The following is a 272,175-nucleotide window of genomic DNA, read 5'->3' as shown; positions in this document are numbered from 1 at the left end:
TTTCGCAGGCTTCCATTGAGTGATGTAGAAATTTTTCTCTTTAGTTTTGAAATTAACAAACGAGATTAGCGCGTTGCACCTGACAGTACATGATCAATGTAGATCCTATATTTGAAGTCGAATGTGCAGTTATTTGACACAGCTCTTTTACCACCAGCCCGGCAAGAGTCAATTTAGCCAAGGATAAGGCGTCAAAGGCAGGAGCGTAGCCATAAAGTCGGAATGATAAGAGGTACGTTTGGCTTGAACGCATCATAACGCAAATGTGGTCATACTGGCATTTTTACTCGGCGCACGAGTGAAAACATTGAGTGGACAAAGTGGGACAAATGGTTTTTTTGAAATCGAGAGCCGCTATTGGCGAGGAAACCGAGCGGACGCTTGTGTGTCCGCGTACCAACATCGAGGACTCGTTAAAGGGAAAGGCATGGAGAGCGAAGACATAAGAAAAGGTGAAGTAACCGTCTCGCTCTCGGTAGGCACTTTAACCATTTAAATCGCGACCTTAGGTAAGGATGAAGGTAGGAGTGAAAGAAGGGAGAGAAAACGGTGTTGAGAAATGCAGCCGAAAAAAATCTGGCTGCATTCTTTACGTGCACTGACATCGCAGAGCACATTGACGACATAAGCCTTTCGCGCCGATAAAAACATATCGCTACAGTAAGGATTTTATCTCGCGCCGTTCTGCGCAGAAGTTGAACTAAGTAGAAGACGGTGCCACGACAGTATTGATGTTAGAGTGGACACGTATAACGCTGAACAAAAAAAAAAACCATAAACACTCGCAGTGTTTGACTTGGCGTTTGGAATGGGCCTTCGTGGAATTCATTAAAAAAATTTAGCAAATCATGTCAGCTATCGCAAGACTTTTATATTGGTTGTGCAGTAATTAAATGGGGGGGGGGGGGTGTCACAGTGGCTTCACTGTGTATTGACCGTGTGTCAGTGCGTGCAGAGCTTCGGCAGCCACCCCTATTTCTTTGCTGGATTATGCAGGGATCAGTGATTTTTTCATGTAGGTAGCCATTTTGTAATTCGCGCAGAATGCTGCCTTTGAACCCCGTACTTGACACGTGATTTCGAACAATCCGTGCAATGAATAGAAAAAAAATGGCAGCTGATTTGAGTAGTTAGGCCAAATTCAAATATCTGCGGTAGCAGGGTATGTTTCGCAATTTTTGCCTCATTAAACGTAACTACGCTAAGTGTTTGCGTGGCGCGTAATCTTTAAAAAGGTGAGAAACCTGCAATATAGGCGACGTGAACTTGTGACGGCACACCTGCCAGGTGTGTACATATATGCACTTGCACCTGGGAAGGTTGCCTCCTTCCAGAAGCAGGATTTAGGCAAACACAGAACGGCTGAATGTGGGAAATGACAAATATAAGAGCTGGCGCATTAAAAGCTGTGTCAGTCAGTCTTGTGTGCAATAGTATGAGTAGGGATGAAATATGTAAAGCATGTTGATTTGTATTCGCTTTTAACAAATGTGTTTTTTGCAGCCACTGAGTTATTGGTAACTACCATTTCCTGTAAGAGACGTGGTGCTGTTCTACGAAATCAGGCCACTTTCTTGGCGCCATAATCGTATCTTCAGGAATGTGCTCTGCTTCATAAGCTCACAGTGAGGCGTAGGCTCTTGTTTCGACCCTGAGCTCGGCTTCCAAACGCTGTCTCTGCGGTACACAGCGCACTCACGTATTGGCTACACTACGACTTATCGCCGTGGAATCTGCCTAAAATTTTCTCTTTATTTTATTTGGAATATTGAAGCCTGATATTTTTCACTTCCATCCTGTGAGAATCAACAAACATGATAAACCAGACAATGTCACCTTTCTGATTCACCTGTACAAGTTTACTCTCGCGTGGTTTCTAGCTTTTCTTGCAGAAGTACATTTAATAATTGTCCTTGGCACATGGTCGCCACAGGGAAACAATTCAGAATAGAGAATGGAGCCACGATTAATTCTAATTTCAGATCATGTTCAGGGAATCCTGGAAAACCTGCACATCGCTGACAGCCTATCGGGGACCTTGCTGCTTTCGTCGTGATTATATATGCAGGTTTCAGAAGCTCAGAAATCTGGAATGATTACTAGAAAAAAGAGGAGCGGGGGACTGGTGACCACACTCAGTTATGAAAACTTGGCTGGTGCGATAAAAAAGTTAAACGCGAAAGATGTCAAGTCCTGTTTAAGAACATCGAAGCGGTAGTAAAGACGTAGACTGACTGCAGAACAAATGCGGAAGGAATCACGATATCACCCCACCAATTTGTAGTAAGGAAAATCTCACCTCGATGAATCACTTACACTCTCTCAAACATGTAACAGAATCATTCCTGCTGACCGGTGCGAGGAGATGGTGCTCACATTCAACGCAGGCATAATTATGCCTATTTAAAGGGAAGCTGAAGAGATTTTCGAATTCATTAAGATGCTCACGCATGGATGTGGGAACCTTAAAAATCATGCGGGTGAAATTTTTTTCCAGATTAATCACTTAGGAGCGACGTAATCGCCGTTTAAAATTGCGCGGTAGCTCCGCCCCCCGCTGTCCGCCGAGCGCTGCTGATGACACTGACGATGCGAGCCGAAACCGGAAACCGTTTGGTGGTGACGTAAACATTGGTGTTGCGCCGCCTCGCAGCCTCCGCGACCGTGCTTGTTTCTGCGTGCGTGCCATCGTAAGCTGCTTCGATCTGCCGTGTGTTTCTGTATTCGTGCGTTTTTATGTTTGTGGTGACGTACAGAAACGTGTGCAGCATCGAGTGAAGCGGTGGACCACCATGCCGGCGTTCTGTGCAGCCTTCGGCTGCACTAACACCAGCGGCCGCGACGATGTGGTCTTTCATTACTTCCCGCAAAATAAAGAGCTTTCCGCGAGGTGGGTCGCTGCTGTGAAGCGAAGGGATTTCAAGCCCTCAAAGACTACAGTGCTATGCTCTGACCACTTTCATGATGAAGACTATAACCAGAGCCTGTCGATAATGCGTTCATTGGGCCTGTCAACAAAGTCAGCTCGACTGAAACCCGGCGCAATACCGTCTGTCTTCGCGCACAGGAGCTCGTCACCGCCACCGAGGCCAGCTTTCGCTAAAAGGAGGAAGCTCGAGGTAAGAATTTGTGTATTAACTCTATGAGAATTTGACTGCGCTAATCGGTGTTCTGTGTAGTGTATGGCGCGTAATTTCGTGGATGCAAGACTTTCGGTAGTAGTGAGATGAACGGCGCTGGAATGAGAACGTCAGGACGGCAGCAAACTGCAGCTTACAAAATAAGTGCTTTGCAGTTATGCTTGCAGGAATGCATCATGCATCTCGTACAGCATTACTACTCATATCAGAGCTCGGGCCTAAATTGTTTGGCTGTATAAAAATCTTAAACTGCTACTAATACTGCAAGAGGTGGAGCGACGCGAAGTGCGCCTCACAACCGGAGACTGCGCGCCGCGCGTGAGCAGAGAACTTCGTTTGGTAAGGGAGCTCGTGAAAAGACGTTATATGCAGCCTCTTTACTCAATTATGTTGGAGCTCAGATATTCTAAGATTCATGCGTAGCCCTTAGTGGCAAGAACATAGGGAGTAGTACGCGGCACATTTTTCTTCGGGCTCAGAGCGCCGCGAAAACTCTTCGCAGATGTTTCTGGTGGGCGCGCGGCGTTTCGTTTTCAGGTTGGTTTCGCCTGGGGCCTCGCTGATAGCTGCCTCGTCAGCGCCCAATGTCCGCAGTCTAGAGATGTGAAGGCCTGAAAAAAAACACTGCAATTTTGGAAAAAAACTGTTTTTTTTCGTTTTTTTCAGACGAGGGAAAATGGAAAGAAACATCGAAAATTTCAATTTTCAATTTCAAAATGCAATTTGAAGGTTTTATGGCTGCTTGCCATAAAATCATTTAGTTTAGGTTTTTGTTTTTGCTTTGAAAACCATTACAGCATGCATCGTCAAAAGATCGGAGAGCAATCGTCATCGCCGGTGCCAGGTAGTGCTTTTAAAACCTTCGTGCTGCGAGTACGCGGGTTGAAGGCCAGGTCACATATAAGCTCCAGGCTTGACTTAAAACACACTAATAGTTTGAACAAAATGGCTGCAAATTCTACAGCGCTACACACACGGCATAAATAACATAGGCTGCTGTGCACGTAAGCGGTTTTAGCCAAATACAAGCCTAGCTTCTTGATTTCCAACGTAGCAGAGTACAGGACATCCGCAGGAATTTGGTCCAGGACAGGGGTCTTCAGCGAAGCACGTGGCCCCATCCACCTGGTGGCAAGGCCTTTGCACCAACCAGCCGCAAACTCGCCTGGCTTGCCGACTGCTGCAGATACCTCCATCATCCGCCAGCTGCGAACGAAACTGGTCCCGTTTCGGAAACGTCCGTACAAGGATTCGCAACAGGCTTTCAGGGGAACGCGTTCGAAAGCTCGTGTATGTGCAGTCTAACCTAGCTGTGGACACAGCTTCAATCCATGCTGCTGCGCGTAGCGCCGCATCCAGCGACAGTGACTCTGAGTCCGATGTGGAGTGACTTACAGATCAGTTTCCATGTTCCCTTTCTCGGTGCAATAGAACAAGAAGTTCGTTCCACAAATATGATATCTATATTTCCAATTTCGCCTGAAGTGCAAATCATTATTTATCTTCTCGGTGCAATAGAAAAAGAAGTTTGTTTCACAATATGACATCTATAACCACATATTCGACTGAACTTCGGAGCATTATTACTGATCGTCGTGCTGTTGCAAATAAATCTGTTTTTGTCATGTTTTGCAAAATTTCCAATTTTTCATGAAAAAAACCCTGAAAAAATGGCTTTTTTCACGCCATTCAAAATTGCATGAAATTTTACATCTCTAGCGCAGTCATGGCGCTTGCAGTCTGGCGCCAAAGCGTACACTTTTTCTTTTTTGAGCGATCTACGTCGGACGCGCCCGCTGGCGCTGTGTTAGCGCGTGAAGTTGACTGTCAGGGTGTAAGTTTTTATAGAGATTTTTTTTGCTTGGCTACAGTATTTGTAGGAGGTGCTCCAAATCTGCAAATACAACATAATATGAAAATAAAAATTTAATCAAGATATGCAGTTTAGTGAGCTACTGGAAACCTTCTGCCTATTACTGGTGTATGCCATATCCCTCAATATAGGCCCAGGGATAAAATTAATACAAGGTTAGTTACCCATTTTTAAAAATAAATTTTGGACCTTCTAAAGAAACACCTGGTATAAAATAAATGATCTCACTTTCCACAGAGCTCGCCAATCAACAAAATAGTTTGCGAAATAAACCAGGAGATTTTACTCATACTGAAGCACACTTTTGTTCTGTTTGCAACAGTAACATCATATGGCTTATGCCTTTCAGGTTCTTGCCGAACTGCTTTAAGATCAAGACCGCACACCAGACGATAGTGCAAATCAAGAGTGCATGGAAAATGACATCGCACCTGGAGGCTGCGCACCAGACAGTCAAGAATGCACACCAAAGAGCAGTACAAATCAGGACTGTGCAACAAGTCGAATGCCACTGGCAGATGCTGCTGAGGACCCTGCATCGAGCTTTTTTAAAAGTGATGGCAAGGCTGACAAGTCTGTTCAAGTTCTAATGCAGCCAATACCAGTAAAGTGTTCTGCCAGGAATACATTTATGATAACACATGTAGTCGTAAAAAAATGCCGAGTGCAGCATGGCTTCATACATTAATAATATTATTATATAATTGTAGGCCACGTGTGCTACAGCCAGCCTTGCGACTCGGCCTGCTCGATTGCAGCACGAGGCCATCGAGTTAGTGGTCGCTTGATCTGAGAACAGCACGATAAAGGTGGGCGCAAACGGATGGAGATATTCCTACAAGGGCTTGCAGTATGAAGCAACTCGCCGAAACAAGGATTTCAATTTACTGCCAGATCCCATGTTGGCACGCAGAACGGGAGGCACACGTTTGTCACCTCGACAAGTTCTGCCGCAAAGCGCCGCGAACTTCTGTTTTATGCGTGCGTTATGAACCGAGCCGGCACGCAGCGACCATGAAGCGATGTCAGCATAAAATTTTCGTGCAAAAAGAGCCTGATAACTTCTTGCACATGTCAATGGTCCGTGTGGATTACAAGCAGATTTGCGGCAGCACCGACAAGCGGCAAGACAACAATGCCGACGATCGCATCCCGCTTACATTGCATTAGGAAAATTTCGTGGAGCAGCGCTATACTACATTTGCTCGCTTCAAAATTAATTTATTGTATCTCTGAATGAAGTTTGGCTAGAAAAGTGTGCTTACTAAAAGACATTTCCAACACGTGGAGATGCTGACACTTCGCTTTCGTTCAAGCCAAAAGCACCGCTTGCGCCAGCATCGTTGCTTCCTTGGAGCGGTTTGCTCTTTGCGATTGGTTCGTACATGTAGGGGATGACGCCAAGATCCTCCTGGTAATCTTCGATGTGTTCCATCGTGATATAAGCATCAAACCTACAGCCCGAACCACCGCGCGCCGCGCTTCTTGTACTACATCGGCGGCGACCGAGCCGGGCTCACCGAGCCAACGCCAGTGTTCACGTCACGAGGCGCCCAACCAATCACAGGCGGCAACGAGGCGCGCGAGCTGGCCCGAGGCTGCTGCTGCACTTTTCGCCAAAATAAAATAGGTTTGCGCTTTCCTTTGCCTAATTTGGATGAGAAATTCGAATTCCGAGTGTGGAAAACTGTAAAGTGCATCTCTTCACTCAATTTTTTTGGGAAACCTTTCAGCATCCCTTTAAGACGAGTCCCGATCAGTACAGTATACGATAGATGAGCTTGCTGCAGAAATTAGACATAATTTTTTTTTATCTTTTTTGATAATCTACAGCTATCGTCGAGGCGGCGAGAGGCACGTATGCGCTGGATAGTCATGCTGCATTTCAATTTCTGTTTACTTCCGATTTGGTGACTGCAGACGTCTCGACGGGAGCCATCGAGGTGGTGTGATGGAAATATCTTGCTGAGCCTCATCTTATCGGCTTGTGCTGAATCGCTGATAGGCTATTCGGAGAGCATGGGTTGGCGACCGCACTCAGTTATGAAAACTTAGCTGGTGTGAAAAAAAAAAGTTAAACGCGAAATATGTCGAGTTCGGTTGGAGAGCGTCGAAGCGCTAGTGAAGACGCAAGCTGACTGCAAAACAGATGCGGAAGTGGTCAAGATACCACCCCGACATTTTGTAGTCAGGAATCTTTCATCCCGATAGATATCACTTACGCCCTGTCAAACATGTAACAGAGTCATGCCTGCTGAGCGGTGCGATGTGATGAGGTTCACGTCCAACGGAGGCATGACTATGCATATTTACGAAGAGCGCCTAACCATACAGTATACGGTAGATAAGCTTGCTGGCGGAGTTAAGCAGAAAAATGATTATTATATTTTTGTTGATCTACAGCTATCGTCGAAGTGGCGAGAGGGACGTACGCGCTGGATAGTCGTGCTGCATTTCAATTTGAGGTTGTTTCCGATTTGGTGACCGGACACGTCTCGAGGGAGACATCGAGGTGGTGTTGATGGAAATATCTTGCTGAGCCTCACCTTATCGGCGTGCGCTGATTCGCTGATAGGATATTTGGAGAGCATAGGCTAGTACTTCATGTTATATGATAGCAACCCATGAGTACTGTGGATGCATGTAAAAACCCCTTAGCAAGTGAATGTATATAAATGCATAAGGCAAACTTAGATCATTACACAGGAACTGTGTTGTAAGCGGTACTGACCTCGTGCTTACTTATTAGTGACATGTATGACGGTACAGTGGTGTTCCAAGCCTTTACCGAAAGGTACTTCGATGCGTGACAGATTCCGGCCCTTTCCTTCTGCAGGAGCTAAAATAAAAAACTGCCAATTTCAAAAAGAAAGGGAGGCGATGTCGGTTTATAATATTTTGACAAACTGTGCAAAAAATTTTTTTTTGAGAATTTTACCTCTCAATTTTCCTAAAAGAGGGAAAACTCACCGAATAGATCGTCATCGTTACGGTGGTCGTGGAGGGGAACGCAGCAGGAAATTTTGTTTTGAAAGAAAACGAAAAGACGAATCACAGAGAAGGCAGCTGCAACACTAACTTTGTGGCATTGGCCTGGCATGGGATTTGCTTTTTTTTTTAGCCTAATATCCATCAGAATAAAATGTGCCAACCAACCAAAAATGAAGCTTCACTGAAGGAGGAGATCCTTTTTCATGCTGGTGGGCAAGAAACCCAGCCTGGTAAGGACCATTTGTGCGAGATTTTATGCAACAGACAAATATGTGCTCAGGGAGTATTACACTTACAGATGTCCGGCAGCGACGGTCGCATTTCGATGGAAGCGAAATGCTAGAGGCTCGCGTACTGTGCGGTGTCAGTTTGACACTCATGGCGTTTAAGGCGATGACGTTTAAGAAGCCTCATATCCTGAATCGCTTTGGGCCGTTAAACCCCCCTAAACTAAACTAAAGCACTTGCGGAACACGTGGAAGCCGCGACGCACAAAATAGCCTGGGAAGAAGCTTCAGTCATCGCAAGAGAGAAGAATTGGCTGTCCCGTCGATATCTGGAATCCCTAATAATTCAATCAACAGAAAAAACCCTCAACCACAACGCAGGCAATCTCCCGCCTACGTACGCAAGATGCCTGGGGCGATTACTGCAGCGCACTTAAGCGATGTGCTTTGGGCTTTCCGCCCAGTGATCAAGGCTTCCGTACGGAAGCCGAAACGTCTTCGTCTTCATATTAAACAACAACCTTTTGGTCGGCGTTCCTTCTATTGACTTCATGAATCTTCTTCCCGACCAGACGAGTTTTCGTCGAACGTTAGATTTCATTAAACTAAACTAAACTAAGCTTACACATGTCGCTGTAGAAACGGCCTGCAATGCCACTGAAGTGGCATAACACTAAACTTACTGAACATGCAGCTAAATGCAATTTCTTTACGAAAACTGGCCACACAGGAACCAACGCCCTAGAACAAAGCAGTTTCTGCTTCAACTTTTATTGCATCCTTTTTAACAAGCATGGGAAATATTTTTTTTACAAAAACAGTTTAAAGCTCCTTGTCCGGTGCTTCAATGCCAGCTGCAATTTTTCACATTGAGTAACATTTCATGAAAACGTTTCAACTTTTCTAAATGATAGGGTAGGTGATGAAGCTAGCGATTCCACATTGATTACTTGAGTCTCTTCTGATGAGAATGTATCCATCTTGACCCCAGTTTGTGCCCCACCTGAAAAAGAATATAGCGTACCTGGCATTGGCATTATTGGAAAGTTTTAAAACTGCCCGGGAACTTAATTCAACCTAAGCAAATACCGATGCAACCATCCATTATTATTGTCGCGAAATTGGCAGTTGAATACTACGCCACACCACAAAGTCGAGAAAGAGCAGCCTCGCTGCAAGTGTATTTTGTTTGACACCTCCCGTCATCATTCGCAACACCCGTCGAAGCAGGTATACCGAAAACGGCCGTTGGCCGGCATCGTGTAAATGTTTAGAAGAAGGCAACTGAGCAGAACTCACAGCAAGTACAACCGAAGCCAAAGCAACTACTGACAAAAAGTCTAACTACAGTTCACATTAGACCACCTGTAATGCAAGTGGTGAAAGAGAATCTGGGCGTGCCGTACGTCTGATAAAGAAGCGCAGGGTGCCGAATAGTCACACCAATCACACTGTTATCTTCTGCGGACAGTCCTCACCTGCACAAGTAGAGCCGCAGATCCAAGTTATTAGAAGAGCCCCGACTAGCGATAGCCTTGAATGCGAAACGAATGTGACATCGAATCGGCGTACATTCTCTGAGGTTTACCCACGTATGATAAGCTACACCGAAAAAAAGAATTCGGAGTTGGAGCCGTTCAGTAGCGAAGGAGGGTTGGAAAATAACTGCATTGTGCTTGGGGGCCCCTGTAATAAGATTTACTCGAGAGATGTTGGAATGAAATTTGGTTTTGAAGAAAGGAAATGACGCAGTAATTGCCTCACATATCTCGGTGGAGACGTGAAACGCGTCGTAGGGGAAGGGATAAAGCAAGCAGTGAAAGAAGAAAGGAAGGAAGATATCGCTACAAAATTTGGCATGTGTGGTCGGAGTAGACGAGAGTAGAAAGAGCCCGGATAAAACCCCTACACTTAATTTTTAACAGGTACAGGACACTTTGTAGCCGAAATATACTGGTTGGCCGGCATACTGTGCTTCAGTGAAAATTGAAGATTGATCGAATCAACTGTTTTTTATCAGTAGCCCTAAGTATAGGTCGTCTGAATCCTAGAGATTGTTTAGCAGGCAGTGGTCGCAAAATTACACTGAACGTTACGAGAAACATGTTTTTCGATGTCTAAGCCTGTGAAGAGGTTTGCAATACTGCTACACTCCGTGCATTAATAACGTCTGAAAAAAAGCTAACTCATGTGGTGGTTTTCCAGACCAATCTCGCAGCCTTTTCAAGAGTTCGGCCATAGACGCGGTCCAAAGCGGTCCTATTTAATATGAAGCGATGTCTCCTAGCGACGTGACTAGTGCGCACTGATTGCTTGTTCTACTTGGGTACTTTTGCGCTTTCTCCTTAGGTTGAACCTATCTGGAGTTGAACTCTATTATTTGCGGCTGTTTGCCATCTTTTTTTCAATTATTTTGTTTATTTCGGGATGGTGTTTTGTAGAGAATATACACTCCCTCACTTTCGCAATTATGCTGTGAACTTTAGTTCTCCTCTACTGTTCCATTCACCTCTGCTTTATTAAGCGGCAATAAAAAATACCGTTGTACCACATCGGTACCGGTAGTGCATGCTGCCTGTGTTATTACAGTTTGAACTTGAGCTTCGCTGCATGAACTTCCTAATCAATCTTACAATGCAATCTGTTACCGCTGTTAACATTGACAGCGTTGCCTGGGTGGGTCGGGCCGGTAGGAAAAAATGTGCTCAGTTGCGACCGCCCTCGAGAAAGGGCACTTGTGGTTATATCGTACACGTAGGAATGTGTACGCGTAACTCATGAAGGTGTAGGATGGGGTGAGCGTGTGTGGATTCTTTGCGCCAGGAATTAGGGTAAAATATTTGATAGCTTATCTGCAGCAGAGATTTTTAACTTTCGCGGTGCAGAAATTGCTGCGAACTCCCAATTCTGGGAATCTGAAGCCAATACATAGCGAGCTTTGCCAGATTTTGTGTGTTTCAATACTGGCCCCACAACTTAGCACAGCTTCCCTCATGGCCTCAAAGAGAAATAAAAACAAACATAAGTATCCAATTAGAGCTAGGCATAATAGAATTCGGTGGCCGTAAACATTCCCAGGAAGGTAAGAACCGACAACACGATCTGACCAAGCACGACTAATGCCAGCCGGGTCGCTCTACAGGATGCTCATTAGAATGAGGTAGTCCTCGTCCTATCGTACCCAAACGGGACATCGTTTGAGTAGGTGCTCGCTAAGCATTTATTCTTGTTGAAGCTGTTGAAAGTGCAAAGAACGTGACATTGCTTTAGTACGTATACGCTAAGCATTTATTCGCGTTGAAGTTGTTTAAAACGCTAAGTTTGCTTGGGCAACGACGAGAAGCTTTTTTTTCTAAACCAATGCTCATAGTTTAGCCCCCTCCAATAAAGCAGTTTATCACTATATTTGCTGCGGCAAACGAGTCCCAGGGTACATTCGTCGTCGCTCTGATTCTGCTAACAAGCAGCCAAACAGGCTTGAGTTCGTCCGAGTCTTCCGTATCGGCACGTCCCAGCTGGAAAGAAAAAAAAACTGCGCCCTATTAGCGAACTTCTATTGACTGGCTAATTGCGATGTCGCAGTTCGTTCTACATTTTTTTTTTTTCAAAAAACTTCTGCAATTCCGCGGCCTAGCTAAGCTGGATCAAAAAATAGAACTTTGGCTTCCAATCCTTCTGGGTTGGCGAACGCTACACAAAAAAATTTATTTATTTATTTTGCTGCCGGAGTGGCTCATTGCTCATGGGCCTCGGCTGCTGACCCGAATACGCGGGTTCGATTCCGGCCGCGGTGGTCAACTTTCGATGGAGGTGAGATTTTGTACTGTGCACTGCGCGATGTCAGTACACGTCAAAGAACCCAAGGTGGTCGAAATTTCCGATCCCTTCACTACGGCGTCCCTCATAGCCTGAGTGTCTTTAGAACGTTAAACCCGCCTACACTAAACTAAAGTGTTTATTTATTTATTTATTTATTTATTTATTTATTTATTTATTTATTTATTTATTTATTTATTTATTTATTTATTTATTTATTTATTTATTTATTTATTTATTTATTTATTTAGTTATTTATTTATTTATTTATTTATTTATTTATTTATTTATTTATTTATTCACTTCTTTATATGCCCTTAGGGCCTGTAGGCTGCACAGAGAGGAGTTTAGGAGATAGATTTTGTCGGCAGTGAGTTTTCGCCCAGAAATCGCTTGCGGCTAGCAGAAGGTACTGAGGGTTCGTCTGCTTTGCTATGCATGCATGACTTGACGCATATGTCTGATCGCAGGTCCTGACGTCTTTTCGCATGCCGGGATGTTGCAGACGTAGTAGAAACGACAAGCAACCCGCTCTCCCCCCCCCCCCCCCCCCCCCTCAGTATTTACATCGTGGTTTTTAAACGCACTAAGTCAGTTTGACTGCCACTTTGAATACAATACCTATTAAGTGCAAACCTTTACGCACTCAGGTCATAGCCGTTGTTATCAGGCGTGTCGTTGTGGAACGCTCCGGGTGAATTTGACCGCCTGGGCTGCCTAAATTGGCGCGGAATGCGCAGTACGTGAGCTTTTTTAAATTGCATCTCTATCGCGCAATGATGTAATTGGGAAGAAAACATTATTAGAGGGAGCACGCAGTTCACTTTGATCGCAGTGATTAAATAGTTTGAGAGACGTTTCGACGGTCCGCTTCTCCTAGGCGCTGAGTGGGTACCCAAACTCTACGCTCCTCTAGGCTCATTGCAGAGCCATTTTCGCTCAACTGCCGCGGCCGCTAAGCGACGCTCGTAATTGTACTGTATGAGGTCTCAAGGTTCCCATAATTTCCGCTTCCCGTTACTACGACTACCGTTGATTACAAGCGCGCAAGCAATTTTCGTGCCTTTTGAAGCTCAGTCGTTGAACCTCTTCTCTGAGGTAAGATTTCACAAAGATAAATGTAAGCTATAGTTACGTTGCTAAGTTGCTTCAGTGGCCTGCCAAGGTTTAACAGGAGAAATTGTCGACGAAGCTCAGAAACGCAATGCTTGCGGCGAAGCGAGTTTGAGGCTATGTTCTTTGAAATGTTCCTGAATCCATGGCGCCGGTTTTAATAAGGAATACAAAGGTTGTGTTGGAAATCGAGTTGTGGCATTGATGCCGAGTGTTTTTTTGAAACTGAAGCCACCTCTATTTTTAAGTTAAGTTGTATTGGTCATCCGTTTTAATTGCGAGGCAACTGCAGAATATTGTAATTTTTTTAATGAATACGTTTGGAATGGTATATTATTTCGATGCTTAGCAAAATCTTGCTTTCTAATTTTGTCTTGCGCTCGCACCGAACGGTGAAAATTGTGAGAACTGCCATAGAAAACAGATTGCGCTTTTAACAATAAATAGCAGAAAACTACAAGAGTCTCGAAGGTGCAGCTGCGGATCTATTCCTTGATAAAACCTATTATACACGAAAATTTGCGTTCATAAACGGCCCTCAGAAAATGCGCTTCTCCCGACTTTCTAGGTTTGAATACTTGGTGGCGCCTTAAACAGAGGAACGTGCGTGCGTCTAATAGCACCGGAAGAGCGCTTGGTTACTAATGTTTTTCTGCGTTGTCGCTCTTGTAGCGCTAACTAGTCAGCCTAACAGGAGTGAAGCAGAGGTACACAGCTAAGGTTACTGAAGAACTGTTTTCATGTATGTAACATTTCTGCTTAGTCCATTTTGAGGCTGAGGTTGCTTTTGTATATCAAAATGGCTTAATATTTTTTTTACAATTTCCCTGGAAACTGTTGATACAATAACAAGACAAACACATTTATGATGACCAAAAGAATAGAACACTCTAGATTAATCACATTCAGCAGAATGTGACGGGAAGCTTTATTATTGTAGGAAGGGTTTTATCTATATATATTTATGATAAAGTTTATGTCGGCTTCTGCGAGTTTCAGGTGCTTTTCTCGCGTTATTAAGTTAAGAGTGTAATTAAGATTCTTTAAAGTTGCGGATGGGTCACCGTGTTTAAACCATGGCAATAAATCGTTACAAAGTATGACACATAATAAAAACATAATTGCATGCGCACTGGCCCCATGGTATCATACGCGCATTGTTACTTTTCATAGCATAAGCGAAATTAACTCTTATGCAGTTCAAGAGCGCTTTAAAGTCTGCAGACTGCCGTCCTTAGGAGGCATTCTTTTGTATTTGTATGCATAATATTTTCCAATCACCTTCTAATAATAGCACCCCAAAAAGACTTACGAGTTCCTGACAATCCAATACTTCTCGCCTTTTTCCGTAGCTCCGTAGCCTACAATCAACACTGCGTGGTTCATTGTATCTTTGGCGCAGTTAGGGTCATGGTATACACCTGAAACAAGATAGAAACTTACTCAATGGATTCACAAGTCTCTCTGAAGGAATGATTAAATCCAACCTGTTTCTCTGAAACCTGACATTTCATCGCGCCTTGAATGTTTGCAGGCAGCCTTCGGATACGGATGCTAAATATTTAATTAGACGCATGCCGTGGAGACTTCGGGATAAGAGAAAGGTTAACGGGGCTATCGTTAGACTGATGTTGAGGAAATTAGACAGCATTCTTTTAAACCTTCTGTTACTTTGTGCTATTGTTCTGCTGCCTGGAGTCCAAACTGTACCACTAGGACCACTACCGCTACTTGCCACTTCGCTAAGCCACTATCATATCTAGAACCCATTCACTACTGCCTGTTACTCAAGTATCCTGAGTAAGTTGCTTTGAAGCCGTTATGCCGTTCTAGCCGATGTTACAGCATGTAGAGGAGGTGGAGAGCGAGAACTCCCCCTTAGTGCCATCATTCATGGTTGGCAGGTTGAGGCTGCATGCCCGCAGACGCCGACGTCGGACTGTTTTCGAAGTTGTTTTCCTCGTACGTTCTCGCATTAAAAAAGAAAGACAGCATTATGGTGGATGGCAAGACGCACTAAATAACTCGCTCGCAGTGGACATCACAAGCGTGTCTTGAGTGAAGCTATGAAAAAGGAATAAGGTAATGGATTTTTAACGATTTCATAAAATTGCTGCGGCAGTGATATTTACAGTTTTAATTAAGAAGTCTTGTTGACGTTGAAAGAGCACAGAGCCCCTAAATGTCTATATAGTAGTATTGTATGGAATCATAAGTAGTTAGTTCATAATCATTAAAGAAAGACCTTGCCTTCAGAGTACAGAATGAATGAAGTCAGTCTGTTGTCCACAAAGGCGCACATAGGGCCAATTGTTGCCAGTTTTGTCATGAGGGTCAGTTCTGTTGCCGACCGGACGTTTACAAACGAAGACACAGTAGCCGCCACACCTGTCGGATCAAAGGCGCAGTCTGATTTCTAGATTTTTGGTTGAAAAGAAAGAAACAGGGGGAGTCGTTATGTTCGCAAGTATGCCGTATTTGAAGGAAGATTGAACAATACGTTTTCTGGATATATGAAAACTTTCGAGCCAACATTACAATTTCCGGGGAAATAACAATTGTTCATCTTTCAGCGTAAACCTCCAGCCATGTTTTAAGAGATTAGTATACCGATTGACTGGAAGCCTTTCTTTGCATGATCCCAACTTCTGTGTTAATATTTTAACAGCCATTGTTGGCATTTCGTTCAATTAGAAATGTTTAAATGTATAATCCCAACTTCTGCATTACATTTGTTTTTCATTATAGCATCAACCTCCTACCTAGAAATGTTACAGCTTAAGTAGTATTATTTCCATAGTTCGTAACTTGTTATTAATACGTCTCATTAGCAGGTCCATAAAAGCCTGCTTGAATATAAAAATGCAACAATTTCTTTTGTTCCCGTTGCCATTAAGTTCACAGTCTCATTAGCGTTAGAAGTTAAACTACTAATAAAAGGGACACCCCTTTTCGAAGCAATAGCAATGTTGTTTACTTGATGGCAATCTGCCACTGAGATTCACAAGCTTAAAACTTGCTATTTATCTTACGTTGGTGCCGCGTGCAATGCCTTTACATATGAGTGGATAGTAAGAACTTACAACTCCAACGTAGGGATAGCTTTCTTCACTGTCAATGCCACCGTTGATCTTAATGAAGCCGTAAGTGGAATCCATGAAACCACCGTCACAATTCCGATTATGCAAGACACCGCCACAATCGACAACATTCTGCGCGCTCAGAGGAACTAGCTTAGTTGTCTTCAGAAACTGCTGGCTTTCGAGAGCTCCGATCTGAAAGCAGAGAATCAAAAGATGCATATGGTAAAGGTTTTCGTTTATTAGCGCTCACCTCGTTTGAGCACGCACCAAATAAAATCATTAGACATCTTTAGCATACCGTGTACCGTGTTACCGTAACCGTTACCGGAGTACCGGGTGCCCGCCCACCGCCGCTGAGCCCGCGCTGATTGGTCCCGATGCTACACGCGCGCGGGCAGCTGCCGGGTACGTGGCGCCATCTGGCGCCGACAAGGCGATCTGCGCATGCGCATTGGCTGCGCGCGGGCTCCCGGTACTCCGGTAACGCTAACGGTAACATGGTACACGGTATGCTAAAGGTGTCTATTTACTTCTAAGGAAGCGGTAATGCGTGGTATATGAAGTATGCATGTACGTTACAGTGGCCGCCATTTTGTGGCGAATGAAACCCCGCGGAAGGCTGCAGACATATCTAATCAACTTATCACCAGCTGCCTTGGCTTGTACTACTAACGCTGAGTGCTGCACCACAATATCTTGCACGTTACGACCCGTCAATACTTCCTACAGCATGCGTGTCTGTCGCCTCGCGTTACGGTAGACAAATTAAGTGTTGCGCATTTTGTTTGCAAATTTTGCATCCGTAGAAGGCCATGAGATGTATAGCGCTTTATTTTGCACCATTTTATTATTCACTGAATGACTGATGGCAGCATATTTCTCTAGTAATGCTGAACTATAGCTGTGTGAATGCAAACCCATTGAATGAATTCAATATTTTCTGCTGAGTGCGCGATTCAGGTTGAAACTCAGCGGAAGTATAAAAGCTGGAAATCACTGAAAACCAAATGAAGCTTAGTTTTCTGTATATCATTACCCAGATTTGTCTGCAGGTAATTAAAATAAATATTATTCTAATAATGACGACATTATGAAGCCCTAGTATAAGTGGAAATGAGGCGGTCGTCTTTGCAATGGTTGCGAGATAGTGACCCCTTTGCTGTCTGGCCTCCTGTGTGTTTTTACCTAGTTTATGAATTACACAGCATTTTAAAATCCTTGTCAGCCTTCGTTTGACAAAGGCGACCCTCTACATTTTGCTCAGTTCTTGTGACGGCTTCTTCTTAACTGGACCCATAAAATGTGGGCTTAATGTTGCGTGCACCGGCTGTTGATGGTCAACATACCGCGCTAAAGGCGTACGAAGACAAACACGATCCTTGGTCGGGAACAGGTGTTACTGCACCCTTCTTCCTCCAATCGACTTCATCTGGCAAGTCAGTGATATTCATGGAAACTGCTGGTCTCGAGTGTGCTTCCAGGTGGTCCCTCTCTCCAAGTGAAAACGCAACTTCGGGTGCGACCTCAGACGGAAGCTGCGTATAGTAACATATACCCATGTATCACGTGCACAGTTAGCTTCATTTAGCTTATACATTTACCATGTATCACGTGCACTTATACTTAGCTTGTACATTTACCATGTATCACGTGCACAGTTAGCTTTACGTGCACAGTTTAGCTTTATTAGTGTATGATTCACTTCTTTAGTACCTCTCAGACTAGTTACAGTTAGTTATTCATAGACTCCTTGCGCACAGCTCAGAAGATGCACAAATTGTGACGATATTACTGGTGCGGAAGTTAGTAACCAAAATGCGCAACAAAATATTGAGGGAATGTCACCATACAGTCAGGACATAACTTAGTAGAGGCGGAAAAGGCCTCAACAGCTTGCAGTACTGCTCCTAGCAAAAATGAGCGTCAACATCAACCATTTTTAACAACTGGCTTGTTTACAGAGATGTTTTTTTAAGGGAACAGGAGAGGAAGAAAGCTACAGGTATTATTTTTCAGTACGGTAACAAAGCTATAAGATTACAACGCCCATATTTATTTATTTATTTATTTAAAATACCTGCAGCGCCCGAAGGCATTATTGCAGGGAGAAATACATATTGTTTTCGAAAGGCCGTTGTGGGGGGAAAAATTGGAAGGAATGAAGGAGCATATTAAACGAAGGCATTCCGCAGGGAGCTACACATCGGCCAACCAAACCCGAAACAATGTTTTACTGCGAAATTAAGCACTTTTCTGAGAAAGTCGATTCCATTCGCTGCCAGTGTGTGGAAAAAATGAAAAACGAAAGGCATTGCTCCGACAATTCAGTTCTCTTATTTTGTGTTGGCGATCGCACTCCTTAGACACAAAATGAGGGGGCAAAAAGTAAGCTTCTCTGTCCACTTGATTACTTTAGAATAATAGATGTTTTAAGTGCATATTAAACAAAGGCACTGCGCAGGGACGTTTCTGGAAAACATTCTGTAGAGCAATTCTAAACGCCAGTTTTTTCTGCGCGTACTTAATAGTTCCCATTCCAACCCATCCCTAAGTAATGTAAATCTAGACGTGAAGTTATAATTATAGCAGACAAATCGAGGTGCACGGCTTTTTATCCTTTGAAGCATGTCGTAAAGAAGTTTAGTATGGGGCCCCAAACTGTGCAGGTGTTCTCCAAAGTAATCTTACGTTAGTAAAATATTCCTCTAATTTTGTCAGGCGCTTTTCTGAAATTACGTTTGATGAAATTTAGCATTTTGCAAGCCCTTGCTGATATGTATTCGACATGTTTATTCCAGGTTAGTTTATATGAAGAATAAACCCCCCCCCCCCCAGATATTTGTATTCTCTCAAGAGGCATCTGCCACATAATACACCACCGCTCTATACAGTCAAAATTTCTCTGGAGATAAGCATGAAGAAACAGCGAAACATGATGGTGCAAGATTAAGTTAAAAAGACGGGCATGAAAAATCTTACCATGTCTCCGAAGCGATTCATTGCAAGCTTGCAGGTGACATTTCCCACGGCGTATTTCTTGTTGTGTTGTATAACTAGATCAAGATTCTTTTCAAATACAACCTTCCTTCTTGCTTCTTCTTCGCCAGTGGGGTAGGTTTTTCCTGCACAGAAATTACTGGAGAAGTGAAAATATGCATGAAAGGTGTTTTTTAGACACGTAAAAGAAAATATGAACTCCAGCACAAACCTTAGATTAGACCAAAATTATGTAAATTATAATTTTGTCCTAATAACGTTCGCTGAAACATTCCATATGAAAATTGTGCTTATTTCAATTGAAGAATGCCAGAAGTGCTTTGAGACGAGTGTATCTCACGTTTCCAATTTCCTGTTGTGCTTATTTAGTGTTTCGAAGCAAAAAATAAAAAAAAATGGAATTACCGAATATTTTAATGTAAAGATAATCCCTGAAGGTAGAGTGATTTGTAATCAGGGAGTAATTACTGATTAGCATGCCCACAAAGGCAGCCGTACGGCTATAAACGAAAGCAATCAAGCTTTCGCAGAAACTTTATAGTTGAAGAAAGAAAGTGGTTTTAATCCAAAATTAGATTTTTGAATATCTCTAATTTTGTGCAACATATATTTTCGAGCCCCTTTTTCATAACATTTGATACGTATTAATGTTTGCATTTAGTAGACTGGTTACGGCTGGGCATAAAACATTCACTGGTCTCAGGTATAAACTGAAAAAATTTAAAGGTTCACTGAAGTATCGTTACGTGCGGAAATGTGAAACAATTTCAAGTTCCCTTGCCTCCTCTGTTACTTACTAATATAGTTAATCACTACTTTATTTTTTATATATGTTTATTTGATTTCTTTTTTATTTTCATCTGTTTAAAATTTAATTTATGTAATTTTCTTTAACTATTGAAATCTTATTTTATTTTATTTTTCACTATTTTCGAATTGTATTTAGTAATTTGGTCACTTAAACCTTCCATTCAATCAATATTAATCATTACAATTCAAAATTACAGTCTTACTGTATGATCGACACTTAATAACAACCCGCTCTATCACAACCCGTGGTGACGCATGGTGGTGTCCACGCTATTCATGCGGCTGGAAATGCTTTGGCATAAAAACCACAGCAGCTCATGTCTCTATGAATTGTTACCTTGAAAAAATTTTTAATATTAATGTTGGATTGATAAGAGTAGAGGTTTTATTAAATAATCTTGGTAAACGGACGCTCCAATGCGGCTGTGGTTTCACAGGTAGTTCTTCTCTCGAAATCACTGTCGTTTCTACTTAGCTGGAACCAAAAAACGAAGTGGACTCTTCAGCAAGGAAACTGTGAGCTCCATGGTCCTGTGGGTCGGCCGACAGCAAGGACACAACAGAAGAGAGCAGTCTATGTTTCAAGCACAATGAGTTATACTGTTCATTGGGCGAACTTGATTGCTATTTTTGATGAGTCCTGTATTTCGCTCGTTCCAAGTTCGCAAGAGCGATTAAGTTCAGGTAAGGAATAGATAACTTTTGCAGGCATATAAATAAAACTTTCCAGGTGGCGATAACACACCCGTCAGGATTCCAGGTAAGAATTCTCGCCGTTTTCTTTGTGCTAAACGTAGAAGCGAGAGTGAACATTTAAGATCAGGCTAGTAATATGCAGGTAACAATCTAAAAAAGTGTACAAACTACTCCGCGTGCACATTAGAGCTATTGCTCATTTATAGAACTATAGAGCGGCGAGCAATTTCGAATTTATTTAGGCATCTTCGTCATCTATCGTTACATACCATTTTCTGCTCTGTGGCAATCAACATCGTTTAAAAAAAATATTGGGCGCTGTCAAACGTCTGGAGCAACAAACAAAAAATGAACAGGTGTTGTGCACTCGGCTATAACCGCACAGAATACAAAGGCAAAAATAAAGGAGGTTTCGCTGAATTTTTACGGAGTCATGGGGTGATTGGGGCGGAAAAAAATACATAGTTGGTGTCATGAAACTGCATGGTACGCTCATTGTGGATTGTGGGGTTTTAACATCTCGGAGGGACTCCGACTATCAGGGACGTCGTAGTGGAGTGCTGTGAATAATTAATTCAGACCACTTGGGCAAAATTAAGTAGCTCTCACATTGCACAGCATGTGGTGATTTTTGGATTTTTGTATTTTGCCTCTTTATGAAGACGGCCGCTGCGGTCACGACCAAACCCGCGACCTTTGTATCAGCAGCTGAATGCCAAAAGCACTGAGCCACGGCGGCCAGTACCCCATATGCGAAAAATTCTGAAAATTACACTACTCCTGCATATATTTATCGTCTAAGGAGCAGCCATAATTGTCCAATATAGATTTTGTTTCATATTGAGTGGCCACCAAAAAAGATGGTGTGGTTGGTAAGCAGATTTTACCGATATATTTTCAAGCTACTGAACATTTGCTGGGCTCCCAGCAAGCAAATGCGCTGCACGCAGAAGTGTTTTCTCGCCTGTTGGACTTTTTCTACTCTACGCTACTGTATCCCTACATCTTCACCACCCCCGAGTGGTAGCCCTCTCAGTGCTGCCCAAACTAGCTGTACTGCTAACAGCAAACCCGATCTTTGTGACTTATCCTGGCCAGCGCTGCCGCGAACAACTCCAAGAGCGGGGAAAAGGGGGAAAAAGTTGGAAAAAATGAAACGAGTCTCACCGTACTTTGTCTTGAAAGATTCCCACTCCTTCCTTAACAACTTTTGCTGAAGAGCCATGGAGGCACTCGCCAGTAGCACTAATAAGAGACCGTGCCTTTTCATTGCAATGTGAAGTCCGGCCCTTAGCTGCAATTGAGGCAAAGTGGATTAACTTCATTTGTTGTGCATATCATTCTCATGTGTGTACATACATTTTTCAGGGAGTAGAGTTTATGTTTAGTGGTAGGCTGTAAAAAAATAACAAGGACATTCCAGTCCATTCCATTATGTGTTGCTATTATTATGTCCACATTCGAAGCGTTGGATGCCTTTGTCGGAATTGATTGGTGTGGCTTGTGAGACCCAGGCTACTTTTCACGGGCTCTTCCCGCACACCACCTGCACCAGCCACGATTGCAAGGTGGAGGATTTACACTGATTAACCTGGTCTGGTGACGTCACCACCAGTCTCAGCGTCTTTTCCCTCCAGGTAATGGGCATTCACCAGTCTGGTGACGTCACTTCCTCCAGGGATTTCTTCACGCTGCTGACGTCACTGCCCTCCAGCCAATAGTTTCCTGGAAAACGCCGGAGGGTTTATTTATTTTATTTATTTACAATACCCCTAAGGGCCCTCGTGCGAGGGTATTACATAGGGGGGGTGGGGGGCGATACAAGCATAAAAATATGGCACAGGAATTTGAACAAAATACACGTAATAATGAATTAAAACTAGTAATGTACACAAATAATAACAACAAACAACGCAGAATAAAATACTCAGTAAATGCACATAATACAACAAAAATACCAAATCTGTTAGTCCATGGTTTGCTTTAACGAATGCTGAAACGATTGTGGGTTAACCTCAGTAGCTCTGTGTGATGGCAAGTTATTCCAATCTATTATAGTGCGAGGAATGAATGATTTCGCGTAGAGCAATGAACGGCATGTGATGCGTTTTATTTTGTTAACGTGGTCACGGCGAGGAAAGACTGCAGGATGTGGCAAAAAGAAGTCGTCGTAGAGGGTGGGATGGTGATACAGTTTGTGAAGCAAGGTTAGGCGAGCGAAATGGCGTCGACATGATAGCGGTTCCAACTCGGCACGTTGTTTTAATGCTGTGACACTGGTGAAGCGTGAATAATCTGAAAAGATGAAGTGAACAGCACGGTTTTGCAGGGAAAAAGCCACCGGCTTTTTGCTCCAGTCAGGCTTCTATGCTCTCGTGTAATCCAACTTTTTGGTACTTCTAAGATCGCGAGACTCCTCGGTATCGGCGCACAATGATCGCTGTGAAGTTATATTGAAGTACGCAAGCGTGGGTCACAGAAGATGGTGAGCGGGGCGCGACAGTGATGCCTCAAGGCGCTCAGCCCAGCTCAATAGCAAGGACGACGTCCAGTCCCTTAGTCAACTGACCGCTATGCTTGCTCTTCACACACTTCGAAGAAATAAAGAAAGAATTGCAATCTACCCGCATTTGTGAAATTTGCATTGCTACCAGCTTCGTGGAGGGCTATCAATGAGTTGCCGCCACAGAACTACAGCGCGATGACGACTTACGACGTGGTGATACTTTGGTCACGCTATGGTGCCATATTGATAATTTTCTTGCATAGTATGTTATCGCCGACGTCGCGGACATTGAAGACCTTGTTGCTGTTTGCACACTCTTCACAGAGGGGCTTCAAAGGGTCCGCGGCGCACCCATGACTTATCAGAACGACACACTACGCAGCGACGGTGAGAACACGATCTTCAGATCAAGTGCGCATCGACAAAAAACCTGGCTTTGGCTTCTATGGGTTGCGGCTGCAATACCGCGCAACTGATGCTGGGAAACGGACAGTCTGGCAATGATGTGGATTGCGGGAGTTTCTGGTTACGACGCGGTGTTAAGGACCCACTTCGAAGAGATTTATTAACACCGGATTTAATAAAACATGAGCACTTTTAGTTGTATGCAACGAAAGGACATATCTCTGCATCAACCACTGTACATGACCGCCCTCTTTAGTGCTGTTGTCAACGCCGCCAGCGAAGCTATGTGCAGTTGCTCGTTTTACTACGTATATGACTGCAGAGCGCTCAAAAACAGGAACTTGGCTCGCCTCGCTGGTAAGGGAGTGAATGAGAGCGTAAGGACAGAAGAGAATGGAGGTGAGGACTCGCGGACCGAGGCCTGAAAATTAATTTGGTTGATTCGTTAGTGGCGTATCATTCACTGGCAGAGCTGCAAACAGCTATCCCCTTGATAATATTGGATGATGAAAACATTTGAAACGCAAAGCCTAGGTCCCACCTGCAATTACTTTTTGCGGGACTCTAACCTGATTCCTGTGTGAAGTATTCTTGTGAAACAGCACACCACCATCGAGTTGTCTCGTTACATACCCGACTCATATAAAATTTGCTGAACGTAACACCAGACAAAGGATTCGAGGGACGGATGTTGACATGGTAAAAAATAAATATGACATAGCTCTTTTCTGGACTTAAACATTAGTTTTCGCAATGCCTAGAACTACGTTTTTTATTGCTGCTTGACGCAACACTAAAGTTAGTCGGTGTATTGCAACTGCCTTTATACTATAACAAGTAGTGGTAGACGATTTCTCACTGGAAGCCTAAGAAGGGGGCGAATGGGTAATTGGTACTTTTGGCATAGTACCTGATTTCGTGTTCACATGTTGAAAATATTTATCTTAAGAATTCTGGCCGAGCATGATGTAGTTAAATATTTGCTGGAAACACAAGTGAACCAGGTTTCACAAATGAATCAGACGCTGGAGCCTGTCGCTGATGTAGCAGCGACAGGCTACATGTAGCAGCGACCACAGCCTACCAAGCGAAGCCAAATGGGTATCAACAATGGTTATGCCCACTGGTAACTTCTTGAAAAGACGGGAAGTAAGGGGCAGCTTGATGTCTGCCGTAAAAAAATAATACACAATGGCAGAATATGAGTCACAGTGTCGGATCCGCCGAGAAGGCATGGTGTATGGAATATTACTTCTTTTGCTATTGCGATAATTTCATGACAGGTATAAACAAGCTAACAAGATTTGCTATGCTACAGCCCAGAAGTGAACCTTAGATTTCCGTGGACTTGTTTCCACAGCGGAAGCTTTTCGGCCAAAACGCAATGAGCCATTCTACTCCAAACCAGCATCGACCAACGCCCACCAAAGCATGTTACTCACTGCAGTAGAAAGCAACGCGGCGTTTCGAGCTCACCTCAAAACTGCAGACCTTATCAGATCGTTGCTAGACAGTGCTTCAGCTCGTTCAGCTGTGCAAACAGAACAAGACCGTATATCTCAGAGTGTGCGATAAATTCAGTGCCCGAAATTCACCACTCCGATGGAATCACGAGGTTGTGGAAGCACATGACAAAGACAAAAGCGCAACACTGCTGGAGTTGCGGATAGGATTTCCGCTGACGTGATGAGCGGACCTTATCTGGCATTCTTTAGCTTGATAAGTTGGGCTCGCCGGTCAGTGACGATTGTACTGAGTCTGCCTTTTCCCCAGAATTGATAGTGCACAGACCAAGTAAAGTTATCAATCTCAGGCTGTTGCGCTATGTTCCTGCTCATCCTTATCAGTGATGCTACCAAGGAACAAAATTCCTACTGCCACTTCAGGAACTTTATAGTTTGGCGCTGCTTTAGGAGTGCCGTATGACAGCTGGTATTCGAGACGCCATGTTTCAGGCCTACGACGGCTTTCATGACAGTGCGAGGGAGTTGAGCTATCAGCAATAGGTTGCAAGACTTGATGGACAAAATGAAGACCCAAAATGCTTTGAAAATGCTTTGATCGTACATGGGAAGCAGTGGTGTTCGGAGGCACTTTTTGTAAACGGTAATTGACTATGTATTAATAATCGATTACAAAGATATGAGTAAAGTGTCACATGCAGCCTTAAGTTTATCGTTTTTCGCAATTGCATGAAAATGAAAATAAATTTTACTAATCACCGTGCACGTTGGTTAGGGGACAGCGCGGAAAAAAACGGCATGGTGCAGAGCGCGACGTCTTAGAGTATAGTGGCCCCTAATGTTTTTAAATGTTCTGCCAGATAAATCGGAGATTTATCTCGCCTGACCCGCCACGTGTGTATGGCAGCTAAGGTGAAGGCTGGCAGTATAGTGTTTGTCTATGTCATGTTTTATGCTAAATAAATACACTTTCTTTCTTTCTTTCAAAATTGTGGACGGAGTCTTGGTGAAAGGGAAAGTGCCCAAGAAGGCGTGAATGCCTGAAGACCACATATTTCGGTGTACTGCTGCTCATCTGACCAAGCATCCCAGATTAACGTATTTAATTCTTACAAATATTTAATATAGTAGTCTCGTACATTTTAGGGTCTCGCTTTTTCAACTGAGTATTACTTTATTAGTAATCAACGGGATGTTCAAGATATGAGATCATGCTGTTCTAGAGAGCCTGAAATAAAGGAAACGGTTTTATTGCTTCCTATAAAACCTACACCTTGTTCACCGCAATCTAGGATAGTCCTAACGCAGAAAAAAAAAAACAGAGATTGCCGACTGGCGCGCTGAAGACCCAAAGAATGCACCGGAGAGGAGAAACCTGCGTTGGGGCCATCGAGTGTTTTCGCGTTGCTTAAGTAGCCCGCCACAGAACAGTAAAAGAAAATATGCAAATAAGCAAACAAGAAAAGAACGGACTGCACAAAAGTTTTTTATAACTTGAGAGTTGCACTCCCTCCGCCGGCCAAGAACAGCTACTCGTACAGTCTTTGCCAAAAGTAACCAGGCTGCATGGTTTTCTTCTCCTTCGTATAGTAGAGTCCTCACGGCTTCCCTCAGGATCAAAAAGATCTTTGAAGTTGAGAACATGGGTTTCCCTCATCATACAAAGATATAGAGCTAGGCGGCTGCCAAATTGGCTTCAATATGCGACTGAGAAGCAAAACGGGCAGCCTGTTTTTTTTTTTTTTTGGCAGATACTATACATTGCATTGCGACTACGGACCAAAGTATGTTCTGACTGACCTACAATCAAGCTGAAAACCCTGAATTCAGGTACTGAGATTTCAAGCAGTCCTGTAACAAGGGCACACGTATGGTCTGATTGTTGGACTGCCTTATCTCTAAAGGGTAATGGTTTTGTGTATGGGGTTTAACGTCATAAAAGTGACTCAGGCTATGACGGACGCCGTGGTGGAGGTCTCCGGATAATTTCGACCTCCTGCGGTTCATTAACGGGCCCTGATAACGCAAAGCATATGGAACTTTAGCATTTCGCTTCCATCGAAATGCGACCGCCGCGGCCGGCATTGAACCCGCCTCGTTCGGGTGAGCAGCCGAGCACCATAACCACTGAGCCACCGCGGCGGTTGTCTAAAGGAGAATTATACAAAAGAGTGTTGGGCTTTGTAGGTATAGAGTATTTGTCATTCGGGTAGGCTAACAAAGCTTGTGTTGGTGCTAATGGCGTGAACATCAATCAATACATTGCAACGATGAGTATTATTTAAATTCTGGAAGGGCTTTGGGTTAATGTTGCCCTAAGAGAAGGAAGCAAAATGGAACATTCTGAAGTCTTCATTATCATAAAAGTTTTCTCTGTACCGCTTCAACGTACCTTTTCAGTTTGCAGAGCATGATGCAAAGACTGCAGCGAATATTGAGGAAATATTTGTTCGGTTGTGTTTGAGATTAAAAATAATGAATGTTTTTAAAATTTCTGTCTCGTTTTTCCTACTCCATTGTAACCGAGTTGAGCAAGATGCATTTCTCATAAGAAGAGAATTAGGTCGATTAAGAAAGCAGGAAAAAATATTCATTGAGAAAGAAACAAGCGCTCATACAGCGCCAGAGCGGCAATTTGAATGTCTTCAAGATGAAAGTGCTGCTATTCGGTATTTAAGTACAGGCCTTCAAACAACCTGCTTTGTTATTTCATCTCCGGATGGGAGACGCATTAAGTACGCTCATGACATATTGTCAAGGATCTTGCTGCAAAAGCCTTATTAGTGATCTTCAACAACAACAAAGTGAAAATTTGACGTCAAGAAATATTAAAGAAATGCAAATAGGCAGAAACTAAATACTAATAGCCTTGTTAGCATGTGTGCTGACATCGCCAGCAGGTAGACTTTTTTGAATTTTCTCAAATTTTTGATGAAGGCCGACTGAAGAAACGCCGGTTTACTGTGCGATGTCAGTTCAGGTTGAACCATAGATTGTCGAAATAATTACGGAGCTCTCTACTATGGAGTCTTTAGTAGCCTGCGCGGAGCTTTGGAACGCTAATCCTCTCATACAACAAAGTGCAATACACTACAGAACAATAAGTGTATATCAGGTTGTTGGGAACTCCGACACAAGAAGCAGGTGCTGAGACGATAATTTGCTTCTGGTGCACAGAGACAACAAGCACCAGCTACGGAGTTCATTTTTCTTGTAAGCCACTTAGTTGCCCATTGCCATAATGATTATAATCACTAGCCTTATTACTCGCACTGAAGGCTAAAGGCCTCTCTGACACCTCTCTAATCAATCCGGTCCTCTGCCTTCTGAGACCCCTTATCCCCACAAATTTCCTAATCTCATCCGACACCTAAGTTTCTGCCACTGCGTGCTACACTTTCCTGCTCTAGGAATCCATTCAGTTACCATTAGCGACCATTGGTTATTGTGCCTCCGCATCACATTCCATTCTAATAGCATTTTTTTCTTGATTTCTACTAGGATAGTATTAAGTTTCGCTTGTTCCTTCAATAGAAGTCACAAAATAAAGCGCCTTCATATGAATGTCACAAGAAACGTACCCAGCTACGCAACTGACTGCTCTTTACAAACTCCTATAGTAAGAACGAAGCGGCAGACACCTCTCAAGGCAGAATATCCAGCATGTGGCCTAGACTGAAACTCACGACTTCGTGGTTAGTTCCCTTGGACCAGTTAGCGTGACATTGCAGTGGCGTGACATCATGGTTTAATGGGATTAGCCCCGGCGTCATGAAAATCGATCGACGTCATTGGCCGGTGGTCCTCCTTTGAAGGTTGACTTGGGTCCCACTACAGCACATTCGATGTTTCTGTTCGACGACGAATGGTAAGCAGACAGTGTAGGAATACTTTGGCCTTGAACTAAAAAATAAGCGCCAAAAGCGTTTTATCGTGCGAATTAAAAACATTTAAAACATTTCTTGGCGCCCATCGCCGTTCACTGGTTGTATAATGTTAACAACACTTGCTGCTTTATATCATGCGTTACGCGTCCTGTTTTCCACCCCATGCTGTGGGCTTAGAAGGAAGAGACTGCAGGCACGAAATGGTGATTATGGCGGTTTATTGATCGTCTTCATTGATGCGTGAATAACTTATGAAAGTTCCGCCAATATGTTCGCTTCTGCTGAGCATTTAACTCAAACCAGAGGGTAGCTGGCAGAAGAGGCGATGCCGCACTGGTTGTCCTTGTCACGAGACATGAGAATGTAGCCGTTCTGACCCCAGGACTCACCCCAGCTGGAAGAAAAAAGTGAAGAGTGAGAGAAGAACGTATGAGTATCCAATAGAAGAGTAAGAAGTTACTGCGATGAACTAACAGCTATGTGTCTATGTGATGCCTTATGATGTGAGACACAAAAGGGCAGTTTGCCAGAACATAGCGGCACAATTAATATTCGTTTAGGAGTAGCGGATCGTTGGTTCTGCTAATACTTATAGAAGGGTACGTACTCGTACATATGCTTACCAGTGTAGTTAATATCTGTCCTGTCCGTTTAAAATCTGTGGGCTTGTTCATTAGAGCTGGATAACTTCACATATATTAAAAATGAAAGAACTAGCCAAGCAACTGGTTTACTGAGCTTTCCAGATCGTCCCTATAACGCCAGGTAAAGACAAATCATGGGTTTTTTCCCGTAAACTTACAATTTCTTTGGCCACGGCAGCTTCAGATTCCAATTTGATGCTTTTGGTCACAGTGGACGGCCATGTGTCATAGAATCGCTGGCAACATCTTAAGTGTTTTTTTTTAATTTTTTAATTAAATGTATTTCTTTTCACTTTTTCTCACCGCTGGAATATTGCATAGCATATAGGAGCTCTGCCTTTTGCCGTAGGCTACGAGATCAGTGCAGCAGTATGACGGGCGCCAAGACAATACTGCGCTGTGGCAGTGTCAACACAGACATCAGAACACTGTGAAAAATCCTGCTGCATTACGCGAAAAATCAATTTTGCTGACTCAGGCGGTGAGCAAAAGATAACGCTGTCCGGCTGATGATGATGATGCGAAGGATTATGTTAAGTTCAAAAGCTGGGAGATGAAGGAACATTTGATGCAGGTAAAATGCAAGGACGCTAATGTGCATGGAGATTGTAAAACCTCGATGAATGTGCCACAATTGAAAATAATCTCAAGCCTTTTACCGCACTGCCGCCAACAGCGATAAACACCAATTTAGGTCCTAGCAATAGCTCAGTTTGTTTACCTGTTCTTGACGAGCCAGTATTTGTTGCCGTCCTTGACACCGTAGCCCACGGCAAGGACACCGTGGTCAAGGTTCTCGCTGCTGCATTGGGGTTCATCGTAGACTCCTGCGTGATATGCATAAAACAAGAGAGTGAGCTTGCGAGCAGACTCTGTCTACTGGGAATACCAAACAAGAATTTGATGTTCCGCCTTCACCTCAAATCTTTATGATGCGCACTGTTACACCTATACATTGCATGTTGCATGCAACAGTACTCAATGCACATAATACTTAGCGCAAAAAAGGCGTTTCATAAGAAATCGGCACCCTCTGTGTTAAGTCAGTGAGACTACGAAATAAAAAAAAGATCTTCAAAGCATTGCAAAACGCACACTGCCATGTGTTCTCGCTCGTCTCTTTTCTGTTTATTTACCGCCTTGATTTTGATGCATGACACGAAAGAAACTACCCTAGCTTTCAATGTTAGCGAGCTATGTGGGCCCCAACAAAACTTTATTTCCGCCATCAGCTTGACGTTTTTCAAAAGTTATTGATGGTTAATGTGTATAGTTTTTTTCGTTGCCTTGTCTTGAGTGTTCAGTTATTCGCGCTCTTGTAATGAACATCAGTGTTTCGGCAAAAGCGGAGCAAAGCAGTCCTGCCTGATTACCCTGACTATTAAGCCTTTCAGCGAAGACAAAGCAGGAAGTTTACAGCGCCATCCGAAATCTACTTTCCTACTGCAATTTGTGTCCGGTTGCTTTTAGATCAACAGAACTGTAGACAATTGAATGCTTTGCAAATGATAAATTTGGATAATTTTGTGAAGCTACTACAGGAATGAAGTGTGTGTGCAGGACACAGTGTTTGGATTGCGCATGAATGGCCATCCTTTCAGCGTAATAACACTCAAATCCCCTACGTTCGGATAAAAAGTAAGGCTCCTTATTTTACACCCCAAAATTCTAGACAAAACACTTTTGAGCGGGAAACCTTTTATGAACACAATTTTTCCATATAATGGAAGATGTAACTATAAAAAATTAAATATATCCGCTGATCACCCAACGGCACTTTTGAATTTTTTTCTATTAACGTTTTTGCTGTCGTCAAAAGCGTTCCTGATTGGTTTTCTAAGGGAGACTTTACTATTCGATGCGATCGATGGAAACACTTTAAAAGAAAGATTTTGCTATATATGAGAAGAATAAATCATTACCTTTAATATTTCCGTAAAAGTATCTGAAACTTTTCTACTTTAAAAAAAATTTTGTCCTAAATTATTGGATATGCAATACAGAAAGAAAACTGTGCTATCTTCCCTACTTTACATGCTCATGTTCAAGGGCAATGCGAGGAAAGCGCTGTAAAGAAGATTAGAGATGGGAAAATCCTGAAAGAATGGTAGTTTAGCGGTTTGCGGCATTTAAGTAATACCAAAAGCTGTGTTAATTATGAGCACAGCTTGTCTTGTCTCCAAAACGAATCATACGTGTTGATTTATTTCTAGCTGAAGCAGAAACACTTACAGAGATTTGTAGCAACAGATAATTATTTTTAAAAACTCTCTCCATCTTTGCATGCTTTTGTTAAAAATTTAAGAAGCCCGAAATTATCATCTTGAGATGCTCAGGCAACGGGATGAGTGACAGTGATTAAAACGTAAATAGATATTTATGCGCTGAGCACAAAATTAGGTTTTAGAGAAATACAAACGCCATACCTTCTGAGTAGAGCTGGAAGCTCGACTGGCTAGCGTCGATGGCGACGGAAACAGGGCCAACAGTGGCCACGGCCTTCTGAAGATCCTTCTCGGAACCCTGCCTGATGTCGACGAAGCCAGTGTCAGTTGCACCGACATTTTCCTTCTTAAAGCGGCACTCCCCATCCTGTATATCATAAGTAAGAAGAGAAAGCATTCTCGTTAGCACTGGTAATGTTTTATAAAGGTTACATAGAGAACTGGTTCACCATTGTGTTAAGAGCTCCTAATTTAAAGTGTTCAAATCAATCTTATGAGTTGAAGGAAACTTGGAGGATTTGAGATGGCGCGGCATAAAGCGTGTTCTCGATCCCTCAGGAGAGTAAGAACCAGCTTATACATGTAAATGAGCCAGTCATGTGTTCTTAATGTGTGCATCGAAATGAGGAACGTGTCCGACATTTGGGGAATCCGGAACTATCGTTAAGGCAAGGCCACTCCAGCCCATTACAGATATCCGGACACGGGATGACTACGGTGCTTCCCAGAGGTAAGCGCATATCACATGATTAGAATGTGACACCTTAAACTGTCAGTGCGATAATATCCAACATACTCAGGAAATTCCTATCTTGGTACAGTGTGTTCGAGACGACAGCAGATGTTTTCTTCCCGTGTCTGCAAAAATTTGAATCAGTTCCGGCACCCCAATCGCCTCGCTACTGTTCTTCTAATAATAATAATCCTCGGCTCCCACACACCGGTGCGAGCTTTTGAAGACCATCGTTGACACCGCTAACCTTCGAGTAATGCACATGCTTCCACATATAGTTTTTTTCTTTTAAGATAACGAAGTGTTTATGCAAACTTCGTAGTGGCATGTCCTCTATTCCGATGTTCTTTTCGCACCACTCACTACCAACCGGGGATGCTCGCACTTTGATCGACTTATTTGTGTTTTTAATACCCATGTCTGCGTACTTTCTTTGCTTTTAAAAAGTGGCATGTCAATATATCAGGTCTCGTTAGGCACAGGCACACTCTTTCGTCTAATTATCCAAATGATTATAAAAAAGAACGGTTTAAATTTACCCGGGCTTCGTAAGGGTAGCTCTCTTCGGTGTCGATGCCACCGTTCTCCTTGATGTATTTGAAAGAGTTGTCCATGAGTCCTCCGTTGCAACCTTCGTTGCCGTATGCACCGGAACAGTCAACGAGGTTTTGTTCGCTAAGTGAGACGAGCTTGCCAGTCTTCACGAAGTGCTGTCCCTCCAGAGATCCAGTCTGCAAAGGGATGGAAAGATGTTTGTCATAATATAAATTACCAGTTTAAAAACAGTTCCCTAATCAATGAAAACCTCATAGTCAGTTTTATTAGTAACAAGCTCCCCAAAACGCGCTGCAAAAATAAGCATCAGAGCATTTCGGATGTTCATACTTGTAAAAGGGGAGTACTTATGAATGCTCTCAGGCTAGATAGATTAGAACTTTTATTCTGGTCACAGCTATGGAGACGACTTAAACTGCAACAATTGGCAGAATACTGCGCAAGGCAGGTTGCCTTGGATTTTTTCGTACTATAATTATTTCATTTAAATATTCTTATATTTATTTTTTCTTTTAATCTCTGCATCGAACCTAACGTAGCCACAAATTCCGTTTTATTTTTCTTGCTCACTTGAAGGAAAGTTTTGTGGCAGTGTTGATTATTAATTCCTCGTCCGTACTGTCGGATGACAAAATGTACAGCACTTGTATGAGAATCAAGTACGTTAGGCACACTTATCGAAAATCTACAGAAAAAGGCCTTTAAGTATTCAAGAACCGTCGGCTAAAACGCCTTAAACGATATGTCTGTGATGCGCTTCACAGCACACAGCGGGTGTTGAGGGCGCTTGCTGAGAACTTACGCTGCTGAAGGCCCAGCAGGATCCGCACTGGCCCTGGTCCTTGACTGGGGTCACGGCTCCCTTCTTGCGCCAGTCAACGGTCTTAGGCAGGCTGCTGTCGTTCAGGTTAGCGGGGGGAAGGTAGGTGGAGCCACTGCCTCCGAAGCTCTTGCCTTGGTAGCCATTCATCATCTTAACAAATTCGTGTGGCAGCTGCAGAAGAGAAACAAAAAGTGTTGAGCATTTTCTTTGAGTAATTCGTCGCATTTATAGAGTCACGTACGAAAGTTTTAATGACGAGTCGAATGAAACGCGTAGTACAGCGGCGTGATTGGCACACAGATTTTTTTTTCACCATCTGTCTTCCGCAGTATAGCTGCATGGCTTTCGTTTTCTTATGAAATGCGAAAATTGAACCTTGGGCTACTGTGCCGGTGCTCGCGAAGATCCATCTCTCGCGACGTGCGTGCAAGAAAATGCACGTTGTTGGTATCTCATTTCATTTAGAGTGACGAACGATTTAGCTGCTGCACTGGCAGGTACGTCCACATGAGGAAACAAAGCCCCTCCAAACCAACGCCATCAATAATTATGATGCCACTAAAATGTCGACATTCAAAGTTTCGAGAGTGTAGCAAAATAAGGTCAACACTGACACTGAAAGTGGGAAAAATACGAACGCTCTTATTAGAGCACGACTTTTTGTTGACAATAATCGCGTAAACCACCATAAACTTTGTGAACATGATTTACGAAACATTAACTTCTGTCTTGAGGCTCGCAGATTATGCCTATGATTAGTTTCAATGGCGCTACAAAGAAACAAATGTTTTATTATAAATAGTTGTCAGAACGATATTACATGATCATACATGACATTCTGAAATAGGTTAAGTTAAACTGCCAAAGGTGTAGGTTGGGTGGCTAAACTTCCAACTAGAATATTAGGTATTAGCTGCCCCTACAGAAATATACTGCTTACAATTAAAAAATTATAAGTGCAGTAATTAAATACACATATTTTTGCTGTACGAAAGTGCATAATTTGTTTAATGCATAAAGTAGAAGTTTTTCATACGAGGTGACAACGCTTCTGAAGACACAGCTCGTACTGACCACAGCTCAGCCTACGACACTGTAGCGTCTGTAGGAGCTTTAGTGAGGTGTTTGTGGTGGCAGCCTACGAGTAGAGCGAGAGGACACATTCATCCTTTAGACGAGCTGCATCTCTGAAGAATTCCATGCAGCCAAGTGAGTCAATGGGCCATTTCCAATAGTTTGGTTGAGGAGGACACAAGCTACCAGGAGGAATGCAGCCACTTTGAATTAAACAAGCAATATATCGAAGAAGCTCACCAGGTCAGCAAACTGGTTCACGCCAAGCTTGTAGGAAACAAGACCCTTGGCGTACTTTTCATTGTGCTTGGCAATCACGAGGCTGTTCTCAGTGAAGATCTTGAACCTGAGGAGCTCCTCCACGTTGGACTTGTATGTCTTCTCTGGAAGAATGCAGGTGTTTCAAGGCGTGTAAGAGTAGACTTCGCACGCATGTTAGCTCTGTTCAAGCTGGGTCTAATGCAAATATTATTTCATCTGTCGTGAACAAATTTTTCTTTGAAAATGTGTGCCACTATATCTAGGTAATACTGGTGCGTAGATTAACTTTACTTGGTGATATCCTGTGCTAGAAACTGGGCACCTTACTAGACTTGTTTTTTAGATGCCGGTCGGTGGAAGAGGTACGCCTGTTGCCTACTTTTCTCTAAAAGGCCTTGTTTTAATTTAGAGCTCACCTTCAGTTTCACCAATTTTAGTGATCACTGAAAAGCATCTTTAGAAGTCTCCTCTCCTATTCACATTTGAAATGCTCAGAAAGCAGGTATTCTATGACTTTACTGGACTTCCTTAGTTTTGTGGTTGCTTTTCGAGGTAGTTTTTCTTGAAGAACCTCATGTTTATAGAAGAATAAGGGTTTTTTTGTCTGATCATATAGTTTTCAGGGCTATGCCAATCTAATAAATCACTTAATATTCATATAAGCTGCTAAGGCCTGTTCACTCTTCCACCTCTTGCAGCTTGATAACTCAAATGAAAGCATAATGAGATGTTTAATGACGAGAATTTGGTAGGCATGATCTATGAGAAATGAATTAGCGACTTTCGTTACGGTTGTGTAAAAAATTCAGCTTTTGATTAAATGGATAGCACTGTTTTGCACACTAGGTGGGATGATTATTTTCGAGGAACTGACACAGTACCGCCACTTTTGGGTTGAGTGTGGACGTTAAATAAAGAAAAAACAGTCAAATCCGAATTTCGACTGTTTAAAACCTTTTCGGCTGCATGACGTCCATATACTTGTGGTTATACGGATCTTCGAATCAACTTTGCTAGGAAAGACTGTCTTTGAGACTATGAGCATGAAAACATAATCAGAAAAATAGATTCATGGTATGCGCTGTAACGCTTGTGACGTGTATATGGGCATATAGAGGACGTTACGAATAATGATTTCTTCTATATTTCAAATACTGCATATTTTTCCAAACGGCAGTACTTACTGTGTGTCAGTTTGAAAGCCTCCCACTGGGTGCGGAGAATTTCGTGTGAACTGGCTGCCGTGGCTGCTGCCACAATGGCGCAGAGTAGAGCGAATCGCAGCATCGTGGAGGCGGGCAAAGTCTGTGAGGGTAAAAATGACGGGCATTATTATGACCGCACTGTGAAAGATTTATATATTTTTTAAGTTCTACGAGTTTGTCAGATGCGCAGACGCACTTCCAGTTGCCGCACCTGCCCCTCCCTGAAGACCACTCATCAATGAAGTTATAGTAGCAAAAGAATTAGACAAACCTCTTTATTCTTCAATATATAAAATAAAAACGTAGTGTAAAATAGCACAAACAAACGCGATTTTCCTGTTCTGTACGTCAAAGAACATTCTTGGGGGCAGTCACAGCAAAAACGTGCCTTGGCTCTGATCTATTCAAGTGGGGAGATAGCACTAAAAGTAAGATAATGGTCCACGTGCGCCATGACCATATCGGACGTTACGCTGGTAACAGCACTCCTCAAAGCATGGCGCCAAACGCTAGCGATATGAAGGTTGTTGCCAATACCGCATGCTCAGCACTACCTTGCAAGCTCTTCGGCAGCATCTTGTATGTAAATATCAATCCAAAGAGATAAATTTTCAGTACTTTCCTTTTAAAGAGCTTTTAGAAAAGAAGTGTCTTGACGGGAAAAACTTAGAGACAAAGAATTGGGAACTTTTTTCAGCGCCATAAAAAGTGTCTATCATGCAGAAAACAGCCCGGAGAAGGATATTGCTCTATATTATTGGCTGTTAATACGGAATAATACTCGGCGAATACCTACTTTGGCCTAAGGGCTCTGAGTAATATCGGTATAATGGGAAATTGGACCCCTCTTTTAGTTGCTGAAACTATGAAGAATAGCAATCGAGAACCAATTGGGCAGCCTTACCTCGTGAGGAGCTTCCTGCTTGTACGCACCCTGCGGGGTTGCTGCGTGTTCACGCGTGTTTTATACCTGTCCATGAGGCGTGTTTGTCGCACCTTGCCAATTCACTAGGCGATATTGATCGAGGCACGAGAAAGTTCAACAATAGGATCAGAGCCGATAAAACGAACTGATAGGTCTCTTTCCTGAACGGGTCTCGTGCCCCGGAGGCGTGTGTCATTGTTTGCCGGACAATTGAATTCCTCTGGGAGCGGCCGTCATGCGCTTGGCGCCGATAAGGACTCCCACTCTGCAGGTCCAATATCAGCCCCTGTAGATATCAGCATGCCCGGCGCAGTTTATTGCCGACACCTTCACGTCGATCGACTTCTTAGGACACGGGAAAAGCGCCACCCTTAACTCTACGCTAACCAGCAGGGAAATAGTTGCGATAAAGTTCGCCAACAATATACACTGCTAAGCTTTCGGGCACAATTGGGGACAAATGACAGCGTGCTGTTGTGTGAGGCGTCTCCTTTGGCACGTGCTGCAACCAAAAGAATGTTCAGAGTCCAGAATACAGCGAAGAGATAAAAATAGGTGGGCAGGTCGTGTAGCCTATAACTGAGACGGGATTTTCCGCGAGCGGAACAATCTTGTCTACGCATTCTACGCATTCTATTTGTTCTACTGGGGCTGTAAGAAAGATCAGCCATTTCCTTATGTTCGTTGTGAGCTCTAGAAAGGGGACTCTTTCACCTGGTCAAAGCGCATAAAGATATTCCTTTATACTCTTTCCATTTGTGAGTTGTCGGATAATATACCGTTACAAATACAAGAAGAAAGAGGGAGGACATTTGTTCGAGAAAGAAATAAAAAACTGCAACCAACACCTTGAAAATCAATGAAACACCTTATATTTAGTGCATTGCGCGTAGCCGCGTAAAAAGACCCCATACTAGTGGTGTGTAGAGAAGGTATGCTAAAAATAACGGATGATACTAGCAATAGAAATGAGTAGGAATGAAGTTGCTGGAAAAACTTTAATTTTACTACCCCAAAAAATAAAAAACAAATGGGGCCATTAGCACCAGCGTAAAGTAACCTATACGAGGAAAAATTCGGGCGGGAATTTACATGGCTGTGGCATTGACGGCAGAACAAACACAGGGAGCAGATTATTAGAAAAACAGCGCGAAGGACGCAGACGAAGAAGAGAAGACACAAACACAGCGCTGACTGACAACTGATATTTATTTCCAGAAGTGTACAAATATACATACATGGCTTGATGCGCGCCAGAAAAACAAGAACAGATGTGATGCGCATGCCGAAGATTAAGCAAATCATCTAGTCATTCGATTTGCCAAGAACGCCAGCTCTTTGTCAGATAACGCGAGGGAAGGAGTGCTAACGCAACTGTCCCCAAGCTCCAAAATTCTTTTAGCTTCTATCCTTGTGATATGATCTTTGTTTCTCTTATAATTATTGCATTTATCGAAAAGCGGTTTGCATTCTGTTTTGCGTTCCTTAGTGCATTCGAGGCAGTGAAGAGGCAGGTTACGGTCGTTGGAATTTTCCACATCTTTATTATGCTCTCTTAATCGATCGTTCAGGCATCGTCCCGTTTGCCCTACATACACTTTCCCGCATGAAAGAGGAATCTCATATACTATAGTCCCTCAGTGCAGTCAACGAACTTATTTTTATGTCTTGTCTTGCAAGCAAGAGTTGGCTCAGTACCGGGATTACTGACGCTACTAAGCATTGACAGTTTACACGGAACGGAGAAGGCTACTCGTACATCAGAACGTTGTGCTATCTTCTTTAGATTGTGAGATAAGGTGTGAATGTAAGGAATGACAGCTGTCTTTTTCGGCTTGTTCGAGATATCAGGTTGTCGGATTTTTCCGTTGTTAAGTTCGTGCCTGAGCAAGCCTTCCGCAACAGAAACCAGCATATGGATCGGGTAGCCTGCGGCAGCTAATCTAGATGCTTGCTGGGCAAAACTGATGCCGAGTAGGCGCGACACGGAGGCGTAAAGTCGCCATTGGGAGCTTCTGAATTGCATTACTTGTCCGAAGGCGCACCAGAAATGTACATTTTAACGCTATTTATAGGCGAAAACCTAATGCTTAAACTGTTCCAAATAAACGGCTCTAACACAGTTAATTTTCGCTAGAAAATTGCAAGTATTAGAAAGCCAAATGATTCCCTATTACGCACCATCATTTTCTTAGCGTAATAAGTGACTGGTACACCAGGAAATCTTCGTCCGTTTCAGCCAGGCCGTAAATGATAAGCGTAAAATCACTGTACCTTTTATGTACTGTGAGTGATGCGATCGGCAGTCGCATTCAGATATGACACTGAAAACAGCGCAGGGAAGGATCATGTAGCACGTGCAAGGTGTTGTGAATTCTTGTCGCTGCGTTCCGTGCGTCGCTCTTTGCATATGCTTGATAGCCCTTTAGAACGTTCCCTGCAATTTTGCCTTCGTTCTACAGCTTCCTTAAAAGGGACGGCACTACGTCGGATTTCAAATGTCGCTTTAACGAAGCCGATTGCCGATATGCACTCGCATACAGGTCGCACAGTAAGTCTTAGCTTCTGAAGTGAGCCGAAAACAGCACATTGTACTCGTTTGGCTCCACTTCCTCGCGCCTCACTTAGATTCCCGCAGCTTTTACTGCTTGCCGTACCTTAAGGACACGTGGCAGAATTACACGAGCTATAGTTGGCGTGTTTGCACGCCCACAGGCTACAGAAGGCTTCCGTTTGGTGCTTGCGTATGAAATTAAAAAAAAAAAAGCTACGTAGACATTCCAAAACTGGAGTCTGAAATTTGGCATTAAGGCCATTGATGCTTCTCACCACGCCGTCTATTACCGCTACCCGCCTACTGAGTCGGTGTAAATCCCCAATTACCTAAGGCACGTCACATGCAGGAAGTTGTTTAAATGCGTCATGCCCCGCCAAGTGCAAGCGTCCTACTCTTTGGCGCTTTTTGAACTCTCATAGCTGCAACATTTGTTTTTTTTAGCAAGAACTGACACAGCCATGAGTACTTTTGTAACACTTCCTGAACACTAAGAGACATTTTAGACACTGCAAAATTCCGTTTCAGCCTGTACTTGATTATCATCAATCCAAATCGGGAGGGAGGTACGCTGCTTTTTGCCTCACAGTGATGCCCGCACTCCGATCGTTGTTAATGTGAACCATAAACGCACTTAGACATTCACAAGAAAGTTTCGAGAAAATCTTAGGCTGAAATGGGAAAGCTTATAAAATTGGAGCAATGTTAAGGGACAGCAAGCCATACCGACAGCTGAACTTTCATTATTATACACCGAGGTAATTCAATATCTTTAGTGCGCTGCAAAAAAGACGAAAGAAAAGTGGCGCCGTGAAAATTCTGTTATCCCTCCGGTGCAGCATCGCTGCGTGTAAGTTTTTATCTGAGCTCACTGCTCAAGAGGCAGCGGGAGCACTTGCATCAGCGGCCAGCTTGCAGTTCGCGGCCGTGAACACATTCGGTATCAGTCGGAGTCCGCTTCCCCTACCAGAGGGATTCAATTAGCTCTAAGCCAATACGTGAAGCAATGTGTAGATGATTTTTCAATAAATTTCCGCAAATACTCGGCCATACTTCCGACCAACGATTGTGGGTGTCTCGAGGTTTTCATTTATTGTTGGGTCTCTCACTGCAACGCGTAAAAGGAAGGCGGTCGTTTGTTGAAGATTGGTGCAAGCTTTAGAATTAACACGGAATTTGAGGCTGTAGTGCGTGACGTTGATGCACTGTTACAGACGAGGGCACAAAGGCAAAGACAGCAGAAGGAAGTTGATAAAACACACATGGACATAATTTAGTAAGCAAAACCAAACACTGCAGAGCCCTAAAGAAAAGACAAGCTACATTGAACCTAAAACGTTTCTTTAGTCCACTGAACACAATCGACGTAGAATGAACACAACTTCAGCGGTTAGCAATGTCACAGGCCTCCATCACATCTCCAGATACGTGCATATCAGCCTGCGGCTTCAATTCGCAGTGCATTTGAATTTTATATCTGCCTGCAATATTAAAACTACAGGTATGAAAACAATCGATGCGATGTCCCTCTTACGGCTCTAAGCAGTCGGAATGACGCTGCCTTAAGTATTGTTATGTAAAGCTGGCTGTGCATTGTCAGAGATGACGCTGCCTTAAGTATTGTTATGTAAAGCTAACTATGCATTGTTGAACCTTAGAGGAGCACTCGTCCCACTCTAGGACCACTCAGCTTTTGCGGTACAACAATCTGCCCTTTAATTGCAGCTTGGCCTTGTGAAGGCGCAACCTTTGACGTCTATGCATAAGAGTCGTGTTACGTAAGTGTGATATACTCAGTGCTGTTAGAAATGAAAGCATGTGATTGTAATGCAAACAAGACACCACATTATTTGAGCCTATTGTTAACTTTGCAAACGCAGCCGCTTAGGAGAGCCCCATGTATTAAAGGGACACTCAGGAAATTCCCATTAAGTTATAGTTTGCAGTAAACACTAAATATGGCTCTTTTTGGATACGTTGACGTTTGTCTGGTAGCAAATGATGCATTTAACACCAAGGAAATAGGTTTCAACAATCTTTCCGTACCTAATTCAAACTCATGACGCCTTCACCGAAAAGGACGGGTTGCTAGCGTCTTCAAGTGAATGGCGATTTAACGTAGGTTTCAAAATCAGCGAACAAAACCGGTCTTGACGCGAGCGGTTTACTCGCGAAATCGGCCGCTGACGGCGACACCTGTGTTGGAACGTGGTGTCCTGTCGATACAAGCCGACTTCTATTAGTCCTCCGGGTCCCTTTAAATCAGTATAAAGTAAATGTATATTTGCTAGTTAAGTACTGCGGGAGCGTACCAGCTAGTTGTATTGTTTTACCGTTGCTACGACTGGGGCGAAGATGCCAACATCATTTCTTAGTGGCGGAAGCCGACACATAGCATTATTGATCCTACAGTCATTTCTAAAGAAACGTTTGAGGACCTCTCTTGAACAACCGCTATAACTAACGTGATTAATGCCCGCATTGCACTTTGGAATGCGTTGGTTTTTGATACAAGGGTATTTTTTGCGAACGATATTTTTTTGCCATTGGAACAGTCATTCGAAACAGTTTACGAAGTTGGCCGTCTTGCTCATCCAATAAACTTTCAGAAGAAAAAAAAAACTGCTGTCGATATATCGAAGAGAAGCTGTAAGCAGTTCACTGCAGTAACTTGCAGAGAACTTAGATATTTTTTAATAATAAACTGCCTTTTTGATTTTTCTTACCCGTCTTTTTCATGCGAATTCCGCGTTGTTAGTGACGCGCGCAAAATAAGTGCTAGCGCTCACGGAAACTTGAGCACCCCAAGCTGATAAGTTACATTTTCTGGAAAGCGAGATTACCGTCACTCAGACAAAGAGAGAATGACCGTCACAAAGGAATTGATAAGTTGGTTGGTTGGCGGATATGTACTGTGCCGCACGTTTTCTAATCATTGCACATAATCGCTTATAAATCAGCGTGCACTCCCACGCACACTGTCACGTGAAATCAAGTTGTTTTAAGAAATGAATAATTCGACGATACCAGGATGTATCATCGTCTAAATACCATACATAGTATAGATAACCGCAGCATTCTTTTGCACCAATTGTCTGGTATAAGTATCGGAATAGGCATTTCCCAAACGCACTGAAAGAAGTGACCACATGCACAAGTCCGCAACCAATTTCGGTTGAACTTGAAAAACATCGCTGCCCCTTTTTAGAGCTGACTATGGTGCCTTTGGTAATTATTGGTAGCCTCTTCAATTCACCTCCTTTGGACGGCAGGAGATTGGTTCAGCAACACTGCTTTTCGCTCTAAATACTTTTATATCTTGAACAAAAGGTGGTAGACAAAGCTGTTTCAAGCATCTGCAGCCCACTCTTATTCCTTCTAGAGCTCATTCGACGTAGCGACTTACTACTTTGCCTCTTTCTTTGTGTAGTAATGCGAGAGTAAGTTTCATTTGCACCATTGAGTATCTTGAAGTGCAACAAAGGCATCTTAAGCTCCCTTGCTTTTTAGAGCCGCACATGGGATTCATTTTAACTTGGACTCCCTCGTATTCATTAAAACGACCATACTCACGACATCCGTTTTCTACAGCAGTCTTTTCCCACATTAGGTTGTCTTATCTTCACATTCAGCGTTGCCGCCATGTCACAAAAGCCCTTAAAAGCGCATTTGCAAAGCTCCATAAGCGAAATTCAGTAGTCGTGGATTCAGGTCCAGCCAACGGCTTGTGATGTTTTCTTCAACCTTGTAATTAATTATCTTCCACCCATTACTTTAGTAAACAATTATTTTCATGTGGATTAGCGCCACAAAGAAAGAAAAATGTATAGAAACATTCCTTTATGCTTTTTTTGGTTTCGATGATTTTTAGCTACCTTCATTTGTAGGTCACCAAAGTCGGATATCACGACAACAAACAAAGGTGACGGGTTGCGCGCCAGACAAGATTTTATTGAAGATGCAGCAGGAGCGTACGGTGCGTGCAGGCCTCTTGGTGAATATTGTTAAGTAGCGGCCATCCGAAGAATGAGTCTCGATGAACGATCGACAAGATGTTTTAATGGCCCCTTGTCTAACGCGTGCGCTCCGTTCCGCGCTGTTGTCCCCTTCGTCATCATCGTCACATTACCCGAGGCCATCGAGCGATCCTCCCGGTCTTGAAAGATATTGACGAAGATGCGCTCGAAATGGCGATGGGCTTGAGATAAGGGCACAACAGATATGGCCCTATGGTGTATTGCTGGCCGCCATAATGAAAGAGATGAGCGAATGAGTTCTGGTCCGCGTAGCTGCCTAGCCGCTGACCGCCAGGAGCCGACGGCTTAGGCCCTTGAACGCGCCAAACAGCATGAGCAGGGGAACGGTGTCTTCACATGTGAGCGGCACCTCGGGTCGGTGGGGTAGGTCCGTTGGGTCAGTTATGGCGTCGGTTCCAGTTCGTTGTATCGGGTAGTCGAGGCGGAGGAGGAACAGCGAGGTCGGTTCGGGTCTGGCTGGCTGGGGTACAGTCAGACGACGCGGACCAAGAATCCCTCAGCCGACTGAAGGATGCAGACTCAGAGCTCTGAAGAACGATTAGCAGAGGATGAGAATTGTGTGGTACCCCGCAAGCTCGACCGAATATAACCTGACGGCCAGCCGAAGAATAAGACGTCATGAACGATGGAGACGAGTTGATTTAATGGCCGCTGGCTTAGCACGAGCGCTCCGTCGCTGTTGTTGTCCTCTGTGGGAGTGTCACATACCTACAGGGGGGGATTGGCCAGGGTGCCTTGAGCAGTTAAACAATGGTGAAACATTTGACTCACTTAAGGTAGACGAGGTTGATTTATGTGCTAAAGATTGTGAATTATAGCTAACAAAGGAGTCTTACTGACTTAGTGATGAAATTATGCAAATAATCGCACACTGGTTTTAGGACATATCCCTGGCGCTTAGTACCGCACCTCTGCCATCTTTGTCTTCTTCGTCACAATATTTATTTATTTATTTGTTGTACATCACAGGCCCCGAAGAGCATTGGGTGAGGGGGGCATATCGAAAAAGGATTATGTGGAATTAATAAATCATAATAATTGTACCACGGACGCGGTACAAGGCAAATACACGAAAGGAACGCTACTGGCCGAGGGCCCTAAAATGTGCGCATTCGGGATTTGACTTTCAACACATTGTCTACAACCATGCGTATTTACTGACGAAAGTTGCAATGACAACCAGGTAAGATTATTAAATTGTTTTGCGGTGGCGAGAAGTGGAGCAATATCGAATAAAGGGCAGTGTTCTTTGAATGGACATATCTGTCGGTATAGGTTAGGGAAAATCGGGATTTCTAGTCGGCCTTCCCTTCAAAATTTTATGCCTCCCGGAAGTGTATGGAGTTTTTGCCGCTTTTCAAGCTCGATCATTAAAGAAAGAATTGCCAAACTACATGTCTGCTTGGTGGCCGCGATGCAGGTGCCCATTCACACATATGTATGCGTCATTTCTCAGCTCAATAAGGAAGCCTATATTTAAGCTTTGATATCCATACGAATTTTTCATTCAGTACCTGCCGCGTTGGAATGATTCCGAGCCCGAATGGTTTCTAACACTTGCCCAAACTGACATGTGGCCACAATTTAGGGGCGAGGGAAACGACGTGCGTCTGATTTACGTCAGGATGAAAGGAGGGTTTGCTAGCAAGCGTGAAACAAGTTTAAGCTCGCCATACAAAAACGTTCTCTATGCTAAGTTCCTAATAATGCAACATAATCTGTGACCTGAAAGTGCAATGAGACCTGAAATTACAAGAAATAAACAAGTAACGAAGAGTATAAGTTTGGCTGCACTTCTGTTAGCAATGTTATGGTAAATTCCGATCACAGATTTGGATTCGCACACTCCGCGACAGACCGCCTGAATCCGGCAGAGACCACCCATTCCGACTAGGCGTTTGAAAGACTAATTCTCCGGTTGGGCGAATACGGTCCGCTCATGCGCCGTTGGTGTAGAAAGTACTCATATTTTTTTGCGGCCTCCCGCGCCATTGGCTGCCACGCAACTGGAGGTAACTCGCCTAAGTAACGCAGACTTGCGATCGAATCCGCCGATCTGCCACGACGACTTCCCCACTGTGTACAATCGGAAGACGGGGAGCGCAAATCTGACACTGGAATAAACGTACCCCGAAAAAATGAAGAAATCGTTGCTCCGGAAGGGCCCCAGCCTCGCGTTTCAAAGACACCAACAGAAAAAGTCTTGAAGCAAAGTTCGTACTGATTGCCGCAAATGCCGATGGGCCTATAGAGCTTCGCTGGGGTGTACTAATGGGCGACATTTTCTTCGCACTGAAAAGATACCAAAAACCGCTCGAAGAAAATGTTGCAGTTTCGGTATTAAGAAAGCCAGCCGTGGACCTTCAGGTGTTTTGAGTGAAGAAAAAAGTGATGAAAACAAGTACAGTGGAGACGAATAGAGAAAGATGCAGCAAGAAGCTTGGTTAATAGGTACCTAAAAAAAACATGGTATCCACTGTGTTTCTACAAGGACTATATTGCACTAGTGCAGCTCATCCAGGGAGCCATTTGTCAAATCACGCTATATTTTATGCGATTCACCCGTGTTTGATGCAGTGTACAAAAGCCTCAGTTACTGTGTGGTGGAAGCGACAAACGCATGTCTGAGTGACAGCAAAACCTTCGCCTCTAGAGATTCAACATTGTCGTCTGCCAGGTAATAAAGACGGCGAGCATACGTCACACGACGTATTCGCATGCTTTTCCCCGCCTCCTCACCTATCGCATACTCCGGACATCGCAATGAACCATTCGTTGGATGGTAGCGCCGAAAAAGTCTTAGTGTCTGCTTTTATAAAGCACTTTAGTGCTGCCAGAAACTTCGGATTTTGCACGTAGCATGAGACGTGGAGTCGAAGACCAAGGAGTCTGAGGCTCCTGAAAGCGGCGCTTTTGTGTCTACACCAGCACTGGTTCGAATCTCACTGGGAACTGTAGTACAGAAAAACTCTATTCGACTGCATACCATCTGAAGAGAAAATAGCTGAATATTTCGGGTAGACAGATTTACACGCGACCTCAAGTTAATCGCGGTTTGCTGACCATGTTCGTTGGAATTAGCCGGGAATGTAAACTAAAATGATTTCATGCTTGTAAAATTCAATCACTGCAGCTACATATTAGCCTTTGCATGACGAGGTGAAAGAACTACAGGAGAACGCATTGTAACATTAGTCATTTAAATCACAGGATGTTATTGACGTAGATAAGAAAAATATCTTCTTATGTATGTCTTTTTAGCACTGGCCGCAATTGCTGATTAATATTTAGCGAATAACCAAAGCATGCGAAGAACAGGCCGTGTTTAGGTTGCAGCGAAGGTCGTGAAATTTCCGGAGGTGTCTTCAAAGCATGGCTATGCCTCTTATTGCTACTTTATCTCGTGAATGCATCATAAAATTGCTCTGACATCACGTGCTCACTACTGCTTCGAAAATTCCGGGGAAAATTCCTGTCGGCCATGAACCGCTGACATTTTCTGGCTACCATAAATAAAGGCTCCCTTCTGACAAAAAATTATTCGTCTGGTGGATATATTTTAGCTGAAAGCAGGAAATTCATACAAGTTCAAGAAATGTTTGGTTAAAAAACACGGGTTCCGCCCGACAGCGTAGCGATTCGATGCCTAAATTCACACTCTCCGGAAGGCTTTAGTACACATTCTTCCTCTGGAAGTTTCAGCAACATTCAAACACATACTATGGAGAGCCAATACTAAAAATATAACACATTAGGACATCGCTAAATTAATATTTGTGGTATATGTTATATCAGGTTTCCGAACGCCGGCAGCGGTCGGACCGAGTGTACGATTCATGAAGGTTAGACGCAGTGACCGCTCTTTGCAGAATAGGACGAAGTACCGAATGAATTGTGCAATCGAGACTGATGTGAAACTCTGGCTGCTTGCTTCTTCAGTGTTTAATTCAACGCGTTTAATTCCAGGAGCTGCCTGGAAGTTTCCATGTTTATCTTCTTCGGCGTCAAGGTGCGCTCTTCTCTTGTCACCATGCACATCTGCTTCAAGAAGAGTTTTCTGGCGGGCTAGTTGGCGCTTGTCGTTCATGATTAAACTGCGCGAGAAAAAAACACGGACAGAGACCGAAAACACGCACGTGTGTATGTGTTTTCTGTCTCTGTCCGTGTTTTTTTCACGCGGTTGAATCATGAACGCATCTGCTTATTCCTTTCAATGAATGCCTGGTCATAGAGTCTTCTGCCGCTATAGTTTGCTGGTTAAAGGAAGCGCCGAATATATGGTAAAACGTATCGAACACATGGCCAGCTAAAACTGGATTGATTTATTGCTTAAATAATAAAAAAAACTTATGCCACTTGAAGGCATCCTAATAGACGTTTTTAAAAGTATGCGACGCAGTGTACAGATTTGTTGTGGGATTCTGCTTTTGTCTCACTGTGTGGATGTTTGCGAGCGGAACGCGAAGTTCTATGGAAACAGGTGTAGGACTTGGAAAAATTGAGAAAGGAAGGTGTTCATCATCGTAAGCCCGATTCATGCTTAGAGGATCTCACATGCAGTTTGCGCCGTTGAATTAGTGCAAATTTAGATGCGGGTTAACGTGAAAACATATCAGCGGCACTTAAAAGGAATTTTTAAAGGAAACAATATTAATTGAAGATTTCATGAATAATGCAAACTCGAATGATATAATGACGTAATTAAAGTGAGGATAGGAGAGTTGAAATTTTTTAACTTCGACACTTGCAGCTTGACGGTAGCTGAAAAAATGAGAATTCGCGGAATGATTATGAACAGCTTTTGTAGTACTAACAAGAATTTATATGAGAGTTCATGACAGGCTATCCATGTTTACGATGCGCTCATACTGCAGTTTTCTTTGGGGTAACATGCGAAAGCTTGTATGGTGTGTGGAGTTGAACGTACCGAAGTGAAGCGTGCCCTTAACATATCAGGGGAATCGTAGAGGAGGGCTTCGGATTATTATGGAGTTCTTTACATGCGCTAACACAGCTCTGTACGTGGACATTTTTTCTGTATTTCGCCTGCATCAAAATATGGCCGTAGTAGCGGGGATTCTATCACGCCACCTCAGGATCAGCAGGCAAACGTGGCAGCCACTAAGCCATCACGGTGAGTGCATGTGAAAGCATTCGGTTGAAGTAAGAGACTATGAGGTTACGACGAGACTATTAGGGGTGCTCAGAATTGCTGGGATAATTAGGGGTGGGTAGGGGGGAAACAACTTGGGCAAGAAAATATCTAGCGACAATTAGCTATAAGTACAATGGGCAGAGGCACAGCGGGATTGATTGGTCACATACCACGCTACGAGAAAAGAGCGGCTAAATTCTTCTAAGTGGTTAGCTAAGCCTTAGAACTGAAAATTTAACAATGAAACCTTTTCACCTGAAGTGTTTCGTGTAAAAAAGAAATTAAGGTGGTATCGCTGATATGAACTAAAATTAATAAGGCTCCCTTACAGAACTTCAAGGGCCCCGCCGCGGTGGCTGAGTGGTTACAGCGCTCGGCTGCTGACCCGAAAGACGCGGGTTCGATCCCCGCCGCGGCGGCCGAATTTCGATGAAGGCGAAATTTTAGAGGTCCGTGTTCTGTGCGATGTCAGTGCACGTAAAAGAACCTCAGGTGGTCGAAATTTCCGGATCCCTTCACTACGGCGTTCCTCATAGACTGAGTTGATTTGAGACGCGTTAAACCCCAATAAACCAAACCAGAACTTGAAGGGATAACGGACGTTACGAGACATGCAGCTGGTCTATATTTCGTCACCTGGTAGAAATTGCGTGTGATTAGGCAAATAACATTCAATCTCCTTACTAGTATAGAGGAGAAGCATATGCATCTTAATGAGAAAACTGCATGAAACCGATGAAAACTGCAATGCTAACAGTCACTGAACGCTCTTCACGTGATTCGAAAGCGAAGACTGACTTCCGTCATTCGCTTACAGAGCTGCCACCATTGCATCTTAGTGCGGAAACACGCTGGTTCAGTGAACGCATGGATTTTTGCGGCGCAAATTAAGTTGCTGCTGTGGTCTATAGCTCCATACTTACTACCTAAACGTCAATTTGAAACCGAAGAAACCACTCACAATCGGTGACTTAGCGACATCGCGCCGTCAGAATCCGGAGAACCATCATACAATAAAGCATGGGGAAGTGACAGTAGTTCTTTGTGAAGCTTTCTCTCAGGCATCATGCCGAAGCATGAGCCACAGCAATGAGAGAACTATGAAGCGTGCCAGCCTGCGATGTGCCGCAGGGGCACAAAATAATTTAAAGACTGTAACGACATGCTAAACATCAACAGTAACCTGATTCAGTATGCACTCGCCAAGTTCATGTACAGGTCACGATTAGAGTACGTACGAGATGGTTCGTGCACTATTCTCAAAAGGCAGCCTTCAGGTAAGAAAAATGTGCAGAAAGATAGCAAAATAAAACTCTAATATGCTAGCCATATGTTCTCATGCAGAACCTACGAGGGATTTCGAGAGGTTTCTTTGCAATATTTGACTACTGCTGTCCACCTTGCGACGAAACAGAAGAGGACAGGTCACTGGGCGGCATTCTTCATTCCTTAAACATTCTCTTTTTTATCGGGCGATAGAGGGCAGTAAGCCCGCTGTGCTTTCACTCATGCCATTCCCTGATATTTTTAGAGTGAAGAACTGCTTTTATTTATTTCATCTCGTGACCGGTGAAACTTGATGTTTGCTTCGGCTTCATCTTGCATAAAATTGCTGTCGCACTATTACCAAAGTGCGCAGCGTTTTTTCTAATGCGTTGCATTAAACGCATAAACGCAAAACGAATTCCTTTGCATCCTCACCGCACAAGCTTTACACTGGAGTTCTGCAGGGATCCGTACTTGGTCCGTTGTTGTTTTCCTTATATACTTACCTTCATTTATCGGCTGTTCAAAACTTCTGATGTACGCTGATGACACTTGCTTAATAATAACTCCAGATACAATGACGAAGCTAGAAGAAAAAGCTAATCAAGAAGTTCATAGAATAGTGCTGTGGATCTCAGCAAATAAGCTCGCCATAAATACGAAAAAAACTACATAACTGGTATTCCATTCAAGGAGGAAAAAAAATTGACGAAACTGATGTCGGAATCCTAGTAGATAACGCACTACTAGAACACACGTCTTCATTTAAATATCTGGGTGTCACATTTGACAGCTACTTACACTGGCAAGACCAAATTGAGGCAGTCTACACGAAGTTGGCGTCTGGATACCGTGCTCTTCATCAGGTTAAGGAACTGTTTGACATGTCTACATTACGGATGCTTTATTTTTCCTTCATTTAAAGCCATCTATCATACTGTGTAGAAGTATGGGGTTGAATTTGCCATACATATTTAGATCTTACTATTCGCCTACAAAAGCGTGCATTAAGAATAATTAATCAGTCTAACCGTTTTCAGCACTGCAAATCGTTATTTTATAAGTCAGTGATTCTTTCATTTGATTTATTGTACCGAGGACAGGGTTAATTGGAGAGACATGGGAGAGGCCTTTGCCCTGCAGTGGGCGTATTCAGGCTGATGATGATGATGTTGACCGATTGAAAATCTCGGCATGTGTTTACAACCTAATTGAACACCTCCGCCCCTTTCATACATCAATACTTCATCCCCCGCTTCGGTCTACTAGAAACCTCTCCTTCGGCAATTTCAACCTCCCTCCCACCCCAATGTATATGGTGAGCGTTTAGTGCAGTCGTCTGGGGTAAAAATCAGGAACGTCATAACCATTTCTCTTCAAAACTCGCACAATTTTGCTGGAATGTTTAAAAAACAATTAACTTAACTAATTGATTCAGCCTGACATTCTTTTTTCCTCGCAGTTTTCTGTTATAATGTACTTTGTATGTAACACAATAGCTTATACTCACACTCGTTGTCCGGAAGTCATCTTTGCCTGTCATGTTTTCAAAGCTACATTCTTTTTTTTGTCTTGAGAAATGTTATTTACAAGTGTTATTTAGACTGCTTTGCATTTAAACTTGTTTCTACGTTACGCTACTCCGTTGTTTTTAATTTGCTTAAGTATTTTGTGTACATGGACCCGAACTAGCCGTATGCTATGGGTCCAAAAAGTGTTTTGTATTTTCTATAAAGGAAGTGCTAAATAAATTGAAATTCAAAATTGAAATTGAAATTGAACAAACGTCTGCATAGTTATCTATAAAAGGAGAGCTAGGTGTATGAGAGTAAAAGTTAGAGATTGGTATAACCACTACACCACATCCACATTTAGCAGCACACAAATTTCACTTAGGGGCATAGTTGACCGTGTGTCCTCATAAAGAAAAGATTTAAGATATCATTCAAGTCGTACTTTTCTTTCGCTGATATTCGGAACCAAGCACCCCTTACCAAAATAAAAACGCGTCGTGTTCTTTTCGTTGCTTGATTGAGCATCATCTCATAACTTGTGGCTACAGTCGTATCGCGATAAGAAATTGACAGTAATGCCGATGGTGCTTTATTTCTTCTATTTCTCGATTCGTTGTTAACTTATGACCACCCTGACTTGTTGCTTTTCTGTGTCTGTAATATTAGCTCAGACGAGGGGGTAGCTTGCAGAACTGGCAATTCCACACTGGTTGTCCTTGTCGCGAGACATCAGGATGTAGCCTTTCTGACCCCAGTCTTCGCCCCAGCTGGAAACAAAGGACGAAAACATTTAGTGCAACCACTCAGTGCCGGTCCATAAAGGTTACTCAAGTCATTTTCGGGTAATATTAATAGTTTCGAATTTAAATTGGAAGTGACCACCACGAGGTGTTTCTTTGTTAAGGCCGATCCACGCGGATTTAGTTTTTGGAACAAAGCAACAAAGTTAACGTGAGCGATAATACCGCAATTGCTTAACACCCAAGCTGCGTTGTGCGGTACCTTATGAAGAAATGAAGCGGCGAGTAGGTCAGCTGCTGTTTGTTTTCAAAGTAAATACGACGAACAAGTGATGATTGTCGCTGATAGGTCTATCTCAGGACAAGGTGCCGCTAGCTAGCCTGATATGTGGAAACAATTGTTCCTCTTGACTAGGTTACAATAAATATAAGACAAGTATAAGCATTTGCATGTTATAGCGTGTGAAATTACTTGTCCTGGGATGTCCACTGCGCCATGGTTTACGGCGATGAGATTGCCTTCCACGCATTTTTCATCGCGTAGCGAACATGGCTATTAAAAACAAGATGAGTTTTCTTCTTGAAAACTGTGACTTTTTTGTGCTTAAACGAGGATATTTTTGCTATATTTATGATTTCATGCTCTTTGACTGCGCACCCTCTAGGGCATGGAAGCGTTGTTCCTTGTTGAAGGCTGCCGATGCAAATAGACAAATCGAAAGGGAGCCAGCTTTCTGCGCTGCTATTGGATCGCGTCTGCCACCGTTTCCGGACTTGTCAGACGCTAGGTTTCAATCTAGCCAGATTTGCGGGGGACGCCCGACGAACTCAACTGTACGAAGTTCGTCGCTCAGTTATTTGAAGTTCATTCCACATGTTAAGACTATTTAACTTGGCAGCGCAATACAGCTTTGCGTAGAAGTTGTGCAAGGAAGAACGTTGCGTAGTGCCGGCTTTGGTAATACTCATCTTGCTCCCGATGTGTAGGCTCATAAATCGAACATTTGATTGGGTTTGCGTCTTGCCTTTGCTTTTTACTAATCTCGTGTAATTCATAATGCCCGGTTGAGGCACATTATTAGCTGAATTCTTTTGAGCGGTAAACACATCATGAAAAACTACTACAATTATGAAAAATGTGACTGAAGTACGCAGTACAAGTACAATCATTAAGGCTGCTATGTGTACCTATGTACGTTTACTCCGAAGGATAAATTCCAGAGAATCGTAGGTTTTAATATTTAGGTCTGTTCGAATTCGGCGGCCAATGTTTAGTAGTTAGTAACATTAGTATGGTACTAGTACAATATTGGTCTATTCATATAGGAGGTTGCGGCCAAGTACTACATCGGGTTGGCCAAATTCTGTTCTGGTGAAGGAGTGCATTGTCGGTTCTGGTCATCGAGGGCAGGCCGCACCCCAGACTTGGTTATGAAAATCCATCCAAACGCATGGATTTTTTTGTAGTTCGGGTGGGGAACTGTGCGGCACCGGAATTCTTATTGCCGCTGTTGCCTTAGTTACGTGGAACATATCCACGAGGGGGATAAACCAAGGTTCACTACGATTTCTCTCCTAATACACTGCAAAGCGATCCGAATTAAGAACGTTCCCTAGCGTTCGACTCTTTTCCTTTACAATTTCATTGTTATTACGTTCACACCTTGGTCAAAATTTGGTCACATGACACATTTACCGGCTGAAAGAAGGCGTGTTAATATAATAGCTGGCCGTGCCTGGGAGTATGCAACACGAAGAGATATACATCTGCAGTCAGTTGGCCGAGCAACTTTTGCTCATTGACACAATGCGAAAGACTGACGCATCCAAAAACGAAAACGGAGACAAGAAAGAGGCCGCGACTACTTTCGCATATGCCGTAGCCGAAGGATGCTTTGTGGTGCTCATTTTGCTCTATAGACAACTCAAAATCAGTTATAGGTCCACGAGCACTACATATGTTCTTCAGCCCTTCTGGGGCTGACAAGCGCAGATCGCCTATTTTATTTAGTGGTACTCTGAATGATTGCCTTTGTACTGCATGACTGAGTACATTTTTCATAACATTAGCGGTTCTTCGTGATACGTTTATCTAAAAAAAGGGGCTTCACATCTTATGGAAAAAAACAATATATGAAAGATGTTTATTGTATTTATACGTATTGGCTCCCACTCAATCACCTACACATCAACAAAGAGCTTTAAACAAACCAGATAATTAAATATGTCTGTATATGTTTTTTTCTAGCCGAAAAATTGTGTTGCAGATATTCGTCATGCTGCTACCTCCGAGCAACGTAAATGCGCGTCTAGGATGGCCACAATTTACATGTTTTAGAATGAACAAAGAGTCAGTTAAAAAATTGTTAGCAGCTTTAGAAGCCAGAAGCGGCGTTATCAGATGAATAATTTGCGCTAGATTTTTTTTAGGCTTACGTGGAGCGCATAGGGTGGTATTACCTGTTTTTGACGAGCCAGTAGTTCTTTCCGCCCTGCACACCGTAGCCCACGGCTAGAACAGCATGGTCCAGCAGCTCGGGATGGCAGTGAGGTTCGTCGTACAGTCCTACGATTTGACGAAGCAACCGTAAATGCTATAAGTGCGACGAACAAGACGCCAGAGGCAAATGCTCAAACTTCTGCAAAGAGTATACATCCACTCCACAGGCACTGATTAGCAAAACTACCTCAAGCCAGTCCGCTATATTGCAGATAGTAGAGGTCACAACTTTCAAAAAGTTACATTACTTTCAAAATAAACAAGTTCTTGGGCTCAATATTTACTCCTGGAATTTATGACTGGAAAAATTTGCGCTGGGAGTGGTGTGTTTTCATGGAGATGTGTTTCTCAGTCCAATAAATGATATGTTTCTACTGCTCAGTCAAATAAATGATTGTAGACTGAATGTGGTGTTGTTACCCCTTTTTTACTTTTTTTGCTTCACTTTTGTTGATACATTGCTTGTTGGTCTTTCCTGTCTTGTTTTCATGTATTTAACCTTACTGATCATCACTTTATTGTTGTATCGACTCCCCTGCTACAATGCTACGGCGCTGCAGGACATATTGAATATAAATCTGCAAAATCAGATGAGTTCAGACGCCACTCCTCCCTATGCTGCGATTTTAGTTGCGGAAGAAAAAAAATTTCACAGCTGTTGCAGTTGATGTTGCTATCTTAAGATTAAAGGATGAACAAACTCCCTGGCTGACATTGTGCAGTGAAATACCTCCTACGTGTTTTTTTCTCCTCAACTGACCGTGACGCGCAGATTCAGCACTACGTCTAGAGTGTGAACCCAAAAAGTACCCCTTCCTGCAGCTTCCTGCAGAGAATCCTGCGCCCTGCTCTCCTCCTATGTTTCGTGTTTCTTATATCTTGTCCTCGTTCTGTTGCGCTGTGTCAATCTGTTTAGACAAAGTTGCTGGATACTGTCGCATCAAGCGGAACAGCATGCGATATTTGTGAACCATAAAACAGGATTAGGCGCTGGCCATAGATATTATGCGTTACAGGGAGATTAAAATGAATGTTGTCAGCATTCCTAGTGTTACGAGTTGGAAGAGTAAACAGATTGATCGTAAGGGGCCGAAAGGTGGCAGAAATTGTTAGGTGGAAGAAATCAATTCGAAGGCAATAAGGGAGTAATTACTCATTGACATCCGCCCAAGCACAGTCGTAGGGTTACAAAGGAAAGCTATACAGCTTTCTCAGTACAGCTTTCACAAAAACTTCGTTGTTAAAAAAAATTCTTCTTGGTCGGGGGTTTGAACCCGGGAACTCCGCGTCATCGGAGCAGTCGCTGTACCAACTGAGCTGACGGGCACGGCGAGCTTATGGTAGGGCGATAGCGAATTTGTCAATAACTCGAAGTGGGAACAGTGTTGGTCAAATGTTTAAGGGAACCCCAGAGGTGGGGCAGATTTAAAATAAGGGAGTAATTACTTCTTTATTACAAATATACTAAACCTTGGGGGTTACCCTAAACATTTATCCTAATCCGGTGGCCCCCATGTCCGCATACCTCATGGCCCATGTGTCACTTTAAGATTATAAATCCCCAAATTTGCATTTTCGTAATAGGTGTGGCCATCGCAGATAGATGATTTGCGGTTGCCCAGATTCATTCTTTGCAAAAACATCAATATTTTCGAACATTGTGGGACGAAACGTCAAAGAGGAACCTGAAATGCTTTCTGCACTACCCAGTGCACCTACTATAGTTTTTTTTTTTACTTAAAGGAAGCTGTTATGCATAACATAGAAGGCTGATAGTTCGGGATAGTGGGCAATTCACATGATATTCTGTAGCGCAAAATAACGAAGGTTTGGTTTGGTTTATGGGGTTTAACGTCCCAAAGCGACTAAGGCTATGAGAGACGCCGTAGTGAAAGGCTCCGGAAATTTCGACTACCTGGGGTTCTTTAACGTGCACTGACATCGCACAGTACACGGGCATCTAGAATTTCTCCTCCGAAGAAATTCAGCCGCCGCCAAATTAAAGAAGGGGCAAGACGCAGACGCTAACTTCAACTAAACACTTTAAATGGTGATCGCATGGTTTCATTTCTTCATTTTTTTCTTCTTAGACCTTTTGATTTCGTTTTGGTATTTTTTTTGTAATTCCTTTGTTCAAACCTCTTACGGTCACAGTGGTAATGATACCCGCATTTTTCTAGCAGCATCTGATGTGTTGCTTTGCAAAAACCGTGATCGCCGAATAAAGCGTTCAGTCAAAGTTAGCACTGCTGCCTTCTCTTTTCGTTGTTTGCGCATAGAACTAAACGTTATGCATAATCTGGCTTCGTTTTAAATATGAGAAAATCTATTTTTATTGGCATTTACATTTTCAAATATGAGCCAATCGTCCTAGAACGAAGGGATCATAAAGGTTGCGCAGTTTACTCATTAGAGAGGTACAGACGCAATGTTCTGGTTGTCCGTTTTGTTGCCTAGAAAGAGGCCTGTGGGCCTAGTAATCATGAAAAGTAACTCACAACAGCCATGAGTTGCGTCAATAATTATTCATAAACGCTTTCCGTAGCGGAAGTTCAGGTTTAGGTCGGCGCCAGCGCTGAACTTCATCCCGACATCATTGTTGGCCTGCTAACGTGGAGTAACAAATTCTTGATTATGTGGGCATCATCAGCAAGCATTGGTTGTTAACGGGTGAGGTCGCAACAATGGAGGCAAGTGCACTTTGATGTCACGTGATACAGGTGCAAATGCCCAGCGGCTCCTCGGACAACATTCAGAATGAATAAATTTACACTCAGCGCCTGCGACTTAAACTTGCTAGATGGCATTTCCTACAGCCCGTTAAACAAATCGTATCATTTATTAAGTCGGAAATTTTTGCGTCAGTATGCCAGTAAGGACATTTAGCAGCGCACACCATTTACGACGAAAGCCAAGTAAAATCTTTACCTCCGGAATAGAACTGGAAGCTCTGATGACTCGCATCGATAGCAACAGAAACGGGACCAGCAGTAGCGACAGCCGTCTTCAGGTCATCTTCAGAGCCCTTCTGAATGTCCATGTACCCGGTGTCAGTTGCTCCGACGTCCTCCTTTTTAAATGTGCACTCTTGGTCCTGCAGGCGAAATGTTTTTCCTAAATAATGTAACACCTTCGGAGGAGTTTTGCTGTTAGAGTCCGAAGCGCAAAGAAGCACTGGCCGCTGTGTGTTTCTGTAGTCAACAATCGACGCTAAACGAACTATCTCCGTGGTAATGCAGCGGACGCAGCGTTTGGTTGCTTAGCAGGAGTGCAGGGTTTTAATCCCGTGGCTCTTCACTGATTTCAGTGGAGGTGAATTGCAAGAGCAGCCGTTTGTGGAGGTTTGCTTGTACGTGAAGGAATCCCAGGTGATTTGAGTAATACAATCAATACGATGTTCTGCAGTGTTGCTTTGTCGCGTTAAAGAAACATAGGTAGCTTGAGAAGCATAACTGTTTTTCACTGTACGCCGAATTGTTTTTGAGCACATGCAATGCCATTTAGGGTTCTGAGTGCTGATATTGTCTCGGCTCATGTGAGTGAAACAGAGTGTGGAGCCCAGCTTCATATAATAGCCTTTGACACTAGAATTTAACTTACACGAGTCTCATCAATTAGTTTCCGGAATTCCCCAATGCCTATCATGCAGCGCATGAAACCCCGTTAGCTGTCTTTTTTAATTATTAGTTTAGCGAACAGCTGGTATTAGGCAGGTAAACTGCCCGCGCGTCAACTACCTACTAGCCAATTTTCCATGCTTGTATTGAGCGTTATAAGCACTCAAGACCAGAGTAGAACGATGACGTAAACTTACGAGGGCTACGTATGGGTAGCTTTCTTCGGTGTCAATACCACCGTTGTCCTTAATGTACGAAAAAGAATAGTCCATGAGTCCGCCATCGCAGCCCTGGTTGCCGTAATTTCCGGAGCAATCGACCAGGTTTTGTTCGCTAAGCGAGACGAGATTTCCAGTCTTCAGAAAATGCTGGCCCTCGAGAGATCCAGTCTGCGTTGTAAAATAGAGAAACTTGTAGTGCATATATTATTTTATAAATTACATAATTTGAGTACACACGACACGAGTGCACGAATCCCTCCTGCTGAATTCTATTAGACACACATCTGCAAAGTGTCGGCATAAACGGACAACTGCCAATCAGCGCAGAAGTAACATTTCAGTAGGATTTAGGAGCTTGTCTTCCGACGTGCATGCCAAGTTAAGAAAATACTAAAGATAGTGCTTACTACTCGCGTGTAAAGTTATGATATGTAGATGCAGCTTGTCTACATCGGAAGGTAAACTCCACGAAAGGTTGACATACGCTACAAGTTAAAAATGTACTATCACAAATCAAGTTTTCTGCGAAGTTAGGCGACCGCATGGTAAGGCCTTCAAACTTTAGTCGAGTCTTCTTATTATGATGGACGTAGGCTGTGAAACAATCTCGGAGCTTGGCTTATTAGTTTGACAGGCATTCGTCTGGCCAAGGATACAAATTTCAGTTCGTTCTCAAGCCAGAACAAATGCTTTTGTTCTGGAATTAAAAATCATAATTCTGCCAATCGTGGCAAGCTGTAGGGCTTTTTACGGTATGGTTATCGTAAAGAACATAATCGTAGTATCATAAGATAACTAGCCAGCACTTTACGCTAGAAACTCGTATAAAACAAACTGGTAAACTTGGGAAGGCTTGATGGGTGAACACACAACAGATGTGATGTTCTCAGAGTGGTCGGGTCGTATCGTGCAAGCTGAATACTTACGGAGCTGAATGCCCAGCAGGATCCACACTGGCCCTGATTTTTGACGGGAGTCACGGCCCCCTTTTCACGCCAGTCAACCGTGTCCGGCAGGCTGCTGTGATTCAAGTTAGCCGGAGGCAGGTAGGTGGATCCGCCAGTTCCTGATCTCTTTCCGCGGTACCCATTCATCATCTTAACGAACTCGTGCGGCAGCTGCGAAGAACGAGAACAGTTGTTTGGCGCATTTGACACATGATACACTTTAAACTTCAATATGTTTGTTTTAAGCAACGCGTGTATATCGTTGCTAGCACTTAAAAAGACACTGGATGGCCTCTTCGTTGTGCTTCGCCGCGAATCAATGCGCATCGGCTCGTGAATTAAACAGTGAAATTGGAAAGGTTCGTAACTACATCGGTGCTTGCGTAAACTATCGTACGCAGCGTGATAATGTTATTCTATCTAAATACAATAACTCTAAGTGATGGCTTAATCAGTGAGGCAGAAGGACTACTTTGAAACTGTAGTTACCTTTTTATATCGCATAATAAACTTTTGGCTTCCCTTGCCTCGTAAAATCATTCCCGAGTGCCCAGCCATTGCCTTTGCAATGAGAGGGCTTGTTGGTTATGTCCTGCTATTAATTATCGACCTGATTATGTCTTCCTCTTAATTATCCACCTGCGTATGTCTCTTCTAAGACCACATACAGGCCCCTATTGAAACTTTTCTTTTGCTCTTCAGTGAATGAACATTGCCAGTGTGGAGCACACAGTTAGAAGGGCCAAAGTAGAATCTACATGTAGTATATAATTCTATATAGCCTGCTATGACTTGTCTTTGAGGATAATGCTGGCTATAACAGGTGATTTTTACGAACTTTGGGGTGATTTATTTTTACACAAAAATAACAATGTGCACCAAACTATGGATCTGGATTCCTTTTTGTCCATAATTACTCAACCAGCAGATCTTTGAGTAGCATAACCGCTCTGTCCAAGCAGATGGATTTAGTACAATAAATGACAGATAAAAATCTTCAATCACAACTTCAGCAATGGCGCAACAGACGACATTGCTAGCCGCTCTAAGAGCGCGTAATCATGTTCATTACACGGAATGGGTGCAGAAGAAGTGTAAGCGTTAGGTTTCGCAACTGTGTCGTAGCACACCTAAACTAATCCCAATCACACTCCTTGTTTACCAGGCAATACCCACAATATCAAAGGAGACACACCTTTGTTCTGTCTGATGAAAAATACATTTTTATTTAGAAATGGTTGTAATGTTTGCTGCTGAAGAAAAAGACTAGAGTTCTCCACTTCGTCATCAACAGTGGCCTAGAAATATGTTTTCCGATCACAGGACCACTGAAGGGTGTTGAAATCTATGGAGCTCAGGAGAGACTAGGCTGCGCCCCTACGCGAACCTGGGGCGCTGTCCTTTCTTGTGTCCCATTGCACTCCTTATTTTCTTTTATTCCTTCACCCACTACCCATATTATGAAGCATTTAGCATTGTTTGGAGCGTCGACTAAACATAACTGACCTGATCAATGGAGATATGGAGTTCTACGTTCGGGGTAGTTTTCACTCACCGTAATGCAGTTCTTAACACAGGCTTGATTCAACCTTGCGAAATGATTGGTATTGATATTACGATGCTCTTACGGAGCAGATAACAAGGCAATGGCAAAACGAGTCAGAAAACCCTTTCAGCTATTTCACACGCAGCGTTGACGAAACATTTGAGGAAATTAAAAATCAACTCTACTTTTCGCATTTGTCTTGTTCTAGCCTACAGAGTTAATAAAAATATGACCTGGTAACAAAAAGAAAAGAAATGCCGATCCTAAATATTTCTAGTCAGCTGAGGGGGTCACGAAGAATTTCACTGTTTCGTGTTTAAATTGCTCGTAGAATATACGCACGTAAGGAGCCGCAGACTGCAAAACATGCATATCAATATAGCTCACCAGGTCACCAAACTTGTTCATGCCCACGGTGTAAGAGACGAGGCCTCTGGCGTACTTCTCATTGTGCCTGGCAATGAAAAGGCTGTTTTCTGTGAAGATCTTGAACCGGAGGAACTCCTCAACATTGGACTCGTAAGTCTTTTCTGGTAAGAAAATAACATTTCAAATGATCCACAAGCTGAATTTTTTACAGTAAAACAGGGGAGAGTTGGTGCAGAACATCGGATAGTAGAGTGCAACAAAAGACAACACAGAAGAAAGAACGTCTGGACATGTGTTTCTGTATTTATATTTCTGATTTCGTGCGCAATATATTTATTGTCCGCGGTATTTTGTCGGCTAAGTCGGTTAAGTCGCTAATACCTTTTTCTCCTCAATCGAACACAAAGTACACTAATTTGCTTTCTTTTTTTTTCTAAGGTTTCACTTTTGTTGTTGCCGGGGGCCCCTGGGGTTTTATTTCGTTGTTTTACTTTCACGCGTTTGACTCGGCGTTTGCCACGTTACTGACTTCCGTGTCTCAGTCTTTGACACGAGATTACTTCCTGTTCTGTTGCTTTCATGATTCATCCAGTTTTTTAAGTAGTTGCACATGCCTTCTCGTGATTTTCGGGTTCTGTGATATCCATTTGAGTGGTTTTGATGCTGGCATTATATAATATATTGGCGAGTCATTATCTTCTTGGAATTGTGATGGCCTGTGTGTATTTAAAGCTCTGCCGTTTTCAATAAAATTTCCGTCGTTAGTTCAGCGCCAGTCCTGTTGGTTGTGTCTCTATTGTGTCCCGGTTTTCTGCGCTGCTATTACCTTCCTTTAAAAACAGAAAAAAAATTTGATCGATTGCTTTCTTTGCTTGTATCTTCAAAACGTTGCCAGCTGCGATCTTTTACCACATTGGACGTATATAAACAAAAACATCTTAGCTGAGCCTATCAAAATTTTTGCATAACGCACTCTTCTTGCTTTTGCTTTTCAAAGAGTGTCTCATTGCAAAGCTTGTAATACATGCATGCGAGGTGGAACACAAGTTAAACTGTAGAATGTGATGTTCTTCAATATAATGATTATAGGATTTTTTTTCACTGGATCAGTGGGTGGACATCTTTCTCTAGGGAACACGATGTCACCGTGGCCTCAGCATTGATGTAGTATGCTGAAGGCGAGAACTCATCCAGCTAGCCGAAATTGTTGCTATAAGGGTATAATTACAGTAAGCATAATTAAAGCTCTTAATTTGATTGTAACCAGTAAATTATAAACTCTGCATTATGTACCACGGAAACTAGTGCGTGCTCAAGTCATGAGTCGACGTTTATTTGCATGGGATTTTTAACTCTTTTAAGCAGAAAAATGAAATAGACATCTTTATTTTTAACACAGCAGGAAAGTTAGTGTCCATCGCTCAAGGCGCACTTACATGCGCACAGAGTTCATGCTTTAGAATTGTTATGGCAACGATGCTCAATTTATTAATGCAAGCCATTAACGAGATTCGGTGCTCAGGGCTGCTTCCACGTTCGACTCGTTCTTAAATCGCACTCAACCTTGGTGCTCCTGTTTTGATGTTACTCTTAGAGGACTGATTTTCTGGCGAGCATGCCAGCCCACTTGTCGTGCGTGTTATCTTTTTAAAACACTTGCAAGAGATGATATTCGGGTTGAAATCAACCGAGCCCACAAAATCTCTGAGCTCGCCCGCCCCCCCCCCCCCCCCCACCTTCTTCTGATCCCGAGCTCATCCAACTTCAACAGTAAAATAGAAAAACACGCGAAGTTTTAGCTGGGGTTTTGAATCTAAAGGCCGACATTAGCTGAAAAAGTTTTTGAGTACGCTTAGTCATGCGGATGTTTTTTTTCTAAATCTTGTCCTCGACCTGTGACAGATTGCTTTCTCCGTAGGCTACCGACCCGAGCTTTTAAAGCCTCTTTAAACTTTCATTCTCTCCTCGTATTACAAAAAAAGTGACGTCAAGCACTGTTCATTCCTCGTCTTTCACAGTAGGCATCTTTCATTTCGAAGCGGGCTTACTTACTGTGTGCTACCTTGAAGGCCTCCCATTGGGTGCGGAGTATTTCCTGTGAAATGGCTGCCGTGGACGCCACCACAAGCGCACACAGTACGGTGAACCGTAGCATTATGGAGGTACGGACACGATTCCTGCATTGACGAAAAGCACAATCAAGAATGTAGCTCTGATTCGCCGTTAAGTTATGTTGACCGCACTAGTACTTGGGCAGAGTCGAATCACACAAAGAACTTACCAGTCAGCATTCACACAGAGATAGTACACACTCCTTTAAATATGCGCCCAGATGAGACGCTTCACATGTCAAGGAAATGGAGGAAAGAGGTTGTTTCTCTGAGGACGAATAAAATGCTGCTAGAAGAAACCAGCATAGGCCAAAGTAGCAATTCGCTCGTAAGTTTGATAGAATCTTGGGAACAGTGCCAGGAAAAGGTGACCACGGCGCACGCAATAAATGTTGTGGTTGTCTGCGAACCGTTATAGAAATTTAAATTTTTTGCTGCGGTAGCGGTATTCAAAGCCAATCTATAAAACAGTTACATTTTGAATTTCAGCAAAAATTACCAGCCACAGGTTAATTTCATTTGTACACCACACAGCACCCGTGTAAGTAAAGGAAGGCGAATGTGGTCCTTCCTACTTTCTTTAGAGATGTCGCAGAGTATCTGCTTAATGCGATTAGAAGCATTTAAAATAACTCATTCAAATGGGCCTTAAACATAGATTGTGGAAAAGAGATTGTGGAAGCCAAGGTTAAAGAAGCTGCAGATACGTGGCTGTTTATGCTAGTGCTCGCTTCTTGAACAAATAATCTTCACAGTGTTCACTCTTTACTTACGAGGCCTCACCTCACAACATCATGGGGGTGCTGACTGCACAAAATTTTTTGCATGTCGCGAATAATAAGATCAGCGTACAGTAACCGCTGAAGCATTACCTGATGATGAGCTTCCAGATGGGGCACACCGCGAGATGTTGCTGGCTGTTACGGGTTATATACCTTTCGGACCAACTTGTTTGTCACACTGTGCCCTTGTTGCACACAGCGCTATCATTCGAAGCAAGAGAAAGCTGAGCAATGCTATCTGAGGCGATAGAACGTCCTGAAAACCTTTTTTTTTTGCGCAGCTTGTGCTCGGTCGCTGCGTACAATTGCTTGGCCCGACATTTTCTTGCAACCAGCTGCTGTCATGTATCCTGTGGTGATAAAAGGTTGATTCGGCAGTAACTTAATCTGCCATTGAACGCAACCTCTGTCCGCCGTGTATTGTAGGCCTAGCAGTGATAAAACATGACACTTTCGTTGCTAAAACGGCATCATGGGGCTGAAGGAGCCACATGAACCGTTCATGAGCCATATTTACTACCTGAGCTTCCTGCCTCATTTTGGCATCAGTGTTTGGTGCAAAAAAGTTTGGTGCACATCATTTACTGACACCTCCCTCAGAATATATGAAGGCGCACTAAGACGTTTTAATCGCAGGAGAGCTGCAAAAAAGTTTTATAAATGAGGAAAGTACGCACTCAATTCTAAACTGAAATTCGCTTGATGCAGACGGCTCAAGCACATGCAGAGTGCAAGATCTTGAATAAACAGCGCGAACGAAGACGAGCACAAAAGACAAGCAGACGGACGACACAGCGACCCAGCGACACAGCTCTCACACGCCGCGGCTTGCATTCTGCGAAATGGCGCTACTACTGCTGTTTCAGTAAAGAGACTAGGAGCTACATTTTGGCGTCCTTGCTGTTTGCCACCCTGAATAACGGCACTGTCCACAAGAGACAATATAGACGAGAAAGACACTTAGCAAACATGGCCACTCTGTGAACTACAATGCAGAGTAAAACGATTGTGGAAAAATTCAGCGCTGTGTCGTCCGTCTGCTTGTCTTTTGTGCTTTTCTTCGTTCGCGCTGTTTATTCAGGATGCTTAACCAACTAGCCCACCAAAAAGAGTGTAAGAGACGATGTTTGAACTGTTTATTGGTTGTATGTAGGTTGTAGGTTTGCGGAAAAACTGTGAGTACCGGTGCCATCTGCCATCCAACTAGGTTTCGCAAAGCCTGACGAATGATCATAGGAACTTACGAGAGGAATGTGCGTCAGAAGGAGGAGTTTGTATATTGTTTTCATTCTTGCACTCTTCCTTTTTTGACTTTTAAGACAGATGGTTTCCAGCGTGCCAGCGGCAAGGAGTTCAAGCTTTGCCGCAACTTTGTGCAGAATAATTATGCCGATGATGAAATAGTAATTACGCCTATTGGGATGGCGCATCGTGTTCCTCTAGACTTTTGCGCTTCTTTGCCTCCACCTCTGTCTACCTAAGTTTAGCGTTTTCTCGGCGCCTACGCTTCATCGCCATTGCCTTGCGCTCTCTGTCACGTTGGAGAGCGGGATCGCTTCTTCTCTTGGCCGCTGGCGCTTAAGACGCTGTTGTGCAGGGAACCGGGATGCCTTAGGGTCACTCACGGAATGACCAGCTGTCTTTACTTCCACGCCTTGCTCAAGATTCTTCATTCCTTGTTGTTCTTTCCATGATAGTTTGTTGACAAAGAAATAGTGAGTGGGTGAGGGGCGGCGCTTCTGTGATGTGAAGGTAGGTGGATAAGTCCTCGCTCTCACACGCCAAGGTTTGCATTCTGCGAAATGGCGCTACTACTGCTGTTTCAGTAAAAGACTAGAATCTAAATTTTGGCGCCCTCGCTGTTTGCTACCCTGAATGACGGAACTGACCACAAGAGACAATAGAGACGAGAAAGACACTTAGCAAACATGGCCACGCTGTGAACTACAGCCCAGAGTAAAACGATTGTGGAAAAATTCGCCTTCCAAAGACATTGCTGAAGTAATATACCTTCTGTAAGCTTTTTTTTTTTCCCAAGGGGCTAATAGCTCTCAATTCAACTCGCCAAAGTTTTAGTGTCCTTAAAGCATAGACTGTCACATTGTTGCCCAGATTGCAGATAACATCGCGGCAGTGGTATGGTTAACATGGAGGCCCATGCATACGTAAGTGTGACAATAGTTCAGCACGGCCAGCTTCACTATTTACGTTATCTTACTTGCTTTACTTGGGCACTGTGTGGTGGGCAATGCTTTTGGAATCAAAGGTGCCTTCGTCGAGCCAAGTGGCAGCGATGCTATATGTCTGTCATTAGACGACGGTGCCTAATTTTCTTATTGCTTTTTCTTACCACGTTTTTCTTACGTACGTGAGTTGTTAGTCCACTCGCGCTTCAAATGACTAAAAAATAGTTGTTATCTTCCTGAGTCGTCACAACTTGCTAAAACAGTTAGAGGTTATACTGGAAGCCAAGCATGTAGGCACAAGACTTTGATTCGAAAGATTAGCGCCAGACTAGAACTTCACGCAGAAAATTCAGGATTTCTTAAGGTAGCAGCCGGCGCGTGGATGGTGTTAGATTCCTCTCGGAGTAACCGCACCCCTTTCTGCAGCTTCCGTGCTGCTTATCAACATCTACTTTAACCTCACATGAACGCTCAGTATTCGGGCCCGCTGCTGTCAGTGACTGGAATAACTTACCCGCACACATCGCCAGAACCACCAATTTGCCTGGTTCCAAGTCTCTCTTCAAAATACCGTGGTTCAAGGCACTTTACGCAGGAGCTTCTCAGCCAACAAGGTTCAGGCTCACCAGATACCAAGAATTGCGGCTTCGACCGCACCGTTGGCTAAGTGGTTGAGCCCCCGCCTCGCATGCGGGACGTGCGGCGTTAGATCCCCAGTGCCGCCGGGCACCCACCAGTGATACAATGGGTACATGCTTTCCCTTCACCTGGCGCTCGGCTTATCAGAGGTGAAATGCTTGGAAATTGGGTCATTCACACGGCCTTGATTAGTCAAAAACACCTTGTGCCATAGAGCTCTGTGGCCACAGATGCCATTTCGCCACAAAAATCCTTCATATCATCATCCTCATAAAGTTGTGGTTAGTGACCTCTAGAAATATTTATTGTTCAACAAAATCAAAGTATTCATCGCATGCAGTGAATATCCCCAACACCAAAACAAGCATTCAAGTAGCTCATGAGCGTTTCTGTAAGGTGAGAAGAGACTGACTTCAGGCCTCTTTCACACCAAACGAGAACATCCTTAACAACTCATTTTGCTGATTCGAAGCGCCTTCCAGGGAGCACGCGAACTGTTCGGTTCATTGGTATGAAACGGCTGCCTAACCCTGAAAAAAGCATTCGCTTGGAAACTGCACGCGTGCCTGAACGCACCCAAAACCGCCATGAAGCGAGGCTGGTAGCAAATACGCTATCAGGTGTTCATTGTCTCTTGTTTGCACGGAAGTGTGATGGGGAGCGTATTTGTTTGCGCGTGCCGTGATTTGTCCCTGCTAGGTGCTTTCAGCAATAGAGGCACGACACGACAGCGTCGGCAGGAAGGCTGTCCGGTCTTTTAACAACACATGACACGGGCATCGCTTGGCTGCTGTTTGAATCACACTCAGAAGGGGCGGCATCATTTTATGCCTTTAGGCTCGTGTCTGCAACAAAAGTACTAATCGCATAAATTTTTTATGAATCCACTGAAATTTGGGACATCTGCCCCCTCATGCTGCATGCAGCTGCTTATTGGGAAGTCATGAGAAGCTTAGCTAGGCCTTTTCCGCGGGTGTGAATTAGGTAAGAACACATTAATTTAACATGGCAAAAGTGGCGTTTACTGCGCTTGTTATTCCGCCATAGTGTTGCTCACCAACACCATCTGCTTACTTGGAGAAACTCGGGCGGCTTACATTAGTATGGTGCAGATGAATCAATGGAAGTCTTCCTGCGGCGTTTAAGATACGAGTATCTGGGATTTTTGCTTCTACGCACAATATAATGCAAATATAATGTTCTGATTTCTCTAGCTCGCAAAAGAGGCATGACATCAAACTTGTTCAAAACCGCTCAGCAATAAGAGAAACAGGCAAGGAGAAGGAAACAAGAACAGGGTACCACATAATGGGTTAAAAGAAAAGATTTTTGTTACTTCGTGAATTTGAAGCATGTCAAAAATTCTTCAGAGAACGAGTTTCGTACATCTCGACCACCTTGCTCCTGAAGTAACCGCCATGACTTAAAATGAAGTTGTTAACGGTTAAAGGAGCAGTTAAGGTCCCCAAAGGATGCAAAATAGGTTTTATCCCCAAAACAAACTACAGCACTCATACGTACGTATCTGTAGGATATATCTAATTCACTATGAAGAGTCTTCACAGCGGAGTATTGCAAGCGCCACTTCCCTGCTTGTGAGCGCGTGATTTAGGGAGCACAGTGCTGCTTGTGGGTTAGCTTCAGCTATTAGTTCATATTTTTAAGAGCTTCCTTGGCAGTGTCTCCCATCTTCAGGGCTTTAAATGGGACATTGCTATAGAGGGTGTCCTTTGTTAAACCTTTACAGGCACCAGGGACGAGGCACAATGCCGTGTGTGTCTTTCAATGTTCCTTGTGTCTCGTCCCTTACGCTGTTCTCTCAACATGCAAAGAATTGATATCGAGGAGATAATAAAAGGAATTCCGGTGGTCTCTATTCCTCTCCTTTATTAAACAAATAACAACTTAATATCGTTCCTCTTTGACGCTTTCATGTGGCTGGAGCAGTAGCTAGAACAACGGGATAGCTTGCAAGACTGGCGATGCCGCAGTGGTTGTCCTTGTTGCGAGCCCTCACGATGTAGCCTTTCTGACCCAGTCGTTACTCCAGCTGTAAAGAGAAGGTAACATCGTATTGTAGAACATCTGGACACGTGATTGTGGATATTACGGAAGAAATTTGCATGTATTTGCTGTAATGTGTTCCTGCTCTTTGCTGAAATGTGACGCACGGTGGTGCTCCGAAGAGCATGCAATTTGCTTTGTATTTAATTTGGTCACGAAAAGCGTAAGGTTGCGGACAGAATATTTCGGTTGCTTAACTTTCTGGCTTTACTTCTTACCCATCCTACCACCTTGCTCATGTGCAATATAGACAATTTCCCTCCCTTGGAGAAAAAAATGGGGTGAAGAATTCTTTCGTATTTTCCTAAGTTTGCATAACCTTGCCGTACTTGTACTTACCAATTCAATATGTAACGTATACCATGGATATAGACAGCAACTCGTAGCCTGTTCAAAATTTGCTAAAATCCAAACGTCTAGTCGGTGCTAACCTGGTGCGTCACAGCATCGGGGTGGTGCGGGAGAAATAGTCTCCAGCGAGAATCACATACCGTCTGGGGAATGTACGCTACATGGCTGCATCCTTGATACAGCCGCTTTCTCATTGACTGCAGCTGCACGACCACGAGTCTTCCTCATTGGCTTATCTCTTCCACTTCAAGGTCACGGCGTGGCTTCGGATAGACCCCGGAGAAATCCGTGATGGCGGTTAGTAGCACTGGAGCCCTAAAATGTGCCTTCAGACATTTAGAATACATCGACAGCGAAAGAATGCGCTGCGGCCATTCTCATTCACCTCTTACTACTTTAACCGTGCTCCGGTGTTTTCCGCGTTTCTTGTAAGTAGAGGCTGTGGGTAGAGACACCTCTTTGAGTACAACCCTTGGCCTAAATATGCTACATTTACTTCCCTGCGAGAGAAGCTGCGTTAAGCAGGTCCTCCTTCCTTCCCCCGCCCTGCTTTTAAAGTCGTTTTACTTCATTGGGATTGAAGAATAGAAAAGCAGCTCCACTCGCCGCCTAAACCGCGTTCAAGAGCCAAAACACGTCAAAGGGATGGTGTCATTATAAACGCGCTTCATTTATTATGCTTTTTAAATAACATTTTCAGCCGACTAAAATGAAGACAAATTTATTGGGGCAAAAGATGTATCTCTGCCCATATTATATTGCAATGTTTTGTTTACTAGTCATAAAAGGTAATTTTACGTACATGAACTCCTGCTTTATACAAAATACCGTACTCTTTGTCATATAGCAGCACATTCATTTAAGACATAATACCACTTTTTTGTAAATTACAGCTGTTGGTGCCAGCTTCCCTCCGCCAGTGAGATGCCTGTACAACTGCGATCCTTCAGTTCGTCACTAGAGCTCAATGCGGTAGCAGTTGAGTAACATGCATCAATAACACGGGATGTTATGAAGCCCGGGTGACTGTGCACAGTAAGATAAGGCCGACTTTCAATGGTTTAAGCGCGAGCCTTTGTTCTCTCCTCTATTATCAGGGTAATTCAACCTTGTGTCGGGTTCCTGGATTGCGCTGTACTGTTTTACCTCGAAAAAAAAAAAGCTGCTCTAATCACTACTATCTTATCACTGAGCCTGAGTGCACTGGTCATGCGGCAGAAATGCCTTTAACGATTGTTTTTTTACGTCTGTGAGATCACGCGACAACTACCAACGTGACTCTTCTTCAAGCGCTCTCAATCACTGAGCGAAAACCAAGAGCTCTCAATTGTTCGTGAAACTGCTTTCACCTGATTGTGGACTCTAATCTTCGTGCATCAGAGCATAATGTCTTTTAAATGGACTGGATCAGCGCTGCTTGGCAATCACTATTTGGTAGTAATAAGTGTTATTAATGAAAAGTAGTGATAATGATGAATGTAAATGCGAAGACCTGCAGTAAATGATCGTAAAACCATAACTACTACCGAAGCTTAGCTCTTGCAATAGAGATATAGGTAAACTATTGATAAATCACAAAAAAGACGATAAAAACTTACTATCATAAGGAAATTAAACCTTCGATTTCTATTCACTAATGTCGTTATTTCGTCCTCTTCTATTCAATGCTGCCTTTTAGGGGACATTCTGGGTCTCCGCAGTTCTTTTTCACCGATGTGTTTCAAAAATAGCCTTAGGTTCACAGAGTGTTGCACTGTGAAGATGAGTCCGCCGATGAACTTTTCGTCCCTTGCTTTTCTTCGCGAAACACTTAGATGCCTGTCACTAAGGGTTGGTGGTAGTGCTCGCGAGATTGCTACGGACGGCAAGTGAGTGGACACTTTTTTTTCCCGTCGCGCTGTTAGTCGACCTGGTATAAAACTATATCAACATGGTATTTTGATGCGCAATTTGCCGTTTGATATGTATATGTACGTATCACCGCTGAACACCTCTGCTTCTCCCCATCCCCCTTATGTAAAGCCCTTAATGAGACTCTAATGGTTCAATAAAGGATGACGACGGATAGCATGGACTTGACTAACAGTGCCAGCATATAAGTGACAGAACAAGCAACCTGCCACGCTTACAATCTCTAACCGTGAAAGCCAATCTTTCCAATCACACCGCCTAGAAACATTCTAGATGTCCATGATCATGACCACATCTCATATAATGCTCCGCTTAGGAACCTCTCGGCTGCAATAATGAAAGAAGAGAACAGAGGGTCCATATTAGAAAATTTCTCTACCGTAAATGCAGCAATGTAAATGATTCCAATGTAAATGCAATGTAAATGATTCCAGCTACTATTTCAATCGATGCTGGAGAGAATGGAAGGAGTACTTCTTGTCTACAAATATGAATCGTTTTAGCAAACCAAGAAAAATAGACGGACGTCGCCAAGTTTCATCCCGCACCCTGCAAGTGATGATGATGATGATGTCCTCAGGCTTAATGGCACACTGCTGGCACTTTGTTCTTTTAAACGGTGGATTGTTTTAGCAAATAATACGGTTTCGTTTCAGTTTTCGTTGCGAAAACCACTTTGTATGATTAAAAAATAATTAATTTGTCTTAAATGCTTTTAGCATACATAGAATACCCTCAGTGTGCAAGTTTGCGGCATGCGTGAGTTCCAGAAGTTTCTGAGCCATTCTTGTTATTTTTGTGACATAAGGGATTCTAAGTATACAAGCATAAAATATAAGATGTTTCGTAATATTAAACATACTGCGTGTCTTAACGGTCTGTACAAATCAATGTTTATTCTCTCTCTCTCTCTAGTCACTTTTAAAAACGGCAAAACCCTACTTCGCAAGTGGTCATGCTTCGTAAATGGTCATGCTTCACATGATTCTAAAATACATGATTCCAACTTTTCCCCACGAAACCTTAATCGTCTTGTATTTTATTCCTTTAATGAACGCTGATGGCACAGCTGAGCGACTCTGAGCTTTGTCAGGAAGCTCAATATTAACCACTCAGGCCCCTAACAAAGCACTTTTTTCTTAAAGCACTCGATATAGGCGTTCTGCTTAGAAAGCTCGAATCAGCTGCAAAACTGAAGAACTGTAAATGTCTTAAAGTGAATTAATGCAGTTCATGCAAACAGAAGAGGCCTCGCCATTTAAGACATTCTGGCAGTAAGAACCGAAAGGTAACAGCAGAGCGCTGATGTTGTAAAATCCAAGAGATCCATCGAAAAAAAGTGGCTGGGGCTCAACTTTCCACAACCAGAATGTGCAGAGCGAAAGCTCTGTTAAGCGCAGATAGACACGGTTAGCACTGGCTCATATTTATTAATGCAAAACTAGGCAATGTCGACGGCTTTCTATCATCAAAACCTTGTCCGCAGAGATTGTGGGAAACTATAAAGAGATATCGCCTCAAATGTAGTTGTAATCCAAAGAGGAGGATGTGAGGATGCGGCGAAAAAATTTTGGTGCCGATCGGGTCATTAGTTAATTAATTAGAGCCAAAAAAGTGACCAAAAGTGGTCATGATCCGGCCGGGAGTGGCGCGAAATTTGAATCGCCGGAAGTGCGCTGGCATGTGACACACCAACGCGCGGCGCGAAATTTGAATTCCCGAAATAAATTCCGAGGTGAAACGATGGGGGCTTTGGAATTAATCGAAACAAATCAATACTAACAAATTATAAAAACGGCAGTAGTATATTAAGATGAATTAGGGTGCATTGGATTGAATTAAGGTGAATTACATATAAATTAAGGTGCATTAAAATGGGTGTAATGGGACTTAATGACACATTCGAATGAATTAAAGGTGTATTGGAGTAAATCAATTGCAAGGTGAGTGTAAGTAAAGTGTGAATTAGATCAATCAATTGTGAATGTGATGAATTAAGTGTGAAATAAATGAATTAATTATTGAATAAATGTGTTAAACTTGTGATTTAAGTGCATTACGGGTGAATTAAATGAATAATTTGTAATTTAAATGTGAATAAGTTATAGAGTAAGGTGCATTAACTGTGGTTTAAGGTGAACTATGGGATTCGATCGATTGTCGGACGCGACGTCACAATCGACACAGAGGCAAAGAGAAGCAACTAGAGGCAAAGAGGAGGCGGCGGGGAGACGTCCATGCTTTCGCATTACTCCCATGCGGTTTCCACGGTGCCCTCTAATGTTTTTTTTTTCAAGACTTCAGCGAGAGCCAATCACGTGATGCATGATGTGCTACAAATGCAAGAGCGAGCGTGCGGAGCAGCGGTTGGCTCAGCGGCGGGCGTGACGGCCAAGCGCAAGAACGAATCACGTGACACACGACATGCCTCAACTGGCGAAGAGGAGCGGTCGAGCAGCAGCCAGCGCTGTGGCGGTCGTGACTGCCAAGCACGCAGCTATTGGCGTCGACGAAGGTCTAGGCACCTGCCAGGCGCGATGTTGCACTTTCGGCGCGCCTCCTCTTAAAGCTCGAACCCAAGAGCGAGATGACTTTCGGGCTCAGCATGGAAGGAGTGGAGCTTTTTGCTCTAAAAGATTACGCCCTCTGCTGTACGAGCTTTAGCATGTGTTTTTGAAAGAGCACTCAAGAGAGGGTAGTTTCGTAAGTCTCTCGCGTAGCGAAAGCGCTCGTTACTCCTGCATTGTGTTCTTTTCTGCAATTATCAGCGGCAGCAATTCGCGGCTACGGCACGTGCAGATGAGAGCGCTGATCGTCGCCCTCTTGTGCGAGCAAGAGACAATGGCTGTATGATAGCGAGCTTGAAACAGACTCGGTCTTTGGTGGCTTTCGGCGCGCAGCGACGTGCTTGCAAGTCGCGTACCATTCCTTGTTGAGGCATGTGTCTGTTTCTTTATTGCAAACCAGGAACTATAAGGGGCCCAGTGGTTGTTTGTCGGACATCTTGTATCTTTGGGTTGACTTAACTCTAAGTCTGCATTCGTGTGGCTTAATGGAGCGCGCAGACGAGAAATTACTGCACACATAATATACTGCACTTTCTGATGTACTGCACTTGTAGCACTTAAACGAAATTCCACCTTCTTTTACCTGTTGCTTGTTAACCTCCTACTGAGCCCGTCTCCTCTCTTGTTCATCCTGTTTTTGCGTTTTTATCTTTACACTTTCTTCCTTGTGTCATTTTTTAGTATTTTCTAAAGGCACAGCGTCCCCGTTTGTAGACGCCGCTTTAAAATTTTTCTCGAAATGTGCAGCGTTGCTTTCGCAATGTAAATGATTCCAGCTACTATTTCAATCGATGCTGGAGAGAATGGAAGGAGTACTTCTTGTCTACAAATATGAATCGTTTTAGCAAACCAAGAAGTACTCCTTCAATTCTCTCCAGCATCGATTGAAATAGTAGCTGGAATCATTTACATTGCGAAAGCAACGCTGCACATTTCGAGAAAAATTTTAAAGCGGCGTCTACAAACTGGGACGCTGTGCCTTTAGAAAATACTAAAAAATGACACAAGGAAGAAAGTGTAAAGATAAAAACGCAAAAACAGGATGAACAAGAGAGGAGACGGGCTCAGTAGGAGGTTAACAAGCAACAGGTAAAAGAAGGTGGAATTTCGTTTAAGTGCTACAAGTGCAGTACATCAGAAAGTGCAGTATATTATGTGTGCAGTAACTTTATGTGTTAGCCGGCGCGTTGTCGAACCAGCCGCTGAAGTGGTCCTTTACGAACTTGTGGCGTGCTGACCATGCTAAAAATTATATATATTGTGACGCCCATGAAAAGGCCCATTCTATCTAGTTCTATTCTACATGGTCGGCGTTGCTGACTAAGCCGAAGATGAGGAGAACGAGGTTGGTGGCGTCTCGTGCTCGGCAAGCGGACCCAGCTGCTTTCAGTCCTCCGTCCCGGTCTCTATAAACCCTGAGCGTAACAATATGTATTATTGCTAGCTAAGACAAAATAAAGTTCTTTCTCTCTCTATGTTTTGAAGACAACGAGTAGAGTTCACACATAGAGGGAAGAGTACAATAGTTCTTTAGGAATGCCTTGAAAAACCGATCAAGTACTATTGCTGTTTTCAATGCATCTTACACGTGCATCTTTTCGGCTGTAATAAGTTCGCCGACCTGCTAGCTTTTTAGAAGCTTTCGAGAGGTGTTTGATGTAGAGTCTTTGTCAAAAGTAACGAGGCTCCATTGTTTGCTTCTCATTCGTATAACAGAGCCCTCACGGCTTCCCTAAAGATCAAAAAATTTTTTGAAGGTGAGAACGGGGGTTCTTCTTACCATGCAGAGATTTAGAGCTTGAGGACTGGCATAATAGCTTTAATATACGACTGAGAAGAAAAACATGCAGCCTGGTTACTTTTGACAAAGACTGTAGGTACTGCTCATGAATTAGCAGTCCCTGATAGCCCTTAAGTTTAAATGAATATAGGGAGCCTGGGTGCTGAGGACATTTTGCACTTATCACTACACTGTATTGTCCTCCTTTTTCTGTGTCATTAGTTTCGCGAAGCCAATGAATATATTGGACTATAGCATCCTCATGCAGTTTTTATTTTGTTCAAAAAGCCAGTACGATGGCCTGACAACACATGTTACGAGGTTGCTCATGTTAAAGGGGAAATGTCAACGCATGCTCTTGTAGTTTAAGGTCATAAAAGCATGGTTTTGTTATGATTTGCGGGTGAGCTGCTATTATGCTTATATAAATAGTTCTCCATGAAAACCCTTAACAGCTGATATGGCTGGTGCTTCGAACTATGTGAATAAAATTTCAATATGCTCCTTATGAACGTATATTGACTTTCTTACCCTTTCCCACTTTTGTTTAACTAAAAAAGAACTGCCCTTTACATTTTTGTTGACCTTTACTATGGTCGCGGCTTTATCATTGTCTATATGAAATGCGCTGCTTACGAAGGTCGTCCTTTTTCATGCTTAACCGTAAGCTACACCTGAATCCGTAGAGAATTTTTTAAGGCCGAGGCTTTACTTTCCAAAACTTTTCGAATTTTTCTTCCCTCAATTAACCCCGTCCAACTTGTAAAAACCTAATCACGGCAAAAAATTGATGAGGTGCTATGGGATCACTTAAATCGAGAGCACCGCTTTTAAGATCGGCTTGGGTTAGCCTTGGGTTATCTTGATTGCAGATCTCGTGCCGATCCTTGAGAGAGCAGTCAGCGTGGTTTTCCCTATCATTCTGAGTTTACTTAAAGCGCATAGACACCAAATTTTTGCTTCGATGTTTTACTCTTTCGAATCATGCGTTAAGCATTAGTACCGATGCATCATCCCGTGATATTTCAGTACGACTCCTAAAAAAAATTTAATCAAATTCTTCCTAGATGCTCTCTCGGTTTAGTTTTAATCAATCACCGATGACGCTGACGTCACGTCACGAAAAAACGGCACGTCACCAATGAAAAAAAGTCGAAGTGAAAGGCTTATACCCAGTTTTAATTCACTACTACGTTTAAGCCCGCCTGCTTAAAAAGCTTGAATGACAGAAAACGACTTGTCAGCGGTTATATTTTAGTTTTTTCGTGCCTCACTTAACCTAAATACACCTCAAACAATACACTCACATTTAGGCTCATGAAACCGAAACCTAAACAGCACGAGAAAATAAATCCAATTCTGAAAAGAATTCAATTCTGATCCAATTTTATGTCATACGAGGCTACCATAGGGAAATCTATGCATTCAAATCTCTTAGAGGTCAATTGAAGAAAGAAAACATGCGAGTACAATTAGCGGTCTGTGCCCCTTTAGGAGCGAACAAGAGGCTGGAGACTACAGAGAGAGTCTAGAATCCTTGGCAAGCGATATGGAGCTCCCCCTCGATACTGTTTCAGTTTGTTTTTTGTTATTTCGATAGCGTCAGCAAGAAAGAGGTTGCTATGACGTTTTTTATTCACTATTGTATATGTATTCACAATCCAACCGTCTGAAGGCATCTTGCTATCACGTGGTCACTAACAGAGGTGCTATTTCAACGCCAGAGAGCTAAAAACCTCGATATCCAGAAAGTCCGGCGTCGGCTTTTTGAGAGGAAAGGCACAAGCATGGCTCTGGAAGGTGGTCCCTCAGGGAGCAACCTAGGAGGCAGATGGGCTACCTAGGTAGCGTTACCTTGCAACGTGATCCCAACCCGCCCACCTTATAGTGAGGAAACTGCCCACCGTGGCAGGTGGCAATTAAATTAAGAATCGATCGCTCGGGAAGAGCAACCTTAGTGGCGCATCACTCAACCGAGGCACCACTCTCCCAGGAGAGGTTTGAGGAGTCCCACTGATCTATGAATGTCTAGTAGAGAACGACTTTCTTCATATATGACAATTGCCGCATTATGCTATAGCATCATACCCTTAAGGCTGAGCTCAAGCATCCTCTTCAGTTTTTTTTTCATCTTCCTCGAACGCTTTGCGACTGGTATTTTGTTAGTCCTTGTAGTAGTAGTAGGGGAGCTATGCAGCCTTTCCATCTCTTTTGTATTAAGTCACATATGCCTCTTACACACCTTGGTTACGCACCACCTGCATGACTCCTGTTTCTACTTAATAAAGTTAGTTTCCTAACCTCATATGGCCATGTTTTTTTACACTGAAAAAAAAAAACGGTCTGATGTATTTAACAACGAAGTCGCAGTCGCGGCAACCAGGAAAGGAGAAATGTCCGTTATTTTTGGAACGCGCACTGTTATCTGCCAACTATGCTCAATGTTGTATCAGTTTTTTCGTCTACAGGAGCTCTCATGAAGTTGAAGCCATAGCTAATAGGTTTATTTTCGCTGTTAAAAGAAGACAAGCCGACATACATACATTGCAACAGGCGCTAAAGCGTTTTAAAGAAATTGATAGCATTTGTAGCAGTAAAGCTAACTCATATAAAAGCAGAATTTGAAGCGAAGTGGAGATCTTACTTTTCCTCTGTTATTTTATAATGTCTTGTATTTCTCTCTATAGGAAGTTTCGCAACATACTTTCGAATGTCCCACAGGCAGCAGATGATATTGTGATCTTATCTAGCAGCCTCAAATTACATGTGTTCTGAACGTGTGAAAGAAAATAGTGACATTATTTAGAATTTTGAGTCTAACGAAAATTGACAGGGGCTGGGTATTTTCTTCAACTTCTCTGTAGCCTTACTGGCGGAGTCCTTGCGGAAGCAGTCCTGTTTGTTTCGTTGATTGCTGTCCACGGCTGCTCTGATTATATTTTCAAATCTCGAAAGCAAGGCACTTTACGCTGCTTATTATATTATCTGTGTGCTGTATTACAGAACAAAAGAATTCTAGCACTAGCCTTAGTGCCGGAATGCATCAATGCTGCGGGAAGAAATTCATTTAATGTTCATTTATTTGAAAAGGTACAGCGTGCAATAAAGCGCTACTGCATGCAGAAAACTGCAGACAAAATTGAGAAACAATGATGCTGATTTTCATATACTATAACGCGCTTTCAAAGAACATCGACGAAGAAGCAGGAGATCAACAGTAGGAGTGACGGGTACAGGAAAAGGAAGAGAAAGAGCAGAAGGACGCTTGTAGGCTTCGTCGTCGTCCTGCTTCTATCGATTCCCTCTGTAAATAAACCCCTATGCGTGCTAAGAATGTAACAATACATACATACAACAGCAGAAACTAGAGATAGAGACATTCCAGCGACACCCTGTGTCTTGCAGATAAAAAAGAGGCATTGCACGTATCTGTCATTGAAGCGCAACCATTCATAACAAATCAAATAAAAAACAATGAAGCCAACCGAAATGCACCAAATGCCATTTAATTATATGAATGCTGTTACGCGATAAGAACAATTAGTGGTTTGCAATAAATGTTCTACATGAAAGCTGCAAAAATGACATTACGTTCTGGCGGATCAATTTAGTCACAAAGTCTCGGAAAATGTAAATGCTATTTTTTCGTCTATATTCACGGATACTCACTGTTGGATGCCTTTGGAAAATTTATGGGTTCATGGTTGCTATCAAAGAGGGTTGCACGGACTGCTGGTGTTCCTGATTCATTTGCCCTTGTTCTATGGCCACAAACGGTTTGCTCAAGGCTGCTGCTCACTAGTACCCTCCTTGTTTTCCTGTATACAGCCCTGTACTCTGCCCGGTCTGGCAAGCTTTCAGCTATTGTGTGCTCTTGGCTCTCTTTTTGATCTGCGCCGCCTAGCTACGCTTAGGCAAATGAGCTGCTTGGGTAAAAAATATTTACAATGATTAAAACAGATTGCCGTGAGGGCAACTCCTCGGTTCGGCGTCCCTCGTAGCCAACGATGGGCTCGGGATGTTAAGCTACATACAAAATGCCATAACATAATATGCCCTAACATACCATATTATACGATACCATACCACACCCTACCGTCCCATACCATACTCATACCTACCATTACTTTCCATTCCATACCCATACCACACCTATACCATATTCTATCATGTCTTCCAGTCCAGGGCGTACGTGTGGAGGAGGTCAGTTGTACAAGAACCAAAAGGACTGCCATGCAGTGTAGTAGCCTAGTTCTCAACGGCCTGGTAGTGTGCAAGGGCGCATTCCAAGAATGGCTAAAGGTTTCTAATGAAGCAATGAAAAATTAAAACGCCAGAGTGAACCCAAAGTGAGGCTTTTGGAGAATTGCTGAAGAAAATTAAACTTGGAACGAAACGAAGTTCCTTTCTCGCATTCACATTAGAACATTCCCTTTATTCGCACGGTTTGAGAAAAAAAACTGCAAGTCCAGCGGCAGGCGAAACTACCACCTAACATAAAAGATGACAATGCTGGTGAGTTCGTTTTAATGGCGATAGAGTAGCTTCGTTGAAAGAGCAACTTGGTACAAGAAATTTTGGTCTTCTTGAGGTGTGGTTACACACCTTCATTCAAAGCATTTACCTCAGAGAAGCTAGACACCAAGCCAGGGAAAGGTTACCGCTATTGGAAATCGGTGGGTGCCAGCTGGCCCCGGGTATCGAACGCCGCACGTCCCGCATATGAGGCGGACGCTGAAATCACTAGACCACTGCTGCGTTGTATGAGGTGGAGCTACCACTGCGATGAGCTACCACTACAATAAGGAATGTACAATCTGACGTATGCGTTTCCATGAAAATAACGAGTACTCATTGTGTCTTTCGAGTAAAGTTGTTTCTATTTGGGTGGTATATAAAGCCTGCGCTCACGTTACCGTGGAACGGGTTGTGTATAGTAAATCGACGCTTAGCGTCTTCTAACCTCCGCTGAAGACTGATCAGGCATCAACATACATCATGGGTGTTGTCGAACGACATAGTATTCTTCGTTGTTTTTTTTGGCTGAGGTGAGTATTCTAAGCATGATTCGTGATCATAAAGAACGGAAACATGCATTGCAAGAAGAATAGGAAAATGTTGTAATATATCGCGATTGCACTTATGTAATACAATCGTGATATAAATAAGGCTACCACGGTGAAGCACTGCATTGATGTGAAAATTAAAAAAACTTGAAGGTACAGATAGTTTCGTTTCTATCTTGGTTTTTATCCCGCATCATCCCTTAGTTTAATTGTTCCCTCACTGGTTTGGGCACGCGCAATAATTCAGCACATTATTAGGACCAATCTGCATGTTTAAAAAGTTGTCGCGTCACTCAATACTAAAGCACCTACTGAAGCTATGAGGTTTTTTTGTTTTGTTACCCTGATAGGAGCAACAACGCCCAGAATTAGGACATGATAAGAAAAAGTCGGGTGCACTCACCTATCGCCGTTGTTTGACCAGCACTACGCATATATTTTTTATCTCCTGGTAAACAGCTCGCTCGAACTGTCAAGTTACCTTTGCACTCTCACATGTGGATGCGGGGCGTGAACAATCCCGGAAGTGCCCTGAGAAGCACCTCGAAACAATAGGCACACCTCAAGATTAGTCAGTCTTGCGCATTTCCAGAGCTTCGGGCCGAAGATGCCCCAATATTTTTTGGCGGCAGGAAGTAGATAACAAGCTCCTAGAGGGAACAAGACTCCTTTAAAAGGCAGAAGGAAACCTGTCTGCGCAACAGGAGGCATCGGACGCGTTCGCAGTACGGTACGTACCAAGGAAGCCTGCCGCGTATCCTACAGGTTCATAATTATTTAAGTACGATCACTAAATATTCTGCAACAAAAAGCTGATCAGTAGAAGCCTCTTTTGGCTTCGTGTGTCAGCTTGTACTTACTGAAAGTATATGTGCGACAATTTTGGCACAATCATTCAAGAAATCTCCTGGTTTTCAAGTGTTTGAAAGTCTGTCGAATTTATTTACGAAGCCTAAGTCTTCGCGCGTTGAATTAAAAAATTGAGCAATGCTTATAGTTCTAGATGATAATTTGTATATTCGACATAGCCAATCGCTTGCAATTCAGCTCTCTTGGAAGTGCTTTAGATGACAGTGAACATGACGGCTGACACGGCGTAATTGTTTTATTATACGATTACAGCCCGTCAAAACCGGGAAATATAAGTTGGAAATGCTCCATTATCCGTTAACTGGGTGAATACTTTATGTTAAAAGCCTGAACTTTGCCTGTGTCGCTTGAGTAGTTGCTATACTGCTTAGTAAAAAAACATTTCTGTGAGGAAAGAAAGGGCACATTTGTGTAAAAATAAAGTCGGCAAGATGAAGCGGCGCCTAATGGGCGTTGCTTTGCAATAGGCACAGTGCGCGTGTTACTTCTCCTCTACATTAGTGACACAGCTAAAGCTCGGACACAGCTGTGTTTTTGTTGTGAAGCAGGTTTTTCAATTGTGAAATATTTTGTTTTTTCAAGTACGGTAGGCAAAACGCTTGTCTCGAACACTTTATGGGAGTGTTTCGGGCTGAACACGCGATATCTAGTGATTACCTTTGGTTAAAAATGCTCCAGATGTAAGCATGTGCAGTTCATCTGATATTACGTCAGCGCCATTTTTGCCTTCTCGTTGCTGCGGAACACATAGTTCGGTCCTTCTAGAGATGCGTTTTGTCCTTCGTACGAAATGCATACGCAGACAAACATTTCAGCGTTATGCCTGATCTTATTTCTCAAAGGCCCTTGTTTTTTAGCAAGAAATTCTTTTTAAAATATGCTTAGGAAGCTTTACAAAATATTAGGATATTATTTTGCCTTGTGCGAAGCTAAAGAAAACATCCGCTGATCCGCCCTTACTTCTTTTTTTTCACAGGTGGACTCGCTTTAACCATGATCCTACACTGGCTGATTATCTCTGCTGCACTTGCTGTGGCTTTCGCTGCGACAGCCGGAGATGTGCTGCGATCTGAATGGGAGGCATTTAAGGCAAAGCATGGTTAGTGTTTACTCATTAACGAGAGAAGACACTTATTGCTACTTAGAAACTACTTGAGGATATGGCGTGGCGTATCCTGTCCTTCACATTTTTTATCAGATTATAAAGCACCGCCTGTGTGCATGGCTAATTTTTGTTAGCTTGAGTGGGAATAAAATACACGCCCTGAAAAGCTTCTTTATTGAATGAGTATTTTTTTATATAGCTTCCTTTGGCCGTTGACTGCTGCTGACTAACCTCAAGACCTATTAAGGTCTTAAACATGATGCATGAAGCAAGAGGAAATAAAGAAGTAAAGCCAAGAGTTTCGAAACTGGTATTATGCGTCAGTGTGTCCCGTAGCAAGCATCTAGCATTAACAACTCTGAGTCAAACCTGAGTAATGCGGCGGAGGAATGCGTAATCTTACTATTCCACCCATATAAAAAGTGCCGATACGTTTAACACCGTGGTAATACAAATTTCAGTGAGATCTTGAATTGTATGAATATACGGTGCAATTTGTGGGGCTCACTATCTATCGTTACCAGTGCAAGAAGTTCGTTGTTACCGCCGCAAACACTAGGGAATGCATCTTGGTGCCATGTTCGGAGAGATGAGTAATTTACATTCCATCCTATCATCAAGGCTCGTTTTCATGACGTTAGGCATGGCGTCACTTGATGGTCACCAAACCGCCTGGCGCATTGAACGTGGTGCGCTAAACCAACGACACCGAGACCTCGTAAACAAAAAACTCGACCTTAACAACTACCTCGGCAAAATATTCTTAACGAAATGGCTCTGCAAGCAGTGACCTTTGAGTTTACCGTGTTGATGCGAACATAAGGGTCCCCAAACATTCTTTGTTTAAACTTGCGACCGCCGACAGAGATGGCTGTTTTCTATAATAGATACTCGCCTTCGACATGCACCGGAATGTTTTTTGTCAAAATAAGGGGGTTAAAAGAGGACGGGGAGAACGGACTTGAGATTGTTATTTTTTTTTCAATTACCACAGTAGATATCCACTGCAAAAACAGCACTAATACACGGTAAACGACGTTTCCCTTTTTTTACTAGGCAGAAACTACAGATCTCCCACTGAAGAACTTCTGAGGTTCAAGATATTCACCGATAACAGCTTGTTCATCTCACAGCACAACGAAAAGTTCTTCAACGGCATGGTATCTTACAGCCTTGGTATGAACACCTTTGGAGACTTGGTGAGTAGAAAGGCAGCCCACTAAAATATTCGTTACCGTTGTCGCATTTTTTGCCGTTTGAATCTGGCATAAATTGACGTCAGGCAGAGAGGTTTCTGAAGTAACTTTTATAATTGGTGCGATACTATGGAAATTAAAATATAGCCTTTGTTAATGTTATACTAATATTTTGAACTACTTAGGAAAATAATATATTACGTTGCTGTGCCCACTGTGAAGACTGAGTCGGCGACCGATACCATTTAATGGTGAGGTCGCTGTAGGTCCGTTAGCAGAACTTTAGAATCAATGGTCTACCTGCTTAATGCAACTATTGAATGGAACATGTCCACGATTGTCTGCATCAGTGAAATGGTGGTACTAGAGGCGACACTGCAATCAAGAGTATCCTAGGCAAGAGAAAGCAGAAAGCACTTCTCGGTAGCCATTCACTCTAACAGCATGATATAATGCGCTAAAAACACTTCCAAGGACCGAACCGCGCCCGCTGCTCGACTGTGTGGAAGCAACCTTCCATCGCGTAATGAATTCATTGTAATGCGCTGAACTCTGCATTCAACAACAAACTTTCAGAGAATGAAACTAATTCATTATTACTGCACGGTGTGCATTGATCTCACAACCCTGCGGCCAGGTAGTGAAGACATCACGAAGTCACGTGACCTAAGTGGCCCATCTGGCACCTTTCGTGCTTTTCGTGCCACAAAGGTGAACAGGGGAGAAGGTGGGTTTGCTGGAGCATCTCACCTCCCACTTCTTGTTCTTCTCTGATTTGTTTGGCACGCAATGCTTTTTGAAACGTTTCTTTTAATTTCCGTTGCTCATTTAGGTAGCTTAACTGCAAGCGTTGTATGCATACGTTTTGATGATTTGTCTTTTCGGCATGTCCTCTTCCATCAAACATGCGCTCGCTCACTCTTGACTGTTTTGCTCGTCACAATAACTGACACCGTAAAAAAGCAGCCAGCGACACGTTACACCCCTGTTACCGAATTGGCATGGAAGTTTTTCTGAATAGTTTTCTGTGGATAGTTTATTTCAGTGGAAAACATGTTGACACAGCACCTCCTGACACACACAAGTAGCCCACATTAGTGTGAAGGTGGAATTTCAATGCTCTGTTCGTGCCCTCATTGTAAAATGGTTTAAGTGCGATTCACCACTAAAGTTTGCTATAACTTGGGCATCGCGTTTAATATGCAACATGTAAATGGCATACTACTGCTCTACTGTTCAGCCTCAGAGGTACTTTTCGGCTCCATTTCCACATGAAGGTGAAAGTTTCTGCCCAGCCCGCTAGAAATTATCGGAGCTGTAAGAACCAGCAAGCCTTGAGCTAAATATATATGTATATGTGCTAAAATGAGACGCGCTTACAGATATAACGAAACTATACTAAGATTAAGACTGGGGCTATTCCTTATATCTGCTCCCAGTCACCAGTCTAACATCAGAAAAGCTATGTTATGTTCTTAAGTGTGTGTCAGACTACTTTATAAGTATATAAATTTTGTTTCATAGTGCCTTGTTCTCGATTTTTGTATATAATATGGACGCTTTTTCATTCCACAGCTTCATCACGAATTTTTGAACGCAACCATCTGCTACAAAGACAACGCAAACAGCCACGGGTCCCTTTACATGCCACCAGAAAACATTGGTGTAGAGGACTTGCCGGAGTCGGTGGACTGGAGAGAGAAGGGATATGTGACCCCTGTGAAGGATCAAGGCCAATGCGGCTCCTGCTGGGCTTTCAGCGCGGTGAGCGGATATTCAGCACTTCATGGCACCAACGAAGGCTCTTACCTCATAACTTTAATTCTCAGGTTTCCAATGAAAGAGGAAACAATATTCGTTTGCGCTTATCTGACATAAAAGATTGAATCGAATGAAGCATCACGAAACAATATACTTGCTTCCGTGCGCACCTTCCATACTGTGCATATGATTCAGACCCCTAGCTTATCAGTGGTTAAAAGGCGACCATTGATGGATGATCTGAGCAATAAATACGCGCCAATAATCGCAATTGCCAGAATAACGTAAAAGAACGTTTCACGAGAATCTAAAATGCGCCACGAAGAATGCATAAAGAAATGCTCACTTAGGATTGTTGAGATCAGCAATTAGTTTAAGGTAAGATGTGTAAGTTGTCTGCTATAGGGTAATGTGAACCTTTATGCCAGATCTCGCATGATATCGCAAAAGCGATATATTTAATTCAGAAAGCCGATTTTTGAAAATTTTTGAGTGTTCACTTAAACACCCGGTGTATGGAAACAAACACTAAGATACAGGTGTATATAGAAAAAGAATCTAAGTCAACGTAGGTTGCACCGCTAAAGTATACCTTGATTCTCAGGCGACCTTCAGGTTAGCTTCTGTCCTATAATCGAACGATTGGGAAACGTAAAGAAATTAGGTTGACAATACCATCATAGAACAGAAGAATACAAATGTGCTCTGTAAGTGTAGCCCTTGATAGTCGAACCGAAAAAAACGGTAGCTAAATGAGATGACAGACGTGCATAAATAAACCCTATTTATTATATCAGCTTTGCACTAAATTGAGAAATTGGCAAGGAGCTCGCTTTGAATCTTCCATGCGCTTTGCAGCTGTAGAAGAAAAACAATGAACGCTCGGACATGCTCTCGCTCGTCAGCTTACTAAAGTTTCATGTTACCACCTAGGTCCGTTGCTTGCATTGCGTACGTGTTTCGTGTGCAACTTTTGTTAGGCTAGCTGCTAAACCATTATTATTCTTCAATTGGCAGTTGGGCTTGCCGGCGTCTCAATCTCGCTTTGTCTGAGACTGATTTGAAAGATATTTTTTTCGTCATTATAGACAGGATCTTTGGAAGGTCAGCATTTCCGGAAGACGGGAAAGCTTGTCTCTCTAAGCGAACAAAACCTCGTCGACTGCTCACAGAAGTACGGCAACCATGGGTGCAACGGTGGTTCTATGGAAAACGCTTTTGACTACATCAAGGCTAATGGAGGTATCGACACAGAGGAAAGCTACCCATACAAAGGAATTGTAAGTAGAAAAAATGAAAAGATTAGGCAAGCATAAATTGCAAGCTTTTAGTAACTATACTGACACACACGAAACAGCACAAGAGTAAAAATTATTCATTCGTAAACGGTGCGGTTTTGGGGCTGGAGAGTTGAGTGAACCGCAAGCATATTAGCATGCCACATTCCTAATGCTGGCTGCTTCGCAAGCAAAGAAATGTTCTTCTCAGGTCACCATAAGCCTGTGAGTGTGCGTCTCAAGTAAAGCCGTCATAGCGTGTTCGGAAAAGCCAAAATGAAGGCATTTCTGAAGGTTGCTAAAAGCTGAAAACATGAACTTAAAAGCACTTTAGCACAAAAAGCACTTTAAAGCACGCATTAAAAAACATCGGAAAGCTCTGCGGTCAGGTTCACTGCTCACGCCCCGGTAATTTAAACAGAAGAAGGTTCATTAAGAGCAAAAGCTGAGAGATCGTTGTACATGCAAGGATTAAAAAAAAAAGCTTTTTCAATGCCTTACGCGGCAGTCATTCGAAACGGGTGTTTACCCGCTGTGAGCTGACACAGTTCTTGCCGAGAGGCCTAATTATAGAGCTTTTGAATAAAAGGCTGCTGCATCCGCTGCTGATGGCAGACTTGAACGTTGCGATGGGGACAAAAAAATTCAGGGGGCACTTTGGCTCTCTAAAGTGCTGCAAGGCGAAAGCGTTTCCTGGCGCACTGTTTGTTGTTATTTACTTTTTATTTTTAATATTTTTTATTTTCTATTTTTGCTCCCTTTCTTATCTTTTATTGTTTTTATTTTTATTTTCATATCTTATTTTTATTTTGTTTTATTTGGTTTATTTTCTTATTTTTATTTTTTATTTCTCCTTTTCTTGACTTTATTCTTTTTATTTTATCTTTCACTAGATGCGCCTTTATTCATGCTCGAACCTTGAGCCTTCGTGGCGGAGTGGTAGCGTTTCCGCTTCAATGCCAAAGGCCCTGGTTCGATTCCCACCCTCGGCGCAGTTTCTTTTTAAGCAGTGACGCCAAAAGGCGGACAAATCTGCCGACGCGTCTGCTAACGACAGTATGAGGCATTAAAGGCTTTCGCCTTAATATCCGTGGCGTGATCTGCGAACATAGCACGCTACGCTATTAGGTGGTTGCTCGAGACAACGATGTGGAAGGTGAACAAGGCTCACGTACACTTATATGTGGTAGTCGAAGCAGGTGCTTGTACCGAGAGGTGGCAACTGCGCTCCGAGATTGCTATTTTTATGCATCTTCGAGTCTTTTGTGTCAGATGATACATGCGAAAGTTTTATAATGGAGGCCAAGTGTTTTCCGATTGCGTTAACCACATATACGGGCGTGTAAGCCCAGATATGAAACACCTAAATAGAAATATCGTGAATTTCAGATTATTTAGTGGTTATTGCCTACTACACAAGCAGAGAAACAGGTATTCGATAATTTGTAACTTTTTTCTTGGATGACAAAGCCTGATATATTTGGCCAATTCGCTTTTTTTGATGTCCGGTCTGCACGGGGAAAAATTGCGCACTCAGTGAAATTTGCAGGTGCCCCAATCCAAAACAAATTAAAGAGTCGCTTGGATTTCTAATCACAATATTATTTATACAATTCACAGTTCCGCTGAGGGATAAAATAAAACGCCTTGGCGAGCATACGACACCCTTTAAGCGGATCGACGGTTTTCTCAATGAATGTGATCGTGGAAGAAAATTTTTGCCGGCGAGAAAAATTTGCTAGCGAATAAACAGTGACTTTTCGACCTTTCAGTAAGCTAGTTTGGTTTGGTTTGGGTAGTAAGATGTGCATTGCAGTAGCATTTTTGTAAGCGGTACAGAGGGTTTTCTATGCTCAGGAGGAAGATTGCAAGTTCAAGGAGGCTGATGTTGGGGCCAAAGTAACAGGCACGGTTAATGTGAAAGAGGGCTCAGAAGAAGAGTTGAAGAAAGCCGTGGCAACAGTCGGACCAGTCTCTGTGGCAATTGATGCCAGCCAACGCTCCTTCCAGTTTTACAAACACGGTGCGTGCTGTGTTTTTTTTTTTTTACGTGTAGCGCATGCTCTCTAGGCTTTGAGAATCTGCGCTATTCCGGCTTTGGGATTACAGCTGTTGACATAGAGTTATGGTGGTGCAGTTTGTCGCTGTGTTCTTCACTCGGCTTGCGAATTAAAGCACGTTTTATTGGAGCTGATGCTCCGCCCTTCTGTCAAAAAATAACACAGAGAAGGCTGCTGCGCCCTGCTATTCGAGCAAGTTGTTTATTGCCGGACGATAGTGAATTTTCATGGAAAATAGAATAATATCCTTGCCAAACACAATTAAAGGATTAAAGGAACGGCCACGTGATGACACCCTCATTGCGCATAACTACAGAGTTCGGACAGCACATACATTTTTGTGAGCAGTCAGTGGTACTGTATGACGCATGGTATGCTGGTTCCACTAAGCGACGGATACAAAAATGGCGGGCCACTTATCACACCTGTTCAGGGTTGTTCTCCCCAAGGTGCTTAAATTTGGAACGTCGCCGTTTTATAGGGTAGAAAATCCGATCGTCACACGTCCTAATATCAGAATGAACACCTTAGCACACTAAACAACAGAGCATGGCGGCGTGCGTACCTCGTTCCCGTATCTATATTTCTTTCGTAAGCACTCCTGTTATCCAACAGCATGTCGTAAAATGTGTTTCGAGTGCTGTCTTCCAGAATCTGAAACCCCTTCATGGAGCTTGCAAGGACAAACCTCACTCTTCCATTATTTGCTAGGTTTTCTGTTTGGCACACCTTCACAAAAGCAACACTTGCCTCTCTCTAAAAGTTATCTGTTCACAAGGTATCCTTATGAAAATTGTAGGAAAGGATTAGGTTTGGTTTGGTTTATGGGTGTTTAACGTCCCAAAGCGACTAAGGCTATGAGAGACGCCGTAGTGGAGGGCTCCGGAAATTTCGACCACCTGGGGTTCTTTAACGTGTACTGATATCGCATAGTACACGGGCCTCTATGATTTCTCCTCCAAAGAAATTCAACCGCCGCGGCCGGGATCGAACCCGCGTCTTTCGGGTCAGCAGCCGAGCACCATAACCACTGAGCCACCGCGGCGGCTAGGAAAGGATTAGGCAGCATGCATGTCTTCGATGGCATCGCCTAAAGTTTCAAGCTGTTCTAGTCCTCTATTTTTGCTGGCATATCACCCTGCTCTTTCGTCTAATGATAGTGCGGGCAGTTTTACGAATCAGTAGCACAGAATTCTCGCAAGAGGATGAAAAATATACGCTGTTTCTGAGAACTGGCTGTAGTTAGCAAACGTATAACATCATGCGGCTTGCGACACGAGCCAAACGATGACGTTCATTGGTGAAAACATCATCAATATGCTATTTATATTCCAGGCGTATATGATGAGCCAGCATGCAGCAGCGACAGATTAGACCATGGCGTCCTGGCTGTCGGCTACGGCGTTCAAAATGGGACCAAATACTGGCTCGTGAAAAACAGGTGCTGTGTTCAATTACACTCAGCGCATGTTGGTTTGTACGTACTGACGCAACGCATTGACACAATCACTAAAACCGGAGTATCGGAGCAACTGAGGCTGACAAAAGCTGACTTTGATTACCTCAAAAGTTGCTGAGGTTTTTATCTCTTCTCTGCACCTTTTATTTAAAGATATAGGCTCGAATGCCTTACGTTAATTTATTTGGATTTGAGTGGCTAATTTTGAATTATAGCATGAAACCGGAGCTCACTTTCGTTCGCATCTTTTTAGCGCTATAACACCACAGACAAAGAAGAAATGACAGGGACGAGCTCTCTGTTTTGAGAAAGCAAATCATCTGACATTTTGCATTGATTTTGCAGCTGGGCCAAAGACTGGGGCAGCAATGGTTACATATACATGTCTCGAGACAAGAACAACCAATGCGGCATCGCCACTGACGCATCGTACCCTCTTGTGTAACTCAGTTGACGGTAAAATATGAATAAACTAACTAGCGCATCTAGTTTACTGAAATTGCAGTTGTGTAATGGTATCTTCGACTGGTGCATTGAGAGCGCTCTGTAGTGCTCTGAGAGGCGAACACGCATTCGGCTGGTCGAGAGCTGGCGCTCTGATCACATTCGCCTGGTTCTTGCGCAGTGCTCTCCTCTCACTCAGAGCAGCTCGAGACGCTCTGGCTTTTCTCTCGGAGCAACTGGACGCTCCCGCCGAGTTCTGATCACGTGACAGGCCCTCGCCCTATTTCGACGGCCACCGGCGATTCTGCATCGGCAAATGCGAAGGGGCGAAGGCGCGAATAGTTCCGTTTCTTTCCGTAGCTTGGCCCTTATCTTACGCGATTTTTGTCATGGCAAAGCGGAAGCATATTGCGACGTTTGGAGCACCGTCAAAGCTTCTTCTGGAATTAGGAGAGAGCAGTGACTCCTCTAGCTCCGACGACTGTGAAGCTTACGAGGTGATGTTCGCCAAACTGTTCAGTGTTCCGCAAAAAATACCGAAGGTCACAAACTACGTGGAGACAGTAGTGCGGCTTTACTCCGAGGAAGAGGTAAGAAAAAGTTGAGTGAACATTGTGACAGCGGCTGTCTATATATGCCTGTTCTAAACCAGTTTCGCAGGAATTTTCGTCTCCCTATGAAGGCATGCCATGGGCTAATCAAGAGATTCGAGGGCTCTAGGTTTTACCCCTCGGACGCAACTCACGGTGGCTCCCCGGTGAAAACTGCAGAAGAGCACATTCTCTCCTTTCTTTGGTGAGCAGTCTTTTGTTTATTCTATGTATTGAATCGGGAAAAGATATGTTCTTGGGGTGCGTTTCTCGTGTTGTTTTGTACTGTACATGCCAAATAGACCAGCTGCATGACTGCTCTTTAAAGCGATAAAAAAAGTACTTGTCCGTATCCTTTCTGGATTTCACCTCCATGATTGATGTCTACTCACGAACTGTATTATAGTCAAGGGTATGGCTGGGAAATAATAAAGATGGCAAAGAAATAAAGAGAAAAGAAGCGTCCCTTTATACAACCACTCCTTTGCACCGATATAAACGCAATCCTGACGCCTAATCTTGAAACGTAATTGGTTGCCTGACAAATATGCGATTATTGAAGGAACTAAAGAGTTTTTACTACCGCTACCACCGTTGCTACATCAGGCAGGCGATTGTTACAACTCATAAATCGGCACGTCAACCACACCTGTTCAAAACTTGTGTAGCTTTTCTGCCAGGCTGCGGTGGAAAAGATGAGGGTTTCCTTATATATATTTATTGGTCTCTTATATCGTGCTTTATAAAGTGCTTCCGGGGCACTTAGAGCGCAGCCAGGAACATCGAAGTGCTCTGCAGGGACAAGGCAAAGCACATCTCCACACATGTATATCTACATTGATGCTCTATGAATGTAGGCCATTCTTATGCAATGATAATTTCCAGGTACGCTGGCAACAAGGCATCAATGCGGCAAGTAGCCACCCTCTTCAACATGGCCGATTCAACAGTGCAAGTGGTGATCACAAGAGTCATGGAATTTTTATGTGACATTGCCCCAGAAATCATTTACTTTGCAAGCGACAAAGAAGCTGTGGCTCAAGAATTCGAGAAGGTAAGCTCTTGCATGAATGATGTTACAAGCTTTCTAGGGATTATCTTTTTAAAAGTCTGCCTAACAGTTGTGGGCAGGTAGCCGACGTAGTTGCTTATTAGGTTTGATGTCAAAGTCTTAGCATTTATACAGTACAGAAGAATCGAAGCATGGAAGTAACATGCATATAATGCTATAAGGAAATGTCATGTTATGCTTCTAATGCAACTAATACATTTCAGATTGCTGGCTTCCCCAATGTGCTTGGCTGCATTGATGGCACCTATGTGTGTATGCGATGTCCGGACAACAAGGTTAAGTCTACCTATGTTAACAGACATGACCAGGTGTCACTGACGATGCAAGGAATTTGCGACTCAAGATGCAGATTTCAAGACGTTTTCACGGGAACACCTAGCAAGATACATGATGCCAGGGTCCTCAGGCTGTCTACAGTGCACGAAGAATTACCAGTGGTATGCGAAAATAACAAGTACCACATCTTAGGAGACGCAGCGTATCCAATAAGGGAGTATATGATCACACCTTTCAGGAATTATGGCACCATGACTCGGGCAAAGATTTCATACAACTACCGCCATGCTGCAACACGAGTGAAAATTGAGAATGCATTCGGCATGTTAAAACAACGATTTCGGCAGCTTCGGTTTGTGGAGTTTCATACTGTGGACAAGATTACCCAGCTCATCCTCAGCTGCTGTGTCCTTCATAACATTTGTCTGGATGCCGGCGACTGTGATGTTGGTGACCTGCTGAGTGATGACGATACAGACGAAGGGCATTGCAGGCATAAGCAAGGAGACTTGGCAACGCACCAACCGACACAACCAACTGCTCGTGATAGTGCCCTTCGGAGGCTTGGAGAACTGAAAAGGGAAGCTTTGGTACAGCTCTTTTGAAGCTGCAATGATGTTGAGGACAAATGATTGCTTTTCTCGAACTTTTATTGCTCTTTTAAGAACACATGTTGTGATTTTCAACAGGTACAAACGAAGGAACTTTGTCTAAAGTGCTGCTTGATAATATTCTTGAATAAATAGGATCTTTCAATCATGAACAATTGTTTATTTGGAGTTAAAAATCTCCCTCATCAGTGCCATTTGCTCAGCATGAGCTTTGAGTAGTGCCTGGTGCCTTTGGACTGTTCTCTGCTCTCTTGCTTCACGCCGACCTTCTTTTTCATTGTTAACCTTTCTCATTTCTTCAAAAAAAAAATGCCATCTCTTGCATCCTAGATGTGCTTGGGCGCGTCTTTCTGTCTGGGCGGCACCTTTTATTTTCTGTCCCTTGACATGAACCAGAATCTGCTGCATGGTCATCAGACGATATATTAACACTTTCCTGGCTGCAGCCATCAGAACTGTCTACACTTGAAGGCACTGCACTAGCAGTATTTGGTATGGTCTTCTTATACGAAACTTTTCTTACACCTCGCAAAATCTCTGGCTCGATGCTATCATCGATTGCCCTGATTGCTGCAAATTCCTCTTCATATGACACTGCGCAGCGAGAATGGCCGGAGGTTGCATTATTCTTGTCCTCGTTGCGCTTTCGTTTCGCCAGCGTCTTGAATCTGGTTTCACACTGCACTCCTGTGCGAGCGATCCCAAGCACTCTTTTAATGTCTTGTGCGATCTGTTCGTACATAATCTTCTTGCTGCGGAATCTCCGTTGAGGGCCAACTTGTGGTGTGTATCGCGCATAATGGTCGAGAAGCAGCCTAGTTTCACCTGTAGTCCACGTACCTGTCACAGGATATAAAGAGAAAAATTTAGCACATTCATACCACTTGAAGCTTGGAGCTTGCTTGCTCTGGTACAAGTGCAAAATCCACATGTACTAATGCTACTGCTTGATAAATGTTAGACGTGCAAGGCTTTGCAAGAAGGTAAGTGATTTCAAAGCGAAGAGGTGAGATTTCCACCTGGGAGTATATATACATACCATTAGGTGAAGTGATGCTGCTGCTGGACTGCCCATCTTCAGGCACTGTTTGCAGATGTACTTTGTTTTCACTTCCTTGGCTTTCTGTTCAGGAACAAGAATTGGAAAAACATTTTAATTTACTTCCTCACACATGGATGACAGGCAGGCAAGGCAATTTATTTATGCCCGGAGAGTCTGCCACAGAAGCCAACAACAAAAAAAATCTTCACACTATCAGAAGTGCGTTAACTCCAACAGCTGTCAAGAAGAAAATAATCCAAGTCCTCAGCCCCACGCACATAATTTAACTGATGAGCTGACATAACCGTCTCAAAGTGTATTATGACCCCGAGAGTGAATTTCGTGAGGGATCGCCTAACATTTTGGATTTTTACAATTGCTGACGATTTCACTACTGATCGTGGGGTTTCGCATATGCACACCGCTACATGCTTGCCCGCAAAACACAGGTGGGTCATTTGTAAGTGCACCTAACAAATAAATGTTTTGATAAGCAAAGCGACAACGCTCGCAATATCTGGTGCCGCGGCGCAAACACATTTCGAGCGGCCACCGCGACGAGGTTCCAACACAAGTCGGTAATTTTTCGCTACGTCGCGTCACTTGTAGAATTCGCTCAGTCACTTGCATGCTAAACTGCCTCAATATGTGCTTTCGAAAGTGGACTGGGACGCACACAGAACACCAAGCGACACTATGGCTGAGCGCGGGAAAAAGCCTGCGTCAACAGCACGTGAGTCGAAAGCCATAACTCACTGCGCGCGTTCTTCGTATTGCAAACTTACCGTCATAAAGGCAGAAGAGCAGATGCTGCGCAGCGGTCGTCGGGGTGTCCATATTGGGAAGCTGTCGGGACGGTACAGATACTTTTTTTCGCCTACTTTTGCCTGCACCTAGCAGACAGACGGCACTATCCTGGTAGCCGCTTCAGCCTTTCGGAACGTCGCGGGCATGGTTGCGGGGTCGGCTGCCGGGCGGCGCTGTGGTCTGATATTGGCGGAAGTAGCCCTCTGCAGCTATTTCCGTCCCTCTCACTGCTCGGAAGAGCGCTTGCGCGTTCGGCTGGTGCGTCTTCCACCCCGCCTCTGATTGGGAGCTGCTCTCGCTCCAGTCGCTCTGAACGAGAGAACCGGAGCGACCAGCCGAAGGTACCATTACTTAACTAGCAATCGCTTTAAAAACTATGGCATCTATGCAACAACAGATCGCATTGTAAGATTCATGGGTGTGTATGCCATTTTAACCCATCTTTAGTTTCATTCCATCTTTTAGCGCTTTTTGCTAAATAGGGGCCAATTGAATCAAGACAGTAATATAACTTTTAACGTTTTTTTTTAATGCAGTTACGCCTCGGAGGCCTCGTTGCATATCTGGAAACTTCCGTAGGAAGGTGCTGTTTTCCAGATTTCTTTCTCCCCTACAAGTAACCAGGGAAGAGAATTCATAAATCAGTCCAATTTTTGCAGTTCCTGAGAAAGCTGGTCCATGGAACAATCCCGTCAACGATAAACGACCATTTCAGCAGTAAAGCTGCTGCAGTGTCTCATTAACTATGCTTACATAGTTGCCCGACTATAACGTGTAGCTTAGCACCTAGAGGGAAACATCGTTTTCTTCAGCCAATGTTTGTGCAAAAACTTTGTAAGTTATATTTTCGCTCTAAGATTTTAACATATTGCAAATGCCCTGCGTTGATATCGGGCCCTAGTTATCGAAATAGAACTGCAAAATGTGATCTGATTTTTTATTTGAGTTGAAGATGGAGATTTTTTTTTTTACGTTTTTCCAGCACGCCGAGGAACCACTGTTTACCACGTTTTTCCAGCACGCCGAGGAATTACTGTTATTTTTTTCGTGCTGGGTTTAACATTTAAATTGCGTAAAATTGGTACCAACGTTCTGTTTTCTGCCACGTGTATAGGTTTATTTTTTGCCCCTGAAATATTCTGTTCAGGTTTGTTACCTCATATATCGTTTCCCTATTCTCAGCATGGGCTTTTGCAGAAACTATAAATGGTAGAGGATATTTTAAATAACATTTAGACCCCTTTCACTGAAAAGTGCTTTTACAACTGAGCTCAACTCTTCTGAACTTGTGCTGATATTGTGTTTGAAAAAATTACCCGCTGAATACCTGTGTTGTTGAGGCTAACATTTGAATCTACTATAATATTTTGCGTCAAAAGATATAGCGGCTTCTTGATGAACTAAATTAATGTTGGAAGTGCTGAAGATTACTAAGAAGAATATTACTGAGGGAGCTCCAGCTGTACACAGCCGTAAAGTTTATTTAAAGAAAGTTTGCTTTGTATCTGCGAACCTGGCAAAAGAAATTTTCATGAAACACTCAAAAGGCAGGGATGAATATATTTTATGCGGATCTAACCACGTTAAGCGTCAGTCACTGTCCGTGAGGAGTACGGGCGTAACGGATTTAGCTCATAATATGCATATATCTTTGTGAAGTATCTATTTTTTTTAGCTGGCATTAACGTGCAACAGCTGCACGAATGCTATCATAGATCCAAGCTAGATCTTATACCTCTCCAGTAAGCGACGTGACAATCAGTAGGTAGGTTTATTCAAAACCGGCTTCATAAATTCAATCGCGCATTTGTCTCAGAATTTGATATCCTCGTGAAAGATAGGTGGGAGGGACAGGTGAGCCATTAATTTTCAATTAATTTGCGAAACGCAAGAAATTTTACAGGTTGATGTCACATTTACTTTCCATCCAATCCGTAGGCTATATTTAAAAGTTTTCTCACACTACGGCATTAAGATTGGCGGGATGTTAAAAAACCGCAGCTTTTTCGACGTTATCTGGTCTTGATAACTTAATGTGGCCAAAGCTACTGTCATGACTCATGAGGAGCAACGCTGCTGGATTTTTTAAAAAAGCCTAATTTTGTTATCGTGGTGTTAGGTCTGCTAACGCTGTTCATTTTAAAGAAATAATAATAGGCTTAAAGAATAGAAACATAATGGGCAATGGGCGCAAGCTTAAAGCACGCACTGTCTGCTCGAAGAGCTGATGCAAACGCCGACAAGCCTGCGGCCATATTAGAACACAAAAAGGAGGAGGGATACAAAATATTCTGCTCTCGGTTCTTGCGCTTTTTTTTAAATCTACAACTGCTACTAAGAAATACGGAATTGGGCATAATATTTATTGGTCTTTGCGGAATACATAATACTTATATGTAAAGGTTGTGGTTATCTTACAATATCTTCAAACGGTTGCCTAAACGGTTAAGAAAATATACATGGAGCTTATGCGCTTGTATTACTCTGTTGCAACCTTTAAGCGTGAGCCACACACAAGCTTATAGCTCAAAACAGTACCCAGCCACAGATATTTCGCGGAAAGCTTTTTACTGATGAGCACTGTATGACAGAGTGCTCTTACCCGCTCTCGTACAGCTGATGGGGTGGGAATGGCAATATTTTTCACATTCATTACTGATCACCAGATGAGCGTTCGTTTGCTTCATTAATAAATGCCCACATGCCAGCTAATCTTGGACATCCATCCTGTGGAGGGCGTTGGCGGTTCAGCAATAAAGATGGTGGAGATTCGCCCGGGGGTGGGCGGGATGGTACTGGGGAGTGACAGGACGGTACAGCAGCCCAGCGTAGACGTTGCGAAAGAAAAGAAACACTGGCACGTCTTATCACCCCGCGAGTGTTTATCTAGGTCAGAACTTGGCCCCACGCGTCTTTCAGACAATGGGCGAAGATAATATGGGACACCCCTCACTGGCCTCCGAAGGAATGCTTTCTTGAGAACTGGCTATCGTCACGTTCGGCGGTCGGGGAAATCCCAATGTGTTATCAGTTTGTACTCGGTCGCGTGACATGAGGGGCACACTATCTAAGAATTAACGGCGGCAGTTGTTGCAAAGAAAGCTTTGTAATAAGGGAGTAATTACTCATTGGCATCCACCCAAGCGCAGCCATACGGCTTCAAAGGAAAGCTATACAGCTTTCTCAGAAATTTCGTAGTTAAAGAAAAATTCGTCCTGGTCCGGGGTTCGAACCCTTGGACCACCACTTCACCGGAGCAGTCGCTCTACCAATTGAGCTAACCGGGATGGCAAGCTTATGGTAGGGCGAGAGCGAATTGATCAGTAACTCGAAGTGGGAAGTGTGTTGGTCAAATGTTTAGGGGAATCCCCCAAGGATTTCTGAGAAAGCTGTATAGCTTTCCTTTGTAGCCGTATGGCTGCGCTTGGGTGGATGCCAATGAGTAATTACTCCCTTATTACAAATGGACTCCACCTTGGGGGATTCCCCTAAACATTACCGCTGTGAATGTTTCCTCATTCTTTCCACTTGTGTAGTGTTCATTATACGGCTTATGTAACTAGAGTGGCGATATCACCGATACTTATTCAGACCCCAATCTATCAATGGCAGACAAAGGATGCATGGCGAACAGTTCACCAATATTTTGTAAAAAATCTGAAATTGATTTTAGGTGTGAAACACAGAAGTCACCTTCTTACACCTCGGTGGCCACCTTACCGCGATATGAGGGAAGAGACGAAAGGAGTAACAAATTATTGAAGACGGAAAGGGGTGCCATAGTGAAGGCTTCTGAATACTTCGATCACCTAGTGTTAATTAAGTTGCACTGACCACACTCAGCGCACCGCTGCGTTTTGTATCGCCTCCACGAAAGAGCAGCCGCTGCGGCCGGACCTGGACGGAAAAATTTGATGCACTAGATATTGTGTTGAAAGGTAATGGCGATGCATAAATTGGCAATTAAATGGTGATTCGCGATAAATAAGTGAAGCTAACGTGGCCGGAAGTGGACGGATGAATTTGATGCCTATATACTGCTGTAAGCTAATTGGAGTGCATAAACTGCTAAATAAAAGGTGATTCGCGGTGAATGGATAGGAGCTTAAATAAAATATCCTTCAGTATTTTTCTTATATGGGCCGTTTTATGCAAAGCGAAAAGAACACAAAGAGAGGATTAGTGAGGGAAACATTGAATATCAACGTTGACAGTGCGCTTTCTTCTCCTGCCTTCACACTTTTTTCTTAAACTTAGAATAATAAGTATAGATGTGTAATGTGCAGATATGAGAACACTGTAAAAAAAGCGCGAAAATGCATTCTTCTGGTCTAATAAGCAATTAGCAACCTGGGATTACCCGTGACCGTCAAAGGGCATGTTACGCGATCACCTACCAATGCATGAGATTACTCTTTCAAGGCTGACGCGTAGACACGGTAGACCAGCTGCTGTCCGTGGCTTAAGAGTTCGCGGATTCTCTTTTCAAACAAAATTGTTTTCACGTGTACTGGGAAATGCATGGAAGCAAGGAATGAAATCCTATTCGTCTTGCATTGCCTTCTTAAAAAACCTCTCGAAGTCGAAAGGAAAATATACTTTTACGGGGCAGAAAGCGATGGCAACACGTAAAACCATGGAAAAATTCACGAGACAAGGCAAAACCACAATGCACACAAGGAACTCAACGCACAGTCCGCTGCTCTGGATTCGGCCAGCGAGCACGCCCAAGCACACAAAACTTCGTGCGCATCATCACCGTTCTCTCGGTTCCTAGGAATATAAAGTAATACGTACTGGGTTAAAGTGTGTCGTTTTAATGAAGTCCATTTAGAGAGACCACCGGTTCCGTCGATGAAGTAATTTGCAGCATTCCGCCTTACGACGCGCTCGTTCCCGACGGCCGAGTGTGGAATGCGCTGACCGGAATGTGACCGAATCAATGGCCCTGACCTCATAAGAGGGGAATTTGCGCTATACAGATCTGCAGGCAATATTGACTTTGCAATTAAGGATCGATGCCCCTGACGTTCAGAACAGGCAAAAGGCGCCATCTCGTGTTCCAGAGATTTCTGGTCGACCGCACTGTAATAGCTAGTGACATCTGGAGGCGTAGAGGAGGTTGATAGAAGAATAGCAAAAAAGATTGATTATTTCATTGGTCGTCAGTGACCTGAAATGAAGACAGGCAAACGAATTACTTCCGGTTCATTTTGGTAGTTCATGTGATAGGGTATTTTTTTGCGCTGTGTCTTTAATTCTTATATAATTGATTTGATTTTGAGATGAGCATTTGGGCATGTTTTGAAAGCATTTGATATTAACGAGGATGGGCCGGATTTGTCATTCTTCTGGAGATTTTTATAGGTCCATGTCATGGTGGGCTTTTAGAAGAAGTACTTTGGTAAAATAAATGCGGGCGCTTTTGAACGGAATCTCAGTTTCAGAATGAAGTTCCAGCTATTTAGATGAACTTCTTGCTGGCCTAGTTGGTGCATTACTACTGCTAAGTAGGAGTTGCGCATGCATGAAGAACGAACACAGGAAACGTGATGAAGACGGAAAGAGCGGAAACTACCAACTGGTTTTGGCGAGCCACAGTATTATAGCGGTCTATACAGTTTGAATCGGTGAGTTAGGCCGCAAACTCGGGGTGCCTACTGGGTGACTGCCGTGATACGAATTTTGAGTTGGTGGTTGCGCTTCTGCCGGCGCCATTGGCGGATGAGGCTATGCCGGGCCTCTCAGAGGTGCCGGAGGTGGTTGTCCCCCTCCGGCGCTGCCTCTGAGAGTTTGAACTTGTTTTTAAACCTTATGTATTGAGACCAAGATTGACACCCTTGTTCAGCTATAGGTTCCGGGTTAGTGCACTCCGAGAAAAAGCGAGTCCAGTCTGGGAGTGTAGTTTTGCGGTGTGACCGTGTGGGAGGTTTCGTGCGGAGTGTTGTGAGGAGCATACAGTGGTCGCTACCGAGGGCTTCTTCAGCATTGTGCCAATTCGGATATCGTATGATTTTGGTGAAGGTAAGACCCGGACACGTGTCTTGTGTTATGGGGTTACGTATTCTTGTGGGGTGAGCAGGATCCATGTGGAGTGTTAGGCCCAACTTCTAGATATATGCTCCGCCAGCTTTATTCCGCGTTTCTCCTCTTTACGGTAGACCCAGAGAGGATGGGGGCATTGAAGTCCCCAACTATGTTGAGGGTTTCCTTTCCTGCCAACTTGAGGGCTTTGCTAAATATGTTAGTGTATGTTACATAGGGCAGTTTGGGTAAGCTATACATGTTGTATGCGTGTAGTGACGAGTCCTGTTTTCTAAGCGGAAGCATTGTCACCATAACGTATAATTAAGCCCTGTAACAGGCGAGATCAACTTCGGTAGCCATAAAATATTTCTTCGCGAAGTATATCTATCATGCAGAAGGAGGTTCCGAAGTCAACGGTTGTAATGGGAGGGTTTGCGCACGGCTTCTAACGTCGTTTTCCGGTTAGTCGCTGTGTGAACAAAATACGCAAACATGCGAAGGTACCTGTACTACGGTTTTGGTGGAACGATAGATATATCACATAGTCTTCAGTGCCCAAGCGGTCTTTCAGCTTATGCTAGGAAAATTGACCGCAGGTCTCGGCCCGACGAGAACAGGCGTGACTAACACGCCCCTCTCTTGCACAGACTACAGACACACTCTCATCTCACCTTTTGTAACAGCCCACTATCATTCCTCCGTTCCCACTCCTGCTTGCACCCTATGCCCTGAACCCTTCGGTTCTTCCCTCCGCATCCTATCCCTCTGCCTGGCGAACCATCCCCCGCGGGGAGTAAAGAACCTCAAGACTCGGGAGGACTGGGAGTTGCTGCTGGGCTCGGAGGACCTGGCCATGGAGACCATCGCCGCCGGCCGGGCTGCCAGTGTTATGGACCTTAGGAAGAAAAAATTGCCGACGATTACGTTAATTCGTAGTGCGAAATTTGAGCGCAGCTAATCAGGTGTTTCAGCTTTCAGATAGATTGAGGCAAAGAATTCTAGCAAGATATGTATGGATCCTCCCCCTCCCGACGAACATGTGCCCCGTCCTGCACGCCGGCCGTCGTCATGCGGCCGCGCATCACCATCCCCTCTCTTTGATACCCAGGGTGTAGCCTAAACGGATGCCTCCTTCGTGGCTCCTCGAGGTTCCTGCGGCTATGCCCTTTACCATCCCCACCTCCCCGATCCGGAAACCCACACCAGCGGGCCGCACCTACGCCCTCCGGACGCATTGTCCCTCGAGGTCCTCGCCTTTGCGCATGCCCTTCAGTCGTTTTCCCTTCTTCCCTCTCTAAAAGAGTAGACAGCCTTTTCAGACTCACAAGTCGCTATACACCACATACAGAACAGCACCCTAACCCCTTCTCTTCAACAGGAGGTCAAACGAGCGGCCTCAGCACTGCAGCCTTCCATCATTTTCCTCCGCTGGGTCCCTGGGCATTCAGGGATTGACGGCAATGAGCTGGCCCATCAGCTCGCCCGTGACACACTTTTCCTGGCAACGGTGATCCCCTGGCCCAAACCCTCGGAGGAAGGTGCGAGACTCACCCATCGCCGCACCATAAAAGAGGTCTACCTGGAGCACCGCCTCGACAAACACCGTTACCCTCTCCCTCATCCATCACTCACGGTGCTGGAGAGTTGCCGGAGACCCGCCTTCTTCGGCACATCCAAATGAATGAAGTCTTCACCCCGTGCCGCCTTTTTCACTGTCGGTATCGATCGGACCTTTCATGGCCCAACTGACCCCTGTATCTATGCGGAACTGGCCCATTGTCTCTTCTATTGCCCCGCTGCTTAGCATTCGGGTTCCTACCTACCACCTTCTCTATCGATCACCACCTGGCTCGACTGGCTTGGCACTGGAGGGGAGGAAGAACAGCGACTTCTGGTCACCCAGGCGGTCGATATGTCCGGCCTTTAAATTATGGTCGAATAATAATCTTCTACTACTACTACTGTACAATTACAGACAACTTGTTATTTTTCACACTTATTCTTTCTTCAAGAAACACTCCATTCACACTTCCTGATTGTCATGAAGAAGCTTTGTGGTCGTGGAAACCCTCGCCAGAGACCACTGCCTCCTGAACACTACATTTAGGACTTATCCTTTCGCGCGACTAGCAACACAAGCCCAGATTGGACCAAGTTCAGGTAAAATATAACACTGCCACAGCCATACATGAGCAAGGCTACCAAGAAAAAATGTTCTCTGGCCTTCGCTCCTCCGAAACTCAAACTCAGCTCTCAGAGGCTGACTCGGATGTGGACAACCACCTGCTGCACCTCTGGGAGGCCCGGCAATTGCCTCGTCCGTCGTTGGCGCCGGCAAAAGCACAACCGGAAACTTAAAGGTCGCATCGCCGAGCTCACTCAACGATCGGCTGACTCTGCGACCCGACTCGCCGACTCCAACTGGGTGGCCCGATGCAATACAACCGCTCGGGAAATGTCAAGCCGGAACACGTGGCCAATTTTTAGCGCCCTAGTTGACCGAACGCGAACACGCACGGCGACGGCGATGCCGCGAAACGCAAAAACGGGCGCCAAAGAGCTGCGCTCTAAAACACTTATGGTTGATCGTTCTAAGTGCCCCATCGCTTTGGTATGCGAGCAAAATGGACCGCGGGTCTATGCGGGTACAGCTCGGTTTCAATGCGAAAGCATGACTCTCCACATCACTTCAAAAGCTGGCACCGTACAGAAGGAAATCGGAACGATGTGCATTGTCGAAGAAGCCAATGCTTACAGACTGAAACCTGAATATAGCACCGGAAGGGGTGTTTCGATGCATTAAGTAGGTTTGGAACTGATTTCTGTACAGACGATCTATTGCGGAATACGGTCGAAGTTATGGTGCTTACTAACTTTGTTCCTCTGACCACGCATAGCTATTATCCTGACAGGTACGGATGATAAAAAACAGAGAACCTACGAAGCAAAACCCGCGTGTATATTCCAAAGAAAGCATTTGGGAATCAAACGATAGCCGGTGGTTTACCATTGCTAAAGAGGAAGCAAAGTGCGAGAGCACGATTTTGCAGGCCGGCCCTGCCACTAAGCACCTCAAAGTGCGATTGTGGTGTCCACTAACAGGTCGGTAACCACGTATGAGCCTTTTCATTCTTCAAAATTAGCGGCGACTTGAGTTCCCGAGTTCGAGCCCAACAATGGCGGCCGGTGGTGGTGGTAAAAACATTTATAAGGAAGGGACAGGACGGTTGCTTCGATCACCCCGTAAGGGCCTGATCCTTGCAAGCACTAGGTGGAGGTCCCTAGTTTCGGACCCCTTTGGCAGTAGCCGGCGTTTTTTGCCGTTAGTATTGCCGTAGCCGCTGGGTTTTGAGGAAAGGAAATGTATCTGTCTCGCATATCTCGGTGGACACCTGAACCTCACCGTAACGGGAGGGAAGATGGGAGGGAACGAAGATACCGAAAGCCTGTCACTTGCCTGTCAAGTGATGGAACTCTCTAGAACCTTCGACACAATGTCTATGAAACGTCTACAAACGTCTAAATATTAATGATGCTTAATGATAGTTAAGCATGACTTGCACATTTCCTCATACTAGTTAATGTATGGTTAGTGATAGTTAACGTGACCTTAACCAGTACACTGATTAATTTGATTTAGTTAAGGAATAGGCGCAGTGAACTGTACCACATTCCACTTCTTAACTGCTACTAATTACCAACTAGTCATTTAGTCATTAAGTACAATGATACAATCATGAAATTACTATATATCATGTTCCGATGTGTTTCGATTGCACCGATTCGATTGGCTGTTGATTGGCATATGCCCATATAAGGCATGCATCCGAAACGCGGACACATTTGCTAACACGTCTTGGTCACGACAGCATGAGGCATTAAAGGCTTTAGACTTAAAGACTGTGTCGGGGCTGGGAATCGAACCAGGGTCTTTGGCATTTGAAGTAGAGAAGATATCACTCCGCCGCAAAGGCGCTTTGGGTTTGGGCATGAATAAAGACGCATCTAGTGAATGCATGGGTTTCATAAATAAAATAAAATAGAAATAATAATGAGAAAGAAAAAATCAGAAAAGAACAAAAAATAAAAATAAATTGAAAAAGTTAAAAATGACAAATAAAAAATAAAAGAAAACAAACAGTGCGCCAGGAAATGCTATCGCCTTGCAGTACTTTAGAGAGTCAAAGTGCCCCTGAATTTTTCTATTTATCTGGTCTGAGTAGAAAGGTTAGTTAGGCTAACTGGTTAATTAAGCAATTAACTAAACTCAGTCCCACTTACATGGAGCATCACTATACGATTCCTTTAATTGGTTGCATGGTAACTAGCCAAAGTGCAATTGGCCCCGTTTGAAATTCGCGCACTGTGATGTCCCGATCATTTCGACCAATTGAAACAAGGCAAGCTGTAGATACGGCAGTCACCCGAGGTCTTGCTTTGGCTGTCGGAGTGTTGCTTTCGCAACACAAATGTCTGCAGTTCAACTCGGCTGAACCTGGTTTACAGAGCTGCGGACACCGCGTTTGAGCGCGGAGCGATCGGACGCATGGCGCATCTGCTCCGTCGATTTTCGGCTGGAACCGCGGCAATCTAATGTAACACCTACGAAACCTGTGCGACTGCAACCGTGAAGTCAGCAGGATCCTGGAATGAATGACTGAATGAATGAATGAATGAATGAATGAATGAATGAATGAATGAATGAATGAATGAATGAATGAATGAAAAACTTTATTGTGACAAGGGTTCTCTCAGCGTTGGTGGAGCCCTCAGTCCGGGGCCCCAGTGGCCTTTGCAGTCTTGCGAGCCCTGTCGATCAGCTTGAGCTGCTCTTCAGGCTTCTAGCTGGACAGCGCTGCCTCCCACTGCTCCGGTGTTGGTGTGTTGTTTATCGGCGCTGCCTGCATTTTCTGACGGGCCCATGTAAAGTGGTAAAGCATTGGGTGTTCACCGCATACTGGGCATTTGGTGTCATGTGTGGAAGGATACATAGCGCTTAGTAAACTCAGATTGGGGTATATATTAGTCTGCAGTTGTCTCCAGGCAACTCTACTAATGATCTTTGTGGGGAGTGGGTAGGTCCTCTTGAGGGCTCGTTGGTGTTCTAAGATGGCTCCATACCGTCTAGTGACTACGTCCAGTTCCCCTTCGGTGCGCGCCTCCCGGTTGGCGTATGCTCGGGCGTTGACTTCCGCACGTTGGTTCCCTTTGACAGCCTCATGGCCTGGTGTCCAAGTGATGAAGCATCTCGTAAAGTTGATTCTCCTCGCCTTGAGTATGCGAATGGCTGCAGTGGATATGCGTGCACTGCTGTACCTTCTGCAGGCCTGTTGCGAGTCTATAATGATGTGTGCTTGAGGCTCGTCACCCTGCTGGGTGATGGCGAGTGCAACTGCTGCTTCCCCAGCCTCGAGGATGTTGGTTGGTTTTTATCGAAGCGCAGTTCATTTCCCTGAGCTGGTGATCCACCACGCTGGCTACTGAGCCGTATCGGTGCCTGTATGTGGTTGCGTCAAAGTATAAAGGCGCAGTTTCTTTCGTGGAATTCGGATCTTACCTTTCTTCTCGCCTTATGTATATCTGGATGCATGTTTTTCGGAATGGGACTGATCTCAATGATCCTCCTGATTTCATTTGGTACGCTTGCTGTGCTGTTCATTTCTTTCAAAGCGTCCTTCATGCCCAGCAACCGCAGCGTGTTTTTGCCCGTTTCGGACAACATCAGCCCGTTTCGGACAGCATCAGTGGGTCGGCGGCAGGAACCCGCTAGAACGAAACGAGACAGGTGGCTGGAGCAAAAAGAACGAGGTTTATTTCGTGACTTTGGCTTTTTTTTTGCCAGTCAAAGAAAACGAGAAGGAAAGGAAAGCTGAGCTTGGCCGTGACTCTGTGTGATAAGAAGAGCAGGGCGGAAGAGCGCACACGTGGCGCTGACGAAGCAGTTAGCTGTTCGCAGCACGCGCATTACTTTTGCGCTCCAGCCAGCAACAGCCACTGCCAAAGCCGGTCTAGTGGCGGCGCGCGTCGCTGGCGTCGCTCTTTCGCGCGACGGATGTGCGCGGCGGGAAGAGTGTGGAGTGGAAGCGGCATGGAGGAAGGAAAGAATTGGGAAGCGGTAAGTCCGATTAGTTTATTCTTTAACACAATCTTCTCGCGTAATTTTGGGCCTTGCTTTGCTGTGTGGATTTTGGATGCGTAGCTGCAGTCAAACTAGCTAGGAGCCGGTGGGAAAAGGCAAGAAACGTAAGTTGGTTTCGTTTTTCTTTCCTTTAGCCGACTGACGTTCGTTTGGAGTATCTCCTTTGTCACTGGAGCAGTTGTGGAATAGGAAGGCTGAGGCACGTCTGAAAGCAAGGAACTGCGAGCCGTTGAGCAAGAAACCTTTGCCACTCCATCCACACTCGCAAGGGTCTGCTGCTGCCGGAGTGCTGCCCTCCTGAGTACAAAACGGTGCAATTTGAAAACTTCAGAATTTCTCTGAATGACAAAGACAGCTGTTTTCAGCAAGATGGCTATGTCATTGCAGCCAAAAACATAGTGTACCTGAAACGCTCGAAGGAGCTTTGCATTATTGGCTGTGAATTCTTAGTTAGGGGGGGGGGGGGGGGGGGGCGTCTCTCATAGCCTCAGTCGCTTTGGGACGTTAAACCCCAATAAACCAGTCTTAGTTAGGGAGGACTTGTACTCTGTGTCCTTCGGTTCCTCCATGGTTGGCATCTGTGTTGAATCATCCCTCACTAATCAGCCACACAGATGCGGCTGTAATAAACGAACCATGAAATATGCACGCTACAACTAGCCGTTCTTAGAAACAAAGCTAATATTAAGTGAGTACTGAAAGCGTATTGGCTTTGAAACATCTAGTGTAGAAACCAGGCCTTTGGTGGGGTGGTGGGGTAGTTGGGTAGTGGTGTGGGGCAGTGGCCGTGAAAATTTTGCTATAGCAGGGAAATCTCGCGGAAAGTAATACGAGGTGTGAGCTCCTTGTCCTGCGCTGGTTGTAGACAAGACGATGCCCTTTGAGTGAGCTTGCGGGCGGCAGAATCAGCTTCCTCATTCCCCACATTAGCTACATGCGCTGGGGCCCATACAGCGATGCGTTGGGTTATAAAACCCTGGTACACGCAAGTTTTTGGAACTTTGAAGGCTCTTTATGAGATGATGCCTTGTTCAATGTTCCGGCAGGCCCTCCGAGAGGAGGTGATGATCACTCAAGAATCTGGATCCGCGCAGGAAAGGAGGCGGCTTCCCGCGCCTGCTTTACTGAGTCGCAAGAATTGATTGTTAAGACGGGCATCTCGTAGCTCCCCAAAGGTCATCCCCAAGTTGAGGAGACACTGATTGGACGAGGCAATGAGGAGATCGAGGGCTCTCTTATAAATTTTGTGGGGGATTACCTCGAGGGCATTCTCATCGCATTTTCTTTGGTGGAGGTAGTTCGTAGGGCGTCATCACTGGCAGAAGGTGTCTCATGAACAACTATTACTCTCAAGGTATGAACGTGTGCGGCCAGGCGTGACTACAATAGTTATTGCAGTTCCTGGATCGCAGTGCCCAAATATTCGCGTATAAAGAAATATGGAGGTGATAGAGACGAGACAATGTGGCTCGCGTAGGGGGCTGGTGATTGGTCTGTTATTCGTGTCGACTTAGAAATACTTTGCTCGCACTTTGCAATGCTCGCTTTTCGGCCACCCGTTTATGTCGCAGTTTGGTACTGTGTCACGTGGAAGCAGGCATTTAAGCGGCTCGCGCCGTGGAATGCGGGAATGTGCGCTGCGGAAACGTCCGGGAATACTTGGTGCTGATCAAACGTAATTCAAAATAATCCTCTGCTACTGTGACCAGTAGTAGGCTGGTGAAATTATACTACTCGTAATTGTTCTATTTGTTACCTAGAGTGCGATTCTTTTGTGCATAAATGCTAGGCAAGGCTGCTGTGTTTCCTGAGGGATGCATGGAGTAATAGTGAGCATGTGTTCACGTTTCCTCAAACAAGAAGACTCTTGCAGGGGTGCTGATGGGTAATTGCTACAGTTTGCGCAGTTACTTGGGTATGTAAGGAGCGCTCAATATACGGTCGCACCGTAACGCAGGGTGTGCTGTTAACCGAGTTTGTTCTTAAAGATTTGAGCTATACGATGGGATATTTTTTTCCATCGCAAGAAAAACAGAACGGCAAAGTTGCGGCAGGCTGGGAGCGCTATGAGGCCCTGCCTGCTTTTTTATCGCCTAAACAGCCCAATCCGGGCACCTTAAATGGATATATTCTCTGTGTTCCTTTTTCTTCCAGCAATATGGTTTGCGTTGTTGCTATGACTTCTGCGGCAGAACCATGCTCCCAATCTAAAGCTCCCTATGGTACATACAATGTTTTAAATTCTGTTTTTCTTGTCTTTTTTCCCCCGCAGTTGGATAATAAAACTTTAAGAAATACACTGGGATAATATCTTACTCGCCCTACGATTGACGCATCTACCGCAACGTATATTCCGCATGCCTGACGTTAATGCAGCGCTGACCATGCAAAAATTGGATTTGCCATTCTGGTTCGTAGAAGACGGCCATCAGTGTTCCTTGACTGTTACATCCAATTTTTAAGTGCAAGTTTCTAGTATCTTCGAGTTGTTAGTAGCGCTATGTTCTGTCCACTTCGTTTCCTTTATTCTGGTCTTTCTGCGCTCGATATTCGGCCATATATGTGCTAACTGGATTCCAAGAATGTTCTTGGACGTTTTTGTCCGGCCCCCAAATAAGAGATTTCTGAGAGGCACGAAAGAACTCAGTCGCATAGGCAACATTCTCGCCGATGGCCTCCCTACTTGAAAATTTGAGAGCGAACATTGTGAACTCCGTAGCGCGCTGCCACCTCCTTTGCGCGCGAATGCTATTCGGCCACAAAAGTCGAGCTGCAAGACGCGGTGCACTATGATGCTGCTGTGATTGTTAGGAAGGTGATATTGTGCTGGGGCGGTATTTCGTATCCATTGGTTAATCAGGCAGCGAAAATGAGCTTGCTGTAAAAGTGGGCTCTATGTTGCAATGCTTAAAGCAAAGGTACATTTTTCAATGCATGTGTGCTAGTGACTGGTGGAAAGGAAAGCTTGCAATATGACATGAGAAATGCACCAAAAACGACTTTCTGCCAGTGCAATCTGCGCCACAACATGAATGAAAGCTGTAAAATTTGGTGTTTCAAACGACCGCTTATATAAAAACTGAAAAATTTGAGAGCCGTATGCCAGGGTTGGTGAAGCGAAGAAATTACGAGATATTTTGGTTTGCTTCAAGGTATCCTTTGCGCAACCCATTTGTCACTTATATAATTGTGTCAAATAAAAACTGCTCAGAAACCATAGCTTTTTGTTGCGTTTCTGCAATGCGCTTAGAAGGAAAGCTTGTGGACGCGGCAAACGGGGAATGCGAACAAGGAAACTGAGGTGCACGTGGTTAACATTGAGTCATGAAGAAGGACCCATTGTACTAGAAATTAATGCATACAAGGTGGATGCTTAGTCTGTGTGTGTGCGTGTGTGCGCGTGCGTGCGTGCGTGTGTGTGTGTGTGTGTGCGTGCGTGTGTGTGTGTGTGCGTGCGTGTGTGTGTGTGTGCGTGTGTGTGTGTGTGTGTGTGTGTGTGTGTGTGTGTGTGTGTGTGTGTGTGTGTGTGTGTGTGTGTGTGTGTGTGTGTGTGTGTGTCTGTTTAATGGCGCATAAGCGGCTGAGGCTATCATGCGCCGGATACTTAGACAGGTTGGTGTGTCATTATCGTCCTCCTTTCTCTCTCTGCTTGCTTACAATTATTATCCTAGAAACTAACAGCTAAACTAGTTAAGTACTTTGATGGGTGATGTTTCTTAGCTTTTGAAACTGCAACCAACCAACCTTCCCGACCACCACGGTCATTCAAGAACCTTTTGTCACTGTTGATGATTCCTTGTTCTTGTGAAACAAAAAACTAGGAGCAATCAATTTTATTTATGCTGGGAAAACGCAATAGCATACTTCTTTCACTCTGCTGTCAACTCCAGTTCTGATCATATTCCAATTAATAGTGCATTGTTTGAGTTGATTACAATATGCGGCAATATATTTACAAATCTGATTCTCGTCCAATTTCGACTGCACAACTGAGCATAATGTGTCACATTCATAAACAGAGGCTAGTGCTCATACCACTACCAGCGCAGTGGCGCAGCTGTTAAGCGATGCACCACTGCAGAGGCAGGTGGCTGTTTAAAACACCGCCACCCGCTGAGCTTCTCAGACGCAGGTTGCTCTTCTCCAGCAATGGTATAAGGAGTAGGGCCCCAAAGCTTCTTTTGTACAGTTAGTTCTTCGGGAGGCTGTATATTTTGCACGTAGGCCTGCTGTGGTGATTCAGAAGCTTCATATTATCACTAATAATGACCCCTCCTTCTTTTGAGACAAATACAGTGTAAGTATGTACTCTGAGTCACCCCCACTCTTAATTCGAGCTTAGCAAAACGTCGACTTCCCTGTTTATTTACAATTAAGCTATATGAAATCAGTTCTTATGCATAGTTAAACATCGGAAGCAGTCAAGCCAGTCTTTAATCTGAAGATATCTTGCTTGCGATAAGTTTTGATTTAGTCAAAGTCTTTCTACAGAGGCAGTTTTTGCCGCGCTGACTCAAAATTTGCATTCTTAGAAACATCTATGCTATGATAGGTTTCCGCTACAACCATGCTTACTAACGGTTCAATTTCGTTGACTTTCTTTAGCCATTTCGGCGTTGACTGCGCGGAAAAAGGCCTCATGGCGTGAAACTAACTTCATATGCTGTGCTGCAAAATGCTTCTTTCGATTTCTTTCACTTATATTTCTGGCGTGCTTTCTGTTTGCTTGACTGGTCCAGAGGGGTCAGAATTTATATTGCAGTCTTCTGTTAAAACCTAATTTTGCAGACATGGCATCTTACTACAAAAGTACATTAAATATCTGCCAATCGGCGTCTAATATTAGCCATTACCATTTTTTACAAATGTAGAAACAAGCTTTGCTATCCACCGTGGCGAGAAAGTTGGCTTCCTTAATTAAGATAAGGAAGTAATAAACAAAAACAAGCAAAGCCTCAGGAGTTAAAAGGCGCAACCTAAAAGTGCAAAATGTCACAAAATATGGGATTGCGAAGAGAAAACACTAAGGCGATGTACTGGAAGACATTTTTGTCTAATTTCGTCCCGCACTGGATACATTTAAGACATACGTACATCGCCCAGAACTGCAGATGTGCGAGGAAATATGCGAGGAAGTTGCCGAGACCACGGCGTGTTTCAATGCGTTCGACTAATTTATTCCCAATCTGCGTCATCACTGGCCGTAAAGAACACAAATCGAAAAAGATGTAGTCGCGGATGGCTGCAGAAAACGCGACGTGAGGACCATTTCATTCTTACAAAATGACGCCGTGAGAATTAATCACGGTCGGAAACTGTACGTCGTTGAAAAACTTGCTTCTAGTCCGGTAGCTAAAATGTTTCCTTCCAAAGCTAAAGCTAGTTGTTTTATCACATCTGTGCGTAATGCACGCGTGCCAATATGGACTGCACTGCGTAGCAACCTATGTTCCCTTAAAGAGATTTCCTCATTACTTCCCCAGACTCTATATAAATCACTAACGCACGTAACATTTTTGGACATTGAGTGTATTAATTGGCAGGTCATTGTTGTTAAATAAGACTGACGATGAAGAAGACTTCCTGAATACATTAGGATTACGTCACACTGAAATCACAGTGCACAGGGAAAATAAGCCTACTGTGTGCGAGAATTAAAGTAGGTACGAATACAGTCGGAAATTCCCCCGATGCACTTCCGATGAACCGGCAAGAAAACTAGACACAATACATGGCACACTATGTACACTACCGACACAAAACATTCGTTTTCACGTTGGGTACGTGCCTTGTTAGCAACATCTGCCCCCTCAGCCGGTAGGAACAACGAATCGAACAAAATTGAGCGAACTGGTATCGACACGCCAGGAGCAGGTAACAATAAGCGTTAGATGAACAGACGACAGCTGGCGTTTATCTATAAATAAACTATCGTCTGAACGATTCTTGCCATCCCATGTTTGCGAAGCACCGTCGTTTCATCGTATTGGCGCAGTTTCTCTTCGCTGTGCTTCTTCATTTTATCTCTTTTTTTGTCAAACTTGGTATCGCAGCTGCCCTCTACACGTCGAAACGATCACTGTACCAGCTCTATGAACAACTCTCACGTTTTAGTGTCTGTCTGCATTTACTATCTTTTTCTCTCTCTTTTTTTTTTGGAGCATGCCGAATGCTCTTAGCTTCGTTGCTCGCTCCTTGGAGAACTCGTACGAAAATCGTCGTTGCGCTAAGAAGACTTTTCTTAAGGTTAGGCGAAACTAAACGAAGCCATACAGAACGAGCGTTTCTTGCCCCACCATGCCCCGTAAACCTAGGCGTGAAGGCGCAGTCACGTACTATCAGCACCGAAGGAAACGCGAACAAGAAAACTTAGGTGGCAACATAAAAGCACCAACGTATCAGTTCCTGTATTGGAAGTACAAACGTGGTTGAAAAACACTTCTAAGGAAGAGTCTTCATGCCTTCGAAACTGAAATAGCAGGAGCTAGTATACAGCTTCCACTGGCTAAGAGCAGCGCATTTTCCACTGCATGGTTCAATTGTCTTGTTCGCGTTTCATTTCTTGCTGATAGTACATGGAATCGCACACAGAATTCCTGGAATTCCTGCAATTTCCTGAGCTGATAGAATTGCCGACTTTTCCACGCCGCCTTGGAACATGAGCCATGTGTGCTGTACCAGCATTGAGCGGTAATTCAGTAGTTTTAGCAAATTTTCGCAAAAATGTTGTACACCGTGCCTTTCCTCCCAAATTTCTCTGCTCACATTGTCTTCTCTAAATTAAAATAATAGCAGCTCCGTTGCCTAAGCTGCTATGACACATTGCAGATGTCAGCGACGAGTAAGCAGGTTGCACACAAAAAACCCTGCACTAATGGAGTTTCATTTCACTATAAACAACTCGTGGTAGCCGAAGGCAGAATCCGTACCCCTTCACTAAATAACTTTCGCCTCTTAACTCTGATGTTGCTTAATGCCTTAAAGGAGCATCAGCGTCAATCTAGTTTTTGTTCATGTTAAGTCAGAACTAGTCGCATTCCCTTACTAAGCCTCGTTCTAGCAGCGTATCTCATTATTAAGCGAATTATCTTTTCTTCAATTTCATCTTTGAATCAAGCCCGCGCTTTGAGCCGGCGCGGGTCGGCTGTGTTTTATCGGCGCTAGCATCAAAGCTCCAGAAAGGCTATATGTCACAGCAGCTCGGTCCCAAAAGGAAACGAGGAGAGATCTCACACAGAGGCGACGTGGCTTAAGCTCCGCCGCACAGCAGCGTGTTTGCGCAACACGCAACTGACCAGCTGCCTAAGGCCCACAGAGACGAACTGTGCCAGCAACCCTAGGCCCAGTGAAGTGACGCAAACTACTTTTTCGGCTCGTTTCCTTGAGCAAGATAAAGAGCACTGGCGACGAGAGGCACGCTTTCCTTCGGGGCGACGCTGAAGGGGTTCTCTCGGGCATGCTGAAAGTGCTGGCGGCGTAAAAGCGGTGCTTATTTGTGGCGTCTCCTCCCCTTCGGGAGCGTCATGATTGCGCAGACTGTTCTGTCGAGTAGCTGGTGCGCATGCGCAGTTGCTGCTTACTCTTGACACTGCGTTCTCCTCTCCAGCAAGATTCAACGCGGCTGTCTCAGAAGCTGAGCAGCGACTCTTAATGCGCTACTGCGCAGGTAGGTGGCATTGCGGTAATTAACGACGTATCTGCACTGCCGGGATGACAAATGAGGGAGTAAGGCCAAGTATGAAGTGCCTAGCAAAGAAGGAATACTGCGAAAAAACTCGGTCTTACAGTTCTGACTGCGTAAACGAACTCGTTTCGTTGGTAGCGATTTCAAGTCTGCGCAGTAATTCAAGGATTACGGGCGATGATGGCAGAACACCAGCCTATATATTGTTCGGGAAATTTATGAAAAAAAACTTTTTCATTTATGAAAAGGGACCAACCATTCTGCCCTGATTGTGCAATATTTATGTCGTTACGAACAGTGCTGAATGCCAGTATCATTAACCTGCCTAACTAGTAAACAGCAAGCCTTAATATTGGCTTCATGAACGGTTCTATTGATTGTGACCATTTCACCGACCATATTGTACAATGTATGTTCAAACTGTTCATACACTCTTTTCAAATTCTAAGCTGGGCCTTCTCGAAAAACATTACACATTGAGAATAGTCGAACACTGCACCAATGCACGTGTGCCTTAGCGACCATTTATGAACACTAATCGCTACGTGGGAACACAAGACTACGTAACACAACCTGCGAATGAACGCAAAAAGCGTCGATACTGCGTACTTACAGGAATATGATGACGTTGTGCACTTGCGTTTATCAGAACCAACGCTTGAAGACACGGACAAAAAGGACACACTCAAGTGCATTGTGTGTGTTCCACCTTTCTGTCCGTGTCTTCAAGCGCTGGGTTCGATAAAGCATGAGCAACTAGCCGAACAGGCCACCTTGCGCAATTGCGCTTCATTAAGACAGCATGTTGAATGTGTTCACGCTAATCGCCTAAGTTTGCTTCGGTTTAAAGTGATAAGATATTCCCAATTAACAATAAAGTGAGCTAAACCAGACCGCTGCAAAAAGAGTGGCAAGGTTTAGTAGTTCCCGCGGTTAAAACCCTGAGTTTGGCTTTACTCTTTGTATGTGTGACTGAGCTCAGGTGATTATTCGATCGCAATGACGGACTGCTTGATAACGCAACACATCTGACACACAAAAAGAAGGCATGTCGGACGAGCTTTCCTCCATTTTACATTCCTTTTTTTGACTCACACGTGTTACCATATGGTCCTTCTTTACCCATGGACCGACTACCCCTAAAAGAAAACTAGTAAATTGAAATGGCAACTGTTTTCTTATTTAAATGGTCGGAAATAATACTCAAATAATTTTTTTCACTCATAACTGCTAGCACAAGTTTTTCTCCCATGCCAAAATTAGGAGCAGTAAAGGAGCAATGCTGTCCTGTAAGATTAGAGAATGTGCGTAGGTCTGCATACGTGAGTTGATTTTTGACAAAGTGTAATTAGCACCTGTTACATAAACCTTTGCTTCTGTCCCACACCTAGGCTTGCATTGAGACCGGGGATAATATTCGCATAAAAAAAAAATGCGGCTTTTGTTCATTTCCATGTGCAGTCTCTGTGGCTGCTCTGACCAGTCTGACGAGTAAATGTGCACAACAGGCTTATCCAATTTTTTCCAGAAGACACGATACATATGACCGAGAAGCTGGTAATAAATGGGGACAGTCATCTTTTCTAACTATGATCGCACATCCAGCATATCTACAATGAAATCTAACCTAAACCACTTATCACTGGCATCCCGGCGTAATCTTGCACGGCTATCTTTGTTTCATAAGGTCTTTCACCATAATATTCTGCATGATCAATTATTGATTCCACCTTCATATGTGTCATCACATTTAGACCACATTCACAAAGTTGGCACATTTATATGCAATACTAAAACATTTTCCGATTCATTCCTTCCCCGCACATCAGTAGACTGGAATCGCCTTCCCTCCTCTGTTGCAATGATCACCCAACCTTATTACTTCAGTCAGCCATACGCAATATGTAGCTACTAACAAGTTTTGTACTGTATAACAGACACCTTCCTAGTTTCTTTCATTCGTATTTTTGCTGTTTTTTGTGTACTGACATGTGACATTACAATTAGAAACTGTCTCATAGGTTGTAATCATTCATCCTGTTGTATGCCCGCAAACTTAACACTATTCCAGTTGTATTCCAGACATTCACGTTATTTGTTACTTACATTGTGAAATTTTTGCTGTGTTCGTATATATCGTTGTATTAACCCACTCCCCTTTGTAATGTTCCCACCCTGAGGGTATCAATGAATAAAAAAATAAATAGATAAAATACTGAAAGAGTAAACGAGATTTCGAAAACCGTTAATGTGAGTAGGAATGAATCGTGATGCATTTTCGAGGCGATCAAGCAGCGGTATTCCGAGAAACGTGACCTATATCGTCGTCAAGACATCGATTTCTGACACAGTATTTTCTTCTGCGAAGCAGTCACTACTGTTTACATACACGCACCCCTTGGCCGAAATAAACTAACAAAATGTACAATTGTATAAAGCTCATTTTGGTGCAGTTACCAACGAGCGTTCGCTCATCACTTACCAGCTGTGCTCGGGTTTCAACCCACGATGTGTGCTGGATAACTGGGTCATTTTCACTAATAAGGTAACAATAACTGGGCCACCTAACCCCCAGCAACCGTGTTACTCATAATCTCTGAATCGATTCTCTAAAAGAATAAAAAAGCTTTTTTCGCACCGCAAAGTTAAAATACGTTCCAGGTTCTTGGTTAGCCTATCAGGATGGTGCTGCCATCTATGATCAGCCTGTCAAGGATGCGAGCTGTGTAGATTGAAACATTTCTTCCGATGCTTATAGATAGTCCGAAAAATCTTTGCAAATTGTCAATGTTAACGATGCTAATGATATTTCTCTCCTTGACTCTAGCTGTGCGCCTAATCCTCGTGGTCTTCGTGCTCCGAAGCTAAGTGCTGTAATTCTATAATTTGTTTTCCTTTGCTCGAAGTGCTGGAGCACCACCATGTCCACCTTGTCAATTTCCGCCTGCCTTTTCACTTCACACCTGTGTTCCCTACGCGCGAAGGAATCCAACCCTCGTTGAAAACGAGGACCATAGCGAAATGTTTTCATTTCTTTTATAGCTTGTAGAGTTGACTGACGGGAAATTATTCTTTAATTAGTTTATCCCTGAAAGACAATTTATTAGAAAGTAGAGGAAAAAGAAACAATTCTCCCGGTGGGATCCAAACGCACTACCTCTAAATGTTGCGTCCTGTGCACTAACAACTCAGTTGCGGCGGAGGCTGTATGATCTTCTACTTTCTCGACGGTATTTACGTTACATGTGACCTCACCTTGAAGGTGTCTGTTTGTTACAACTGCTCAAGACGGTATTACGAAATTAACAGTTTTCATGAAATTTTTTGCCTCCTTTGGCGATGTTACCATTGTTGCCAAGCTTCTCAAAGAAACAAGTATATCTCCTCCCATCTTAGACTCATAAAACCTGTTTCAGCAGGCGCTTGAGTAAGGTGTTCGCCCGGCAACTGCAAAATTGTGAACGGGTTCCATTTATAAATCTGTTCCCAGGAATTTGATATTAAACTAACGACCAGTCTCGCGCTTATGTTAAGATCAACGCCGCGTGGTATGGAAAGGAAAATTGATAGGTATAATTTTAAGCGATCGGAAGTGGGCGGAGTGGGTGAGGAAACAAACGCGGGTGAATGACATCCTAATCGAAATCAAGAGAAAGAAATGGGCTTGAGCAGAGCATGTAATGTGAGAGCAAGATAACCGCTGGTCCATAAGGGTAACGGAGAGGATTCCAAGAGAAGGCAAGCATAGCAGGGCGCGGCAGAAAGTTAGGTGGTCGGATGAGATTAAGAAGTTTGCGGGGATACGATGGCTGCAACTGGCAAAAAAGGGGGTCAATCGGAGAGACATGCGCCTTTGCGCTGCAGTGGGCGTGGTGAGGCTGATGAAGTCTCGCTTACAATGATACTTCGCAAATTACTATAACACGTCATTTTTTTTCTCAACTACGTAATTTATTTGCATCCAACACCTCCTTCACTCAAGTTCAGCGCGTTTTCTACAAACTATATTCATGCGAGAAGCAACTCCTGTAGTTTACACATTTTTTGTTCGTAATTATCTACCATCATTCTCAGACTGACGGCGATTTCTTCTATTTCACTAAAGCATTTCACAAAACAATAACCATCCCTTATTGATCAAGCTTCAAAGTTCAAAGTACGGCATAGGGATTTAGTGGGATTGAGTATTCTCTTAATAAGCTATTCAGTTTGCCTAGAGCTGTAAATAATGTAAACTCTACACTTGCGCCTGTGCGATCTGGGGTATCACTTGGCTCGGTGTTATGTCTTATTCTGCTTATTTATAATAAACGTCTGCCTGGTTCTACCATCTCTCCTGTTAATCTGATTCGTAGCTACCTGACGGACTGGTACCAATTTACAAGCCTTAATGGACATTCTTCTATTCTAGAACCGACTGCATATGGTGTTCCACAAGGTTCAATCCTGGGACCCTTGCTGTTTATAATTTATATTAATGATATTGTCCTCATACCAAATACACCCGATATTATACTTTATGCAGATGACACCAGTGTGTTTTTTTCAGGAAAACAGTTATCTACACTAGAAACCTTCGCGAACACCTGGCTACATGAGCTTTCATGCTGGCTCCGGATAAACCAAATGCAATTGAACGTTCGGAAAACAAAGTACGTAATGTTTAAGCCGCGAAATAAACCTGAAAATTTTAATATCCAGGTCAAGTACCAAGCCTCAGCCCTTGAACGCGTTTCCATTTATAATTTCTTAGGTGTCCTATTTGAGGAAAACTTAAGCTGGACTTCTCATATAAATAAGGTTCACACAAATATCTCTAGATCTCTAGGCATTTTGTATAAAGTGAGATATTTGGTTCCCAGCTCTATTAAACGTCAGTTGTATTTTGCTTTAGTACAGTCTCATTTACATTACTGTCTGTTATTCTGGGGCACCACTACCAAGACAAACTTGCGCAGGCTTGAGATATTGCAAAAACGAGCTCTGCGTTGCATAGAAGATGTAGGTCCGCTAGAACATACATACCCATTATTCATGAAACATAATTTACTCAAGATAAATGGACTGTTTCAGCTAAAGCTTGCATATCATATTTATCATGAAGTCACCCGTGACCCAGTTTCCTTTTATGCTTTATACTTTCCTAACAAGAAACCTTATGATTTCAGGTATAGTCATTTTCAAATGCCTCTGATGAGAACGAATTATGGTGTGCAGCACATTGATTGCTTAATTCCTGATTTACTTAATAAACACCCACGTATTATGGAACTTCTGCAGCAGCCTCGTTCCCCCCGTAACTTCAAGAACAATGTTAAAATGTACCTTCTGTCCCTGTCTCCCGCATAAAGTGTCCAGTTTCTAGTTGTTTTTTTATGCTTATTTTCTTTTACTCGCTGGGTGTATGTCCAGGTTCGCTATTTTTGCTCTTGTTGTCCTAAAGACGTAGCAGGTATGCGATGCGGTTTTCATTGTTTTTGGTTTGCGTGCTATTTCTCCCCTTGCCTGTATGTTAATTCTGTGTATCTCATTGTTTGCTATTTCAGTTTTTTTGTTTTGTCCTATAGACATTTTAGCTATGCGTTGTTGTTTCCTTCATTTTCCATTGCATCTGTGTTAATTATGTGTAACTCATTGATCGTTACATATAATTCATGTAGAATGTATGCGATGTTGTTACTTCTCTTGTTTTGCTTTGTGTACTTTGCTGTGTAATTTGCCACCCCCCTGAGCAATGCAACGGGTGACGGGGTCACGTCAGGCAAAAATTGAATTCCCTTTTGTCCCGTCACCTCTGACAAATCGATGTCAAAAATAAACTTCACTTCACTTCACTTCATTTCGCTGACGCCTGTGCTTTTTACCATGAAATTTCTAACACTAACGTCTTTCAGCCACAAAATGACAAACAAATTTTCTCATTGGCGTCACACATCCCTAATACTCTAAAATATTAACAAATGCCAAGTTACGCGCCTACCAAGCACTTATTCTGACCCTGTAAAATGCGTTCTAAATAACACAAAAACCCGTTTGAAGCTATAAATATACGGGCGTACACTTAACATCTGACCTTACTTGCAAGTGTCACATCAGCTATATTAATAACTACTCAAACCGCACTCTGGGCTATCTACATTGGAAAGTTTTTGAAGCACCTTCTGAAGTCGAAAGAACAATGTAGAAGGTAATGTAGAAGAATTACTTAGGCCTCAAAATATGCGTCATCAGCATGGGATAACGACGTTAGACACAACTTCTCTGAAACCAGTTTTGTATAACTTGGCACGTATCGGGATATTAGGGGTGTGAGAATATTGGGAAATTTTGAATACAGAATTAAAAATTCTTCTATTCGATTATTCGAATGGATCAAATAGTGCGCGTTCACAAATATTTGAATCTAGTCAAATATTCTCAGAAGTTTTCAATACTTTTCGAATAATTGGCGAATAAGATCCGCAGTACTTTGCCTCTATGACTATTCCACACACGAAACGCATATATGCCGCGCCGCGCAGCGGTGGCTCAGTGGTTACGGCGCTCGGTTGCTGACCCGAAAGACGCGGGTTTGATCCCGGCCGCGGCAGCCGAATTTCGTTGGAGGCGAAATTCTAGAGGCCCGTGTACTGTACGATATCAGTGCACGTTAAAGAACCCCAGGTGGTCGAAATTTACGCAGCCCTTCACTACGGCATCCCTAATAGCCTTAGTCGCTTTGGGATGTTAAACCCCGTTAAACCAAACCATATATGCCGCGTACCAGGCTGCCGCAATCGGTATGCGCGGGATGCAGGTTTCAGTGCAGCGGTGAGGTCCATTTGTGTGGCAGTGTTCATAATTTTCATACATGGCCTCCGAGACTGGGCAGGGGAGGGCAGGGCCTGGGCAGGCTCAGCAAACACGGCCTTTATATCCGACACCGGAGGCCGTGCCTTGTACGGATTTCTTTCGCTCTTTTTGTACTCAATCTGGTTTTCTTTCGTACCTTTTATACTTATTAATTTCTTTGCACCACTCTCCTCTGCAATGTTTTTGTGCGATTGAGCGTAACGTATCTATAAATTCTGGACAAGCGATATTTCAACGGGAAAAATATAATATGGACGCGATTTTCTCATAAATCATCACATTTCACTAGAACAAACAATGTTTGGGCAGATCTCCCAACAGCAGGCTGTCTTGCTTTTTGACATGACCGTTTTTGCTAACGACAGAAACGTTCCACATTGGTTTTCTCTGGCAGACTTTACCCGACGCGAGTGATGGAGAAAACTTAATTGAAAGCTCTTGCTCCGTAGTGACAGAATGAACCATCACCTTTAATGTTTCCGTAACTGCACTTTTCATTATTCGATAGATGCTCGCAATTAAATTTAATGTCCAAGGATCCTGGACTTCGTGAAATTAAATGAAATGTAAGGGTGTTTTGAAAGCAGTAAAAATTCAAGCCATTTAAATTTTTTAAGCGACCATGGACAAGGAAAAGGACTTCAACCTCTGCGACGTAGCTAGATGGCTTGTTGGGAAGGAGAAGTCGTTCGAGGTTTACGATGAGGAACTACCGGGCTGCGCCTTAAAAATGTATGATTCCGCTTTTTTCGCGTCGGATTTGAGATTAGGATTTGCAGTGGGCTGTATTTTAAAAATTCCAGAATACCACGTGATACCCGGAGAAGGGCCTCTAAGGAAAATAGATGAAATGACATGAAATTTACTTTAAAGCGGTGAAAGAAAAGGAATCAGCACCCAAGAACGTTTCTTGACGGGATCATACCGCCAGGGAGCGCGTCCGAGATCTGTTTCAGCTGCGCCGTAAGACACGCGGTAAAAATTCTTCTGAATTTATTTTACGACAATCAGTCCTGAGGGCGCAGAAGGCTGTTAACGGCGTACATTTCGTTCCGCACTGAAAATCCTCCCCTGGTAACACTAATGAGATCTCATTTCGCTCCGACCATATTTATGCTTCTACATGAATTCTGCCACTGAAGCGCAAGGGCATGGTCCCTGTTTCACTAATTAATGTTCCGCCTCGAGGAAGTCACGGAAGCGCAAAATGAAGTATCATGTGGAGTTTTCGTACGTGACGTACAGCGCATGCATTCCTTTGTGTTATTTCGCTTTTGTCTTATTTACCTTTCGGGCCTTCAAACAATTACCCGTGTCCCTAAATCCATCCAGTATGCAGTCCACGTCCGGCTCCTCTCTCCACGGTTATTAAGTCACGCCACGGCCTCGTTGACGCAGGTTTGAGTTATGCAAACTTAATGAGTGACCAGACTCCTGGAAATCAAGGAGTGACCCTGAGCTTTAAGCACTGTTGAACCTCTCATTCGCCCATCGCGATGAGTTGAATTCCAACATGGGGCCCGGTCTGGACGTCTATCTGTTTATGCCTGTTTGTTCCCAACTACTTTAAGATAAAGACTTCAAAATATTACCAATGCAAAACTCTTTTTGCTTTTACAACAGCGCTGCTCCCCAGTACATTTATCTCTCGTCTGCCACTGTGAATTGCTGATGGGTGCTAGAGGTCACTGGTTTAACAAGCAGTTTGTATAACGTCGGAAACGAAGCGATGTTATTTTACCTTCTTTTCCTTTGCCGGCGGCCGCTTTTAAGTAGAAGAGGTGGACAACATCTTGTCTTCTATCAAGGCTAATTAAAATTTACGCATTATCGACATCGCTATTGGTTTCTGGCAGCCCGTAACGTGGTCCGTAAATGGTCGCTCCCCCTTCCTTTAGCGAATAGCCATTCTATGTCTTCATGGTTGAGGTGCACATGATAAACCGGGTGTCAAAACATTTCGTTGCAAAGAGCCGATTTCCTTATCCGCTTTGATAACATTCGTCTTTGCTGGCTGGTGAAAAATGGAACTTTTGGTTTCGGCAGACTATACCGATGACGACACAGTTCAGCCATTTTAAAGCACCTGTTGGAGTTTTCGCGGTAAACACTACTGTGGCTCTGGTAGCCCGTATTTTTCCAGACTTATCGCAAAGGAGAAAAAATACGTACAGTGTTAGGAAGCAGGATGTCTTGGGTTTTCGCAACTGGTCGCTGCGAGCATCCATGCGGCTTGCAGAGACCTTACGGTAACTCTAGTGCGGGTAAAACGCCTGAAAGGAAACCTAGTCAAGAGTGTATTTCACTGCACTCAACCAGAATATGGTGTCTTCATCACGGTATAAAGGTAACCATGCAAATACGTTGACACGAAGAGCGTATTTTGTGCCTACTACTTGGTGCACTGCCTGAGTTATTGAAGAAGAAAGTTGGACTAGTTAACCTGTGCAACTGTTTGCTAAAAAGAAAAGCCGCAGTGTGCTTACAATAACAAGTTAGCATTCGCTTAATTAATAGGTCACACAATGCAGCGCCATAATATGAACCGGAAGGAGAATGTTTTGTACGGACGCAGGTGTTCGCATCATTCAAAATTCCTTTGATCGCATTTGTTTTCTGGTGGAGTTTGCGCTGCCTTAGGTCATGGTCGTAGAATACAGAGGGAGAAAAAGCTTCAGTGACTCGACACAACACACGAGCTGGTTTCTTAGCGTGGGTTGGTGAGCCTTTGGATAATTTTTAATAAGTGATACGCTACTGGTCCTCAGGGATTCTTGCTCTGTGTGCCACTAACTAAAGACATACAGGTTTTGTTAAATTATTAGTAGAGGAAACTTTCATTGTGTCTCGAGAAAGCAGGTTATTGAGGGAGGTCTGGAAGGGAAGCTCTACGCTTATTTCTCGCCAGTACTGGCTGCATGCAGCTCAGCGCCTAGACATCTGACCGAGCGTGCGTCCCCACAGAGACTCCTTTGATACGTATGCTAGCCCTCCACAAAGGACGCATTAAATCTTCCTTCGTCCCCGCGCGTGTTCGCAGCAAGAATCTCCCCGTATTTACACAAACTTAAGCAATAACCCAGTTTTTAGCGTTCAGTGACGTAGAACTTCCGCTCAGCTTTCCTGCACACCGTGCGCACCGGTGCGCTTACCCGTACAGGTATTTTTTCTGGAAAAGCTCTTCTCTGTCGCGAGTGTCATAAAGTCCTTAACTAATTAAACCAACAAAGACGTTCCACTGAAAGTAGGGAACGTCAGCTGGAAAAAAAGCGAGCTAGAGCAGACGGAACTCAGTGTGTACTTTTTAGCACTGTGTCCCGTCCATCCTTCCACGATCGCGTCCACAGTTGAGGAGTGATTCGCTTAATTGTACGTCTAGCAATGGCTGACGCCGCAATATATCCTGCAACCGGCATTTATTCAAGGAGAGAGGGGTACAGCGCTTCCGAAATTAAGTTCCCCTCTTGGAAGGGAGGGGGGGGGGGGGAGGGAGCGAGAGGGTTTACACTTAAATTGTTAACGCTCAACAAAGGGACTGCACTAGGCCGATAAGCGTAGCTCTACTACCTCTTTTGAAGCTGTTTTCGCTGGGAGTATGTATGAGTAAGCAACATAACGACAAAACTACCTGCTGCCCTGAGAGCGGAGGCGCTAGCTGCCAAGCTAAGCGCTACGGACGGGTGAAGCCCTGATGGCAAGCGCATAGCCGACCCCTATATCCCTCAGTTGAGCATCGCTAACGAAATATAACAGCTTTCGTTGTAAAGAATTCATGGGTTTATGCGTGCCCACTACACTTTGCCTTCTTAGTTTTTTTTAGTTTCCGTCCTTCCTGCAACCATATAACTTACAATATAATCCATGAAAGGCGCAGATAAATAGAAGCAGTTTGGAATGCTCAATACCATTATGTGGCTGTGATGCTACTACCACTGTCAGCAAAACACTCCGTTTCCTGGAAGTAGCGCCCCTTTTCGTCCTGGCGGCAGACAGTGAAGTCACGGTCGCCGATGTAGCTGTGACGTCTCATGCATAATGCACTCACAGAGAGCTGACACAGCAGATGCGAGAAAGGTTTTTATCGCCCTCACTTCAAGCTTCGTGGTTTTTGGCCTCATGTATAATGCACCGCCACTTCGGGCGTGCTTTGTTTATGCTCTTAAACGAAAGAGAGGAGGGCCAAATTTGAATCGACTCGACCTTTCCAAGGCTTACTTCTATGCGCTCAGGGTTTTACTTTGGAGGGGAGCATTTTCCGCAGTTCTGCATCCCTTTGCGCAACAGACGCTGGCTGCTGACAGCGTGGCGTTTCATGCAAGAAAAGAAAAGCCTTTAGTGTCGGGTCGTATTCGAGTGGGAGTTGCCGGAATACCTGCGCTGTCAGATCATTCCCGAATTGGGTAACCGAACGTACTCATGCCGTTTATACAGCGGGAAATCTCAATGCAAACAACAAAATTGTGACCCGTCTCTTCGTTCACACTCCTGCTCAATGTGCTCGCTGTGCTGGAGTTCGAAACAGTGCTTTTAAAATAGTACCTACTGTACACACACGTTTCACTCCCCACAATTCAATCTTCAGGCGTCTGCGCAACTGTAATTTACCTGTCTCTTAATAACCAATGCAACTGGTGCTTATTGCTAACGGCGATCAGCCACGCAGATGTACCGTCCTCACACACCTACTCTCTTGAATTGGGTCGCTGTACCTTAAGCTTCAACTTCATTCGCAGCAGTTTGTGAGGGGAAATCACGTTTTTACGCACCGATTCCGATTTGCTGCCTGATTTATTGCATGTGGGGTGAGAGAATGTCAGTGATCGGTTTGAAAGCATTGGACATGTGTAATTCGCAGCAAAAATTAGACCCCTTCGGCTACCACCGTGCCGCGAAAAGCAAAGATAAAGTAATGCTCAGATCAGAAACTGGCTTTTTTTTTGTGAAGTCCTCTATAATGGTATCCACATTTATATCACCCTACGGCCGAAGTTTCCCTCTTATCGTTCACCAATTTAATTGTAATGGTTGCGATTGACGCTATTGACCATTATAAATATTGAGTAGTAATCAAAACTACAAATGGCGAAAAATAAACAGTAAGCAAGGACGTAAATGCAGCAGTAAGGTCCTCATACACCTGAATTCACGATAGTTGTACAAAAAAAAATGCTTATCCGGCAACTAATCAAGGCTAGCACTAATTGACTTAAATTGTAAACATGATGTGCACCGTGCGCTATTTACGCAATCATTTTTTCGGGGGGAAGAAGAGGACAGTTGAATGCTAGGTACATGATTGGAGAGCAAAAATTTAAGGAGGCACTTATGCTGCGCCTTTAATGGTATCAAGAGATAGTGTTAATAGCTTCCTTTAGAGCTCCCTTCACACGCAGTCATTGTGCTTCTCTTGGGGTTGCTACATCGGGAGGGAAATTTACAGTTAAAGAAGGACCATTTCCTACTGGGTAGCTGTAATAGAGCAGTTTGAATAAACACCTTATACTGTATGACACTGACAGAGAATACAAACCAAATACCTCAGCTTTTCGGCAAGCATAAAAAAACTTTCTCTTTCATTTGTTCTTTTTGTGTATGAATTCAACGCAGACCGTAGATAGTGAACTTCTCACCACACGGCAAGTGCTGTCTAGCACCCAAAAAATTTTATCTACAGAAGGAAGTATTTCTCAGCTATACAAACAGAACACGTTTCAATTCAAAGAACATGTGTCTGTGCAAGGTACATTGCAACGTATTACTTTGTGGGGCTATAACACCAGTCCTTATCTCAATGAGCGCCATTAATTACGAGACACTGTGGCGATCATTCCAATGTGTACTGTCTGCTTCAACCATCTAGTCCTTGTAAGAATGTGTAAATGTTTCAAGTGGGGATGTCACATTTTCATCTTTCGGCGACTTCAGAATAGGAATTGTATTTTTTTTAATACACGAGTCCTAACGATTTCAAGCATATATTTCGTGTGTCAAACGCCTACCTTCTTACTTATTCACGAAACTTTACACTTGCCCAGGCATCTCTCAACAACCAGTGTGTTTCAAGGCAACTGACGCGCTTCTAGTCGTTGTGCTGTTCCTGTTGTGTTCCTAGTTGTCTTCCTGTCCTGGTTGCGCTACAAATATAGATAATTTGTCACAAATCCAACTAGCCCAACATCTAACTCTTTCTAATTGTTGCTTGTTAAGCAAAAAAAAAGCCAAGGTAAGTAAACAGCCGCGTTTAATTCCACGCTGTAATCTCTCGTGGCAGAGCTCATTGACCGTAAATAGAGCTACTTTCTGTACTAAAGATATCCGGAAAACAGCTCTCCGCGAGCTCTTTGGCAAAAGTGATCTGAGACAAAGCGGAAGGTTCGTCAACGATATCCGCGCCAGGGGACGCTTCTCGTAGACTCGTTAACGCGCGAACACAGACCCGTTTCTTCCCCCTGCCCAGACCTCGCCGGTCCTCCAGTGCCGTTATCACCCATTCTGCAGGCCGTCACCGCTGCCACACGCTGGCTCGTCGTCGGAACTCGCCAACAAAGTCCCGCATCAACCCCATCGCTGGCCACTTCTCGTTTAAAAAGCGAATGGAACTGGTGAGGGAAAGAGAGAGGTAGTGGTTGAAAAGGGGGGATTATTTCAAAGAGGCGCGGTGTCTCGCCGCAAAAACAGTTGATGTATGAGTTGGGTCGCAGAGGCGAACTCTAGTCTCTGCGGCAGGCGGCGGACAAATGAAGTCGCTGCGGAGTAGGAGGTATCCGAAAGCGAATAAAGGGGGCCCTTGTGTCACGGACCACTGCGGGGACAACGACAGGAAGATGAATAGTGCATGCAGTGACCCTTCCGAGGTGCCCTTGTGTGTATCCCGACGCGCATTCTAGAGCTTTGTGCTCGAGCGTGCCCTCTTCATCGATCCGTACGCATGTCGCCAGAGCAGGCGGCTCTTTTGTCAACATTCTGTATACGAGTGATTCCTTCTCTATTTGTCTTGAGCCCCACGCATCATTGCGCTGTCGAGGAGCTGGAGTGCTGTTAGTGCTTGACGATTTACTCCCGCTGGCATTTTGAGGGCCAATACGCTCCTTGACAGTCCCGAAACCAACTGCTATCCAAGATTATTAGTTGTGATGCGTTTCATTGTATCTACGGGGCCATATTTCCCCGACTTCGACGTCACCAGTGAATAGTTGCTCGAAGACGTTGTTCTTAAGACGTTGTAATACCGTGAAGGTGTGATTAGGGTTTTTTATAGAAGTCTCACTGGAGGCTTCACGTCTGTCTAAAGGCATCCATGACAAACCAGGAAAAATTATCTCTTTGGAAAGAATTAACTAATTAAATCATTGATTTGGGTGAAACGAACAAAAGTAAAAGGAGCACCCTTGGATGCATGGCGATATGTGGCTGACATCGAGATGAAACACTTAAATGGAATTATGCTCGGTGCATGATCGCTGCTCCTTGTCCGGTTTTCAACGGTGTTTCGCAGCATTACAAAAACAAGCACATCTGCGCTTGCTAAGACATCAATGAGGACAAATTCCACTTACGTTCACATCTGAATATTTTGCGTGCAATAGAAAGTTTTTTTCTATGATTCTTCCACTCTTGCTCATATAAAATGTACCATTAACAGCACGAACATCAGTTTTTTTATATCAGTTTAAGCTAGAACTACTTATGAACATTGCAGACAGTGCGTTAAAAATCAGATAGCATAGCAATGAAAATTTGCAGACTTCACTTTTTTTCTTAGTGCGGTGCTTTGAAATCAGCTGTATGCGAACAATCCTATAAAGCCACTGAAGCACAGAAGAGGTTACATTTGTACCTATAGCTGCTCTAAAAATTTTCCTCACGCTGGCCTACGTTTGCGTCGCGTATCATAATGGAAAATTTTGACGTCCACCCAGCAGTAAAAAAATTCTGGGATACAGGTGGGCTCAGGCTAAGGAGCATTAGGATTAAAAAATTATGGGATACAGGTGGGCTCAGTCTAAGGAGTATTAGGATCGGTATGGAACATTTTCGCTATCAGCCTCAGTGGTGGCGCAGAGGTTAGATGCTCGGCTTCAGCCTGAAAGACGCGGGTTGGACCCCGTTCACTGCGGTCGCCTTTCAATGGGGGCTAAGTATGCGAAAGGCCCATATAATATGCGATGGCAGTGCACGTTAAAGAACTGCAGGTGGAGGAAATTGCCCGGAGCCCTCCACTATGACGTTACTCACAGCCTCAGTCGCTTTGGGACGTTAAACTCCATAAAACCAGAGAAACGAAACCAAACTTTTAGAGATTTTGGTGGGGCTTTTGCAGGACATTTTTTCTCTGAGATGTACAGGAGAGGGCTATACAGCTATCGTTGCTACTTTTTCACTCCGGGAGTGATAGAACAGTCAGGTAGTCTTTTCGTGGATTCCGTCATGTTGAAAAAACAGCGCCCGAACATTTGTGGCCAAACATTTTATTTATTTATTTATTTATTTATTTATTTATTTATTTATTTATTTATTTATTTATTTATTTATTTATTTATTTATTTATTTATTTATTTATTTTCTCAAAGGTCTCGGTTGAGACATTACATGAGGGAGTGGACGGTATCTGGCAAACAATGGTAAAAAATGTTAAGATGAAAGGTTGGCGATGCTCCGCTTGAATTCTTGTGGGTTGATGATAATGGCAACTTCGGTGGGCAGGTCATTCCAGTCTCGTGCAGTACGCTGAAAAAATGACTGCTGAAATGACACAGTATGGGCTTGTAGGGGATACACGGCGTTACTGTGGCTGAACCGGGCGATGCGGTGGGCTATTTTTATGTAGGGGTTATCAAGAGGCAAAGAATGGAAAAATTTATGAAAAAGGTTAAGACGTGCTATATTACTGCGCGAGGATAGGGGGGGGGGGGGGGGGGGGAGTTGATTCGAGCTTTTAGTGCTGAGATGCTTGAGTGGTAGGAATAATTAGATAGAATGAATCGTGTTGCGCGGTTTTGAACCAATTCGAGGGCGTTAGTAAGATTATTTTGGTGCGGATCAAAAATAGCGTTAGCATACTCAAGCTTGGGTCGCACAAAGGTTTGAAAAGTAAGCTGCTTAATAGGGGGAGGAGCGAGTGAAAGGTTACGGCGTAAATAACCTAGAGCACAATTAGCAGATTTTATTATGTAGTTAATAGGACAGGTCCATGTTAGGTCACGCGAGATATGCACACCAAGATATTTGAATAATTCGGGTGTTCCAATCTGCAGGTTATTAATATTATAATTAGGCACTGAGTAATTACGACGACGGTGAATGGACATTTACACGGTTTTAGAAATATTTAATGACATGAGCCATGTTTTGCACCAGTCCTGTATGCGAATAAGGTCAGTTTGTAAAGTGAAATGGTCGGTGGAGTTAATAATTCCTCTGTAAACGACACAGTCATCGGCAAAGAGTCGGATATGAGAAGAAATGTTACACGGTAGGTCATTAATATATATCAAGAAAAGGAGGGGCCCGAGTACCGTTCCTTGCGGTACCCGTGAGAGCACAAGTGTTAATGATGAAGAGTGTGAATTGGCATATATGAACTGCTGACGGTTAGATAAAAACCTTCGAATCCAGTTCAGAACACATGGATGAATATTAAGGCGCGATAACTTTAGTAAGAGACGACCATGGGGGACCTTATCGAACTCTTTTCGAAGTCTAAAAACACTGAATCAATCGGGATATTACGGTCAAGGTTTAAATGTAAGTCGTGCAGGAAGAGTGCCAGTTGGGTGTCACAGGAATGATTTTTGCGAAAACCATGCTGGCTTGTGTGAAAAAAATGAACGGACGATAGGAAGTTAGCAATATGCGAGCATAAGATATGCTCCATTATTTTGCAAGAAACACTTGTTATGGAAATCGGGCGGTAGTTACTCGGCGATGATGGGCTTCCTTTCTTGAAGACTGGGATGACCTTGCCCACCTGCCAGTCACGTGGACTTGAACCGGTGTTCAGGGATTCCTGAAATATGAGCGATAAGAACAGGCTACACGTACGTTTAGTATTTTTTAGCACTTTGGCGTTGATACTGTCCACTCCAGTAGATGACGAGTTCTTCAGTGACTCAATTACTTTGACTATGCCGACGGGATGAAATGTGATATTTTGCATGAGCGGGCGCGTAAAATATGGTGGATCTGGAAGATTGTCAAGAGGTTCATTAGTAAAGACCGAACTGAATGCTGTGTTAAGAACATCTGCAACCTCAGTGTCATGAATAGGAGATCCAGAGCTACTGTTAAGTGAAATCTCATTACATTGATTAGGGCAAATGGTTTTCCAAAATCGTTTTGGGTTAGTCTGTAGCATAGATGGCAAAGTAGTAGAAAAAATTTGCGTTTAGTCTGAGCGATTAACTTGTATTCTTTTGCGAGAGCATGATACTTCTGCCATGTGGAAGAAGAGTCAGACAGCTTGGCCGACCGGAACAGGCCTTTTTTTATTATTGAGTCGTTTGAGTGATACATTAAACCATGGTGATGTTATTCTTTCTGTTATAGTAATGGTTGGAATGTAAAGACTTATAAGCCGATGCATCTCTGTTTTGAAAAGTAACCAGTTCGACTCGAGAGAATGTAGTGGAAAGTTAGCAGCGAAGGAGTCGAAGTAGTCTGATAATTCATGGTTCATGCTGGCATAGTCTCCTTTATCATAACGCGTAAGTGTTTTTTTATTTTTTGTTTTTTTAGTACGTTGCAATAAAAAGAAGTATGTATCGTCAAATGACCGCTGAGACCGTGCAACAAGGTGATAGGAGTAAAATTATCAGGATGCGTTGTTAATACGAGATCTAGAACGCTGGACTAGTGGTCAGTAACGCGTGGGGGATCAGTGACGAGTTGAGTTAAGCCAAAAGTCATACACGTGTTTAAGAAGGATACACCCTGTTGTCTTGCCGCCGCCACTGCTGCAAACCGAATGTGACGGCGATGATCGGTGGTGGTCCTTTTGTAGCTGTCTTGATGATAACCGGGCCACGTGTGAAACAGGATAGCCAGGTCAGCAGCGGGCATTACGTTCGTTGATCAGCGGGTAAGAAGTTTCCACGGTGAAGCGGCTCTGAAATTTTGAGGATACGCCCTGTTGTCTTGCCGCCGCCACTGCTGCAACCCGAATGTCGGGAGCGGAATCAACCTGCTTACCGCTAGCCATTCGCAGGATAGTTTTCTTCCAAAACCGTGTTGTGTTGAGCAGAAAAAAAGAATTCTGTACACTCACTTTCTGTAAAAACAGCATACTTTTTACGAAATATAACAGTGTTCCAAAACATTGCAACGGGAGCAGAATACGAATACGGGTACACACAGTACACACAATACAGACACAGTTTTAGCTGAGCGTTTTTGCGGCCAGCGGGGCGGAGCGGGTGAGCGGATGCAACAGCGGAGAGGCGCGCGAGAAAATAGTTTTAGCCGGGCGGAGCGCCCGTGTTCTCGAGCGGAGTAGAATCCCTCAGAACCCCTTGCTCTGCTGCTCCACCTATTGGTCATAATTCGAGTTAGAGTGAAAAGAATATCAATTAAGCCTGCTAATAATGAGCTGAAATTGTTTAGTAAAGAAATATTCTGTGTTTTTAATTAATTATTTGCTAAGTTGCGTTTATATGTACAAAAGAGGCTGCCGTCTTGAATACCCATACACGCCCGCGCGCCCTATCGTTCCGCTGGAGAGGGCTTCCTAAAGTCCCTGTATAAACTTTCTGATCTAGGGACTTTAGGGCTTCCCAGCGGGCGTAATTGCTACGCTCCGTAAAAACGCTGGCCTGCCTAGCGACGTGCGCATGCGCAGTGGCGTCTGCGCTGAAGTTATTGAAATCCGAGCACGCGGCGCCGTTACAGGTTAGGGAAGCTCCCCGAAGTACGGCCTTTCTCTCCACATTTTTGGGCAAGGTGTGTCGACTAGCTTTCTTTTTTAGCTGCCTCCTTGGTGTGGTTTGAACAGCGCTCGCCCCTTCGCTGTTCGTTCTTGTGGCATACTAAAAGTTTTCAGTACACAGACATAATATTTTCAATACATATCGTGAGTATAAAGGATATGCAAACTGGACGCCCAGTATGGATGCCACCTCATTTCCGCTGCCGAAAATGGCCGCTGCGGAATCAAAATCCTGGGCCTAACACCTACGCAGCAGATAACCAGGGCCCTGACGGAATAGGCCTGTAATTGCCATTTTTGAAATAAAACTTTGAATCAATCAATCTCAATCCAGATATCCGTTCATTATATGAGGTCTTGATGTAAGCATAGCAATTGAATGTTCTGTTGCCAGTGCTGTGACATAAGTATGATTTTAGGAAATCATTTGACCAGGAATGCAGTCGAGAAATGCAGCAAAAGTAGGGCTAGTTTATTTCAACAAGCCGTATACCACGTCGTACCCCTGTAAATCAATGAGCGGACGAGGATGTGACGCATCTCAGAGGCTGTGGACGTCACCGATGAAAAGAATGCGGTTGTTTCTTCGATCCCTGATGTAGTAGAGGAAAGGATGGTCGACGGTGAACGGAATGATAGTCGGTGGAGATCCGACCGACGAGAGGGCGATGGACGAGAGCCCGGTCACTGCAGCCGCGACGGTTCCTTCTTCATTGACCTCCACAGCCGCTTTGTGGACGGCGTCCGAGATGCGGGTCGGCGTGGTCGCACTAATTCCGCTGAAGTTGGCCCCGTCTCCGAAGACGACGTTCAGTCCCAGGGCTCGCATGGTGGGCACCAGGTCGTAGCGAAGGCTCATGTCGAACTTGGGCAGCCTGAGCGCGACCAGCCAGGGGCTGAACTTGCTGCCGACGTCTTCGAGAACCGCTAGAGACAGACCGGCCCTCAGCGCTGCGAGCTCCGTCGGGGAGTCCGGAAGCAGGACGACCATACCGAATCTGTCTCCCGAGTACGGGATCTCAACGGCGGCCGCACTCAGCGCGTCGAGACGGGTGTAGGGGAAGCGGCTAGTGAGTTGCATCGCGGGCTTACTGACCTCGTTGGTACCCTGGTTGAAAAAGGGCTTGTTCTCTGTTTCCGACGGGTCGAACTTGGTCACCCAGGTCCCCTTGAAGTAGACGGCGTTGACGATGAAGAGAACCATGTCGAGCGGCTCATTCTCGGGCAGGATGCTGTCGATCTTTCCTCGCGTCTTCTCTCGTACCCAGGCGTTGACCTCAGCGGCGACTCCGGTACTGGCGAAGTTCACGGACCTGAGCTCTGCGTCAAACACGTCGTGCAGCTGCTGCCTGTAGCTATCGGCGATTTGGAAGCTGTCCTGCGCTAGGACCATGTCGGCCACTTCCAGCGTCACGTTCGGCGAGGACGTTAGCTCGAGCAGGTGCTTGTACGCCTTCAGGACCCTGGACTTATCCGTGAGGCCAACCTCGGTGTGACCCAGCACCGACGACAGCTGGGCTTCCGAGCTTCCCTCGGCGCCGGCGTAAGCCATGCCGAACGCGGTGGCGATACTAGTTGGCGAGAAGAAAACATTGGAAGAAGGATTCTCCGTCGCCAAGCGCTTGAGGAGGTTCACGGCGAAGTGGTTGTGAGCTTTGGCGAGCAGCGCATCGTCGGTCTCTGAGGATACCGAAGCGATCAGCGCGAGAAGAACGTACTTGGCGAACATCGTGGTTGTTTTCCGAGGACTGAAGGTCGCATGTAAGGCGCCTCTTTTTATACCGACTGGCAGTGGTGTTTTTTTTTTGGGGGGGGGGGGGGAGGGTTTCCCCCTTCCTCTGCGATCGCCAATAGGAATTTCGCTTTTTCCCCCTCCCCCTCCCCACGGCCAGACATAATGCTGAGTCACTGAAGATTTTTGTTTCTCGTGAAAAAAACGCTGTTCTGACTGGCGTAGCTTTAAAGCACGAGCGTCAAACCAGGCACGTGATTCATCGCAGTAAGACGACCAGCAAAAAGTGCGCGGTATACACTTAAATCCAGATAATGGATCGTTCCTTCCCGACTGGGACGCGCACGAAGCCGCGGAAAGACTCGGCTGCAACAGCTTCCTGGAAATTCCAATGTGGGAAAGAATGCTCTGCTTAGAAGGGTTGTTTTGTAGGCCAGTTGGTGATCCATACTTAGAAATGCTTCCATGCATAGGAATGGTTCGATCCATGCATAGAATTGCTTCGGCGCTGCAGACAAGGACAAAACGTAGAAAACACACCACAGAGCGCCAACTAACAACTGATTTTATTGAAACCCGCGTCAACGAATATATGTTTTGCGCTCATCACCGGCAAAAAGATAAAATACACTGAGGAGAGCACTATAGGTACAAAATGATTAGCAAACACGGCACGTGTGACACAAGCGAACATTGCCTTGTAGCAAATCTAATGATTTTGATAGAAATTCCAATTTTTTCCTGACCAGGGTCACAGGTGGATTGCTCACGCATGTTTGTCCCCGAACGAAGAATGAGTGCTGAGGACGGGTTTTATGTACAGAGAAAAGGAATTTGCATCGGGTCTTGTGTTGCCCCTGTTCTTTCTGAGATATTCCTTGCTTAGCTTGCGTTCCTTTTGACACAAGGTTGCGTCGTGAGAGTTTTGATATATGTAGATGATTTTTTGTTTATTTTAAAAATACCCCAAGCAGACGTTCTTGAAAACATAGCCGAAGAAATTCTATTAGTTTTTTCTCGCGTGTCTAATTCCCTCCGTTTCACCCCTGAGTTGCCATCTTTGCAGTGCGTTCAAGTTTTGGATTTAAGGTTATCGTTTGATAACAAAGAGCACATTTTTTGGTAGTATCTCCCGCGGTATAAGAAGGCTCCATTGCCCTTTAGTTCCTGCCACTGAAAACTTGTAAAATGCGGCCTTGTGGTTTTCCTATTTAAGTCCGCCCTTCTAAAGTCTTGCGAGCTGAAGGTTAACGACAGCTTTACAACTCAAACAGACCGTCTTCGCACGGCCGGCTACAAGTAATCAATGATGATGGGGGCAGCGGAACCATTATTCAACAAATTGAAGCACCCAGGAAAAGCGGCCACATCACAGGAACCTTCAAGAGAAAATAAATTGGAGGTTGTGCCGTACATCTACAAGGTTTCACACAACCTTAAAAGGTGTCTACAAAACGTGGTGTCAGCATGGCTTATACGACACCTTGTAAACTGTCAATACTATGCCCGATGGTTCCCTTATAAAAATGGTCTATAGATAGTCTATAGACTTCTTATTGACTCTATTGACTTCCTGTAGATATTGCTTTTTGTGTAATCATAGTCTATAGACTGTCTATAGACGAAAGTCTACTAGAAGTGTATGGCCATAATTCTATAGATTGTCTATAGGCTGTCTATGGCATTTGCATTGCCTATAGACTGTTCTCTAGGATTTGTCTATAGAAAGTCTATAGACTTTATAGACAGATGTCTATAGACACTCTATAGACTGTCTAAAACTTTTTTTGTAAGGGTTTGCAGGGTGCAATCAGAAAGAATAGTGTGCGGCAAAAAGAACACAAAAATCCTTTCATCCCATGTGCAGTAGGCGTGATTTACAAAATCGAGTTCACCTGTGGTCGGTTTTATGTTGGACGAACCGGCAGGTGCGTAAATGGCAGACTAAGAGAACACTCAAACTCTCTCAAGAACAGCAGTGGGGAGCACCTGCCGGCGTACTGCAAAGAATGCGGTTGTTTTCCACTTTTCAGCGGTGCAGTTATTTTAGGCCGCAGAAAAGATCAGCTTGAAAGAGAAATTTTTGAAGCAGCAGTCATTCTTTGTTCGGGGGCAAACACATGCGTGAGCAATCCCTCTGTGACGCTGCTCAAGAAAGATTGAGGGTTTCTATAAAAATGATTAGAGTTGGTGCAAGATGATGTTCGCTTGTGTCACACATGCCGTGTTTGCTAATCATTTTGTACCTAGTGCTCTCTTCACTGTAGTTTATCTTTTTATCGGTGATGAGCGCAAAACATATATTCGTTGACGCGGGTTTTAATAAAATCAGTTGATAGTTGGCGCTCTCTGGTGTGTTTTCTACGTCTTGTCCTTATCTGTCGCGCCGAAGCATTTCTTGAAGAATGCTTTGCTGCCAGCTCTCTGGGGTTTAGATTTTTTGGTGACGTCACCGAAGGCACAAAGGACTGCCCTTGAGACAGATGGACAGTGTTACTCTGCGTAGCGAGATCAGTCAGCGTTCCTTCGCCGCCAGGCTTGACCAACGTTGGCTTCAACATCTGGCGGGTATTTCTGGGAACAGCGAAGTGGTCACCTCTCACAGTCTTTTCTATCGAGAAACGGATTCATGCTTTCGCTCTGTGCGATAGATGGGTGCAACAGACAGTTCTAAATGCTTGGTTTGGTTTATGGGGTTTAACGTCCCAAAGCGACTAAGGCTATGAGAGACGCCGTAGTGGAGGGCTCCGGAAATTTCGACCACCTGGGGTTCTTTAACGTGCACTGACATCGCACAGTACACGGGCCTCTAGAATTTCTCCTCCAAAAAAAGTCTAGCCGCCGCGGCCGGGATCGAACACGCGTCTTTTGGGTCAGCAGCCGAGCACCATAACCGCTGAGCCACCGCGGCGGCAGTTGTAAATGTAAAGTCCCCAGAACAGCTTCAGTAGAAGGGCTGCGGTTTCTTGCACCTGACGCTTGGACTTCCTCGTCTCTTGCTGGAATCAAGTGATCACTTGACCCAGTTCGACGGCGTTGTGCTATGTATATTTATTTATCCATTTATTAATCCCCAGGGCTTTACAGGCACTGCAAGAGGAGTGAGTAAAACAAAAGAAAAAAGAACAGAAGTGAACAAAGAGGAGTCATTGTTCCTGTTTATATAAAGAAAACGAACAAGGGTCGGAGGGGGTATAGGTTGTCTTCCCGCCAATGTTTCGACAAATGGGCGAATGCAAGGCGCCTCTTGTCGAAACGTCGGTTGGCGGGCATATTTTTTGTTGACAAGAATGCCATCTTCCCGGCTCTCTTTGTTGTGCATTCTTGTTTATTCAGTGCTAGGCGAAGAAATGTATGGTTGTGCAAAAAAAGAAAATATTACTTCTGAAATTCACGGTATACAGTCCTCACCCGGTTTACCGCGGCGAAATAGGCCGAAATATTTTGCATTTCATACATACAAACACATATTTCCGTTGGGAATTTCATGTCATTGTGGAAAATATCGAAAAAAAATTTTGTATGGTAACACCCGCCGTACAGCTCGACAGTCGGGCAGCTTTCCATCAGAGAAGATCACTCACATCGAGCCTTGCATTCCATTAGCTTCACTATACATGATGTTCAGGAAATGGGTCTCAAATTTTCCAGTTTCGGGGTTTGCCATTTGCCGGGGGGTTGCTACTACGGAGTCAACGACGTACCTCGAAATCATCTTAGGCTTGGCCGGCCCGGAAGCTTCGCGCCAGCGTGAACGTGACGACGTCGAACGACGGCAGGGCCCTAAGATGGGAATGCAGAGATTGCGGACCGATGCTGGAACAGGCAACGTTTATCGGCAGAGGCAGGGAGCGATTTGAAAGAGAGATTATAGAAGCATATCATATACAGAAAGCTTCCACGTGCATTAGCACTTCATCGATTAAACTCTGCCGCCAGGAGCTGGGTTTCTTCGACGGCCACGTGTAGCTCTAGATTCTGTTTTTTGTTCTTGTAGCTTCTTCTTTTCTGCCGATGGTGTTTCGAAATGTGAATTCAAACCATGAATATGTTTTTTTTTCTGCTTCCGGTTCGTGGTTGATATGTCTTATTGCCTTATAAAAGAGGGTGTTTCCGCAGTAAACTCAGTTGGTAGTAGGCGCTCTTTGTGTCATCCCCTATTTTTCCTGTGTGTGTGTCTTTTGCGCCATTTTGAACTTCAATCATGAACCAACTAGCCCCAAAGCAAGTTCTTCTGAAGCAAACCGGCTCCCTTGTCGGTCCCGCAGGAAAGCACGGTGAAGACGACCAGAAAACGAGTCGACCGCCAGGCAAGAGAGCGGCGGTTGGAGACGCCGAACGAGACGCCTTGTCGCCGGTGAACATTGACCTCTCCAAGTCCAGTATTAACATGAAGGCGGTGGTCGATAAGACGCATAGTTCGGAGTGTAAAGATGCGCGCTGCGCTGCGAATAGCGGGAACAAATCTTTGTTGGAGTAAACTGTGGCCCGTCACGTCAACCCGCCGTCTGCGAATGACGAGTACTACTACGTGTACGACGAACCGCCAAGTATAAGGAACACGATCGTACCTGCGCAGAATGAGAGGCTGAATAAGAAAACGCAAAGTGGGCTTCGAAAGTAAGCGTTTCGGCGGTCGCACTCATCTACTCCGGGCTTTTCGCGCTGTACATACCCAACATTTCTGGACGAAGGCATTTTTGAACGGGAAAGAGCATATGAACACATTTTTTTTATATTGTAAGATTTTACTGTAACAATCGATATATCCGCAGATTCGCCGTCGGCAGACGTGCAGTTTTTTTTTTTTGCTATTGACGTTTTTGCTAGCGTCAAAAGCGCTCCGCCGTTAGTTTTCTGAGGCAGTGTGAACTTTTTGATGCGAGCGATGGAAGATATTTACAGCGGTTCAGTTCTGGTTAAACCTGGAGGATTACGAAAGCAGCGAGAAGAGAGAGAGAGAGGCGATGGAGAGCGCGTGGCTGCGGCCCCGGCACGCTAGCGCATGCTCAACTTTCGAGCGCGCGGCGGCACCTGAGTCAGCCGCGCAGGGACGGTGGCGGCGCGCCACTGTGCGCCGTGTGACGTCACTGCTCCTCGCACATGCGCAGTATGGCCTTTCCTCAGCTTCCCTAAATGGCTCGGCGACTCGCGTAGTGTAGCTTTGGCAACAAAAATGTTAAACAAAGATATATGGCTACGGAAGAATGGAATATTACCTTTAGTATTTCCACAACATTATCTTACAATTTTGTAATGTTCAAAATTTTTATCCAGGAATGTTGGACCTGGAAAATTCACCGACAGGGCTCACCGTTCCAGAGGACAGGGCTACCTGAGGAGATAGAGTAGCAAGAACTGAGTGCTCTATTATACATGTATACTGGGCGTTTCACCTGGGATATCCTACAATTTTTAAAAATAGACTTCTGAGTTAGAAGAGCAGTTTTTTTCGGCTTACAATCATCAGTGGTGCAGCCCATCAGAATATAGCGAAGACGTGGTAACACTAGTAGGCTGGTTAGCTATTATTTCATAGTTAACTTCTTTATTACTGTTTGACGGTCATGTATCCCACCATACGCAATATAAATTTCAGTGTTTAGAATTTTGAAAACCCAGTTACCCTCGGCTGAACAAATTTTATCTGTGGCTGAACAAATTTTGGCCTGATTGATGTAGGTAAAATATAATCAACCTGTTTACCGCTAGTAATTCGCAGGATAGTCCCCTTCTAAAACCGTGTTTTGTTGGGCAGAATAAAAAATTCTGTTCACTCACTTTCTGTAAAAACAGCATACTTTTTACGAAATATAACGAAGTGTTCCAAAACATTGCAACGAATACGTGGCAATTAATTTCCTGTCGTTTCTTTTCAGCTGAGATGTTTTCCTCGGTAACGATTGATATCATTAAATCGATTTATCATGTGTGCAAAAAGAAATTTTTAAATCGGAGTATGCAAACAAAAGTTATTGCACTTTGAAAATTCGAAATTAAACTGTTGGTAGGATTGTAAGGCTGCGACAGTACCCTAGTGTTATTAATGTTAGTTTCAGTTCGCTTTCACTGCTTCTTTCTAGTTTTTGTGGCATGCAAAAAGCTTCGAGTACTCAGACCGATCGTTTTTGGATCCATATGTTGAGTATAGAGGAACAATAAGCAAGCTGGACGCACAACCAATCAAAGAGGCAGCGCCCAATCTGGAGCCACAATGCCACTTACTCTGCATACAAAGAATATCTTTATCTACGTTTATCTCCTTTATCTACGTCGTAGGGCCCCTTTAAGGGTGACGGAGAGGGCTTTGCCCTGCACGACCTTCAAAAAGCTCGCAACTACTACGCATGAGATAACCAATCAATTAATCAAGCTTTATTTTAACATCATGATGTTGGGGGGGGACATACAAAAAGCAAAAAATTACCGACGATTACGTTACTTCCTAATGCGAAATTTGAGCGCAGCAAATAAGCTGTTTCACCTTTTCGATAGATTGAGGCAAAGAAATCGAGCAACACATGTATGCGCTATCACAGAATTCTTTTTTTTAGCAGACGGAGGACTTCCATCGGTCGTCTCGCTCATGGCTCAGAAAGAACTGGCAGATAATTTCGCAGTGGCGAACGGCAGCGGCAATTTCGGCTCGGGCGGTGCACATATACAGATCCGCCGCCACCGATCTGGCTCTCTGATTGCTTAAGGGAAATAAATAGCGCACAAGAGAAGACGGGACAAGCGAGGAGACACAGACAAGCGCTAACTTTCAACAGACGGTTTATTGCAAAATCGGGAGCATATATACACATGTCCAGATAGGCAACAAAGAACAGGATCGAAGATAACATCAAAAAGACACACACCCCCTCGACAGCCATCTGGTTATCGTGCCAGATATGCAAGCTCTTTTTTCGACAAATTAACGGAAGGTTCGCTGACACAATCCGGTCCAAAGCGCACGATATTCGACGCTTCAACAATCTCCCTGGTGAGTTGGTCGCGGTGATGATACAAGATCACAGTATCTTCAAAAATTGGACGGCAAGGAGGGTCGCAGTCACATGTCTTACAATGCAAAGCCAAATGCCCGTCGACACCACCTCTGACTTTCTTCGCGTGCTCTTTTAGGCGTACGTTGAGGCATCTGCCCGTTTGCCCGATGTAGAATCTACCGCAGGACAAGGGGATCTTGTAGACTACCCCCAGCCGACAATGGACGTAGGACTGCCTATGTCTGATATTACAGTCGGGTCTACGCGTTTTAATCGGGCAACTCATTCTGCACAATCTCCCCAGCCTCTCAGGAGCCGTGAACACGACCTTCACATGAGACCGTTGACCCACCTTCTTGAGGTTGTGTGATACCTTATGCATGTAAGGTATCACCGCCAACTTTTCTTTCTCACTTCTATCCTTTTTCTTTTTCCTTTTTCCTGTCCTCTGCTCTTTGTTCATGACTCAGGCGAGAAGCTTCCTTCCTTTTGCGATGCAAGCATTCAGCTACCGAAGCTATCACGTGAGTCGGATAGCCCGCGCCCAGCGTCAGCGAACCTTCCGTTAATTTGTCGAAAAAAGAGCTTGCATATCTGGCACGATAACCAGATGGCTGTCGAGGGGGTGTGTGTCTTTTTGATGTTATCTTCGATCCTGTTCTTTGTTGCCTATCTGGACATGTGTATATATGCTCCCGATTTTGCAATAAACCGTCTGTTGAAAGTTAGCGCTTGTCTGTGTCTCCTCGCTTGTCCCGTCTTCTCTTGTGCGCTATTTATTTCCCTTAAGTATGTCATACCAACATGCCCAAGCCTCGTCTCTTCTCTCTGATTGCCACCGCACAGGGCGAACGGCAGCGGCAATTTCGGCTCGGGCGGTGCACATATACAGATCCGCCGCCACCGATCTCGCTCTCTGATTGCCACCGCACAGGGGTTGCATTGGAGGAGGAGCGAAGAAAGGAATTAAGTTCGAGCCGGCGCTTTGACAACCGGAGACTCGCAGGAAGAGGGGGGAGGGGGGCGGCGTGTACACCCAGCGGCAAACGATGGGGGCAGAAGCGCGCGCAGCAAGCGGACAACACGATAAAGGGAGGAGGGAAGAGATAGCAGCGACTGACTGATGCCGCTGACGCCGATAGTGAGTCAACCCCAGCTGCGGATGAAAGGGGGGCGGAGCTGGTTACGAGGCCGACGACAACGCCGACGACGACGCGAAACCCAGGAACGGACGCCAAAGAGCTGCGCTCTAAAAAGAGGCTTGACGGGGAATGTGTCCCCCTGTACAGGGCATAGGTGGTTACATCAGTGGGGTGAGTTACAAATAAACAGTAAAAAACATCACATGGTATCTGCGTAGAGCAAAGGTTAATAATTGCATACGACCACTATACAGGCTTATTAATGGACAGAACATCAACAAAAACAACAACAACAAATGCATCCATTCAAACTCGTTAAGACGGTCATTTAAGCACCACAGGAGTTATATACACTATTAAGCATTTGGCATCCATAATTAGTGCGGGAGCGAGGTATGTACCAAGCATCATTACCTCGCGTAGTGTACGGTTTGTCTTTGGAGGTTAAGCGAGCTAGAATGTCGAAAAATGGGTTCTTGTCTTTTCGGTGGGTTTTATAACGACGAATTAATAACGTGTTGTAAAGCTCATTGACAGGTATTATTCTTAACGAGGCAAAAACCGGAGACGTGTGGGCATCGTAAGCTACGACGGCAGTAATGCGAAGAACTTCTTTTTGCAGATTTGTCAATTTTATTATGTTTGAGAACGTTGTCGTGCCCCATACCAAATGACAGTATATTAGATTGGACTAAAACAATGAATTATATTTTTTTTTATTCGAGCTGTTTGCCATTAGGCATAATGAAAAAGGGAAACAAAGTTGTAAAAAGGAGTGCAAACAAGTCTTGCTTAAAAAGCGGCAAAAGTTCGCGATAAAGCGATTATCATGAGTCCACTTGCGATAGTCGCCTGCAACGTCCCAATGAATTATATAATAACACCTTAAGCTTCTGAGACAATAAGGAGCGCACCCTGGAGATGATCCCTACTACTATAGAGAGTTTACCTGTGAGATGATTGATATGATTATTCCAGAGGATATTCTCATCAAATATAACACCCAGATTTTTTATGGAAGAGACAATTTCTAATGTGTTAGAGCCGAGTGTTAGAACAGGACTAAAATCAAGAGGGTTGTTTTTAGAGCGGAATATAATAGCCTTCGTTTTCGTCGCATTAATTTTCAAAGATGAAGATGTGCTCCAAGTGAGTAGTTGATCAAGCATCTTGTTAGCCCTTTCTTGTAGTTCAGGTACTATGGATCCAATAAAAAAATGCTCGCATCGTCTGCATAAATAATATATGTGGCAATTTTGTCAATGTTAATTACATCATTGACGTACAGGTTAAATAGTAAAGGTCCTAGTATGCTGCCTTGCGGGACGCCTGCGCGAACAGTGTTTAAGTTTGAAGTATAGCCGTTGATGGTTACCTGTTGCTGGCGGTGGTTAAGATACGTTTGAAGTAGTTGCAAGAAAACGCCGCGGAATCCGTATTGTTCAAGATTTGAAAGTAGCGTAGCGTGATTTAATTGGTGAAAAGGTTTTGAAAAGTCAATAAAGATGCCTAGAGTATATAATTCTTTTTCAAATAAATCCAAAATTACTTCTTTTTGAGCTAGGAGGGCTGATTCGGTAGATTTACCTTTCGTAAAACCAAACTCAGACGCTGTTATGAGATCATGTTTGTTAATAAACTGGTCATCTGATCTTGTATTAATTTCACTATACATTTCGAAAAGACTGGAAGTATAGATATCGGCCTGTAATTTCCTAAATTATTATTGTCTCCACCCTTGAATATTACAGTCACTTTAGCGGTTTGCAGCCCTTTTGGCGTGTTCGTGGACGGAGGCCACAGTGGTGGCTGCTGCCAAATCGAGCGACGTCACCGAGTAAAAGGACAGAGCTTATCCTCGGCTTGAGAATACGTCGCCAAACACGAAGGGCAGGGAGGGGGGGTGAAGAAGGGAAGAAAAATAGAAAAAATAGATGCTGGAACCAGGAGATCTAACAACAACAGACAGTCGGCTGCTTTCGATGGCTCGCTGATCAGTGCAGAGTTTAAAGTTTTTCGGTTTTCTGCTCATGCTTATTTATTTTTTCCTGCCATTAGCCACTAAATCATAACTTACTTCCCTTGCTCATGGTCATACCCATTAGCGTTGTTATTTTTTTTGTGTGGTTCACGCGAGTGTCAATACCAAATGGGACCGGGTAGAGTGTTTTCGAAGCACTCGTTTGCAGGGAAAGTGTGCAGCAACGCAAGAGGATTGTCGTACCTAAAAACATGAATCCAGTGGGCTCACTGCGTTGCGCCTGTTGTATTGGAGTTCATTGAAGAAGTCAGGCAACGATGGCATATAGAGACTTTTATCTGTGCTTACGCGAGCGACGATAGAGGAGTAGTACATTGATCTTTGCCTTTAAAGATTCACATTGGTGCACAATCGAAATGTGACTACAATAGCACAATTTCCAACATGTACCCTCAATTCCATCTTGTCACTGCGGAGAGAGCAAAATAACTTTCGAACGGGTTAAATGGATGTTACGGCCACACTGGCAGTTTCTATGTAGACTTGCACGTGGTACCTTTCCTCTTCAACATAACCAAAATTTTTTTAACACTAGAAAAAAGCCGGGGCTGCCATCACTCAAAATTTCAGCGTGATCAATGCAAAGTCTTTCTATCCCTACAAAAAGCGCACGCTTAATAGAGAAAGCTCGCGCAGCAGCAAGCATGCGCTCATTCTTCTAGTTTTCTAGCATGCGCTCTTCTAGCATGCGCTCGTTCTTCTGGTTTTGTTCGAGAGCAAAAGAGAATCTGGAGCGGGTTTCGCGGTTGGCTCAACCTATACAGGATCCTTCCTGGCACCGCCCCGTGCTCCTGAATTAGATCACAGAAGGGCCGGCCGCTGCTTCACAGAATTTTTCTTTTATCAGCTCTTTTCTGGGCAACACTGCGTTGCGCCGCCATCGAGCAGGCCCTAGCCTCGCAACTTTGCAGCTGGCGGGTGATGGGTGGGCTGCCGGGATATAACATATCTAAGCTTTGTTCACAAGCGCCGCCAAGCTGGAGTGAAGGCTGGGTCCAGCAGCTGGTGGAAATCATTAATATTCATCCCAGCCGGATGCCCCAATATTCACTGCACTACGATTTTACCATTTGTGCATAGGAGTACGCGACTCGAGCACCAGCCGGTTCTTTTGCCATGCGAGACGCAAGAAATGCCGGTCATAATTTCGTTGCAAGCGCCACGTTTTAGGTGTAGGTTTTCCTCTCCTAATTATGCCTCGTTTCCTTTGTTATGGCTTCCTTCCTTCTTTCAGTTTAGGCTCCTCGCCTGCAACTAACGAGAACAGATGAGCAAGTTGTTACAGTGCCCTCGTTCTTTCTCGATAAAAAGAAGGGGTTTTCAACAGCGAACGTAATTTCATAAGGTTGAACACACTCGTTAGTTGATATCAGGAATCAATATCATTTTCTGCTCTTCTTTTTAACTCCAACGTGCTCTATTGGAAACACGTGAAAGGGACGCTAAAATGAGCAGAAACTTCGGTGCTGCTTTTTTCTAGCTCTAAACAACTCTTTTTTAAGGCGGAAGCCTTTAATGCCTCATCGTTGTAAGCAGGAGTTGTCGACAGAAAATGTCACGCTTTTCAATTGGTCGAAATGCTCGTGACGTCACAGTGCGCGAATTTCAAATGGGGCCAATTGTACTTTGGCTAGTAACCATGCAACCAATCAAAGGGATCGTATAGTGATGCTCCAACTAAGTTGGACTGAGTTTAGTTAATTGCTTAATTAATCAATTAGCCTAATTAAGATAGAGGAAAAGAAAAGAAAGACGCGCGCCGCTACGACAACAGCGTCCGCGGAAGAAGACGCTGCTGAAAAAAACAGATAAATACGAAGCCGCGTTCGCTCCATCACCACGCACTTCCCCACTCAGTTCGAAGTTGCTCGTTTCGTATACGTTGTGTCGAACATCCTAGACAGTTCCAACAATTGACAGGTGAATGACAGAACACGATGGATAGAAATACAATAACATAAATATGAAATAGCCTAATTAACCTTTCTAGTTAGACCGCATAAATCAATAAAACCGAGAACGAAATCGGTCGAGTTGGGGAATCGAACCAGGGTCTCCGGAGTGCGATACGAGCACGCTAGCCACTCCGTAATGCCAGCTGAATGGTTTGGAATGAACAAAGGCGCGTCTAGCTAATACGGCGTCTTCGTTCACTCCCATCTTCCCCCTTTCCCTTACGGCGAGGTGCAGGTGTCCACCCAGATATGCGAGATAGATACATTTCCTTTCCTCAAAAAATAAATTTACCATCCAGCAAGGCGTACAGCCGAATTGGCGATGGCGTTCTGTGGACTCCGTGGCAGCGTTGCAAGACGCTGTCGCGTTCCACTCTTACAGGCGAAGCTTAACATGTTAACCAGACATCAGTAACACACGCAGACAGCCAATGGACGCGTCATTCGCTGGCAGCACTTGAATCATCATTCACAACCACATTCGTGACAGAATGCTGTACTAAGGCTTTCGCCTTGCACCACTTTAGTCGCCAAAGTGACTCCTAATTTTTTTTTTTACTAGTGTTGCCTATTTCTTCGTTGTACATCGGGTCATGCATTGCGCTTTCTTGAAGTACGCCATGTGAGAACACATTCAACGTTTTACTTTGCTGGCACACGCTAATAAATTCTGCTAAGCCAAGTGCAAGGTTTTCTGCATGGTACAATGAATGCATAACCGCAATGGTTCCAACCACCGGTTTCATTTAAGCATTCGCCTTTGCTAAATCTGTGAAAGCACCCAGTGCTTGATACTTGCCTCCGGCGCACGGAATCGTGTCTAGTCTTTACGTTCTTCTTTGCCATCTATGCCATTTGTTTTGTTAAATTGTTTTTGTTTCTCTTTATTTTCCTACTTATTATGCGCTGAAAACACATTTCATACATGTGTTTACGAGAGAAAAGCGGCACTTGGACGCTTCTGTAACCATTATGTTTTAAAGCAATACTCACAATATCGCCCACAAGGGCTCATCGCTCTCTGACGGCACACCGACGTCGGTAACAGACTAGTCTCGCTCTACCAAGATGGATATTCTCTCTTTGTTTCAGCCTCTTTGCAAATATATAGGGCCCGCACAGGAACCACCGCCACGTGAAACTAGCATGGGACATACGGTACTCCCATTTCGTATGTCGCAATCAGGCACAAAGGGAAGAAGTAGGGCGCAGTTTCTGTTCACGCAGATCAGACGTTATATTTTACCACTCAACCAGTCCAAACGCCGAATAGTTTATTGATAGGAATAGTTATTGGGGCCATTTTACTGGGTTCATGAAAAAAAAATTAGGAGTCACTTTGGCGACAAAAGTGGTGCAAGGCGAAAGCCTTAGTGCAGCATTCTGTCACGAATGTGGTTGTGAATGATGATTCAAGTGCTGCCAGCGAATGACGCGTCCATTGGCTGTCTGCGAGTGTTACTGATGTGTGGTTAACATGTTAAGCTTCGCCTGTAAGAGTGGAACGCGACAGCATCTTGCAACGCTGCCAGGGAGTCCACAGAACGCCATCGCCAATTCGGCTGTACGCCTTGCTGGACGGTAAATTTATTTTTTGAGGAAAGGAAATGTATCACTCTCGCATATCTGGGTGGACACCTGCACCTCGCCGTAAGGGAAAGGGGGAAGATGGGAGTGAACGAAGACGCCGTATTAGCTAGACGCGCCTTTGTTCATTCCAAACCATTCAGCTGGCATTACGGAGTGGCTAGCGTGCTCGTATCGCACTCCGGAGACCCTGGTTCGATTCCCCAACTCGACCAATTTCGTTCTTGGTTTTATTGATTTATGCGGTCTAACTAGAAAGGTTAATTAGGCCAATTCATATTTATATTATTGTATTTCTATCCATCGTGTTCTGTCATTCACCTGTCAATTGTTGGAACTGTCTAGGATGTTCGACACAACGTATATGAAACGAGCAACGTCGAACTGAGTGGGGAAGTGCGTGGTGGTAGAGCGAACGCGGCTTCGTACTTGCCTGTTTTTTTCAGCAGCGTCGTCTTCCGCGGTCGCTGTTGTCGCTGCGGCGCGCGTCTTTCTTTTCTTTTCCTCTTTCTTCTGGCCTCTTCATTCTCCTCTATATTATTTAGGCTAATTGATTAATTAAGCAATTAACTAAACTCAGTCCAACTTAGTTGGAGCATCACTATACGAGCCCTTTGATTGGTTGCATGGTTGCTAGCCAAAGTACAATTGGCCCCATTTGAAATTCGCGCACTGTGACGTCACGAGCATTTCGACCAATTGAAAAGCGTGACATTTTCTGTCGACAACTCCTGCTTACAACGATGAGGCATTAAAGGCTTCCGCCTTAAAATATTTTTTATTCATGCTCTACGACAGGCGAAATATATAGATAGTTTACTGGTTCTCAGCACTCTTTCATCGGTTTATTGTCCAAAAAGGTACGAAAATAAATATACACGGCAGTCGCTCGTAGCACTGTCAAACCTAACAGTCGTGAAGTCTCTCCAGTTTTATAGCATTCGCTCAGTTTACGTTCATTATCCAAAACACGGTCTACATGAACGTATGCAAAATATTTCACAGTTATGATTCACTGAGCATATGATTAACTGATTAACTGCCTATATGGTTAGCATGGTTACTAAGTGGTTATTATGCCTTTTTCTTTTCTGAGAACTCCCGCAAGTCCTAAAATGCATAAAATGTTTCTTTCTCAGAGGTAAAATTCTAGCTGCTTCTTTTCCAACATATCCAGGTAATTTTCTGAACAAGTTGGCGCAAAAAACGGACCAGGGACCGAAACAAAGGACACATAAGATATTCACGAGTTAAACCGCAGAGAAAGTTTCTTTCGATTAAATATTGAGCTAGTGCACACAATGATAAGCCACATTAAAGCCCAAATTCGCGCAGCAAAGAGGGGAAGCCTGAAAAAATGGCCTTAACAGAGCTCTCCGCTGTTTCGATGTTTAGATTAAGGGGAATACAGTGGTGCGCCCTAATCACTTTACGAATTCTAGAACTAGGTTATATAGGAATACGGCCAGAAATTTAATTTTTGAGTGCAATTTTCTCTCAGCATGCGTACTCCAAGAGTGGGAGAATGGAAAAATATTCCTTCGTAATTTATTTTCTTTGATCTGTTGTTCCGCGTTTTACTACACAGTTGAGCTAGTTCCGACGAAAAAAAGAAAAGCAGAAAGGCAACTGCTACGTGCAGCAGAATAACTGGGTGCAGCATATTAATTTTTTCCTGACATCGTGATAGCACGCATAAACTAATTAACAATGTGAACTTTTCCTCCCCTGTAGGGAGCTTTGTAAGTCACTGTTAAGACTTGTAGATCTGCTCTTGAAAGCCGTATGCAACCCGTTTTAAATGTTGAATATAACTGCCGACGGCATTCGAATGGACGCAGCTCATTCTAATTATTTTAAGCTAGTCAAGCAGACGCAGGCTTGGTCGACGCTGTAGTCTCTCCTCGCTTTTACTCTCTGTTGTTGAAATGCGCAGGGCCAAAGTCAGCACATTCAAAGCGATAAAGAAATGCAGACTGGAGTTTTTGTAATACAATTTTACGAACGAGCATAAAGTTTGAAATAGAAATCTTTAGGAATGGCTTTCTGCCTATGTTATGGAGCGTCACAGGTAAGTACGGCGCGTGGTTGAAGCTCAACAGCCATAACAACGGCACAATAAATCGGCACTATTTAAGACACAAAAAAATAAAATTGGTTGGTTTACGGGGTTTAACGTCCCAAAGCGACTAAGGCTATGAGAGACGCCGTAGTGGAGGGCTCCGGAAATTTCGACCACCTGGGGTTCTTTAACGTGCACTGACATCGCACAGTACACGGGCCTCTAGAATTTCTCCTTCAAAGAAATTCTAGCCGCCGCGGCCGCGATCGAACCCGCGTCTTTCGGGTCAGCAGCCAAGCACCATAACCACTGGGCCACCGCGGCGGCCAAAAAAATAAAATTAGATTTTTGCGACCGGCACAGCTGGTAGAATGGTTTGGTTTATGGGGTTTAACGTCCCAAAGCGACTAAGGCTATGAGAGACGTCGCAGTGGAGGGCTCCGGAAATTTCGACCATCTGGGGTTCTTTAACGTGCACTGACATCGCACAGTACACGGGCCTCAAGAATTTCTCCTCCAAAGAAATTCTAGCCGCCGCGGCCGGAATCGAACCCGCGTCTTTTGGGTCAGCAGCCGAGCACCATAGCCACTGAGCCACCGCGGCGGCAGCTGGTCGAATAAAATTTCTAATATGGGCTAGACAATTAACCATTCATTTGATAGCAAGATGATCAGGCTTAGGGCCAAATCTTAGAACGCTCTATAACTCAGTAGAGACGGCTTAGTGCCGCTCGCCTTCCATCGGACACTTTTTAAACAAACAGCGTAGTAGTTGCCTAAAAAAAAATGGCCTGGCTTAGCTTATGGTTAAGCCTAGGATGCGATGCATACCGCCGGCGGAGGCTGCGCGTCTGCAAGCGAGCGCACGAGTTGAGCCCCAGCTTTCACAGCTGTTGTGACATTCAGCGCCCCTAGCGGAAGGAGCGGGAGTTAGGCCGCCGGTGGAGGCTGCTCGTCCGCAAGCGAGCGCACGAGTTGAGCCCCAGCTTTCACAGCTGTTGTGACGTCATATCACGTGGTGCGCCGATGTAGGTCAAGTGGTAGCTACGCGGCCGCGCGCGGCGCAGCAAGAAAGAGCTCGGTTGTGCGGCTAGTATGCTTCGCATAAAAGGATGCTGCGAGAGAGGCCCCACTAAGAGGCCCCTGGTGAGGCCTCCCTTGGAGCGTCCTTTGCTTGAGATAGCCACCACGCTACCCTCATTATTTGCCACTTCACTCCTTGACCTGAACGCATGCTTCACTGCCCAACCACTCTCTCTGCGCTTGCGCAGTACGGCTACTCCTGTGGCAGCAGCGGCGCTTAGTTAAACATGGCGGCTTCGTCGATGCACGACTTTGTATGTGCATCCTGCACGTTCGATTGCTTCATTAGATTTCTTTTGTGTACAGCTGTGTTTGCGTATGGAGGGCGTACGCGTACCAGACTCGGAAAGTAATGTCGGAATTTTCACTGGTGCAGCTTCACCGTAAACAGTTTGCCATTTTCCGGCCAACTATGTTTTCCTACCAAGCCATTTAGAGCATTGAAACAATACGCACAAATTAGAAAAGGAGAACAGAAGGCTCACGTACCTCCAAATAAATGCAAGGTTATATATGCCTGATAGTTCCTTTCTTATATACAAACACATATTTCTATACTTAGACTCATATTCTCGACACGAGATGCGTAAAAGCTGCTCCTCATCGTTCTGAGCACCTCCTTAGCCAGGAATCGGGTATGGACTGTTATAATATTTTGTGGCTCTCTCCAATGCTTCCTCTTGTTGCGAAAAACGGAAGGCTCCTAGCTTGAGGGAGGGGACCTGCATAAGAAAATGTGACCAAAATTTCGCTAAAATTAGGGTGGACTAAACAAAAATCACGGAGTTTTTTCGTTTCTTCGTATTGTCTACTAGGCAACATGAAACGCATATCTTTCTATCCTATTTGGTTCCCTATTTCCATCTTCACGATAGCTTATCATGTAGCGGCTTACACTTAGGAACCCTCAAGTAAATTCTCATATTTCGCAAGGAAATTAGGGATTCATAGATAGTTCGTTTTTTTTTCGTCAAAATATATAGGAAGTATAACGGCTGCTCTGTGCTCTTAACATGTACAGCTGTGCAAGTACCCATAAGGTGCATCAAAGCACACAAAGGTTTGGTTTGGTTTATGGGGTTGAACGTCCCGAAGCGACTGAGGCTATGAGAGACGCTGTAGAGAAGGACTCCGGAAATTTTAACAACCTGGGGTTCTTTAATGTGCACTGACATCGCGCAGTACACGGGCCTCTAGAATTTTGCCTCCATCGAAATTTGACCGCCGCGACCAGGATCGAACGCGCCTCTATCGAGTCAGCTGCCGAGCTCCATAACCACAGAGACACCGCGGAGGCAGGACGGATAGACAGTGAATGAGTGGCTGTACTAAATATCAAGAAAGCGAGTGAGCGTTCAACGAAGAGAGGGAGTTCGTGGGAGGAAATGAGTGTGCTGCTAATGTTTGCACTAACCTCCAGCGCACACAATTAATTCGTATGCTTTTGTTTTTTGTTAGTGCCACTTATCGTACTTCGGTCCGTCTGTCTGTTAACCCATAACTGCCGCTCGAATATCGGCCTAGCACTGTACTGACAGCACCACAACGCAGAAGTACGCCGCAGAAGCACAGCTCTGGAAGAAGCACAACTGCCGAGAAGCGCGTGAATTATTTCTTGCTGTTAGCATTTCATGTAGCCTCACCCCGAACAAAGAGGAAACAGCCTGCAAAAATCAACACAGAAAGTGTAAGCCACTCCAAAAGAGCCGTACTGCCCTGGCGGCTTCCACACCCTGACGCTGCTCCAAAAAGACAAAAAACGCAATCCCCAGGGAGAGGCGACGTGTGCCCTTGATGGTGTTGTGTTGCTGAGAGAATGCTTTCAGCTTGCTTTGCTGGGGCGTGAAATTGCCTCTTAATTGTAGCGTTCTCCCACGGGAAGCTTCATGGTTGCGCCAAGCACCACCATGCCTGCACCTCCTCTCCTTTTCTGCCTGTACTGCCTTGCTCTGCAAACCTCGGGGGCCTTGTTTTCTCGGAAGATTCCACCTTGTCTGGAACAGCTGTAAAATGGGTAGGAAGACAAGGAATGGATTGCGGCTTGGGGAGCAGGGCTCGTAACAGTGAACGTTCACGCAGCGAGTGGGAAAGGTAGTCAACAGCAAATTATTCGCTCATTTTGTCCGAGGGTGTCGGGCGATATGAAACAAACAATCTTAAAACAAACACAGCAGGTTTTAACGATAGATGTTTGACCTGCTGCACAAAATAAATGGTGCAGCTTCGAGCTTCTAACGTAGCTTCACTGAAATGTTCTTCTAAAAGGGAGACGAAGCAGTTTATTTCGTCCTACCACTTTCGCAGATGAGGCGAGTTCATTACAAAAAAAGTAGGGTTTAATCTATCTCATAAGTCATTTCTTTTTATCAACGTCAAAACCCACAGTCCTGCCTGCCAAAGCCAAACAAGACCATTAAGAGCTCAACCGTACAGGGCCTTGTTTGGCTAAAAGCGCGCCGCTGGCAAGCAGTCACAGTAGAATAAACAGCTGAACGTTATTTACCGTCTAGGGTAGAGAATACAGAGATGCTGGTTTGATGCCAGGATTAGGCTTAAAGTTGTACGCCTAACGCATGTCAACTGCGGCCTAATCTCCAAGGAATACTCTGAGCACCCTGCCTACCGCAGTTAAGAGATACAACCACAATCGACGATTTAAGCAAAAAGTTGTGCATATTTCGAGTCACAGAAGGCGCCACCTTCCCAGCTAGCTAGCTTCGCCCTTTGCCAAGCTGGCCTAATTAGCCCCCACGCGTACCGGAGATTAGCAAAGCTTTCGGGAGACGGCGCCGAGGAGAATGCAAAGGAAGCCAAAGCATAAATAAAGAAGAACTGAGTCTTGGCAAAGACTGACAGGAAGAACTAATCTCGACTTTTCGCTCGGTTTCCTCGCGAACCTGCAGCACAAGTTATACGCTCCGTTTGCTCTCTTAGGTTCCCCGCCGCTGCCGAGCTTCTTTTAGGCAGGAAACGCCGTCGCTCTAATTACAAACCGGTATACATATTGAACCTGGGCCTTATATTCATGCAGAAGCATTTTTTTTTGTCCATGTGCGTGCGAGCTGTTCCTAGTGAGCTGTCAAGATTCGTGACGCGCAAAATTATGCCAGCTATAGTAGAAATAGAAAAATAAACGAGTTCTCGCGTAAAAGAAGAAAGCAAAATCTAGCTAACTTCCTGATAACTGAAATCGGATCTGTTCTGCCTCTTCGATAAGAGCAGTGTTGTTGAAGGCACTGCATTCGTGCAGTTTAATAGCTCGGCGTGTTTTTTCTGGACACACTTCACCGAACGACTTATTAAAATATTTAAATTCCTTTTATAAATATCAACATATTATGATATTTAAATATTCAGAACACTTTATATAATTACTCGGTGCTGTCGCAACCTAAATTTCTATTCACGCTCCTTCCAACTATAATAACACCTCATTTTTATTGCCCGATCGCTCTACTCTGTCGACACGCACACGTGGAGAAGCAACCAGGTGCCTGCGTTCTGCTCATTCAGCTTTCTTCCTAAACAGGCCCAGCTGCAATGCTTACTCGAAAATGGCATGTTTATTACTTCTCCTGAGCACTGCCTTTTTTAAGCAAAAGCACCTGCGGATATTTTTTTCGCGTTTCTCAGTGTATTCACCTGCATATGGCATTGCTTTCCAAGTAAAAAGCGCCAAACTTCCCTCCATCGATCGCTATGTCAGAAGGTAATCTACGTCAGAAGAAGGTAAAGGTCGGTCACGGAGACATTTCTGCATGGAAATAGACCTCCTCCTGTTTGTAAACAATGTGACGTCAGTGGAGCATGTGGGCAAGGGCTTGGTTGGCAAAACAGGCTTAGTTGGCAAAAGCGGCCGCCGCTGCCTGCGGAGCGGCGCGAACTCTTCGACGAAGTGCACTTTCTGCCCGCAATTGCTCCTCAACTATACTTATATAGGCCCAAGTACGCGGCACTTCAGTGCCCGGACCGCTTAGCGACTGGTAACTGGAGAAATACTTTTAAGTTTCTTGAAAAACGTCCATCATCATCAGCCTAACTACGCCCAGTAAAGGGCAAATGCCTCTCCCATATCTCTCCAACAAACCATGCTCTGCACCAGCTTTGACTACCTTATGCAGGCATACTTCTTTTAATCTCAAGCGCCTACCTAACTTTTTTCCTGCCCCTGCTATGCTTCTCTTACCTTGGAATCCAGTCTGTTCTATCTTGCCTTCGCATAACATGCCCTGCCCAAGCCCATTTCATTCTCCTGATTTCGACTAGAATCTCATCACTTGTGTTTGATCCCTGACCTAATCTAGCCTCTTAACGTTGAACCTATCACTTTTCTTTTCATAACTTGCGGCGCTCTCCTTAATTTCATTTGAACCCTCCTCGTTAGCCTCCATGTTTCTGCCGCATAGGTGTGTACGGGGCAGATAGAGCAGTTGTAGACTTTTCTCTTGAGGGTTATTGGTAAACTGCCATTCATGATCTGGCAAAACCTGCCGAATGTGCTCCAACCTATTCATATTCTTCTAGTTATTTCACTCTCGTGATCCGGAAGTGCGGTTGCTACCTGCCCTAATTAAACATATTCCTTAACCACTTGCAGCATGTCGCTACCAATTGTAAACTTATGTTTCCTTCTGAGACTGTGGAACATTACTTTGTTTTTCGGCATAATAAATTTTAGGCCCACATTACAACTTTGCCTGTCTAATAGACCATCTATATATGCTGTATATAGGGGTATATATGCTGTATATATGCTGTATTTCTCTATCACCTGATACACACTGAGAATAACTTCTATTCACGAGTTCCTTTTAGGAAAGCCTGCCTGATCATTTGTTTCATTAAGTCTAAGGTTCTCCTGACTCTTAGCGATTGCCTTAGTAATAAATATAAGATATAGTGAAGGTACATGAAACAGGGAATTTTCCTTTGTAATCCCTCAATATCACTTACCTAGCATATTTTACGTCAGCCCCGGTCGCATCACGAATGCCGAAAGCACCTGTGATATTGTTGTTGCTGTCACTTTGACGTCGGAGTGATGTGCAACATTTCGTACTTTATAATTTGGTGCTAAATAGGTCATACATATACCATTATCTGCAGGCAATGGCGAAGACAGTACACGCCAGGGCGAACGAGTCCAGCTACCTCATTTAAATCAGACTGAACTTCACTCGAACGCCATTCACCTCAGATCTATTGTACCACGCTAATCGCAGATGAACTTTGCGCTATTACATCGATACTATTTCCGCCTGTCATTAGGAATGGAAATTTCCTCGCACTTTCCTTCCTTAATGGCTACGTGGAGAGAAACAAGCTAGCAGTGTTTCCGCTCGAGGAAAAAAATCCTTCTGCGCATGCCCGTTGCCATCCTAACTTGGCGAACAACCCCGGTCGTGCCACTTGCGCGAAGTTCGACCGTCACGGCACGCGCTCTCGAGGGCAACTTAAAGGGAAACTGCATAGGTTTTAGAAATCAACCAGCTTAAACGGGTCGAATGTGTGAAACTTGCGGATAAAGCATGCAAAGTCTTTTTGGGCTAGCGTTTGAAATAGTGACGTAATCGCCGATTAAAATCGCGACACCATTCAAGCTTCTCCACAGTGCAGAACGCCAAGTGGGGGGCCCATGATGACGTCATCGAAGGTATCGGTACATTTTCAACGCACAAACGCCTGCTTTGAAGGAAAGAAACCAACGCCACCGAAGGCAAATCCCTCCGTGCGTTGTTTTACAGTGTCCAACGAGGCAAAGCAGGGTGTGGCTCACGACAGCGATAATTTGAAATCATACCTTCCATGACGTCACATTGAACTTCCCCACACTCCGACGGGGCATTGAGGAGAAGCGCAAAATTCAGTCGTCGATTACGCAACCATTTTGAATGCTAGTGCAAGAACATTTGGGATGCTTTGCCTACAGCCTACATAGACTTGAATACTTGAATATCGCGAAATTCTCAAAAAGTGGTGCAGTTGCCCTTTAAGTAGGGCGCCGAGGAACGTTTTTAAAACCAGTTAGCAGTCTCGGTGAATCACTGACGATTTCAGAAAATGGTCGGCCGCTAGCGAGAGCTGATGATGGGGCCCTTGTTCCGGCTGCTGCTGAGGCAACAGCCCCCAACTTGGCTTCTCCGTGGTGTCGCAACCCGCTGCCGTGCACCGTACGAACGCCGTGATTTATGAAGCAGTCGCGGAAAGCGCGCAGGCCGGATCCGGCGAGCAAAGAAAACGTCGAATGCATCGCGCTTGAGCCATTAAGGAGCTTTAAATCACAAAGCCACGCTCACTGCTATTGTTTAGGACTTCTTTATCTATGCTATTTTGTAACTTAAGTCGCTCTTATCACGACTTTCATTGCACGTAGAACTGCACGCTTCGCATCATTAACGTTCGCATATATTGCCTTCTACTTTTTCTACGATTTGAACTCCATCGCTTGTACTGTGTATTCTCTACAATAGCAAGCGCAGAAACGGAAAGAAGCATCTTGTCACTATTATCGATCCGAAGGCCCACAATGAGAGCTGTATTTTTAGCGATGTGTGTGTACAAGGTCATTTCCTTATCCCTACCTTCTTCCTTTCAATTTTTTGCTGTCATCGAGGAGGCGATGAACTCTGTAGGAAGCCGTAACGTTTCCACGGAAACACAGCTGCAGACTTTCTGTTCTAGATAGTGTTCCTGTGTCGTCAAAAAGAGCAATTTTTATTCAAAGGCAATTTTATTCCCACACCTTAGACACTGTGCTTAGTTGTTTTTTGGAAACAAAAATATACCAGCCAGGTGAAGGCCTGAAATCCTCATGGGTATATCACTTTTAGCTTCAATTCTCGAAAAGCTCAGTTGAACACCCTACCGGAATGGCAGTGAATTCGACACTGAAACTGAATCGAATTTCCATGCAAAAGACGGCCACTCACGATAGAAATTCCTAGAGTTAGATTGGAATCCGCCAGCTTGCTCGACTATTGCTTTAAACTGCTCGACTACCGCAGAGTTACGAACGAGTGTATTAGTGTTCAGAGGGCCAAATTATTGCGTTACAGAGACCGCTTCACTTGGCGGAAAGTAGATGTCCCAAATTTAACGCTTGGCGGCGCATTAAGCGCTCTATAGTGAGTGAAAGCGCGGGTGCCAACGCGTACCGCACTGAAAAAAGTGGGGAGGGAATGAGCATTATCATCATCAGTAGGCCCACTCCATGTGCGGTACGATCGTCTTTCGCGTCCACTGATCGACGGCAGTGGTGTGCACCGGTCAAAGGGACTTAATAAATCGGGAGCCATCAAGTAGCCTGAACGCAACTCTGGTTTAACACCGGAGCGGTGAAGCTCTCGAGTGTCCATCAACGTCTACTTTATACCATAGCACGCGAACAATAAAAGGCAGCCGAACACACCACTATCTCCAAGGAACTAAAGCGGGCGAACGCCTCATTAAAACGTTAATATCGTGGACGAGACCAAAGCTAAGAGTGTGGCTTACAGCACCTGCGCACAAAGCAGTTACGTACTAAGCTACTCCTGCAGAGTATTATATGCTGGCGTCTACCTCGACGAATTTGGAAAATATCTCGAAAAATCTCCTGGCATCATCCTGGCCAATAGCAATCCTAGCCGTCTTGGTATGCACTACGGTAATGACGCCGTATATCAACAGATGGATACCGCGAAACGCATTTGAAAAATACGCGACCGTTCTGCGTATTTGCTGTGAAGCATCGCCTGCACCACCCACGTTTTCTTATCTGGTCGGAGTTGACTGCAGACCTTGCCCATTCCTTGCAAACAACTCGGCCCGCAAGAGCTTCCAGAGCAGGTCCCATTAACACGGCTCGTGAAATCCGTGCGTTGCACTCAGGAATGAATTTACGTCGTTAAAGAAGCACTGAAGAGGAATGTGAATTCATATTTTTACGGCTGGAACTCGATCTACCCGTTCGGAGCGTTCTTGAAAACTTCGAATTATTGCCCTGTGCAGCCGATTTCCCTAATTTAATTCACATGAAGGTCGGGCTCCCGCTTCTTTTTTTAATTCCGCGCAAACGGCGGGAGAAGTCGACCAAACTTTCACCCAGTCCCGTGGCGGCTTGCCGCTCTGCCATCGGCGGAGTGATACGTAGTGATCGGCGAAAGCAAAAAGTCCACGCATAGTTTTATTTCCGTGGGCCTAATTTGCCGCTGTGTGGTCTCTGACTAGACCTATTTATTCACGCAAACCTAAAAGAAACAAATTAAAAGCGAAAGCAAAGTCGCCACGCGTCTGCCTCAAAGGCACTGCATGCGTTGGTCGACTCCTCCCACCGTATGCGGGGAATTAAAAAAAAAAGGCTGGAGCCGGACGTTAATCCGATTTAATTAGAGAAATCGGCCGCACACGGCAATAAATCCAAGTTTCTAAGAATGCTGGGAACGTGTAGATCGAATTTCCGCGGTAAAAAAGACAAGTTCAAATTCCTCTTCAGTGCACCTTTAACAAGACATATGCGGCATAACAGCTTGGCTGCCGCGGCGATGGCAGGGAGGCAGGGCGCCCGTCTCGTATCCGACAAATGCTGAGTTAGAATCTAGGTATAAACCTGTTTCCTGATGCGTACAAGCTTCCTCCATGCTCTCTTGCAGACGATGATGATGATGATGATGTCCTCGGGCTGAATGGCACATACCCACGGCGGGGGATTGGCCAGGGTGCGTTACAAGGCGGACAAATTTTTTTCAGTTTCTTCGTCTTCGGTTTAATAGGCGAGAATAGGAGTTTTGGGAATGAATAAATAAAGTTTATCTAACAACTACTGTGCGGACTTGTCACTTCATGCGCATAATCTACCTGAATACCTCAAATACCTGAACTCCTCAAGGCCTCGAAACGTCCTGTAGACAGGTAACATAGCGTTTAGTATGCTTGGACAATTTGTTCTCACTGAGATGAGTGGCGAGCCATTAGCTCGAACTTTATGAACAGAGTTTTCTTTCTTTTTTTTGTTTTCTGCGAGAGCAGCTAATTATAGCCCACCACAGTCGTCATGTAAATACAACCCAATTTCGATGCCCTTCTTTCTTTGGCTTGGCTTTCTTTGACTTAGCGCACAAGCGGGTCGGCGCAAAGCCAATGCATACAAAACTAAACAGCCAAACCAAGAGCTACAGAAGAGGAGAAAAAAGAAGAACAAGAGAGATGCATGAAGAAGACAGAGAGTGGAACGATGAAATGAAGGGAAACCGTCGATGATAAAAGGAACGAAAGAAGACGGGTAGAGGGTAAGAGGAGGGCGGTGTCTTTAGTCCGGGACTCTCTTGGCGTAAGCCTCAGCCCGCGCTCGTTCGATAAGCTGACGTTAATGTCCTTCCAATCTAGACAGGGCGCCTCCCACTGCTTCCGCGTTGGCCGAGTTATAATATCAATCAAGTGGTTTTTTTTTTTTTGGTAGGCCATACCATATGGTAAAGTTCTACCTTCTCCATCAAAATCTGCATTTCGATTCGATGTACTCCGGGGTTATGGCATGTAATACATAAGGGCCGTGGAATTTCTCAGTCTCTAGTCTACGGAGGTAAATCTCCTCGTGTTTTTTCAGGTTCTTGGCCGCTGAGGAATATGCCTGCCGTTCCGATCTGAAGGGTTGTAATATCTCGCTGTATGTTGTGAGTGGATCGAACGGGCCCGAATCCGAGGTACATCTGTTGGAGACCCAGAGGAAAAAAGCTCTGGCTAAGTTGTGCGCCGACTCTTCCCATCTATACGCGAGTGACCAGGTATCCACATCGACTCTTTGACGTAAGCGTAGACTTGTGTGTTTTGAAGGATCAAGGACGCACGTGGGGCAATCCTACCCTTAACGAAGTTTTGATATGCTATTTTAGAGTCTGTGAATATGTATTACGAGACTGGATGCGCGTAACTGTTTCTTCTGCTTATGTGCTGTGGTGTCATGGCTAACTGCTGTAAGTCCATCGGCCGTCCGCAAGGAAGAAAACGGTTTGATAAGTCGGCTCTACTGGAGTGTTGTAACTAGGCCGTACACTAGTTCAGCCCTATATTATTTCTTTGTTCGACACAGGCTAAAAAGAAGCGTTTTTGTTTTGGATATGAAATTTCCTCATCTCCCTGGGCGTTAATTTCCTTTTCTCGGTTTCCGAAGTGTTGCTCTGATTGGTAGTTGAAGTTTGAGTTTTGAAGTTTATTTTTAGTTGTCCTAGATACAGCCGGGATAGATAATACCAGCCTTTTCAAACGTTGCGTGCTTATAGTATTACTGATAGGTTTTCGACAGGTGGTCCAAACCGGAGTGGCATAGAAAACAGTCGCATAAAAGAAGTTACTACAGTTGCCGCTTTTATGTGCCTCTCGCCCGCACTGCTTGCAATAATTAGGAACTTGAGAGCATTCTAAGGCTACAACACACTAATTCAGGGCACGTCAAGCCGTAAGCGCCCCATTTAAGGCAGCTCCGACAAAGGAGGACTAATCAGACTGAATGCTCCCTCGTTTTCTCAATTTTATCCTTTCTTAGCACCCGACTGGTTGTTCCACGTTAAGTCAAAGTGGTTGTTAAGGCCTGCACAAAGCATGCCCGACGAACAAAGACACCGGGCCAGCAATTTTCTGGAGCATTCCCGTCTATAATGGCCCAGCCGAGATGAGTTCAATGAGGCCGCTAAATTTCCGATCTGTTAGAAACAAAGGAAATAAAATCTGATCTGTTAGAAACAAAGGAAATAAAAAAAAATATAACTTTAGGCCAAGCCCTTCTAAGAATTACGACTCTTTGTCCCTTTCATCCAGTGTCCACTAGGCTAATGAAGCAGTTTAAACATTTCAAAGGAGCTTCCTTTCTGGGCTGAATGAAGCTCCATTGAGGACTGCAGAATAGGGACGCCCGTAGGAACGCATTAAAAACGCATCACCTTGATTGCGGCACCGAAGACATTCTGAACGCTGGCAACGCTTTCAAGTGAATGCGCAATGAAACATTTTTTATTCCGGTTTTCGTATGAACGCTTAGAGCACATTCGTCTATGTAGGCGAGAATTCTTAAAATAACTGAGCGCATTACGAAAGAAAGCGTTTTCTCGAAAAACCTGATAGTCAAAGAATACTGTTTATAGTAATGTTCCCAAGAATACTAAATAAACAGTTACGTGACAAGAACGGAAAGAGCTCGTGAATTTGAGGTGCCGAATGAGGGAATGAAGCGATTACATCCTCGATGCTCTTGTGGAAGGTATTACGGGCTCTTATGGAGGGTAGTACATCACCTGTACTCTCCGGTACAGCTCCAGCAAGAATAGTTAACTTCTTCTTTTTCTTTGGCTGACATAGCATCGTCAGTTACAGCATCGAGAAAGAGTTTTGCAGAGAGTAAGATTTTTCAGTGAGCACACAGATTTTCGGTTGAAGTAAACAATTTTTTTCATCATTAAGCTTGAATATCTCGAATTCATTTTTTCTTGCACCTAATGCATTACTAGGAAACAAAAAAAGTCTCAAAGGTGCTTATTTTTTATGTTATGTACCCGCATATCAAAAGTTGTTTAATTACAATGGCAAGCTTTTAGGCAGTACATTTCTTTCCTAGAGATGTTTTGTTCTCCAATAACAGCAAAAACAGATATGGTTCTATAAAACAAATTACCAGCCATTCAATATTGGCTGCCACAGAATAGTTCCACATCGATTAAAAAAAGAGATGGTGTGAAGTAAAATGAACCCGAATAAGCTACGCGCAGTACTTGCTGACAAATATGCCTTAAATGAACCAAAATGTATAGGAAGTATAAGGCCTAACCTCTGCCGTTAACATGCACAGCTGTGCAAGAAACCAGATAGTGCATCAGTACATTTCACAGTGGGATACTCAGGACATTTTTCCCTCCTTTCCGTAGTTAAGAAAGTATTCTAGATGACTTCTTGCACAACAATAGTGACTTATCTCGTGAACTTCGAGAGCCGATTACTAGTATCAGTGCTTCGTCGATTTTTGCTCACCATTTAGCTCATAGCTCAGGAGGTTAATTGTCACTTCTTGTACACAGGAACTAGTCGTCAGTATTATGGCTGCAGTTTAAAGCAGCTTCTGCACTGTACACTAGAGTTCTGCCTTGCATTTCACGGTGTTTTCTTCAAGGAAACATCGAAAGCTAACACCCCGCCGCGGTGGATCAGTGGTTACGGCACTCGGCTGCTGACCCGAAAGACGCGGGATTGATCCCGGCCGGGGCGGCCGAATTTCGATCCGGGCAAAATTCCAGAGGCCCGTGTACTGTGCGATATCAGTGCACGTTAAAGAACCCCAGGTGGTCGATATTTCAGGAGCCCTTGAACTAGGCGTCCCTCATAGCCTGAGTCGCTTTGTAACGTTAAAACCCAATAAACCAAACCAAACATGGAAGGCTAACATGAAGAAAACTTTTAATTTTAGTCTCGAGCTTCTCTGAGGCTCGCCTTTCAACGGCGCCCATTAAGTTTTTATCCGCTTGATTATTATTAGTATTTAACTGCAATTTCGCGCATGTAGTTTCAATATGTAAACATTTAGGATATTGTAGCCTCACTGGTTGTTAACGACCTAGCGCGATGTCCGTCATCTACCAACTTGGCGAAGGCACCTTTTTTCAACCTTAAACACGTGACATTGCCAAAAGAGCTATTGTGAAAAAAGCTTGACTCGCTTTCCGCAATGATGTTACAAGGGGCTGCATTTTCTTTTTTCGCTCCCATTTTGTCAGTTTCTCACCTACAGTTGCACAGCTTTCACTTTGCATAGAATTGCGTTTTGTAGATAAAAAGACGACGACTCGTTTTCAGAGGCTTTCACAATACTGAATTTACCTGCCCTTTAGAAAATGTTCTGGCACCTTAGACTCAACAGGTCTCTGTGAAAACGCGAAGTTGTCGCACATTTTGTGGCCAAATATTTGTGGTTTTTAATCAATGTATGGGGCTGCCTTATGTAAAAAACATTCATCCTTCTTGCTTGCTGTTGTTCTTTTTACAGCCTGGTCATTGATGCCCGGATTATCCAGCAGTTATGACTAACTACGTGATTCACTAAACATCGGTACGAATAGATCCCCCACCTTTATTCTTCCACTCAATTTCTTCGTTCAAGCAACTCACTCGACAAACATAGTTTTTTCGCTTAGTATGAGCCATCCACTGCGAACAAGAATACCTTATTGTAACGTAGACAGCTTCAAGAACTGTGCGATACGGACTGAGCTAACTCTAGCATCGTGTAAGGAGGCTGAGTGCGAAAGCGCAATAAAACTTGCCTTGCTCAAAATTCTGAGCAAACATTACACTTTGAGAACGCCGTTTGTGCATCCTTGATCGTAATGGTACGGGGTGAGTGCGAAGGAATCTCTTCTTTGAAGTCAATCACCTATCTTCGGAAAATGTCTTAATCATAAAATGAAAAAAAAAAGAATGGGAAAGTATAAAAATTCAACAGAAATATTTCAAAACCAGAGTTAATCACAAAGATATGGGAGAGGCGTTTGTCCTGCAATGCACGTAGTCAGGCTGATGACTAAAAATCGCAGATTAACAGCTGTTTATTTGAAGGTCACATGCGAGCACTTACTAGTAAGTCGTATGAAGGCAATTAACTACTTCGTCAGAAGGCGTTCAAGTATACTAGCGTGTCATTGTAGAAAATTTTAAAATTTAAGCCCGCTGGCGCATGAGACTACTTTTGCTCAGAAGGCACAAAGCGCCGCAAGCCTTTCTGACGTTCCAGACAATCAGACAAGAGTAAGCATTGCAGAGACCCTGCAATTTAGCACGCTTCACACAAGTGTTCATTTTGACTGAATTTACTTGTGTCAAAGCTATATTCGCGGAGATAATGAAGTTCACGCAGCCGAGACTGGAATATTTAACGCGACACCATATATTATGATGTCTCTGGTAAACTAGGACATGGTCGGAGTATCTTCAAAATTTTGCCAGCACAGCTCGAGAACCACAGGGGAATATTGCTGGCTAACGGTAGAAACGAGGCCATCGGATGCAAATGCCCTTTTTGTCAAGTTGCTACTCACGTGCGACTAAAGGAACGGTTCGTACGTATTACATGTGATTAGCTGGAAAAGAAAGAAAAATAAATAAGCGAATTTAGAGTCACTTTTCTCGCCCTGCGTATCTTGCAAACGTGCCTTGTAAAGTGCCATTCAGTGCCAAAATATAAAAACAGTAAGAAAATAACAAAGTCTTAACGCTTCAAGCCTGTCAAATCAAGTGGAATAAGATTACTTCCCTTTGGCCTACTTTCCGAAGACGCATTTTGTTATGCGCTTACTCACCAAACCTTCTCTTTCACCTTTCCACGATACTTCTACATTTTTACCCTCCCGTCAATTACCACCGACCCACTTCGCTCAACTCTGCCAACACTATATAAAACGTGTCCTTTTGCAGTGTAGGACGACGACGAGAAAGATAGTTCCAAAATAGCATTACGCTAGGCCAACTTAATATAGCAGGACGAACGCTGTGCTGCCCAGCAAATGAACGAGAGCAACTCTGGTAGTAAAAAAAAGAGGTCTGAGCTAACCCCTCAGACCTCTTTGGAGTCGCTTACATGGACGTTAAAAGGCTAATGGTGTTCGCTGGAAACCACCTTCGTACCTTTTTTTTTTCTCATCTTTTTTACTTTGGCTTCGTTGAAGAAGGCAGACCTGTTTCAGAAGCAGCTGCCAGGATTTGTGCCGGTTTCAGCTCTCCGAAGCAAACGAGCCCGCTCGATGGTTGCGTAGGAAGCGACTCTAAATGTTTTCGTTCGCAGGTTGTCCTACTGGAGGTTGCGGAAAACGTTTAAACATAGATGAAGTCAGCGCTTTTCTACTGAACGCTTGGTTTTACTGTCTTAGTCATCGTTCAGGGTTGTAAATTGGCCCTGGCGGACGAAGGAAATTGGCATTTAGTTTTGAACACTGAAATGGTAGCTAGATGTTCGCATTTTTAACGAGCAGGTACCGAGGCTGTCCTAGGCAGAAACAAATAGGCCCTGCCGAATGCGCAATATAAAGTGAGTTCATTTCATCCTATCTGGTCTTATTATGCACGTCTCAAGAACTCATTAAAAGGACCATGCCACACTTTTTGAATTTCAGGTTAGTCTCAATTACAATGAACATCTCGATCACGTACTACACTTCCAGACGTCACAGAGAAAGCATATTCAGGCGCAAAACTTCGCTTTTTCTTTCCTGTAAATTTAGGAAGCTAGCCTCTTCTTTTCATGCTTTTACGCATATAGTTTTCTCAAAGGCTATTCGTCAGTCATCTCCAGGCGTCACAGTAAAGTCTCGCAGAGACTGCAGATAAACAGAATCTGAAATAACGAGCCGAGAGCCCGTTGCGGTGGTGGTGGTGGTGAAAACGTTTATTGCCAATGATGTAAATCGTGGAGGCTAAGCCCCCTACATGGCACTTGGATGCCCCCTCAATGTGAAGAGGCACCCTTACACGCGAAGGATAGCCCCTGGAGCGCAATCCTTCTGTGAGCGCTGGAGATGATCCGGCGCTGGTCTTGAGCGGACGAGCTGGCCAAAAGAGACTCCCAGTAAGGCTCCGCCACGGTTGGTGATGGGGGATGAGGGAAGGCGGGGCATGTGAGGAGGGTGTGTAAGAAGTCTCCTGATCTGCCGCAAAGTTTGCATGATGACGGGAATTGGTCTGGGTATCGGGCATGCAGCAGTATGTGGTATGGACCAGTCCGGGTTTGTAGTTGTCGCCAATGTGCAGCCTGCGCTATGGTGAGGGATGGAGCGGGGGGTGCGTATTCCCGTCGTTTGTCTCGGTAGTACGAGAGAATATCACGGAAGGAGAGCAGGCGCGCCGAGGCCCGTAGAGGGGGCCTGCCTCCCGCCCGGAATGTGAGACCTCGGGCTAGGGAATGAGCCTCCTCGTTGCCAGGGAGGCCAGCATGTGCTGGCGTCCAGGTGAGGGTTATGAGGCGCCGGGGCTGCCAGAAACGTAGTAAACGAGCAGCAGTGCTGGATATGTAGCACTTGGCATAATTTAAAAGGCAGATTTGGAATCTGAGATAATTTTTGTGGGCGATGTAGAAATGAGAGCAACCGCGATGGCTGCCTCTTCTGCCTCTGTGGTCGAATTGGTAATGATTGAGCTGGAGCTTAGAAGCTTTGCATTATTGTCGGCTACTGCCAGGGCTATACAGGAGCCTGTCGTATATTCCGCTGCGTCTACGTAGATCACCTCGTGGTCCTCGCTATATTGTTTGTGGAGGGCCTGAGCCCTTGCTACTCTGCGTTCATGTTCAGGGTGCATGTTCTTGGGGATGCGGGTTACGTTGAGGTTAGTGCAGAAGGTAGCAGAAAGGGGGACCCCTCAGTTGGTTCATTAATTTGGGTCAGACTTAAGTGAGACAATAAAGTCCGACCAGCGTCTGAGTTGGATAGACGGGATATTTGTGCCGTAAAGGTAGCTTCTTTGAGCTCCTCAAAGGTGTTATGTACACCGCGTTTGAGGAGTCGGTCGTTGGATGTGCTGGGGGGAAGACGTAGAGCCGTTCTCGTGGAACTACGTAGGAGCGCATTTACCCGGTCTCTCTCCTTCTGTTTGATGGGTTGGTATGGAAGGGCATATGTGGTGCGGCTTATTATGTAAGCCTGGGTGAGGTGAGTCGTGTTTCTCTCGCGTAGACCTGCCCTGCGGTTCGCTATGCGCCGAATCAGTCGAGTGGTGTGTTCAGCGTGTGTTTGCAGTGTCTTTATGACTTCTCCGTGCGCACCATGGAAGTGAATAACTAGGCTTAGCACGCGGATTTTGTGTACTAGTGGGATGGGATGGGTACCTAGAGTGAGGTAGACGGGTGCATTGACTGATTCGTGTTGCTTCGGTCGGTAGAGAAAGAGCTCCGATTTTGAAAGGGAGCATGTCAGGCCACGCTCCCGTACATATGCGTCGATAGTAGTTAGTGCCAATTGTAGGTGTAGGTAGGTGAAGAAGTGCTATGTTGGATAAAATAGGGGACAGGAAGGTCCCTGGAGCGTACCTCGTGCAGCGTGATCCCTCGGAAGGCTATGGTCGCCGAAGGTAAGCGTGGCTGTGCGGTGACTGAGGAAGTCTCGGATGTAGTTGTACATCCTGGCGCCGACTCCCACGGTCGTAAGGTTTTCTAGAATAGCTGAGTGTGTAACGTTATCAAATGCCTTATAATCAGGGGCCTGCATAATCAGGGTGGTTTGCAGGAGGGTATGTGGGGAAGTATTGATTTCGAGGTTCTTGGAGGAGGTCTGGTGGAGGTTTATCAGAAGTATGTATGAGTTTGGTGAGGGCGTGTCTCTGGGTAGTCTTAGATTGAGTGGAGTGTATTAAGTGCCTAAAGAAGTTCCAGGTCTCAGGCAGACTCATATTGCCATCAAGTTTGTTGCAGATAGATTCCCAGTTTTGACGTGAAAGCTTCGCTGCGTGCGTTTCTATTTCTTTGTTAAGGCGGGCGAGGCGACGCTTAAGTGTCCGGTTCCATCGCTGCCTTTGCCAGCGTCGCTCTAGGCCTGTTTTAGCCTCCCATAAATGTAAGAGGCGGGAGTCAATTGTGTCGCTTGGGCAGTCTTCTGGTAGGGGACCAGTTACGGATCGGACATCGCTTTTTATCTGCTCGGTCCATTCGGTGATGTCAGTGATGGGAGCGAAGGTGCGCGCTGTTCTACATGAGCAGAAAGAGTCCCACTTTGTGAGAGTGGAGCCTCTGGGAGGCCTGCGGTGTAGTTGGATGTGCAGGAGAATCTCGACGATGAAATGGTCGCTACCTAGATTCTCTTGTGTGTTGCACCATGTGGCGTGACGGAGGCGATGTGCGAACGTGAGGTCTGTCGTAGTGTCTTTGCAGAAACTGTTGACCGTGCGTGTAGGAAAGGTGGGGTCTGTGAGCAGGAAGAGACCGGCTTGTTGCGCGGCTAACCATACCTGACGTCCTTTCGGTGTGTCGTGTGGGTAACGCCAGGCTGTATGTGGGGCGTTAAAGTCTCCCACGACTAGTAAGGGGCATTTGTTGGCTATGCGCTTCGCGAGGGTAAAAAAGGCGTTCGAAGTTACCTTGAAGGCACTAAGGGTGGCTATATACATTTCTGATGAAGTCACTGTTCGCTCGAGCGTGTTGTGGCACAAGCTCAATCAGAAGGTGGTCAATGTCTTCAATCACTATGAAATGGATAATGGTGGTGATTGAATGACGAACCAGAAATGCTACCCTAGGGGGTGTGTGGGATGTGGGCAGAACCGGAGCATAGCCGGGTAGGGTGAGTGGGTTTGAGGGTTCCTGCAGGGAAAGGATATCGGGTCATGTAGCGCAGGACAGCATTTGGTGGATCACGTGACGCTTCTGACCAAATCCCTGGCAGTTCCACTGCCAGAGTGTAAGATTACGGATTGGAACTGGCATCATGACAATCTATAGAGGAGGCAGCTGCAACGGGGGGTTGGGAGCCCTGAACTATGGTAGGGATAGAGTTGGCCTGTTCCTCCGGGTCTTTGGGCTTCTTGCGTCTGTTTGGTGTGGGGTCACGCTTTGGGAGCCGGGACTCAAGATCGTTACAACGGTCAGAAAATCCTTGCGTTAGCACATCGAATTGGTGGTTAAGAACAGCGTTGTTTTGGGTTATGCGGATTACCGCGTCTTTGAGGGGTGCGCATTCCTCGTTGATGCGAGTTATTGCGTCCTGCAGTTTTGCCTCAAAGCAAGCTGCAAATGATTCAAGCAGGTTTGGTATGTTGTTTAGTGAGATGGGTGTTTAGGAAGGAGGTGTTGTGCACGGAGGTGAATTTGTAAAGGGATCAGTGCCAGCCTACATTGCCAGCAAATCAGTACAGGATTTAAGCTCAGAGTGGGTGGACGATGGTATGAGTGGTAGGGGGTTGGGGGGCGAAGTTTGGGATGTGGTAGGAGCGGGGGCAGGTGGAATGGTAGATCAAGCGGCAAGAGCACTTATCTGGGCTTCCAGCTTGGCGATATGTTGACGAAGGGCGGCGGCTTCTGGTCGGGCTGCTGTAGCTTCTGCTTTAGCCGCTGCTGCCTCCTCCTTGGATTTGGGCAGTGCTTGTTGCAGACTGGGATGGGCTGTGAAGGATTTCATGTGCCTGTGTGAAGAGAGGGAGGTGCCCCAGGCTTGTTTCAGCGGCGCTGTCCAGGCTTGTTTGTTTTGGTTGGGCTGGTTGGGTCCGGACGACAATTGGGAAAAATTGACCCTGGATAGGACCAAGTCTTGCTGCTGCGTTTGTGGGTGGTTTGGCTGTTTGCGTGGCTGGGAGAGGTTTCGTCTCTTGCAGGATCCCGTGCCTGTCAGGTGTGGGCCCTCGGACAGAATGCACTTGGGCGTGCAAAGTGTGTCTTGTTCGGAGTGTTGCGTTCCACAACGGTGGCACATATTGCTCTTGAGGCTCGGGCATACGCACATCGTGGCGCTGACCCGGCTGTCTGCAGTTAGTACAGGCATTCGGACTGCCACGGCATCGGGTGCAGCGGTGGATGGCTCCCATGTATTTGATGGTGTGAGGGATTGTGCTTTCGTCGAAGGTGATCAGGATGGAGTGCGTCTTTCCCATTCGTCGTGCTGCTAGTATGGTGTACTGCGGTTTTTTTTTTTTGACCAGTTCTTGGTAGAGTTGCGTTGGCGTGTCGTCGTCATAGGCGTTCGTGATGACTCCTCTGGTAGCCTCCGGTGGTGGTGCCACGTACGACGCGCACGGATGTTTTGTCTCCGATGGTGAGGGAGGTCAGCGTCTTGAGAGTCTCGACTGTTGAGAAATGTGTTGTTTCCATGGTGAAAGTATTGTTGGTCGGGTGGAGGCGCAGGCAGAAGTCGTCCGGTGGAATGATATCAAGCTGTGTCTGCACTGCCTTCAAGAGCCGAGGTGCTGGGACATCTTGGAGCCGTAGTTCACCTCGCGGGCAAACGACAACTCGAATAGCGTTAGGTGGGAGCGGTGGCAGCACTGCGAGGCGGGCCTCCTTAGTCGCAGGTGGTAGACCGGCCGGTATCTTGCCGGTGCCGGTTACGGCTGCTGCGTCGCGCGACCCGTGGTTGGCGTTCGGGTGAGCTGCATCTGAAATAGCGTTGTCGGAGCGGAAAGGTTTCGGCGAACTGGCTGGTCGGAAGGCATAGGCTCGGTGCTCGGTAGGTGACCCAGAATATAGGGGTTCGATCCTGGTCGGAGCGTTCGCATTTTAATGGAGGCGAAATGGTGGGTTTGCGTACTGTGCGATCTCAGTGTGCGTTACGAAGGTGTTCAAAAGTATCCGGAGCCTTCCACTATAGCGTCCCTCATGGTCCAAGTCACTTTTGAACGTTAAACACCATAAAACCTAAAACCAAACGAGCCGAGGAAGCGCGGTTATGCCGTCAGTGGCCCTGTCAATCACGTGCGCCAACACTGGAAAGAACTGTTCGCGGGATAACTAACAGACGAAGTCATGATTACATCAGTGATGAAGTTGTAACTGGGCGAAGCCAGTGGAGAAACACCTCTTTTGTTAGGAGTCATGAAAGAGGAGGAAAGGGAAGGAAAGAGTGATGGGAAAATTTCAATTCCCGGGAGTTCCGCTTCTACGAAAAACATTAAAAAAATCTGCTGGAGAAGATTCATGAAGCAGCGTCCTTAAGCATAGAATGCATACCGTACTTATTTTTAGCCGACTTTCAACATCTTAAAGTAAATTTTGCTGGTCATTCTGGTCAGAATTGATAGTTAAATACCTAAGATAGTTACAAACACCTCTTTCGACGTTATGTTATCTGGAAGGGCGGATGGATCAGTCACGCATACCTGTGAGGATTAACTTTCTACATGATGTGATTGAGTTTCTAGTTCCTTCTCATTACGCTGTATACGACAGGATCAAACTACTGTGTACTCTTTTGTCTATAAGCTTAATAAAAACGATGGTGACTTTAATTGCTGCTTATTTCGGCTTTACAGAAAGAACGGAGATGCAGTTTTTCCATAGCTATCGCGCATTATTAAAAAAGTGCCCTGTAAGATACACAGAAGGCAGTAAGATGGGCTTCTCGTCAACACAAACAGTGCGGAGAAGGAACGGGGAAGTCTAAGGGTGCTTAGCCAACTATTCAAAAAGAGTAATTGTCTTCGTCCGAGGAAGACAATTCCTCAACCCCCCCCCCCTCGTTCGAAGCGTTCTACAGAACTTTTACTCGGTGAGTCGGTTTATAAGACACAAGAATGGGCTAAAAGCAAGGCCACGTCGAAATCCGAGGAGCTGTGACAACACTCACCCTGCTTAAAATGAAGGCGTGGTGTCCCAAGAAGAGTGAATGTGAGTGACCATATTTCTTTAGGTTTTTTGCCTGAAATCACGGTTCGAAGGTGCTATTAATTATTTTTTCTTCATCAAAAATCGAGAAAACAGCAATGCACTCTGCCGGCATCCCCATGCTGTTTCATCAGGAAACGCTCAGAAAAACGGCGCCTCCGCCTGGAACCATGGCAAGCCGTTCACCCCTGTCCAGGACAGATACGGACGCTCCAGACGGACGCATGTCAGTTTGATAGCAGTATTGGTAGAAGACGACGACGATGTGCAATGCACAGCGCGAGAGTGTGTTGCAATGTAACACGAGGCGCGTTCGGCTGGGACTATAGCATAGTGCTCTTCTGCACTGGCCAGCGAAGAGCATAGTGCTCTCGTGCATTGGCCAGCGAAGTTTATCTGTTCGCTCAGCCGCGGGTTCGAAGCTACTCGCAGCAATATTTTATTGATTTGTGGTTTCGGCTAGGTCACCATCAAGGTCACACTTCACAGAACCTCGATGAATCGGTTAGGTTTCGTGAAGTAGTTCTCTCGCACGAAATGAAAACACCTGAAGTATATTGTACTTGGCAGCGCTGCAGACTGCGATAATTCGCTACTGGCACCCTCCAGCGACAACCATTTCGAAGCCCACCACGTAGGAGCTCTGGGGGCAGCATAGGAACACCACAATTTCTGCCATCTCTCGGGGCTGGGCGATGCGCCCGAGGGGAATCCCCGCGCACAGCTCATTGACCACGTCCTTCGGCATGCCGTGCACGGACGGCGAGTCGGTCAGGCCTGGAAGTACGGCGTTACAGCGGATCCCACGTGGGGCCAGCTCTGCTGCCATGGTTCGTGTGAGAGACACCACGGCTGCCTTGCACGCCCCGTAGACGGAGAGGCCCGGGGTGGCACCGTAGGCCACTCGACTGGAGATGTTCGCTGTGACTCTGTAGATAATGCCAGGTTCCAGCATGGCTCGAGCGGCCGCGTGGCTCACCAGAAAGGTGCCCTGTGGAGAGGAGGAAATACAGCGTTGACAACTGTGGACGACGCACACAAAATAATCCTGAAGCCATTAAGCTTGCGTCCAGTGATTAAAACTCAGGGTAACATTCCGTTTTCAAAAAGGACAGAGTTTTGCTGCTATATTTTCATTCGTCAGGAGGGTATTGATATACTGGAGGAAAAATTTTAAGAAAAGAGGAACAAGTTGATCAGGGTTTAGCATTGCGAAGCATGAAATATTGTGCGAAAGCACAGTTTTTTGCATTTGCACACAACCACCAAATACCTGAAAAAAAAATCTCGCTGCTTAATATGCATGTGCAGCTTTTCGAACTGCATGCTTCAAATCCTACAGCTGCTCGGCGAATCTTGTGCAATATAATGGTCCGACGTGCGTTCCATGTGCTACGATGATTGAAGTGCCACGATTAGAGCAAGGTCGTTTTTAATGTGACCTCTTGTTATAACATGCACTCGCAGATTTGCGACACCACATTCGTTGTTTAAAGAGGCGAATAATTGGAAATGGCACTGCCAATCACAACTCTCAGAAAGCGACAAAACTTGACAAGGAATTCGGTTAACTGCAGAACCGCTAAATCAGGGGTGTTGTCGAGGTAAACTAAAATGGGGATGATAACCGGCTTTCTTCGCAGGTTTCCACTTCATTATGCTTAGCTGCACCGCTTAGCACTTACACCGAGCGAGAGTTTAGCGCAAGCACCGAAGCTCTCCTCCTGAACTGCTAGGCTGTGATGCGTGGTGGAAATCAAGGCCCACGAGTGGTGCACGCGATCACTTACGCACAACACTGCGGAAGATACGGCAAGCGTAACAACCGGATACCTATGCAGGCTTAGCTGAGCTATGTTTGAGAACCGTTGACGTCCTCCGCTGAACTCCGGTGATCCCCACTGCTCTGGCAACTGCAAGCCCTGCTTTGATCTTTCTCTTTTCCTCTTTTTCTTTCCTTCCTCATGCCGGGCACCGTTTTCCGGTCACCAAACACGGGCGGATAGGGGCATCACTGGCGCTTTCCGCTCGCTACAAATCCTATAAACCACGCTTGTCCGCGCGCTGGCGAAGAGCATCCGTGATTTTCTCTATCTCTTTTTCTCTGTGTCACACCCTCTCCTTTCCAATCTTTTGTCTGCTGTCTTTCCTCCTTCCGTCTCGCTTTTGTTATTCATCGCGTTTGAGTTCCCTCTTCTCGACACTGGCACTGTCACCTATACGCTTTCCGAACCTGAGTAAAGGTTCGGAAATACCAAAGTTGCTTCCGAGCCTGGAATCTAGAATAATCAACATCAAGAGCCTTTTGCAATGAACTTCACTGGTTCGAGTTTTTGCTGTTGTTGTTCCCATTGAATATTACCATTCTGTTCCTAACACTCCCATCGTCGTCTTCACTTCTCTCTGCATACCTAGTTATCGTTATCGTTTTCTTGGCCTTTTCAACGAAGCCTTGGTGCAGGGTAATATTAGTATTTTCCTCCTGCAAGCAGCGTTTTCACTGTTCAGTGATGTTAAATTGAATTCAAGTCTGCGTTAAGAGCTACAAAGGGTGTCCTTCGTGCGCTTAGTTAAATCATTTCTTGGCAAAAAATGGCAAAGGCAAGTGAAAGGCGTTAGAGGAAGCGAGCTAGTTAATATATAGATTTACTCCTCCCAAAACAGAATTCTTAAAGAAGAGCGTCAGACGGTCTTCACTCGCTAACACCTCAGAAAATTCGATTCCGGGGACGAAGAGGCAGGCACTTGGCGCAGGCAGAAGTATAGAAGCTCAAGACAATAGGTCCACAGATGAAATTTTTTCGCCCCGCGTTAACCAGCGACTGTATTTAAACACTCTGACAGTGTAGGCCTGGCGTAAAATTGCGAACATTTTAAGTTGTAGAATTTATGTAAGAATATATTGCGCCAAATACGTCTCTCCTGTGAAAGAAGGCCATATCTATGGGATATATTGTTTCTCTAGAAACCTGTATTTTGTAGGCAAAATCGCAAAGCAAACAGTCATGTTTTATATTGTACAATAAGCAAACAAACCTAACGCTATCGGTGGTCCTCCCTGACAGCCTGCACGATTGGTGGAAATTGCGATAGTTTTCATGAAAAGTTCCACTTTTCTTCTTCATATACAATAGAGCACTGCTGAGGGTTCTTTTCTGATGGTTGCATTTTTATTTCAGGATCAGCAGGATGTGCTGTTGACTAAATAGATGATGTTATTTTTTGCATTCGAAGTAAAAGATAATTATACCCATCATCATGAGACGATTGCTATCTTGTTTCACATAATTGATTAGTCACCGAACGGTCGTGCTTGAGCTCTGGAGTAATCCATTGGTACGTTCAACGCACATTCGTTACATTTATTTTTCTTCCTTAAAATTTCGTAACATAGAGCACCTGTCGTTTTTCACCGAAGTGTCCGACGCGGTTCTCGTTGTATTCTTGAACAATCCACGTGTTCCTGCACTTTAACAGTGATTATACCAAGTTTCCAGAGAAGGATAAAAAATTTCCTTATTGACACTCTCGAGGAAAACTTCTATGTTCACCAAATTCTGGCGTCAAGAATAACCACGCGTCGACATGCCTACATCATCGCTACAGCAGCTTTTATCCTGCACTGGGTAGTGTGCTCCCTTGACAACCTCGATAAGACCACTCACGGGAAGCTAAATGTGTTTGGAAGATGCCGCACAGGAGAAGACGAAAATGTGGCGCTAACCCTGTGTTGCGGCAGCGAACGGAAGCCATCCAGCGACAAAATCAGTGGCTTCCGCATCCATTAATCTTCGTCTCAGCCAGATGGCCAGACACGTCTACACCTTACCACGATGGCGCTGCTCATACCGCAACAAAGACCGGCAATACGCCGCCGCTGCTCACAGCACTTCCTCAGAAATCCCTAAGATGCAGGTTCGGGTGGTCCGCTTTCTCTGTTCTTTCTGTTTTTCTTTTCCTGACGATCACTGTCGGCAACATCTGCTTCCTCACAGCGTACATAAGACGCGCCAAGAGATGCAGTTGCTTTACGCCCACGCCCTCTGTCGGAAGAAAAGCGAGTCCGGCACAAGAAGGGGAAGAAAATCGAGCACCGTGCTTTGGACACACAGGTTAAGAATGAAAAGAAGCAGCCATGCATCGCAACTTTGTCGCTTTACGCTCTCGAGCTAGGCATGTGCTCTAACGTATTCTAGCGTCTGAAGTAGTTTTTCACTTCATAACACACTTCTTTAACTTATAATTCACTTAACACTCCTTTCGAAACTTCGTAGCGATAAGTGGTTCCCATAGGCAACCACTTATCCGACACAAGCCCTTGTACAAGCCCTCGCCAGGTTAATCAAGTGGTAAAAATAAAGTTGAAAACCAACCAGCCACGTCAATTCAATCTAAAAACGCAGTGACGCTGTGTGTGGGCCGTTTCCTAATCCTGATACAAAGCTTTGTCGTACAGAATATCATATCGGGGAACGCAAAGCTGTGCGATGGAAAAGATGCGAAAGCTCTACGATGCACTGACGCAGCGGTTTGAAGTTGTCGAGGAGGGTAGTTTGTTCGTGCTTTCTTTTCTTTTGTCCTATTCGTTTTGGCTGTGGCAGCGCTTCTTGCACTCATTGCTTTCTCACACGCGCTGTCAGCATCTAGTGGTTTCTATTGTTTTTGTGTAGATAACTGTGCAGTCATACCGTACATAAGAAAGGTATACGTGAACTGCAGGTCGGCTGAAAAAAGGATATGAATGAGTCGACTCCTTTTTTCGTTCAATTATCTCTTATATTTCGTGTCTTTATTTGTGTCAGCACGTCTTCCGCCTCGTCGACAACGCGAAATACTCCTGGGTCCGCTTTTGATGCACGAAATGTGAAGGTCTTGTTGGCAAGTGTATTCACCAGAAATCCTAGAAAGTTAAGCACTGCTATATAGGTATGTATGCCTAGAAGTCCGAACAAAACTGCCTTCAACAAATTATGTCTAGAGGGCTCATAAGTATCATTAAGGTTTCATTTGTGCGAACAAGTATAAACACCATAAACAATAGCTTTTACCTCGCTATGTACTGCTAATTGGCATAAATTATTTTCATTAGAGTTGTAACGAAAATACTTTTGTTCTTCCAGAACTCGACCCTTTGAAGTCGAAAGTCACAGCGGCTGTCTCTTTAAGAACGCAGAAAATATTAGACTTCACTTCGTACACCGCCGCTGGCTTTTCTTTCTCAGCCTAACAATAATAGCCGAGAAAAAAAGAAAAGAAATATTTGCCGAAACCTGTAATACCAAAAAATGTCTGTCTTCAGGCTTCAGCAGAAAATAAGGTAAAAGCGGCGCTTTAAGGATCGAGCCGCGTAGTACGCGGTAACGCTCAGCAGCTACACAGGTAAATCCTTAACCAACACTTCACATCTGAGTGCGTTTCACATCTATATAGCTGCGCGTGATTATATAACTGGGATATTTTTCTGTTTTTTTTATTGTATATCTTCTGACTGAGCGCGAGAGGACCTTCAAGTGCTGGGGCTGGACATTCACTCTAATAAATCCCAGAAATTCAAGAGCTTAATCAATATGCATTTGCTCTTGTTGTTTTATATAGGTGCTCTGTGGGCCCAGACAACTGGCTTAATAAACATTCCAGTTTCGCTTTTTTAGAGTTTATACAAGTTTTACTTCACAGTCGCTTCCAGGCACTACTTCAGTTCACAAAAGTAAATGAGGCAGCTTTCACAGGCTCTCCTGTTCGGCGTCAAACATTGCCCCGACATGGCTTCTTTGTCATTACATCCCAACGTCTTTCAGTTAGCAACAATGAAAAAGAACGCCATCTCCAAATGTCATTACTGTGTGAAGAAGCTAGCAAGAAGATCCGCATTCTCGGTCCAGTGGGCCATTAGTGCTGGCCGTTCCTTTTCTAAAGGAAGAGAAAACAACGAGTGAGTCCCGCCTAATGCATTTTCCGGGTGGACCTATTTCTCTTTCAAAACGAAAAAACGAAAGTAGTGCTTCTGCTCTGTTGTTCTCTATTTTTCTGTACCTTAATAGCCAGACACGTCGAAAGAGTACGTTACGTATTAGAAGCTTGAGCTAATAAATCAGTTCCATCAGCAGCAACGCATCCTTCCTTTCTAAAAAAATGCTCAGAAAAAAATTAGAAGCTAATAGATAAGCGAAAAATATGCCTCCTTATAACCCAAAAGTGCCTGTAAGGCGCTGAGCATGCCTCAGTTCCGCCAGCGTCTCCAGGTGGTAAAAAAAAGTTAACCAAAGGCAACGCGTAGCCTTGCGCCCTTACACAGACTTGCTCGGCCCCTGCGCACGACTCTTGTGACGCACAGGTGAGATTAGCCTCTTAGCAAACACTTTACAAGTTTTCCCCAGCACGTTTGGGGAGTCTTGCGCCAGCAGGATATCCATCGAACACTTCCATCTCAAAGTATTGGCGTTGGTAGCTGGGAGAAGACTCTTAGCCACAGCCGACTCCCTCTTATATATGGTTTTACTCCGTGATATCACCGAAATTGTGGGGACGTAAACTGAAGTATCTGATCTGCCCGGCAACACCTGTTTATATATCTTTGGCACTGGTCATAAACATGGCTGCGCTTCCTGTCGAAAATTTCGCAGAGATTATGCTTTACCCGTAGGCCACATGCAGTCTGAAGAACTCATACAGCGAATTCCTTTCCTTTCCGCGTTTTCTTTGCCATAATATCCAGATCTTCCGCCTTTACAAAAAGTATCAATATGGCAAAGCGACCTGTTATCACGACCGAATCTCAAGCAGTCAGCAAAGAACATATCAAGAAAAAGAAGTGTGGCATAAATGTAACGTTATACTACAGGATGCTAATTCGGCTTTCTCTTAGTGTGATCACCTAGGAGACAGAGTAACCTTTACAGAAAACCGAAATATTGTATATTCCTGCGTTTCTCTTTGCAGTTAGGTGGTTGAGCGTGATGTAGATTACTGCTCCTACCGTCTCACTATTGCCAATGTCCAATGCGTCAGGAGGGCGAATGGACCAACCTCGAGTTGTTTTGTCTAAAATAAGTGAGCTCTTTATAGAAATCTGCGGTAGCAGCGTGCTAGGAAGAAGCAAGATGAGCTATGAGTCATTTTAGAGAATGATCGAAAAAAATAGTCTCAATAAAAAGGCTTGGAAGGTTTTTCAACAGCGCTGTGCGTGGATGCTATGTTTGCGCGCGTGGTCGTGCGCGCGTCCGTGTGAGAGGCAAGTGTGTGTGTGTGAGCGTGTGTGAGCGTGTGTGTGCGTGCGTGTGCGTGCGTGTGCGTGCGTGTGCGCGTGTGCGCGTGTGCGTGCGTGTGTGTGTGTGCGTGCGTGCGTGTGCTGCGTGTCAGATGGCAGCAAGCACAAAATTTACCACACAATTTTCCCTTTCAAGGGTGAAATATTAAAAATAAAACTTTTTTTTTCTCCCGACACTAGATTAAAACACCGGGCGTCAAGACCGGTAGTTGTAAGCAACCATAGTGCTAACGTCGATGGCGATGTAACCTGACGTCAGGGAGCCGCGAGCAAAAAAAAAATTGTATTGGTGCACCGCAGTGTGCATGCGAAAACATCCGACGGTAGCGACATCTGTATTTATTCTTTTTACCTTTTCTGGCTTAAAGCAGCTGCAGTTTCCGTCATACTTGGATCTTAGTCATTTGAACGGGGCAATCTGTTGATACAGGCCAACCTCCATTTGCCCTCGTAGTCACTTTGTTTAAAAAGAGGTTCTCCAAAATAGATGCCTATTTAGGGTATTTCTTCCAACATTAGCCTAACATTCCGTGAAAAGTTAACGCACGGAAAGCACTGGCAACGCATTAATTTTTCCTTGTGCTGTCTTCGTGCCCGCTCGCTCTTGGCTGTGCATTGGTCCCCATGGGTGCACAGGTGCGCCCATATGAGCAGTTCAATCTACCCCTGCCCTGCCGTTGTGCTTCTCTTTTGCACTTGTGCGGACACTAAGTCGTGAATATGAAAAGCGCCCCTGATAGAGCTAACGCTGTAATCCATGCACCTGAGTGGAAGCGGAGCTCGTGGACGCTTATCTGGATAACAGATGATTCACTGTATATTCACAATCGTAGAGATTATTTTCCAAGAATACGAAGGCCTCTATGGGATCTGACCAACGAGAAGGTGTCCACTGCGTAAATTAATACCCCATGCAATTTCATGCAATAAGTCGTAGTGCAGATTAACGTAGGCAAGCTTATTTCCCAGTCCAACCCCCAAAGGCGCTCCCCGCAGGGAGGCGTCTGCAGCATGCAGACGTTGGTGAGTGGCGACACCACGGGGTTAACCCGAGCATCCGCAGGGACATTCCCGCAGGTTGATGATGGTGAACAATGCGTCACCACGGACCCGAGCATCCGCGCCTAGCCGTGCGTGGCATCGCCGTGTCCGGGGAAAAGGGGATCCTGGTGGTTGAGCCGATGCCGAGCGTTTGGACCCTTAAGGCCCCTCGGCGGAGGCAACACACCACTTTGGCCCCTGCTTCCTGTAGACGGCACCTCCGGCCTGACCCAACCGGAGGAAATCGGCAGTCGCCTTTTCCTGTCCTCCCCTCTATCTTTCACTTTCCTATTTCCGTTCTTACAACTTTCCTGTATCCTCCTCTCTTCTTCGTTTTTTCCTCTTTTTCCTGGCGGCGAGGGTTAACCGTGTGTGACCAACTACCCTTAGTTGAGTCATATTAGGTTATAGTTAAGGTGTACAGCTGGCGTGGGCAGGACTTTCTTTCAAGTTCCTGTCGCGTCCCCTTGTTGGACTCCATGGTGGGTGGCTGGCACCATGACCGAAAAACATCAATTTTTTATGGCTCCCCCCCTTTCCAAACTTGATCGCTCTTTCAAAAGAGTGCGGAACGAAGCAGCAGACTTTTTTTCGAAAAAGAAACCGACATTCACTAAGTTTCATGTTATACACAGTAACTGTGAACAAAAGCAAGCCTGAATCATATCCCCATTTCTTGTTACCAAATGCCTAACAGATACCTTAGGGCCTGGCTACAAGGTATCCAAAATGTCCAGCGGCGACCTACTCCTCGAACTCCGTGAGAGCATCCAATGCTCGAAACTCTCAAACATTGCTTCCATAGGGGACATCTCTGTCTCCGTGACTCCCCACCGATCTCTTAACACAGTTAAAGGCGTTATCTCAGAGGCTGACTTCATCCATCTTACAGAAACCGAAATGCTTGAAGGACTTTCTGATCAAAATGTAATTGACGTGCACAGAATCAAAATCCGCAAAGACAACAAAGAAATAGACACCAAACACATGGTCCTCACGTTTAACACCAGCAGTTTGCCCGAAACGATCGATGTTGGATACCTGAAAATCACCGTTAGACACTACATACCGAATCCCCGCCGCTGTTTCAACTGTCAGAAGTTTGGCCACGGCTCACAGAGTTGCCGCGGCCGCAAAACCTGCGCGAAATGCGCTTCGAAGGACCACCCTTCTGAGGAATGCGACGCAGCACTACGCTGCGCGAATTGTGAAGGAGATCACTCAGCATACTCCAGGGCGTGTCCGTCCTGGAAAATGGAGAAAGAAATCATCACCATTAAGACTAAAGAAAACATTTCATTCAAAGAAGCGAGGAGGCGTTTTGCGCTTACCAATACATTCTCCTTCACAGCGAAACCCAACTTCGCTGATGTGGTGCGCGGGGGCGTAGCACCACACAGCGCTCCGGCACCTGCCGCGGCCACTTCCACCGCGCCTGTGGCAGTGCCATCCACGCCCCAGGCAGAGACAGCGAAAGCTGCTCTGCCAACTACAAGCCAGGGAGTGCCGGCCCACAGGTCAGCATCCCGCAGGACTTCCCCCCGTCGGGGGAGGCCTGACACCCACACACCCGCGGCTTCTTCGCGGTCGTCCAGCACCTCTTCCGAGGTGATGGACCAAACTCCCAGCCCGCCTGCTCTACAGCGGCGGAACAGCTCTCTTGAGCGAAAAAAGGCAGGGCTAGCATAACGGCCCCAGAACATAAGTAAACCTCTCGTTGCTCCTACCCCAAAACACAAACATGGCTTTTTCTGGTTCAGTGGAACTGTAGAGGAATATTGAGAAATTACGATGACATAAAAAACATTTTAGGGTCAATGTCACCCGTAGCCTTATGTCTCCAGGAAACCAATCTAGGTCCACAACATATGAACATCCTGAAGCATTATAAAACTTTTAGACGAGATCGTGAGCAGGCAAATAGACTCTCTGGAGGCGTCGCGATTATCGTACAAAGCGGCATTCCTGCTCGAGAAATAAAACTCAGAACAAAACTTGAAGCCGTTGCGGTCAGTGTCGTCAGCCATAAAACAATTTCTCTCTGTTCTGTATATATTCCTCCACATTCTACATTAACAGTCCACGATTTACAAGAACTTATCAATGAACTTCCAGAACCGTATCTAGTAGTTGGGGACTTTAACGCTCACTCCCCCTTTTGGGGAAGCGAGCACTGTGACTCTAGGGGTCAAATAATCGAAGATTTTATCCTCACAAACAATGTATGTCTTTTAAATACAGGAAAAGCCACCTACTGCTCCCCTGCCTCGGGGAAAATGACCTTTTTAGATTTGTCTTTTAGCTCACCTTCTGTTTTTAATGATTTTAAATGGGATGTCATTGACAACCCATATGGCAGTGACCACCTCCCTGTACTAATCACTTTAACATCCACACCGGAAATAATCCCAACAAAACCGCGGCGCTGGAAACTGCATTTAGCAGACTGGGGACTTTTTAAAGCAAAAGCCACCTTAGAAAATATACTTTTACATAATTTAAGCATTGACCAAATAAACGAATTGTTCACAAATTGTATTATAACCGCCGCACTCACAGCTATTCCTCAGTCGTCAGGAGTGGCGCGACAAAGCCATAAAGTATGGTGGACAAAGGACTGTAAGCAAGCCAAAAAACAACAAAACAGAGCTTGGGGTATATTCCGCAGGTATCCGACACATGAAAATCTCGTTAATTTTAAGAAGGCAAGAGCCAAAGCTCGGTACGTCCGTCGGTGTGCCGAGAAAGCATCATGGCAGAGTTATGTTTCATCCATTAACAGTCAGATGACATCTAAAAAAATGTGGGAGCAGGTTCGCAAATTAAATGGAAACTTTTCACCCTTCACAATTCCTTTTTTAACAACACCTGGCACACAAACAAGCATAGGGGAACAGGCAGACATACTGGGAGAACATTTCGCTGCAGTTTCAAGTTCATCACACTATACACAGTCTTTTTTAAAACACAAAAACACAGCCGAAAGACAAAGACTTCCAACTAGTGGAGGTGCAAACCAAAAATATAACAGTGTGATTACCCTCCAAGAAATAAATACAGTACTGTCTGCTGGTAAAAAAACTGCTCCAGGACCCGACCAAATCCACTACGAAATGCTGGCACATCTATCTCAACCTGCCGTAGAGTCACTTTTAAGGTTCTTCAACATAGTTTGGATATCAGGCAAAATACCTGAGGCCTGGAAAAAAGCTATTATTGTACCGTTTCTTAAACCTAGTAAACCCCCAGCCTCTCCTAGCAGTTATAGACCCATAGCCCTGACCAGTTGCCTCGCCAAAACCTTCGAAAGTGTCCTAAATATAAGACTAACCTTTGTTCTTCAATCCTGTGAACTTCTTGCTATCCACCAGTGTGGTTTTAAAAAGGGATGCTCCACTACAGATCACCTAGTCCGTCTCGAAAATACAGTCAGACAAGCTTTTATACACAAACAACACTGTCTTGCAGTCTTTTTTGATTTAGAAAAAGCATATGATACTACCTGGAGGTTCGGAATTCTTCAGGACTTAGCTGAACTTGGCATCCATGGCAGAATGCTGAACTCCATTAAAGACTTTTTATCTAACCGCTCATTTAATGTCTGTCTAGGCTCGACCCTTTCGAGGGATTTTATTCAGGAAAATGGAGTGCCTCAAGGGTGTATTTTAAGCACAACTCTTTTTATTGTGAAAATGAATTCTCTTAACAAAATAATACCAAGGTCTGTTATGTATTCACTATATGTAGACGACCTCCAGATAGCTTACACATCCTCCAACATATCAACATAAAGACAAATCAAGCTAACAATAAATAAACTGACAACATGGGCAGACAGAAATGGTTTCAGATTTTCCCCACAGAAAACAGTGGCCATTCTGTTTTCACTCAAACGAGGCTTACAGGCGGACCCCACCCTACACCTTAACGAAATAGATTTACCAGTATAAAATAAACATAAATTTCTAGGCATAACATTTGACAAAAAACTCACTTTCCTGCCTCATATTAACACATTAAAAAAGAAAACTTCCCGATCACTGAACATACTCAAAGTCCTTTCACATAAACATTGGGGTTCTGACAGGGCAGGGCTTCTAAAAATTTTTCACTCTGTGGTACGATCCTCATTGGACTATGGTAGTATAGTAAATGGTTCAGCAAGGCCATCGTACTTGAAACGACTGGACCCAGTGCACAATTTAGGTTTACGTCTTGCAACTGGCGCTTACAGGACGTCACCCATTAATAGCCTCTACGTTGAAACAAATGAACCATCTCTTACAGATAGAAGAAGCATACTTACATGCTCATACGTCCTAAAAATCCGTTCCCTACCAAAACATATCTGTTACGAAATAGTTACAAAGTGTCCATCCAGAACACTTTTTAATAATAAACCACAAACTACCAGACCACTCCTCTTGCGTTTTGAAGAGATGTGCGAGAGTCTCGGTGTACTGAACACATTACCTAACATTGCGCTCAGACGAGAGCCACTACCTCCATGGTACAACTTCCCTGCAATATGCGATTTCACTCTCACACAGTTTCACAAAAAGCAAACCCCGCAACAACATATAGTACAAGAATTTCTTGCACTGGAGGAAAAATACAATGGTTTTACGGATTTTTATACGGACGGTTCAAAAACAGCCACCTACGTAGGAAGTGCGGTAGTACGAGGGCATGAGAATGAAATAATCAGACTTCCACAGTGTGCATCAATTTTCACAGCCGAATGTTACGCTGTATGCTTGGCCGTAAAAAAAATAGTAAATGAAAACCTCAGAAACAGTATTATTTACACGGACTCCCTTAGTTTACTTACAGCTCTCCACTCTAGAAATGCAATTACTCCGATGCTCGATGACATAATACACAACATAACAAAAGCCATAGCTCAAGGAAAAAACATAAAACTTTGCTGGGTGCCGAGTCACGTTGGAATTAAAGGCAACGAGAGAGCAGACCTCTGCGCTGCGCAGGCTCGTGGCAAGCAAATAAAGAAAGTAGACATTCCCTTTAAAGATTGCATGAACTCGGTACATTCTGAAATAAGGAAAAAATGGCAGTCCGCTTGGGACAATGAATCAAACAACAAACTACATTTTGTAAAACCAGTTTTAGGCGAATGGAAATCTTGCACCCACCAAGAACGCTTCAAAGAAGTCATTATTTGTCGTCTTCGTATAGGACACACTCACCTGACACACAATTTCCTACTGACAAAAAAAGATCAACCTATTTGCGAGGAATGCGGAGTTGAAGTTACGATTAACCACATTTTATTCTCTTGTACGAAATTGGAAAAAATAAGGAAAAAGTACTTCACTCAATTTTATAACGAATACATCCCTTTTCACCCTAAACTGCTTTTAGGAGATAATGCAATTGTTGATATATCACATGTTTTTAGCTTTCTTAAAGAATCAGGATTTCTTAAGTGTCTCTAAATGTGTTTTACCCACTGGTCTGTTTTAATTCTAATGCACCTCAGCCACTTTCTCACTCCCGAGAAGACGGCTGACGTCCCTATTCCATCGGTTGGGGACCTCGAGATCCTTGCACAGCCAAGGATGGCTGCTGTGTTTTCCGACCCTCTTTAAAGCTTTTACTATAAGTCACTTCTAAAATTTTGTCTTTTATTTTTCTAGGTTCCATGAATTAACTTTTTAGGCCCTTTACACCGCCGTTCATTTAGTCTTTTGTATAACATCCTATATAAAACAATTTTCTTTACCCTGAGCTTGGCGCATAATAGCCTTAGTTGCTTATGCGCCATTAAACACAACACAACACAACAACACAACCCAAAGGCGCGTTTTCCACCAATAACGGAGAGGAGTAACCTTGGCCTCTTTTAGACGCATGCTAAAAGACAAAACAAAAAACCTTTCCGTCAACAAATGGACGAGATTATTCATGAAATTCTTTAAGTTTGACCCTTTACGCCAAGCTTGCGGCATAGAGGTTACAAATTAGGAGCAGGCTTCTACCGGTCAGAGTTCGCCACACTAGCGAACCAGATAGGCGAACATGTGCGTTCTGCGCGCACTGCTGTCTGCGCCATCTTCACTAATTACTTACGAACCCAGCCTCTCACTTTCCCTCGAGAGTAAGCGAAGCAATGAAACCAATATCGGGCTCACGCCGGCTTCGTCCATCATCGTGAAAACGCGTACCAACACGCAGCTTGGATTGTTAGCAGCCATCCGCACCTGTCTAAGCATCTTGCCGCGCTACCCTAACGAGTCTCTTCCTAAAGGCGGCAGATGAAAACCGAGTGATCAGGAGGGGAGGTTAGTGACGAGGGAGAGAGAGCTGACGGGTGTAGCCGCAAAATTAGTTGGTCTCCGACCAGCGTGCAGATAAACGAGCACGCCTAACGGGACACCCACGCTTTGAAACGTGGCGCACATTGCCATGTGGTAAGGTTTGATTATGCGAGTTAATGGTTCTCTGCAGGATTGATTTGGCGGCGGGGTGTATAGTCCTAGGACTTGCGAAAGCCCTTCATCTTTCGGTGAAAAACAACGGTCGTGGTCCTAGTTGCTCTGCATAGCTTTTTTCTTCACAGTGGTGCTCCTTAAAACAATGAAGAAACGCTCTGCTTTAGAGTGTGATATACTCATCACTCTTTCTTCGTGTTTGGCAAAGACGAAACGTCTTAGTTCTTGCTTTTCTTTAAATAAATGAGTAAAAAATTCAAACCACAATATACCGATATTTGTATCGTTAAACTTATGCAGCACACAACGGCTAAATTAGTAGTTGAACAACTGAGTGCTTCAACTTCCCATCATTGTCCAAGATCTGTATTTTGTAACCTTTCTTTTACATCTGTTCTCTTTTTCATCTCATCGCCACTGGAGGCTTTGATACAGGTGCTGGAGAGCCTATCTTCGCTCGCATTTTTTGCCATTTTCGATTTTTTCTCAAAGTTATAACACAGGTATGGTCACACGTGCATTATCTTAAAAAAAAGGTATAATCCTAAAACCGAACGCGGCATAAGCTATAAAGTTATATGAAGCAAGCATTACTATTCTAATAAACAGTAGCGAGTTCGGACTTGTTTGTGCACCTTTGCTCCTCATCTCGACAGAAGTGCTGCATTGTCGCGCGCAGTGACCAAGACGCAGATCGGAGTTTGAACAATTCCAACCGCAATTACTAGGGGTAAGCTAAGACGTACTTTTAGCCTGACATAGTACTCATTCTAAGCTAGTGAACGTTGTCAAAGAAGATATTATAAAGACCAGAGTCAATACCCTGGAGGCCTCTGTAGTGCGGTCATTCTGATACCTGCGAGTGTAGCTTCTAGAGCCAAGCTTTGTCGCAATCCTGCCAGCTTTTTCTTTAGACCAGTTGCCTGGAAGGCAGTAAATTGGTCGCACAGGTTCCAGGCACAGAGTGCGGTGCGAACCCCACAGTGTTAAATATAGGAGCGAAAGTATACTAAACTCCGCTAGCAGAAGTTTATTCTTTTCTTCAGGAAGACAAAAGGGGGGGGGGGGGGGGTGCTTTGCACCACAGGTTGTCACCACCTCCCACTTAGAAATGTGCGAGAAGTCTGTGCTGTGTGTGTGTGTTTTTTAACGATTATGACTTGAGCATCAAAGAGCTCAAGCTATCCTGACCATGCCCTAAACTGTTTTTGCGATCGGCATCGGAAGTAGCATTTGGTATGCAAGAATAGTATGCAAGTCGAGAGATTCCTTTGCCTCCTGACACCCCTGCGGCTGCGAGGAGTGCATTTCTACAGCTTCCGTTTGCGTGCGCTTGAAACCACAAAACGGTTCTTCCGGTGGAGAGAGAGTACCTAGTGTTTTGTTCCTTTTTTTTCTTGCTTTTGCGCCACCGTTCAGATGGTTCCCAGACCCTTTAGGCTAATAAGGCTTGGGCCAAAGGTATAAGCACATACTTCTTGCAAATTTGGCGCACACCTCTGCTGGAAGTACTGCTCCTCGGGTTTTGCATAATTGGGACATTACCGCGTTATCACCGAGCATGCAGCCCGTAGTTTGCGGTCGCTCCAAGGTTGCTTTTGCGGCCCCTGTTGGAGGTTCGTGACGCACTATGTTTTTGCGAACTGCACCTTTACTCCAGCTTTAGAGGTATGGAACGTATCAAAGTTAGAAAGGCTGCGACCGGTCTTAATACGCATGGTTGTTTTTTGCGGTCTTCAAGCACGGAAGCCATACTATGCGCCTTTTGGATCGGTGCCGCTAGAGGTGCAACACATGAAAAAAACTAATGGTGAGCTCAGAGAATAGTTCACTGTGCTCTACGCTGTGAAAAAGAAATACTAGACATGAGGAACTGCCAACTGAATTCATGCGTTGTCATGTCACCATGCTGACCAACTAAACTTTTTTCCTGCTTGTTTGCTAGAAGTGACAAAACAGAGAAAGGGACCTACACAGGCCGTTTCGCCCAGTGTCTAATTTCGCTCTTTCCGATTGAAAAAAAAAGATATACTCGCGACTCATGAACTAAAGCGCTCCTTTGCACGTTGCCTAGAAGTGACAGAACATAGAAAGAGACCTGCACAGGCAGTTTCGTCCAGAGTCCATGTGCATGCCCTCTCTGGTTAAGCAGTTGATCGGAATAAAGCATGCTGAACGAACTAACCCTGCTTGTTGCCCTGTTAGCTTCGCACAAGCGCAATCTAGACCGTGTTTGCCACCATCGTCGCGGCAGCGTTGCCTCAGGAGCTGCCGTTTTAACGGCCTCTGCCCCCTGGTCTTCCCTGCACGCGTCGCTTAAGGCTCGCCTGGTCAAATTACCCGTACGATGTGTCCGGGGATTACCGGCGCTTTCTTAGGGCGAAGATTCTCTAATCCGGTCCCATCTGCGCGCCGCACAAGAGCGTTGATGCAGCCCCTCCCTCCCTCCCTCCCTCCCTCCCTCCCTCCCTCCCTCCCTGCCTCCCTCCCTCCCTCCCTCCCTCCTTCTTTTTTTTCTGACATCTGGGAGCTTTGCCTCCCGCCAAGTTTTTCGGCCGCGCTCTTGGCCGTTTCTATGAGCAGCGTCAATATTAGCTCAGCGACGCATTATCCCACTGGAATTCGAGTAGAGCTTAGGTAATGAGTTTTACTACACTGTGCTGCAGCCGACTCTGAACCTCCAAACTGACGCACGGATTTACAATCGATATTTTCGTTTAGAAGCCGATATAGATGTTTTGTCTTTAGACTACGGGCGATACGCGGCAGTGTAGTTGTGCGCCTTTCAGGGCTATAAACTGATGGCAGCAATGATGCTGTTGGTGATGTGCCCAACCCTTCATGCGGGAACTGGATTTCGTTGTGAAAAGCCTGATCGGAATCAGGTGGAGCAGCGTAAGGGTTACAAAGTCGTGACAATGCGTGAGCTGTAGTTACATCATAATAAAGCGGAAGAAGCAGTACGGTAATACATACTGAAACGTAAACCAACGTTGCGCAGGTATTCTGTTACATTTCATAATTTCAGAAAGGTGGAACTGCTAACGCATTAAAACTTGTAGCGGTACAGACCGAAATGATATGGGTGATTTTTTCCTTTAAGCAGGCCTACGGGCCAAGTAAACATGAAAATGACCTCACAACTGCAGTGCACAGCGTGAATCAACAGTTACAAAGGATTGTGTGCCGGCAGTTTCGGTCTCGGTCGGCTCAGCGTTGAAGTACACCTTGGCGTCCCAGTCGACGTGACATCCCGGGCTACCTGGGCTACCACATTCTGGTGCCGTCGGCGTCATTGGCACGCACTGGTTGTTCCTGTGAACAGCCATGGTGTTTCGGTGCGTCGCTATTATTTTGGCAAGTATACTTTGACGTCCCCCGATTGGAGGGAAATGCAGAGCGGCTGCTCGCACAGCATCCAAGATCATAATAAAATATGTTCTACTAAACGCCTGCGAATGGAACTTGCTACCAGCCACCGCCTTACGCCCATGAAACAAATAATATCGTTTGTATGCGTTCGAATTTTTTTTCTGTACCTCCTTGATTTGCTGCTGTCTGTAAGGCTGCACTACTTCGAAGCTATGCGAAGTTGAACACCCATTGATGTTGTCTTTTGGCCTACAGCGCACTTATAGATGATGTGCTCGGTCCGAATTAAAGTTTCTGCTGTTCAAGACAATGTATAACTTATCTGTTATAACTTAATGTTATAACTTGTGTTACAATTAACTTATAACTGTTACAAGAAGCGGGGTGTTTCCTTATTTTGTTTCTATGAACGCTGGTCAGAGCTCTTCCGTAGCTTTTGCTGGGACCATCAGCTTTCGTAAACAAAACGTAAAATCGCGCCAGAGGTTTCGGCATCATCTTGGAGACGATTTCGGAAGATAGAATTAAGCAAAACTTGACACGCTAGTGGATGCGTGGTACTATAGCTGACCTGCTCTCCGAACGGAATGCGCAAAGATGTGGCAGTTACGACGTCCAGTCAGCGCATTGTCGAAGAGGTGCATGTGCATGATAAGCAGGGTGAGGACATGCGCAAGCGGTGCGGACAGGACTAGGAGGGGGAGGCTGTACGCAGTAGCATGCTCGATTACGCATCTCTAACGTGCGCAAGCTGGTCATAGGCTGATTTAAGGACACAAGTGGACCTGCTGAAATTTTTGCTTGCAATATTTTTTTTTTTTAGAGCAAAGTTTACAAGGCATGACTTACGTATATGAGAGAAGCAAGTGCTCTGCCCTCACCAAAAGCCCCATGGAAGAGCCGCGCAAAAGTCAGCTAAAGTATACCAGTGACACTCAATAGCTTATTGGAAGGCATCGAACACCAACTATTCGCTTTACTTCCAGTAAACAACAAAAAGTTTGCGTTTATCCATCAGGAGATGAAATCTAATGTCAATGCTTTGATATCTAGACCTGCCTGGAAGTAACGCAAGTGTGAAGCAAGTTACAAATAAAAAGTGCGCACGTAACCGACGGTGCTGGAAAAACAAGGAATCACATAAATTCGTACTTGCCCATCAACCGCAATGTTCATGACAGATAAAAGTCGACGCATTCAATGTTTGAAGCCATTTGTACTTTATTTTCTATCTCCGCACTTTGTTTTCTTCTGTCACACTTTGCATTTTATTGAAGCATATGCTTTGCAGTACGTCTATCTGCGCTGTACTAGAAGAGCACCTGTGATATACGCGACGTGTCGCCTGTCATAGAAGGAATAACGCTTGTTAATTGCACGGTGGGGCTCCGTCTGACAAAAGGGTGGAAAACTGGGCTAGCTGGTACGGATCCATGTTATCGAGGTCATGAGCTTTCCTGCTATTTTGTTTTGTTTTCTGTTTTGCATATATTGCGTGTCCCAATGAATGTTTTGTCAGTTGATAGTGAGCACCTGTACTGTCCTTCTACGTCTCAGTCCTTCGTCCTTGTGGTGCCTCGATAATATGGATGCCTCTGACAACTTCTTTTTTTTTACAGCGGCCGCTGTTAAGTGCTATCTCCTACGTTTCCCGTTGTCATAGTAGTAGTAGTAGTAGTATGTCGTAGTCGCCAAAACCGGTAGGTGCGTTTCCAATGGAACCAGTAGGAGGATGCTTGCCGCCAAAGAAGAGGAAATGAGAGCGGAGAAATGCTCAGACGGAGGATGGTTACCCTGTTAACATGACAAGAGTGTAAAAGGCCGAACCGGTGGGTTCTTGCCACGGGAACCACACGGAGCGCACTTACCGTGGAAGTAGGAGAAGGGTTATTGTGAAAGAAGGAGGGTGTGACCTGAGCGTAGGAAGGCGTAATCGGAAGGTGGTTACCGCGGGAACCATGAGGAAGACGGTTGCCGTTGAAGGAGGAGGACGTGGCGAGGGCAGAAGAATCGCCAAAACAGGATGGGGGGGGGGGGGGGGGGTGTTTCCGTGGAAGGATGACGGTATATTGTGAGACCGTCAGGCGCCAATGGAGGGTGGTTGCAACGGGAACAACCCGATGTGCAGTTACTCTTGAAGTAGGAGTACGGTATGGCAGGAGCATAAGAAGGCGGAGCCGATTGGTGGTTGCCACAGGAACCAGCCGGAAGATAGTTGCCCTGGATAAGAAGAGAGGTTACTGTGAAAGGAGGAGGACATGACGAGAGCGGTGAAAACAGTACTCGGAAGGTGGTTACCACGGATACCGTGCGCAAGGCGGTTGCCTTGGAATTACGAAGATGTGGCCAGGGCGGAGCATTCGCCAATCGGGGGGAAGGGGGGGGGGGGTGTTAACATGGAAGCAGGAAGGTACATTTTGAGATCGTCCGGCGCCAGCGGAGGGAGGTTGCAACGGGAACAACCCGATGAGCAGTTACTCTTGAAGTAGAAGTATGGTATGGCAAGGGCATAAGAAGGCGCAGCCGATTGGTGGTTGCAGCGGGAACCAGCCGGAAGGTAGTTACCCTTGGTGAGGAGAGAGGTTACTGTGGAAAAAGAAGGGTATGGCGAGGGCGTAGCAATCAATAACCGAAGGCTGGTTGCCGTGCAGTTGAGGAGGGAACGTGCAAAGAAGGCGGCGGAGGACTGTAGCGCAGTACACCTGCAGCAGCTGGTGCGAAACGCGCCTTCCGAGGAGAGGGTCGTCGGTGGCTCCACGAGCCTGAGCAGCGGTTCGGAAAAGAGAGTTTAGCCAAAACTAGTATTTGTGGAACACCTAAAAAAGAACGGTCTAGAACTATGCAGATATGAGGCCGCTTTCGTATTTTCTACCTCAGTTTATCGCAAAGTATAATAGCCTTGACATGTTTTGCTGAATCTCGCGTTACACGATGGTAAACGTCTTGTAATTTTTGAGACATATTTTCAGAGGGAAGACGAAGTTCTAGAGTAGAAAAAAAAAACTCTACATCCAACAGCATGCCAGCACAGTACGCGTAAAGATGGAATGGTTAGGCCGAGACACCTAAGGGTATTTTCCCCTGCGCACCCTGATATCAGCGAACGTCGTCCAACACGTTCTTGTAAAAGTGGCAGCAGCCAGGATTTAGTCAGTATAATATGTACCCGTAGGCAGTCATTAGTTTCCGCTTCTGCTATCCTTTTAGGTTTGCTGCGCTGCCATAGGCACATAATGATGCGCTTAGTTTTCTGACATTCTCTAATTGTGCACGAGGCTGCTGTCTTACTATTTCTGTTTCTTTCTTCAAAAAGCAGGTTTCTTCTTGGCCCTACAAGCGGGCTTCGCATCTCGTTCATCTTGCCATAAAATAGTCCCGCATACGCGGACGTTCGTGCGCTGCTGGCACTGAGACAACGCAGATGCGAACAAGACCCAGGAAAGTGGCTGACCCTAGCAACAAGGGGACAAAGATGACAGAGTAAAGGTAACAGATGGACTTCCGGTCGCTTGTCGCTTCCGGACCTCCCATGGTTTGTCGTGGGTGTATCTCAAAGTTTTTTTTGCTCGTTATTTCTTCTGTTTTCTTTCCCCATTTCTTTCCCTAAGAGAAAAGATGATGGACAGAGCGGTGATCCGGTGATCAGCAAGCCAGAGCGAAGTTACACAATGACTCTGAAAGTTGGTGTGATGCTCTAATACTCGCATGCTCATGCCAATACTTCTTTCTTGGCGTCGGTATGTTCAGCGAGCACTTTTCCTTTCCCCCTCTTTCACTTCCTTCTTTTTCCTTCTTTCATTGCACCGTTCCGGGCGCCTAACAATAAAGTGCAACATTTACCTCGCCTTTCATTCCGTGCGGGCATCATAAAACTACTTTCAAAGCTTCCTCACGTAAAGATTCGTGATCGATCAGTCCATTTTGTTTTTATTCCGTTTTGTTGTATATGAGCTTTGAGGTCGTACGCTTCTCGGCCTTCCTCTCGCTCTCTTTCTCGTGTTTCTTGCTCCATATATTTTCGTTTTCTTTCTATACATATTATTATACGAGTTGTTTTGGTACGTGAAACTCTATAAACCAAGCCTATTATTATATTAATATGCTAACAACCTCCATTACCAAAATAGAGTTAAAATATTTTGAGGTGAAATTCAGATATGCTGCCATTTAGAAGCTAGCCAGTATTCAGAACATTAGGAGAGCCGGATAATGTTAGCCAGAAGAAGCCGGCCAAGCCACGCGAGGTGCGCTGGAACCGCCTCACCACTGTTCGATCGTTGTGTTCATTTCAAGAGAAACGAGAGAGAACTTAGGAATAAATTTTGCGATCTTATCGGCCTGCCTAGGTCACAAATCCCTTTGAATCTCAGTGAATAATCGTACTAAGAGGAGATCAAACAATACCGTGGGCACCGATAGGGTCTAGACCTCATCCTCAGTTTACGAATTAATCAAGCATCTCGGCGCAGCAATTCCTTTCATAGAACCGACTGCTTCAAATATTGGGATACCCAGTTTCACCTTCTCATGCACATGGTTCTGCGCAGTCATTCCAGGCAGAGCACTATGTCACCACCGGCCGACCTCTCGACCTTTTGCTCATTAAAATTCCTTTCTCTCTATAACACACACCACTCAGAGCTATATAAAATACTTTGCAGAGCCCACAATGTCATCACATTAAAGTGAGCGGCATTTTTTGCTGCGCTGCTTCCCAAGAGGGGTGTTTGTTGAAGCGCTCGCATCAGAAGGACTCTCTCTGCATTCTTCTAGGAAGAACTGCCGGGAGTTGAGTGGGTTGCTAGTGTATGTCTATAATTAATTTGCAGCATGATTCAACTCATATCATTTTTTCATCACCTTGCAATAGGTGCATTCATTCCTACCTTACAGATCGTACAGCCACAATAGGAATCGGAGCTCTGCAAACCCCCATCGTCTCTACCCCCAAGCGACCGACGGTGCAATGGTGGTCACCTCTACTGCCCTTTTCGATATCTCCGTGATGGAGCTGCCAGAGCAGGTAAAGGCAATTCCTGGTGCGCGTTACGCTCTGTACGATGATGACATTACTTCGAGGGCCACAGGCTCCGAAGGGAACATACAAGGCACCCCTTAAAGCAAGCGATTCTCCTAGTACTGAGATAAGCGCGTGCAAACGGCTTAAGGTGCTCTACGCAGAAATCAGAACCAAAAATTTGTGCCTCCCCCGTAACCGAGAGTAGGGTAAGCATGAAATGCGGAACGATGCAGAAGCGTACGCAGACATGACGAGACGCAGGCCTGACAAGAATGTATATCCAGCGCGTTCGAAACTGTCTAAAGTGCGTAGAGGCGAAAGCGTTTCACGCACCACTTTGCCTATGTGACACTGGTGACGTCATCACTGGATTACGTCACACATAATTGATGACGAAGTAATGACAGATTACTAATTGGTGACTAATTTCTGATAAATGACAAAATACTAATTAACTGCTAATTAATGACGCTTAAGCTTCGCCTTTAGGAGTGGAACGCGACAGCCTGTTGTAGCGCTGCCAGGCAGTCCACGGAACGCCACCACCCGTTCGGCGCGATGCCCTTCGAACGCGACGCTTTTTGAGGAAAGGAAATGGCGCAGTAATTCTCTGTCATCTCGGTGGACACCCGAACCACACCGTAAAGGAAGGGAGGAACGCCACCACCCGTTCGGCGCGATGCCTTGCCCTTTGAACGCAACGCTTTTTGAGGAAAGGAATGACGCAGTAATTCTCTATCATCTCGGTGGACACCCGAACCGCACCGCACAGGAAGGGAGGAACGCCACCACCCGTTCGGCGCGAAGCTACCGGCGCTTGTATGCCGGTCCTGTAGGAGGGCTTAGAGTGTCTCGTTAAATCTGGTACGGTGAACGGATGTTCTCGTTTCAGTGCCCGGATGAGTGGAATTCAGTGCCCGGATGTTGGCTCTCGGTCTCGGCGTGACGTCACCCCACTGCCGACAACGGGAGCTAAAAGCATTTCATGCTTAATAATACAAAACCCCAAACTAGGAGGCAAACCAGAAGAAGCATCCCTCATTCGGGCCATGTAAAAGGGGATGAGGTGGCAATGTTACCTCACATGCGAATATTAGGCGTGTACATCCAGCAAGACGGAGGCTGTCAAAGAGCACTGCAAAGGCTCAATAACAAAGTCGCGCAAATTCTACGTGCGATAAATCACAATACGAGAAGGCACCATGGCATGAAGGACGCGGACACTATCCGTCAAGTTCGAGCTCTGCTAATCAGCCAGATTTTCTACTGTGCAGCATACCCCCAGCAGAAGCCCAGAGAAATTGATCAACCCGAGGCACTGCTGCGGACAACATACAAACGAGCTCTAGGCCTGCCACCGCACACAGCGACGCATAAACTTAAAGCACTTGGTATGCACAACACGGTCCGAGAGCACATCGAAGCCAATCTCACCAGCCAGCTGAATCGGCTAACCCAAATCACCTCAAGAAGGCGTGTTCTCTGTAGACTGGGCCACAACTGGGCTATCGAGAACACAACTGCGCGCCAGACACAACGAAATATGACCTCCGGACACGCATCGAACTCTGCCCGATCCTCCGAATCATGCACGCCAGTACCACGCAGAGAGACGGCGCACAAAAGTAAATTTATTCAGGAAGAATACGGAAACGTCAGGAGCGAGAAATACACAGGGACGGCACGCTATGCATCCCGACATGCAATGGTCGCCTGTATCGTGGACCACACACTGCAGAAAGTCTCAGCCATCTCCTTACGAACCTCCAGAACTGTAGACGCAGAGTGAACGGCCATCGCTCTCCCAATGACATCCAATTGTGCGGAAGGAAAAATCCACATTATCTCATACTCCCACGCGACATGTCAAAATTAAGCAAATGGCCGCATGTCATGAAATGCAAGCCGCACTTTAACAACACGAAAACACAATTTTCTCAAACACTACTCATTTCTACAGCAGGCAGCGGGTCTCTAAGCGCTAATCAGCGCGTGCGAGCTGTAGTCGAAGGTCTAACCGGCCTAAGAAGGTCTAACAAGGCCCCGAAATAAGATTCAGCGGACCAAAAGCCGGTCTCAGAATAGTACAATGAACCAAAAGCTAACTCAGGGAACCTCTCTCCCTCCCCCTCCCCGCGCGCGCGCGCGCGGGGAGGGGGGGGAGAGAGGTTAACACACACACACACACACACACACACACACACACACACACACACACACACACACACACACACACACACACACACGCACACACACGCACGCACGCACGCACGCTCACGCTCACGCACACGCACACGCACACGCTCACGCTCACGCTCACGCTCACGCACACGCTCACGCACACGCACACGCTCACGCTCACGCACACACACACGCTCACACACACGCTCACACACACACACCCACATGCACGCACAGAAAACTGGCGAGAGAAGATTTGGAACTAGCTTTAGACGAACACATAACAAGCACATAATTCAAGCTTTTACACATTTTGCCACATTCACCCCCCATTATAGGCAAACACAAATCCGCATTGCGGCGGACACTCCACGCTGCATCACACACATGGGCTTGCCAAAGCATACACAGCACCCGAAAATTCCAAACCCACGTCATTAACCAACCAGGGGGGGGGGGGGGGGGGGGGAGGCTTGCAGTCTAACTCAAGCCGAGCGGACCAAAGACAGCTGGTTCACCAGGCGCAGCAAACAGCTCACGCCGTAGGAGCACGTCCGCTCTGAGGCGGTCGCGTTAAAACTTGCAAACGCTGTGGCTTGCTTTCCGTTAGCTTAGTAGCGCTGGGCAGTGTCTACTACAAGAAGTACAAAGCACGAGCCGCAAAAACTTTGGGGTGCACTTGAGCGCCGCCTCTAAAGGAATGAGGCTATAGAGTTAATGGGTCCCGTCAGCCAGTCTACTTGATCTCATTAGCATATTCTCCGATCACATGCTCTACTAAAGTTACGAGATCACATGACGCACTAATGTCACGTAGCGCAAGCATACAGTCGTTCGCGGACACTCACCTTTCATCGACATGCACTTCGCTACTAGCTCACTCGCAACTTCCTTAATTAGTGCCGATCTAATCAGACACGGGCTCATTAGCATACAGTCGTAAACTGCCACACTGTGTGAAAGACCACCCGACATGCATATAAAATCCCCGCTTTACTCAAAGCGTGTTGATATATATTTTTTCTCATATTACTGCACAGCTTATGGAAACGACCATCACTGTGAATTAGTTGTTGCAACGAAAGGGAAGCGTATGAACAGACAGTGCTTAAACCGGTGTGGCACTCCCTCCTGCTGACGTGCTCAGCCTTACCACCCGTGTAGCACTCTGTTACTCTACCTTTTTTTAGATGTATTTCGTTCCTTGCCCTAGAAGCTTTGTAACCATTTCATGTGAATGAACCGACTTCTCTCAGTACCTGTACGGCCAGGGAGTAGCGTGCCTCACCCGCAGCCCAAATGTCAGAAGTTCAATTACTTATAATTAGGGAGTAATCACTGACTGACATCCACCCAAGCGCAGCCATACGGCTACAAAGGAAAGGTATGCAGCTTTCTCAGAAACTTCGTAGTTAAAGAAAAATTCGTCCTTGTCCAGGGTCAGTTACTTATGTCATCAATTACTTATGATAATTTTAAAGCGTAATTCATTCAGTTTGTATACGTAAATGTCACAATGACGTTCCACTCATGTTGCGACCCTGTAATCACAATTATTGCAACGTTTTAAACAATTTCTAATGCCGCGCCCACGTGACCTCAAATCTTTTTGACCAGTCTAGAGTTCCATGACTCAACAACAACGCCGGATGTCGATAGGACGACGCCGCCTTTTGTTCTCAACGGGACCCTTAACGGTGCCACGTTAAAAGACGGGAAGGTTCGAAAACCTGGCTGGCTTCTTCCACGCCGGGAGCGGTAAAAAATGGCGCCTAAAGAATCACAAAAGAAAAATCACAATTGTGCATTGTGGCTATTGATCAAGAAAGATAACGAATCAGACAGGATGCTTTCTTAAGACCAGTGGCTGGAATATTCCCGGGAAGTATCTTGAAGAAGGAGAACCGATAGATAGACGACAACCTTATATGAAACCTTGAGGTTTTCTACGCGCAGCGACACATAAAAGGAAGGTAACTCGTGAAGGCTAATGCTGTGGTAGTATAAATTGACACTGAATTCACGCAGTTGTTTCTCAAGGTCGTCAAGACCTGCCTGAAGGAGAAGCTTGATTACTAATAAAGACTCAAATATCCCTTCTAAATTATACAAGGTGAGGCATATTATAGGCACCCTTTAATATGCCTATATAAACTTAATCAAGAAAGGAGACATTAGTAACCAGAAAAAAGTGGAGAATAAACTTCTCGCAGAACTGACATTACATAACTAAAGTAGAAATTATTTAATCGTCTTGATAGGTAATTAAGAAAATCTACATCCATTTTCATGTTTTACACGTTGGATACTTGACAAGCAATACAAGTGTTTGATCCGTGGCATTCCAAACTTATGTGCAGCTTCACCAAGCGCATAAATCCGACTTGCTAAATCGCTTATGACGGGAAAGAACAAGTGAAAGTTACCATTTTTATAAAGTGTTTCATATCGACGAACACTAGCTTGTTTAATAGCATCTATTTGTTTAACAGTTTAGCAGTTCATGTTGTTTAATAGTGAATAGAACGAAAACAAGCAAGAAACTAAAGCAAGATACAACCTGTTGTTTCGTTTTATTTTGAAAAGGAACCAGAACGCATTATATTCTCTGTTTGAGAGAGCAAGAGGCAAACGCACCTAGAAATAAGAGCAGCGCCGAAATATCCCTTTTCTTGTAAAAAGAGAAATGTCTGATGCGCGTACAATGCACAGCGCTATTCTTAGGCTCGATACTCTTTTGTGGTGATGAGAAGAAAGCCAGGAACAATGTCAAAAGATATTTCGAGACCTTTCCTTCTACTAAACATCAAACCAGTGATGAACAGAAAAAATAGGTAAACAACCCGGTCGACTCAAATACAATACAGACTGGAACACAAACGGCAACTCAAACCAGTCGTTCTGATTCCTCTCAGAAAACTCACAAAAAGAAGCGGCGAACATAAATATATGTGTGACTTTCTGTTAGTTACTACTTCGTGGTTTCGAACGCAATGGTTACGGTAGCAAAGCTCCACGGCAATGTCATTTTTCATTTGTTCTTTACATCCATTTTATCCCATCCTCTGTCTGCTGGATCCGCGGCTTTGAAAGAAGATAGCAGAAAAGGAGAATGTCTTGAACTTTGTCGACATGTTTTGCGACACATTGTCGCTATAGAAAGCGGAGAAGTAGGACACCTTTTCAGCTTTTTTCTTTGTTTTATTCTTTTCAGCCATATTGGACGTAGGGCGTGTGTTTTTCTCGTAGAGCTTTTAGGGAATTCTTAGAAACAGGCACGCATTTACTAAACACAGGCGCAGACTTCCGGGTTTTTGTCCGGCTATTTTATTTGTTCGGGCATGGAATATATCTACCGCCCGCGCTAAAAAAGTCACCTTTCTTTTGATCACTGCGGACGAACAACACTTGCTGCGGAAGCGGTCTTCTATTTCTTTTCGGTGATAAAGTCATGCGGGCTCATATGATAAACAAGTGGACAAAAAAAGCGAAACTGTTATTTCTTGTGTGTTCACTTATTCTGCTAGAGCGAGATTTATGAGGCTTCTGAAAACTCTTTCGCGTGATCGGCCGAAGTATTTTAGACTTGTCACTCTTGACTGCCTTGGAAAACACAGCGCAAAAAGACGGCGGACGTAGAAAGAACAGCTCCCACAAACGCTGACCCGGAACTGATCTTTTATTCATAAAACGCTGTACGTCTAAACGCTGTTTCACAGGTACTGTACCAAGTAGCTCAAATATCAATATTACTGTCTAGTGTTCCGCTACCGGCCAGTCACGTTGCTCTCGTAGGCACCACTAGTTCGTGTTTCACGCGCATCCATAACAAGGGGGAATTCATCTCTTTAGATTCCAACATGTTCACACCGACTCTTCTCTAATTAAATAATATATTAAAAAGCTATAACAGTAGAAACAATTCGCTAAGACTGCCTTGATGAAGAAGTGAACTGTTATAGCAGCATTTTTCGCAAGATATTTGCTATTGCGAAAATGTAGAATATGTACTATCGGGGATTAAAGTGGTATACTCTACGCGGCGGGAGCTGGAGCAACGGAAAACTGCTTTGCAACGCCATCTACAGGAGGCATCTGGGATCGAGACAGCCAGTGCGCGACCTTTATTATCAGCAGGCATGTCGCTTGGCTCGTGTCAATGTTTCGTGCTGTAGCTCGCCAAAATGCCGCAGTTTTCCGTTGCTCCGGCTCCCGCCGCTTAGAGTACACCACTTTTGTCCCCGATAGTACACTGCATATCCAAAATTGAAAAAACAATCATTACGTGTCAATGTTTGGCTCTTTGTAAGGATGAGTTACATTTTTTCCAACAATCTTCTATGAATGCTTGCTTTGCACATAAGTGATGAAGACTGTTCATCTGTAGCCCTCAATTCAGAAAGATGCCCCAGCTTCGAAACACACACTTGACTCTGTGGCATAGTGCAACATGGAGCTGACCGACACGAGTTAATGGCGACAGTGGAGAAATCTGTTACGCACGTAATGCTCAATCGGAAAAAAATATTTTTTCTGACTCCTGCTTAACAAGTTAAAACAATTTGTAATCTAACGCTCAACCCGCAAATAAACTTTGAACTTATAAGTTCGGTCGGTGTTCAAAAAAACCAGCGAATAGCGCACCGGAATCGGTTATTTGTCTCGATGTATGCAGAAATAACCGTTGGATGTAGGCTCTGTGATTTATTTTGCTCAGTTGCTTGGTAAAATAGGATTTTCAAGACAAACCTTCTACCAATCTTAGAATGTAACCACCTTGCGAGCTCAAAAACCCTTCACTCCTGTCACTTATAGACCTTTTCAATGGAACGTGGAATGACGCAGCCTAATTGGTCAATGGGCAGTGCTCTTGTGACATTAAGCTCCTCTCCCTCACTCCCTCCTTCAAAAAAAGCAATGTTTTTCACCTGAGAGTCGTGAAAAGGTCTTTAGAAGCTTGGGCTTTAAACTTAAGGCTTAAAATTTGTTTTCTTAAGTTACGGATGTCATCAGTTTAAATCTATACTTAAGATTCTCTACGGCAGCCTTGCGGTCAGAAAGACGATGCTTCCTTCATTAATTTCGTTTTAGTGTATGGTTCAAAGGACAACTCGCTACATTTTAAACAAGAATGAAATTTACAGGAGGCAGCGCATAATATAAATTTTCTTACCCACGACTGTCGCTCACGTTTACGGTGCCAAGAAATTCAGACGAATTCCTCCCGACTAGTTCGGCGTAACTCTCCTGAAAATAAAACTGACCTCCCCAATTCAGGACCAGATTCACCAGTCTGGCCTCCTAATTAGCTACTTTTTTAATCTGGAAGGTGTCCTAGAGAAAGATTTACTAATCCAAGCATGCTATAGGCAAGGCAACGCCAAACGACTAACTTCTTTTTTTCATGGAATACACAGGACAGGTCACCGCCGCATGTGGTATTGTCCGCACCAGAGAGCAGTAAGTTATTTAGTGAAAAGTGCAAATGCTACTTGCTTTCCATTCGCTTCTACTGCAACACACAGCCAGTAAAACGGAACAAGGATTCGCGACTTGAGAATTAGTTCCCTTTCGTCCGGTAGCGTGCTGATCGGTCGATGAACGAAAGTTCCATGAAAAAATTCGAGCTCGAATAATTTCTCGTTCATTACTCACTTAATTGGAAAGGAGGTTATCCCAGCAGTACGCTGAGTAGCATGTAAAAAAAATCAGGACAAGAGGCCCAGAAACGGCACGGTAAACTCAGATGTTGATTTGCGATCGGTAGCCTGTTCTACCTAGAGCTGCTGTGCGTGCAGTTCACGTATTACACGTTGAGTGCGTAGGTGCTGTCTACCGTAAAATGCTGCCTGTAGGTAAAGTGGATCTAGGCGAATAATTTGGTCCACTGTGGATGAACAGCTGTGTCGTCTATTCATGTTTAAGACGTGCGATTAAAAGCCATGATGCAAGTATACGTTGACTAATAAGCAGTACGCAATAAAAAAACGGAACAAAAGTACCCTGTCAAACCACCTGAGAAGCTCGCTTCGTTCACACATAATTATTTACTCGGCTGAGCGTGAACATCCTTTTCCCAGAAGAGCTGCTTTCCAGTAAAATGGTACGGAACCTTGTGCAGGGTTGAGGACGCGGGGTCACAGCAATCAACTTCTCCACTCAACCTTGGTCACTGTTCCATGATGACGGTGGTGCAGGAATGAAAGCAAAGGCGCGGTAATATCTGATCATGAGCCCCTCTGGTTAAAGAGATGATAAAACATAAGTTGAAAACTAAGCCAAAGCTACAAAAAGCTTTCGAGGTGTAGTGTGTTTTATATCGGTCGCTTTCACAAGCGGGCCTCAATAGGCAAGCTGTACAAGAGCAATATCTGCGAGATCAGTGCGGGGCAGTGATAGCACCGGCTTCACTATAAGCACACGGTCAAAGTTAATGACCCGTGTAATAGCCGCTATCGCATTTTCCTAGTGGTCAATGCAGCAGAGGACGCCGCACACTGAAGAGATCTTCAATGCATGAGCAAAGGAAAAAAATGCACATCGCAGACACCCATGACAAAAGATGTCATTGCTAGGCATTGCGGCATTGTGGCATTGATATCGCTCAATAACAGAGTGAAAGAAAGAGCTCGCAAAGCCCTAACTGTCTCGGAGCACCATTCATCATCCCATGTTAACTTGTTCTGTAATGTGGAAACTCGCACAGTTGGTGTGGTCGGGCACAGTCGTTGTCCCGGCAGTGCTGCTCAGCAGGCCGGCGTTCGCAAGCGCGCACCCGAGCTTCGTCAGCTTCGTCTTCTGTCTTCTTCTGTCATCTTCCTCTCCTTCGGCAGCGCTAGCCGCTGAGGCAGCAAACCCCAACTCTCTATATTACAATACCCCCGGGGTGAAAAGGCGCCATCCTGGCGGCCTAAGGGCACGAGACGAGAGCTGGGTCGTAGTAGGGCTTCAGGCGGTCTAAGTGCACGATTTGACGGCCGCGGCGGCGATGGTCCGACGAAGACGTGATGGGCTCCACAAGATAATTAACTGGCGATGTCTGCTGAACAACGCGATAGGGGCCCTGGTATTTGCTCAGCAGTTCCTGGGCTGGAGGAGGGCACCCAAAGCCAAACCAAGGAGTCCGGAAGATAATGCGGCGGCAGACCGGGAGAAGAGGCGCGGGAGCTGTTCTGACGGTGCTGGTCGTGTGAAGTAAAGGAACGGGCGAGTTGACGGCATTCTTCGGCATGCGCAGCGGCCTGAGAGACGGTTGTAAATTCGGACGAATCGGGGCGGTAAGGGAGTATGGTGTACATGATGGAGGAAGGCTCTCGTCCGTACAGAAGAAAATACGGGGAAAAACCAGTAGTGGCTTGCGTTGCAGAGTTGTAGGCGTATGTAACGAAAGGTAGAACGCGGTCCCAGTCTGAGTGATCGGCAGAAATGTACTTGGCCATCATGTCGCCGAGGGTCCGGTTAAAGCGCTCGGTCATGCCGTTCGTCTGCGGATGGTACGAAGACGTCGTGCGGTGAACGATATGACACTCCCGAAGGAGGGCTTCCACGACGCCGGACAAGAAGACGCGACCCCGGTCGCTGAGCAATTACTTAGGCGCACCGTGACGAAGAATGAGGTTCTGAAGTATGAAACCGGCTACGTCACAGGCCGTCAAAGCTGGCAACGAGGCAGTTTCGGCATAGCGCGTGAGATGATCAATGGCGACGATGATCCAGCGGTGCCCTGCGGCAGTGATGGGAAGAGGGCCATAAAGGTCTATTCCAACACGGTCGAATGGCCGGGCGGGACACGGTAAAGGTTGCAGAGGAGCAGGTGAGTGCGGTGGTGGGTTCTTGCGACGCTGACATTCCAGGCAAGAGCGTACGTACTGGCGGACGAAACGGTACATGCCCCGCCAATAATACCGAAGGCGTAGGCGGGTAAAAGTTTTCAGGAGACCGGCATGAGCACATTGCGGGTCATCATGATAACTGGCACAAATGGCGGAGCGGAGATGCCTTGGAATCACGAGCAGCCATTTGCGACCATCGGGTAGGTAGTTCCGACGGTACAGCAGCTGGTCGCGCACGGCAAAGTGATGGGCTTGACGTCGGAGCGCTCGAGAAGGGAGGCGCGCTGAGCGGTTGGCTAGGAAATCCAGAAGAGAAGTAATCCAAGGATCCTTGCGCTGCTCAGGCGCCATATCAGTAGTGTCGAGAGAAGGTGTGAGGCCGGAAATAGATGGTGGGTCAGGCTCAGAGGTCACAGGGGAGCGCGAGAGGGCGTCGGCGTCGGAGTGTTTACGACCGGAACGATAAATGACCCGAATGTCGTAATCTTGTAAACGCAGAGCTCAACGAGCGAGGCGGCCAGAGGGATCTTTGAGTGACGACAGCCAACAAAGGGCATGGTGATCGGTAATGACATCGAACGGGCGCCCGTATAAGGACGAAATTTTGTGATCGCCCAAATAATCGCCAAACATTCTTTTTCTGTGACGGAATAATTAGTCACCGCTTTTGTGAGCGCACGGCTGGCGTAAGCAACGACGTACTCATTGAAACCAGGTTTCCGCTGAGCTAGAACGGCACCGAGACCAATGCCGCTGGCGTCTGTGTGCAGTTCTGTTGGCGCGGAAGGGTCGAAATGGCGCAAGATCGGAGGAGAGCTGAGGAGCTGGCGCAGCGTTGCAAAAGCTTCGTCGCATGCAGGGGACCAAGCCGACAAGTCGGGGCTACCAGCGAGAAGTTGCGTCAGCGGGGCGATAACGGCAGCAAAATTCTTGATGAAACGGCGAAAGTAGGAGCAAAGGCCAAGAAAGCTTCTTAGTTCTTTCAGGGATGTGGGCTACGGGAAATCAGCAACTGCGCGGAGCTTGGCAGGGTCCGGGAGTACACCATCCTTGGACACGACGTGGCCTAGGATAGTCAGCTGTCGAGCGCCGAAGCGACACTTTTTCAAGTTTAGCTGCAGGCCAGCGTCACTGAGACAGCGAAGAACACTTTCGAGGCGAAGAAGATGAGACGCAAAATTTTGGGAGAAGATGACAACGTCGTCCAAGTAGCAGAGGCATGTCTGCCATTTAAGGCCACGAGGATGTTGTCCATCATACGCTCAAAAGTGGCAGGCGCGTTGCACAGACCGAAGGACATCACATTAAATTCATACAGTCCATCAGACGTGATCAAAGCTGTTTTCGGGTGATCGACGTCGGCCATCGGCACCTGCCAGTACCCAGAGCGCAGATCCAACGAAGAAAAGTACTCCGCTCCCTGCAGGCAATCCAGCGCGTCGTCTATACGAGGCAGGGGGTAGACGTCCTTCCGAGTAATTTTGTTTAGCCGGCGGTAGTCGACGCAGAATCTAATGGATCCGTCCTTTTTCTTGACGAGCACGACCGGAGAAGCCCACGGGCTGTGAGAGGGCTGGATCACGCCGCGATGTAGCATGTCGTTCACCTGTTCATCAATGATGCGGCGCTCGGCGGAGGAGACGCGGTAAGGGCGTTGGCGCAAGGGCCCATGGGTGCCAGTGTCGATATGGTGGCGAACTGCTGCGGCACGACCCAACGGTGCTTGAGGAGAGTCGAAGGATGCGCGTAAGCGCTGCAGCAAGGCGATGAGCTGGGCGCGTTGGTGAGGTGGTAGAGCGGCATCGACAGAACGGGAAAACATCCGGGGAGAACGGGTCGGCGACGTCGGCGGGCGGAGTGAGGGCGTTGATGGCATGGGCGTCAGGGTCATCAAGGACAGGAGAAGCGTCGTCGAGATCGATGACATCAACCGTTCCAAGCGATTCTCCCCGAAGTAAAGTGGTGGGGAAAGGCAACGGGTTCGCGACGTACAGAGTGCCACAACCACCAGCAAGTGTGAGCACGGCATGAGGGAGCAAGACAGACTTGCGGTGCGCACAAAGAGGTGAGGGTGAATAAAGGACAGTAGCGTCAGAGAGGGCAGCACAAGTCAGCGGCACGAGAACAGAAGAGAAAGCTGGCACGTCGACGTCGTCAGCGGCGAGAATAGGCGCGGCGGTAACAGGGGAGGCGTCCACAAGAGCATCACATAGCGGCGACAAATCAATTTCCGCACGTGCACAGTCAATGATGGCGTGATGCGCGGATAGAAAGTCCTACCCGAGGATGATGTCATGAGTGGAGCGGGCGAGAACGAAGAACTCAATGGTGTATGGGAGGTCTTGGATGACGAGGCGGGCAGTGCACGCTGCGATAGGGCGAATGGGGTCAGCGCTGGCGGTGCGAAGCGAAAGGTCAGAAAGCGGCGTCATCACTTTTTTTAATTTGCGGCACAAGTTGCGACTAATGATGGACACGGCAGCACCAGTGTCAATAAGCGCGTCAACAGTAACACTTTCAACGATAACTTCAATAACGTTCATAGGGCTTGAGAGGGTTGTTGACGGCGCAGTTCTTGCCTCCGGAACTGCGGCGCCTAGTTTTCCGCTTGAAGAGGAGGGGACCGGCGGCGCATAGGAGAGAGCGAACGGCGTCGAGGAGACGGTGACCGATGGCTTCGGTTGTAAGAGTCGGAGCGAGGCGGAGAGGGATTCGGAGGCGGCAGAGAAGAGACAGGGACGGAGGGAAAGGAAGCGTCGTACGTTGGCGAGCGCCCGTAGTCGTAAGGACCGATTCCGCGCGTGCGGCACCAGCGGGCCACATGACCAGCGAGACCGCACGCATAGCATATGGGGCGGTTATCAGGGGTGCGCCACGGATTCACAGGGCGGGGACCGGTGCGAGGCAAAGGATGGTGAGTGCGTGGCAGTGCAGGGGCGAGTTGCTGCTGAGGGTAGACGTTGACAGGCGGCGCATAAGTTGGAAGAACCGGCTGAGGTCGCGGCCGGACGACTGCTTCAGCGTATGTCAACGGTGCAGTGACCAGAGTAGGTGAATTAGTGGGCGGCAGGACCTCAGCTACCTGCTCCTGGATTACACGCTGAATCGAAGGCGATAGTGATGGTGTTGTGGCGGGTTGGGAGCTAACCAGCGATAACTGACGGGCGACCTCCTCTCGCACAAACTGCTTGATGTGCTGAAGAAGGGTCGGTTGATCGTTAGCAGGACCGCCTACCGCCAAGCTCGAAAGGTTGTCGTCGGTGCAAATGACACGCCGGGTGGCATGACGCTGTTTTCGGAGCTCGTCGTAGCTCTGACACAAAGAGACGACGTCTGAGACGGTTTGGGGATCTTTAGATACCAGCATTTGAAATGCGTCTTCCTCAATCCCTTTCAGAATGTGCTTGATTTTGTCACCCTCGCTCATAGATGGATTGAGCCGTTTACACAAATCAACAACGTCCTCGATCATAGCTGGTGAAATTCTCGCCATTCTGCTGGGCACGACTGCGCAGACGTTGTTCGGCGCGAAGTTTTCGGACAGCGGGGCGGCCGAAGACGTCAGTCAGGCTGGTTTTGAGAGCCGCCCAGGTAGTAAAATCCGCCTCGTGGTTGCGGAACCACAAGTTGGCGACGTCAGTCAAGTAGAAGATGACGTTCGTGAGCTTAACGACGTCATTCCATTTGTTGTAGGCGCTCACGCGTTCGTAAGAGGCCAGCCAATCTTCTACGTCGGTGTCGTCAGTGCCGCTGAAGACTGTCGGGTCGCGCTGACGGACGGCACCGGAACAGATGACAGCCTGGGCAGGTTGGGCCGAGGTGTCGGACGTCGTGGTAGAGCCTGGTATCCTGGGCATCGTGGCGTTGATCCACGGGGAGAACAAGGAGCACCTCCACCAAGTGTAATGTGGAAACTCGCACAGTTGGTGTGGTCGGGCACAGTCCTTGTCCCGGCAGCGTGTTCGCCAAATGCAGCCGGTACAGCCAGCGATGACAGCGCCGCCCACCGGCAGGTAGCAGCCACATTAAGGCTGGTTATAAATATTCATTCAGAACGACGGCTTAACATCGCCGCTATGGCGCAGTGGATTAGAGGCACGTGTAGCGTATGGAAGGTCGGCCGTTCGACTCCGCTCTCTGTACTGTAATTTTATTGTTTTTTTATTTCATTTTTTTTTTTCATTTTTTCACTTTTAGGTCGCAAATTGTGATGCTTAGTGGCATAAAACGCCGTTTAAGAGGGCTTATTATCCCTTTTAGGTAAGCCGTTGTGACAATCTTCAGTCACCATGATCAATTCACCGTGGTTTCAAGCCTTGTGGCTGTACAGGCTGCAGTTGGCGAATACGCGTCCCGGCAGTGCTGCTCAGCAGGCCGGCGTTCGCAAGCGCGCACCCGAGCTTCGTCAGCTTCGTCTTCTGTCTTCTTCTGTCATCTTCCTCTCCTTCGGCAGCGCTAGCCGCTGAGACAGCAAACCCCAACTCTCTTTATTACAGTTCTTTTAATACTTCTTGAGAAGAACCACCGAGAGGTCATAATTAGCTGCTTGCACGCACATTGAAATATGCGACATCCTCAAAGTTCCAGGTATTTTGAGCTTCTTCAAAGTGCTTCGAGTTTTGTTTTTGCGAAAAAGGAATCGATATTTACCGTTGCATTCTCAGGTTATTTTCTATGCAATGATGGACTTTCCAACATTTTTAATGTAAAGTACACCATTTAAGGCAGCCGAACATATAACATGTATTTTCAAGTAGGCCCAATGCTGAGGGCTAGTAATATCATGGTTACAGAAGGCACGGGCCGAAAGATAATATACAACTTTCGGTATACGCTTAGTGTGAAAATACGAGCGAAGCGCTTTAATCACTTCACTTTGGGCAAAACGGTCATTCTACATTAGAGGAATCACACGTCGCGTTTTCGTGTGAAAGAGAGGAGTTTTGCTTTGCCTAAACAGAATATAACATGCCTTTGCATGTCCCAAACAGAGAAACTTAACCATTTTTTTACGTGCTAAAACCTAAAAGCGAGACTTGTGGTGTCTACTTACTAAGCTCTTTAATGAATGATTTTTTTTATTGCGGAAATATAAAATTTGTGCTTCTGGAGATTGCTTCGAAATAACAATGTCAATTAAAAGTTACTCGAGCATTGCAAAAGTTCCACAATGCTGCTGAGCTCCACAAATGCCGAACGTTAAGTTAGTCTTATCATACCGAATTATTTCTACGCCTTTTGTGAACAAGCGTAGGGACTTGATTAAAGAGCTTGTAAATTAGATTTGGGGCGCGTGCTATAAACGAACCACACGGATCAGCAGAGAGTAGAGGCCTGGTTTAAACACTGCAGGCTAAAGCTGAAAACAGTATAAACTTATGGTTAGATACCAGATTTCAACGCACAAAAAGGTTTTAATGTTTCCTATGGACGGGGAAAAGTGGGGCCTCCAAGGCACGTGTTGAATATTACAGTAGGAAGACGGAGAAATTCGTCAGAAAGAGTTGATAGGATAGCCGGAGGAATGCCGTCAGGCCATCAAGGCAGAGTGGCTTTCGTATTGTTGAGCCGCTCGTGATCAAGACGGCTGTCTAAATACATAGAGACGTCATTGATTGCGCTTTTTTTTATGTTCACCCATTAAAGGTATCATTAGCATTGTAAAGAACTTTTAGATAAATAATTAATGACGCTGACATTTCTCTCTGTTTAGTGAACACTTCAACTGCAGTTGTTGCTAGGAGAAGGCAAGAGCATGCGTCAAACGTTGCAGGATTCATCAGCCGTTCAAAATGGAAAAATGTACCTCTAATTCTATGCTTCATGTCCAACAACGTATTTTAATAACGTCCTAAGAGAAGGTGGAAGTGCCGCCATGAACGTCACTCTCTCAAGAAAGAGCGGTACTCACAGAACAGGCATGGACGTCCCCTCTGCTGACATTGCTTCCTGCAAAAAAACAAAACAAAAAACCAAAAACAAAACAAGAGTTAGGAATTCTTACTCTTTGCAAAACAGGTTGGTTATTTGCGTTAGGTTGCTGACGGCGCTAGGCACAACTAGGAATTGATTCTTGATACACCGGCCTGGCACGGGAATAAAAAAGGAGTTTGATGCATTTCCCTTTTTGCATGTACATATAGGCAGCGCCCCTCTTGTCGCGCTGTGGTCGCACGCCACAACTAGAGCCGTATGCGGCGCCGGTAAAGGAAGTTGGCACTAGCCAACATGCACATGTAGGTCTTCTCTTTTGAACATTAAAGGGCTTCTGTGTTTTACAGCTCGCGCCAATGCCATTCACGTATAGGTGACCGGCATCCTGCATCAGTTAATCTTCGATGCGAAAGCACAACTTAACGCAGCCCCAACCAAGAATATATGAACTCTCGGCGTAACTCGGGTAAGCGCGGGTTAGTTCGGAGCAGCGTCCAGCAAGCTGGACCCATGAGAGGAATCTCGGCTAAGTTCAGGGGGACGTCACGCCTGCTGCTGCCACGGGGAGGGCAACCTTGAGGTTGACTTTTGTCAAACTTGGGTTAGCAACAGTCCGTGCAAATATAAAATAAATATTGCCACGACTGGGTTCGAACCTGCGTCGACACGAACAGATCTGCTTTAATGGCCACTGCACGAGGGCACTATGCTATCGCCGCAGCCGATCGTGTCTGGTGCTAAACTGCAACACACTCTTGCACTGTGAATTGCGGATCGTCGTCTTAATCAACTTCCATCGGCAGCGCGAACAGATCAGATCAGCTTAACTTCGATCAGAGCGTAACCTGAGACTAATATAGTCGCCAGATATGCCGACGACCCAGCAAAGTAAAACCATGAGATAACTAGGCTGAAGACACGATTCCACACGTCTACTTGGTTAGCGATGTTATTCTTTCGATTCTTACAAGTTTGCGGTTGTTAAAATGATAAAATACCTGTGAAAAAATGCCGGCATGATCACAAAATTGATGTCCGCTTTAAAATCGCTCACAAGCACTCTTGACAGACCTATACGAACCACTCAAAAGAACGGAGGCAGATATATTTTTCATTTTATGTATACATATTTAGGAACAGACATAGTTTTAAAGAGTTGAAATGAAGCCGTAACAAACCCTTTATTGACCGAAACATAGGAATGGTAAGTTACCGTCAGCAGTGGGAATATCAAAAACGCTGCATCCATTTAGGGCCACTTTTCAGAATCATCGTTCTACTATATTGTATCTTCCCATCGTAGACGTGAAAGTAGCCTCTTGCTGTTGGTCAAGCTAAATATCAAATGACGTGCTTCACATTATGCAGCCCTGGAAAAAACCTTGTATGCTTTCTCGTATGGTTACTTTCACTTAAGCCCAACCTTAACTTCGAAGTGTTGTCATCGACGTCTCACGAGGAGTTTGAACTCCAACTCGCTGAGCACTATATTCGAGGTGGATGAGATATGTGCGCCTAGAGAAATGCGCCATGCACATTTATCAAGGTGTCCCGACGTCCGAGTGTCTTCGGGCACAGTTGGAGTCAGTGGTCAGAAGTGCCAATACCATGGCGCTGAGAGACAAAAAAAAAAGAAAAAAGGAAAGTGACGAACCATGTCCATGCAAAGGCACGATCGTGTGACTCGCGCAACTGCAGCAACAACGTATGTATGTACGAGGACCATTTTTCACAAACCAGAGAAATTGTTATGGACGGGCGGTGGTGGGATTGGAATCTCGAAAGTGAGCGCGCAGAGGACTACGTACAAATGAAAGTGAAAAACTAAAACTAAAAAAAAGTATGCTCTGTGTGCGTGCATGCCCCCGTCGAGAAGGTTGCGTATAGGAATCCTGGACTTCCTCGAGGCATTAACGCATATTTTTTCCTTTTCTTTCGCGCCCTCATTCGTCGGCGTCAACATACTAGCAGCAAAACTCATTCGGACAAGAGGTGCGCGCCGCGCTCCGACTGCAAAACAAATGAACTCAGGCTGCGCACAATTTTTCAACTCAATCTCGACGCGCGCCACTCGACAGGCGTGCAGAGGCAAGAATAACAGCAGAGCGGTACGCGAAGGGGTGAAAGAGGGAGGGGTTGTCAGCAAAGGGACGAAAGGGTTGGCAGAGGGCATTGCGCCATATGTTTGCCACAGCGCAGAAAAGAACAGAAACGCAGATTTTTCCGAAGCAGCCAGCATAGGAGACCGAGAAGGCAGGAGGCAGAGTTGGACAGTTCACTTATTCGCGTCATGAGCCACGAGCTGCTCGCGTCACTCTCAGCACACAACCGGAAGGAACGACTGAAACATTTGTCAGAGTTCACTGACGGCATGTGGCGCCAGCCGCTGCTTCTCGACTGAACTTTATCGCGTTGTTCTTTCTTCTGTTCTTTGCCACCTGTCTGTCGATTAAAAATAAAAACTGAATATTTTATTCAGGCAATGGAGAGTAGAGGAAAGGTGGCGGCTTTATTTATATTTTTTTCGGCTGCCTCTCTTGGAAAAGTGCACTTTTAAAGTTGCATATTTATCCCTTTCGTCGAAGAAAAAGAAAACATCCCTAAATAGGCTACGTAGCGTCACTCGTGCTCACTTACTTGAGAATATTTTCTATGGTCTCCGAAACAAAGATACTCCTTGGACTAATCTTTGGGCTGGGTCAAACAAGTGAAGACGCTTAGTTTAGCTTAACGACGTCATCCCATTTGTTGTAGGCGCTCACGCGTTCGTAAGAGGCCAGCCAATCTTCTACGTCGGTGTCGTCAGTGCCGCTGAAGACTGTCGGGTCGCGCTGACGGACGGCACCGGAACAGATGACAGCCTGGGCAGGTTGGGCCGAGGTGTCGGACGTCGTGGTAGAGCCTGGTATCCTGGGCATCGTGACGTTGATCCACGGGGAGAACAAGGAGCACCTCCACCAAGTGTAATGTGGAAACTCGCACAGTTGGTGTGGTCGGGCACAGTCCTTGTCCCGGCAGTGCTGCTCAGCAGGCCGGCATTCGCAAGCGCGCACCCGAGCTTCGTCAGCTTCGTCTTCTGTCTTCTTCTGTCATCTTCCTCTCCTTCGGCAGCGCTAGCCGCTGAGGCAGCAAACCCCAACTCTCTTTATTACAGTTCTTTTAATACTTCTTGAGAAGAACCACCGAGAGGTCATAATTAGCTGCTTGCACGCACATTGAAATATGCGACATCCTCAAAGTTCCAGGTATTTTGAACTTCTTCAAAGTGCTTCGAGTTTTGTTTTTGAGAAAAAGGAATCGATATTTACCGTTGCATTCTCAGGTTATTTTCTATGCAATGATGGACGTTCCAACATTCTTAATGTAAAGTACACCATTTAAGGTAGCCGAACATATAACTTGTATTTTCAAGTAGGCCCAATGCTGAGGGCTAGTAATATCATGGTTACAGAAGGCACGGGCCGAAAGATAATATACAACTTTCAGTATACGCTTAGTGTGAAAATACGAGGGAAGCGCTTTAATCACTTCACTTTGGGCAAAACGGTCAGCCTACATTAGAGGAATCACACGTCGCGTTTTCGTGTGAAACAGAGGAGTTTTGCTTTGCCTATACAGAATATAACATGCCTTTGCATGTCCCAAACAGAGAAACTTAACCATTTTTTACGTGCTAAAACCTAAAATCGAGACTTGTGGTGTCTACTTACTAAGCTCTTTAATGAATGATTTTTTTTATTGCGGAAATATAAAATTTGTGCTTCTGGAGATTGCTTCGAAATAACAATGTCAATTAAAAGTTACTCGAGCATTGCAAAAGTTCCACAATACTGCTGAGCTCCACAAATGCCGAACGTTAAGTTAGTCTTATCATACCGAATTATTTCTACGCCTTTTGTAAACAAGCGTAGGGACTTGATTAAAGAGCTTGTAAATTAGATTTGGGGCGCGTGCTATAAACGAACCACACGGATCAGCAGAGAGTAGAGGCCTGGTTTAAACACTGCAGGCTAAAGCTGAAAACAGTATAAACTTATGTTTAGATACCAGATTTCAACGCACAAAAAGGTTTTAATGTTTCCTATGGACGGGGAAAAGTGGGGCCTCCAAGGCACGTGTTGAATATTACAGTAGGAACACGGAGAAATTCGTCAGAAAGAGTTGATAGGATAGCCGGAGGTATGTCGTCAGGTCATCAAGGCAGAGTGGCTTTCGTATTGTTGAGCCGCTCGTGATCAAGACGGCTGTCTAAATACATAGAGACGTCATTGATTGCGCTTTTTTTATGTTCACCCATTAAAGGTATCATTAGCATTGTAAAGAACTTTTAGATAAATAATTAATGATGCTGACAATTCTCTCTGTTTAGTGAACACTTCAACTGCAGTTGTTGCTAGGAGAAGGCAAGAGCATGCGTCAAACGTTGCAGGATTCATCAGCCGTTCAAATGTACAAATGTACCTCTAATTATGTGCTTCATGCCCAACAACGTATTTTAATAACGTCCTAAGAGAAGGTGGAAGTGCCACCATGAACGTCGCTCTCTCAAGAAAGAGCGGTGCTCACAGAACAGGCATCGACGTCCCCTCTGCTGACATTGCTTCCTGCAAAAAAAACGAAACAAAAAACCAAAAACAAGACAAGAGTTAGGAATTCTTACTCTTTGCAAAACAGGTTGGTTATTTGCGTTAGGTTGCTGACGGCGCTAGGCACAACTAGGAATTGATTCTTGATACACCGGCCTGGCACGGGAATAAAAAAGAAGTCTGATGCATTTCCCTTTTTGCATGTACATATATGCAGCGCCCCTCTTGTCGCGCTGTGGTCGCACGCCCCAACTAGAGCCGTATGCGGCGCCGGTAAAGGAAGTTGGCACTAGCCAACATGCACATGTAGGTCTTCTCTTTTGAACATTAAAGGGCTTCTGTGTTTTACAGCTCGCGCCAATGCCATTCACGTATAGGTGACCGGCATCCTGCATCAGTTAATCTTCGGTGCGAAACCACAACTTAACGCAGGCCCAACCAAGAATATTTTATGAACTCTCGGAGTAACTCGGGTAAGCGCGGGTTAGTTCGGAGCAGCGTCCAGCAAGCTGGATCCATGAGAGGAATCTCGGCTAAGTTCAGGTGGACGTCACGCCTGCTGCTGCCACGGGGAGGGCAACCTTGAGGTTGACTTTTGTCAAACTTGGGTTAGCAATAGCCTGTGCAAATATAAAATAAATATTGCCACGACTGGGTTCGAACCTGCGTCGACACGAGCAGATCTGCTTTAATGGCCACTGCACGAGGGCACTATGCTGTCGCCGCAGCCGATCGCACCTGGTGTTAAACTGCAACACGCTCTTTCGCTGTGAATAGCAGATCGTCGTCTTAATCAACTTCCATCGGCAGCGCGAACAGATCAGATCAGCTTAACTCAGGCTGCGCACAATTTTTCAACTCAATCTCGACGCGCTCCACTCGACAGGCGTGCAGAGGCACGAATAACAGCAGAGTGGTACGCGAAGGGGTGAAAGAGGGAGGGGTTGTTAGCAAAGGGACGAAAGGGTTGGCAGAGGGCGTTGCGCCATATGTTTGCCACAGCGCAGAAAAGAACAGAAACGCAGATTTTTCCGAAGCAGCCAGCATAGGAGACCGAGAAGGCTGGAGGCAGAGTTGGACAGTTCACTTATTCGCGTCATGAGCCACGAGCTGCGTGCGTCACTCTCAGCACACAACCGGAAGGAACGACTGAAACATTTGTCAGAGTTCACTGACGGCATGTGGCGCCAGCCGCTGCTTCTCGACTGAACTTTATCGCGTTGTTCTTTCTTCTGTGCTTTGTCACCTGTCTGTCGATTAAAAATAAAAACTGAATATTTTATTCAGGCAAGAGAGAGTAGAGGAAAGGTGGCGGCTTTATTTATTTCTTTTTTTTCCGGCTGCCTCTCTTGGAAAAGTGCACTTTTAAAGTTGCATATTTATCCTTTTCGTCGAAGAAAAAAAAAAACATCCCTAAATAGGCTACGTAGCGTCACTCGTGCTCACTTACTTGCGAATATTTTCTATGGTCCCCGAAACAAAGATACTCCTTGGACTAATCTTTGGGCTGGGTCAAACAAGTGAAGACGCATTCACTTTCGCAAAAGCAGCGAGTAATGGAACTTTGAAATGCGTCCTGTATCAATCATGACACAAAAACCTCTGAGTTCGAATCCACTAAGTTCCAAGACTTTACGAGACTTTTGTAGCGAACGCGCGAAGAGAGTGATATCAAGCTTTAAGCTTGTGTGCCTTTATATGAACAAAGACTGACTCCGTTTTGCTTTGTATTTTATTATAATCTTTATGACAGCTAAGCAAAAGACATGAATAAAGTATCGCAGGCATGCTGTCCTGCTCAGTCTACTATTTTTGTTTCGTAATGACTGATCAAGAGTGAGCGTGCAGGTTTCTGAATTTAGGCACAAAAGCATGCCGAAGGGAGGATTGCTGCGGAACTTGGAAGTCACTTTACGCACTCTATTCTATCTATTCCTAACCAGAACACTCATAAGACCTTTATCATTATTGCTATGCATGCAAATGAAGGATTTCGATTTGCGTGGGTAAAACCCTCTGGCTTATCTTGTAAGTATGCTGGTGATACGCGTTCTTTTTTTTCCCCTTTAACATAATGCTTTCTGCATGCCTCTTGTCAAAAATATTCGAACAAAAGAAGAAATGCCAGCACAGAGAAAGAGCACCATGAAGGAAATCTTCCTGACGCGAACGTGAAAGCGTTTCACTCAAGTGAAGTGCTCTTCCAATGCGCTGAAGCAAAATATGGAAATGGCAGTGAGGCATGCAGATTTTATGACGCAAGGTTGAATATTTGCGAAGAAAAGTAACACAGCGCTCAAAGTAGAAATGACATATATTGAAAAATGTGAGCGTAGGCAGGAAACTCAACTTTTTTGCATGATCAGGGGATTTCGCTTTTTTAAGGTCCTATATATATATATGCTAAAAACACTCAACGTTTTTCAGGTGTTCTAAGTGAAACTCGCGTTTGTAATGCCCGATATATATAATGCTGGCAACTCTGAAAGTTTTTCTGATATGCTCAGAGGAACTCGCATTTCTAATGTCCTATCATATATAATGCTGTAGGGTGAAAAGCGTTTCCATGAAGCGCATAAAGAGGGTTATCAGGATTCTATCATGCAGTCGCCTTCAGTATTCGGCCGGGCAAATATTTTAGTAGCGACAGCTGCGTACTACAGCCAACTTGTGCGTAGTTCGTTAATAGTTGATGCGCATTTCAATATTCAAGTATACAAAAATTGGTTGGTCATTCTCTGCAGACAAACTGTATTTTCAACGGCAGTGCTGGAAAGCATATCTAGAACGCTGAACTTCATCAGTCTCAGATGTCATTTGCATCCGCTAGTACACCGAACCTACTCACTCTAGTGATTTAAAAGAATTCTCACGGAGTGAGTCACAAGGCACCAGGAAGCGCTTATTGGCTTTGGGTCCATTGGTGTATACGCGGTCTACCTTTACTTATTCTCCCTTTCTTTCGCCTTCATTGCCACCTTTCTCCCTTCCCTTCCAGCGTGGTTGAGGTGTCCACAAAGAAGCGAGACAGTTACTGAGCCATTTTTCTTCCTCAAAAAGCGCTCATTTCGCATTCACTTCTTTATCCTCTAATCTTCGTGGCCCTAGTGCGATGCATCCAAGAGGACATTCCATTCATTCCTCCCTTCTTTCTCACTCTCTATTTCATTGTCTCTCTCTCTTTGGTACATGGGAGGCACAGGCATATCGCTTTCGGTATAAGTGGGCATGCGGTTACACAATATGTAACCTTAATGAAGACAAAACCACCGTAGGAGTCGCTATATACGGCCTTATTTACTACGATTGTATCTTATAGCAGTGTTTCCAACTTATTTATTGGCTTTTCTCACGATAAATATTTGTACTCTCTTCAGAAAATTTCCTTCCAAATCTCGACACCATGCGCGGACTCCTGCGGTCCATACATTTCATGAATTCCGCACTCACGACCTCTGATCATGTTGTGATGCGTTGAATCGTCAAGTCTGCGCTTCAGCCTGCGCTATTTTAAAATCTCTTGTTAAACATAGAATGAAAGAGAAGGAGAGAAAGTTGTTTTTGCGACATCTAGAGAACAACGGCCTCTCACCAGCAAGACACGAAACTATGAAAATTAGACACTACACTTTCTTATTCAAGACCATTTCAAGCAATTATAGCCTACACAGCATGAATATAGGTATCTTGGGTCTAAGAGTTGTAAATGTTTATTCCGGTCGCAAAAGGATAAAAGTCTACAACTGCAAACCATTTTTCTTCTCCTTACTGAAAATGGAAGAATAATTTGATACCGCTTTCTTATAGTTCCTGACGCGTTTACTGTGCTCCTATGTCTGACCTAGCGTCCGTGTCTAGCAGTCGCATAATTGACCACGCACTGTACGGTATGTCTATGTGCGAGGCTTAGACGTTCTCAAGCTGCTACTTTTAAGCTTTTCATCTGGAGTCGTCTTCCTTTGCAACATAATGGGAATAAAGATTTATATACTATAGCACAGTCTCCTACACTTTGCCACAGGATGTACGAAGTACGCTTCAGAAGTTTTCCTCAACGCACCGTTTAAGGACGCTTTCCTATGCAATCAACACAATGCAAGGCCATTGATAACGTGCAGCGGAGGGGAAAACTCGAATTGTAACAACATTCTTCTCCCTTCCGCAGTCTTGTTGGCTTTAGCATGCCGCAACGTTTCTACCACAAACCCTCTTTCCTTGTACCACCTCTTCCTCCCAAAATCAGCAAAAAACATCCCACCTTCTTGCGGTTGTCCAATCTCCTTTAAATCAGGCTGATGTAAACTCACCCTCCCGCCAAATGAGCGCATTTGTATTGGCCAACAGCTAGTGTTCGGAGCCAACAGCAAAATTCCGGCGCTCTCACGCTGACTCCTGCGCTCCAACTCCCAAACAAAGAGTACCGAATATTTATGAATACCAATAGTTAGCAGCACCATCACCTTGCCAAAATAATACACTCCAACCGCTTCTTCCGCACAACGTGCGCGTTCTATATCATTTCTGCCGCGGGATCACTCAGGGTGAGGTGCACATTCACATCACAGGGATTAGGATTATATATATTTTCTTCTGTGCTGATTTCTCTTCAGTCGTTCTTTCCCACCTCTTCAGTTTTCCTCTTTTGCCCCACCGAGTACACAAATCACGCTCGGCCACGCAGGGACGCAGCTTGATGAATTTGCCCCAAGGCACGCATTGACGAACGCCGCTAAGACTCGACGCCGCTTTCTACTGCGCACCGCCTTCTTGCCCGACTCTTGGCAAAAGTAGCTTGGCGCGTACGCTAGCTGCTGCGCGAAAAGACGGATTACGGCACACTTGAACGCTGACGGGGCTTCGCCGTCTTCGACGCTAAAAACTCTTCGCTCGCTGCGCAAGGCCCGGGGTCCCGAGGGCCCGTCTACGCGCGTCGTTGAACGAGAACAGAGTGCGCACCCGGCGGCGTTCTCTTCGTTTTGCATTGAACAACAGTGAGCTCACGGACGCGTGATGCTAACTGCTGGTGCGGGGCCGGCTTTTGAAATCGGAACATTAGCGCCTTCTTGAGAATTTCTTCCTTCATCCGAGTTATGAACGCGTGGCTGGTTTTATTCCCTGCGTTTACCTCCAGCGATGTTTCATTTCAGCCTTTTATCCTTATCCACAAGTTCTCACATTCTTTATGAACTATGTAAAATATGAGCCTGGGGAATGTTAAAGAAGTGATGGCGCGAGCCATTTAGCAGACAGCAAGGCGTTTTTATTGCCGGCGAAAATTTGCCGTTCAGTGAACTTTAGGCTTTTCCAGCACTAACCGCTACTGCTGCAGGCTGATTTGTGGGGCTGTTCGCGGTTCACGTTTCTACATCAAGACGCAAATGTTTTGAAATAATCATGCTGGTAAGAGACTCAGCGAGTGAGAAGGTAACGAATGATAGTATAATTAGCGAACATGCCTACACTATTCCAGCAACAGCGTGCAGCCTTTAAACAAGGTCTTCTCATGACACTGCATGAAAAATCTGCGCTTTACTGGCAGTTTGCACCGTTCAACCTTATGAAAAACTGAAGAGAACAGCGCACCTGTCATTGTGCAAGGTGCTACATGTGAAAGTGGTTAAACGCAGGTCACGGCAGTCAGCGCCAAAAGCATGTCCGCCACCTCGCAGCTCGCCGGCTGGGTGTGAGCTCGTTTTGGTAGCAGTAGCGTTATGCTTTAATACCCTTACGTAATATGCTGGCCAGTACTGATAAACAATGCTCCCATCTTTCCCCCAATCTATGCAAGCTGCCCTTCTACTCAATTTTAATTTCAGCTGGAGAAGCCAGCTTCGCCAAATGCACCCCCTAACTCTTTCCCATTCGATAGTAAACCTGCCTACTCTGCACGCTCTGTGAGGTGGAATCACTAACTGTGTACGGTGGCTACCTTATTGTTTTTGGCCTGTCATGAAGGGGCACACACCCACTACCATAAAAAATCAGCGAACAATATTTTAGCCTCGTTTTCTACGAAGGTTGTTGCACTTTAAAGAAGCAATCGCCAGCCACGCCAGCAGCTCGCGCTATGACGTAAGCCACTAGACCCCATATGTGGCGCCAAACCGCCACCAGGAAAGCAACAGAGGCATTCAGAGGGTTTCCATTTCAAAGATTGTTATGTGGATGTCGTTGAAACAGAGAAGGCGATATTATGGCAAGGGTCACTGCAGTACTTCGGCTTGTCGTACCTTCACCATCCCCTTCACTGCAGCGTGCCACTGAATGGGCGGCACCTTGCGGTAACCATAGCTCTTTTCGCGCGTTGGCGAGGTAGTCTAGAATACATTATTTGAAAAGGCTGTGCCTTCTCCAATGCTAATTTTCTCTCTTCCCTTCGAGCCAAACACTCCGATTACTCAAATACCTGCGTGCCAGAGGTCCAGGAGTGAAAGTGGTCAGGTGTTTCTCCATCGGCCATATCATTTAGCAGTGCAGTTATCGAAGCACGATAGTGATAACTAATGATTTCAATCCCGGTGTCCCTAAGGATTTTCGCTTCGTCATGCCTCTGAGGGGGCTGCAAAAAGACAGTGTCACACGAAAAGAAAGCAAAAACGATGGCATCTCTTCTGCGCTCGCAGATATACTTTTTAAATCCTAGCGCTGGTAAAGAGGTGTTTCTGAGCAGCATTAGCACTCTATTGGCCTGACATTACTGGATGCCAGTCTTTTCCACAAACGCGGTTAGACTGGCAACCCGGTGCGGCAGTAGTTGATAGCATCACTCCACCACCGCGCAAGGAGCACATAGTTTGACCAGTGATAATTTCATGAGAATGATCGCTAAGGTGGCCTGAAAATTTCTTCGCTTCGAGTTATGTATTGAAGTACCGAAGTGATCTTTCGAGACTTTTTTTTTTCATCAACTTAGCGCATCTTCTTACCGAGATCGCTGGTGTCCGCGAATTTCAAACAAAATGAGGTGTATATTTTAAGAGGACACTCTTAGCTGCAACAGGGGACTCTACTCTGAAGCGCAGAACGAATGGGCGTGTTCCGGTTCCGTAGTTTTGGGAAGACTGTTAAGGAAACTCGCTGCGAAGTATAATTGGCGCTTAAATTTTTATTGACCTGTCACAACAGTTTCATCCGTGGACGGTAAGAGTCCGTCACTAGTTATTCCCTCATCCCTCTCCTCACTCAGTTTCTTCGAAAAGGTGTGTGCAATATTATCCAGCGAATATGTGGATAAAAATAAAAAAAATCCCATGAATGCATAAAAAATGCGATTTGCAACCCAGTTTTCTATGGTGAAGTGTGCAAACCTCACATCAAACATTCCAGCATCGTCTCACGCAGTCTGATAGTAAATTGTAGCCGTTCTTGCTTTCTGCTATCTTTCCGGCAGAACTCTATTTCGAGAGAAATCAAATGCTTGCAACGACGCCAGCAAGAATATAACGGCCAAGCTTTTCTCCAATTTCGGCGATACCATTAGCAATGCCTGCTGTGGACACCACTTGACTTGATAACTGAGGTCCGAAGATTTCAGTTCTTTGGAAGCTATGTCAGAAAAGAGGCATAGTTTTACGTAGAATTTATAAAACGGCACTGAGAGAAGCGCTTATGTGTGTCCCATTGCAGGTGAGAGTGATGTTCGAGCGTTAATGTTTGGCACGAGCTACAGCTTCAAGCTGGAGAAAGACTCCATCTGTCGCTCCATTTCGACGGCCGGTTTTTGTCGACGGGAGAAATACCCTACTGGACGCCATAATCGCAAGCCAATTGGAGGGCTTCAGGGAACTCCACAGGTTGGGGATTAAGATCTCCCCAGGCACTGCCGCGCCTAATCCTGACAGAAGCAAGAGTCCCTACGATCTTGCTGGTGTTGACAGAGCTCATTAGCCTGGTAATAACAGCCCGAACTATCAATCATTTTATTTGGGAATAAGCCTGCCGTCCAAATGCGATTTCCCAAGAGTATTTCTGTACTTTTGCACACGCGGGGAAAAAGAAGTGCACGGAAACATTGGCTTTTTATATAACATAGATTTCAAGGAAGCGTTTGGCATCGCTCTCTGTTTGGCTGTCGCTACCGGGAAAGACCAAAGCGCACGTTCGCAACACATTAAGACGTCTACAAATGTTTGCTCTTCATCAATTTGTACAGGGGATACAAGTTCATCATGAATTTTAAAAAAAATCGAGAATAATATTAAGCGGAGCTTTTTTACCAGTGTAGCGTAATAAAATGTATTCCATTCTTTCTCGGTATTGGAGACTGAAGTATTCGGAAAAACAATGCGGTAAAAAAAAAGTTCGCACAAAAAAGTGTCAGCGGCTGCTAGAATGCTTTTCCATACCTCGCACCAATGAGTGCACTCAGCCATGTGATGAGCACTACTTGAAGTCATGCGGCCGAAATCGACCTCTTCGCCCTAGGTGGTACAGTGCCGTATTCTCAATATATGTTCTACATGCGTGGAAACCAGACAGAAGGAGGTAGGGGCAGCAGGTGCAATAATGATGGGCCACGCAAGCCAGCAATTCGAACTACTGACAGTCAAATTAACGAACACTTGGAATGATACATGAAGCTCAATGCACTCAAGTAGTGAAGCTGGAGGACAACGCAAAGTAGAAAACGCAGCGTTTACGAACAAACAGAGCAGCCGTCACCTCGGAGCCGCCGTGCCTTAAGTTGCGACCGAACCCGGAAGCGGACGTACCAGAAGCGTGACGGTAGTACAAAGAATCAATGCGATGTGGAAGCTAGGCCCTGAGGCAATGCCTTAGAGAACGTTCCTACGCCTTCGAAATTTAAAACGCCCTGGACTGCGAGTCGGGCTGGCGGGGAAACACAGGCAGCGTGTCAGACAGAAGGAAGTCTTGGAAATGAAGAAGCCAGGAATACACGGCTCTTCTTAGCATATATGTCTGTCTGAACAGAGTGAAAGTAAAACAATGAGACAAGGATGAAACGAAGCGGAGCACAAAGGCTGAGTTCTTCCGTCTAGCACACTTTCCGCCCAAGGGCCGTACTACGAGAACACGAATCCCACTCCTCGGGAACGCTGTCCCTTTGGTAGTTTTTTTCCCCCTTCCTGTTCTCGCCCGGGTGCATTTTTCCAATTACTTCGCGAGCAGGGATCCGATTGAAGGACGCCGACGTGTCAGGTGACAGACGCCAGTTCTTAAGCGTTTGATTCTGCCCTGCTTTTTTTAGCGCTTACCGTTTCTTTCGATTTGCTGTGTTTTCTTTCGAAGTTTTTCTGTTCCCAGCAGGGGAGTTTTGCTTCCGGCAGGCTTGTACTGATGCGATAATATTCTGTTCAGCAAACTGATATCCTCGCAGGTTTTTAAGTTGACTCTTCCCCACCATGCGAAAATACGTTCCAGCAGCGTAAAATCACGTTATTTGAAAAAAGCTGCCATTTCTGGGTTGTAGCTTACCCTAAGCCGATTGTCACCAGCTATTTTAAACAGGTTACTTTGAAAATACTTTTTTCTCGCGCAGTGTGTACTCGGCAGGTCGCAATATGCTAATTGGGGAGCTTAAAAGAAAAGACCATATTTTCAGTAGTTATTTTTTTTTTGTTACTCTGTTTGTTCCTTTTTTTTTAAATGGCCGTCATTTGCTTTATAAAGTCGCTTACGCGAGAGTATTTCTTTGTTCTCATTGTTGCGTGGCGCTCATTCTTTCATTTCTCTTAGTGTACAAATGCCGAGTTATTTGTTTTCTTTGTTTTTGTTTTTTCGCACATGGCTAGCTAAAGCGCACAATATATTTTTTGACACCAAAATGGTTTCCACAAACACGTTCCCAAGTTTAGAGGCAACTGCGTCTACATAATAAAAGAAAGTAAATAAAACTCTTCCTCCCCCTTTTTTTCCTTTTGGCAGCGCTACTCTAGCAGCGAATGTAGCCAATAGGGCGCATAGACCTTATTCTCAGATTCGTACTTCAGAAGATTTCGAGTAGACAGTATGAAGACCTTTACCAAACGCATTCTGTCTTCATTCAGTATGCAAGTACACGAGCATCAGCCAGCCCTGATAAGGCACCTTGACGCCATGTCACAGTAAGCTCCGTGCTAGCCACAGCTTATTTCGAATTTTTTCATCGCTTCTATGGTTAAGCCGCTAAAACTGATCTGCATCTGCGGCCGCAGATGCATACGGCATCTAACATCTGGCATCTGGGACGAAGTATAAAAAATGGGCGTCAAAAGCATCACAACATTGCTTCCAGGACAGCGCTAGTAACAAAAAACTACTCGAGGTAGGTACACCAATGATAATGGATACCAAGATATTGGAGGTCCGTTTTCCTTTACAAAATTCTTGTCGCTTTCAATCCTCGCTCTAGCTCACCCCGCACAAGAGAAGTTCAGGGGGCCACGTGCGATGACGTTTCTCCCAGGCCGCCGTGTTGCCTCTACACCAGAGCTAAGATGACAGGCAGCCAACAGCACGAGGCGTTCGGTCGCCGCGCTTGTTTAGCCCCGAGGATGTGTTCCCTAAGGGTAAAGTGGATGGAGTTCGACCGCCCTCAGAAAAAGATGGCTTATCTTTACTCCTCCGGTCACATCCGCTTTGCTCTGTACGTTGCCAAGAGGACATATTTGACTATGTCTCCGGCACCTCCATGAGGTGCTGAAATCAAATTACGTTCTGTCGTAAGCAGCTGCATTCTGGGCTCCGCTTCACCGACGCTTTTGAAGACGTGAACTGGGCAAAAAAAAAATCGAAGATGGCCACAATGCCTTTTAGAAATTACTAACACTTCTGCAACCTATCTTCGCCATTTCATTTCATGATAACGCTTCATCTCACTTCTTTTTATAAGCCGAACCTGATCTCACTTTAGAATCCATGGGTCTGTAATAACTCGACCTCTAGGTGGTGCCTGCGAGTCAATTAATAAGTGGACCTTACAGTCACTTCGCAGTGCGCGATGGTTCTCAACAATTTTAGATCACCGGGTGATCACATAATGCTTAACTACAAATACATTTAGTAACTTCCAGCAAACCAAATTGTTTGTACTGCTATAGCCTTTCTATTGGCATAGAGGATATTTAAGTAAAAAGCACCTTCAAACTTCTTCAATGTTCCCGAGAAAATGGCAATGCAATGATTCGTAGCCTCTTGAAACTAGAATTTCTGTTTTCTTTTCTTTCGATACGCTGCTGTATTGAAGAAATATTGAATAGATTCAACACTTTCAATATAAATGTCCCATCAGGGGACTTTTATTTTACATCAAGCATTCTAGCATGTCCTATGGCAGGAAGGAACTGAACAATGGTGCGCTTTGGCAGGAACCTGTTTGTGAAGCCTTTGAATCTTCAGCTAGGTTATGAAGAAATTCTACATAGATTTCATTCGGCTTCGAAGGTCGGCATCTCCGAGTAGACGACGGTCGGGAGATTTTTTGAGCACTCGGCGCTTTGGTTCGAAGTTTCCAATGCAGCGCAAGAATCGTGGCGTTCGCTATGCTGGACGAATGCGCTTCCACAGTGGAATTCCATTCGAGTGCACTACAAACATGACTTCTCTGCCGAGACGAGAATACATGAATTCCATTACCTTTCTGGAGCTGAATTTCTTCCGTAAGCTCTCCCTCTATGTCAGCGTTCCGAAAATTCCTACACGCGAATCAAGCGCAAGCAATGTAAAGTTGTTGTAGAGGACGCATCTCAGCATCGACTTTCTCTTTCGCTGGTTGTTGTTCGAAGTTGGATAGTTATTTGAGAACTCCTCAGTCTAGCGCATTGCCGATTCTGGATAGTAATCTCTTTTCTGACTGTCCCCACGGTCTCCTCTTTTGCGCAATAAAATATCAGTCTGCGTTTCACGTGTTCAACACAAGAAAATCTGTGAAAAAATGTACGTATTGTACATTTCGCTAGATAATGCCCAAGTTTGCCTTCTCCAATACAAAACACAAAAAAACGCAATGTACTCCAAGTATTGCTCTAACCGCGTGGTGTGCTGATTTAAATAGCTTTTTTTTTCCAGCCTTTTGCAGTCGGGACAGAAGCGGATACCGAACCAACACCCTGCATTTGACTCAGCTCAGATGCTAGATCTGTTAGGTGTTCGACGTATAGCTTTAGTTTGCCGTATTGCATTCATGGAACGTTATCGCCATCATAACAAGCAAAGGCTTAAATTATCTATACTACTGCTAGGGTACAGGTTACACACACATCGAGCATCGAAAGTGATTATAGTTTATACCCGCAGTTCAGTGCTAAAGTAAGCCTTCACATCGTAAATAGAAGACCACAACATTTCTGAACGTTTTCGCTTATCGTTCTTTCATCAAATTTTGTACGTAAAGTATTGCCTTACGTTGCGCACTTGTAGAAGTTAATTTACAAAATAGCAGTGATGATTCAGTAGCTACTATTCAAAGTTGTTCCGATTTATATAAAAAGCCTAGACTGAAAGCTTTCAAAATTCAAAACACCCGGCTGCCAAGAACAGCCTAACTTACAAAACTGCAGATCCAAAGTGGTCGGTAAAGGGTTTTGATTCAGATTTTCGCGTCCTTCACTGCGCAGCTTTTCGATATAAGACAGTCTTGGCATTGAAAATCACCATTTTGGATGTATCTGTCAGAACTTCGCGCACTTTTTTTTTACTGTACAACTATAGAAAGCAAGCATTTTAGGTTTTTAAGGCAGATGACGCGTGCTTTGCTTATACACGTGGCAGATGACCCACAATCATGCGCTAAATTTGGCGAGCCCTTCCCGCGACATTTTCATGCTCGCATCCTCCTCCGTCGCTTGCACGTGCGTATGCAAGTTCAGAGGTGGCTATTGGTTCGATTTTTTCAGACGTCAGGCAGCTACCATAGCAGCGGCAATAAGCCGCGCAGCTCCGGCGCGGGAGGCAGCTCCGCTCCCAGAGCATCCTTAGTGCCCTGGATGCTTAGTGCTGCTACTTCAGGAATCTCCTGTCCGTTGAGTCGGAGGCTCCTCTTTCTGTATCTACGCGTGTGGATCCGTATAATTGTGGACTTTCCTGGTGAGCAGGAGAGACCGCATTCCCTGGCGCACTGGCTAACGCCGGTCACGGCTTCTTGAATATTGTCCATTTTTTCCCCAAGGGAACCCTCAATTGACCACTCCGTGATATCGCCAGCGTACATGGCATTGTTGATGCCTTCTCTGCAGTCGAGTCTTTCGGGCAGCCCTGAGATTCCTATGTTGAAGAAGGGAGGGAGATCACTGAGCCTAGCGGGTCACTTTATTGGCCATTGCTAGCTTGTCGACCGGCAGTGCCTGAGTTAGTATGCATCCTCGTAATCGTAACTGATTTGCTTGAAGAAATGACAAAACTACGACTTTTATACACAGGTTAGCAGAATCGCCGCTCTGTGCGTGGTCGTATATATATATATCTATAAACGTAATTTGGTTGACACACGGTTGGAAAACAACTTCATCTAACGTTTCCACCAGGGTCTGGCCTTCGTCAGAGTGATGTATGTATGTATAAATATATATATATATATATAAACAGCTCGCTTTCTATCCGACCAGCGAGTGAGATAGAAGGAATAAAAGGAAAGAAAGGGTGCAGTTCACGTGCGAACGTTCAGGTTTCGTACACCGAAACTTTCCGCGTATGCTCTTCAGCCAGGTGGCCGTTTTTGTGAAGCCTGATTTGACAGCGTTTACAGCGAATCTTCTGTGCCGGCACCAGTCGTGATTGTTTCTCTTCTCTCACTTAATGGTGTGCTTTTTAGGGCTTAATTTTGCAGTAAAAGCTACTGAATATTTTATCTAAAAGTATCACATGAAGTTAATTTCAGCAATATGTTATCCGAACAAACTCGTATCTTCTATAATAGAATTTGCTGAACTCTTGCAGAAAAGCACACATGAGACGTAGAATAGTGCGACCACTCAACTATGATAGTGGTCGTTCAAAGCAGTGCCTCTTCGCTTAACAACCTCTTGTGCCGCATGATTGTCAATCGAGCTAGCAACGAGTCGTGAAACACAACAGAGACTTGATTTAGGTACCGAAGGCCCAAACCACACGTTGGCTTACAGCTGCACGTCTGCTTCCCCGTCGTCAAACTGACGTCCTTAATGTCACTCCGAACGACTAATTTGGAACCCCAGGTGCTCTGAGGGATCTGAACCCACCAGTCCCACCGGGTTACCCCAAAGGCTCTTTTGCCCCACCACCAGGAGAAGTGGGCGCCGTGCCGGGAGAACTGCGTGAAGCTCATAACACCCTTACCTGGCGGGCCCCGCAGCCACATGACCAGCGGCGCTGTAAAGCCCAGCCGCCGCCACGGCGTCGTTCGATACGGCGCGGACCGTTAAAATGGCATTAATTTCCTATTAGGGGATGCGTAGGCGACGCAAGCGAAGACGCTTCACCCGATGCTTCTATGCTGACGCCGTCCCTGATGACTTCGGAGCGGAATCAGAGAGGCCCGGAGTAACCGTTCCCCGATACAGACTCGAAACCACTTTCCCTCTGTCCTTGTACGAACGAACACGTCCCTGATGCCGCACGTGCAATGGTATCCGTGCAGATTCGTTTGCGAAGCTCGTGAAGGGGAAAAAAGGAAGATTACGTAGAACCTGGCCTTGCGCGGTTCGCCAGGCGCTTCCAATTTTTTCCGGCTCTTGCCTTAAACGTGACACTCCCAGGAACGTGGAGCACGTCGTCCACCTTCCCCGGCAAGCGTCGCGCCCGCCGTAATCGCTGATCATCTGCTTCCAATTCTCTCCTAATAATCCCAGCGGGAGTTTTCCGTCTCGTATTCCGTGTTGCCTGTAGGTTATGGTTCCCTCGGCTAGGTGTGCAGAGAGTGCTGTCCCGGTTCCGCCCAGTGTGGGACTGCCGCTTGCCTTTCTGATTGTTTTGTAGACTGACACTGGATTACCGCGCATTTGAGCTACGCTGAATTGTGATCAAGTTTGGTTTTGGTTTTATGGGGTTTAACGTCCCAAAGCGACTAAGGCTATGAGAGACGCCGTAGTGGAGGGCTCCGGAAATTTCGACCACCTGGAGTTCTTTAACGTGCACTGACATCGCACAGTACACGGGCCTCGAATTTCTCCTCCAAAGAAATTCAGCCGCCGCGGCCGGGATCGAACCCGCGTCTTTCGGGCCAGCAGCCGAGCACCATAGCCACTGAGCCACCGCGGCGGCTGTGATCAAGTGTACACACTTCGTTACTACGAATGACGATTACTAGTATGCCGTTTTAAGGCTGTTTATCTCTTTATACTACACGATGTGATGCTGGGCTTTTTGTGCCAGGGGCCGTGATGCGTTGAGTGCGTAAAGTTTGTTTGCGGGCTCATGCCAACCTGAAAGAGAGCAGTAAGGGGACACTTGGCTACATTCACATTGTCAGCGTTCATTCTGGCGGGCACTACCAACCATATATTGGCGGCAATCGTTGAGGCCGAGTCGCTACTGAAGGCTCTGGCATTCAAGCTTACCTAACACACTTTGTGTCTTGTAATGTACCTGCGTGTTACCATTTATTGATCTTAATGCTGGTGTCACATTTACACACGAATATAGGAGGTTATCGTTGCGTGAATGTTTTCGGTTTTCTTCATATTTTCTATCAAGGACACATCTCTTGCATTAGGTGCGGGAGGTCGACAAAAATACCGAGACCAGAACACTTTGGCAAAAGCTTCTCATGAAAACGTATTTCAAATGAGCTGAGCTGATAGCCCTTTTCTGTGCCAAACATAAAAGAAAGTCTCTCAAGGTAGATTTGGTGTAAGGCTTTCTTAAACCAAAGGTATAAACAGTCTCCTGCTATGTTAACAACATGGGTGCTGCGAGTGAGAGGTAAAAAAAAAAAATTAACGTCACATGCGGTCAACACGATTCGCGCCGCAAATCATGCCTCAAGTGCTCTTAAATGTTTCAAGTGACATCTGGTTTATAATTTCAGAAGGCTACAAATTCGACTCGCAGGATAACATGTAGGAAAAAAGAAAATTGAAGTGTACCAGGATGGGTTGTGCATTCGGTGAGATGCTTGTACGTTTCGTTCTTGTGAAGCGGGGTTTCGGCTGAAGCAGGCACCCATAGTGTGTGATGCGAACTGGCCTTTCTTAAAACATGCGTTGGCTTCATCAGCAAATGTTTTTGTCAATCATTTTTTTAACGCAGTGTTATACAAGCCCGCCTTCTTGAAAATGCGTCGACGTTCATTTTCCTCACAACAGTTCAGCACCTCGGGGGCAGATACCTTTACTGTCCGTCCATTTACGTTCGAGTCCCGTTCCATTTAAAAGACATCATGGCTCGGCCATCAGCGCAAGGCAACTTTTTAAGCTCCCCTGTCTGGCGCCCGCCCCAATACTTATTTTAATTGCAATATGCTAGCAGCCACAGTATGCATCTATTAGTCCTATTTTCGGCGCCAACACTCTCATCTTGCTCTCTTCTTGCCTAACCCTCGACTCCTCGACTCCAATCTCCCAAGATCTGCCTGACTCTCTTGGGACAAGTAGGGGCACTACATCATCGCATTTACGCTTCGCCGACTCGCATGCAGAATAAAATGCGCAAGACTTTACCAGTCCTTGTATATGCTTTTCCTTTTTCGTTTTTGTGGATGCTTCGCTGCGGAAACTGCACGGCTCTATGTATCAGGCGAATGTTTGTACGCAGCACGCCATGGCAGTAGTTTCCACGGCTTTCCAAGCTTTCGGTTAAAAAAGCTAATACACACTATGTGGGCGTAGAGACCTCTCAGCATGAGTTAGCGTCAGCAGCCTGTTTTCATCGAAAATCTACCGGATGGAGGTAGAGCAATTTTCCCTGTATGTCTTAACGGCGGTTCTATCATATGCCCCTGTAGTACATAAATAATCACGTTCTTGGGCCGAACTACATTACTAAAGTTTTCGGAAACAGCTAAGCTAAACGTAACGGCACACTGAGACCACTCTATCCATCATTTGTTTTAGTAAAAATTTATTCAGTGGCGTTTTTTGGGTAAGTGGATATTTGTATGGAAGGAAAATCTCCCAGTTATTGCTGAGAAAATTGCGTTTAAGCATTTCCTGGCCTTCAATTTAAGCTCGTGGCGGTTACATCAAAAAGTACTGCGTGATCACCGTTTTGATGTAAATGTTGAGGGAGCCTAGATTCCAGGATTTGAAAAAAATCTTCATCAACTCAGCGTACAATGCTTGTGAAATCAGCCTGCGATGACTTCACCTGTATTTGAAGGTGCACTGAAGAGGATTCTGAACTTGTCTTTTTGCCGCGCGAACTCGATCCTAGCAATCTTAGAAACTGCGACTTATTGCCCTCTGTGGCCGATTTCCCTAATTAAATCGAATTAACGTCCGGCTCCCGCCTTTATTTTTTGAATTCTCCGCGTACGGTGGGCGGAGTCGACCAACGCGTGAAGTGCCTTTTAGCCAGCTCCGTGGAGGCTTTGCTTTCGCTTTATTTTGTTTTTTAGGTTTCCGTGAATAAATAGTTTCATTCGCAGATAATATAGCCGCAAAATAAGCCCGCAGAAATAAAAATACGCGCGGACTATTTGCTACTACGGACTACTACGTATTACTCCGCCGATGGCCGAGCGGCAAGCCGCCACAGGACTGGGTGAAAGGTGCTCCATGCGTTGGTTGACTCCGGCCACCGTACGCGGGAGAATTAAAAAAAATAAAGGCGGGAGCCGGACGTTAATTCGATTTAATTACGGAAATCGGCCACACAGGGCAATAAATCGAAGTTTCTAAGAAAGCTCGGAACGTGTAGATTGAGTTCCCGCGGCAAAAATACAAGTTCAGATTCCTCTTCAGTGCACCTTTAATATCTCGACCTTTACTGGCTTTGAAAAGCTCCGTTTACAGAGGATTTAATATTTTTCGTCAAAATGTTGCAGTCTATTGACGCAGGCCAGCTTCCATTTGGTTCTCAAAGTCCATTCAATCCTTCGTTAATGACATCTCTTACTATAACTTAATGGGTTGATTTGAGATGATCCCTTGAGTGGAGATGTAGAAAGTAATCTGCAATATAATTCGTTCCACAGAAATCTCCAGGCAATCCCCACCTTCAAACAGTTTCTGTATGATGAAACAGGGCGAACAAATGCAGATAAAAAATAATAAACCAGAAGGAAGATACCACCCCAATCAATGAACTCACGAAACATCTGAAACGCAAGATTATTATTCCGCGAGCAATTTAGGTGCAGCAAATGGAGGTGGGAAATTTCGGTTAACGACCACGTATAAAAAAAATAGCATTAATGATTCCAGAGCCGCTCGAATATCTTCGTGGTAAATTTCTACATTTTCTGATTTTTATTTACTTTCTGACGCATATTGCAGTCAGCAGCGTTTACGAAGAAGGAGAAGGTTACAATAAATGCTGCAGTAAAAAAATGGTATTACTTATTAAATTTGAAGATTCAGTATTGAATCTAGGTCAAAAGTCCCACCGGTGAGTTGAGAGCAAAATAGGATTTTTGATAAAGATTTGCTTTGACGAATTGTGGGTGAATTTGTGCAGCAGAAATATGTCACTTGGAAAATATGATTTTCTTCTGATAGGCCATACAGCAAAATCTCAGCCTGGTAACGTGTCGGCGTACATGGACGGGTTCTAAGCTGAGCTGTCGCAGCATATTAGCGACTGATGTAGTTCATTCATGATAAGATATTAAAACTTAAGTTCCGGCTTAAGGGTAGGGTGCGATAGCGTTAATGGATTAATGCACGGGGGTTAGTTGGTATTTTCATATACCCTGACGATAGCATAGAAGTACATGCGAACGAGGTTCTAGCCTCTTTTAAACCTAGCTCTAGTTTAAATGTTCCCAGTGAATTTCCTTAGTACTGATGGTTGCAAGTCTTAGATTTAAGATTGTTTTTCGATAAACGAGTCTTTTTTGGATGGGGAAAACAAGCCAAGGTCGACAAAGGCTGTCCACCTTACCATTCCTGCCACTTGGAGCATATTAAGAGCGGCAATGCATCTTCTTTGAAGTCAACGCTTGCCATATCCAGTTCACATATAGTGCAGGTCAGTTTCAGTGCTTGAGTGGTTCGCCTTCGATACGTTTGTTTTCGGGGTGCATTTCTTCATGCAGTTGTTTAGCCTCAGCTTACTGCTCTATGCCCCAACTCGTAGGCTTACGTAGTTGGTTAACCAGGGTTGTGGAAGTTAGATTTATATTCACAAGGTTTCGCACGGACTGAATAGGATTGCAAGGAAAATCGATGTGTCTTTTCTACCGCGCCCTGAAACTCTTCCCGTTTATGCCTCTTAATCAATAAAAATAAAAGACGAAATGGTGCCTGTGACACCAGTCACAAAAACAATTATGTCTTGCAAAATGGCCGTAGTTCACGAAACATATCACTCAACTGCGCAATAGTTTCATGGGCAGGCGAGACGTTTCATTAATAGGAATTAATGAGCATGTGAGACCTCTGAAGCCATTTTGAAGTTGAAAGTTTTCATTTAAGTTCGGTTTTTCATTCAACCCAAGCTTCGATGCAGTTTCCAGTAGATTTTATGAATTTGCTGAACATCGGAGGTCAAACAACGGCAAAAAAATTCACGGGGCACTTTGACTGTCTAAAGTGCGTAGAGGCGAAAACGCTTTCCGCACCACTTTGACTGCCTCTGTGGCACCGGTGGTGTCACCGCTGGATGACATGACACCTGATTACTGAGTAAATACTACGTCCATGCTACGTCACACTACTACGTCACAGACCATGCTTCCTTCATTATCTATGCAGACGACACGAGCGTATTTATAAGGTCGGACAGCCTTGACGATCTTCATGATGCAGCCAATGCCACCCTTGAGGCGTTACACCATTGGAGCCAAGCAAACTCACTGCATATTAACACTAAAAAGACTAAGGCAATCCTTTTTACTGTGGCCCAAAAACGCATAAGTTGCAGATTTGACCTCTATATTGGGTCAGACAAGATTGCACTTGTACCAGAGACTAAGGTGCTCGGTGTCATATTTAATGAACATTTGGTATGGAACTCGCATGTGAACTATGTCCTTGCTAATTTGGCGAAAGTAGTTGGAGTACTGTGTAACTGCCGTCATGTCTTACCTGCAAGGCTTAAACTTCAGGTATATAATTGCCTTTTTTCATCCCAAATAGACTACTGCTCTTTAGTTTGGAGTACAACATCAAAGGTAAATATTAATAGAATCCACATATTACAGAAAAAAGCTCTCCGGCAAGTTGCGGGAGTGTCTTGGGACGCACCATCAATGCCTCTTTTTCAAGCGTACAGCGTTTTACCGTTCACTAACTTGTACAGCTACCGACTGATAACGCGATATAAGACATGCCTGAAATTCAATAATAAGGCATATCTATCACTGTTTAATCTGAAACGGCCTCCTGACGTGCAATATTCTCTTCGGAACCAGGAATCATGGTTGGTTCTGTTTTCTAGGACGAGTCAGGGGTGGAACAGAATTGAAAATCGTATAAGCAGGCTTCTAAATGAGTTAATCTCAAAAAATGTAAATGTATACAGCATGAAACCGGCCGAACTTAAGACGTATCTGTTGAATTTTTAATAAATGTGTCGGTAACTGATCACTCCTCAAGGTCAAAACAACTAAATCTTTGTAGTAGTTCTTTTGTGTACCTAATTTCGTTTTGATTGTGGTAATTATGTCATGTTATTTTAGTCCTTAGTGATGCTTTTTGTTGCACTGTACGCCAGCAATTTGTAAGGGCGCAGGGGCCCTGTCAAGCTGTCTTCTGACAAGCTTTTTTGTCCCTGTGCCCTGCATTTCTTTGAAGTGCAAAAAATAAACCTTTGATTTGATTTGATTAATTACTAATTACTAGTTAATTGCCAATTACTGATTAATAAGTAATACTAATTAACTGCTAATTAATAACGCTTCAGCTTCGCCTTTAGGAGTGGAACGCGCCAGCTTATTGCAACGCCGCCAGGGAGTCCACGGAACACCATCGCTTGTTCGGCGCGATGCCTTGCCAGTTGGAAACACCTTTGAACGCAGCGCATTTTTGAGGAAAGGGAAAGAGCAGTAATTCTCTGTCATCTCGGTAGACACCCGAACAACACCGCAGAGGACGGGAGGAAGTGGCAGTGAAAGAAGAAAGAGAAAGAGGGGCCGTAATGAAGAAAATTAATATTGTATTTGAGGGAAGGAAATTACGCAGTAACTGTCACATATATCTCGGTGGACACCGGTCAACCGTTTGATGACGTCAGCTGCGCTCGTCGATGAGTCACCCCAGGCGCTGGATGTAACGCCGGACGGACGGGAGATTGAGCCATTAAAGGCTTTCGCCTTAAAACATTGCCCCTCATATATAACTACTGATGACGTTGATGACAATTATGATAACGGTACGCACACGTGTTGAAGTCCAGAAGACTTCACCATGTATGCAGCATTTGTACAGCTGTGCAAACGTTGCTTACGGTTGATGGTGATGGTCGAGGTGGTGGCAGTAAGCCAATGTCCCTCCGGCAGGGATCGTGGCTTAAGTTCTTATAGAAAATTAGCCAGCCATCCTTTAACATCGATGTGCTGTTCCAAACCAAATCAGGACACAATTATACCTATATAGACCTCCGCTCCTCTTGTTTTAAGGCGTGCAAGCTATTTTGTTTTGTTTTTTTTATGCGTAGCGGTGACCCTTTCTGGATAAATGATTGAAAGGGCACATATGCCATCACAGCTTTTCTAGTTGGCGCAGTACGCACTTTTTAAACTAAACTGAACTTTTCCGAAAGTTACTTACTGTAGGCAAAGAAAGTTCAGCGCAGCCAAGTTTACGACAAGAAAAAATATTTCTTCGATATCACGTAGTAATCTATTGGCCTGAAATGACTCAAGATACGGAGTTATCCGTTGAATCGAACAGCGCTAACAACATGTTCAGCATAACGTACCAACAGGCCCAAATCGCTTGTATGAACGCACTTCGTAGGTAAGGTAACAATTCTACACGACAGTGTCGCGCAAGTAAAATGGAATAATTTTTTGCTTTTCTCAGATCATGCTTGACTAAACTTTTGCTTCAGTAGAGTTATTTCTTGGGCTAGTTAGTATACTTGATTTAAACTCACAGTTTTTCAGCTCAACGGCACGCGGCCAAAGAAAAGAAGCAGGAAAAGAAGAAGGACGAACACAGCGCTGTGTTCGTCGTTCTTCTCTTCCTGCTTCTTTTCTTTGGCCGTGTGCTGTTGCGCTGAAAAACTATGAGTGTGAAACTTTTGCTGCTAACAGCACACCTTACGAAGAATAAAAGTAAGGTTTAAAAAGCATCCGTAATATGTTGGAACGCCGAAATTTCTCACGCGAACACTGGCAATGAGAACTTATTTCCAAGCCTTCCTACAGCCTTCATTCCAATGTACCCTTTTTAATGCTATCACAGTGCCTACGTGCTGAGTATGCTGCAAAAAGTTTTTGTTATTTCTAAAAGAGCACACTGAAGCATCTATTGGGGAGCGTCTACTTCTTGAGTAATGCTGCAAAAAAAGAGATTGCTTTTTTGATTTCTAAAAAAGCACTCTGTAGTTTTTATGATAAGGGAGTAATTAGTCATTGGCATCCACCCAAGCGAAGCCATACGGCTGCAAAGGAAAGCTATACAGCTTTCTCAGAAACTTCGTAGTTAAAGAAAAATTCGTCCTGGTCCGGGGTTCGAACCCGGGACCACCGCTTCACCGGAGCAGTCGCTCTACCAACTGAGCTAACCGGGACGGCAAGCTTATGGTAGGGCGAGAGCGAATTGATTGTTTTTTTTGTTGAGTATATAGCTTCGAACTCTTCAAAACAACTCTTTGCTGATTAACACAGCAAAGACTAAAGTCGTTGTTTTCAGAGGTAGAAACAAGAAGGTCTGTCTCACTGAGAATATATTCCTTCAGTCCGTACCCTTAGAAGTTGTGCCTTCATTTAAAACATTAGGTATAATATTTAATGAAAGAATGTCATGGGATGATCATGTTAGCTTTGTAATAAATTATTGGTCTTCTTGGTAATAGTATTATTGGTCTTCTTTACAAGAACCGTGAGATACTGCCGCGAAATGTAATGCTAATGCTATATAATTCATTGATACAATCTCATTTCAGCTATTGCCATTTAACCTGGGGTGCAACAACAGCAGGCAATCTTCACAAACTACACTTGTTACAGAAAAAAATTTCTAAGAATTGTTGAAAATGTTTCGCATACCTACCATACGGCCGCACTTTTCTTAAAGTATAACTTACTTCCAATTACTAAGCTTTATGACTATCGTCTGAGCAAGTGTGTGAAAAACGAGGTGTTGAAGAATATAGCTTTTCTATCCAAATTAGCTGGTTTAGAAAAACGAGATGCAATGTACAACACAAGAAATATAGCACAATGGAACGTAAAAACATACAGAACTTTCTATGGTAATCAAACATTAGAAAATAAACTACCACGACTTCTTAACAAACTCGCACAAAACGATATTGACCTCCAAAACACAACACGCCACAAACTGTTCGAGTATTTTTTACACTACACCTAACCTTTTTTTTTCTGTGATTTGTTTACCTAATTCTTTCTTTCACCATCATTGTAAGTTTTCTTTCCAGCCAGGACAATGCTGTTGATTTTATGCTGACTACTGTAACCTGATAACAGCTCTGCTATATGTATTTTTTCCCTTTGTTATCTGTATTTCCTGTATTTTCTTTTTTTTTGTGTGTGTGTGTGAAAAAAAAAAAACCACTGCATTGCTGTCAAAGTGGGGGCCCGTGGCCTTGTCAAGCTGTCAAACGGCAGCTTTTACTACAGGTCCCCGCCATCATCTGTACCATGGTGGCAAAATAAAATTTGAATTTGAATTTGAATTTGAACAGGATACTGGTGGCAGCCTATAGACCGTATAGCAGCCTCATCCGAAGGCGGCAACTCCTGCCTAAGTTCCTGCATTCGGTGTGCGATGTGAAATGCAGTCACCTGCTGCTACGCCATTAACGACGCTTACGCAGGCTCCCAGACACGTTAAACCCTGGTGGGGTTCCTTGATGGGCACTGCAGGCCTCGTTAGTCTAAGTGGTTTCAGATGAATCGTGCGCCCGGGTGACCCTCACGAAAAGTACTGGAGTCCTTCTAAGCGGATCTAAAATCTGTACTTCTTCAGCCAGGCCAGCTAAAATAGTCACTAAGAGAGGTACGAAAGGCCCTGCTACCAAACTATCAAGAACTTACTGCTAAATTTCTTCTCCCCATAAGAGGGGCCTAGGAACCATAGATGGACTGTTAAAAGCTCGTTTGCACATTAGTAAAAAGAACAGAAAAAAATGTAGCGTGATCCACTCCATCTCGCCAGACTAGTACCAACACGAGCCTGCTCTAGGCTTCACTAATGTTGCAAGCGTTTTGAAGCTTACCTAAAACGAACAGAGCCAAAACTCTGTCTTCCTCTAGTTTTCCTTTTCTTTCAGAACACGTGTACAGAGAGCGCAGTCTTGGGTGAATGGTTATCAAATGGGAATTCAGACAGGGAATAGAGGTTCAATACTTGAGCGCGGTGGCAGCAATTTAAGGCAAGGGAATGCAGCAATGGTGTTGCATGACGATTTCGTTGAGCTTTGTGAACATTTCGCAATCGAAATCGTTGAGGGTTCTTGCATTTCAAAACACCCGTTGTGTATTTTACAGAACTTGAAACGTCATTTCTTTATATTAAACCTCTGAGAGGCAACAGCGCGAGTGTGGTTTCGCGTTAGTGCTTCTTTTCCTTCGCTCTGCTGAGACGGCAAAAAGGCTCACGGTAACAAGAGAGCAGAGTCTATGGGAACTGAGATCTTACAAACCAAGTTGAAATCCTTTACTGGTAACAAAAGTTCCGGCAAGGCAAAGCGACTTAACCATGTCCTTAAAATTTTTATGCTCGAAACAAATTAGTGTAATAATGACGTGGCTTATATTTCTTTTCTGTTTATGAACTTACGCGTAAATTAATGCTAACGATCTATATTTAACTATGCTTCATTTTTAAAAAGAAAGGAGAGAAACAAATATGTGTTTTAGGTGGTCTTATTAGGTAACACTTACCGATATCACCGTAGCTTGGCTTACGAAACAAGCGTAACAAATGCAGAGTGCTTCCAAATTTTCTATCATATATGCCAGATGCCTTTTAGTATTTCTGTTAATACCTCATGGAAACCAGATGACGTACAGCAGGACAATCTTTCTCGTTAAAAAAAATGGCCATAAAATGAAGATAAACGCCTAGATATATTTGTATTAAATATAATAAATACGCAGCTCATAAAAAAAATCAGAGATTTTTAAAGCAAGAAAATTACCGGCCATACGATGTTTCGCAGGCGACCAACCACACAGTTTTCACGCCTACCAGTAAGGGCCATATTGCGAAAAAACTTCCTCATTCAGGTTATTTCTCAGTGTGTCTGAAAAATAGGCATGGTCTTTGCTCAACAAAAAACAATACCGGCAGGTTTGTGGAGGTTTATTTACTGGGCGCATGCAGCCAGAAGCTGTAAAGTTTTCGATCCAACTCTCTTTCTTACATTGTAAATAAAACAACAAAGCACAGGTGGCATCGACAAGGCAAGCTGGGCCAGGCATGACGCGAAAAGATGCGACGCAGTTTTCACATAATAAATTGAATTTCAGTGACCTGTAAAACAGGTATATTCCTACATTAGCAAACCTCGCCTGATTACAGAAAATAAAAAGAAAGAGCTTTAGGCGCCTGAAACCTGTGGATTATGGTTGCGAGAGGCGCAAGTAATCGACTGCAAGACCGAAATAAAAGGCTCAAAATTTTTTATCGTAGTCCGTCCGGAGAAGAATGATGGTAGCGACTTGCGTGTCACGTGAAAACGTGCTTTCTGCTCTGCTAAATTCTTCTTATTCTTGTACTACGAATTGGCTTGTGAATTTCCAAACACAAACATTTATGTCGCATTGTTTATATGCGAAACGAAGATGCATGTCGTTCACTACGAACATTATCTTTGCTTTTTTTCGCGAACATGTGATACATGTCTCAAGAGCTCACTGCGTAATTTTTACGGTTTTTTATATTGTTCATTGTTTGTACTAATGCGAACACGAATACTAGCGAATGAGAAAATGGATGTTCAAAGCGCGCACGCTGATTGACAGCAGATGCTAATTTTCACTTGGATGTCACTAATGCATTCTTTTTGCTCTCTCGTGGTGAAGTAGCAATTTAGAAAATTTCCAAACTTCGGAAATTTTAAATTTCGTTTGAAGGTACAGACGACACCATGGGGTACAATCTCTATACATGCTCAAAACTGCAGCCTAGAAATTTCTTAAAAGGCGTACAAAAGGCGAAAGCGAATCCCCGCCGCATTGAAGGATTGCTTGCTGCTTCAATATTGCAAATCTTTTTTTTACCACGAATAGAGTTTACATTAGATAGAAAAGACGTTAAAAATAAAAGACCAGAGATGTGATTCGATTAATTTCGGTATCTTAATTCGCCTGGGCAACGGTGTTGTTTCCCTTAAACTGTTGCCTGGTTGGTTTCAAGTACGACACTCTTTCAACAGCAAGTACCATCGGAGAAGCGCTGATAGTTCCTAAGGAAATAGGGCAACCCGAAGCCTTGCATGATTGCCACGCCCCTCAGCCGAGAATCGTGCAGACTTCGCGCGTAACAACTTCTGAGCAGCAAGCTAGGCATAATCTCTAAGACTAAGCCGCGCTATTTAAAGGAACACTGAACGCAACGCCGCGGTGGCTCAATGGTTATGGTGCTCGGCTGCTGGCCCGAAAGAGGCGGGTGCGATCCCGGCTGCGGCGGTTGAATTTCTATGGAGGCGAAATTCTAGAGGCCCATGTACTGTGCGAAGTCTGTGCACGTTAAAGAACCCCAGGTGGTCTAAATTTCCGGAGCCCTTCACTACGGCGTCTCTCATAGCCTGAGTCGCTTTGGGACGTTAAACCTCATAGAGAGAGAGAAAAGGACGGAAAGGCAGGGAGGTTAACCAGGCGATGCCCAGTTGGCTACCCTACACTTGGGGAGGGGAACAAAGGGAAAAAATGGAAAAAGAGCGGCAAACGAAACCAAACCAAACAGCTCCATCGAAAACTTCTTTAACACCGTGGCTCTTCCTGCGGATGTTGACGTTCCTTTGGCGGAAAAAGGTGCATGTACTGCCTCCGAAATCATATTTAAAAAAAAAGCTTCCCACTAGTCTATATTAACTCGCGACGCCTTTATCAAAATGGACGGGTTGCCGCCGTCTTTAAGTGAATGGTGGGGTAGCGTAGCATCGGGATCCGCGAAAAAATTGATATCGACTCACGTGTTTTACTTGCGAAATCGGCCGGTGGTGGCAGCACATGCAATCCGTTTTTTTTTTCTTTTTTTATCTTATACAATCTCCATCTACAGTGGGACTGGCCTCTTTCTGATTACAACGCGGTCCTTTATCTATAAAGGGCAACATCTGTTATTCGTCAGTATTGCTTAAAGAACATTGAGTCAGCCATTAGCAGGGAAGTGACAAACCAGGCTGAATGGACGGACGAACGGACGGACGGACGGACGGACGGATTGCAGCTATCGCTACAAAAATTATGTGCAAGCACAGGTAATCCTCAGGGGTACGTTATGGAAGTCGAAAAATAAAGAGGAATTCATGTGACGCCATGGGAGCTGTTTTGCAGCCCATAGCGTAGCTACGGGAGTGGAACTTGGAGCCAGGAGGCGATATTCAAATTTGACGCGCCCACAGCCTTTTGCAGTGCTGCCCAGACAGCAAAATAACGACCGCTGTGACGTCAGAGAACACTCCTTGTTATCAGCAAAATGAGCGACCTTTTTCCGCTGAAAAATTTGCGTTCTGTAGGTGAAAGCTAATTGAACAGTCTAGTGTACCTATTGTTGGTGTTAAATTTGCAACTAGTGTCACTTCAGCTAAAGCTTTGTGCTCTGCTTCTTTTAAACGCAACATTTCAAATTCAGGTATCTTTAACAAGACTGATTTTAATTACATATTATTATGTTTTTGCAATGTATACGGTGCAAAATAACTTATTTCAAATTAAAGAAAGAGTGTAGCAGACGAAAATTTAAAGTGCGATCAGGTGTAAAAGAAGCGCCCCGAGCGCTTTCTACCTTAACTAAATTCTACAAACTCCTGTATTAGCCTCTTCTCACCGTGAGTGTAGCAAGAACATTCAACGTAGAAATAAACGCTGTGAATATAGTGTGCTAAACACGCTCCAAAAAACTTGTCGAAGCATAATATTCGTCATTAGGCAAACTAGCAATCGCTTTAAAAGGGCACAGAAAAGCAGTCCGTTCACTGTGGGCAGAAATAAGTTAATGTCTCAGCAGTACATCAATCTACAAGGAATGATAGATGACGTTAATGCCTCAGCAATTTCAACACTTTCAACATCTCTCGAATAAAATAAGATCACTTTTTAGCATATAGAAAGAAAGTGCACTTAAAAGAAACGTTCCTCAAAAGTACAAGAAGGAATGAAGCAGAAGTAAAGAAAACCAAGAACAGTAAGGTGCTAGCGGCGCGTTTCTGAGATACACTGCCTGGACTTTCCTTATTTAGGCCTTCGCGTGTAGTAATGGCGGGGACACAATTCAGCGTAAGGCTTTCGCGTCGCTGGCTGCGGTGTCGATCAGCACGGCTTCCTCGCAGGCGGGCCTGGCGGTGACAGCTTCCAGTGCCGGTGGCGATACAAAGGACGGGGCCCCTGGCTACACAATGACAAAGGCCCTAAAAACGTAAATGATAGAAAAGGGACAGGCGAGTCAGAAGCTGTGCACTGCAGGCAACACATTGTTCGGCGCGTGGTCGGCGCTTGATCTACAGGTGTCGCTGTTATGGGAGCGGGAATGAGCGGCCGGGCGGGCGGTCGATGTTTGTCGCAGGCCCCTGTGAGCCGCAGATTGTTGGGCATTCGCAATTAAGTGGAAAAAAAGCGCTACTACATTGGCATTTAGATCAAAGTGCACTGCTTAGCAGAAAGCGCCATTGTCATTACTTTGAAAACTGCTGATAGTATTCGATATTTGAATGAGCGCTGGACTGCGGCAATAAAACATGGTAAATCAAAAAAGCGTGTCGATTTAGAAATCTGTTTGTATCTTTATTAGAACGTATGTGTGTGGATGTTAGATCGTTTCAAATTTTAGAACTACCTTACTTATTACTATTTGACATCCGTAACATTCTTATTTAATTATTTATTTATTTCAAGTTACCCTCTTGGCCCGGAGGACATTACAGAGGGGGAGTGATGCAGTGGGAAAAAAAACAGTGCAACATACGTAACAAACAGCTTGAAAGAATGTAACAGACAAAAAAATTAACAGAGTCTAATGTTATGGCACAGTATTTCGGGAAAGCGGGATAAATAATAAAAAAAAACAAAATATACAAAAAGACAGGCAAAACTGAATACAGGCGTGAACAGGGGATTATCCCCGGGGCTCGTCTGAAAAGCAGACGGTAACGGAGGGTAACAATCTAAAAACTAAACATAAAGCACTGACATTGTATGAGAAACATAGCTAATAAGTGGCAACACTCATTTTAAAGTGCATTTTGAAAGATAAAGAAAAATACTACAATACGCAACTTCCCGCTTTCATAAAAACTTCACCTGAAAAATATTGGCGGTCAATTGCACCAGTTTCTCGTTCTATCGATACGTTTATTATAAATGGGCAATATGCAAGTGATAACGTCCAGGTTTCCTCAGCATTCAATGACACCTTTAAGAAAGTTTTCACAAAAGATGACGGGCGTCTCCCACCCTTTAGTATGTCCCTTCCTCCCATGCCTGATGTTTTAATTTCTGAAGAGGGTGTTTTTAATCTGTTGTTAAAACTGGATGCTAAGAAATCACCTGGACCAGATGATATTCCGAATGCCTTTCTTAAACAGTATGCAGAGTGGTGTTCTAAGTATTTGTGCGTCCTATTCACTCGGTCTTTGAAAGAAGGTGTTTTACCGTGTGATTGAAAAACTGCTAGAATTAAGCCCTTGTATAAAAGTGGAGAGAGGAGATGTATAGAAAATTATCGCCCTATCTCATTAACTTCGACAACGTGCAAATTATTGGAACATATAATTCATAAGCATCTAACTAATTTCCTCGACGAGCATAATGTACTGGCAGATGTCCAACATGGGTTCAGACGAGGGTACTCAACATGCACTCAGCTGGTCGAGACGATCCATGATTTTGCAACAGAAATCAACGAAGGAAAACAAACAGATGTTATATTCATGGACTTTAGAAAACCTTTCGACAAGGTTTCGCACAAAAAACTACTTCATAAACTCAGTTTTGTTATAAATAATAAGCAGATATTAACATGGATACGATCGTACCTATCTGATCGCCATCAGTTTGTTGAAATATATCAAACCCGCTCCAATCACGTTCCTGTCAACTCTGGCGTTCCCCAGGGATCCGTCCTTGGCCCCCTACTGTTTTTAATATTTATTAATGATATTGTTAATGATCTGTCCGTAAGTATTAAGTTGTATGCGGATGATTGCGTGCTGTATGAGAAAATTAGTTTGACTGACGATCAAATAAGGCTGAATAATGATTTTGCAAAAATAGTTTCTTGGTGTGAGAAGTAGCAAATGTCAATTAATTTTGAAAAAACGGTATTTATGAGAATAACACTTAAAAAGAACCCTCTTTTATATCTCTACACTGCTAATAATTATTTTCTTCATGTAGTTACAGAATATAAGTATCTAGGCCTATGGATTTCAGATAACCTTTCTTGGACCAAACATGTCGACTATGTCTCAGCAAAAGCTCTCCGAAAGCTCTTTTTTTTACGACGCTCGCTTAAGTTAGCGACCCCTTGCTACAGGCCTTCTTGCCTACAACACTATTATTACACCAATCTTAGAATATGCAGTGATTATCTGGGACCCGTTCACAAAGGTCAACGCAAATAAACTTGAAAGAATCCAAAAGAAAGCAGTAAGGTTTATTTATAACACTTACGGGCGGGCATCAGTCAGTAATCTCCTCAAAAAAAGCGGCTCCTAACTTAAATCGCATATGTCGCTTAAAATTTTTCTTTCAATTAATTAATAATAATTTCAAAGTTGACACCTCTAATATCCTTGCTTATTCCTCGGGGTACCAAACTAGAAATCGCCATTCTCATTCCATAACACCATTAAATTCTCGAGTTAATTGTTTTAAATATTCTTTTTTTCCGAGGACCATCACTGATTGGAATAACCTTACGGATGATGTTGTCAGGCAGAGATCATTGCATTTGCTTGAAGAGCACTTGAAATAATTGTTTGTTTATGGCCTTGCCGCGGTACTTTCTTCCTGATTTTTCTATGTACAATTCTGTTTTGTTCTATGTGCAATTCTATGTGCAATTCTGTTTTGTTCGTATGTGTCTGTATTTTTGTATCTTAATACATTGTTTCCCACCTGCTATGATCTTGTGTACAAGATCGCAGTATACATAAATAAAAATAAATAAATAAATAAAGTAAAAAAATGTTGGTCTTTAAAAATGGAGAAGAAAGTAGAACACAATATGAAACTACATAAAACACACAACAATATAACTGAAAAATTTCAAACAAAAAGAGTTAGAACAAAAAAACTTCTATGCTTTGTAATGTAAGCATCATTTGTCATCATGGCGCCCACAGTCCTGTTTCAAAATATCAGTAACGGTAACTGTTATACGTCATTTCATGCAAGAAGCCGAATTATAATCCGCGTCTGCTCTCCCGCTCTGACTTTTTCTCGCATACAGGGCACGCAGCAATCAAGTAATCTGTACTCATTATCGTGAAACTGCACAGTTTCGACCCTCTTCATTGCTTTCTAGTACAACGGACTTCCCTATCTGCACCACGTACTTTCCATTTTTTTACGGGACGAAGATGGTAAGATAAGACTGTGCACGGAATAAAGTTTTTCACTGGTTTCAAGTCCTCTAATTTTACTTGTATGATAATTTTCCTCAATAAATCATATTACGGCTGACTTCAACCGTGGCCTCTTCGTAGCCTGTGGAGCCAGTTTAATAGATGCCCAATAACCTCCTGTAGATATCAGCACTAGCCGAATTTTCTATCCTGGTGGACTTATTGGAATGCGATAAGGGGACGCAGTCAACAGGGAGTTGTCACTTCTGTCTTTGTACGCATCTGTCAGAGGCTTCACCGCAGTGATAGGCGTTGCGCTGTCACGCTGCTTGCCCTGATGAGAAATGTTTTCAAGGAAAATTATTGGGATTTTCCGAAACTTACTTTTTTTGCAAAAATTGTTACTTTTGGATTGTAGGATTTTCTACCCGGCAGCGACACATGAGGAACACCGCAGTGGAGGGCTCTGGAATAGTTTATAGCTCTTGGGGTAACTAACTGGCGCTGATAATTCACTCTGTGCACGGGTGCCATTTGCGCCTCGCCTTCATCGAAACGCGCCCGTCGCAGACGGTATTGAACGTGGGTCCTCCACCTCAGTAGCAAACCGACCTCACCACTTAGCTACCATGACGGGTCATTAATGTGTTACACGATTCATTAGAATCGTTTCTTGGAAAAAACAGCGCTAAGACGAAGGACAACGAAAAAGAGTACAACAGGACCGGCGCTGTTGTACTGTTGTACGCTGTTGTACGCTGTTGTCCTGTTGTACTCTTTTTCGTTGTCCTTCGTCTTAGCGCTGTTTTTTCCAAGAAACATGTACCAACTAGCTCAACTCTCCGTTTTATTACAATCGTTCTTAAATAAACGCTCTTTTGTGCCCTTTGTTTGAAACATGCGTGCTGACGTGAGGCCCCGTCATTGCCACAGAGGCCCAGGCCTATTCTCATTTTGGTCACCGCCTAGTGCTATTGAAGGCGGGTTTCTGTGGCCTTCTGCAACAAATTTCCCAAGCTTTTTTCTGTGCAGAGCGAAGGTTGAGCTATCTTGGATCGCTGGAAGAATCTGTTTTATAGAATGCGAGCCGCGGTCACCGGGCATCGGCAGTGATGGCACTTAACTTCGGCATGGTCTCCGTGGAAAACTTGTGCCGTAAGGAAGGAGATGTTGCCGTATTTGCTCTGAAGTGGCAGGCCAGACTCGGCAAGCCCCTAGGCAGATGCTGCGGCGCAGGTGGAATAGGACGCGCATGTCCCTCAGAGCGTTCCTCTGGTTCATTCCAAACTACAGGACGGAAGTGGATTTGGTGTGGGTCTCAGCCCACGCGGGTGTTCCAGGGAACGAGGCCGCTCACCGGCATGCTGGAGGTTTTTTCAGTTGAGCTGGTGAGAGGGTCTCGGACCCTGATGTCCCTAGGGGTGAGACGGTAATTACATATCAGGCCATAACCAACTGTTAGAGGGAGCTTAGAGCCAGCTCGCCTCCACGCACTTTAGTTCAGCCGCGGAAAAGGCACCTCCTGGAGGCCACTGCAAACGCAGTCACAGCCAAACCTTTGGACGTATTCCAATATCTTTCCCGATTTAGTAAATTCGTATTGTCAGCTGTGTATTGAAACTGACACCTTAGGCCACATAATCTGCGACTGCACGGAGGATCTGGCTCTGGCAGACCTAGTCACATCTCCCGGGCTCGAAAAATGCAAAGCTGTTCTCGCCAGCCCGGACCAGGACATTCAGTCCAGGGCCACGGCAAGAGCGCAGGAGATCGCCGACAGACTTAAACTGTCGGCCACATGTAGTGGCTGAAGAACCCAAGAAGATCAGCAAGGACTTACTGACAATAAAATTTTCTCTATCTGTCTCCCTCGTTCAGCGGGGAGGTTTTGAAGGGCCTTGCGGCATCGCGTCTTTGTGGTTTCTTAGGTGAGGGGATCAGCGCACGGCTGTGTGTACCCCGCTGTCGGGGAATGTGCGTTCCGTGTGGTTGCAGTGTTTTATGCTGCTGGTGTTGCCTCGTTGTGCACCCACTAATTGTCCTGTATGCCTTCGGGTGCAGGTGCCGAAGAAGTCATCACAATAATATGGAGCTTGAGCTTTAATTCTTAAAATGTACCAACTGCAACGGGTATGTATACAGACTACGGCTGATACCTCTGCCCGTTTCACATGCGCGATACAAAGCGGTGATGAGTAGACTTGGTGGCAGGGAGTCCCGAGGAGTTCTAACCTGTAATGCCCACTGCACTTTTTATACAGAACTATTACAATTTTGCACTTTCAGACAAACAGAAGAAGAGCTGCAGCATTACGACTGCACATCAGCGAAGGCACATCTGACCAGAACTGCACAGGAGGGATATAGACAGATGGCCCCGGCAGCATTTGTAATCTTCTTCGAATTAGCGTCGATTTAAAATTGCGGGGTCAATACAGCGCTGTTTTTTACTGGCAGGCGAGCCATTACGTGTGCAGATAAAAGCATCGGAAGCTTATCGTTCACATCCGCACAGCCACCCACTTACAATGTGTGGGTTCTTTCTAGGGGTACCTTTACCGTTCAGAAAACCACAGAAGCCTTGCACATAGTAATAACGAGCACAGATATCCAAAATACAACAAATCGACGCAACGGTCACCGTGAGTCCATCAGGCCGTCGTCCTGATTTCAGACATCGTTCCGGAGGCAATGGTCTTGAAACGACAACGGGCCCACAGAAGTAGCTACGTGATAAAGAAACAGCCTAAGCCCGGGCTCCATTTGTAGTAGCCCTCGATGCCTGCCCCGCGTTCCTCTTAAAGGGAATCAGTGTCTCGAAAGGACGTCGCCGGACAAAAAGAGATGACGGCAAAAAGAGAAAATGGTGGGCTGAGGTAAGACTGCGTTGAATGGAACAAAACGCGAAGAAAGCGGCCCCCATGTCGGAGCGCTCAAAGCGGCCCTGACAGCTTGTCCTCGGTGGGGAGTTAGAAAGTGGACGCTGCTCAAAGTGGGTCGCACGGTCCGTCTGACTGCGCGGAATCGCATTATCCTCTGCAGGCAGAAAAAGATCAAAGAAGGTAATTTGGGATTGGCCACTGTCGAACTTTTCGTTTATTTCTTTACGCGCCCGTGTTAGGTCCCTAGTAGACCAAATCCGTTTATCTTCCCTTTTGTATTTCGACAGTCTCATTTATTTATATCGCCACTCAAATTACACGCGCTGCGAGTGTCTTGTTTGAGATTCTTGCGTAGCGTACTTCGGATTCCCGCACTTAATGGTGACAAAAAGGAAGGTCCCCGAGGAAAGTACATAGCCTGAGCAAAAGTGCAGTTTACTCGTCCAGCTTATTAGCTGTTAACTTTGACACATGCATAATCAAAGCCCGGGAGACTTTCTTATCCTGCTGAGAGCTGTCCCTCCCACAATTTAATCGTGAAGATGGCAGGAAGAAGGCTTAAAAAAGACAGTGTTCCATTCCCTGTCTTATTTTGGGAAACTCTATTAGTCAGACTTACAGAAACGTTTTCAATTCACAGAGCTGGTCGAATGAAAGTTGCAGAGACAAAAAATTCCTTTGATGGGCACCCACATATATTCATGTAGCTCGATTCGCCATCATATCTGTTCCCGTTCACCGTTTCGGCAGCGGTAAAAGCGACACAAAAAGGCGGCGCGACAGCAGGCGTCACATCTTTTTCAAAAATGAACAACGTTTTCTGTCAATGAACACAACGCTTTACCCGACACTACATGATGTGAACTCAACACAAAAAGAAAAAAACACTTGCATTGCCACTTGAAACGCTATGAGCTGTATTTTTTCTTCATTCTTCTTCGATATCACTTTACTCGTGTCAGAGAATTTTTGCGGAACTGCCCTATATTTTTCGGTTTTTGTAGAAATTGCGCCAGAGATAAGTTCCTTTCTCAAGAGGCTCCAGCTCTAAGTAGCTAAGCTAGTTGCTTGTAACTCCATGTTCTTGAAGACATGGGTAAGATTTCCTTGAGGCAGGCAAAGCCAGGCTGTTTTTTAATACAATGCTTATTTTTAGCGCTCTAAAACATACTGGCGCGTTACTGCGCCTATGGAGAAAAACATTGCCCAACATTTCTTCAGGTGTTGCTTATATTTTTTGGAAGGCTGGCGACGAAATCCTGTTATCATACAGGGCGTTTCAACATAGCATCGTAAGCGGTATCAGGTATCAGAATTCAGCTAAGAAGTGCTAACAAGCAAGCTGGCCAACTACTAATGAATAGTCAAGTTTGTAACTGTTACTGTTATCAGGCTCCCTATTTATTTAGAGCGTGTTGCCCGTGGCTAGCAAAATGTAATTCTCATAGCCTTTACAGTCCAAGTTTGAGCTCCACACTGCCGGAACAGAAACCGCGAGACGGGAATGAGCACCGGCAGCGCTTAAGAGCGCGCTTCACCCATCGGGGCTACTGTCATGTTTGTTAGCCCGCTCGCCGCTCCCAGTCGGGTGCTGCGAAGGAGCACGTGACACCCGCACCAGTCTGTAACACGTGCTTGTAGGCGTGGCTAGCACTTTTCCTGGCCGCGCGGTTTTGCTGCTGTCGGTTCGCGGTCCCGAAACTGCTTGCACTGCAGCTGCGAAGAGAAGGACGTGGTTGAAATTCCAGAAACTGATATAGATATTACTTATAGTTAGTTACAAGCCCCTCTGAAATTAAGAGCCTTGCGGTGGTTGTTGACCAACATTAAGCAGTAGTTAACTCTCCTGCGAGCTTGCAGGTCTTGATGATGACGATGGGCTTTTATGGCGCAAGTTAATCTGCGGCCAAACAGCGCATGGCAAAAGGTGTTTTCGACTACTCAAAGTGATGTCGGAAGCCCATTTTCAAAGCTTTTTGTCATAGATAAGCCGAGCAACAGACCAGGACAAAACTTGTACCCATTGTATCACCGGTGGGTACCCGGTGGAAATGGGGATCGAACCCCGCATCTTCCGAGTAAATTTCACACAGGTTCTTTATCTTCCTTTGCACCGGAGGTGCACCGCCAGAGACGGTTTGTTCCAACTTGAAGACTGAAGCTTCTTTCTTCGCACCAGGGGTGCCCCGTCAGAGACGGTCTCTCGATGAGTAGAGATGCAGGGATAAAGGGAATACTTATGTACAGTTTATGTACAGAAATTTACATTGCATATACAAGTTTAGGCACTCAAGACAAATTAAACGGCAAAGATATACACAACAACAAAAAGGTGGAACTGGCTAATACTAGGGGAGGCCCCTACTCGGCGTGGCCGAAGATGCGTAGCATCTCACCTTAGCGCAGAACCCCGCTTCCCACTCCGGGGCCCGGTTTTAAAGCCCTAAAGGCCCGGCCCACATTTCGTAGCACCCAATCATTCTACATTCTTCATATCATTGGCTAATCGAGAGCATGGTCAGCCCTCCAACTACCGTAGGGTAACACCCTTTCCAGAAAAACAAACGCACGGTCGTGCCAGCATGTGCGGAGTAGAACGTTCTCTACACCACAAAATAAAAATAAAAACAAACACAAATACACATTCGTGCCAGAACGTGCGCGAATCGGTTCCGCGGGGCGGGTGGACACCCGTACTTCCCGGCGCGTTCGCGAGCGGCCGCGTTCCAAGAAAGGAGACGCTCCGCTTTGAGTGCCCCCAGCCGCGTTCCAATGACCCCCGCGAACGCTACCGAACCCTTACATTCCGCATGCGAGGTGGCTGCACAACCGCTTGGCCACCGGTACGGTACAACTTAGCTCGTCTTATTTCTATTGCGATGCACTACGCCGTCGACAATGCTGAGCCGATGAAAGGCTCTTTGAACTAAAAAATGTTGTTTATAAAAACTGCTGAGGGTTTTAGGTGAAACACCCTGCACATAGCCCTCATTTTCGCTTCAATGAGGATTTGCTGAACACAGCGTCCTCAAGCGCTCCACCTTCATATGCCGTTTAAAAGCGAATAGATTGAATTTTTCTTCACTTCTTCCGTCGGCAATCCTCAGTCAGTGTATACTTGCGCTAGCACACAGCATAGCCCCATCCACCCAACGAAGTCTCATATGCCAACAACCCTAGCCTTTCTATGAGGGTCTCTAATATCCGTTGCCAAGTGATGACCGGAAACCTGCAATAGATGATAAGCTGAGAAGGATTAACAGGTAAACTTACTTATTTAGAGTACATTTTCTCTTAGCACTTTTCTAAAGCTAAACCAACGGCAGATGAAGCCGTTTCGTGCAAGGTATTAAGAAGATACCGTTTGGTTCTTATTGTGTTAACTTCGCAACGGACTTTCTGTCAAGCATGCAGTGAAAAGCCCAATTTTATAGTGGCTTTGAATATGTTCTTGTAGCTTGTCGTACGACATGTTTTGTTTTTGCCAGTCCCTCATAGTCTCACCAGCGGTGCGTTGCGAAGAAAACATGAGAAAAAAACAACGCAAATTAATCGTAAAATATTTATGCGTTCTGTAAGTAGAGATTTCACGCAGCCGGAGCACGTGCTGTAGACGATGTCACTAGCTCATTACTAACTCCCAGGATTTATCGCACAGCAGTGACGGCAAGATTCCGAAGTCCCCTTATAGTAAGAAAGACGAAGCCTCTAAGAGGTTTTTCAAATGACTGCGCGATTACTGTACTTCCTGTTCAATGAGCTGATCCATTTCAGTTCTAATAAATTGAATTTAGTTGATTTCTTCAGAAGATTACGAGCTCCACGACTTGCACCAACTCTGTTTTATTTATTTTATTTATTTATTCAAAATACCCCCAAAGGCCCTCATTTGAGGGTATTACATGGGGGGGGGGAGTAAGTACAAAGCATTGTTATAAGGTTAAAAATATTGCACTAAAATAAAATAGAAATCACAAAATATTAATCATAAATAGGCATTCACAGAAAGGGTCATTGCATTTACATTGCATGAAGTTTGTTTTTCAGATTTGTTTCCCTCTCTTAGAAGTGCGAATCGTTCAGAATTTATTCTAAGTCGGCTATATCCGAGGTCCACCGCCAAATCGTTGTAACCTCGCTCCACACAACAGTCTCCAGATTGTATTAGTGCATTAAAATAATATATACCACATCTGGAGGAAAGGAGAGCATGGTACTATGCTGAATCTTACGGCCCATCTATTCGCTCCTGCGAGCTAAAGCTTTTTTCTTCCATCTATTTTTTCGATATGTAGAAAGTTGCTTGCAGCACGCTCGCTTCTACGACCATTTACAAAGAACGGCAGCTCTAGCATCCTTGAAATAAGTGTGACGCTGGACACCCATCAGAAATGTCCGTTTACTTTTAGTGTTTCGATATTCCTTTGTTGCCAACGTCTCTTCATCAGCACTATCATAACTACAATATAATGCTGCTGAAGAGCATTATTCGAATTCATTTATTGATGAGCCTTGGACTCTTCGGTCTTAAAACTGTAAACAATTCTTCTTGAAAGGGTTACACGCTGCCTTTTCTTTGCTACGAATTCCACCCATTTCTCCCGACTCGAGGACCAACACTAATGTTAACGGCAGTTTAATTTCTGGGATATTTTGAAACTTTTAGCGCTCGCAGCGAGCCCTAAAGGTTTAGTAAATTTATATGGTTTTTGAGGAAAGGAAATGGCCTTTCGGTACAATTCCTCCACGCGGAAGGTAAGGTTATTGGGCAGAGCGCTTGTTCATGAAAGACTAAGACTCGTATTAGCGCAGCGCACATGCATATCCGTCCCGAAGTTGCGTATTTGGCATTCGATGTGCATATTCGCTGCTTATTTGTGCTTGCAGGCCAAATATAAACTTTCCTTTTTCTTCTTCATTTTCTCTTTGTGGATTCTTTATTTTATGAGTAAAAATTTTCATTTGTATGCATCTCTGCGTGCATCTCTGCTCTTGCATTTTTACCTTTCACCGTCTCCTTCCATAGAAGACTTTGCACTGCAGTGTTAATAAAGAAATAAAATTACAAATATGTCTTACTGCTTTTCTGAAAGAGAGATAAGAGGAAAAGGTGAACGAAATTTTTACTCGATGCTCTAGCTTAACATGGGTGCTTGGAATTTCTTTTTACACGCCGCTTTGAAGCGCTAACGTGGTATACTGTATGTTGTGTTAGCGTATATGCAAAAAGTAACCACGCAGCAGGTTTGCTTCTTAATCTTATAGTGGCGCCTTTGCGCCACCTTGAAATACAAAAAGTACTCTTATGGAGAGGACAAGTGTTCTTCTCACCACAGCATGATTCATAGTCCAACGGACGTGATGAGTGGTTTACTACAGTACTAAGCTTGGTTACTTTTGGCAAAAGGGGTAAGCATTTGTTTCCCAATTTTTTTTGGCGGTTAAAGTATGCCGGTGTTTTTATATACATTTCCCTCTCTCCTGCATAAAACATCATAAAAATTTAATTTTCTATACAAAAGGTAGGGTGCCCAAAGGAAAACTCGCTGGTAAAAATGTATTGTGCCGTACCCAACAATGTTTCAGTTAGGTATGTTAGAGGCACGTCTAAGAAAGCTTGTGACAAGATGTGGGAAGCGTTTACTGGACGGTACTTAAGTGCGGTATTTACCCAAAACTGCCTTTGTGGCGCCAAGTTGGCGACACTGACCACAAGCAAACTGTCAGTATTCACTGAGAAACTGCGCGTCTCTGAGCCAGAGTGGTTCCTCTGACACTGACGTTGGAAGAGTGCAGACTGCTATGTGTTTCATTTGGTGAAGTTCGATTACAAGCTGTAGTCAGTGATTTTCGAGGTTGATTGTGTTTGTTGGCTAAGTCATAGCCGGATGTGGGGCGACAACCTCTTGCGAAAAAAAAAACCTTGCACACAAAACAAAACGTGAACCCTGGTTTCAGCGTCCCCACTAAAGCATTCACTCTTCGCTAAGCCTCTCCAAGCGAATACAACTTGCGCTGCTAGAGCAAAGCACCGCGCTAAAAACAGAGTCGAGTTCTTTCCCTAGAAAGCCAAACTTCTCTATAGTTTAGGAGAAATCTTTCGCAGCACACGGCCCTCTATTTGCATGCAAACCAATTTCGATGTTAACTAAGCGTTCTCGCTCACAACTGACATCTTCATCTTTCCTGCCTCTAGCTATCCTCCCCCCCCGACACACACACACACACACACACACACACACACACACACACACACACACACACACACACACACACACACACACACACACACACACACACACACACACACACACACACACACACACACACACACACACACACACACACACACACACACACACACACACACACACACACACACACACACACACACACACTCACACACAACACACACACACACTTGGTGAAGCAGCTCACGGCAAAGGTCTCTTCATCGTACCGGCTGTCTTCGTTTTCCTGCCACTTTGGACACCACCGTGGCCGGGGCTGGAATGATTAAATTGAATCGCGCACAAAGGATCCACCACTGAGAATTGCAACGAGTAACTGTCGCCCTGGTGTTCTTTTATCCTTCTTTTGAACTATTCAATTCTTGTGTCTTTTTTTCATTTTCGCCTTTTCAAGCAAACAGGCACGGAGAAAACAAAAACACAAGCGTTACCCTCGCTGATGATATTCCAGGCACGCCTTCGTCGACGTCTAGAGGACGCCTCGTGGGGCTGCCGTAACTGCGCTTCGCTTCTGGAAGTTGGAGGCAGCGGGCAGAACCTGCGAGCAGAAAAAGGCAGCACCGCTCAAGTCTCAAAATTGGGATAATTCTCGCAGCGTGAAGGGCGCAAATACATTGCTAGTGCATCGATGCAACTGTTTATACAAGAGAGCAATTCGAACATATTGTTCATGACAGAAACACTTCACATGACGCATCACCGCAAAGCCAGCAAGCCAGTCATGCATCCCCAAAAAATAGCTCAGTCGCTTGGTACTCCCTCGCCTTCATCCCCCCCCCCCCCCCACTGCCCCGCCTTGCGGAAGAACAAGAAAACATTCTGCTGTCTTGTTCATTTTTTGGGCCTTTCATATTGAGGACATGCACTAAATTGCTCAGCATTATGTCAAAATATTCTTTAGACACTTTATGCGGTTCCCCTAACCGTCAAGACATACTTGCTCATTTATCAATGAAATGAGTCACTCCCTTAGTCCCTCATTCGCTGATGTATCCACTTGTACACGCAAGCCCTCTGGGTTAGCTCAACATTCAACTGAACAACCACTGAACAATAACCGAATAAACTTGGCTGTTGCGGTAAGGCGCAATAAACATTGTGCTGCGTATGCGAATTACTGCCATTAGCTCAGTTCATATGTGCGCTAATTACGGTGACAGCATCCTCAGTTCCCTTTCTTGCTTGTCTCACTAGCTTCGGGTCACATTTGCAGTCGCTTGACTCAGGCATAATGGAAAGACTTGAAGTCAAGGCAGCGGTTTTCTATTCATTCTAATGAACAACGCAATTTTACTTTCTTCAATTATTTTTAAGAAGTCTGTTTAGTCCTTTCTCATTTCTAAGTTTTTTTGTTTTATTCCTCCTGCATTTGCTGCATTATTTAGAACACATACTCTTGACGTCACATTTTAGAGCAAATATCCGGACCAGAATGTCAGATTGGTTTCACATTTTTCATACATGCCGCTTTGTGGACAGTTTTGAACGGTGACCCTTGAGCGCTTTTTCTTCCTTTAACGACCTGCTTTCATGCAGTAATTTTCCTTGAAGGTCGGACTTGAAACAGACGCCACAGTTCTGTAAAACTTTTATGTAGAACGTTATTATTTCGTAATGAATCGCTAAGAGCAAACTGCTGGCTTATAAGGGCTCGTACGTCAGTTTAATGAACTGAGTATATAATACAGGATGTTAAAACGGCAAAAGCAATGAGCACTATGTTTTGTGATAAATGGCGAGCACTGAACGGGAAGTTCAGATTTTGTTCCCGGAGTAGTGTGAACGTTAATGGCTTCATTTCTTTTAGAATAAATTGGAGATTTAGCGCCCCATAGACCGATTCAAAATAATGAGATTGAATCTGGCAGCGCCCAACGTTCTGAACAGTAGGTAAAAAAATCAGAAGAGAACCCACAGCAAGAAAAAAGAAACTACAGTTTAAAGAGGCCCATGAGGCTTAAGGTTGCTGCAAGGACTAAAAGGGTGGCGACTGCTCAAAGCGTTAAAAACTGGAAACTGTGCGCTTTCATCTGTCGTAAATTCTACACCTTCCTTAATTTTCAAGTATCACTTGTACAAATCTTTTTCTTTCCTCTTACTAAGAGAAGAGAGAAGTAAGGTTCTTCAGAGTTCACACAAAGAATAAGTTCGGGGGCCTCGGAGCATTCAAATTATGTTACGGGGATGACAGAGCCGCCTTCTTGGGTGAGCCGATTGAATCATTTAAACAAAAAGTAACTCATGCAAAGGACGCTTTCCATTTAAGAGCTTCATTCTCTCTTTATTCTATTTCCTATTTTTTTTCAGAACTGTGTTCTACGATAGTGAGACGTAGTACCTAGGAAATATTTTGTTTGTGGCCGAATACTTGGTGCACATCAAACTTTCTTTGCCCTATTTCTCGTGAGGGCTTCGAAAAGGTGTTATTTCTTCAGTTTCGATGGAGGCAAAGTTCGAGAGGCTTGTGTACTGTGCAATGTCAGTGCGCGTTAAAGAACCCCAGGTGGTCGAAATTTCCGGAGGCCTCCACTACGGCGTCCCTCATAGCATGAGTCGCTTTGAGACGTTACAGCCTCATAAACCCATAAACTTTCTTCGGAGAAGGAAATGGTAAGTTTTCAGAGAAAAAATGAGAAATAACATAGCATTTTTACTTCAGATGCAGCAAGACATTCTATAATCTCTTGTAAGCTCAAGTGAACGCACCGCATTAAAAACATTTCACCTAAGTCCATTATTTACAGCGAAGAGGAAATATTAAAAAAAAAATGTGTAGTAACTTGATGCAATCGATGCGGTTTTTTGCCTCGAATAAACGGTAGCACATCAGAAAAGCGAAAAAGTGTTTACTTCCAAAATCTTCGGTTGTCTTTGACCAGAACTACAGAATATTTCAGTTTTTGAATTTATATGAAGACAAAGAAAATTATATGACGGCAAAGGAATAAGCGTGTTGCACATTGTTCAGAAGGAAACAGGCGGGCATTGGCACTCTTGCACCAAAGCTACCACATCTGCTTGTAGCGCTTCGATCAGGAAAAGATGAAGGGTGATATTTACCTGGCATCTTTCTAAGCATTATCTCTGTTTGACATGTTTGCTCCTACCAAGCTTTCTTTTTTTTTTGCGTCTGCAAGACAGTATGCAGTGCGTCGTAAATTGGCAGTACGGTGCTAGAAATGACTGGTAATCAGAGTTTTCGACTAAAGGATTTATTATTATACTATCGGATATTAGCGGATTCATTCACCGTCGTCTATGAACTAAATATGCTTAACATTTACCAGTAAACGCAGTTGGTGTGTGGGATATGTTGAAGTGTGGGATATATGGATGCAGCCGGGCGTAAAAAGTAAAGATATGTAGCGAACTTGCACCCACGGCAAGGAACGTACACCGGTGGCGGCAATCGTAGCAGATGCACAGAGTGGTCGTCCGGATCAAAATGTGCGTTGCTCTGGGCCGGCCACAATTTAAAATTAGCGTGTCTCCTAACCCGTGTGTCGCTTTGGGGGTTTAAGCTCCACATACCACACTATCATTTTGAAGATGAATATTCAGATTCAAGATGCCTAAAACGCCGGCAGCAATCTCGAACATCCTAGTAAGTGCAAGTGCCATGCGTCATCATTACCATTATAGTGCGGTATCACGGCCACCCGCGTACCAAAGCGTCCATGCCGCTTGCTAACCTGCGCGCTCGGTGTCCAGCTTGCAAGTGTTTTGAACCGAGGTCCTACAGCTTTGCATCTGACGCTACGTTCACTCTCGCTTTCTAGAGGGGCGGTTTTCCGTCTATTCTCAGCGCTAGACAATGAGTCAGGATTTACGCTGGCGGACCTCTCGCTGCCCAAGGGGAGCCCGTTTATTAAACCGGACCCGTCAAAGCAACCGCCTTTCTGCAGCGTTTGAATTCTTTCCAGATTGCATGGCTCATAGCGGATTCCATGACTGTTATCACCACACAAGTGGTCGTCTTGCTCACAGAGACTCTCATAAGCACGGAACGAAACAGGCCTCCACCACGATGAGCAGCATTGGTTTCATCACTTAGCAGGTCACTATGACCTATATTTGTAATTTTTCTCATGTGGTTTGTTACTGTTTTGGTTTCACGAACATAAAACGATTGATCAGGAGCAAAAGCAATGAAACAGCCCAAACTATCTTTGATTCGCAAACCTCTGTCGTGGCGTGGTAGCAAGGATGTCATAACCTCCTTTTGTGCTCTATATCTACTGAGCTTGCGCGCAGCACGTTATGCCGTTTATTCAACCATGATAAAACGATACTACAACTCCAAACTGACTCAACCTCCACCATTTTGCTGTAATTGTTGAAAGTCCGTCTTTGGACCATTCCGCCCAGCTCTCAGAGTATTTGTGGCCTTTGGATATACCGTTCTCTTTTCGCAATCACTACAGCTCCCGTTAAAAATGTAGGATCCGGTTAGAGGCTGTAGAGCCTACAAACCACGCTAGACTTTCAGTCTGCATTCGTGCAGTGTCATTACACCACAGCGTGCATCATTTAAGCCTGAATGCAATCCTGGACGCTGCAGCCGCCGTACAGCCCTGACGCCTGTGCACTGGCAGTCCAAACGGCCACTTATTCGCGAAGCTGTGGGCTCACCATAGTAGGCTTTAACGGGCAATAACGGGTGATTGAGATTGCACTGCAGTATAATTGCCCGGGAAGAACGATTACGAATTCGGATTCCACGGCGCACTGGAACGAAGAGGTTAAGGCACAGCGAAATGGCTGCGCATACGGCTCATCCGAGGAATTCGAAGGCAGCATGCGAGCAATCTGGATTCCTCCTGGAACGACTTGCGAAACAAGATTTCCGGGTGCGTCGGCCCGTCGGTTTGGCAGCAATGCAGTAGCCCACGTGTGGCGTCCGGCATTGTGCGCTCACCGGAATTCCCTCGACTTATTTCGTTAACGCCGTGGAAACCTCTGGGGCTTTGCCACCGACCGCGAGGTCGGCTCATTTATTCAAGAGCGATAAAAGCATGGGAGATACACGATTCATTACAGTATTTCTTTAGCGAATATTAACTTCTTTTCCTGTGTTATTCTTGGTTCTGCCGAACACACTCGATTGTCTCTAACGTCGTCCTGAATGGGCCGTTCTCCGAGTTGGGGTAACGGTAGCATGTGGTACAGATGTCGATCACTGAAGATAGCGCTGCCTCTCAAGTACAGAGTGAGACGCTTTGTCCAGTGTGCCTTTCTCTGTAATGTGGTGGCCACATAAATAAGTATCCCGAAGAAAATCCCGCGAACATAAGGTAAAGGTGCTCGCATTGTGGTCCGCAGAAAATGAGATGTGCCGCGGCTTTCAGAAGATGGCTGCTCTCCAGACTGATTTTCTCACCGCACACCTCGCTCTAAAACATGGAAAATTCAGTGATGCCAGGTATGATGCAACATTTTCTTTCACTCTTCTGAAAAGCGACACTATTTATGAGCATGTGGCTGCCGGATAGCTAAAATAAACGACTTCTTTCTGGTTTATTCAGAAATCAGCCCTTATTTGACACGTATTGTTCTTTCTTTACGAGAATGATGATACTACTGCAAGAACAATTCCTAGGCAGATTTGTGCAATACCAATGGATATTTACGGACGTTACAAATATCATGAATGGGGTGTACCCATAGGCCTCGCTAAAAAAGCCATGAGGACATGAATGCTCTCTCATCTTAAGTATGCAAAAGGCGAATAAAATAAAATATGATACTATTTTTTTCCTCTGGCAAAAGTGTAAAGCAAATTCTACAGAAATTTTCATGGCTTCGATTGCCTTATAAGATATGCATTCGTATATTAAATTCAGTTTTGCAGAATCAGTCCGAGAACTTGAGCAAAAAACAAGAGCGGTGAATAATATCAATGCACAATAAACTTTTCAAATCAATATTACCTCACATGACATTAGTTTGATGAGCGAATCTTCAACGTTTCAGGTATGCGCTTAAGAAGAAATAAATTTCACCTAAAATAATTACGTCTATAAATGAAACGAACCAATGCACGCTCTTTAAAAGATGTTGCTAGTTCCTTTGATGACGTGCGCAATTGAAGATGTAGCCCGCGGGCAAAAGCGACAGAGGCTCAAATTAGTGACAAAACATTCGTTGTTAATATCATAGCGGCATTGCGTCTTTTTTAAGTTTGAAAGGTCTGTGTATACTGCGTAAGTAAATAATTGCGCTATGCTTCAGTTTCCGGTGGTTTTCAGCATGCTAGCCAAGTCAAATGTTGACTACAAGGCACTATATCTCCAAAAACTGGCAAAAACGACATCTTTTGACTTTAAAAAACAATAAGAACATTTCTGCTCCTTTAAAATATTCAGAATTTTTCTCTGAAGGAATATTTTTTTTATGATATCTGTACTGTGTCTTTTGCTGCGTACTGTACTTCCTGGAATGAAAATCCTTGAGAGCGAATGGTTTTTCATCCGACACACATCCAAGCGGCCATGTATTGGCTAGCCATTCTAAGAAACTAAATATAAGTTTGGTTTGGTTTATGGGGTTTAACGCCCCAAAGCAACTCAGGCTATAAGGGACGCCATAGTGAAGGGCTCCGGAAATTTCGACCACCTGGAGTTCTTTAACGTGCACTGACATCGCACAGTACACGGGCCTCTAGAATTTCCCCTCCAAAGAAATTCAAGAAACTAAATATAAGTGCAAGCTTCGTACCTTTTTAACGCTCGAAGTCAGAACTAACGCTCTCTCGCACTCGGTTAAAAATAAACTCTTAGAGCAAGCGGCGTTTCAAAAGTAAGACGTTTTTTCTTTTTCAGCCTTTGAAGTTAACTCTATTTAAAAACGCAGGACTTGCCGTCCTTGCTACTTTCTCGTCCGGCAGTGTTGACGCGAAACGGGCGGGTCTTCATGGAGCGTAAACACGCTTTATTTTTAATAACCTAGCGTTCCGGAAAAAGGGTTCATTGATTCAGTTTTGATGGCAGTGTCACAGCACACTTGGACGATGCAGAAAAATAGTAGGCCCAAAACATTAAATTTTCTACATTGCATCACGACCGGATGAAGAGGAAACCAAAAAATAAAATGAATAGAAATTGCTTTCATGGAGTTGTGCTACAAATGCCCTTTATGGTTCGCTCTCAGGAGCGGTTATCTTTTTTCCTCACGATGCATATATTCACCTCTGATATAGTACAGCGTCGTCTATGAACAGAACCGGCAGCATCTATCACACGCTAGCTGTCATGTTATGATATTGTTTCCGAAAGGATAATTACCGCTGTCGAAATGCTGTCATGGGGCGGCAAGTCAAAGAACGGGAAGAAATGACGATATGCTTGAACGGCTGTTTGCCTAATGAAAGCCCTCCGCTCTGCACCACTGCCCCTTTCGCCATCGTCTTGTTCGTTGGAATAGCAAACAAAAAAACTGGGAAAGAAATCTTTCAGAAACATTGGCGCTATTGTAGAAAAACTGACTTCTCAACAGAGGCTCTTACAATCATTTTAGGCAGAATATTCTTCTTAAAGGTTCTTCCATATTCAAGCCTTCCTGCCCCATACATGGCAGCTTGCGCTCTACAACACAATTTGCCCGTACTTTCAACAATATGTTCACGCGTGGAGTACAGAGACGGGGATGAAACACTCTGAATGAGAATAAACAATACCTTGGTAAAGAAAAATAAGTATAGATAGAGAAAAATAACTAGCAAATAAGGAAACCGATGTAGATTTCAGAGTAGCTAAATAAGTTGGTTTCTTATGCATTGTTTAGCACGCAGAACAAGCGCACTTAAGTTGCATGAATGTTTCAGCACACTAAGAAATTCAATTTTAATTGTTTTCTAATTGAACTCCAGCTCGTTCCAACGCTGAGCATGCATAGGATGTTCACACAACCTTTCGACTGCTGTGGGATGCAAAACTGCGAGCGGCAGAGCACACAGTTGCGAACAAAACAAAGAAGCTGTGCTGCAAAAAGGAACTGATAAAAAGTTCTGAGTTTGTTTGTGTGTATTGTCCTCGTCACAAAAAAAAATACGGCGCCAAGCACATCGGCTTAACACATTACTCAGTGAAAGCAAGTTAGAATTAGCGGCCTTGCCGGCAGGTATGTTCCATCTGGTGCATGCATGAAACAAGGACGGTAGCGCAGTCACACGCGTATTTAGCGATATTTTGGTCACTCGACAAGCGAACGTGACACAAAAATAGCTACTTGTATTTCGTTTTCTATTTCGCAGACGTTTAAATAGTTAGGTTCGCCTGTCTTTTTAAGCATGTTTAGCTACTTGGCTTTGGCCTGTTAGTTTCCACCATGTTTAGGTACTTGGTTTATTGTATCTGTTCCGAACTCGTTTGGTCACTGGGCTTCTCCTATTTACGAGCTAGCAACACCGCTAGCGGTTGGTCTTGCATGTTCAGCTCGAACCTCAACACGCTTAAGATTTCCATTTCCTCATGGAGCATATGCACTTCCGCCAGCACTGCAAATATACAAGCATTCCCCGGTGCATACTTTTCACGAACATCCGTATCAGACTGGTTTTTTTCGCATCACTTCGACTCCAAAGCTGCGCCTTTGGAGGAAAGCAAATGTAGCAGGAACTGTTTCATATCGCTGCGGACATCTTTGCGGCAGGCACCGCTGGCGTGGCGAGGACAGGGTGGATAGCAGAGAGAGAGAAATGCGTACGGATGCCAGAGGAAAAGATTCCACGCCCACTGCGGCACCTCTTTTCTTGCTGCCGCATTGCGATAATAAAATCAGGCATAATATTATGCTACGAATGACAGACAAGTGTGCCCATTGTGGTGCTGCGCCCGACCAGTGTGATGAAAAACACTTGCTGTGGACTTGCCCGGCTACAGCTTCCGTGAGACGACGTTTACTAAGAAAGGTTGGCCTGCGATGGGACGTTGCAGACGACTATACCAAGTGGACTCTAGATAATCGCTATATCACGAACTTGTGCCGCTTTTTAAGCGAGGCTTGTTTGCACTCCTTTTTATAACTTTCTCTCCTTTTTCATTATGCCTGATGGCAAACAGCTCGAATAAAAAAAAAAAAGATTCTTCAGCGTTTCCTTTAGCCTTCCCTTCATGCGTATTATTTTCGAGAACAAATGCCGCATGATTTCTTGCTCGCATATTTCAAAATCTTGTTTGGCAGAGAGGATTGTTGTTGCCCACTGAGTACATGTCTCCGCCGGTAACGGTTATTTTGTCGCCCCTAGTTATGCCTAGATTAGTGTAAGGATGCGTAGTTCTCGAATGAACTTTCTGCGCTAATGCACTTCTCATTAAAATTGTCTTTAGAAAAAGTCTTTTTTTATTTTCAGACGAATCTGCATAACGCCTTTTTGCGTCGCTTATCAGATCGCCTCGTGCGCCGCTTTTCTTTCGACTGGAAAGTACATCTACGCTGTAATTACTGGCGATTCTGAGAAAACCTTTTATTTTCGCAATGCGGCGGCGTTTCGGACCGAAGGTTGGGAAATTGTTCCGCAGGAAATGGACAGGAAAGCGGAAGTTCCCAGAAGAACACGGTTCAGCTTCTGATATCAGGGTGCTGAGCCGAAACTATGAAATGTTACAAACAAACCCAGGCAGTGATAGAAACGCAGGTTCTCACTGAATACAGATGGTGCCGCAGGACCTAAGCACATAACATTCTCGCTTCTGCGCCAGAGGAAGCACGGGCTGGACACGTGCTATAGGTTGGCTGCGACTTCATTTCCTGCACGACCAGACGTATTCTTTTACCAAGAACAGACCTAGTTAGTCATGGTGCAACCGCAGAACGTTCTAGTTCTTCGTACTCTCTTTGTGTGAACACCCGGGCACTCTATCAGCCTCTCTGCTATTCATTTATTCTTTTTTTCCTCTTCGTGACGTAATCCTTTATTAAGTCCCTCTCTGCTCGGCCCCGACCACGACGTCTGGTTCGTTCTACTGCTTTTGACGAGCGCTTTTATGAGCGCTGTCCTCGATTCCTCTCCATCCACTTTTCGGAAGGGTGAAAACCTTTCCTCCCTTATCGTCATTCACCTCGCGCTTATCGTCTCTAGTCGCTACCCGCCGGCCTCTCAAGGGGCGTGTTGGGCATTGTGTCACATCGCAGGTCGATAATGGCTGTCCGGAAATGACAGTCGTCTTTAATGGCTACTCCCGTGCATCGGTATTAAGCGACTCCTTATAATGGTCTTCGTTATGAGCGAACAACGTCGTTCGCTTGATTAGCAGTCGGAATTGCATCATCATGAGCCAGGCCAGAAGTGGTTATCATTCTGCTCATCGCCCTGCTCATCATTCTAGGGCATTGCACAAACATTTCCGGCGCACTTTTTTCCCCTTGCATCCCGAGGTAATAGGGTAGAACAACATGTTGACGTTTCCCAGAGACCGTGTCGCAAATGACACCATTAGTCGGGACCATGGTTTTGTGCAGCTTGTAAGCATTTCTACTACTTTGCTCTTATTATTCGTAAGTATAGTTTTGAAAGTTCTTTGTAACGCACGTGGCAACACGCTGTCGTCCGGATAAAAATATGAAGAGAATACGGAAAAGAAAAGAGTGATGATCGAGATCATTTCGAATTGAAGCTCGGATGTTTAATTTCGCTGTGACAGATCCTGTGCTTATGCCCAAAGAACACGCAGGTACCCTGCTGAATGCGGTGCTGAGATCACCCGCACATAAAAGGCCGCCGGGAAGTAATAATTATCGTGATTTCTTTTTGGCGCTAAATACAAAGACAAAAAATACAAACAACTGTGTGTAAACTGAAACTATTACCACTAGCATTTCAAGCCGGGAAGCCGTGCAGAACTGCCATGCAAGAATAATTAACATCAAGTGAGCTATATCTGCGCAAAATTTACATATTGTGCTACGTCTGAAAAGCAGTTCAAACAGTTCTATTTTGGAAAGAACATGAGATTCGCTTGGACAAGGGGGCACGGCCTGCGAAGAAAAGTTGAAATCGAAGGTCACTGGGATAAGTTAATTATCCTCAGTAGTCATTATCCGGATTGATGATAACGACGAAGTCGATGATGCTTATAGTGATCCGAGTAGTATCAAGTTGGCTCATCGTAGTCGCTTATTGTGGAGGGATTTCAAAATGCTGCAAAACGCAATGATATGGACAGGTTTTTACGTCACGGCACCTGTCCTGTGCTCAGTTGTTGCATTTGGTATTTCTCGTCAGCAGGCATGAAACAAGTAACAGTGAACAGACGCAGGATACTGAACAGCCTGAGACAACGACATCGGAAAGGTTTTCTTTTTCTCTTCAGCATGAACTGTAATAAAACACAATTCAAACAAACGGGATGAAAATTTTCCATCAGAATTAATCTTGAGATCGGCAATAACCAGAAAAATAAAACCCACGACACAACTTTCTTGAAAAAAAAAAATCTTCACGCGACACCTATTTATTAATTATGCAGCGAGAATATGACCCAGCTTCCGCTCACCTCAGCCTGTTTGAAGAGACGGCCTTCAGCACAATGGTTGCAGCATTGCTGACTTGAAATACATCTAATTCATTTTAATAACCGAATCAAATCTTTTTATCGCGTAGCGTAACTTGCGTAAGTTCGCAAAATCTTCAGGAAAGAATTTCAGCTGAAAACAGCGCATTTGGACTTCACTTTCGTTTAAGTTGCATCAATTCGTTCCTTGCTCGAAGTATTCGGCTCAACGAAACTCAAATAAGCTCGCAAGGCAATAAAAGTCCCACCGGCGTACTTGAAGGTAGGCACGCACACAATATCCGGAATAAGGCGGAGCCACGAGCGAGAGAGGGTAGTTGGAAGGCGCGAAAAAAAGCTTAACAAAAAGAAATGCTGGGAAACAAGAAAACAAGGGTCCAGGAACTCTCTTGCAGAGGCAAAAAAGGAAAAGCAGAAAGTGAACAAGGATGGTGGAGGTGGGGAGGCAGGAAATAAAAGGTGCTGGATGAACCACGCCGGAAGTGGCCCCGGGCGCCAGGAGCAGCGGTTGTGGTCGCGGCGGTCCGTGGCTTCTCATTTCCTGGCGATTATGACCATCTCGAAGAAAGTATTCCGGATCAGAGCCAGACGCAATCCTTTTTTGGTAATCTCACTTCTTCTTTCTTCCTCTTTTTCTTCATCTTCAGGATTTATTATTTCTGCTATCATTCTGCACATACCACAGGTGAGCACCTGTCACTAGAAGCAATGTTTAACCTCCTGTTGTCTTCAGAGTAGGAATATGCGGCATCTTTGCGGCGAGCGTCTTGAGCATGAACGTAGTCCTAGTAAGTGTCTGTGAAATTTCATGCACGTCAACTCTCTGGCCTACAAAAGAGGAAGAGCTAAAACGCTGAGTGACATCTACAGGAATGTATGGGATGAGCGCTCGTGTCATCGTCACGGCAGAACTGAGGATTGGGCGAGTTGGTGGTGATCCATCGTACAAAAACCAGCGCTTACGAACACGGACAGATGACAAGGTGAAACAGACTGACGGCGCTGTCTGTTTCACCTTGTGCTCTGTCCGTGTTCGTAAGCGCTGGTTTTTGTACGATGGATCCTCACGGCGAAGACCGAAATGTACCATCGGGGACAAAAGTGGTATACTCCGCGCGGCGGGAGCCGGAGCTACGGATGGATGGATAATTTCGCCTGGCTATATGAGCGTCCTCTTTCTGGCGTTTTGGAGGGCACTGCTGTGAGTGATATTATTCACTTTACGTAGGTGTGTTGTCTGCTGTTATTTTGCTCGCTATTCTCGTACAGTTGTTACATTCTGTATAAAAGAAAAATTGATATAGGCACATAATTTTATTACGTTTTGGCAACGCAATAGCGCTAGCAACTGTTGAGGCCTTTGCCAGAAGTGAAGTCACTTTGGGTCCAGTGATTTCACTGCCCTCCAACCAAAAGGCGAATTTTATGACCGAAGAGGCAGTTTTTT

General features: G+C 44.8%; 5 protein-coding genes, 1 non-coding gene and 3 pseudogenes across 8 annotated transcripts; 3 read left to right on the top strand and 6 right to left on the bottom strand.

Moving 5' to 3' along the window:
- Window positions 1-8,977: 8,977 nt before the first annotated feature.
- On the bottom strand, window positions 8,978-25,329 carry LOC149359449 (cathepsin L-like peptidase). Its single transcript, XM_089571667.1, has 8 exons — window positions 25,134-25,329; window positions 21,914-22,040; window positions 19,223-19,365; window positions 17,590-17,778; window positions 16,244-16,435; window positions 15,411-15,576; window positions 14,473-14,581; window positions 8,978-9,234 (listed from the first exon to the last, which is right to left on the bottom strand). The coding sequence occupies exons 2-8, from the start codon at window positions 22,014-22,016 to the stop codon at window positions 9,135-9,137; spliced, it is 1,002 nt and encodes a 333-aa protein (XP_089427793.1). The 5' UTR covers window positions 22,017-22,040; window positions 25,134-25,329; the 3' UTR covers window positions 8,978-9,134.
- A 3,879-nt stretch (window positions 25,330-29,208) lies between these two features.
- LOC149359448 (procathepsin L-like) lies at window positions 29,209-37,588 on the bottom strand. The gene is made up of 8 exons (XM_089571666.1): window positions 37,432-37,588; window positions 36,507-36,627; window positions 35,302-35,444; window positions 33,967-34,158; window positions 33,149-33,340; window positions 32,078-32,243; window positions 30,373-30,478; window positions 29,209-29,401 (listed from the first exon to the last, which is right to left on the bottom strand). The coding sequence occupies exons 2-8, from the start codon at window positions 36,607-36,609 to the stop codon at window positions 29,302-29,304; spliced, it is 1,002 nt and encodes a 333-aa protein (XP_089427792.1). The 5' UTR covers window positions 36,610-36,627; window positions 37,432-37,588; the 3' UTR covers window positions 29,209-29,301.
- Window positions 37,589-49,543: 11,955 nt separating this feature from the next.
- TRNAS-GCU (transfer RNA serine (anticodon GCU)) lies at window positions 49,544-49,617 on the top strand. Its single transcript has one exon. It is a non-coding gene; the product is annotated as a tRNA-Ser (tRNA).
- A 2,937-nt stretch (window positions 49,618-52,554) lies between these two features.
- On the bottom strand, window positions 52,555-65,039 carry LOC149359446 (procathepsin L-like). Its single transcript, XM_089569048.1, has 8 exons — window positions 64,902-65,039; window positions 63,971-64,095; window positions 61,937-62,079; window positions 59,983-60,174; window positions 59,033-59,224; window positions 58,147-58,312; window positions 55,179-55,284; window positions 52,555-52,745 (listed from the first exon to the last, which is right to left on the bottom strand). Exons 2-8 carry the CDS (start codon window positions 64,071-64,073, stop codon window positions 52,646-52,648), a joined length of 1,002 nt encoding a protein of 333 aa, XP_089425174.1. The 5' UTR covers window positions 64,074-64,095; window positions 64,902-65,039; the 3' UTR covers window positions 52,555-52,645.
- Window positions 65,040-81,882: 16,843 nt separating this feature from the next.
- Window positions 81,883-91,607, top strand: LOC149359445 (procathepsin L-like). Of its 2 annotated transcripts, XM_089571663.1 has the most exons (8): window positions 81,887-82,105; window positions 83,222-83,344; window positions 84,407-84,549; window positions 86,122-86,310; window positions 87,396-87,587; window positions 89,442-89,607; window positions 90,980-91,085; window positions 91,449-91,607. In XM_089571663.1, exons 2-8 carry the CDS (start codon window positions 83,239-83,241, stop codon window positions 91,546-91,548), a joined length of 1,002 nt encoding a protein of 333 aa, XP_089427789.1. In that variant the 5' UTR covers window positions 81,887-82,105; window positions 83,222-83,238; the 3' UTR covers window positions 91,549-91,607. The 2 variants fall into 2 exon arrangements, with proteins under 2 accessions (XP_089427790.1, XP_089427789.1); XM_089571664.1 differs by lacking the exon at window positions 87,396-87,587 and having other exon boundaries at window positions 81,883-82,105.
- A 1,414-nt stretch (window positions 91,608-93,021) lies between these two features.
- On the bottom strand, window positions 93,022-96,179 carry LOC149359444 (uncharacterized; annotated as a pseudogene). The gene is made up of 3 exons (XR_016288781.1): window positions 95,924-96,179; window positions 95,136-95,219; window positions 93,022-94,936 (listed from the first exon to the last, which is right to left on the bottom strand). The product of XR_016288781.1 is annotated as an uncharacterized LOC149359444 (transcript).
- LOC149359441 (uncharacterized) lies at window positions 96,090-247,177 on the top strand. The gene is made up of 5 exons (XM_089567684.1): window positions 96,090-96,100; window positions 96,184-96,286; window positions 96,482-96,528; window positions 197,491-197,620; window positions 246,852-247,177. Exons 1-5 carry the CDS (start codon window positions 96,090-96,092, stop codon window positions 246,939-246,941), a joined length of 381 nt encoding a protein of 126 aa, XP_089423810.1. The 3' UTR covers window positions 246,942-247,177.
- On the bottom strand, window positions 106,742-107,562 carry LOC149359443 (uncharacterized; annotated as a pseudogene).
- LOC149359442 (iripin-2 pseudogene) lies at window positions 135,109-136,296 on the bottom strand (annotated as a pseudogene).
- Window positions 247,178-272,175: the final 24,998 nt, after the last annotated feature.

Source organism: Amblyomma mixtum, chromosome 2, assembly GCF_055824585.1.
Source record: "Amblyomma mixtum isolate Tamu chromosome 2, ASM5582458v1, whole genome shotgun sequence".
Classification (NCBI taxonomy): Eukaryota; Metazoa; Arthropoda; class Arachnida; order Ixodida; family Ixodidae; genus Amblyomma; species Amblyomma mixtum.
This window is presented reverse-complemented; position numbering and strand designations above follow the sequence as displayed.

Bases quoted from the DNA above. Each gene is read 5' to 3' on its own strand.
- LOC149359445 (XM_089571663.1), top strand. From the start codon at position 83,239: ATGATCCTACACTGGCTGATTATCTCTGCTGCACTTGCTGTGGCTTTC. The intron at 84,550-86,121 runs GTGAGTAGAAAG...TTCATTCCACAG, and splicing joins TGAACACCTTTGGAGACTTG to CTTCATCACGAATTTTTGAA. The intron at 91,086-91,448 runs GTGCTGTGTTCA...TTGATTTTGCAG, and splicing joins TACTGGCTCGTGAAAAACAG to CTGGGCCAAAGACTGGGGCA.
- LOC149359448 (XM_089571666.1), bottom strand. From the start codon at position 36,609: ATGCTGCGATTCGCTCTACTCTGCGCCATTGTGGCAGCAGCCACGGCA. The intron at 34,159-35,301 runs GTGAGCTTCTTC...TCTCTTCTGCAG, and splicing joins TGAACCAGTTTGCTGACCTG to CTGCCACACGAATTTGTTAA. The intron at 33,341-33,966 runs GTAAGTTCTCAG...ATCCCTTTGCAG, and splicing joins CCTGCTGGGCCTTCAGCAGC to ACTGGATCTCTGGAGGGACA.
- LOC149359449 (XM_089571667.1), bottom strand. From the start codon at position 22,016: ATGAAAAGGCACGGTCTCTTATTAGTGCTACTGGCGAGTGCCTCCATG. The intron at 16,436-17,589 runs GTATGTTGACCA...CTCTGCTTTCAG, and splicing joins CTTCGTACGCCTTTAGCGCG to ATCGGAGCTCTCGAAAGCCA. The intron at 9,235-14,472 runs GTAAGTCTTTTT...ATTCTTTTTCAG, and splicing joins TATTGGATTGTCAGGAACTC to GTGGGGCACAAACTGGGGTC.
- LOC149359441 (XM_089567684.1), top strand. The intron at 96,287-96,481 runs GTACCATTACTT...TTTTTAATGCAG, and splicing joins ACCGGAGCGACCAGCCGAAG to TTACGCCTCGGAGGCCTCGT. The intron at 197,621-246,851 runs GTAAAGGCAATT...GCTTCCTCGCAG, and splicing joins TGATGGAGCTGCCAGAGCAG to GCGGGCCTGGCGGTGACAGC.
- LOC149359446 (XM_089569048.1), bottom strand. From the start codon at position 64,073: ATGCTACGGTTCACCGTACTGTGTGCGCTTGTGGTGGCGTCCACGGCA. The intron at 59,225-59,982 runs GTAAGTATTCAG...TTTACAACGCAG, and splicing joins CCTGCTGGGCATTCAGCTCC to ACTGGATCTCTCGAGGGCCA. The intron at 58,313-59,032 runs GTAAGTTTACGT...TTTCGCCTGCAG, and splicing joins GCTACCCATACGTAGCCCTC to GACCAAGAGTGCACATTTAA.